Source organism: Catharus ustulatus, chromosome 5 (assembly GCF_009819885.2).
Source record: "Catharus ustulatus isolate bCatUst1 chromosome 5, bCatUst1.pri.v2, whole genome shotgun sequence".
Taxonomy (NCBI): domain Eukaryota; kingdom Metazoa; phylum Chordata; class Aves; order Passeriformes; family Turdidae; genus Catharus; species Catharus ustulatus.
The window spans coordinates 36628586-36871730 of record NC_046225.1 but is presented as its reverse complement, the minus strand read 5'-3'; the positions used below and the strand labels follow the sequence as shown (position 1 = coordinate 36871730).

At 39.7% G+C, this 243145-nt stretch overlaps 1 long non-coding RNA gene across 1 annotated transcript; it reads right to left on the bottom strand.

Annotated features, from left to right (window-relative positions):
- Positions 1-63023: 63023 nt before the first annotated feature.
- Positions 63024-237074, bottom strand: LOC116997097. Its single transcript, XR_004418089.1, has 5 exons — positions 236891-237074; positions 109674-109871; positions 108366-108420; positions 82120-82232; positions 63024-63108 (listed from the first exon to the last, which is right to left on the bottom strand). It is a non-coding gene; the product is annotated as an uncharacterized LOC116997097 (long non-coding RNA).
- Positions 237075-243145: the final 6071 nt, after the last annotated feature.

Below are 243145 nucleotides of genomic sequence, written 5' to 3'. Positions count from 1 at the left end.
TAAAAGAGCAGGGACTTGCGGATTATAGTATTTGAGAGAAAGATTAGGGTCATGATACTTGAGAATTTTTCCCAACGTTGTACTGTTGTCTCCATGTAAATGGATACAATTTCTTAGGGGAAAACAATGAAGTATTTTTAAAAGAAAATTGAAAAATCATAATTTTATATAGCTTTGCACTGAAAAAAGCCAATCTGCCCATCTATGCACAACCTTTCACCTCCTCAGTGAAGATCAACATGATATGGGCCTTTGTACATCAGATGCTGATAATAAATGATGTTTTACTAGCTACACTTAGTATGTGCTACTATGTAACTCATTAAGAGAGTTAATGTGAACTTCATTGTCTCTCACAAGAACTAGGATTCTGCATTGCCTTTCCAGGTCAGTGCTGCAACTGTAGGGAGCAGGTGTTCTGGGTGCTTTCCCAAAAGATCTAGGATGTGGATTTGGATCCGTTTCTGAAAAAGGAGGTATTAAATTTGTCTCGCTCATATTCTAAGCAAATGTGATAACTACCAAATTACTGTGGGAGACTGGGATCACCTTTGTGAAGGAATGAAATCAGGCAAGAAGGAAATCCAACTCCTGAATCATAATAATCTTGTATAAGGTATACAAACTTTGTGGAAGATAAGAAGGAGAGATATAACTACATAGTCTGTGCTTTTCATCTCCCTCTAAATGTGGAAGCAGTTTAAATGAAGAAGTCCCGTACGCTAATGTACAAAGAGCTCTTCAATCTGTGACACACAAGTGTTTTTTTTGTTGTTGGATTTTAAGTTGCAATGTAATAACAACTTAAGAACCCAATTAAATAAAACCAAAAGTTAATTCTGCATTATATTTTAAACTGATTCTTCTGAGTGTGAACAAATACTGTTTGATCTAGGAGGTCTTCCTGTCCTCTTTTTAAAAATGTCAGATCAAAACTCAAAAATTTTTGTGCATATACTGGAAATGAAGTATATTTCACTATCTCTTTTTTGTTATTGACGAATATTTTTCCATTAAAGAACTGCTAAAAATTAACAGGTTTTGGTGAGTTGTCTATTAGAATTATTAACACAGAAAAGAGAATGAAACCATATTCTGAAAAGTAAATTAAACCATCCACTAAGCATTGTGAGGCAGGGTTGTATTGTTGTTTTTCCCCTGAGAAAAATATTACTTCACCCTTGTCACAGAGCTTTTACCTCTGTCCTTTCAGTTCACTGACATCTTGATATGGAAGACCTACAGCAGGAGCTAAAAATAAAATGCACTGTTATTTATTTGAATCAGCTGAACCTTTGTCCTATGAACCAATATGTGGGGAAGGGGATGGGGAATGTATATTGCATTCAGATGACATCTGATGGAAAGCAATGCTAAATTTAACACCTCTTATATCTACCAGTAGCAAAATATATTATGTACATTTCCAAACTATTGCTGCCTTGGACAGTGATAGAAAAACATCATGGCTACTATTTTTAGCTAAAGATATGCTAAAAAACATCAGTCTTGCTGAAAGGATAAAATAAATAAACTACAGCACTGTATGTAAGTATCTAGAAATTACTTACTATAAGTATCTAGTAAAGTCTTAACATGTTTTGTTAAGAATTGAGATGTTCATAAAACATTTTGCAGATGAAACTATAATATTTTAAAAATAGAATTTTTCGACTTTGCCTGGACATCAGTGTGACAGAAGAAGCATAGCAAACAGCCTACCAAATTCATGTTGTTAATAAATTATGTTTGTATTTCATAATAAATATTCTCTCTATTCCTCTTAACATCTTAAGCGTTATAGAAGATCCTAAAACTCTAGGGCACAGCACTGTAGAGCTGCATTTACTTTGCCTCAAAGTATTTCAGTTTTAATTGTATTTTAAACATAACCCCAGCGTTTTATACTGGTCTGCATAGAGAAGATCCCAGAAGATGTTTTGGTACTCCTTCTTGACGCTCTTTGTAACAATCAAGTTACTCATCCTGCAGTGGATTATAGCTATGTTGCTGTTTGGGTGGGTTTTTTCTCCTTTTTTCTTTTTTTTTTAAGTTTTTTTTATTTGGTTTGGGTTTATACTTATCTTTGTGAGGCTAAGGAAAGAATAAAAAGAGCAAAAAAGTGCCAAAATAGTACTCAGAAAGAGTAAAGTAAGACATCAGCTGTGCTGAGAAAACTATGGAAGAGCATTCGCACACAATTGTAATACAGATTTGGGACAGAGTTCAATTATAAGCCAAGCTGTACTCAAACTCATGTTTTACTAGAATGTGCCTACTGGGAAATGTCCCTTATTTTCACAGATATAAGTTTAAAGATACTAAAAATCGCGCCATTTTCCAGACCTCAGGTTCCAGATCTTAAGATGTTTGTTAAATTTTGTTCCAGACAAGAAGATTTTAAGACACACTTTTATCACAAAATCACTGAATCAGTGAGGTTGGAAACGGCCTCTGACTTTATCAAGTCCAAACTACAACCAAACACAACCATGTCAGTTAGAGCATGATCTGAGTGCCACATCCAGTCTTTCTTTGAACCACTCTGGATTCCACTTCTTCCCTGGGCAATGCCTTCCAATACCTAATCACGCTTTCTGTGCCTAACGGCCAACTTAAAACTCCTCCAGCAGAGGTTAAGACTCTGTCCTCTCATCCTGTTATTGGTTGTCTGGGAGAAGAGACTGACCCCCCCTTGGCTACCGCCTCCTTTCAAGCAGTTGTAGAGAGGTCTCCCCTGAACCTCTTCTCTGGGCTAAACAACCCATCTACCTCAGCTGCTCCTTATAGGACTCGTGCTCCAGAGCCTTCACAAGCTTAGTTGTTTTTGTCTGGACACATTCCATCACCTCCATATTCTTCCTAAACTGAGGAGCCCAGAACTGGATACAGGACTTGAGGTGTGCCCTCACTGGTGCTAAGTACAGTAGAAGAATCCCTGCCCTGGTCCTGCTGGCCACATTATTCCTGGCACAGGCCAGGATGCCATTTAACAATTGAAAAGACCCCATGTAGAAAAGCACATTTTCAGGCACCAGGAGACAATCTAAGAATTTGTGTCTACAGCTGCAAAGGCAAGTTCCAGTGATAAGTCCAAAAGACAGTTTTGACCAAACTTGTTTTCCTCAGGTGGTACCTTCACAAAAAGAATGAAGGTTGCTACTGGTTTGACACTGGCTGGAAAGTTTCCAGTTATGTAAGGGGAGGAAAAGTTCTACTTTTTATGTTCTTCTGCCACCTCCCAACATATTCCCTAAACTTCTTGCCTCTATATGCATGTTGCATAAAATGCTTTGAACTCTGTGGTTCCTTGAAGAAAAAAAAAAACAGAGTGTGAGGGAAAAAGAAATAGTGTTCAATCAGCATATAACAAATCACTTTTAAATTTCTACCTCAGCCTCCAAGTAAAACAAAAATCTATCTCTGTTTCTTGTCATGTTAGCTTCCATCACATCATGTTTCATGCCTCATATTCTGCCTTTGTTCGGAGCCTCTCCCCAGTTCTTTGGGTAGCAGAAGCTCCTGCTCCCCACTGAACGACTTCTAGACTTCTTTCTTGAAAAAAATATTGCTCCAATTTTCTATCCTGGAAAGTAACAATTTTTCTCACTCAATTGCTACTGACTTTCACCTATTCACACTGGAAGTCACAGACATTTCCTACATCTTTCTAAGCACTTTTGTCTGTCCCTTTTTCTGGGGCTTCCCAGAGTAAATGAATCTATTTGTGTTTCATTTATTACTAATCTGTTTATATTTAAACTATGAATTATCTTTAAGTTCTTCATTCCTCTATAGTATAATGTCTATAGGTAAGGTATTTGCCAGAGAAACAAAAATGCATTTTAAAAATCGTTAGTTAGCAGACAATATTGAAATCTCTACATTTAGAGCTTGTCTTTGCTTTGCTTTATGCAAGCAGAAAACAATAACCACCAAAGAGCACAACAGTACTGATTGTAAAGCACTGTGGTTTAGACTGACCAAATAAATTTTTTCACTCATTTAGATGTTTCAAGTTGAAGAAATCAGTATAATTGGCACTAACTTTTGAGATAAAACAAGAAGTAAATAGTAGAGTTTAAAAAAAATTCTAACATAAAATTGGTAAAAATACAAAAATGCATTGCAAATTGGCAAAACATTTTGAATACTTTGAAAAAATATTTTAAAGCTTTATCTTCAAGGTATAATCTAAGGCATTGTCTGTCTTGTCTTTTCCCTTTGCAAATGGATTTATCCTCCCTTTTAAAGCTACCCATGGCTTAACACTCACTGAAGTATCACTTTGCAGGGCAAAGGATAAGAAAGCATAAAATCTTTTCTAAAATATCCTAAACTTTCCAAATGGCATTAACATAACATAAAAAGCAACTCTAATGAAAGTTTTCAGGTGCACAAATATGGCTATATACACACATGATAAAGGATTTCTACTATTTTTAAGGTTATTTAATTAACACGTCTAGCAGGTACATCCAGTAGGAGATCAGCTGTTCCAGTAACTCCCCCTTGGGTCAGTTCCTCAGACTTAGTAAAGGGCCTTCTTTGCCCCATTTCTTTTATAACTCTTAAGTGCTCATGCAAATCAAAATGCTTTAACAAATGTCCTTATCAAAAATGATATATCTTTATCAAAAAATATTTTCTTAAGAATAAGACTAAACAGAATTAAAAAACTGTGCTAGTAAGGGTTAGCTTACTGTGAGAAAGGGCAGGAAAAGTACTAGAAACCGTACAAGTGTATATTAAAAATCTACAAGGCTACTAATATATGAAAATTATATAATGAGCTAAAAATCTTTAGTCATCTATGATAGTAAGAAGGAGACATGACTTACTCCTATTTCTGCATAGTTATGTTGATTACCCTGCCTTCTTTGTCAGATTTTGCTACCCTTAATGGCCTGCTGTAGATACCCTGATATGCTCTACCTTTTATAAACATCCCCAGACCTTTAGGCCACTTTCTAGGCTTGATATGGTCAGGTTCTTATGGTTGTAACAGCTGTTTGTTCATTTTCTATTCTTATTCTATTAGGGAGAGAGAAACACATATATAAGTTAGGCTTTTAGTCATATCCCCTTAAGGAAAAAAAAAAAAAAAAAAAGAGAAGCTCTGTGGGAGCTTGACTAGAGAGCAAATAAAATAAAATATTGGGGTTTCAGTGGTTCCGTTGCAATTACAGTAATTTCACGATTATAAGCCACACCATTTTGACTAAAATTTTGCTCCCAACCCAGAAATGCGACTTACACTCAGGAGTGGCCAATATATGAACAAAGTTTGGAAATTTCCTAACCCAGAAGTGCAAGCCAGGGTGTCAAGCTGAACACCTGCCAGTAAAACCCGGGATTGCGCGATCGTTACAAATTGGTTACTCTGTTGCGCAGTGGGTGGAGGTAGGCTCCATGCCGGAAGTGCAGGGGGGAAGGTGGGCTCCCGCCAGCCCTGCAGCCCGGGGGGGAGGCAGGAGGGTGTGCCTCCCTCCTGTTGCCGCCATGGGTGCAAGAGGGCTCCGTGCCTCCCTCCAGCCAGCACCGCGGGGCAGCGCCAGGCCAGGGCAAGTGATCCCGCGATTCCTTTACTAATTCGTTACTTTGTTGCACACAGGTCCTCCCTGCGAACGAAAGTGTGGCTTATAATCTGGTGCGGTTTATACATGGACAAAAACTTAAATGTTGCCGACACCCGGATGTGCGGGTTATAATCAGGTGCAGTTTGTAATAATGAAATTACTGTGATTATTTCCATTTTGCTAAATCAGAATTAGAGAATGATCCCTTCTTTAAGTACTTAACTTTTAAAAGAGAACTCAAATCTTAAGACACTCACAAACAATGGTGCGTCTTTACAGTAATTTCATGACTATAAGGCACACCCTTTTGACTAAAATGTTCTCCCGAACCCAGAAGAGTGCCTTATAGTCCAGTGCGCCTTATATATGGGCAAAAGTTCAGATATTTGCCAACACAGAAGTGTGAGCTGCGAACCATGGGGGGAGCCAGCAGGGTTGTGGCTGCCGGGTGGAGGTGGGGTCATGGGGCCACGGCTCCCGGGTGCAGGGGTGCCCGGGGGCCTGTTGCGCCCTGGCAGGCATGCCCTGGTCCTGTGGAGGTAGCGTTGAGTGGCGGCAGGCATGCCCTGGCCCCGGGGAGGCGGCACAGAGTGGCGGAGGGCATAGCCCAGCCCTGGGGAGGCGGCACGGAGTGGTGCTGGGCATAACCTGGCTCTGGGGAGGTGGCACAGAGTGGCAGCGGGCATGCCCCTGTTCCGCCGGATACAAGTGGGTCCGGGGGCCCATGGCTGACAGGTTGAGGCGGGACCTCGGCCAGCAACCGCTCGGGGGGAGCTGGGGGTGGATCCTCTCTGCTAAAAAAGGTGCGCTTTATAGACCAGTGCGCCTTATGGTCATGAAATTACTGTACTCTCTTTAAATTATCGTGCATGTATTTTCGTACTTTGCTTTTACATTGGTCATAGTACTTTCCTTTTTACCCTCCTTTCCTATCCATTTTAAATCCATTCAAAGATTTTTGTGTAGATTTCTGAAGAAGGTCTGATGTGAGTTTTGATGCCATCTATTTGTTGAAATGAGAAATGCATTAAATAATAAAACATGAGTAGACAAAAGATGGAAAAATATAAAAACTGCTAATGTAAAGAATTTCCAGGAATGTATGGGGATCTAAAAATGCAGTGGCTTAAATTCTAACATTTGTGTCTGTTTCAAGTCTGTCGTTTCTCAGGGACTTTATTTATATATATGGACATAGCAAAGAAATTTTATTTCTGCTTTAAAACATAAGGGAGGAAGAAACAGTCAAATATTTTCTGACTTGCTACAGTTTCAACCTCTGCTACTGCTTGTTACTCAGTTCACATTTTCAGTATTCTTCAGTGTGCATTGATCAATGCACTGAATTGTGCCATAGGTCACACACAATTTTGTATTTAAATTACAAAACACAAAGAAATACGCCTGCTGGTTGAATAACTGGAATTCATGGAACATTTGTGATCTATAAATTTTCACAGATTTCACATTGATGACTGACACCATGCAGCAACAATTCAAACAAGAAAACAGTATGACAGAGAATGACAGATTTATTTTGACATAATTTATCTTGTTTAATGTTGAAGTTTTCCCTATGAGCAAATTCTGAGCAAGCTGAATCCTAAATGCTGATAATAAATTTATATGTTCATTTCAAACACCTATTTTGATGGTTGTTTTCTTCTTTCTGGACATATAGTGTCTTCTAAATATACCCCAAAAAGTCAAAGTAAATTTAATCTTTTTGTAAATACTGGACTTTTAAACACAACCTAAATACAAATACCAAATAAATCCATCTAACAAGGTAGTGACTACACAAGTCACAGTTTCTCCAGAGCCAAAACTCTGGCTTTTCTTTGTAAATGATAAGAGTTTTAATATCCCTCAGAATCTAAACTAGAACTTTCCTTGTACAAAATCTATGATCTTATTCACTACTACTACAGCTGTGACAGAAATCATGACTGAACCAACATAGAACATACTCAATTTGGAGTTCTCAGAAAATGCATAAATATGCAGACATGGTAGCCGAGTGTCAACGAGGAAGATACTAATGAATAGATATATCATTTTTCAATTTTTCTTTCTCTTGTCAAACTGGGTTTTTTCTCATAAGCACACAACTGTGAATTAAATGTGGCAGCTAAAGCCATAAGAGTTTTCATTTCTCTTTTCTGGTAAAATCCCAGATTTTGTCCTATAAGTGAAAGATTCCTTTAGCTATTGGAGTTTTTGGACCCATTCCTGTGTGTTTCAACGGTCTGCATCTTTGTCTGGAAATATATAGCCTCTGAATCTCAGGTAAAAATAATTTTATTTCAGTGTGACAGTGAAACTATACAGACAGTTGTGCTACTAATTATGAGGAGAGTCCTTTTACATGAGGATAAAGTGCTATAGAAGATTCGACCCAATTGATAAAAATCAGACATAAAATACACCATAGAATGCCACCTAGTTCTTGCTAGGGTTTATGATTTTATGTACTGCTTATTCATTTTTTCTAGTATATTTTTACGTGCATCAAATTGCAGTAATTTCACACCTATAAGGTGCACTCTTTTGACTAAAATTTTGGTCTGAACCCAGAAGTGCACCTTATACCCCAGAGCGCCTTACTTATGGACAAATTTCAGAAATTTGCCAACACCCGGAAGTGTGCTTTATACTCTGGTGCACCTTAGACTCATGGAATTACTGTAAGTCAATTAGAAATTGGATAAGAAATGCATAAAAATTCACTAAAAATTAAGAAATATTCATTAAGAAATCTGTGTGTAACATCTTCATGATTCATTGGGATGATTAAATGTTAAAAATACGAAGATGGTTATTAAAGGGAAAAGGCTGTTGGCAGTTCATATCTTTACAGTTTGAAGAAAATTTTAATAGTCAGCTACTGATTAATAAAATGTATTTCCTCGCCACTTACTCTCATGCTTCCTAAAACATACATGACGATCAAAGGCTAACACTTCTTGTTTTGAACAGCGCTTGAAATCCTAAAATTATTCATTAAGAGTATTCCGAACAAAATTAAACCTTTAGGTCAATGTAATAGTATAACCCAAGGTGGCAAACAAGACCCTCACTGGTGCTCATTCACTCACCCCTGAGAGTGAATGGGGTGAGGAGAGAATAGAAAAAGTAAGAAAATTTGTGGGTGGAGATAGACAGTTTGACAGGTAAAGCAAAAGATACCTTTACAAGCAAAACAGAACTAGGAATTCATTCACCATGTCTCACTTATGGACAGCAGGTGTTCAGCAATCCCCAGGAAATGTCACCCTGTCCTTCTCTTCCGTCAGCTTTATATACTGACAAATGCACCCACATATGCTGTGGAATATCCCTTTGATCAGTGGGGGTCAGCCATCCCGACTGTGTCCCCTCCCACCTCTTTGTGCACTTCCAGACTGCTCGCTGGTGGGATAGTGTGAGGAGCAGAAAAGCCCTTGACTCTGTGCACTGCTCAGCAGTAACACCTCTGTGTTACCAATACCGTGTACAGCACATATTCAAAACTTTGACTCATACCAACTCCTTTGACGGAAAGTAACTTTATCCTAGCTGAAAGCAGCACAGCTAGGGACAGATTTTAGCTCTGTGTTGGTAAAAGTGGTCACATCTATTATTTGGGTATTATTACTGCACACAACTCAAATGGAAAGGTGATCCTGAGAGAGGTTCAACATCCTTTTCAGGAGACTTCAAAATGGTCTCACCAGAATTTACTTCTAATTGATACAATACTTTCCTTCAAGGGACCTTTGGAACGGTTACCTGTGGCATGAACAACCAATCTGTACTCTTAGGAGCTCTTTAGGTCTTGAGATGTTAGATGGTATGGGACTGAACTAAGAATAGATGTAAGTGTTTCAGTCACCATGACTAATGGAACTCTAAGCAATGTGGGCCCAATTTTGACAGTTGTTATGTTAAGCTGAGGTGATGAGAATAACTTATTTTGTAAAAAGCATTGGAGATAAAAAAATCTATCAGAGCCTTGCACGAGGCATGATTATTTAATAACAGTATTAGAAATCTAGATTTACTGAAGGTAGGTGCTTCTCTTCATTACACAAAGAAGTTGTCAAAGTAGGTAAAAAAAAAAAAAAAACTGGGCACAGAAATTCAAACCATGACTGTGTCTCCTGTTCTATACATATGTTCACACAGACTTACCTGTTTTTAGATATATCCCTAAAATGTAAGTTGTTGAGAAAGACTCAAAGATGAGTCAGTTGTCAGTGCTTTGTGATGCATTTTTTAAAACAAGGAAATGTTGCCTTATAAAATCCCAGTCATCTACAAACAATCTATCAGCCTACTAGCTAAGGAAGTCACTTTAAGAAGCTTCCATTATAAAAGAGGAGCTTCGCTTGGTTAGTTTTTCTAGGATTTAAATGTGTTTGTGTTAAACAGCACATAAATATTACATGGACACCACTTAACACAATGAGCAGCTTTGCTCTTTATGAGCATGGATGCTGTTTCTATGACTGTCAAGTATTTCTCTTGAAAATTTTATTCACTTGAAAGCTGGTATCACCGCTATCAGCTTCATCAGATCTCTCTTGAAATGTGAGATCAGAAGTGAGAATGTGACCTGATCTTAACCTCTTTTAAAAAACCACATCCTGAGGCAATCAAAGACTGGTGTTTCATGAAACCTCACATGATTTTACTCATGAGTGATGAGTCCATGTCCGAAAGGTGCATGGCACATACCTTGTATTTACAGCCTCTCTCCAGTCTGGGCTACAGAAGAGGTAGTTAGCAATTCTGGGCCAATCTTTAGAGATTTTAAGCATCTGCTAATTAGCCCAAGAGCTGTTAACAGCAGGAGACACTATAAAGTCTCAGCACATCCATAAAACATTGAATGAAAAACCAACATTGCAGTTTATCATTTTATTGTAGCTTGCCATTTTGTAATTTAATATTTTCTTGCTTATTGTTGTACTTTCTGCTGATTGTTTTATGTAATATTTTGTTTTTAATTCAAACCAAATATTCCATCATTTCAAAAAACTCATATCCATAGAACTAGAGGGGGGAATTAATAATATGACACCATCAGCATGCTGAGAGTTATCAACTCTTCCATGTTTGTCTATGTACAAGTTCTCAGATACTTCATTATCAGAAGTTTTACACTGTAACTTTGAGTATTTTTTCTAGTATACAAAACGCTTGAGGAGAACATTCAAAAAAAAAAGTACCTAAGCTCATAAACAAGGAACGTCTTAGTCATCCGTCAGATCTCAGCCCACACATTGAAATGAATGACTTGTATGGTCATCTGATAATTTTTGCCCTTTGTTATACCTAAGCTTAAGATCTTCTTGTAAGATTATGTAATTTTGCCTGATTTTATTTGCATTTCCCTAATATCTCTACTTGTCTGCTTTATTGATTAAGCTTCAAACAGGCAGTACCTTCAAGCATTTGATAAAATACTATTCATTTTTGGAGAAAATGTCATGCAATAAGATCAGTCCATTTTTAAAAGTCTAATTAAAGACATCAGAAAGAAATTACCTGAGGGTAGGAAGAGCAGTTAACGGATGTTTCTTGTCAGAAGTTGTAAAATGTGTTTTGCCAAAGGGATTAAACATACCCGTTGAATTCATCATGTCATACAAACATCCATTATTTGCTAGTTCAATCTGTGAGAAGGAGAAATATTTCCCCATATCTGGTAGTTATGAAGCTGCTACTCCTATGGTGACACAATATGTCATTACCTATTTGAGAAAGAAGCCCCTCTAAATTAGGAGAGTCTGGTTTTATGTATCACCTAAAGCCCATAAGTTTTCTCCTATCCCCTAAAGCCCTCCTATTTTCTCATCTCCAGCCTTTCTAGGAAGTCTAGGCCTCCTTGTAACCCCAGCAGGGAAAACATGATGAGAAGCCCTTTCTGATGGCAAGATACTGCACTCACCTACTGTACATGCCTCCATGTTATGCCACAAGCCTGGGAGATAACTAGGTCTTCTGAACAAGGAAGGCACCAACCCACTTCGTATTTATGACTTACTATGATAGTTTCAAGCAAAGGTCAACACTTAAAAATGTGGGCTTGCTACTATCATGTTTTGAAAGAAAAGAATTATTCAAGGTTTGTTTTCAAAAATATTTCAGCTCTGTATGTGCTAAACACAGACAGCTCCTCGCTCAAAGTTCTAAGTTGCTTGTGTATGCTCAAAGTAAATTTTGGGTAAGATATAAATAATTGAATTGTCATATTGGATGCTTCTCTTCATCTCTCAGGAGTTTGGGTTCACTGTGAGGTGCTTTCAATTGCAGTACACCCGTAGGCATTGTCGGTTTCTACATTGATCTCTTGAAAACTGAGCCCTGAGTGCTGTTAGGGGAACACACCTGTTCAGTAAAACTCACCTGTTCAGCCATCCAGGAGCCACTCTGGCAGTCACACTCACACCACTGAGATCACACACTCACACAGTCAGACTGAGTTTCCTTACTAGCTCAGTCCTAGATTTTCCGTAGTACATTATCAGATGTCTTTATCCTTAAATCTTGGTACAATAATTAAGTAACAGCTTGAGCTGGTGTCTCTGAGGCAGGAGCCCAAAAGAAGAAAACCCTGGGACTTATACCTTCTGTATAAGGGGGCAAAATCTGGCATCCTTGGCTCCTGTTGTGTCCCTGAATGCCCAGTCACCTGACTGGGTCATAGGTCCCTGGGCCCTTTGTTATGAAAAGTGTCAGCACTTTAGTTGCCACCATCTGGAGCTGACCCTGCAGCTCCCACTGCAGCTGCTCACTGAGCTGCCCACACTGAATGTGTCCCAACAGAGCTTCCCATCGTTAACACTGTCACCAGTTTGCTCATATGACTCAGCAGCACTTAGTGATTGCCTTTCCCAATAGGATTGCACTAAGATTAAAGTATGGGATTAAAGTGGAGGGACTCTGTACCCCTCAGGAAAGAGCTGGGTGGAATGAAGTAGACAGATCCATATGGGACATCATCAGGTTCCTGGCTTCTCCTGGTGAGAGAAGTAAGGTATGAGAACGTTGTAGGCCAAGCTCATCACAAAGCAGCACTGAGCACTGCGTGTTTCATGATTCTTGATGCTGTCAAGACAATTCTGCACAAATGGGATTGCATTTAAAGTCAAAGAAAAAATGGAAATTCTGCAGAATAAAAACACTAAAGTGATAATAATTCAAGTATTTAAATAATAATCCAAGTCTCATGAGGAAACTTCATGTTTAATGTTATGTATAATGTGGAGACTGAGTTTATTACTGGGTACCGATTAATCTTTCTGCAAGATTTGTTAATTTTTTTTGCAATGCCCACTGGACAATGATAAATCATTGCAATTAAGATTACGCTAAATTATTCTTGTGGTTCCACTTTATGTCTGTTCTATCTCACTTGGTTTTGAGGATCAGTTCATAAATTTGGGGTGATGGCAGCAAATAGATAATGTCGCAGCACAGCTAGAAATCTTGTATAATTATGTATTGCTTTTAATGTCATTTGCAATGACATTAGCTTCAAACAGGCAGTACCTTCAAGCATTTGTCTGAATTCACTATGTTTGATTTCTTTTGCCTGATGATTCATTCCAAAAGCTGCTTTTAGGCATACCAGAGACTTCTGAAACTTCATCACACTGATTTACTACTGATCTCTAGGAATCACTGACATCCTAGTAGAAATAGCAGCCATTAATTCAGGGAGAGCTAATCATACTGGCCATAGTATTTCTTCTGAATATGCTTCTATTCAGGGTCTTCATTCATGCAGTTATGTCTCTTCCTTTGGTAGCTTTAGTCTGCAGCTTATTAAGGGGTATAAAGCCGAGTTACCAGCCTAAAGACCTGGAAACAAATATTTTAACTGGCACCTTCTACATAGAATTGTGCATTTTCTTACAGATTTAGACTCTATTGGATCTTCTCTCCATGTGTGCAGATGTGATATATGCATCCATTGTCAAAGGTGCCACTGACACTTCAGAGGCTGTCCCAGTATTTCCTGAAAGCCTTCTTATCTGCTTACACTTTGTTTATTTTTATGGACTACAAAAAGCCATTAATAGTTTATCACTCATGATCTGTTTGTTTACCATCTCCTACTAATAATTTGACAAATATAAGAGCTAAGAACTGTCTTGCCTGCATTTTGTCATTATTTTAGTAAAAATTCCTGTTCTTATTTGCTTATTTGTAGGCTATTAAAAAAAACTGCAAAGAAGGCAAGTCTGTTTTTCTTAGTCTATTGTTCTGATACATAGGCAAAAACTCCTCAGGTTTACAGAAGCTGACATTGGCAGATCACATCCTGATAGAGCTCCCAAGACAACTTGTTTCACACTAGAATAAAAATAAAAAACCCATTCCATTCTGCCCATTCTTATTTTACATCTCATTTCCCCTATTCATTTATTCTTGTACTGCATCTGCTTAATAATTTCAAGTAGTAGATATATATCAGTAAAGAATATATATCATCAGGATTTACAAGTAAATATTCCCAATCAACATTACAGTTCAAAAATAGTCCAAAGTAAGACTAATGCATTATATTTCTGGAACACATCATCTGTGATCCATTTTATCAGCAATGTACTATACCTGGTTCTTGTGTAAAAACACCTTCTGGTCAATATGTAGTATTCTCACTCTAGAAATAACTTTAACCCAAATTGTATTAAACTGAAAATTAATAGGAAAAGAAACCTTAAGCAAATTAGTTTTGCACAAGGTCCATTGTTACCAAATCCTTTCTGCCTTGAGGGTCAGAAAAAAACACTCACTCCAAATCTCCCCTCAGTTACCTCTTTAGTAAATTATCAAGACATAGAGCCAAAATCTTGCATGCTAGTTGTTGATGTTCTTATGTGGATGTCACACATCTACAGGGCAACAATGAGTTTTAGAGGAGGCTGGCAACATAAGTCCTGAAAAAGCAAGTGGTCTCTATTCACATTCAGAAGTGATTCGGAATTTTTCAGCAAGTTGCCCATGAATACTTTTCCTAAAGGGTGTGTGACTAAACATGCACATAATCAAAGTCCAGTATGCCCACGAGTATCAGCAGATATCCCAAAGCCAAGTGGGGTGAATGGACAAAGAGGATGAGTAGTTGCACACGTCATAACCTTCTGAAAACAAAACATGATAAATGAAAAATAAAATGCTAAATTATTCATGGACTAGCATATGGTTTAGTGATTTTGTAGCTTCTGTTGTATGTTTATGCATGTGTATACATAAACGTATCTGCTGCTATTTAGTTATGCTCATATAGGCAATAGCATCATGACAGCTTATTAGTAGCAGGTTATGTGGTTTTGCCTTCCTAAATGTCACCATTTGGTATTTAATAAATGCCAAGAAATCTCACCAGGTGTCAAGTGTGCTGAGGAGTAACTTTGCACTGGCTCTTTAACACCTAACCCCTACTCTTTTGACTGTACTCTTGTCTAACCAGCACATTACCTATTTTTGATAAATTAGGGGAATGGTTGTCAAACTTCAGAAAGGAGTGACATGTTTAGACCACTCCGGTACCAAGCAACGGATTACATCCTTAGTGAAAAATGGTCTACTGACTGAGAAAGCCTAATTTTTTAACCAACTCAGCCATCTGTTTAAAGGCATTATCCTAAAATGGAGTTCTCACAAAATTTTAGGGCTAGCTTTTCAGTAAAACGTGACTTAAATCTAAATCAAATTTATGTCCAAATATTGATCATGCTGATGTATAGAACCTAAAAAACTAAACTTTGTGAATTAGTGGTGTTACTCTGAACAAGCACGGCTGTAGGTGAAAATTATAGGCTGTAATCATATTGTTAAAGTTCTTGAACTGTTTCACAGTCAAGCAGGGGGTCTCAGAGCAACGGAATGCCAATACAGGCAATTCTATGGGAGTGTCCAATTTAAATGAGTAGAATTTGATTTTAATTTCATTTCATTTTCTTTAACTGGAAGTGTCGATCTTGTCTAGACTGACAGAATACTGAAGTATGAGAGAATGGAAAGATTACTCACGGAAAGGTTATTAGCATATACAGTTTCAAAGAACCTCCCTCTTTCTGATGGTCTAGGCTAGTGGATCAAAAAGCAAAAAGCCTGCAAAACAGATAATTTGGCTTGTAGCTCTCTGTGCAATGAAAAAATTATTAACGATTAGGGTTCCATGATGTGATCACATCATACATTTATAAGCATTTTGGAGAGTTAATAAGAGCTCCATTTTTCAAAATCAGGAAAAAGCTGTGTAATTATTTTTCTTAGATTATTGCTCCTCCAAACAATACCAAGAAATAAAAAAATATAGCAAATATTAGGCAATATTTTATTCTATTTTAGGCTTTGATTCTGTTTATTCTGCTACAAATGTAAAAGAAACAAAAAATAATAACAGATCGGTTAACCAGTCTGTTTCATTTATTATTGAGAAAGAGGCCATTTTCATTTGTATCTTTGTTAGAAGAAAGAATATATCTGCTTAGAGTTCTCTGAGGAAGGCTCAATTCATTCAAGGCAATTGCATTCATAATTGTTTAATTTATGTGAGCATTAAAAATGTTGCATCACTTGCCAGTTTTTTTACAATAACATACAACACGCTTCAGAACTTATTGTTCTGTTTAAAGGAAACAAGCATTTTATTTTTTATGCATTTTCAAGGATGCATAAGCCCACGATGTGTACAGTAATTTCATGACTATAAGGCGCATACTTTTGATGAAAATCTTGGCCTGAACCCGGAAGTGCAACTTATAGTCCGGTGCACCTTATATAATGGACAAAGTTCGGAAATTTGCCAACCCAGAAGTGTGAGCTGCAAGCCGCGGGGGGAGCCAGTAGGGCCGTGGCTGTAGGTGGAGGTGGGGCCGTGGGGCTGGGACTGCCAGGTGCCTGCAGGGCTGTGGTTGCTGGGTGCCTGTGGGGCGGGGGCTGCTGGCTGGAGGCGAGGCCGGGGTTGCTGGCTGGAGGCGGGGCCAGGACTGCTGGCTGGAGACAGGGCCAGGGCTGCTGGGTGCCTGCAGGGCCAGAGCTTCCAGGTGCCTGAAGGGCCGGGGCTGCTGGATGCCTGCGGGGCCACAGGGCCGGGGCTGCTGGGTGCCTGTGGGTCCAGGGCTGCTGGCTGGAAGCGGGGCCAGGGCTTCTGGGTGCCTGCAGGGCTGGGGCTGCCGGATGCCTGCGGGGCCACGGGGCCAGGGCTGCTGGGTGCCTGCGGGTCCAGGGCTGCTGGCTGCCTGCGGGGCCGCGGGGATGGGGCTGCTGGGTGGAGGCGGGGCCGCAGTGCCGTGGCAGCCCAATGGAAGTGGGGCCGGGCCTGCTAGGTGCCCGCGGGGCTGGGGTTGCCGGTTGCCTGCGGGGCTGGGGCTTCCAGGTGCCCGCGGGGCCGGGGCTGCTGGCTGCCTCCAGGGCCGTGGGCCTGGGGCTTCCGGGTGGAGGTGGGGCCGCAGTGCCACGGCAGCCAGATGGAGGCAGGGCCACGGCAGCCGGGTTGAGGCGGGACCTCGGCCAGCAACCATGCGGGGGGAGCTGGGGGCGGATCCTCGTTGCAAAAAAAAGTGCGCCTTATAGTCCGGTGCAGCTTATATGATCTACAAAGTTGTGAAATTTGCCGACTCCCGGGGGGTGCGCCTTTTAGTCTGGTGCACCTTATGGTTGTGAAATTACTGTATATATTTTTTTAAATGGACAACATACTAATTGTTTCACAGGCATATATTAAAAATGTAATATTAAGACAGAGAAATTATAAACACTTGCACAAACCGAGAACATCAGATCAACAAATCAGAATGCACCTTATGGTCGTGAAATTACTGTATTCTGTGACTGTTTCCTTATATATTTCTCAAGTTGCCTAGGTTACATTTGGCCTTCTAGGATGACTTGGTTTTCCTGTTTTAGTTGCTACTTTTGTTGCAGTGGGAAGGAGATCCCTGATGATTAGTCTTGGGCTGAAACTTGCAGTGAGAATTGTTAGGATTTTTTTCTATGTCTTCTCTGAGGATTTTTGAAGTCAATGTGCTCTTGTATTAAAGTTCATATTCAAAGTTGAGGGCCAGTTTCCAGTTTAGACCACTCACATGTGTCAGATATTAATGCTGACCAAATAGTGGAGATAAAATTGCTTAAAAGCAGATAGAATTGCCACATTTAGAATCTGCCAGCAATTGTGATCCATATTTTTTTGTCTAATATCATTAGGAAAAGTTTTCCTTTCTTGGCTGTGGTTCCTTACTTCAAGGGAAATTTATTAGTATACATTAATCTCTTCCATCTCTTCTGCGTAGTGTAGCTGTAGCCGTATCTCCTCATATTTATTACCTGCTTTATTTCTGTAAGGTGAAGTATTGTGTTCATGGTGTCCCTTCCTAGAATACTAATTGTTTCCTATATTTTATGCACTTATGCTTTTGAGTATTTAACTTAAAATAACTGAGAAACGTGTTTTGTTGCTTCATCACTGACAAAAGGATGCTCTGTGTGGATGTTCTGTGTTTAGCTGAGAGAAGAGTAAGATCATTCAAATTCCAAGGTGACTTTCCCTTCCAAGGAGGCAGAAAACAAGCCAGAAGAGCAAAAGATCTAGAAAATCTCCTGGGGTCTGTGTACACTGATTAACCTAATGTCAGAGATTAACAATTTATGTTACTCTGGCTGCAAACAGAAGGTGATCTATGAATTTCATGCCATTATCCTTATTATTCTGCATTATTGATGAAAATTGTTTCAACCTCTCTCATCAGCAGGGTTAAATCTTAACACCTGTAAACCTATACCATTAGAACTTGTAATAACTTTTCTCTTATTCCCACTTTAGATAAGAGTTTCTCATTAAATTTGAAATTGTTTCATTATATCAGTGATATTAACATTTATGTAGCTGACCCTCACTTCTGATATATTTCAAAACTGTACAGTCAATTAATAACAAATCTAGAAACCGTATTTTATGCCACTGTAAAATTTAACTAACCAAATGGAAGTCTGTTTCAAATGAGGGTTCTCTTCTTTACTCTCCTTAAAGAAACACTGCACTGCTTTCCTTCCTTTACACTCTCACTGGTGAAAGTTAATTTGTAAGTATATCCTCCAAGAGTCGCTATCTTGTTCAATGACTAATCATTCCACGTGGAAATTTTTTCTTTGACAGATTCCTGTCACACAGAATAAAGAGCCCTTGATTAAGCTCATCCAGACTGGTTACCTGCATAAAGCATACAAACAGAGAAAAATTGACTTGAAAAGAGACCCTTTCTCAATTTTTCTAGAGAAAAGGGATGGCATGCATCTACCAGATTACAAGGAAAGATAAACTGGATGCCAGTTTAACGACTTTGTAGTAATATGTGCTGAGTTGCTCTGAGAATTTTAATTGTATGACTTAATAAAATTGGAAATTGTGGTGTATAATAGTAGAAGTTTATTTTCAAAATGTATCTGCAGCTCTTGCACACTGTCTCACAGTGTGTCACTGTCCCTAATCTCTCCACAGGCCCTTCCCATGTTGGACATAGCAAACTATTCAGAATCCATACTAAGCAAATTTCAGCATTGCAGGAAGCTTTTAATTACTAATCTCAGGGATTTCCACTCCACTGAGTGTACCTGATTACCTGATTCTATGATCTGCATGAAGGGAGTAAGAGGAATTCTCTCCCATAAGGAACAACTTGAACTACATGAGGAATAAGGAATGTCCATGCAATTTTCCTTGCAGCAAACCTTATTGATGTTTCCCATGGAGAGGCTCTATCTCCAGGAAAAGGATAACAGCATCTCCTTTTCACCCTTTCTTTATATCAGATAATTGTCTTTTCTCAAGATTTCAACTTCCTTGGGCAAGATTCCATTTGTCCTTTGGGAGAAGCGTGGGCTAGAGTAGCTTGGTGGTTACTGGTGCTGCAATGAGAATGGACTCAGTGCTGATGGGATGGATGCAGGACAGATGTGTCCAAAGGCAGCAGCTGCCAGGACACAGCAGCCAGAGATGCCTGTCCTGCCATGTTGATGGTAGGCTGACAATGAATGAATGATATGGACACAAGCTGTCAAGAGGGGTGCAAATAGACAGAGTATTGATTAAATAATGGTGATTATTACAGCACCCTGCAGTGAGTCATCATATAGATAAATGACCAGATATGGGGGTTGACAGACGGTGTATGACTCATATAATTGAAAAGAACATTTGAGGTCTGCTGGGAATGTTCCAAAAGAAATTTTATAACTTCATTCAGTTTTGAGGAACAATGAATGACTGGGGGTTTTCATAAATTTCACACTTGTTTGTGCATTTTTCACACGAATATTATAGATGCCACTGTGTATAATTCACAGTTACTTCTTCCTAAAATAATTTTTATATTCTCTAAAGGGAACTATTATATCTATGTTTTGGAAATCTCATCATTCTTTTGTGAGTATTAATCTTTACAATGATCATAGTTCTAAACCTAACATGAAAATAAAATTTAAAGAAATTAATGTTGCTGTTTTCAATAGATACTTCAGTTTCCCCCCAACATTCTGCCAATCATTTAAAACTAAAGCCAGGAAAACCAGAGCTTTTTCTAATCAACAACAAGAGAAATTACGCTATCCATTTTGTTTAGGATAGTTAAACAAATCAATATCTGTTTGTCAGGACACTCGAATCTAACTACCTTCTGGATTAAATGTATTTTAAATATTAAAATAACTGCTTAAATAAGCTCTGAAAATTAAACACTAGCTTTTTCCCTAAGAAATTATTTATGCAATTGCAGTATGCAAGTAAAAATGTGTACTACAGAATCAGAGGGGATTTGATGTGAACAAAATAACAGAAAAGGTTTCATAATATACAAGGCTGATGGAGGATTTTTTAAATAAACATAAATATTTTTCAATATATGAGTAGAGAAAGAGAACCCAGCATTCACCTTGTAATGGAGGGCTTACACAAGGCTAATGCGATGACCAGGGGAAGAGCAATTTACTAAGAATAGGTTTTGCTTGAGTAGTTATCATTCTGAGGTAATGATCATGTTTTGTGTAGTCTTGGATCTTCAGACTGCGCAGACCTGATCTACCTGCCAGAAGTCTTTCTATTGCTTTACAGGAGTTTTGGAACTACTGGGCTTACACCATTTCTCATTCAGCAGGAAAAATGTCCCTGACAGGGCTCAGAGCAGCACTCTTCCTATCCCCCATTCATACATTTAATTTACACAGTTGTATTTTTCATTAACAGCTTTCTCATGCACTAAACACGTGAGCAGATTTTTTAAGACTGCTTTGGGAAACACCTTTAAATATAAAAATAAAAAGATAACTTTCATACACTCTTTTTACTGCTGTTTGTATCTGTCCATCTTTAATGAAAATTATATTTTCCTATCTCCAGGATTTACTTACAGTAATTTCACGATTATAAGCCACACCATTTTGACCAAAATTTTGCTCCCACCCTGGAAATGCAGCTTACACTCAGGAGCAGCTAATATGTGAAAAATTTTCTGAAATTTCCAACCCCAGGAGTGCAGCCGAGGTGCCAAGCCGAACACGGGCCATTAAAACCCGGGGTTGCACGATTGTTACAAATTGGTTACTCTGTTGCACGGCGAGTGCAGGCAGGCTCCGTGCCAGCAGCGCAGGGGGGAGGGAGGGGGGTGCTCTGTGCTGCCATCCCTGCGGCCCAGGGGGGAAGCGGGGGGCTCCTTCCCCTCCTGCTGCCACTGACGCGGGTGCCAGCAGGGGCCACCGCGGGGCAGGGACGGTGAGCGAGCCCAGCCAAGCCAGGCCACCTGGTCCCATCGGCTGCCCCGAGCAGACCAAGCCCGCACGGCCTGAGCCGAGGCAGTAAACCCCGCCATCCTGGGATTCTGTTACTACTTGGCAACTTTGTTGAATGCGAGTCCTCGCTGTGAACAACAGAGCGGCTTATAATCAGGTGCAGCTTATTTATGGACAAAGAACAAAATGTTGCCAACACCCGGAGATGCAGCTTATAGTCAGTGCGGCTTGTAATCATGAAATTACTATAGTTACTGCACCTGTCTGTGAATTTCTAGATATTGCTGAATAAATCTTACAGGCCAGACTTCACTGTGAATGTGCTAAATACAGTATCCAAAAGACCACTTTAAATTGTATGTTTTCCCAAAATGATGGAGTTGAGTATAAAGTCAGCTAAGGGCCAGGTCCTGGGAACAAAAGTAGGATTTTCCTCCTTGTGAGAAAAAAAGAATAACTAACTAACTAACTAACTAACTAACTAACTAACTAACTAAATAAATAAATAAATAAATAAATAAATAAATAAACCAGCAGAGTTTAGAGTGCAAGACTGTAGGGAAGCAGATTTAAGATCATCAGTGATTTTTATGATGGTGTTTTGATCTGATTGAGTGGAATGTAGTGATAAACAAGAACAGAAAGCCACACAAAAAGTGTTTTATATAGACCAGATTGTGCTTCCAGCAGATATCTGAAGGGAGTATCTTATTTAAAATCAGAGTTCTATACCCTTCCAAGCAGCAAAATATTATTGAATTGAATTATATAGTTGTAAACTGAATTAAAAGATTAACAATAAGGTTATGTATTATCAGGCGAGAAATCAATGTCCATTTACGTAGCCATTCATTGTGTATTCACACATTTTTGCACATGCATCTGAGAACCACAATCTATACAGTCGGGCTAATGAAATGAAACCATTCACCCTGAGATAAGCAAGTGCACTGAAGGTATGTGAATTAGGGTTATTGATATTTGAGGAATATGCTTACTTGCCTCAACACATCGTGTCAATTTCTTTTCTGCCATGGGATGACAATCACTTTATAAATTAAAAAAAATAAATAAATAAAAGAACAGTGAATATCAGGACAATGTGAGCAATGATTTATGGTTGATAATCCATGAATGTAGAGTAATTAATGAAGATTTTGTGATTTACCAATACTTGTCCAAGTTGTTGTAGACAGCTGTATAAATTGTATGGAACCAACCACAGTGTTTCTTTTCTTCAAATCAGTAAAAAGAAATATAGCAATTTGGTGAGTTTGGGATTAGTTTCTAGAACTCCATCAGCTGTGCTTAGAAAGGACCACAAATGAAACAAAGCAATGCGATACATAATGATATAAAATATAAATTCACCCGGCTCATGGATGACAAACGCAGATAAATGCAGACTAATGAGTTTGGATAAAAAAAAAAGAGACAGTGTAGAGCTGCTAAATGGGAAATTAGCATTAGGGCATCGACCTAAATAGAAATTTGGGAACTAACTCTGTAGCCCATTAGACAGTTAAACTGAGAGATATAAATGAGATACTGGAATGCAGCTAAAAATGCACAATATAAATCAAAGTCTAAACTTATTTTAGTTAATGAAGCAACAGTAACAATGCTGGATACACTAATTATCTCTAACAAACAGGATTTCATATCCATCCCCAGGAAGGACAACCTTTAAAGATGGGGGACAATAATTAGGTATCTGTATTTAGATCAAACAGCAACAGACTTAGATCCAGAGTGATGACCGCTTGTCAGCATCCATTCAAGTAATGATGCTGATGCCTAATCCCATGCCCTGTACAGACAGGGCACACAAATAAATTACATTCCCCAACATTTCCAGGTAGAGATCAAGGCCTCATGAACTGAAGTAATTGGAAGTTCAGATTTTGAGTAATTAAGATGACTTTGCATGAAATTGTAGCAGATTTCTTGAGGTGATTGTGAGCAAGAAAGCTACTCAGGTATTACTGTTATGCGTTGTTGCTTTATGGTTGCTGCTGGTATCACCTCTAATTGGTCTTCAACATAGCTGCCCATTACATATTCTGTGGCAGTTGTTTTAGATATTTAGATATGTATGTAAGCAGGCATATACCCAGCAGATGCTATGCTATATAAAAATACGTCTGTATACTACATTCTATCAAGATTTCTGAGTTTAGAATAACAGTTTTGAGGAAACTGTAACTTTTTACAATGTGTATATTCCCCAAATATTCTGAAAAAACTATTTTCATAAGGACATTAATGAGCATAAACTGTTTGTGCTATGTAACTCACCTTTGATATATTTTTACCCAAATGTTTTAATATCTTAATGATTTTTAACAAAATATATAACAAGTGAGGAAAATACCAGGATTTTGTTATTAAAAGATAAAAAGTGAACATTATTTCTTTCTCATTCAGTCAATAAGCATTTACATTACAAATGCCAGAACTTCCATGAATATTTGTATTGGAAAGAGAAATCAAAGAACTGTAAAGAGTGCCTTGCTCCTTTAGAACCTCACAAAACCAAATCTTTCTCTCTAACCTGGAGGTCAGAACACTTACAGAAAAGATACTGAGGACTTGCAGCCATAAAATTGATGAACCTTACCTTACCTTACAGGTAGCATTGAGTTACCCAAGACCGGTCTGAAAAAGAAAGGCCAAAGGAGGGTCGCGAAGATGGTGTAGGGTCTTGAGGGGAAGCCAAGTGAGGAGCAACAGAGGTCACTTGGTCTGTTCAGCCTAGAGGAGACTGAAGGGAGACCTCATTGCAGTTGCAGCTTCCTTGTCATGGAAAGAAGAGAGGCAGGCACTGATCTCTGCTCTGTGGTGATCAGTGACAACCCAGGGAAAGAGCTTGAAGCTGAGTTGGGTATCAGGAAAAGGTTCTTCACCCAGAGGTTATTTGGGCACTGGAACAGGCTCCCCAGGGAAGTTGTCACAGCATCAGCCTGACAGAGTTCAAGAAGAGTTTGGGCAATGCTCTCAGGCCTTGCTGTGATTCCTGAGATCCGCATCCGGAGTTCGAACTCAGTGATCCTGATGGGTTCCTTCCAACTCAGCATATTCTGTAATTTTTATGATATGCCCAACTGAATCAATGTCTGCTCTGAATATTTTTTTTCACAAAGCAACTCAGTCATAAATTCACAAGTCCAGCATGTATCTTGCATTCTCCTCTCCACAGGAATCTCTTTAAGGACAGGGGGATGCATTGAGTGAGCTGCATTTTTTGTCTCACTTTTGAACTTTGCATTCTATTTTTCTCAGTCACCTCACCCATTTGGCTCTCTTATCTGAGAAGACATGGTTTTCAGTTAATCACCTTACTTTCTACTGTGGTGCTGCATATGTGGTATGATATGCTTGGACATCTGCAGCTTTTCCAATCAAACAAAACTTCCAATCACATTGAACTTCTGTGTGGTTAAAATAATTGACCAAGATTTTGCCTAATCTCCCCAAATAAGTAGCCAGAGTCCACATCTCTCATTTTCTATGGCAGGATAAAAATGTTAATTTCTTGAGACATGGCAAAAAATACTTTCCTTCAAACTTTTAAGTCCTCATTCATGGACTGGAGGCTTACAGAACTATTCCATTTCAGTGAAATGTAGGACGTATATAAGTATAGATGGTATTCAGAAGGCTAGCAAGTGAAGCCAGGATAATGTCAAGAGGAAAATTACTATGTTTAAAAACAAGACAGGTTTAAAATACTTCTAATTATAATTAAATTTTGCCAAATTGGTAGAACTCCATTTACATTTGCTAGAACTCCATTTACATCTGCATATGTAAAAGGTGTGTGTGCATGTATATTGAGAGATAGATGCATATCCTAAATTACCAGATAGTATCCTCCAGCGCAGAATCAGCTTCAATTCCCATCCATCTCTAGATGTCACAGTATATTAATTGCTGAGATTGAAAAGAGCTATCATATCTCTAATGGGACATCTGGCATAATAGACAGGCAGGCGTATTTTCATTCAGCCACTGAAGCTTCAGCAAATTATATCTGAAGCTCTGGATTTTGAAAATACTTTTGTTTAAATGGAGTCCGTTTTGGTAATGATTATAGGTTAAGGCATAATAAAGGAGTGTCTTTATAGTTCCAATAGGGAAGCAAAGTACACTATGTGGAAACATTAGAAGTATTCATCTCTAAATGTCACTCAGCTACAAAGTTCAACAATTACATAGACTAGCCCAAATGGGAACGTGGGGAGCAATACAAAATCCTGATATTGGACAGATTTTGAAAGGCATGTGGGGACAACAAAACCACATTGTAAGTACTGTCTGACTCTCATCACACAATAATCATTGAGCTCTCTGGAACAATAAAAGAAAGAAAATTAAAATATTATGTATTTGTTCAAGACAATACGAGTTCAGAAAAGCAAAGATGGTAGGCTGCTTCCCCAAAATGTGCATCTTTACAAATTCACAGTCGCATGGACAAAAAGACAAAGCTTTCAAAGGACATTTGCATTAAATATTTTGGTAGTTACATATTTTGCATATTTCAACTGATCAAGCAAAAAATCTTTTTGGACATGCTTTCTTTCATACTTGAATGAACCATCATTTGACTTCTACTGAATTTGAATTTGAATTGACTTCTACTCATGCAACTGAAGTTAAGGATACACAGATAAGCTTTCCTGGATTCTTTATTCTTTATTCTAAGTCCTGATCCTTATCATAGGCCTCTGTATGTAAACTGACTTTTTTTCAATTGGATTTAAACCAGGCAACGAATGTAGCAAAGCATCAGCCTCATCATTATAGCTGCCACTGTTATCTATTGTTTCTACCATTTTTCATACAAATGTCTCTTATTGATGCTCAATATCAATATTCCATGATCATGCATTGTTGAGATTTAATGTGAGTTCTGCTATTGATTTCAGCAAGGGAAGAGCCCCAGTGAGAAAGGAAAACAAAAAAGAGTAAAGTGTTCTGTAGGTACCAGACCAAATTTCATGCTGAAATCAATAAGTTTGTAGGTAGTGTAAAGCCAATAGAGAATTGAGACTGAATAATTTTGAGCAATTAGATGTACCCAGACTTGCATGGCTTCAGTCTTCTATTGATTTTGTCACTGCCTTACAATGTGTGTTTTAGTAGCAATTATACTTTATGACAAACTTTTTTTTCTCTGTCAGCATCTAAATTGTTGCTTCTTGATTAATCAACAGGAAAAATCAATGTTCTATCTATTGCACTTCCAAGCTTTAATTCAATTACCATCTGTGAACTAATCAAACGTTGATCTAGTTATGTCAATAGGCAGAAGGCAATATTTTACACCACTCTATTTCCTGGTCGTTAAAGGTTACATTTTAGTTCATTCATCACTAGTCTAAATATTTAGTGTAGTTCAAAAAAAATATTCTCCTCTCAACTTTAATTTAATTCAATTAAAAACTCATAAGATCTTTTACATCCTTTTCCTCTTTTCTGCCATTCATTCTATACTAGTGCAGGGTTATTTTGCAAACAAAAGTCCAAACTACTTTTCCCAGGGTGATTTTAAGAGACTGAAAAAAGAAAACAATTCCTTTTTCAGAAAATTACAGTCCATCATTTCAATTCTATCGCCACTGACTTCCTCTTCTCTTAACAGGTGTTCTGTCAATTCATTTAAGAAAAAAGGGTTCTACGGGGGGGGGGGGTTGGGGGATTTTTTGGGGTTTTTTTAGTTTTGTTTTTGTTTTTTAATGAGTAAATCCCTAGTAAAGGGGTTTTTTCTTCCATGAGCTTCCCTGTCACTGCTTATACAATTTTGCTTAATGTGTCTCTAGCTAAATGTCAAATAATTTTATCTGAAAAACAGCTACCATCAGTTTTGAGAAAAGGTAGGGTTAAGCTCTTATTTATTGTCTCTGTGGGAGCAATTTCCAAATGGTAATCCACTTTTTTATTGCCCAGGCCTGGGGTTATCATGGTTGAAAGAAGTAAAATAATCTTAATGATCAACATTAGCCCTAGTAATATTATTACATGAAAAAGTGAAAATATGAAATAAAATAGACAACAGAAAAACAAAAACAAAAATCCACAAAACAAAGAATTCCAGGGCCCTTTCATACTTTGATTTAAAAAGGTTCTAAAAAACACAGAAGTGTCTGCCCTAAAGGGAGAGGGACCTGACTGTCTTTCCTGCCATGTAAATAATCATTAAAAATAGCTAAAGCAAGAAGTAAACAGGTAAACCTTTATGTCAGATAGCTTTGCCTTAAGGAGGCTAGATACCCTGAATATCTTTTAACAGGGGTTGTAGCCTAAAAAAACTTCCTAAAAACCCAAAGATAATGGTCAAGTAAATTAGCTAGAAAAGGCATATAAGGCATATAAGAAGTTAAGGCAAGTCTTTGGAGAGCAGGAGTCCTGAATTGTCTTGTCCCTTTCTTTCCACCAGATCTTAGTTTGTGTTTCTGCTCTGAGCATGCTTAATCACTGAACAACCTGATGTTTCATAGAAAATGCTTTCACTGCTATACTACAACTTCAGTAACCCAACTTCAGCCTTACCTAAGTGCTTTAAAATTAGTCTTTTGGAGTGATTAAAACTTTCTTTTCCCCCAAATTCCATATGCTTTTAAGTATTAGCTGTAATTTTTTCTTTTACTTATTTAATATACTGTGTAAGCTGTATTATATTGTCTGGGTTTAAAAAGTGCTTATTTTTCTTTGATTTCAAGAAAAAAACATTAGATTCTGATATAAAGCCTATCAAATTCTGAAACAGTATTAACATCCTCTGGAAAGAGTGTTCTGGCCTTGCTGTGCTTGGAAGAAATTTGCTTAAGTGTTGCCAGGTAATTACTTTCTCCAGTTGGTATCAATATTCTTATATTAATAACTAGTTGTATTATCAAATGACCTCAATATATTTTTAATAAATCATACAATTATTCATCTACAAGAGTATTAAGAAATTATTACATGAAGGTTATATAAAGATACAGAGCATTTACAACGTGTCTTAAAAGGCACTTGTCATTGTAGCCATAAAGAAGAGCCAAAATTTATTATACTGAGTGGAAATATGAGTCAAATAAAAGCTAACCAATGCTTTTACTATGTTCTTTTATTGAAAATACTTTTCTATGAATCATAGGTTTTCACTTGTGAAAGGAATAGAAGCAAGTTCATTTTACAACAACATTTACAACTCTAATGAGAATCTCAATACCATTATGTCATGTTCCTCAGTAGAATACCCTTATATTGTTCTACACTAAAGATATTTCAAAATCAATCTCAACCAGAGTTTTCCAGCTAAAAATAATTCCAGTATTCCAATTCAATTCTCCTATATGGTCCAGTTTATGAGAAAGCATTCCTCATTAAATGGCTTCTGAGTTTTTGAGTATTTATGACTTGCAATTACAGAAAACTCACGATAATCAATATTTATTCTTCAATGGAATATAAAATAATATTGTGAATTAAAGGAGCATGTAAATGATGAAAATCTACATTTTGAGGTCTGTAAAAAGCATGGTGCTTTATGATCTTGAATTATACCTTCTGGACATTACTTTAGCTATATACTGGGACACCAGAAACCTACTGGTGTGTTCTAAACCAGTAAAGTGATAACATGAACAGCTGAAACAAGAATCTACACTAGTATATCAGAGTTTAACTTCCAGATAGTGGGAATATACAGATCTCTCCCTCTTCAACATTAAAAATACTCAGAGAAGATTGCAATTACCTAATCACACAATAAATTCGAGTAATTATACTAAAAACCTATTTTCTTACTTCAAAATAGCTCTGTGCTGTGAAAGGTTGAATATCTTCAGAAAATTAGAAGAAGGTACTGAAACTCTAGTACCTTTCTGTGTCACTTGGTTCAGTACCTTACCAATCTCATAATGAAAAAATATTTTTAATATGTAAAAGTATAAACTTGTCATCTTGCTTCTGTTGTGACTGTGATTATTTATTTCACTGTATTTGTCTGAAAAGCCTGGTCACAACTCTTCTTTAGCTCCTAAGTACCAGAGGAAAATAATTAGCTGATACTGCAGATTTTTTTTCCCACGCTAAACAAACTCCAGTCTAAAATCAAGTAGCCCAAAACTGAACAAGGTATACCGGGTGTAACATAAAGAAACCCAAGCAAAAGGGAATATTCATGGCACTTAGCACTTGACCTCTGGCTACAGTCTTTCTAACAGTTCAACTGCTTTAGCATTCCTCCACCCCAAAGGATCATGGCTGACTCATTTGAGATGCTATTTTACATTTTACACCTTCATCCACAAAAAGTCCCAACTGCAGTAGTCTGTGGGATAAAGGGAGCTGAAGAAAGTGCTTACACAGGTGAAGTTACTAAGCTCAAAGTTTAGTGCATGTTTAAATACCTCTTGGAATGGGACTACATTTAAACATTGGTGTACGTGTCTTCCTGAGCAGGCCTCCCCAGCCATTAATAGTCAGGGCAGGTTCAATTAAATATTAACCTACCTGACTCTTCATTCAAAACAACTGAGTGTATTTCCACTTGTTACATCGGGAAAAAATTCTTGAGTACTCTTCTATTCTTGGGTTTATCTGAGTAACTATGGGACTGGAGCTGAGTGGCACTGCCACCCAACAAAGCTCTATCCTGCATTTGCTGCTCAACCCTGATTGCTTACTCAAATGGAATTCCATTAAAATCAGTGTGCAGAAAGAAGTCCAGCACGATCATTTCCCTACATGACATTTAATACATTTCAAAGCAATTCCTGCAGAATTTGCAGTCATAGGATATAATTCTCTCTTTTAGATTTTTCAGTTAGGATTCAATTGAAATTTTAATTTGTTTCATAATTCTGTTGAATCAGCAAAAATTACTCAAATCCACATTACGTTCTTCATTTTATGACTTTTTCAGAGCATACAATGTTCCACCTGTGTTCTGTTTGCTGACCATTGACCAATATGATCAATTACTCCAGTCCTTGTTGAGTCACAGGATAATGTTGGTTTTAGTTCTTGGCTTTTAAATTTTAATATGCAATGCTGACCTTTTTGCTTAGTTGCTCTTTTTTAAAGATACTTTGTACTTGAAGAAAAATTTACAGACTTCCTTTCATGCCAGCTAAAAATAATGAGATTTTTTCCTATTTTAGTTTTTGTAATAGTGCAGCACACTCACCTCCTACGAGGCAGCTTATACAAACTACTACAAACGTAATGGTAAATGTTATTTTAACACTTGTTTTGGACTCCAACATAGAAATATATTACATATTTTATTAGCTCATTTACCACCTACTAAGTTATATTATTAGCTAATGCATTGAACGTGATATGTGTTGGATAGCTTTTAAAGGGACTCGTGTCTGAATCTGGTCTGTGTTTTTCTGAATCCACAGAATTTACTATATTTGTGTATTTATAACTGAAAAATAAACCTGAGAAATGTAGAAGGCATAAAATTAAAGGGTAGGATCTGTCTCTGTCTCACACACCATACCTTATAATAAGTAATTGATTTCTCATTGCCATTGTTCAATAGCTCTGATTCACAACCCATTAAGGTTAATGAAAGAAAAAGACTCATGAGTGAAACCTGAACTTCATTTAAGTACTTGTTAACACTTACAGTGACTCTATAGGATTGGGAATTTGGTAAACGTTGAAGTGGCAGAATCTCAGACAAATCCCTTTGATCTTGAATTTTGGTGGGACTTATTCCAAAGTTCCCAAGTTGTGTTGAAAATCCTTATCATAAAAGAGATATCAACTAAGACTTTTAATAGCCTAGTCCTACCGAGCATTATTAAAGTCTTGTGTTTATATAAGCCTGCTACAGTTCAGGTTGTCAGCAATAAATGAGTCATGCATATTACAGATAATGCATAGAGATTTTAGGGATTGTCACCTTTGAAAGTTGGTTCTGTTCTAATAAAGAGCCCATTCTACTAATGAATAGAATATGTCATGGGAAAAGAATTTGGGGTCAGTATTTTCCTGTATCTTAGATAAAGATTTTTTTCTTATAATTTGACATAGCTTTTCTCATAATATATAGGAAATATGTTTTTAATAGCATTGTAGTCCACAAACACATCAGATACTTCACGGCTCTAACCGGACTTTAGAAACCTCCTGAGGATCTTAATACTATTAAAAATGTGCAGCAAAAAGCCATAGTGACTTGAGTGAGAATAGAAAATGAGGAACATTAGTTAGGGTAGGAAAGAACAAAAAACATGTCAGTGCGAGATGTTGCAATATCCACCATCCAGCAGAAGGAATCTGCAGTTTTACAGCAAGAGGCAAAGACAGTCCTATACCATAGAGGGGAGTCACCTTAATGAATGACACCAGATCAAAAATAATAGAAAAAAACCCCATAAGCAAAAGTAAAAAAAAAATTAAAGCAGAAGGCTGAAGAGCCAAACTGTGACAAAGTCCCACAGTAACTAGAAAGAAGGGAATTTGTTGATAAAGTTGAAAGAGGGGTTGAAGACATGGTAAGTAAAAAGCATTGATGACCTAATATAAAAAAGAGAGATCATACCTCTGAATGCATAAAGTGTCTCTTACAGTAGGCAAAACTAAAGAATGAAGAAACAAAAGAATGGGCATCACACTTAGATCAGAGACAGAAAGGAAGAAATTTGCAAACATAAAAATAAAAGTAAGAAATACAAGAATGGACTGAGGAGCAATAGGAGAAATCCACCAATGTTCTCCCTAGCCTCTCCCCCACCCATGCCCCGGTTTTTTTATGAGACATTAAAAAAAAAATGGAGAAAAGTAAAGAATTTCTATCTATGATTCTGTCTCTTATGTTTGAGCTTTGTTGTTTTGTCCCATATGGAGGACTGAAACTAGGCTTAAGAGCTCCAGATAAACTCCTGTGTGACACAGCAGCATCATTTTCTCTTTCAAAACACAGAGAATTAGTACTTTTTTAGCATTTTCAATTCTCCTATGAATTTAGCAAAGAGTTGTAGGAAAGCAGATGTCTGCAGAGATTATTTTACTGCAATAAAAATGGTAATCAATGCTTACTGAAAATAAGGGAAACAAAGAAACAATATTCAAGAAGATAACTCAGCCTCAGAGTTCACCCACCTATACTTGAAGGGTGGCCAGTTGTAGTGCACAGAATAAAATCTGATTCCAAAGCTGTCTTGTATTGTGGTTGACAGACTCCAGCTTCTCAGAATAATGCACCTATCATTACTATCCTGCACATTAAAATCTGAAAAACCAACATGACGGAGACAGGTATTTTATCTGCAAGCTGGGCTCCAGTATTTCCAGTATTGCCCCAAGAGGCTAAAGTTTTGCCAGCTATGTTGCTCAAAAATTCTCATTAGAGAGTTTTTGAGCCTTCAGTATAGACTGTGGCTATGAAGAAACCCAAATTCTTCATGGTAGATGTCCAACGAAACCACTTGTAACTATGAAAGAGGGATGGGCCAACATTTCCTTAGCAGCTTATGTTTAATATCAGTTGTAATATATTGTCGTAATAGCCAACCTGATGTTTAATCAGCTGGGTTTTTTTTCATCTAACAACATTCCACACTTAGAACTGACTATTTTTTTTGACAGAACTGGGTCAGGGATAAGGACTGAGAGAGCCAATGGATGTACTTCAAAGCTTTCTTCATGCAAAATAATTAATTCCTGCATTTTGCTAGAATTTACCCATTTGTTTTGTGGAACACAGCAGCATGTATTAGTGTGACCTTTTATGCTATCAGTGCCAAGAAAGCTTTACTTTTCTGTTTGGCCTCTCTCACCATGCAATCAAGGCCAATTGCCTTTTTGCCTCATAGCTTTTTCTACAGAGATGAAAGTGAAGCCTTACTGACACACACAGGATGGCAGTGTGATCACTGAAACAGCCTCAATCTATCGGTACAGGCATGATTAAGCTTCTCTCTTGTCATTTCCCTTAATGCATACCAATTTGGCCTTGTCAGTCATTTTATCGAGTTTGACAGGAGCTTTCATCCAAAGAACATCTCCAGGAGCAATCAAAAAGCACTAAGAATAGGGCTGGACTGGAAGTACTTTTCTGGTACAGAGTGCTCCTTTTGTTCAATTTTTTAAAAAATTAAGCATTGTCCATTACTGAATTGTAAAATCACTTTTAAATTTTGGAAGTGATCAGCATGTTCAGAATACAGTAAAAATAATAAATTAAAAAAAAATAAAACCAGCAGTATCAGAGTTAGTCTCTTAGTCTTAAAAAAACCCATAGATTTCCTGTAACTTCCAGGTGAAAAAAAAAATTATTGGAGCTTTCTGGGCCAACAAGTTGATCAGAAGTGTTCACCTTACTTCTGCAACAGCCAGTCCCTGATCATTCTCTGCAGTGCAGCACTACATGTCTGTGAAGCATTTTTGCCATATTGTTAACTGATCTTCAGTGCATTCTACTGGATGTCACTTTGACAAAGATATAACTTGATTGCTGTGCCATCAGGCAAATCAGTCTTTAGGTCCATCCCTTCATTCCTCTTCATCAAAGCTTTATGTATAGAGGGCAAAGTAAAAGCAGGAAAAAACACCAAAAAGACAGAATGAGAGTGCTTTTGGGGCCAATTTTTCTGATGTTTAATACTGCATAGGCAATCTGCAAAAACTGGTCTTTTTTTCTGTTCTTTTTCAAGGGGCTTAAGTTAACTGGGAGACTCAACAATTTATTTTCCCATCCATCCAAATGTTTTCCAACCATGAAGGAACATTTTCAGAGTCCAGGTTATTGAGCATCAGGAGATCATGGCTTAGATCCCATCTAGAAGGAAAATGCCTTTAATGCTCTTTATTAAAAATTAATTTCTAATTGAATTCCAATAGGATTAATGAAGGTCATGAAAAATCTTAGGACTTTTTTCATATATATATATATCACTTATATACTGCCATGTCATATTGGGAATATCATAATGCCATAAATACACTCTCTCCTTTTTCTGTATTAAAAAAAAATCGAGAAGTCATTGAAAGGAAAGGTATTATACCGAAGCTGATCTTTGTCTCCTAATGCTTTCTTGCAATACAGGCTGAAATCTTGAAGGGGCATTCAATTGTCTGGACCTGTTGCACTGCACAAGGTAATTGAAGATATATTTCAGGGTTAATGACTTCCTCTGAAAGAGAAAGAAAAATAACTCATGGATCAGAAAGTGACCTCTTCAGGGAATAAAGCAGGTTGGATAGTAAATATGTTTTCTGTTTCTTTTTGCATTTTCCAGGGTGAATCTTAAGCAATTCTGAATCTAGCCTTTACAAGACACCCCTGGGATTCTGAAGGAAATACAGAGGGCAATGAATAGATAACTGAGATGAAGAATTAGTCATGACTGAGTCTGTTGTGGAGGACAAGCGAGAAGATAAACCAGTTGAAGAAAAATGAATATTTTTCTTGCAGGACCCGAAACGTTTACTCATAATAGAATACATTTACTTAGTTTGCTAATCCCTGTGACATTCTTGATAATAATTAAGGCTGAGAATGTTGATGACATGTCCTCCTTTTTGAGTTTATGGATATGCAGGCATATCATGCTTACTGTGCTTGCAAAGCAACTAAAATGCTGAAAAGCACAGGAGGGATCCTTCCTGGTTTTAACGTATACAGGAAGACAAGCTCAATTTGGAAAGGAGCCTGAAGTTTTAAATCTTTTTCTCAGTGTCACACATATGGTTCTTCCTAAGAAGATAACTTTTATTATCTGAAACTTTTCATTATTTGTAATTAATACTATAGTAATACATAGGGCAATTTCCTGGCTCTTTTTTAAAATAAACTGAAAAGCCAGTCCAACATCCCAGAGCAAATATTGATATACCTTCCAAAACTGAATGGTAGATGCTGTACTTGACTTTGTTTCTTGTTCTTAAAAGTAGGCTTTGCAAGCTGAACTTTCTAATAGGAAAACCTGAACAACATTATTTTGGCTGGTACTATCTATCAGTTATAGATCAACTGTGCTATTTTCTCTTTCCTGAGTTACGTATTTTAGCAATTCTCCTACACCTTTAACAAGTCCCAACTAGATGAAAACATATTTAAATAGATTCAACATATTTGAATAGATTTGTGAGTCTTCTTTTCTAAAGCTCACACGGTCAATGTAAAACAAAGTATTATTTACACTTTAATGGAAACAGAATGCTTTGGAGAGGAAATGGATTGCAAAACAAGTAATGCACACGTGCTTTGCCATTCCCAGTGGTTACCTAAACAAGAATAGATAAGGTTTTTCTTGTCCATGTTGCAAGGCATCTACAGAGCAGATAATTTAAGCACAATACTACTGCTGGAAAGTAAGACAAGAAAACATCTGCACTGGTTTGACAAAGAGCCATCTGGGATCCAAAGGATTACAGCTATAGACAAACAGAAAAGCAGACACTCTTGTAGAATCCTCCCAGCAGAGTTCATAGACATGTGGCTACTGCATGCAGTGATGATTCAACCATACTCTGCCCCTAAGCCATCCCACCCGTGAGGTAGCACACAGTTCTGTGCATTACACCTTGCAAATATCTGCACCAACATGTCACTTTTTTGGAGGGTGTCCTCCCTTTCAAACTCACTAGAGCTCCTTTGATGCTCCTTGGGGCCATTTCTCATTTATTGATTCCACTTGTCTCTTGCCAAATCTCCAGCACCAACTGATGGATTTTCCATAAGCTAAATCCATTCTTGCAGGTAACAGGCATTGTACAGATAGCACCCATTGTATCTACTATATCCAGGGCTTCTTTTCACCACCTACTGCTGCAGCTCTCTATCTCACCTGCAATAGATGACCTCAGATGACTCACAACATTTTCCATAACTCAGAAACAGAGCTGGGTGCCATACATGGAAATGGATCATGGAAGAGCCTTATCTGAGGGTTTCTGGCATCTGCCACTGTTCCACATAACAAAGTATTTTTTTTCCTCTGACACACCATTATTAATGAAGAAAATTGTAAATCCTGTTTCTGCCTTCAAAGGAATATCAAGAGTTGAGTCTATAAATTAAGTCTCCTTCACTAAAGTAGCACTGCTAGCGCAGTTTAAACTAAGCTATGGCTGGTAGAGAAGGAAATGTGCATATCTATTTATTCTGTAATCTAGATACTCTTACAGTACCTGATACCTAATTCACTGAAAATCCTAAGGGGATTATAACAAAATACCTACATTACATTTTCAGGCAAACAAAGGGTCTTGAGAGGATGAGAGGAAAGATAGTCTATTTGGCTTTGACCAAATGTGCAAAGCTTTGGTTCTATAATGGGCATGCAATAAAGCAGATATTGTGTGTAGCATACATTCAAGAGAAATTAATGGTCACATTCACCTTTTAAAAATGATGAAACAGATATATCCCTTTGCAACTGGTGTGAAAAAGCAATAAAAGCATAGTAAAATAGAACAGCATTCATGTCATCTGACCATCAAATAAACATGTAAAATAATCAGAGATTTACAGCATGAATATGTGCATATAATATTTGACATTTCATCTAAGCAATGCAGAAGCACAATTAGAGGAATGATAATAAGATATTCTAAAAAGTGCTTGAAAATTGTTCCAAAACTAATTTCAGCATCAGAAACATTGGTACCATTAGCTTTAATAAAATGCATAGACATATCCAAATTAATCTCTTGGAAGGTACTAAATTAATAAACATTTTTCACCATGTTAGGAATAGCCTTTTATGCTTTACTCTGTTTGCACAAAGCCCAAGTAAGCTATAATGTGGAAGAAACTGACCTGAAATAAAAATTAATAAACACCGCATTCATGAATATTTTTGCAATTGTTGTAGAAGTCAATGCTTATCTGTAGTGTTGATTTCACAATCTTTAAAAATCGGCCTCTTTTTTAGGTAAATATTACTATCATTATTATGGCCAGCTTGAAGATACTAATTTCCTTTTGATGTAAAGAGTCTTGGAAAAACAGAAAATTCATCAAATACTGTCCATAAATAAATTTCTTTGAAAAAATCATGCCAGCACAATATCCAAAACTCACAAAAATCCTCTTATGAATATCATTGTCAAAACCAAATGCTTAGAAAAGATGAAATCAGAAATGGCACCTCAGTTGCTTGTGCATTGCTACCTACAATGAATAATGTCTCTGTCAGACGGACTCGAAAACAATTCGGTCAGCAGAGCAGTTATATGGCCTGCGCACCTTCACCTGCTTCACCCATGTTCTTACTTGGACTCATTTCCACTGGACTGGACTTTCAATCAGGGGAACTCAAACTTATAAAGAAATCTCTTCATAGCTCAATTCTTACAGACTGCATAGGGTGGACTAGCTTTGAAAACAAAGGTCTGAAAGGCCACAAGAATGAAAGCTGTGTGCTGTGCATGGGAGATGTTTCATTGAAATTGTGTTGACTGAAAGTCTAACATCTGGTTGAGGGTAGCTGTCTTGGCTCTTCTATAGAAAATAAAAGACACAATGACCTAGAAATTGTAATTCCCTACTTTGTGAGCATTGACTTAGCCTTTTGCATCAAGTCTCATTCGAACTGTCAATGAACAGTAATGCATGTGAAGGACAGTTTGGAATTAAAGCAACAAAAATGATTATTTATTTATAAAAGTAGCTATAGTAGATTGACCCTGGCTGAATGCCAGGCTTTCACCAAAGCCTCTCTGTGACTCCTCTCTGCAAATGGAGATGGGAGAAAAAATACAACAAAAGGTTCATGAGTTGAGATTAGGACCAGGAGAAATCACTAATAATAACACTGTAAAACAGACTCAGCTTGGGGACATTAATTGAATTTATTACTAACAAACCAGAGCAGAATAATGAGAAGCAACCTAAGACTTCAAAAACACCTTTCCCTCATGCCTCTCTCCTTTCCAGCTCTTAAAGGCAAAATGAAAACCAGATCACCAAAAACAATGTTTACATTGCAATGTATGTGGACTGGAAAAAATCAGATTTTTCTTTGTAACTTTATAACAGTGTTATAACTGCTTTGTGTTCTACAAAACCACTTTGAAATTTCCAAAACTTTCAACAGTTTTTTTATGTATTTTTAAAAATAGTCTAAAGTGTCTTCTTTCTTATGTCCCTTTGGGATAAAAACAAACAATGCTATAAAAAGCAATATGCTATTAAAACATAAAAAACTTTATAAATTCCATCATAAACTTGCAGTATCACATAAGTGTATCCAAGTCAACATTTTATAGCATCAGGGACTACCTATGGTTGCTTTCTGCTGATGGTGTTGTCACTAAAATGTGCATTAGTATTGATCACTTCTTCTACCATAATCTTCTTGCAACTAAGTCAGCAGGAAGAGAGACCAGAGTGAAACATACCTTTTCTGAGAACAACAGAGATAAAAAGGAAAGAATTGGTCATGTGAAATACTTTATTTAAACCACTGTAAATATTTCCTAGCACTTGGAAATAATTAATATATACATTTGTACATGCATATTTCTTAAAGAGCTATCAAATAGCAATTTGCTGTCAAAATTATTATGCATATCACATGCTGGAAAAAGAATTAAAGATGTACTATATTTTGTACACTCATTTTATGTTAGCTGATTACTTTCAAAATTTTTTAATTTAAATTTCTCTAAATTAAAATATTTCACAAATTTTAGATCTCTTGCTTTGGATGATCCTGACTTATTTCATCTGGATGTTTAACGTGCAATAACCAATCATTCTCTTAGCAATTATTCAGATGGTTGAAAAGCTAAAATATTTCCTTAGAAATATAGAAAGTAAGGAAGAAAAGAATAAATTAACATGGCAACAGTAGCGTCAACAAAAATCAAAAGAAATTTAGGAAAGGCTTGCTAGGGGAAGAGATGAAAAACCCAAATGCAGGATGGTTTTGCCTCAAGCAGAATCCCTGGCAGGCAGGAAATGAGGAGTCTGAAAAAACAAGCACTGTCCTGAAAACAGCACAGGTGTTACAGCATAATTTCAGAACACATGGGCTTCAGAAGAATGCTTCTTGGAGCATCCAGTTGACTATCTTCTGTCACAGCTGAATGATAACTTGATATCATTATTTGAACAAAGATACTGCATTGAAAATTTCCCTTAAATCTTCACAGTAGATAACTTAACACTAAGACTTTTTAACTGATATTGATATTTCAAAACCTTTTGAAAGAGTTTATGACTACCTGAAGCAAACAACTGCCATCTAATCCCATAGTTTACATTATACACAGCATTTAATTATCTGAAACACCTCAGGGAAAGAATTTAGCTACTGCATAAAATATTAACTAAAGATTTCTTCTCACCCCAAACACAATTTACCTGAAAAGGGAATCTTTCTGCTCCTCTGTCCCAAATCCTAGGAGTTTGTACATTTCACTTTGAATAGGGAGGAGTCACAGGAGGATGGGACTTGTAATATGGCAGAGGAACATTTTGTCTCAAAAAGAGCATGGAAATAGTAATAAGGACAATAGATACACTCACATGATATGTGTTTTTAAGTAGTGGGTTAACCCTGGCTGGACACCAGACACCCACCAAAATCTCTCAATCACTTGGCTCTGCAACAGGAGAGGAAAGACAAAATAGAGGGTTCATGAGCTGAGATGAGAACAGAGAGTTCATTGCTCAAATAGCTTCACAGGCAGAACAGACTCAAACTGGGGATATTCACGGAACTTATTACTAACAAAATGAAAGTTGGATAATGAAAAGTAAAATATATCTTAAAAACACCTTTCCTCCAGTCTCCCTCCTTCCCAGGCTCTACTTCCTTCCCCCCTAGCAGAGCAAGGAGACAGGGAATGGAGGTTGTGGTCAGCCCATTACACATAGGTTCCACTTCTCCAGTTTGGGGTGCCTTCTAAAGGAGACAGAACTCCAGAATTTCTCCAGTGTAAGTCCATCACGTGCACAACAGTTCTTCACAAAAGGCTCCAGCATGGGTCACTCTTCTTCAGGGTGCAGTTCCTCAGGCACAGCCTGCTCTGGGGTGGGGTCCCCACAGGGTCACAAATCCTGCCAGGAAATCTGCTCCAGGATGGGCTCCTCTCTCCATGGGCCTGCAGGTCCCTGCCAGGAGCCTGCTCCAGCACAGGCCTCCCACAGGATCGCAGCCTTCTCTCAGGCATCCACCTGCTCTGGCGTGGGGCTCCTCCATGTGCTGCAGGTGGATATCTGCATCCCTGTGTCCTTCCATGGGCTGCAGGGACACAGCCGCTTTACCATGGTCTTCACCAGGCTGCAGAGGACTCTCAGCTCTGAAGCCTGGACCACCTCCTGCCCCTCCTTCTCCACTGACCTTGGTGTCTGCACAGCTGCTCCTCTTTTACCCCACTTGTCTTTGGCCACAATTTTATCTGTGCAATAACTTTTTTGTTTTTTAGCCTTGTTAAAGATGTTTTCACAGAGGGGTTATCGTCATTTCTAATTGGCCTAGCCTTGAACAGTGGCACAGCAGTCCTAGAGCTGGCTGGCACCGGCTCTGTTGGACATAGAGGAAGCTTCTGGCAGCTTTTCACAGGAACAGTTGCCTGGAATCAGGACACAGAACCATTCCAAACAATATTAAAAGTGGTAAGATAAAAAACAACTCTTTAATTAAAGCTTTCCAGTGTGCACAAATACAGCTGTATGCGCACCTAGCTGAACTGTGAGGGGGACGAGAAAAGTACTTGAGGTTATACAACTATATATTAAAAATCTACAAAGCTACAAATATGAAAAAGGCTAAAAACCATCTCTGTAGCCCCCCTGCTACTAAAACTGGCCATGCAACTCCAATACAACTTCCTTCAGCAATTATTATATTTGATAGTTACATGATTAATACTGTACATTATACGGTTACTGATCAATAAGATTACTTGGCTCTCTCAAGTAAGATCACTGAAGTGTTAAAAAAAAAAAGTGCCGGAAACGTTCACCCTGCTTTAACCCCTCTGGGTGCTGTCCAAATTCATACAGTTTAAATCATTTTATAGAATGGTTTGGCTTGGAAGTGACCTTCAAGATCATCAAGTTCAAACCCCTCTGCCAAGGCAAGGACACTTTCCACTACACCAGGGTGTTCAGAGCCCCATCCAGCCTGGCCTTGAACACTTTCAGGGATGTGGTAACCACATCTTCTCTTAACAATCTGTTCCAGTGCCTCACCATCCTCATGGTAAAGAATTTCTTCCTATTATCTAATCTAAACCTACTGTCTTTCTGTTTGAAGCTATTCCCTCTTCTCCTGTCGCTACTTGCCCTCGTAAATAGTCTCTCTCCATGTTCCTCATAGGCTCCTTTCAGCTGCTGGGATGCTGAAATTAGGTCATTCCACAGTCTTCTCTTCTCCAGGTTGAACAATCACAGTTCTCTCAGCCTTTCCTCGTAGGAGCGGTGCTACATCTCTGTGATCATCTTTGTGGCCTCCTCCGGACCTGCTCCAATAGGTCAATGTCCTTCCTTTGCTGGAGCCCCAGAGCTGGATGCAGTTTTCCAGGTGCACTCTCACCAGTGTGGGGCAGAGGAGCAGAATCCCTTCCCTTGCCCTTCTGGCCATGCTACTTTGGACACAGCCCTGGATACAATTGTGTTTCTGGAATACAAGTGCACATTGCCAGCTGGTGTCCAAACTCTCATCTACCCAAGTCCTTCTCACCATGCCTTTTCTTCATCTGTATCAAGCCCTCTCAATTGCCAATGTGAGAATGTCCATGGGTATCCCAGATTTTTCTGCACAAGTTACAGTTAGTAGAGAGATCAAAAGTCCTGGTGAATGAACAGAGCTTTATCGATCCACACTATCACTCTTATTTAAAACTACATAAAAGCAGCTGTTTCATCAGTCCTCTATCTTGAGCTAATGACTCAATTTGAGAAGTAATCTGTAGTACAAATGAGTGGAACTTCATGAGACTAAAAGAATTACAGGAAAAAATGCAGAAAGCGAAGAGAAAGGTGCAAATAATGAACTTGGGGCCAAAGAAAAAGTGTCATTTGAAGAGGAAGGAGTTCTCAGAGTGCAGACTTGCTGTATACAAATATCTAAGTCAAAGGAATCTTTTAAGACATAACACAAGATTTGTGATGAATTGTTGAGAATGAGTGTTTCTGCAAATCTCCAAGAAAGAAGAAAAGTGTTAGAAAAGCCAGTGAGCTTAAAGATCTGTGAGACTATTGGACATTGGTTATTTCTGGCACATTTCTGGTGTATTTTTTTCATAGCCAGAGTTTGTTCCCTAGTGTCTGCACAGTGAACCTTATCTCCCTTCCCTCTCCATGGTTTCCTAATTCTCTTGTCTCATCCATGAGCTGGAACAGAAGGCATAAAGAAGAAGATAATGCTATTATGAACATTTTAAGCCACCAATCTTTTTCCCCCACAGGATATCCCCTAAAAACTGCGCTCTTTTCCTCTACACATTGCCATTTTATGGCTTCGCTTTTCACTGCCGGGTATTTGGGAATGTTTATGTCTTTGCTGTTCCTGGAGCATACAGTGAACACGTGAATAGTTTATCAAGTATTTTGATAAATATTTAGAAATATGATGAGTGGACAAACTATATCACCGAAAAAAGTTTAGAGAAAGAGCTAGGGGTTGTGGGGGCAGATATAGAAGTAAGAATTTGCTAAGAACTTAGAGAAGTTAGGAAGGTGAATGGATAGGGTCTTTGAAGCAAGTAGGGAAGGAGGACAAAGAAAGAGAACTCAACTGTCAAGTATTTGTAGGGTCAGGTATATTTTTTATGAGCCACCTATACATAAATATTCCAAATAATCCTGAATAACATGCAGAGTCCTCAGTTTCAACTAAGATCTTAAATAATTATTGAAGTTTTTCTTGACAAGACACCAAAAAATACAATGTAAGAAAAATGGAGCTGACATTTACCATAGACATATTTAGTTGTTTCTATAAGAATAAATGTTAATTATTTATTTTTATTTATTAACTGTTATGCACATGAATGCACCTTTATATTTTTGAATAATGTTTCCTTTAAATAATTACCATCTATTTTATGAATTGTCCCATTCATTTTTTCTTTTTTTTTTGTACAAAGTCAGGGGTTTATAGATTAACTGTGGATTTTTACGTACACTGCTCCCTCCCTGTCTGTAAAGTCAGATGAGAGCTTGATGTTTATGTGGTTAAACACGATTTGTGCTTCCTGCCTTTGAGGCACAGCCATAGATCACGCTGTGTTATTTATCTTGCTTACTCTAGCTTTTTGTGATGAATTATTAAAATATGCCTGGAAGCATGGAGCCATTCGGAAGAAGGGTCTTACTGGAGAGTAGAACAGATAAAAGCACTGAGATAAAACAAGCAACCCTCTCACCAGCAGACGCAAACAATATTGCAGAGAAGAAAGAGACAATTTTATCGGTCAAATTCTGTTTACAGCCACACTCGTGAAACCTCATCTAGTTCAATGAATGCAGTTGGCTGCTTGAATTCATCAGCTGCTTAGAAAACAGTACAGTGACTATCCAAAGGCAAAACTGCCACATGAAGCATGGAAATATAGTCTACCTTGTTGGTGTACCTGTAGGAAGACTGCAAGATGACTACAACAAGACACTGGCCCAGGTAAAAAAGTCGTTCTGTCGCTGAAGTCTTCATACAGTTTCTTTTTCGTCTCAAGAGATGTAAATCACTACAGGATTTTTCTCCCAGGGGAAGCACTTAAATGGTCCTGTTATTGCCTGGCTTTTGAAATAATCAGTAAAGAAATTCTGTGTGAAATATTACCTCTAACTTTCTAATTCTCCTTTATTTTATTTTACTAACTACAACTAATTTTGATAAACTTAAAATGATACATCAAACTTTCCAAGCAATATGTCTTAGATTTTTAGACAACTCTCAGGCAAAAATACTCAATTATTTTTAAGAAAAAGAAACAAAAAAGAAAAGAAATATGTTTTTATGCCCTACTAAACTTTCAGAGCCAATTCACACAGAAGCCCTAAAGCTTGCAACAGAACATGAAACTTGAAAGTAGAGTGTCAGGAGATAAGGATCTGCCTTTCCTATATTTCCTAAAGATCTTCTATTATAGATCTATTAAAATGAAGTTTGCATATGCTGAAGTAGCATAGGTCAGAATTTAGCAGTGAATTCTGCAAAGATTTGCCTTGCCTGACTATATTCCTGTACTATGCAGGACATGTACAAGCATCACATTCACTACATTCATGGTATTCCTAGAGAAAGTTATGTACTGTCTTCTGTTAAGGGAAGGAAGATGCTTTTTCTCCACCAAACTCTCCAAATCACTTCTGGACTCCAGCTACCAGGAGATAACTTGATGCCTATCCATAATTAAAACATGCCTGGAGAGAAAGAACAGAGACAGAGGCTAGAAAATGAAGAAGAAAAAACAACCACGGATCATCAGACTGGGACAAGCTAGTGTAGAATCAAGAAGTAGAAGACGGCTTAGGAAAAAAAAATAAAGGAAGAAAATAGAATTAATAAAGGTAGGGGAAAGAACAGAGGAAATTACTTGGAGTTGTCAGTTTTTGGTTTTTTTCTCCTGGTGATAGTTGACCATTACTATATTTTACATGAAAATGAGCTCTGAGTAGGTCTGAGAAGGACATGGGTATTTTTCCTGATTGAGCGATCAGCTGACATGGACAGGAAGATGTTACTGCCAGGATATAAGAAGATTTTCCATGGAGCTGAAATTAGAGTCCATTTACAGCTCAGAGCATCTTAGGATTAGGCAATAGTTCAGCAGGGTTTCCAGGACCACAGTTTTGGATTTAACTGTTTAAGTGCTGTTCAAATGGCCATTTCAATATCTGCAATCTGCAAACTTCAGCCTAGCCCAAAAACCTTTTCCATTCAACTTCTCCATAGATCTGATAAAATTAAGAAAGACATGAATTCTCTCAAGACAAAATTCTCTCAGAATTCTCTCAAGAGAAAAGTTTAGAAAGCCTTCAAACCCCAACAATACCAACAAAAAATAGCTCCTTTTTGATGACTGAATAGGAATATGAAAATAACTTTTGGTGGTAGCACCTTAGCATTCATGTGAACTGCACCTTGATATGCTGTAACACATGCAGTGTGTTACACTGATTTCCAGCTTAGTCAATCATACATACTTCGCTTCTGTCAAAGGAATTAGAAAAACTGGACAACTAATTTTGTACAAACAGTGTTAATGCTTTACTCTACAACCTCACATACTACAGATTTTAGATACAATAAGGTACCCACATTAAAATATTTCATCTCCTTGTGAATTCCTAAAAGTTTTTAAAGTGTCTCTTTATAACAACAGCTTATGAAGTGTGCAGCTGGAGCTTGTTTAAATGCAAAAATAGGAAGAAAACTGACAGGTAAATGAAACACATGCAGGTGTTAAACAAAGAGACAATAACACCTTGGTTACAGTGTGGCTTTCAGAATGCGTGTGGGAGCCCAGATGTGCTCTTGCTAAACTAGTATTGCTCTAAGTGAAATGCCCTGGAACCCAACAAATGCATTGCAAATATTGCATTAAATTAGAGGCGAGTCAGTTAGCACAGACATTTAGTTTAATGAGTTAAATTCTACAAATACAGACAAGAAACCTAGACATAATTTCTCTGTGACATTCAATACAAAAATATGAATAATGCAAACTAAGCAATTCGATTTCAAATTTAATGTATTGCATGCAAAGTTTCAGATGTATACAGATATGTAAGTAATGCTGCTTCTATGCAGCTAAACTTCAAACATTTAAATACAGTAATTTCACGAATACAAGCCGCACCAATTTTACCAAAATTTTCGTGGAAACCCGGAAGTGCGGCCAATATTCCGGGGCGGCTAATACATTAACAAAATTCTAAAAGCTGCCAACACGGAAGTGAGAGCCCGCGGCAGCCCCAAGCCAAGCTGGAGCCCGGCCGGCCCCGGCAGAGGTGGGAAAGCCTGGCAGAGGTGGGGCCAGCAGTGCGGGGGGCGGGTGGCAGAGCCTGAGCCAGCAGGGTGGGGCAGGGAGGGCGGCAGAGCCCGGGCCAGCAGGGCGGGGGAGCCCGGGAGAACTGGGGCTAGCAGTGCAGGGGAGCATGGCAGAAGCAGGAAGGCCGGCGGGTGGGGCTGCCTGGCAGCGGGGGAAGCCCAGCAGAATCGGGGCCAGCAGCGTGGGGGAGCCCGGCGGTGCGGGGGCCTGCAGTGCCGGTCAGGGCGAGGAAACGCGGCGGCGGTGCAGACGGGAGGGGGCGACCGGCGAGCCCGGCGGCAGCAGCCCTGCCGGCGGGGCGAGCAAACGCGGCAGTGGGGCGAGCGAGGTGCGGCGCGAGCGAACGCGGCGCGAGCGAAAGCGGCGCGAGCGAACGCGGCGCGAGCGAAAGCGGCACGGGGTGAGCGAGGCGCGGGGCGAGCGAGGCGCGGGGCGAGCGAAAGCGGCGCGAGCGAAAGCGGCGCGAGCGAGGCGCGGCGCGAGCGAAAGCGGCGCGAGAGAACGCGGCGCGGGGCGAACGCGGCGCGGCGGCGGCGGCGGCGGCAGCCCTGCCAACCGGGCGAGCGAACGCGGCAGCGGGGCGGTGCTGACGGGAGAGGGGGGCCAGCGAGCCCGGCGGCGGCGGCAGCACCACCCGGCCAGCCCCGCCGAGCCGTGGCGCTGAGCTGGGCCACCCGGCCCCGTCGGCAACCATGAGCGGGCCGAGCCTGCCTGGCCCCGCCCCAAGCCAGTAAAGCCCGCTATGTTGCGATCCTGTTACTAATTGGCCAATTTGTGAAAGCTGCGCACGGATTCTCGCGACGAACGAAAGTGCGGCTAATATTCGGGGTGCGGCTTATCTATTGACAAAGACAGCAACATTGTCGAGGCACCGGGGGTGCGGCTTATAATCCGTGCGGCTTGTATTCGTGAAACTACTGTACTCTTTGCTAGGATGTGTTTGCTGCCATTATTATATTCTTCGAAAATGCACCTTGAATTTCAGTCTAAAACGTATTAACATTCTAAAGAGGTTACAAACAGATCACATCTCAGAACGAGTATTAGTAATAGTGCCCAACATCCCGAATTCATTGCAGTGTTTTTAGTAATAGTATTTTTCAGTAAGCTTATGTAAAGTTGTGCAAATGTAGAGCTTCATCATTCTGAGGGGTTACCTTTACTAAGCTGGAAAACTTCAATAAGATGAAGAAATCTGTCTGTCAGCAGAATACCTACTTATTCAAAAAGGTGCATCCATCCTTGATTTATTCAAGTTTGACACCGCTTTTTTTTGCCTGGATGAAATACAGACAGAACAAATGGAGTGAAGCAGAATAAATGGGCTGCAGATAAGAAGAGCAGGTGAAAAAAAAAGGATCCATGTAGATTGGACAGAAAATTTAGCATAAACTTTGCTGATAGGCATTCTCTCCAAGGAAAACAACCTGAGATACAAGACATGATGCGTGTAAGAAGGATCTCATGAGGAAATCAAGCCAGAGTTCTCAGCTGATGAGAGAAACTATTGCAATTTTATCTCTAATATCCAGTTTAAACTTGGTTTTTTTTCCTCTCACAGTGATGTTCTCATAGACATTTATATCTATGCTGTCTATGCTGGGAAATGTAAACGGAATTTTTTTTTTTGTTGCATCTTTCCTTAGCTCAAACCCTACAGATAATTTCAAGGTGATGATTTTCCTCTTCCAAGCATATTGTGAGACTAAAAATAGCAGTGCCAGAGCCCAGTGTCACAGCTTTCTGACATAAAGGTCCAGCGCATCAAAGAAGACTAAGTTTTTGGGTTTTTTTTAGAAAGTCTATTGGATTGTATCTTTTATCAAAGGGAGCAGGAAAGAAGTAGGGTCAGTGATTGTCACAAATGTTTTCTGACATACAACTAAATGCTTGAACCCTGAAGGTTCAAAGAAATTTTGTAAGGTGATGAGTTTAAAACAAACATTTTCTGAATCATTTATGTGTTTGCATTTACTAAGAGATAACCAGGAGCTCTTGATTTTTGTTGTGTTTGTCAAGGTAAGGATATCAGGATGTTTTTTCTACCCTTTTTTGGGACAGGCAGAAGTGCATTAAACAAGAAACATTGAATTCAGTCCCTTTCTGCAAAAGATTGGCTTGATGGTATATACATGACTGAGTAAATAATTACAGTAATTTCATGAATACAAGCCGCACAGACTATAAGCTGCATCCCCGGGTGTAGGAAAACATTTCGTTCTTTGTCCATTAATAAGCCGCACCTGATTATAAGCCGCTCTGTTGTTTACAGCGAGGACCTGCATTCAACAAAGTTGTCAAATAGTAACAGAATTGCGGCATGGCGGGGTTTACTGGTTCGGCTCAGGTTGTGCAGGCTCGGCCCACTCAAGGCTGCCGATGGGGCCAGGTGGCCCAGCTCGGTGGGGCTGCTCGGCGGGGCTGCTTGGCGGGGGCGTTCGGGGCCGGCCGCCACTGCCACTGGGTTCGCTCACCCCGGCCCGGCGCTGCCCTGTGGTGGCAGGCAGGGACGGAGCCCGCCGGCTCCCACAGCAGTGGCAGGTGGGGACAGGAGTCCCCCGCCTCCCCCTGAGCCGCGGGGATGGCAGCACGGAGCCCCCTGTCTCCCCCCGGGTCGCGGGGATGGCAGCACGGAGCCCCCCATCTCTGCCCCCGGGTTAGGTTGCCTGAAGGAGGGAGCTCCCCCGCCTCTCCCCGCCCTGTGCTGCCTGCAGGGAGCCAGCTCCACCCACGGCGCAACAGAGTAACCAATTTGTAACAATCGCACAATGCCGGGTTTTACTGCCAGGTGCTCGACTCGGCACCTCAGTTTCCACTTCCAGGGTTGGAAATGTCATAAAATTATTCACATATTAGCTGCTCCTGAGTGTAAGCCGCATTTCCGGTGTGGGAGCAAAATTTTAGTCAAAACAATGAGGCTTGTATTCGTGAAATTACTGTAGTTGTTTAGGTTTTTCTGTTAAACATTACAGGACATGAATAGAGCAGAGCTGTAAGGTTAAGATTCCCTGCCATTAAAATGATTTTGTTTGAAAGAAAAAGTTATCACTATCTATATACTTCTATATAACTTTAAAATAAATTATATAGAAAATAGTCCTTTTGAATTAATAAATACATAATGTTATAGTTTATCACCCATCCTTTTACACTCTATTATTTGTACAAAAGATGCAATTGGAAGGGGGTTGGGGTTTTTTTTTATTTTTAGTTTTTGTCTTCTGCATTGTTTAAGATAAAATTCAAATTTTGGATGCTTCATCACCTAATAAGATTCTCACTTTGCTGGAAGGTGAAGTGCTTTAGTATTATTCCCTCTGAATGTTGTTGCTTAGTATACTTTCAGTTAGAGTTATAACACAAAAAATACCAAAAAAAGTCACCAGACATCTTTTTTTCTTCTTTTCCTTCAAAGGATAGATTGCATATGAGAAAATATCTTCACATTTCTAAGTTGCATGTGCATATTTTCATTTTCTAATTTTGAAAAAAGAACCATAACTCTTCTGACTACAGAGAACATGAGAACATTTTGGGCATATATTCCCAGACATAGTGGGGACATGTAGTTAACAGAAAGGGTGTGGCCTTATGAAAAGGAAATAGAACAGTAATAAGCAGATTGAGCCAAACACTTCAAAGAAAGAGTATTAAAGAACACAGTTGTCCTACAAACCAGTAAGTTTTAGTTACTATACAAGTTGTTTGCAATTATATTCCTTGCAGACAACTATATCAGAAAAATAGGATTTCCTCTGAAAGTAACTGAACTGTTTTACATATGACCAGTTATGTTGAAAGACTTTTTTTTTATTTTTTTATCTTTTCTTTTTCTTTTTTTTAATTTTTATTTTTATGAGGAATATCATTTGGCTATATAGAGTCTTCATTTGATGGCTTCTGCAACCTTACTGGAATGTTATGGCTTCTACCAAAGCAGAGCAAGGATTGGTGGCATTTCCATTGACTTTTCCAGGAAATCAATCAACTTTTAAACAAAATGCAGGTTCTGTTAATTCATTTCCTGACAGGGTCACTGGTAATTTTGTGCTGGAGTTTTGCTTAGCCCTGATGGAATATTTAATTGCTGAGTTTGCTGATGCAGCAACAGTCAACAGTTAAATGTTATTAGAAACTTCATCGATGCAAATAGATACAGGCTCAGAGTAAGGACTTGACCAGAAAGAAGGGTCTCCAGCCTAATTTCCCAATCCAAAACAACCACTTTTTCCTGTACTCGATTCCAACTGCGCTAATCTTCCTCAGAGCCCAGACAAGGGTTCAGTGTTTCGATACTCCTAACCAGTTATGCTACCATTCCTCTAAAGATGCAGTTTTAAAGACTATTTTTTGTTCTGTTTCATATTCACTGGGAAGTAATCAGCTTAAAAAATAGGGGGATTGAACATGATCCTTTTCAAAGAAATAGACACATTAAATTATCTTTACTTTAGACTGCAAGGTATAAGGTAAAGCATGTTATATTTACAGTAATTTCACGAATACAAGCCACACCAATTTGACTAAGATTTTGCTCCCACACCAGAAATGCGGCTAATACTCAGGAGCGGCTAATATGTGAATAATTTTCTGACATTTACAACCTCAGAAGTGCCAGCCAGAGTGCCAAGCCGAGCTGCTGCAAAGTCGGCATTTTGCGATTGTTACAAATTGCTACTCTGTTGCACCGCGGGTGGAGCCTGGCTGCCTGCAGGCAGCACAGGGGGCGGGGAGAGAGGCGGGAGAGCTCCCTCCTTCCCTCCTCTACCACAGCCCGGGGGAGCGACGGGGGGGGACCCGCGTCACCACTACCGCAGCTCGGGGAGGCGGCGGGGGACCCGAGCCGCCCCTGCCACGGCTCGGGGAAGCAGCGGGGGACCCGGGCCGCCACTGCCGTGGCTCGGGGAGGAGCGGGGGGCTCCATCCCTGCCTGCCACCACAGGGCAGCGCCGGGCCATGGTGACCGAACCCAGTGGCAGCGGCGGCTAGCCCCCAGTGGCCCCGCCGAGCGGCGGTGCCGGGCTGGGCCACCTGGCCCCGTCAGCAGCCCCTAGCGGGCTGAGCCTGCACAGCCTTAGCTGAGCCAGTAAACCCCGCCCTGCCGCCGTTTTGTTACTATTTGGCAACTTTGTTGCACGCGGGTCCTCGCTGCGAACGACAGAGCGGTTTATATTCAGGTGTGGCTTATTTATGGACAAAAAACGAAATATTTGCCAGCACCCAGAGATGCGGCTTATACTCAGTGCGGCTTGTATTCTTGAATTTACTGTAGGTTTGTATTGTAATCCAGCATCGTTGCTCAAACTCCTAATTTTTATTGGACAAGAAGTGGAAAAAGCAATCTGACAGTGGGCTGACGCAAAACCTTGTATTTCTTGGCATGACAGGACCAAATATTATGCAGTATTTGAATATTTGTTACTGTTAGGGTTGAAATACAGGTATTCAACTTTTTAAATAAATTCCCACCTACTGATAGCACTCAATACTACAGTATTTTCATGAATACAAGCCACACGGAGTATAAGCTGCACTTCGGTGTGTCAACAATGTTGATGTCTTTGTCAATAAATAGGCCGCACCCCGAATATTAGCCGCACTTTCGTTCGTAGCGAGAATCCGCGTGCAACTTTCACAGATTTGCCAATTAGTAACAGGATCGCGGCATAGCGGGGTTTACTGGCTTGGGGTGGGGCCAGGAAGGCTCGCCGGGGCCACTCGGGGCCAGCTGGGCGGTGCTGCCGCTGCTGCCACCGCCGCTGCTGCGGGGCTCGTTGGCCCCCCCGCCCCATCTGCACCGCCGCTGCCGCATTTGCTTGCCCTGGCGGAGCGGTGCTGCCACCGCCGCCGGGCTCGCTGGCCCCCCCACTCCTGTCTGCACTGCCACGGTTGCTCGCCCTGGCCAGCACTGCAGGTTCCTGCACCGCCGGGCTCCCCCAAGCTGCTGGCCCTGGTTCTGCTGGGCTCCAGTGGACTGCTAGCCCCGGTTCTGCTGGGCTTCCCCCCACCCTGCTGGTCCGGACTCTGCTGCCCCCCCTGCCCCACCCTGTTGGCCCGGCCTCTGCCACCTGCCCCCCGCACTGCTGGCCCTGCCTCTGCCAGGCTTTCCTACCTCTGCCGGGGCTGGCCTGGCTCCAACTTGGCTTGGGGTTGCCGCGGGCTCTCACTTCCGTGTTGGCAGCTTTTAGAATATTGTTCATATATTAGCCACCTCCGAGTATTAGCCGCACTTCCGGGTTTCCACCAAAATTTTGGTCAAATTGCTATGGCTTGTATTCGTGAAATTACTGTAATTTCCTTGAGTAAAGAAACCTGAAAAAGTATCTAGAAATGTTTTTCCAGGAAAATATGGAAAAAAATTTCTACGTGCAAATAGAAATTTCTGTGTGTTTCTCCAAACAAGTAGCTGAGCTAAAGAGTGGAGTCAACCTTTATACAGTGGCATTTGAAACTTTTTTCTAAATAAATCTTTATCAAATGGAGATTTTTGACTGAAGATTTACTGGTGCTAAGCTATGTGCTGAAGTTTACAACCATCTAAGTGGTCCACATTCACTTCAGAGGGAACTCTTGCTCCTCACAGGAAATTGTCCAAGGAAGACAAAGAGAAAAAGGCACATCCTATCTGTAACTTATGGCTGAGCTTCCAAAGGGTTTCATATGCTGGCTGTTGGTTTGTAACTCCTGCCTTGCATAGTTGGAATAAAAGACATGGTCAGAGAACTGCTGACATGGCACATTAAAAGGAATAGAAGTATAATATGTCACTACCAAAATACTCTTCACAGTATTCAGGGTACTTTTCTGAGGGCGTGATCCAGTACAGAGCCCAACCTGCATGAAAAGATTCAAATAGCCTGTAGAAACTAAAATAAATTATTTTTAAAACAATTCACTAAAGTTATAAATGAAATTTACATCTCTGAGCAGAATGATGTGTGGTTCAGATTTCCAACGTTTAATGCAATCCATCCGTCAAAGTTTAAGAAATAGTTTCCCTGCTTGATCACAGCAGAAATTCTTTGTTTCTTTTTCATCTCTTCTGGGGTTTTTTTCCCATTCCATTAAGAAAGCTTAATTCCATCTTGGGCCATTTGATTTTTTTTCTTAGTATCTTTAAACCTCTGTTGTAATGGAATCAACAGAAGTACTACCTAATCATATTGTTCTGCTATTTATGAAGGTTTATAAATCTCTCTGCAAGTAAATTAGTGTCATATCAAACTGCTGAGCCTGAATTTTGCTGGCAGAGACAGATATAGGGCACTTCCCTTTAGCAGGGAACAGCAAATCCTGTTTTAAAAATAATTCGTCTCTCTTCCCCCTAATCTAGTGTATTCAGGAGTAGGACTCTTATGTGGGTCAGCTACAACTAAGATGAAGCCCTCTAAGCTGCTGTTTCATAAAGTATATGTCAACCATTCATTTTAACATATTCATTGCTGCTAATTTAAAAACTGTAGCAGTTAAACTCCTGCTAATACAACTATATTAAATCTTACTGCTTTTCACATACACAAAAAAAGCCCTCAAAACTTTTTAATTACTTTCAACAGAAATCAGTTCCCGTGAAAGAATATTTAGTGATACCAAAACAACAGCAAATCAGAATTCTTCTTTATACTGTGAAGCCCATAAAGGAACGTGCAATCCAGACAAAAAGAAAAATTTGCAGAAGTGCTCACTGACCCACTTTCCACCAGCAGTTCTGGCTAATCGGACAGGTCCTGGTCAACTAAAATTTCATAAATATGATGCCCATCTACAAGGAATGTTGGTAGAAGAAAATGAGAAGGTGTAGTCCTGTCAACCTGACCTTAGTGCTGGGGTAGCAGATCATCTTGATACCATCTCTCAGTATGCGCAGGAAAACCAGGAGATTGGGCCCAGAAAGCAGGGGTTTATGGAAGGCAGGTCCTGCTTGAGCAACCTGATCTTTTTGCCACAAGGTCACCTACTTAACGGATGAGGAAAGGTTGTGGACGTTGTCTACCTGGGCTTTGGTAAAACCTTTGATGCTGTTTCCCACAACATTCTCCTGGAAATAGTTGAGTCGCCATCTGGTTTAGTGGTGGACTTGGCAGTGCTAGGTTAAGGGTGGGAATCAATGCACCTTAAAGTGTTTTCCAACCTAAACAATTCTGCGACCTAGGATTCTATAAGCTACTCTTAAATAACTTTAAACTTGCTATTTACACATACATATTTAGTCTTTGCTGCCCAAACTCTTCCAAACTAAATCCTAGAACTTTTTTTAAATGTGATTTGCAGACAATTAATTCTAAAATAATGTATTTTCAGACATGCAATACATACAGTCACTCCCAAGCTATTTTCAGACATCAAAAATTCATTTGGCTGTTGTAGGAAAATAATAAGCTTCAATGGACTGGTTTTACAAAGAAATAGAATGCTTAGATTTACATTGGGTTTTAGTTCTGTGTCTTTATATTTGCTTTGTTTTTTAAATGTCTGATAATGTTCTGGTATGTTTTGAGTTGTTTGGCTTTATATCAAGTTATGAAAACACTATAGTCATTCTGAAAATACTTTGCCAGCCTTCACATGGTTTGTATTTCTAATGGTTTGCCATTGTGCTGTTGTGATAGGCAGTCCTGCTTCATGTTGCTTTATAAGTACCTTGAAACGGTTGATGTTTTACAGGATACTTCAGAATTTTTCAGAGGACTCGGGCCCCCGACATTAAAGTTTCTAATGAAACTTGGGCATTCTTCCAACATATGATCAGACTGAGTAGCCAGAACAAGAATATTTATGACTGCTTCAAAACAGGCGGTAGAAAAGAAATACAATTTTAAGAGACTAGATTGGCAGGGTTGAACAATGTCTACTAAATAGTGATTAAACCCTCCTGATTAAGAGGGAAAGACTAGAAAGACTATAATTTCTATTTATAAACTGTAAAGTTCAAGCCCAGATTTGAATAAGTTGCAGATAAATTTGCCTGATGTGTTAAGCTCTGTTGACAAGGCTTACTAACAAATAAAATGCTTCTTTTGCTCCAAAAATTATATTTGCACAAAAATTATTTTAAGTTGTGTACTATGATGATCAATCACAATAATAGTCCAAAGATTTTCTTTCAAGTAATTCCTGCTGGCAATAAATATTCTTCTAGCATTTGTCTTCAGAGGTGCTGTATATTCCATATACTTCTTTGTTACTCAAAAGATGTTCCAGATCATTTTCTTTCACTTTTCTTCATAAAGTCCTTGACTAATACATCATTGCATATCTGTTTTCCAATTTTTCAACTGATTTTCAACTGATTGAACATACTAACACTGAGGGACATCTATCATATGGAGAGAAATAAATTAGTTTATGTGTATTAATCTTTATTATTTTTTATAGTTGATCTCAAGGGTTTTTTCCTCTGTTAAAGCAATTTCTTTAAATAAAGCACCCTGGAAATAATTTCCTTCGTTCTGAGCTTAACTAGGCCATCATAAGAGAGAGATAATGAAAATAATGCCATTGATTTCAGCAGAAGTAGGGTCAGGCATTGTATATTTAAAATGAAGCAAAAAAAAAAATCTCACAACACTACTAATTATAACCTTGGGAAGACTGCATCTGAAATCTATAAGCAATGAATTCCGCTTTATATTTCAGCCATTAAAGTTATGTTGATTAATAAAATTTAAAAAAAAAAAAGTTTGAGTCTCTCTACAAAAACTTCAGCATTTCAATTAGCTCTTCTCTAAGTGTGTTTATGTGAAAGATGCACAATACTTTTGTTATTGTTGTGTTTGATGTTGGTGTGTTACTCCCCTTCTACATCCCTGAGGGAGATTTCAAGTTTTGAGGTAACCAACTTCCCCATGCTGTGTCTGCCACCCACCTCAGCTGGCAGGAAGTAATTTTATATGCTACATTTACTTTAATGATTATAAAATCTTAATAATATGAAAATCTCTTCTATTTGGGAGATAAGGCAATTATATTCAAATCCAATGCATTAAATGTTTATAATTCTATAAGGTAAAACCGTTCCTTCGGTGTACAGTTCCTGAAACGATTTTTTTTAAAAAACACACCATCTGTTTTTCCTGCCTGTAACGCCAAGGAATGGCCCCTCCTAATCCCTTCAGTTTTTTTAGTCCTGAAGACAAAGACCTATTTCCAGAAATATGAGCAAAGAAATTTTATCACAAGAAGTTTTCTCTTGAAAACTACTGGATCTGTAATGTCTTGGGTACTTTTGAGGCATTACAACCATGGGCTACCTTTTACAATAAGACCACCAAATCAGAAGAAAAGAATACTATTAAACTATACTAAATATTTTCATATAGTTGAGGAAAACAGACACAGTAGAACCAGCCCTCCCATTCAGAAATTCAAAATGGCTCGACTAATAACCAGGAAAGGTAACAGTAAAAGTTTCTATGTTGCCAGACCATCCAAAGCACCACAGTTTCTGATACTGTGAAATGGATTGTAACATACAGTTGCAGAAGAGCTGATCATCCAAAACTACAAAATATTATAAATTAAGAAGGAAAAATTAGTACTGCTAATATGAGGGATTCTTACTAAAGATAACAACACATAGCAACAGGGCACATAGCAAGAGAGGTGCAGTTGACCCAAGCCACTGGAAATGATGTGTTATGAGCATGATTGATATAAACTGAGAGAGGGACAGCAATTAAAAGAATAATACTAAAGTTCAGTAATGACCCTCATGAAGTCTCTTCCTTCAGGACCAGAATAGTAACTATAACACACTGATGCAAAAGTGTGTAAAATTAAAGCCTGGGAAATTAAATAATCTCTTTGTTGCAACCTGACCACTAGTTGGGCTCTTCTCAGTTTGAGGGTAGGCAACAGAATGGTGAGAGAAGGTGAAGGTGAGCAATCATAGCCTTTTCCTCCTGTAAAGGCTAAGGAACAGGACAATCAGGCCACTTGCTAGAGCACTATTCAGGCTAGTGGAGAAGGACACAGGTGGGAAATAAGATGACCTTTTATCCTCCAGTGACTATTTGATTGATTAATTAGTGAATTAATTCAGTGAATTCCATAATTGTACTACAATTTTCATATATTTCAGAAAATGCACACAGTCAGAATAGCTCTTTCTTTGTGTCTTCTTGCTCAACTTGTGTGAGAGTGGAAAAGCATTACTCTTTGATTATATACTATGAGTCCCAAATTTCTGGATGGGTTGCATGCTATCCGTTACTCAGGTATCAGTGCTGCCAGTCAGTGACAGGAGTTGTCACAAACCAAAGTGCCTTTTCCTAGAATGTGTCATTCATCTCAAGATGGTTGTGAAAGTCAGGAGACTGTGCCCTGCAGGCTCACCTAATGTGCTAGGACAGATATGCTGCTTCTGGTACCCAGCCTGGCAGAGATCCAGTTTCCTTTTCCTCAAAGGTTTTACCAGAAGAAGAGTCACAGTGCAGAGTAAATAAAAAATTACAATTTCCTTCATGAAAAAAACTAAAACCAACAACAACAACAACTACCAAAAAACTCAACAAACCCTCCCCTCCCCAAACACTGACCAAGAAATTATGTCTGTTGTTTGCCAGTTTCAAAAGGTTTTGTTCCATCGGGTAGGGTATATCACATTTTGCTTACTTATGGGGACGTATCATAAAACACACAGCTGCTAATTTGCAATACATACTGACATCATGGAAAATGGCAAATGTTCACCATCTTTCCAAATTCACATTGTGTAATTTAATAGTTTTGAAACTGAGAAATAACAAATAAGAGATTATTGCAATAAAACTTTATAACCTGGCTTCAATGAGAAAAAACAAATAAATAAAAGACTGAGCATAAGGGACTAGGGTATTTTACATTTTAGATTGCTGTTTACAATAATGAAAGCAGAAAAAGTGGAACAACATTTCGATTAATTGCATCCCAGAAACTTTTAGCTTCACAGAATTTTAAAAGCAGTACTTTACCTTGAACTTTACTCACATTGACACAAATCTGAGTTCACATGTGACCTTATTCTTCACTGTCCCTTTTAATCTTCTATAACAAAAATTGCATTCAATAAGAGTAAACCAATTACTGTTTAGGTTTGTTTTATTGTTTTATTATATCTTATCAAACCTTTATTATTTATTTGGTTGTGGATGTTTTATTTTACAATATTTCTTTCAACTGCAACTTTAGAAATAATTTTTGAAATTTGCATTTTCTCTCCTTCCTTTTAAAAAGTAAACATTCCTTTAATATTTTTAATTTTGTTCACCTAATTTTCAAGCTTTTGGGAACTTGAGCTTCATTTCCTAAAAATAATCCCAGCACATACAATTTGAAATTTAGAAGAGAAGAAAAGTATGTTCTGCCTTTTTCAATCTGATGAATGAATTGGAACTAAAGAAGCAATCCTAAATCAGTTCTGTGTATAACCTCTTACGTGCGTACAGTCATACCTTTCTGAAAACAGATACTGTGTGCAAAACTAGGGACATACTATTTCACAATGAGTTCTTCTCTTGTTAAAAATTAGGTCTACAATGTAGTTTAAATATCTTTCTCTTGCAGATAAAATAGACTTTAAATCATCATAGCATAAGGTTATGGGGAGTTCATAATTTGCAAGGGACTGTGGATTGTCACAGTTCTTCAAAGCTGCACTGATCAGAACCTCTGAAGTAATTTATCCATGCCCTGCTGATTCCAGGAGCAACCAGTTCAATTAACCTCTTTTCCATGTTCTTATATCAAGATCTACAAGAGTGTCTCTAAACCAAAGTAATCCACCCTTGTCTCTACTCAGGGCACCTGACAACAGTTTACACAGTATCTTTTATTTTAAACTCATTTTATCCTCTTGCTGCATAGAAAAGGCTGTGGTCACTCTTCTACTCACTAATGAAAGGTGTATTTGGGGCTTGGGGATTTTGTCTTCCACAAGTATGCAAATGTTGGTCTGTTAGAAAGTCACTGCACTCACGTAACAAGGTTTTTCAATAAGGTATAGAATTCTTCTCTCTCCCACTGAAAACTCCTTGCTCTTCCTAAATGTTCTTTCTCTGAAGTTTCTGTTCCTGTGTATTATTATTAATGCAGCCGAAACATAGCAACAATCTGCTAGGTGAACAAATGGATGCTAATTGATCCCTGCAATACTTTTTTTAGGCAAATCCCAAGGGATAAAAAAACAAAACCTAAAACCACAATGCACCAAAAGGAAACAGACACATGGTAGGGAAGATACATGCAAATTCAAATGTTACTGACCTAATTTAAGATTTGTAGGTACAGTGATATCATGATTATAAGCCGCACCATTTTGACTAAAATTTTGGTCCAAACGCAGAAGTGTGGCTTATAATCAGGTGCGGCTTATATATGGACAAAGAACGAAAAGTTGCTGTTTTAGTTTGGAGGACAGGTGTCTGCTGAGAAAGGCAAGAGTTTCTCTTTGAAATGGAGAATGTAAACTCCCTCCCTCCAAATTTTTATAATTTTGAAATCAAGGGGCTTTCAGGCAAAAATATGGGAATTAAGAAGAACAGTTCTTTTCTAGGGAAATTAAAATAGAAATACAATACTACAAAGAAACAAACTCCAAACCCTGACAAAGCCAGAGTACAACCTGACACCCCATCAGGCATGGTGTTGGTAGCAGTCCCATTAAATGGTGGTTGCAGTCCTCTTGGGGTGACAGATGTGATTCAGTTGAAGCAGTGCTCCTGCAGAAGGTGCAGTTTCCCTCTGGAGGTCCAGTGGTGATGTGGAGAAATCCGGTTTTCCTCTGGAATCCAGTGGAGAAAGGGGCTCCCTTAGTGTCCCAAAACCTCTGTTTTTATTTTGGTAAGAAATGTTGGACTCTTCCCCCTGACTGGAGCAGCTTCCAATGGGATGCAGTAATTTTATCATTCCCACAGTGGGACTCAATGGGCCATTAGCAGAAAATGACTGGCTGGAGGAAGGATGGGTTGTGAAAAGATAAAGAACAATGCCCTGCCTGGTCTCAATGGATGGCCCATTAGCGGAATATCTGCCGTTGAGAAAAGGATCACTGCCCCCACCCTCAACAGATGGTGATAGAATAGATACCTTTTTATCACACTCTGTATTGTAACCCAAGACAGTTGCCGACACCCGGACGTGCGTTTTATAATCAGGGACTGCTTATAATAATGAAATTACAGTAATTTCACGATTATAAGCCGCACCATTTTCACTAAAATTTTGGTCCGAACCCAAAGTACGGCTTATAATCAGGTGCGGTTTATATATGGACAAAGAACGAAAAGTTGCTGTTTTAGTTTGGAGGACAGGTGTCTGCTGAGAAAGGCAGGAACTTCTCTTTGAAATGGAGAATGTAAACCCCCTCTCTCCAAATTATTATAATTTGGAAATGAAGGGGCTTTCAGGCAAAAATATGGAAATTAGGAATAACAGTTCTTTTCTAGGGAAATCAAAATACAAATAGAGTACTACAAAGAAACAAACTCCAAACCCTGACAAAGTCAGAGTACAACCTGACATCCCACCAGGCAGGGTGTTGGTAGCAGTCCCATTAAATGGTGGTTGCATCCTCCTGCAGTGACAGATGTGATTCAGTTGGAGCAGTGGTCCTGTACAAGGTGCAGTTTCCCTCCGGAGGTCCAGTGGTGATGTGGAGAAATCCGGTTTTCCACTGGAGTCCAGTGGAGAAAGGGGCTCCCTTAGTGTCCCAAAACCTCTGTTTTTATCTTGGTAAGAAATGTTGGGCTCTTCCCCCTGGCTGGAGCAACTTCCAACGGAATGCAGTAATTTTATCAGTCCCACAGTGGGACTCAATGGGCCATTAGCAGACAATAACTCCCTGAAAGAAGGATGGGGTGTGAAAAGATAAAGAACAATGCCTTGCCTGGTTTCAATGGATGGCCTATTAGCAGATTATCTGCCATTGAGATAAGGATCACTGTCCCCACCCTCAACAGATGGTGATAGAACAGATACCTTTTATCACACTCTGTATTGTAACATGCGGCTTATAATCAGGTGCGGCTTATGTATGGACAAAAAACCAAAAAGTTGCTGAAACCCAGAAGCACGGCTTATACTCAGTGCGGCTTATAATCGTGAAATTACTGTACTATAATTGTAATAAATTAATAGCCCTGCAGTAACAATGACAACATACACCTATCAATCACATTTTATTTGAAAACAATGCACATCCATTATTCTAAAGATGACAAATGGATCAGGTTGGATTGCCATTTCATTTTACTTTATTTAGGTCTGGGGCAAAACACCATTATCTAAGGACATCTAACAACTTCAGTGGCAACAATCCAAATGTAGAATTTAACCTAGAGTGATCAAGTCTGTGTGCCTCAACCTTCAGCATTTTCTAAGAACTCCAGTGCACATGCAACCTGGAAACATAATGCAGGTATTGTCACTCATACTTTGAATAAAGTGGGAAAATAACAAGCTGTTATTAGACTTTTTAATGTCGAAGTTAAAATTATTTTAATGCCTCCCAATTCTGTCAAAATGTTTCATGATGAAACTATGGCTGAGAGTGACAAATGCTTTGATGCTGTCACACACACTGGAAAAGAAATTTGTAAAAGTCCTTCAGTAGTTTGGAGGTGAAGACTGATAATCTTGAAAATTTAAAGTACTGTATTTGATGGAGTGAACAGAATAGATATAGAAATGTCTCCTGAGAGTTTCTTACATTTGCAGTTTAAAGCACAGTTATAATCTCACAGAGCACTCCATTTTGGCTCAAATAATCTCTTATTTTACACTATTTCAAAGTTTAACTGACTAACAATAACCTTACAGAATTTAAAGAAGTGAACACACTCATCGCTTCTTTCAACAGTAAAATGCCAAGCCAAAAATCAACTGTCAGTGCAATTTCACTGACTTCCAGGCATGCACTTGATATACTGTAAAATGCCAGAAGAGCTAAGTTCTCTCACAATTTTTAAAGGTTTAGCTTTTAATATTACTAAAACTTTCTTACCTTTTTCCTCATTAGTCATATAATATGCCAAAGATCTCAAAGCACAGTTATTTTATGAAAACCTTTATATAGGATGCAAATATTACATCAGTATCTTAAAGCAAAAGTTTCCCTCAAGCTCAAGATCTCCCTTGCTGCAGTTCTGGAAGATGCTCCTGATTCATACTTTTGCTCTGCCACTGGGTGGGATAAAGCAATATAAAGAGTACTAGACTTTCCCTGCCAAGAAGATGGTCAGATGTCACAGATACAGGATATCACGATTGTTGTATCCACTGCTCAACCTGGCAGTCAAGTAAAAAGTAAAAGACAGTTCCATCACTCATCTTGTCCCAGCTGCATGATCCTACAGTCCACATAAGTGCAAGACTGGCACAAAACAAAGGAAAAGGAGTTCATAAATCAGTCAGGCAGGTTTATTTGCTCTTTGCACTCAGACTGATCACTGCAAACATTTCCATACACAACAAATCCTGGTTTTTACTCATTCAGCTTCTAATATTTCTCTGCATCTTTGCATTATACCTGTTTAATCTGAAATACCCCCTTAAGAGTACTTTATAGCACCGTTTTAGCATTGCTTGTGATGCTCCAAAACTTTCCTTGACAACAACTGCTGTTGTTCCCTTGCTATAAGAAATTATTGCTTTATTTGTGTGCTCAACTTACATTTAAATACAAAGCAGTAGTAAGCAATAGAACATACCTGAAAAGCAAACATTGTCTATGAAGGACAGACACTCACAAGCTGCTAGCAGAAGCAAAAAATGAAACTGAAGAGAAGAAAGTCCAGCAGAATACCTGCAAAGGACAGACAGAACTGTTGTCAAACGAGTTGCAGTACTGAAAACACACAGCAAAACAACTTCATGTATTACTTTGAACTCAGTCACTCATGTTTCTCTCATTACTCTACTGACAACAGAGCTAAATGCTCATTAACCAGTTATCATAGAATAAGAAAAAAATGGAAAATTTGATTTTGAGAAAAAAGGTGGAGAAAAGTTTAAGTTTTATGAGATCATGAGACCCAGAATACAGCTGGTAAATTAATGCATAACCATAAATTAATACAATCCTTTATAAAATGATATTTTTTTAATTACCACATTTGAAACACAATAAACAAGTACAGTAATTTCACGACTATAAGGCACACCGGATTATAAGGTGCACTTCCAGGTGTTGGCAAATTTCCAAACTTTGTCCATATATAAGGCGCACCAGACTATGAGACGCACTCTTTTTTTGCAGCAAGGATCCGCACACAACAAAGTAACGAATTAGTAACAGAAGCATGCGATCACAGGGTTTACTGGCAGGTGCTCAATTTACAAACATTTTTCACGGATCGGCGTAGCCTTTATACGCAGCCCCAGGCGCCCTTCCTGTGCCATGGGTCCTGGCACTCCCGCCCACCCCCAGTGCTGGTTGGTGTGGCTCTCATGGCTGGCGCGGCTCCACGCGGCTCAGCTCTTGGCTTGGCGGGCGGCTCAGCTCGTGGCTAGTCTCATGGTTCGGCTCGCGGCTCGCACTTCCAGGTTGGTAAATTTCCAAACTTTGTCCATATACAAGGCCCACTGGATTATAAGGTTTCCATCAACATTTTTGTCAAAAGGGTGTGTCTTATAGTCATGAAATTACTGTAATTTTCAGTACTTTAATACATATATTGAAATACTATTGTACAAGTAATTTATAGATGCTTCTCCTCAACTTGCTCCTTTTCTGATGGATCTGGATCTAAAGCCCATATATGCTAGCGTTGACAGTATTGTAGCCATAACAGCAAGAGAAGAATCTAGGGACTTTAAAAGAAAGGCCAAATGGTTTGTAAAAAGAAATCTGAAAAAAAGGTAAGAATCCCACCTAAGGAATTAAACTGATACCTTCAGGATGTGTTACAGTAAAATACCTTTGTTTCTAACTGTGTGGCACTGTCTTTGATTTGCAGATTAATTGCTTCTCTTCCTGTAGCTGTATCTATGTATTTGCACACCCAGACTTTTGCTGGAAGTGAGAGTACTGAAAAATTACCTATGTGACATTTGCAGCAGGAAACTCGTTCATTATATCAGAGTCCTGGAGATAAAACCTCATATTCTGAGGTGATGAGTAATGTATTTTATTTCATTTAATCATCTTAAGGAAACAAATAACAAAAAACCATTAACTCTAGACATGAGTCACTGAAGGTAGTGGGGTGAAAAATACACAGCATAGACTGAAGAGAATTATGTGTAATGAATACAATGAAAGACAAGGGAAAGTATAAAATTTGAATACATGGCATTACAAATATCATTTACAGAGCTGGAATTTTGACAAAGTGGACTGTAGAATATGTACATGGCTTTCTTTATTTTTATTAAATTAATTTTTAGACAGTGATATCATATAACTGGCTGGAGAATATTGAAATATGGTTTTGAAAGTTGCAAGGGCTCAACATGATGCTAAATGTTTGAACTCCAACAAAATTTTTCTTCTTGATTATATTATTATTCTTTTATAGGAAGAAGGAAAGCTTCTTCTCTTGTAAAGCAATCTTGATAATACTCTAGACTATCTTGTTCTGCATCATACTCTGCTGGGATGAGCAGGGAATGTTCTAGTCAATCACATGTCATTTGAACCCAAGACGAAATTTCTGTCTTTATGAATCAAAGGATTAGTGAAGCCAGTAAGAACACCAAGAAACACACACATGGGGGGAAAATGCAATTCTCAGTAGACATAATCCACTCTTGACTCAGAACTTGAATTTGAGCTTGCAGTCCTTCCAATTAATAACATAAATTTGATATGTGCATTAGATTGTCAGTTTTTTATTATGAACTTTCTTTCATGGATATTTTTTCTTGTTTTGAAGAATCCATATGCATAGATTATGATGAACAGGATGAGATACAATGAATAAAGGCCACAGTTACATGTTCTAATGGGACTAATACTTGCATCACTCAAACTCCAAGGAATTTTATATCAATTAAAGAAGACAAACAGGTTTCTGAGTCTGAGATGCTAAAAGGAAGATTTAAAAGTGTAAACTGTTTTTCTGATGATAAAATCCCATTGAACCCTTAAACTTTAAACTGGTTTCTTCGAAAATATTTTTCTTCTTATTTAAATCAGCTGGAATACAGATGCATATTTTTTCAGTCTTCTGCCCCATATTAATTTCCTAAATTTTTTCATGACCCAATTTGCAATAAATGCTTGTATTTCATACATCTTCCAATTCAGAAGTTAACACATCTTTCTGTCTCTTAACTAGCTTTAAATGTAAATCAACACTGATGCATTAGAGTAACTAAGACTCCCTGGACAGAAATGCAGGCAGGGGTCCTGAGGCCCCCAAGAGAGGACTGTCCTGCTCTGCTCTGCTCTGCTCTACACTGGGGTGGGCTCACCTCGAGTGCTGGGGGAGGTTTGGGTGCCAAAACATAAGACATTAAAGTATTAGAGAGTGTCCAAAGGAAGGCAACAAAGATGGTGATGGTGAAGGGCCTTGAGGGGAAGCTGTATGAAGAGTGGCTGAGGTCACTTGGTCTGTTCAGCCTGGAGAAGGCTGAGGGGAGACCTCACTGCAGTCACAGCTGAGAGTCTACAGAATGCAGAGGGGCAGGCACTGATCTCCTCTCTTTGGTGAGAGGAGGCCAACCTATACAACCTAAACTGCCCTGACACAGCTTCATGCCATTGACAAGAATAAAGGGAATGGCCTGAAGCTGAGTCAGGGCAGGTTTAGGCTGGACATTAGAACAAGTTTCTTCACCTAGAGGGTGGCTGGGCACTGGAGCAGGCTCCCCAAGGAGGTGGTAACAGGACCAAGCCTGTTGGAGCTCACAGGGTGTTTGGACAATGCTCTCAGGTGCATGTTGTGACTCTTGGGGATGGTGCAGGCTTGGGATTTGTACACGAGGATCCTTGTGGGTGCCTTGCAACTCATCTTATTCTGTGACTCTGTGATTAATACTACCAGTAATACCTATATGCCGTATTCTCTTTAAGTAAGATTTATTAATGATAAAGAGCTGTTAATCTTATATTTGCATTTTACCCCAATAAATATTAATTTTGGCTAAAAAATAAGCAAAATATATTCTTTGTCCATGTTATTTAGCCTGTAGAACTGTTCATTAACCTTCTTAATTTTACTAAAAGCCATCCGTCTCATAATCATCTTTCCATCATCTGGCTTTCATTTTTAAACCAACATAATTATAACCAATTATTTATACTTTGTTATTTGAAAAGGAGTTTCTACTTTATTCCCACCATTAATTCTCTCACATACTCTCTCTCACACACGCAGCTATGTATATAAAGACGTGAATAGGATGTCAAGAAGGTTAGTGTTATGAGATGTATCCCAGATATTTTTAGGTTCCCTTATAGTCAACTCCTATGGAATACAGAGATAAGCTCTAGGAGAATTTATAGTCTTCCTTTGAAATATGTAAGAAACAATAAGCCACTCATTAGAGAGTTCTAAAATATAGCCACCATCAAAATACACAGAATTATTCAGTAACTAAAGTACAGGGAATGAACCAAGTCTCCACAATCAAGTACTGCCCCAAAAAGATCCTCATACAGTTTCTCACTCACTAGAAAATCATGCAGCAAATTTTAGACACAAAACAACAATTTACTTAGTAAAGGAGTGGGAGAGACAGAACGTCAGTATCCCAGGTTTCACAAACTGTTATTATTTGCTATTACATTTTAAAGGATTTCCCTCAAGGCTTCTTTTTTTATTATTAGTATTTCTTTGTATTCCCAAGTGCATAAGAATTTAGGCTGGCTTCATAAAATGTTTCTCAGAGTTTCTTCTTTCTTTCTTGAGTATTTGAAATATAAGTGCAGCTAAAATTGTAAATCCCTTTCTCTACCATTCTCTGACAGTGCTTCATTAAGAGAAATTGACGAAAGCTGTCTAGGTATCAAGAGGGAAAGGAACTACAGTGCTCCAGCTGGATATGAGGGCTGTGGTAAGTTGTGATGATGTTGGCAAAGGTGTGCAAAGTGTGTGAAACTCGACAGCTCTCCAGTTAAGGAACAGGAAAGGACACTACTGGAAATTTGTGCAGAAAAGTAAATAAACAATTAAAGGGAAGAAAGTTCATTAGATAGGAAAATCAAATCTATCAAAGGAAGCAGAAAAAATTGGAAGGAGACTTATCACAATATAAAGAGTCATCAAAAGTGGGGAATCTGTCTGTACATCGCAAAAATATCTCCATTAACTGTGTTTTATTCCTACAGAGACCATTAGAAGCTTTGATGCAGACAGATCAGAAATCATACCTTTTGGATGAGATCCTCATAGTGTGTCATTATTTGCTAGATATGCAAATTGAGTAATCAAATTACATTATTTACAGATTAATCCTGCTTGTTTTAATATTTCTTTTGATAGCACATTTGAAGTATGCCAAAGGAATGAAAACTTTAGATTTCTTAAACAGCTACCAACTTTATCTACAGGCAAATTAAATACTGAAAAAAAAATCTTCTATCTGAAAAACAAAATACCATGACTGATAAATTGGTAGTGTTAATTCAGCAAGAATATTAGTCTTTCTAAATGTGAGGTCCTCCTTCTGTTGCACCTTAGATAGAAAGCAAAAATATTCAGATAGAAGAAATTAGAGTTACTTATCCATCCATGACAACAGTCATGTGTTAAGTTGATTTTAACATTTGTCAAAAGAATGAAAATAGGATGGCACCATTTTCCAAAGCTGATGATCTGAAAACTACTACTGAATTCCACTGGATGATCACCCAAGAGATAAATGCACTCTAAAAAATAATTTATCAAATATAAGTGGACCTTAAAGAACAGACTGCAATGACTTACATCAGAGATTGTAAAAAGACATACATGCTCATGTTGCTGTGCTTTATGCATTACTGGAAGGATTAATGTACTATGAGATTTACATTAAACCAATACCTTAAGAAAAAAACAGAGCAGAATATTCTCCATGTTTCTGTTGTCCACAGAGTAATTTTTGTGGCAAACTGATTATGTACTAGTGATTTTTCCCCTTAACTCTACCTGCTTTTAAAAAAGTTACATGGTGCTTTATTTATATTAGTATTTAATTATGATTGCATATGTAGTGATGTCAGTTGATTGACCTGAGATGATCTTTCTACTAAGATGGAACTTACATTAGAAAAAATTTTAAACCACTTTTGCTAATAGTGTCAATACTGTGGCAAAAGAGTACGACCCTGAAGACTCCTGGCACAGCATTCTATCTGTAGATTTCTATATCCTGTTAGCAACTGCAAGGTGTTCTTAGATAAATCATATTTTCACAGAAAGACTGTTAACAAATAAGAGCTTATTCTTGCTTAAGCCCTTGTCTGTGGCAATTAACTATGAAAACTTTCCACTTTTAAAAGTTCTGCTGACAAAATATCGAAGAGAGAGGCTCTAAACCTCTTCCTAGTCGGTGTTGTCTTAGATTAAAATACATATATTCCTGTTTCCATCAGTCAAAGTGACAAGCAGTGAAAATAAAAGCAGACTTAACATCACTAAGATGCCATTCCATAGTTGCTCATGCTCAGATAATGTATTCCAGAGAGAAAGACTAAGATTAGAGAGAGATTTATATTTCTCTCCTGACTTCCCCCCAGGAGTAGGTATAGTAGACAAAAGATGATGAAATTCTATCAATTACAGGAAGCTACATAAACCAAACTTACTCATACAAAAAAGGGTATTTTTAAGGAATTATAATGGTTCTTTCCAACATATGAACTGAGATGAATAGCTATAATAATACTCTGGACCTTGCTGAGATAGGTTGTCTAACTTTTCTCATTTGAATTTTATCTAGCACATAAATATTGATCATTTTAATATGTGATTCAATTACAATGCCTCTTAGCAACTGTATTTCTATATCCTGGATTATGCTGCACAATGTCTTATCTGTTGTATATAGCTATGAAATATTTCACTATCTTTCCTTCAGAATACTTCAGGTTGGACAGTTTTCTCAAAGCTTATCTCTGATTCAAGGTTTGTCAAGGGGAAATGAGCTATTTTTAGTGGATTTCTGAAAATTTCTACCAAATACTCTGTTTCCCACCAAGTCATAAGTTACTGGAAGACACATCAGTTGAGATGTGACAGCAGAAATGAAATGTAAATTTCTTTCACTAAACTGCTTCTTAAAGACTAACCTGCAGAGAAGTTGAAAATATGAAGTATGGAGCTTTTGTGTAAAACACAGTATTGGTCCTATTGATCAGCCCCAGTGATTTAGAGCTCTTTATTTGGATTCACCCTGGTCATGTCCCAATATTCTCTTCCTTCCTTGTCTATGATACATATTTTAATAAATGTTAGTAGAAACATATGAGCAAGTTGCCCAGTAAACACAGCAGTGCCTTCACACAGATAAAAGATAAGCTTTTTAGTCCAAACAGGTTGAGTTAGCAGAGATAAAATAATATAAAAAGAAAATGAAAAGGTTATAGATGGATTTAATCTTCTATTAAGACTCCAGGAAACTGTTTCAGTCCCAGAATAAAATTAATTTCTTGAACTGCAGGTTGAACTGAACCGTCAAAAAGGCCAGTTCATTCGTCCTTATCTAAAGAGACTTGTTTGCAAGTGTTTGAACCTCTGGTGAACAGCCTGATGCAGTACTAATCAAAAGGTGTATGGTTTCCTTAGATGTGAAAGATGGAGTTTTTGCTGAAACTGTCTGATATTCATTTCAGTCTCAAACTGCTGGTAATAGATTGCCACTAGCCAGTAAAAAGTTCACTATAAAGAATTATTTGTCCTTTCTGTCCTTGGTCACAGTTACTGTGTTATGTAAAGTAGGCAATTTTCTCATGTGTTTTTCAGAAGGTCATTCAAAACTCTCTTACTTGACAAGATGTTGGGGATCTAAAAATATTATGATCTCCAGGCATTTAGCTTTAGTTAAATTTCCCAGTGTTCAAAATAAGATGAAAGTCAACAAGAAAGGTTAAATTCAAACAATCCGGTGCTTATAATTTACATGATATAACCAGAGACAAATTTTGTAATTTTGTCAGGAGTTTGAACAGTCATCTTTAATAGAAGTACCAAGGATACAATACACACAGTCCAATAAATTCCAATGTATACACTCCTAGAGTATACATGCCTTTTAGATATATATAATTCTGACTTAAATGCATATACTTTTCAGTAAGCAAAAAAAACCAGCCTGAGAAGTCATATTTCTCATCTCATCTCTATAAAGATGCCCTCATTATGTACAAATCCTACTGCTTCTGAAGCATACACAATAATTCTGGAAAATTACATATGGAAAAAAAAACAACAAACCTTCAGGAATATTTCTGGGAAAAAATCTGTGCAAGGTTTTATGAAAGGTTTGATGAGTTTCTTGGGTTTGGCGTTTGGGGTTTTTTAGACCACAATTGCAATATATGTATGGTACAAAAATTTCAACAGCTATTACATTCATATTCATTCCTGACTTCTTTTAAATAAATATTTCAAATTATCCCTTGATAAATCAGTGTTTGAATAGAAATGGCTTACATCCAGCTTCCTTTTGAGCACACATGATTGTTGAGAGCAACAGCTTCGTACACAAGTTTCAAGCTTACAATTTTACTACTTTTCATAAGGCCAGCATAAAAAAATACCATAAATACTGTAGAAAAGGGATTCTTACAAAGACTTCAGCTAACAAGGACTAAAAATATAGTATTTTATATCATATTTTGGTTGCTTATACCTGGACAAAAAATATGAAGGAAGGAGAGATAAAAAAACACTCTTAGAAGTAAAAATTTTTTCAAGTGTAGCACATATAGCTGTTGCTCAGCTCTCAAAGCTGTTATACACCCATCCTCTAATTTGGCCTCTTGGTCAGTCTTTAATCTTCAGGAAATAAGTGTCTGAAATTTTCATCTCTGACTGGAGATTTTAGGGTCTTATTGGTCTATAATTTTGCTGGTTAGTTGCAGGGCAAGGTTTATTATCTATTTAATAGGCCCACATAAAACAGAAAACCTATAACCTCCTAAGTTCATCAGATAGCACTATCTTTCATGAAGCTCAAAAGCATTGACACCTTACTTTCTATGATGAAAATTGTGCTTGGTCAGGGAACAGAGCCCTGCACTATCCAATTCATGCCATTTGGTGATGGACAAGTGGAGAGACCAGGCTATCCAATGCAGTCATGAAACAACTGCTTTGAACAAAGAAGATGTTTACAGGTTTTTGATCAATTTGTAATTCCTCTGACATCATCAGTTGCCAACACAGTCCTATTAAATATCACTGCTGTGAAACTGAAAGTTGTCATATTTCACCCAGAACCGTCATAATGCTGATGTAAAAACAGCACTATAGTTTAAAATTTTCAGCACCAACTATTTTTAGAAATTCAGTTTTACTGTGGTTTACAGATGAGTTTTTAAATTGTGCATAGTATAAAACACTGGAAATACTTCTTTTCCTCAGGCCATTCACTCTAAGAAACAAAGGAAGAGTTAAGATACAGGAAAATTCGAAAATGCAGTCAAAATGAGCTGTCTATGCCCAGACTTCTGAATTACATACTATTAGCTCCATTTTCCCAAGTGAGCATACAAAGTTGAAAAACACTCTCTTGCTAGATGAAAAACACTCAGCTTTGACTAAAGCAGGTGAACAATGAGGAGACAGTGGGCAAAAGGAAATAAAAAAATCCCCTCTTAACTAATCGAGCATCATCCTTATCCAGTTCTCCCTGTCTTCACTCTTCACATCTGTTCTTCTCAAGCTAATTGCTAAGGCAAAGCATACTTTCAAGTATTGATGAAATAAATCTGTTGCAGCAGCTCCCCAAAGTCTTTCATGCATTCTGTCCCTCTAAGATCACCACAATGATCCATACAATCACCCTATTCAGACAGCATTGCCATAGCTCACTTTATTTGGGGACATATTGTGAAAACAGTAGACAGGATCCTCTGTCTGTATTTCATCCAGCTGCCTGCTGTGTGATTGAGCCAAAAGTGTATTCCTCAAGTGCCAGTCTTTCCATTATTCTCTAAGTCTCAGTCTTTCCATGGATTCTCAGTGCTTTTCTATTCTCAATTCAAAGTCTTAACTCTTCAGGTGATCCATGGCTCAGGGTTCTAGCTACTCAGTGATAGTGATTTCAGTGAAGCCTTTAGTTTTGTGATCGATGATACAATATAAGCTTTAGTCTGAAATTTTGGATTAAAAACAATAATAAAAAGTAACAACAATAAAGTGGTCTTCTCCTTAACAGGATATGAAGCCTTACAGTACTTCCTAAAGAAATTAAGCTAACTCATATCATAGAAGAAACCATTTTGGTAAAATTATAGAGCTACAAAAATTAAGGGATTGCTGTAAACTGTCGAGTATGTATTAGCACAGGAAGACTGCAACAGAATGCCAAAATTCACAGAAAAATACAGTAGTTTCACGAATACAAGCCACACCATTTTGACTAAAATTTTGCTCCCACACCGGAAGTGCGGCTAATATTCAGGAACGGCTAATATATGAATAATTTTCTGACATGTACAACCTCAGAAGTGCCAGTCAGGGTGCTGAGCCGAGCACCTGCTAGTAAAAGCCGGCGATTGTTACAAATTGTTACTCTCTTGCGCCGCGGGTGGAGCCTGGCTCCCTGCAGGCAGCACAAGGGGCGGGGAGAGAGGTGGGAGAGCTCTCTCCTTCCCTCCTCTGCCGCAGCCCGGGGGAGAGACGAGGGTGCCCCATGCCACCATTGCCGCAGCCCAGGGGGAAGGTGGGGGTCCCGTGCCGCCATGGTCGCGGCTCGGAGAGGCAGCGAGGGCCCCATGCCACCATGGCCATGGTTCGGGGAGGTAGCGGCGGCCTCGTGCCACCATCGCCATGGCCTGGGGGGAAGGCAGGGGCCCCGTGCCACCATCGCCGCAGCTCAGGGAGGCGGCAGGGCCCCGTACTGCCATGGCCACGGCTCGGGGAGGCGGCAGGGTGCTCCGTCCCTGCCTGCCTCTGCCACCACAGGAGCAGGGGGGGCTCCGTCCCTGCCTGCCACCATGGGGCAGCGCCAGGCCAGGGTGAGCGAGCCCAGAGGCAGCGGCCAGCCACGAGCAGCCGCGCCAAGTGACAGTGCCGGGCTGGGCCACCTGGCCCCGTCGGCAGCCCTGAGCGGACCGAGCCTGCACAGCCCGAGCTGAGCCAATAAACCCCACCCTGCCACGGTTCTGTTACTAATTGGTAACTTTGTTGCACGCGGATCCTCACTGCGAACGACAGAGTGGCTTATACTCAGGTGCGGCTTATTTATGGATAAAAAGCAAAATGTTTGCCAACACCCGGCGATGCGGCTTGTACTCAGTGAATTTACTGTAATTTAAATATAATGTTTGTGACAAATATATTTAAAAGGGGAAGAGAACAAAAGAAACCCAAACTGTTTTGAAGAAAAAACATTAGTACGATTTTGTTGGGTTACTCTAGATAAAACAAAAGGCTTTGAGGTATTTTGATCTGTTCTTTTTTTTAATATCCTAATCAAACACAAGAAAAACTTTGAAGAACTTCAAGCACTTTCTATAGTTTATCAAAGTGTCAATGAACAAAATATGTATAAATAAACTAAATGCTTTCTTTTTCAAGTGTAACTTCACAATTCTTAACAGTAGACACTATCAGTTATTTGTTGAAACATTTCATAGCAAATTAAGGGAAAGAAAAAGATATTTCATTTTCTCAAATAGGATTGCAAAAAATTAAATTATTTCATTCTCACCTGTTTTCTTTCTACTCTACTTCAGCTATGCATGCATGAGATAACTAAGAGAATAAATAAAAGAGCTGTCAGTGTGTGCCATTAATGTTTCCCATGAAAATAATGAGGAAAAGAGTGTCTCAAACCATAAAACTTGAAGTACAAGAATCCCTGGGGTCATGATAAATGGTTTGTAGGTGGTCCCTCAAATGGCATTAAACACACAAAAGTTCATATTTAAAAACAGTAACTATGTAAATTTTTGTGATTTGGGAGGCTTACTTATGTCAAGAAGAATTCCACTTACAAGGAGTCCACTGAAAGAAGTACTACAATATTTTAGAAGGAAAGGATCCTGCTTTGAAGTTTCTAGATGTCTGATGTGTGTCTCACTTGGAACATCAGTGATAGGGAGTAGAGCAGAAATAACTGGATAGAGTACAATGATCACATAATTATACAGAGTGGAAGAATAATAATTTTTCCAGCCCATACTCATGTAAGCTTGCTAAGCATTCCCCTTGAAACAAAGGGCCATTGTCTATCAGCTTACATTCAAAGTGTAGATCCCCAGCATTCCATTAAGGTCTCACAAGCTTCACCTACAAGTGGAAAACACGGTGTTTTCAAAGGGCTTCCAGGGGCTTTTATAGTAGTTAAACCCACCATTCCTTTTCATTTTCATTCTCCAAGATAAGAAGTTATTTTTTTATTTTATTTGGCTAAAGCTATTAGTATTCAAACGTGGAAATTACAACTAAGTGAATCTTCATTATATTCTCCATATCTCTATCCTTCAATCAAAAATTCAGTGTTTTTCCAGCTTTAATCAACTGCGTTTCACACCATTCTCTTGAGATACATGAGAAGTAAATAAAGAATTATGAAGCATAATCATAAGGATGATCATAACCACAAATTTAATCAACATACAAATGTTATACATGAACTTTTGCTTCAAAATACAAGCACTATTTCAGGCAAACAATTTTTTTTCTGTTTTGGGTTTAATTTAAAAAAAAAACAACTTTGGATTAGTTTCTTTATTTGATGGAAGATATTTGATGGGGGAAAAATTCCTCAATTCAGCATCCCAGAGGTATTCTTAGAAACTCTGATGACCTCAACTCTGATATGACTCATATCAATGAAAGTCACAAACATTACACCTAGAGTTAATAAAATCATACTTAGGAATAAGGCAATTAGGGTCCACAGAGTTCACTGAAACTATGTAAAGATTGAATCTGTCCTGTAAGTAGTTTTTTTTTCCTATTTGTCATAATGAGATGAACCAACCTGCTCCTATATTTGGTATATCCTAACGTGGGAAATGACTAGTTTTATAGAAGGACCCAAGAAAAACATAAGGAGCACAAAGCAGAAATGCTTTCACCAGACAGACAACTTATAGAACAATAAAAAGTAGTTCTGCTGCTGTTGATTGGAAAAGTTCAAGGAAACCAAAAAGCATCTTATCAAACTCCAGTCACAAACAGTTTGTCTACTCAAATTGGAACCAAAATAATCAAATGTACTATATTCCATAACTGTAGTTATTTTTAAATAATTTTAAACTTTCCTGCCTTAAAAAATCCAAAATTAAAAGAAAACCCACAAGACCTCTTACTTACCTTTGTTAAGAGAAGAAATTCTATGTTAAGCAGAGGCATTACTTGCTAATTAAAATAATAATTAATTACTTTGCAAAATCTATTTTGCTGCTACAAAACCAGGAGCATCTTTTCTCAGAGTTATTAATAGGCAGTGTCAACTCGAAATCAAGGAAAGACACATGTGTCAGTAGCATTTTGAACATTTAAAAATGTGTAGTTAGTACAAGAAAGCAAATAAGGGAACAGTATAACTCATCATGTAACTCCATATGGTGTAGGAATTAATTTTTTTATTGGGTTCTATGAGACACCTATTCAAATAACTAACCTATGAGTATCTTCAAAGATGATGCTTCCTATCCCAGTCAAAATTATTTAAATAATTTATTATGAATCAATGGAGCAACAATCTCTTGCTGCCTCTTTTATTTGTAAGTTCACATACTTTGAAAGTGCAAAAAAAGGATTTACAGTAATTTCACGAATACAAGCCGCACTGTTTTGACCAAAATTTTGCTCCCATACCGGGAATGCGGCTAATATTCAGGTGCAGCAAATATGTGAATAATTTTCTGACATTTTCAACCCTGGGAGTCCTAACCAAGTCAGTGCAAACTGCAAAGTTGAGCTCCTGCCAGTAAAACCCTGCATTTACGCGGTTGTTACAAATTGATACTCTGTTGCGCAGCGGGTGGAGTTGCTGCGGGCAGGCAGCACAGAGGGTGGGGAAGGTGGGCAGCTCTCTCTGCTTGGCCCCACGGCTCGGGGGAAGGCGGGCAGTTCTCTCCTGCTGGCCCCACGGCTCGGGGGGTTCCCGTCCCCCCGTGCCACCGCCACAGGAGCAGGCAGGCTACATCCCTGGCTCCCATGGCCGCCGCAGGTGCCAGCGGGCTCTGTGCCCCCCCTGCTGCTGCGGGGCAGTGCCGGGCCGTGGTGACCGAGCCCAGCGGTGGCGGCGGCCAGCCCCGAGCTGCCCCGCTGAGCGGCAGCGCTGAGCTGGGCCACCCAGCCCTGTCGGCAGCCCCGAGCCCTCATGGCCCAAGCCGAGCCAGTAAACCCCGCCCTGCCGCGGTTCTGTTACTAATTGGTAACTTTGTTGCACGCGGGTCCTCGGTGCGAACACAGAGTGGCTTATACTCGGGTGCGGCTTATTTATGGACAAAAAACAAAATGTTTGCCAACACCCAGAGATGCGGCTTATACTCAGTGCGGCTTGTATTCCTGAATTTACTGTAAATTTATCATTGCTCATTAAACTTGCAAAAGGTTGTGTTAATTGGACGTTACCCTAATTCACTTACAGGTTTCCTGACAGTAAAGACCATATGATTTAACTACGACTGATTCTAAAGTCATTATTTACTGACTTCACTGAAGTTCATAGCCTGAAGTTGAATCAAGAGTGACAATAAATATCCCTAAGAAAGGAAAAGGGTCAAAGAAACACAATTACTCCAAATTAGGAGGAAATAAAAAAGGAAAGAAAATGTAGAACATACACTAATACCTTTAGTATTTTTAAAGCCATAATACAATATCATCACAAATAAAAATCATGCAATATTTAGTAAATCTCACAGTTACCATAAAAATTAATCTTGGAAGTTAAAGTTCTTTTGACAAATTGAACACACCATTTTGCAGTAGTGAAGTTCATACAAGCCCTCCTAAAGCATCACAGTTTAGCTCAACCACACATAAGGTAACTAAAAGACAGATATTTTGATAACCATACTGGAAATGAGGGAGTAGTTGAAAGAGTGATTCTATCATATGCCCTAATAATTAGTGACAAAAAGAAGATGTGTATATAAATATACATATACAACAAAATTTAAAGTAATTTATAAGTTATTTTAGAGCCGTGGATAATGGGAGATATTACCAATAAAGTATTACTTAGCAGTATAGAATTACTTGGGGAACACAGCGGTGCAATATAAGGTTTTAAAAGAAAAATAAGGACCATTAGGTGTGAAAAGGATTACTTAAAGTAAGCTTAAAACATGAAGAAAAAATAGTAATTGGGGGAAATACGTGCCATACTTCTAGAGATTTTACTGAAGCGATCTTAAAACTGAATCTCTCTCCTGCACAAAACTAAGTGTCAAAAATCACACTACAAAAATTACTTATGAAATGGTTCATGATTTAAAGCTATGCTGACTTCTCAGTGGATTTAGCACTGCAGTTAACAAGATCCGTCCTCTCTCTTTCTCGGGCCTTGGCAGGAAGCAAAACCTCAGAAATAATTTGCATATATATAGGAAACCATGGACCTCATGGTTGTCTCCAGACAATAGTTCTTTTTTTCTATCTCACCATAGTCCTTTATGGACTTGATTTATTGGTTTTCATACTTAGAAGAATACTAAATGTGTGAAAACTCAGTGATTAAAACAGACCAGGAAATAATATCACAACTTAAGGGACCCTAAATCAAAATAATGGGTTCTTAGGAAATAAGTGCCATTTAGGAAGCATTCTTTTTGATACTTACCAGGGGCCTCTTGGTACTAAAAGCAAAAATTGTGCACACTTATGATATAAACACGATGTGTTGCACTGTTTTGTTTGTGCAGATACATCCAGCCTTTCTCCAGGAAGTGAGCTGAGTGGAGGTGGGAGGTAGGGACTGAACAGGTGGAGCAGGTTTTTGGCTCAGAGCAGCGATGCTCCACCTACACTGGACCCTCGCTTCAGCTCACAACTTTCCTGTCACAACAGTCAGAACATTTGAGACAAAACATGCTTAGATTTGGTCATCTGCAGTCTAATTATGTCTGATTAACTGACGAAGTATGTTCATTACAAAAAAAATGTATTGATCTGACATGCTAGAAGCTCTACAAAGCAAATCAAACTATTTAGAATTTATTTTTAAAACTAAATAATTGGAAATATTATTGAGTGTTCATTTTAGCAGCCTTGTGTTACAGAGATCATGCAAAACTCTTCTTAGATTAAGACACACTGGAATCTTGACCAGAACATAGTAGAACATTTATCTGAAAAAGAGTATGACCAGTGAAAGAGCAGTTTCCAGTGTGAGACGGATATTGAGAGATTATCCTGTACACACTGCACTACAAGTCTATCAGAGGCAGCTGGGATATGATGCAAATGCATTGTAATTGCCTGTGGGTTATGTGAGTGACAGATGGCTGAATGGCTGAGGGGTAGAAATATTGTATTCTATTCAGGGGTAAAGGGAATACAACAAAAGTAAGGAAGTGGAAATTTTTGCAGCTGCAAAGGCTTTTGACAACAATTTGCTTCCAATCGCTTTCAAGTAACACATGACTTGGACAGTAAACATCATTAAAATAATTGACTAGTCATCAGGAACAATAAATTAATAGAATAATTTACTGTTCACACCCATCAATTCCTAATGTAGACAGGTAAAATATGTGGCTAGAGACAGCGCTCCGAATGCTAACGTGTCAGATGTGATACTGAAATCCATTCCTTAGTGTGTGGCTTACACAAGGATTTTCAGACAAGAAATAATACTGGAAAGAGCAGTGACTGGAATAACTTCAGTGGTATTTCCCAATCATTTACTAATTAATTTCATCAACACACTGTTGCTAAAACGAACTTTAGTTTATTAAATTAAATCAGATGTTAACTTGAGGTAATGCAAGCATATGAAAGAAAGTAGACCTTTATAGACAACCTGTGTATTAAAGGAAAATACCTATAAAAAAAGGCTTAAATCTAACATTTGTCCTTACAAGGACATTTGATAGACAGCCGCTGATCTCTCAGAGAACTCCTTAGTCCATTTTGAACAATTTAATAGAGTAATAATTTTATACAGGAAATAATCTGTATTCACAGGGCAGTGGCTGTGACGGAAGTATAACTGCAGCCCAGCAGCACTACTTCTCCCTTCTGTCACAGTGGCTTCTGCATACAGATGTGCACAGGATGAACTTTGGTAGCAGTACATAAACCTGTCCAGCCCTAGGGACACCTAAATCCAGACTGCTGCCTTTTTCTGTAGAGTATGAGAAGAAAATGCTGCAGGACAGTGGCATGGCTCTGAGGCTGACCATAGATCCCCCCACAGCCTTTTCTTGCTTCTGCAGTGGCTTCTTCAGCACCAGTTGCCCACATCTGGTGCTCGACAACATGCCATGCAAATCGATTTTTGTGTTTTTCCCATGCTGGATGTAAAACTACATCTGACCATATAACTGAGATTACTACAAAGGAATCAACTTGTCCCCAGCTCAATGAAGTAAATAAATTTGCATAGTAACATCCACATATGTTTAAAAACAAAATCTGGCTAGATATAATATTGATCAGCTGTGTTATAAACACTGAATAAGATCAGCATGGCTTTTGGGGTTGCTAAAGCATCATTAGCATCACAATGAACTTCAAGCATTCACGAGTTCAAAGCCTAGAGTCTTCATTCACACTTCACACAGATCACTGCAAAAAACAGTTATTGAATTCAAAATATGGATGATTTAATAAAGGAAATTTAAAAGTTTTTAGGGACCTCTGGATTTTATTCTAACTTGCCAAAGATTTTTTTTGTGTGCAAGAGAAAGAAGAAAACAGTGTCACTTTCTCACTATCATTTTTGAAGCTTTAACTTTATTTAATTAATTACCTAAAGCAGAACTAAAATTTGAAAACATATAAGCAAAGTCAAAGAACAAGTAAGGCATTATGCCTACTTTGTAAATCTGTCTTGATTTCAAAATGCATACTTCGAGTACCTTGCTCTCCAGTGGAATCTTGCTTGCCTGTATCTTGAATATAAAGTCGAGATTTAACCCCACATTTAAAGTATTAAATGTATGTTTAATTAGTCTAGGATCAGGTGGACATTTTGGAGCTTTACCACAGCAAGATTATAGCTTCCATTGTGAAAAACACTGTTGGTAGTTTTCATTACAGAGGAACATCAACCTCCAGACATGAAATTTTTCTTGTATATATATCTCAGAACAGGTAATGGGTTTATTCAAATAAATGAAACACTACACTCATTCTGCCTTATTTAAGAATATGTCTCTTCTACGTGGCTCAATGAGTTATATTCCCAATACTGTGACACAACTATGAAAAAAATCTTCAATATTTGGGATGGATTTTTTTTTTAAATATCAAGAGGCAAAAAGTGAAACAAAAAGTTAAAACACAGTCTCAAATAATTTTTTATCCAGTTAGTTGTCAAATACACCATAAGCATGTTATTTTTTCACCTGAAAAAAAAACCAACCCAAAACTGAAAAAAATACTTTTTTGTGTCAGTTTGTATTTAGGAAGCATGAACAGAGATCTGAAATAATTGTAACTTTTTTTACAATATTAACAAAAAGAGCAAAACAGACTTTGCTAGCCATTATGGCAGTCACTGTTCTCATAATAATAATTTTTTTAATGTTACTTCTGTATGTATAAATAAGTTCTTTTTGGGTGTTAAAGTGAGTGAATGTTAACTAATAATTCTGAAAGGCATACTATAAATTATCTAGTGTTCAAAGTTTCATATTACTTTTAATACAAAGTCTGAATCAAATCACTTTGAGCATATTCCTCTGATTAAAAGCCAGTATCACCATGAAATTAGTGTTGTAATGCAAGTAAATCAGGTCCATTATTTTTACATTCTCATGATTTATTATTAATTTAAAATCTTCAGTGTTTTAGAGATTTTGCTAAATTACTTTTAGTAAATGTCAGTTAATGAGATTATAATGAGAATTGGAGAAAATAATAATTCTACTTAAGAAAAAAAAAGAATAATAATCAAATACTAATTTATTAATATCTGTAAGCTTTGCCTGCTTGCAAATTCGAAACACAAAAAACTACAAAGCAAATGTATGTTCGGTTTCTTATCTTGGTAAATTCATCTTAGAATACTAAGTATCCAGTATCTAATTCATAATTGAAATATAAATTGGATTGGAAACAAAAAGTATGGAGTTTGGGACAGATATTTCTATTTTTATCAGCAAAGTTGACTATTTAAGAAATTTGTGGCTGTGGAGACAAAATAAATATTAAATTCATTATAAAACCAATTTTATCTGAATAACAAATACAGGTTAGGGGTCAACACCACAGACTGAGTTTCTGGAGACATACTACCTTTGTTTCACAATCAGTATAGACAAAAGAAAGATACATGACTAATTAAGTGGATTTTCTCAAATCCTCTTGTGTATAGAAAATATAATTCAATTAAAGCATTCTTATGAGCACAAGATAAACTCTTTGGAAGATTGTTTTGCTTTTAGATACTTGTTTGATATTGCATCTGGCCATCACAGGTATTTTCCTAATCCTCCTCAGAATAAACCTCAGAATCCCTGTGAAACACAAGACAATTAGGGGTCAAGTAGTTCATACAAGCATGAAATGCCCATCATGCATATAGGTACCTTAGACAACCTCCTTTATCGGTTCCTGAAGTCAACAGCTCTCCTACAGGTCCTATGTCACGTTTACCAGCTACATCTAGATGTCCTAGAAGATCTCCAATGACACTTTGGAGCTGGCAAGAAAAAAACAATACATTACTGCATTCAAGAAGCATGAAATCTTCCCGCACCATTAATGTATCAGATACACATGCTGCCAACATGCAGCTCAGCACATTTGAGGGGATTCTCAGTTCCTCAGCACAAGACCAGCTCTCAGAGAATAAACAAGTATAATAAATTATACAATTTCTTGTTATATTTTTAAATCATATTCATACAATAAATAGGAGTCCATCCTCAGCTGCCGTCATGAGTTTTTTTACAGCTGTGACAGACAGGGTGTCCAGTGATTTGGAAAAATACACTCAAGGAAGGTGAATCTCACAGCAGAGACTGAGGAGCAGAGGGTTGTCTCCTCAACCTTCTCTTTTGTCAGCAAGCATATGAGCCACCAACTAATTGAATAAGGCACCAAATGCTGTATCAGCAGTCTTAGGAAGAAATGAGCATGAGCATCCAGGACTTCAGGGAAAGTCTTGGTTCTCTTTGTCCTAAACAGCCACCAATTCAAATAAAAACCAAAGTTCTGTCCATTAATTCCAGATTTTCCAATACTTCAGGTATCACATTAAACCCGGTTTCATGTAATAATGTCAAAGAATTATTCATAGTTTGTTTTCTAAAAAAATCTCAGTAGTAAATATACACAATGGGCTACTTCTATAACAAAAGTCCTTTTGTCTTCATTGGCACTTTGTGAAACCCTCAGAGTGCAGCAAATTAAGACTGCACATTAAGACTATGAGATGAAAAGTGCTTTGATCTCCTCATTAAATTCTAGTTTTGAGGTAATGAAAGATAGATGAGAGCATACATGAACTTCATAGTACATCTGTTTAACATGTAGACATTCAATGTTATGAATTAGAGTTCTGTCTCACTGCAGAAAAGGACCATGATGTCTCAGCAGGAATTTCAGTTGGTCATCCCAAGAGTATTGGTTGTGTATGAATGTCCAAAGTGAACCCTAAGCCTAATTAATTATGAAAACTCATTTTTCATTGAATTTACAAGGCAGAACCTCAGACAAAATTAATAGGTATATTCAGTATATATATATACATTAAAGTCCCTGACACTTCAAATACCTCATTTTCACTATTTGTAATGCATTAGTACCACAAGATCCTACAGTGATAGTGACTTTCAAAGTGCCTGTGCTCCTGAGCTTTTCCTAATTTAGTTCTAAGTTTTCTTGTCCTCTGTGTGAGCCCACACAAGTCAGTTTCTCATGTGCAATCCAGAGACTGTCAATGCACACATCCTGGGAGATCTAGCAATGTAACCCAAAGAATGGGTCTTCCAACTGAACCTGAAATGGCTTTGGGAGGAGTTTACCATAGACAATGTTTTACCCAAATGATGAATTTAGCTGCCTTTAAATAACAGGCAGTATAGACAGAAACTATCTACGAGAACAGAGGACAGCAACTGCACATGAGAGTAACCCCTAAATAAAGCAGAGAGAAGGTCAAATCAAAAAGGAAGCCAAGGCAAGACAAGGTCAAGAATCAGATCATTGGAGATCTGCAAATGGAGCCCCAATGGCCTGACTTTTACATATCTAGGTCACTTCACTTCTGAGTCAATGAACAGATAAACCAATTATAGGATTTTTTCAGAACTTTGAATCATTAATTAAGGGATCCAGAACATAAAATCCATTTTCCTCAAGTAGAAATATCACATAAGAAGTGCCCCACACTTGCCTCACATTTGGGTCACTAAAATATGCTGTGGCTGATGCTCTTTCCCCTAGTAACTTAGAAGGGGAACGCCTTTCAGACAAAAGTATCTAGCTTCAGATATACTACTTCTATTTAAAACAAATTAAATTTTATTCTGTAGATGAAGCATTTTTTCACAGTTGCTACCTGAATCCTCCTGTGTCATGATTTATCACTTACTGCCTTTGTATTTGTCATATTATTCTTTGTTACTAAAATACAAATGATCATCTCAGTGTCGATAAGTCTAAGACTCACAGTTTTTCAGCCCTTAGAAATGACAGATTTATCAATCAATATTTTGCTCACTAATGTATATCCTTTATTCACTACTTTTCAAAAAATTATTGTAGATCTCAATAATTCTTGCAAAGATTTATTAGTTTATCTTTCATTGGCTGTTTCAAGTATGATTACTTTTTGTGTGGATGAGGATTAAACAGCAAACACATTTGTCCAAATATCTTTACAGAGCCGATCATCTCTCTCAAAGCATACAGCAGCTTACATTATTTATATGTCAGTGGTCAGGGTCACACTGCCAACACATTCTTAAGTTCTCACTCCCTAAAAGAAAAAAAGATTGAAGCATTAAATAATTCAGATATCATTGAAGAGAAATTGGAAGACTTGTTGGGCAAATATCAAAGTAATCTAAGGCTGGTGTGTGTAGAAGACATACTGTGCAATGACATGAGCAGAGTTATTATTTTGGGAACACTTCTGGCTTGCACTGCAAAGTTTAATAGACCACTGACTGTGAAATGAGATGTCTTCCACTTACATTTTTCTTCCTTCCATTTCTTTGTAATTCTGAATCTTCCTCTTTTGAATAAAATTTGTTAATTATTATTTGGTTTTACTAGCCTCCCAAGTGCAATTAAACAAAATTAATACAAATTCAAATATAGATAAGCATTCAAATTATGTACAAAAAAGATGGACAAATTTGGTGAGAATAAATTGTTAAAGAACTCTGTACTTAAAAAGCAGTGCATGCTTACTTGTAAAGCAGCATGGTATAGTCCAAAAGACAGTATTTCAAGTCTGAAAAAAAGGCCAGGTGGGAGGACAGCAATACTGTAATATAAAATTTTTTGTTCTCATAAAATATTATTCTTCCTGGTTTTTAATGACATCCTTATTAGCTGCAAATGTAAATGTTCTTGGGGGAGGCATAGGGGGAACTAAGAAAAGAAAGCAAGTAGTTGTTTTATTGTTTTACTCTCATCATTATGATGAGCCTGACCTCAAGATGAGACGCTCTCCTCTCCTCTTCTATGGAGTGCCACTCGGAGTGTTCATGTGTTACTTTGCCTTTACTACAAGCTTAATTGCAGTGTCTTTGACTTCACCAGTGCAAACAAAGGCACAGTTCAGGATACGCAACTTAATAATTTTAATTTCCAGTTCTGTATGATAGCACAGAAAGTGATAGAAGTGACTTTAAAGACAATTTAGTTCCAGTCCTCCTGCCATGGACAGGCATATGTGCTAGTACATCAGGTTGTTCAAAGCCCCCATCCAACATGACTTTGAGCACTTCTAAGGATGCAGCATCCATAACTGGTGGTATCAGTGCCTCACCATCCTCAAAGTAAAGAACTTCTTCCTATTATCTAAGCTAAACATACTCTCAGTTTACAACCACTCTGCCTTATCCTGTCACTGCAAGCCCTTACCCTTACAAGGGTAAGAAGTCACCTCCAGCTCTCTGGCAGGCCTTCTTAAGGTACTGGAAGGTTGCTCTAAGATCTCCCACAGCCTGCTCTTCTCCAGGCTGAACCCCAGCTCTCCCAGCTTGTCCTCACATACAAGAGGTGCTCCAAGCCCCTGATGATCTTTGTGGACATCTTCCAGAGCCAGGCAAGCAGCACCATCTCTTTCATATGCTTTCTTATATCTTCATGTTCTGCTTCCCCGATCTGACCTCCAGTCTCAAGACCAAAGGCACTCAGAGGACAATTTAGTTGTTGGCTCAGGCCAATGCCAGGCCCAGAGTTCAGACTCTCTACAATTCAGCAACATTCACAAGCCTAAGGGAAGTATGTGATCTTCTCACTGCATGGAAGATTTTAGGAAGATTCTATTAATATGAATCACAAAACAGAATGATTAATTACTTGCTGTTTAAGTGTCCACCAGAACTGATGAAATTCAGAGCCTTAAAAAACCCAACCAAACAAGCAAACAAACCCCCAAAATAAAAACACATACATTTGCAGGATAACTCTTACATCTCAGGACTGACACCCAGAAACTCTATATAGTGTTTACATTTAGTAAATTACAGTATTTTTTGTAAAAAAATGGAGGAACTATGACTAATCCTATCCTTGTCAGACTTTTATTCTCTATACCCATGTACAGAATTTTTTCTGAAGTAGGTGGGATATCAAGATTCAAACACCTATTTTTATGGATTTAAACCAAAAATTACTCAAACCTTGGATTAAAGGGGAACCTGCACTCAAACACTTCTTGGTACTTCTGTTGAAGGTGTTGCCTAAGCAAACATATCACAGTTACTCAACAGCCCGGTACAGCAGGCCAAAGATGTAAACACGCCTTGCCTTTTGAGGCAGTCCAGCTTTTCAGCTTTCCAGGTTGCAACTCTCATATCCCCCAAAAGTTTCCTCAAGACACTAACAGAAAGGCCAGCTGGTAATGTTTAATGTTGTGAGTTCAATAAACTATACATGTCAGGAAATTACAGTAAATTCATGAATACAAGCCGCACTGAGTATAACCCACATCTCTGGGTGTTGGCAAATATTTCGTTCTTTGTCCATAAATAAGCCGTACCTGAGTATAAGCCGCTCTGTTGTTCGCAGCGAGGACCCGCGTGCAACAAAGTTGCAAATACTAACAGAACCGCGGCATGGCGGGGGGTTTACTGGCTCAACTAAGGCTGTGCAGGCTCGGCCCGCTAGGGGCTGCTGACGGGGTCAGGTGGCCCAGCTCGGCACTGTCACTCGGGGCTGGTCGCCGCCTCTGGGTTGGCTCACCCCGGTCCCGCTCCCGCTGCGGCGCCAGCCGGGCACGGAGCACCCCCTGCTCCCGCCACGGCAGTGGAGGGCAGGGGCAGAGCACCCCCCTCCTCCCCGAGCCGCGGTAATGGCGGCGCGGGCTCCCCCCCTCCTCCCCGGGCCGTGGCAATGGCGGCGTGGGCTCCCCCCCTCCTCCCCGAGCCGCGGCAATGGTGGCGCGGGGTCCCCCCATCTCTCCCCCGGGCTGCGGCAGAGAAGGGAAGAAGAGAACTCTCCTGCCTCTCTCCCCGCCCCCTGTGCTGCCTGCAGGGAGCCAGGGCAACACAGTAACACTTTGTAACAATCGCGTAATGCCGGCTTTTACTGGCAGGTGCTTTGCTTGGCGCCCTGGCTGGCACTTCTGGGGTTGTAAATGTCAGAAAATTATTCACATATTAGCCGCCCTCCAGTATTAGCCGCACTTCCGGGTTTCCACCAGAATTTTTGTCAAATTGCTGCGGCTTGTATTCGTGAAATTACTGTATTTCACTAAAATGGATGGTTTTCTACTCCTAATCCTGACCATCTCAGAAAGGAAAATGTTAGTATTTCCGTCTTATCAGTTTTGTAATAAAATTGCTTGGTTTGGTAAATTTTAGCCTTACAAAGAGCTTAAAAAATAACTCTCTCATGTTTTCTCTTCAGTAATAAATCTGACAGTAGTAAATGGTCCTGTTTGCTGTCCAGTCTTTTAAATCACAGGCCTAAATAAAATGAAAAGTTGGGCAAGGAAACAAGATTCATAGAATGAAGTGTCTCACTTTAAAATTAAGTAACCATAGCTAGAATTCCTGTTCTTAATGTAGTGGAAGTCTCTAGCACACTGTGGAAGACTAAAATAATCATAAATACTTACACCCTTTCTCACGAAACCTTAATAACACCTTTGTTTTCAGCAGCTCTTTGAAAATTATGCAGTATAAAAGAGAATAATAATGAACGTTTTCCTCCATATTTATTTCTAATCTGCAGGGATAGGGGTTTGGTGCTGTATTCAGGTGACAGTAAGGTTTATAAAGCTGTGCTAATGCATGGTCTCACGGTTCTAAGAATATGACCTGAGCTTTCCACTATACTTTTTTCTGAATAACTGCATATTTCTCTTTCCATACCTGGCTCCCAACCTTTACATTGAATTTATTTTTTCAGTTTGGGGCCATCTAATTCCAGATACTGTGGGGAGAAGACAAATTCATGTTTTACTCTTAGACTTATAAGGCAATTGCACCTGGCCAGCATCTGTTGGCCTCCAGTAAGTACTTCAAGCGTAACAATAGCACTTCTTTCCATTAGTCTATTTAAGTAAAGCTGAATGCATGAAAATGAAGAGCTTTAACAACTTGTGACAGTATAAATTCATGTAAGACCAGGCATCTCAGCAGCCTGAATTGTTTCCAGCCACTCATATCCTGTATTGCACTCCAGTAACTTACGCCATCTAATATCTTTGAGGATTTACTGTGTGAACACAGACATTTACAAACTGAGTTTCATTTGTAAAACCTGTGAATTTCAGTATCCTTACCATCAGTTGCTAGCATCAGCCAGCCTAGCCCTGAGACCTTTACCCTCTTTGTCCTCTCCACTCTCACGTTACTGGCTGACTACTTACCTCTACAAAAGCATTGATGCACACATTACTGGGGACACTTTTGCCACCTAACATTCTGTTCAGAACTTATTCCAAACTAAGCAGTCTCATTCCCAAATAGCTTTAGAACTAGCAACAATTAGAGTTCTCACTACTCATTCTCTAAAACTTTCAATTTATTTTATCAATGTAAAACTTTATAATCTTTGCAAAGACAATGAAAATCCATTTAAAAACTCCTAAATAATGCACTGCAGCATGCAAAGAAGATCCACATATTCCCTCTGCATGGTGAAGAAGTTTTGGCATTGCTGTAAGACAAACCAAGTAATAGCTTTCATACAATAAATCAATATTTAACATGATGGAAAGCCATGTTGATAAATCTGCACTCTAAAATAGTAGAATCATTTAAGAGTAAAATTCATACCTCCAATTTTGCACCAAGAAATAAATCAGCTGAGTTTAGAACTATAGAAAAGTAGAAGAAATGTTAAGGCTACATTCTAATTTAGTTCAGGTATCCTTATGCTCTATAGGAATTCTCAATAATACTGCACATAGTTAAAGTTGTAAGAACCATTCATAAATTATGAAGCATTTCAAATCAAAACTATATGCATTAGAAGTCTAATATCCTTCTTCCCTGGTCATAATGATGCTTTTATTGCATCACCATTTCCCAGATTTATTTTTCTTTTTGATAAGGAACATGTCACTAGCAGAGATACTGGAACAAAGAGAAATAACAGTTCTGCTAACCCTTACACAAGTGAGGTGTATTACACTTAACTTTTCGTGTAAGAACCCCTGGGACCATGAAAAGAACGTTCTGGAAATAAAAAAAGCATCAAAATGTTGGTAATTTGCTAAAATTAATAATATCACAGAAAGCATCCATTTGCAATCTGATAAAGTGCAGATTGTTTCTGGAATGCTTCCCAGTGTCTGACCGAAAAGGAAAGTAATAGCATAGAAGAAAGGAGCCCATGTTCCAGATACAGGGTGAGCACTACACTGTAATTACTAACAAACAATTAGTAATAGTAAACAATAAACAAACCTGTGAAAAATCGTTACATAGTTTAGGATTTTGTCTGAGAAGTAACTGGCATTTTAACATATTTTTTTAAAAAACTGTATAAACAAGAGAAATAAAACCAGCTTGCAAGTCTTCTAAAAGGAAAAAAAAAAAAAAAGCTATAAATACCTTATTTTAGTTTGCAATTATTGTTGTTCTGCTGTTTAAAAAGTGAAATTAAATCTTTTTAATCAATTGACTTGTTTCATATACATCTACAGATGCAAAGGATCATTAGGCATCCCCAAACGTTGAGGAATTCAAGATCATGTTAGAAAGAGCATAGATGTGACATATTTGTTATTCCCTTGATATTTGCTGCAGAATGAGTAATCCAAGAGTTTGCACATTACTGTTTCCATTTTACATCCATGAATGCAACCAACCTATATTATCGATTGCACATCAGTTGTTCAGGGCACATGCCAGGAAGAGGCCACAAAAAGATATTAACTACTTTCTACTCTTTTTTGCACTTACGCCATCTAACAACGATGCCTTGCACTTCATAGAGTATAACATCTTTACTCATTCAGTTACAGTAACTTTTTTAGTAACATTAAGCACTATGTAGTTGAATTAATGTGTTAATATTTCATGAAAACATGTGGTTAATTAGGAATTTATTGCTTTAGGGTTGGGTGGGGTTTTTTTGTTCGTTTCATCTCTGTGCGCAGGCTCTGAGCAATGGGTCCTGGGTATCACATTCTGCCACGTAGCATGGGCAGAGCAATACTGGATACTGTGATGGTTTTGATGTTTATATAAAGCATCTGGACCAAGTGGTGATGTGACTGTCCTCTATTCATATGTACCAATATACATGGATTACAACATTTAAGCACGGTAAAGGGTGTGAGCTGAATAAAGCTGCCACTCTTACACACAACTGACTTCATTTGCATTCACTAAACTGCTCCCTGTTGCTAGCCTGTCATAGGATAAGCCTAGAGAGCCCCAAACTGTGATTACAGAAGTCACCTGCCACATCCATCCTAGCAGAAATTACTGACTGTGCATGTCAGTGATGCTGGGCAGAACAGAAACTTTTCCCTTAGCTGTGCAAATGCAGCTCAAACACTTTGTAAAATGCTAAATGAGCACAGAAGTTTCTGCAAAGAGCAGCTAAGAACTGCAGTGAGGTCCATAAACCAGGAATACCCAGGCGTGTTTTAAGACTGTGTCACCATGCAACATCACAGCCCTTTACTCAGACTGCTGAGATCACTTAAGAATATGCTGCCTCTCTAAAACACATAGTTGACTTAGTAGTCCTCTGATTTTTCTTTGCAATTTTTTTTCACTTGCTTATTCAGGCACTGCGAAAATATGAGATCTCCATTAAAGCCATCATAAACAACATTTTTAGCCTGACCCCATTAATGAACTCTGCATTCATGCGAAGGATTGTTAGGTGGTAGTGGTTTATCAGGAAGAATAAAAAAGTAATGTCTTTAAAGGTTCTACAATCCAGCAAAAAGAAATGCTAGTGAAGCTTTTTCTCCAGAGTTAGACACTTTAAAAAACCAAAACTATAATAAGGGGCATTTCCGTGTTTATGCATGTATGTGTATTTGTATGCAAGGGCAGTAGTAGGAAATACTCTCAAGCACTGAAATATACATATCTAACATACATAAATTAATGTTATAGCGCTTTTGTGTACATGCCAGGAATGGTACAAGCAAAAAAAAATGACATTAATATGTTTTATTTGATTAGTATTGGCATAAAAACATCACATTACCATTTGTTTCCTTTATGAAACCCAAGACTTAAGTGGAAATGTAACATAATATATTTAGACCTAAGGAAAGTAAACATGCAAGTTAGTACTGAAATAACAGCTACAATAAAAATTGTAAAGAAATACCTTTTACTTTAAATAATATCTGCAGTAAGAATATTTTTAGGGAAAATATGCAAAAAAAGAAAAGGAAAAACTTGCTTTCTGATGAAAATCATGACTTTAATCTCATCTGTTGATGCAAGATGTCAAAAAGTTTCTTATACTTGAAAAAGGAATATAATCATTATATTATAATTATTCTATTACTTTTTTCCTACTCTGTGTACCATTATGGTATTTAGATACATATTAGATGATTTTAAGCACAACTAATATTTCATACACAATTTTAATGCAATGCAGAACACAAAATGCAACATTTCCTTCCAAATATCTTCTGAAAAAACACCATAGTATCACATCAATATTCACAGATCTGACATTCAGCATTCAATCATTTATATCCCTGCTTCCTTTTCAAAAGCAAGACACAGGCTCTTGCTATCTTGCTATAATACCTTGGACCCACAGTAACCTCCCTTCTCTCACATGCCACCATTTCACATGACCACTGCAGTTTGTTTACTGACACTTCTCTCCTATACTCTGAGCATCCTGTCGACCTAGCTACTCACCTTTCCCAAGGCTGCAAAATCTCACCCACCAGACTAAGAAAAGCCTGGCATACACTGTGTTTGCAGTTCTTCAGATAATTCAGTTTGTCTTGCATGTAGTATTTTTTGCATGCAAGTTGAGCCTTATCAAGAGAGCTCAAGAAGTTCAGTGGAAAATTCCTTCTCTTCTTTGATATATGAAAGAATAAATTAAAATGCTTAATACTTTTAAAAAGTGTATTCTATATACTAAAACCCAGCAAGATTTTAGCCACCTATTTTATACTTTTAGATTGTGTTAACGATAATTAGCATGGAGAAAACAAGAGAGGCTCATATTTTCAGCCAATTAGCATCTGACAGATAACATGGTAGGAATTCAGTTTGTGGCCCTAAATTGTAGCAAAGAAAGTGCTTTTGACATCAACATCCCTGAAATAAACCTCAAGGCAAAGTTAATTTTTAAGCCTAGTTGAATCAGAATGCTAATATATAACATAGTGCATGCCAGACATTGTTTTTATTATTTTAATCAAGCTACTGTCCTGACCAAAAGCCTGATTAGTAAACAAGGTTTGTAATTTAGAAAATCTAATTTTTAAAAGTGTACTTCTTGTTAGAAAGTGTGTTTTAAATTCCTTTCCATTCTGCTGGTTAATACATACAGTACCCAGTATCAACAATTTCTTTCTACAAGTTAGGCAACTAATTTTCCCCAGAGAAACTGAGAAATTATATAGAGTACAGACCTCTATTATTCAGCTAAATAAGGCTAAAAGTACACTAAAAGTAATGATATATCAGATGCTTTTATACACAGAATTATTCTAAAAGAGTGCCCTCAGCTAAGGTGAAGGCAAGGGGGAGGAAGGAAAGAGGAGGGGGAGAAGCCCAAAACTTCAAGCATTTCCATTTGAAGAATAATTCATTTGGACGATACTATAAACACTGCAAAATTCATTACACACAGGCTATATACACTAAGAAAAAAATACTCTGTAAAACTACCCAAAATATCTGGCTCAGATACAAATTCTGATTTATACATTTGATCTCAATAGTAGTGAAATTATTTTCTCTGGGATCAGAGGTAGTGTTTTCATTAGTAATTTACTTTCTGTTTTCTACTTAAAAACTGGTCCAGTCAAGTGTGGGTTTGCATGGCCAGGTTTTGGCAGCAGTTGGGTTACAGGGGTGCCTCCTGTGAGAAGCTACCAGAAACATTCTTCCACGTCCAGCAGAGCCAACCCTGGCAGCTCCAAGTGCAGACGAGTCACTGACCAATGCCAGGCCAATTAGAAATGATGGTAAGGCCTCTGTGATAACAGAATGGCTTCTTCTGGGCAGCTGCTGCATTTCTGCCTCCCATGGTCCTGCAGGGGCAGAGCTGCTTCACCATGATCTTCACCACAGGCTCCAGAGGAATCTCAGCTCTGGTTCCTCAAGCACATCCTGCCCCTCCTTCTCCACCAACTTTGGTGTCTGCAGAGTTTTTCCTCTCACATTTTGTCACCCCACTCTTCTCTGGCTGCAATTACCTCTGTGCAACAACTTTCTTTTCCTTCTTTAATCTGTTATCACAGAGGAGTTACTCTCAATTCCCAATTGGCTTGGCCTTGGCCAGCAGTTGGTCTGTCCTGGAGCCAGCTGACATCAGCTCTGCTGGACACGGAGGAAGTTTCTGGCAACTTCTAACTGAGGCCGCCCCTGTAGCCTCCTGCTACCAAAACCCAGCCATAAAAACCAATGCTACTATATGAGGAAAACCAAAACAAGATAAAGGTTTGGGTATGCCATTGAAAGGTTTCCAAGAAGCATAGGCTTTAGAAACATCTGCTAGCTCTGCTAACCCATTTTCCATTTTCTCTTGTGTCTCCCTTCATTTTAGGGTCAATCAATAAACTATCTTCAGCTAGAACACTGAAGCTAGAATATATTCCTGCAAAACAGAAATCTTAAAACATTGAACATCTATAATAAAACTAAAATGCTAAGTCTATATCATACCTGAAAATGCAATTTTCAAGAGTTCCCAGCTTGTTTTCTCAACATGCAGAAACAATTTTCATCCATTCTTAATCCTATCCTCATTTCAAGAGATGCACAGCCCATCCACAGCTCCATTTTGCTGTTATAAAGAGCATCACATTGTCATTTTATAACAGGAGTTGAGATCATGTGTTTTCAGTTAAATGCTTAATTAGCAGTCCCTTCACTGTCAGGGAAGGGTGTTGGCTTAAGAGACAGTTATTTACTGAGTAAGTGAAGTCTAGAAACAAACACTTTCCTCATTGGAGAAGGACTCTAGAGCAGTTTTTTATTCTTGATAATATAAAGGAGTGTGCTCAATGGGTAATTCATTCTCACAGCTCTAGATTTATAGCCATCTCAGTTTATTATCCTGTTAATAAGACCACTGTAGCAATGGTCAATGTTTTATTTGACTTGGGCAGCCCTTCTCGGTGAGATATACATCCCAAAAATATCATCTATACTTCATTCAGCTGATCTCTCAAAGGAGAAGTCATTCTCAGAAAAAGTTCAGGAATATTTACAGTAATTTCAAGACTATAAGGCGCACCTTTTTGACTAAGATTTTCCCTCGAACCCGGAAGTGCATCTTATAGTCCGGTGCACCTTATCTGATGTACAAAGTTGCGAAATTTGCCAAACCGGAAGTGTGAGCTGTGAGCCGTGGGGGGAGCCGGAAGCGCCACAGTAGCCGGTTGGGGGCAGGCCCGGAGGCCCGTGGCACCGCCCCTCTCGGGTCCAGGCAGTCCCGGGGGCCCATGGCTGCTGGGTGAATGCCGCCCAGGGAGCCCGCGGCACCACCGTTCCCGGGTCCAGGTAGTCCCGGGAGCCCATGCCTGCCGGGTGAATGCCACCCAGGCGACCTGCGGCACCCCCCTTCCCGGGTCCAGGTAGTCCCGGGAGCCCACGGCTGCCGGATGAAGGCGGGCTAGGGGGCCCACGGCACCACCGTTCCCAGGTCCAGGCAGTCCCGGGAGCCCATGCCTGCCGGGTGAATGCCGCCCAGGGGACCTGCGGCACCCACCTCCTTCCCGGGTCCAGGCAGTCCCGGGAGCCCATGGCTGCCAGGTCCAGGGGGGCCCGGTGGCTTGCGGCATCGCCCCTGCCGGGTGGAGGCAGGTCCGGGGGCCAATGGCTGCCAGGTTGAGGCGGGGCCTCGACCAGTAACCGCACAGGGTGAGCTGGGGGTGGAGCCTCGCTGCAAAAAAAAAGTGAGCCTTATAGTCCAGTGTGCCTTATCTGATCTACAAAGTTGGGAATTTTGCCGACTCCAGGGGGGTGCGCCTTATAGTCTGGTGCGCCTTATGGTCATGAAATTACTGTACTTAGCAGCTTATTGTCCAGGCATAGCCATAAGACTCGATGACATTTAGAACAAAACTACGGATATTGTGGTCACAGATATAATCCCCTATACAGTGTGTCTATCAACATTCTACGCCACATTCTGACTTAGAAGCTAACAGTATTTTGTCACATTTCAGTATGCTTTATTTGAAAAAAATCATATAATTAAATATAACTTCTAAATACTTATGGAAAACACAAACACTCTGGGATAGGACAAGCAAGAAAGGGCAAAAGCTTAGTCAGGAATATTCATTGCATTTTACAAACACAGCAAACGTAAACAGGCTGCTAGAGTCTGCAAATTCCTTAAAGTTTATATGCTTTTAATTGCTAAACAAAATAAAAGCATCTAAGAATAAGCGGTGGGTAAGGTTCATGCAGGGTATACATAAAATATTTTGCTTCAACCATTGCAGTGCTAACTGGTGGCTACAGGATCACCTGCAGGTCATCTATGAAAACAGTGAGGAGAATGTTAGAGAATATAAGCAGCCTGGTATATACCTAGACTACTGAAACAAATAATCCCCCTTTCCTTTAAAGAAGGAGCAGTTCTGAAAAACTCTACTGCTTAGATGTATGGCATTCACTCATGACAACAATGTTCATACACAACAAATGTTTATGAATTACACATTTAGTTTACCAGAGGCTTGACTGAAGCAAGTCTCTGCCTCACCTGGGCTGTCCTCAACACTGGGGACTAAAAAGCTCAATAATGTGATAATGGAATCCAAGAGAAGTTGTTCTTGAACAACAAACAGAAAAGAAGTCCACTGTTATTTTCCATTAATTGAATATTTTGTAGTCAAAGGTTTGCCACCAGGACATTTGAAATGGCAAGTTTCACTTCCATTAAGCTCTTTGAAAAAAATGGTGTGTTAACAGTTTCATTAAATTACATTATCCATATGTACAGTCAATGCAAACATCAAAGTGCTAACAGAAAATTACATAAGAAAAAATTTTACTCGCCTTTTACAACACTGGAATGTCTTTCCTTAAAGACATACTTTCAATTTACAGACCATACTGGATATAGTAGTGAACATCTATATAGTGCCCTTAAGTCTATTCTTTCCTCGCTGATTCCATCAAACTGTTCAAGGAAATATGCAATGTAAGCAAGATAAGTAGGTTTTATCACGCCAGGCAAAGCCCTTACTCACAGGTATAGATGTGTATGTTAAAAGGAAGAAACAAAATTGTCTTGGAACTATTCCTTATCTCATGCAACCAGAGCTACAGTTAAGATGATTTTGGAAGTACAGTAATTTCACGATTATAAGCCGCACCATTTTCACTAAAATTTTGGTCAGAACCCAAAGTGCGGCTTATAATCAGGTGCGGCTTATGTATGGACAAAGAACGAAAAGTTACTGTTTTAGTTTGGAGGATAGGTGTCTACTCAGAAAGGCAGGAGCTTCTCTTTGAAATGGAGAATGTAACCCCCCTCCCTCCAAATTATTATAATTTTGAAATCAAGGGGCTTTCAGGCAAAAATATGGGAATTAGGAATAACAGTTCTTTACTAGGGAAATTAAAATAGAAATACAGTGCTACAAAGAAACAAACCCCAAACCCTGACAAAGTCAGAGAACAACCTGACACCCTGTCAGGCAGGGTGTTGGTAGGAGTCCCATTAAATGGTGGTTGCAGTTCTCCTGCAGTGACAGATGTGATTCAGTTGAAGCAGTGCTCCTGCAGAAGGTGCAGTTTCCCTCTGGAGGTCCAGTGGTGATGTGGAGAAATCCAGTTTCCCTCTGGAGCCCAGTGGAGAAAGGCTTACCTTAGTGTCCCAAAACCTCTGTTTTTATCTTGGTAAGAAATGTTGGGCTCTTCCCCCTGGATGGACCAACTTCCAATGGGATGAAGTAATTTTATCAGTCACGCAGTGGGACTCAATGGACCATTAGCAGAAAATGACTCGCTGGAGGAAGGATGGGTTGTGAAAAGATAAAGAACAATGCCCGGCCTGGTTTCAATGGATGGTCCGTTAGCGGAATATCTGTCGTTGAGAAAAGGATCACTGCCCCCACCCTCATCAGATGGTGATAGAATAGATACCTTTTAACATATTCTGTATTGTAATGTGTGGCTTATAATCAGGTGCGGCTTATGTATAGACAAAGAATGATTAGTTGCTGACACCCGAAAGTGAGGCTTATACTCAGTGCGGCTTACAATCGTGAAAACACAGATGAGAGTCTGAAATTAACTTTGTGGATTACTTTAGGTTTAATTTTTTTTTCTCTTTACTGAGTTGCTCTGTGAAATGCAACAGCACAAAATACCTCAGGTTTACACATCATGACAAAAGACAGAAGAGGTTTTCTTGAAATAATTCTTCGTTTGAGAGGACAAAACCAAGGTTGGCCAGTGCTTGAGCACCTGCATCTTCTGTTGCAGTCAATAACTGCAGGTGTCAGTGTAGTCCTAGCAGTAGCAGCTGCTGCTTTCTCTAATCTGATTAGACCTGGATTGGGTTAGATGATCTGAAGAAAAGGCTTCTCTACCTAAACTTTGATTCTGTGCAATTTGCTAGCAAAAAGCATGAAGACACATCAATTGTGAAGCAAATCAATGCCTAGTAAAGGGAAACCCAAGATAGAGCAAACCCATAGATATGTTATCAAAGATTGTGTTGGGCAAGACAAGACTGTGTTGGGCAAGACAAGGCTGTTTTTGGTGAGACATAACATGAAAGTAGGAGAGAGAAAGGCAGTTCCCACCACAACAAGAATGGTGTTAACACACTGCTCAAAAAGAATATTTATTGAATAGAAGTATAGATAAACTCTTGTAGATGCCAATATGAAGAAAATAAAGTAGACAACAAATGGAAAAACGTGGTTCAAAACTACCTGGTTTTGCACTTCTGTAGTGATGCTGAAATAAGAATTCTTGTTGTTTGTAACCATCTTGTGACCAAGTGTGAGTTTGACATTTCACTGCCAAAAAATCATTTTATATTTGTTGGCATCTTTCCTTTAAACTTCTTACTTGCCACACAATGATTCATAGTTTTCAATTCGGTGACAAAATGAGATATTTAAAAATCAGATGTAGGGTTATGTGTTTCACTTTTTTTTCCACTTTTGCCCATCTGTACATCTTCATCACTCATCCAGCATTTTCAAATAAAAATAGTAACTTCAGCCAAACAAAAATTTTAAAGGGAAAAGAAAATCAAGAATGAAGAAGAAACCATTGACAGTTTAAAAAATAAAGGTTTCTAAAGCACTTTTTATCTTCATATGATTTTTAAAAAAGTTTTAATTCTTAACATTGTCATGAACCATTTTTAATTCAGCTTCCTAAGCAGCTTTTACTGTGGTGTTTTGAGTTTGTGTGTTTATCCATCCTGCACAGTGTTTTGAATCTCTCAGCAAATTTCAGCCATATTCGAAGTAAAGCACTTCTAGTATTAGGTTCCTGTGACAGTTCTCCACAGCACAGGTCTCCATGGCCACACAAAGTTGTGGAGCCTTGGCTTCTGAGAAGCTAAGATTGCAGGTAAGTGTGCTAAGATTAAATGTAAGTGTGTTCTGCTGAGTGGAAGCCAAAAGGTGGGAGCCAGCTTGGGTGCCAGCACACTCACATAGAGTAATGAAGATCTGCTTATTTATGGCCTGCCAGCAACAGAAGCTGGGGAACAAGATCCTGGACTAGCCCCAAGTTCAGGAGTGAAATTTTACTTCTTGAACAGCCATTTATGAGCCTAAGTATCCTAAATATCTGCAATTTGAACAGCAGTGCCTTAGCTCTTTTGTATAAAGAGAAATCATTGGCAGGAATCTGTCTCCCAAACACTGGGAAAAAAATTACCAAAAATAGTCCATTCATAACTGGGATATCTTCTGTCTGTACATAACACATAATATTCAATCTTATAATTCCTTAAATTACCTACCTCAAATCTTCTCTTTCCATGGACACATCAAACTGTGATTATAACTTTGCAGCAGAATTGAAAATGTGTTTCCTTTACAATTTGCTGTAGATTTTTAACAGCATTATCAGAAAATTTAAGTCTGCCTGGACTTCAATTAGACCATATCTACCTCTGCAAATGTTATTATTATGATGTGTAAGATTATTCAGTCAAGTCAATTATAATTACATTGGAGGATAATAGCACATGGCAATTTCAATACCAGTAGTATTTCAAAAGCATCCATAATAAATTTCTAGACATAATCCAACTGATTTCCTGTCTTTGAAATAGGATTTTCTTCTTTCCTGAAGGTGAAAAACCTATTTCCATTTTTCAGGTTTAAAACTGAGTTAGACTGTATTTTTAATGTAATTTGTTTTCTTAGTATAATTAAAACCATAACTATCTTCCAATAAATGCATTAACAATGCAAAATGAGAGATTTATTAACATCTTAATCTCCAATTATGTTTTTCCAGCCATAGTTTTTCTCCTTCTAAGTCATCTGTGAGGAAAATATATTAAATTGCATTTTAAAATGCCCCTAGGGCTGGTATAAGTACTGAGGACCCTATTGTGAAAAGCAGAACCTTTCTGTACATCTGCTTATTTTAACATCCTGTTTATTGAATTACTCCAGTCCAAAATCATTAATGACTTGTTAATTATAGTTTTCTTTTGGCTTCCACTCCGCTCCCATCTTTCTGAATTCAGGCCATCAACAGCCAGCCCTTTGCCCACATGAAAAGCTCTCTAGAGAATCAGGGAAAAAACATCAGCGACAATGACTTTGTGCTGGTTTTGGCTGGGGCAGAGTTAATTTTCCTCATAGAAGCTGGTATGGGACTGTGTTTTGGATTGGCTGGAAACAGTGTGAATAATACAAGGATGTTTTCACCATTGCTGAGCAGTGCACAGAGTCAAGGCCTTTTCTGCTCCTCACACCACCCAACCAGCCAGAAGGTTGGAGGTGCACAAGAAGTTGGGAGAGGACACTGCTGGGACAGCTGACCTGCACTGACCAAACAGATATTCCATACCATATGGTGTCAGGCCCAGCATATAAAGCTGGGGGAAGAGAATGGGGAAATGTTTTAGTGATGGTATTTGTCCTCAGAAGTCAGCATAGTATATGATGGAGCACAGCTTTCCTGGAAAACCTGCCTGTCCATGGGAAGTGGTGAATGAATCCCTTTCTTGGCTTTGTTTCCATGCACAACTTTTGCTTTACCTATTAAACTGTTTTTAAGACAACCTGTGAGTTTTCTCACTTTTACTTTTCCAATTTTCTTGCCTGTCCCACCAGGGGTGTGAACAAATGGAAGTATGGGACTTGGTTTCTGTCAGACTTCCAGAGAGTTTCAAAGGTATCTGTCCATTCATCTTGGTGATTTTTGCATTCAGTATTAGTGAAACAAGCATTTTTAAATTATTTTATGTTTTGTGATTTGCAGCAAGCATTCTGGTTTTTGCAGCACTAGGCTTGGCACAGCCTACTAAAATCCTTGAAGTAAAAATACATCTAAATTTTCCCCAGCAAAAAGTCTGAACAAATCAATCAATCTCACACAAGAACTTCAAGAGAAAAGGCAAGTATGAATAACTGATTTTCTGAAGTCACATGTTGCCCAGGCATGATTTATATATTGGAAACAGACAGCATAAGCAATATTGTCTACATGGAGAAGTCATTTTTTTAACATGGAACAAGCTGAAATTTTTGCTGACTATCCCATATAATTTCATCCTCACAATTGTTCTAGGAAAACATAATAGTTCATACTTTATTGAATTCACAAGTTTTGCTAATACTGACTTTTAATGATTTGTCCTGTTAATAACTTAAAGTTCTACTATTTGTGAATCCTCTTTATAGCTATCAACCACTGTACAGAGTTATTTCTACTGGCAAATGGCTGATTCTCAAAGCAACTTACACAAAATTTTACATGAATTTTTTATCTACTTACATGATTTATGCTTTATGATTTGTCTTGCAGTCTATAAACTGCTGTAATAAATATGAACAAGACCATGAACAAGAGGATCATTGGACATCACAACAAACAAAAAGGGAGTCAAAATAGCAACAAAGAAAAATATCTACATTCCCCTTTATGAAATATTGGTGAAATTCAAAAATATTTCTCCAGCACTTTCTAAAAATTTGCGTTGACTTTACAATGATCAAAGAATATTTAGAATATTCTTGTGGCAAGTGAAACTCCAAAGTGTCTTTGAATATCTACCCAGATTCCTAGCTTGGTGCTTCTGTGATGCCCTGAATGATTCAATATGCTGCAAGGACCTGAGAATGCTAAGGAAATCATCTCCTATTCAAAATATTTCTGATTCTTTTAAAAATTATGACATAGAAATCTTTCACTGTTCTTAAGGCAACTGGCAGAAAGTTGAAAGTTTTCATTTAGTTACTATGGGAATCCAGTTTTCTTGATAGGGAATTTTATTCTAAGCCCTTGACTCTGTTTTGCTAGTCTGTACACTTTCACATTTTGTTATATGCAGATCAAGAACCCTTTTTTCTCTCTCCATGTATGCTCCATACAGCTACAGCTTGTCACCAATATAATCTCTGTTTTGGTGAGATAGAGTCTGAAATCATCAATGAGGTCTTTCCTGTGTTAGTCACTCTGTAACCACGGAGAACCACCTCATGAGAAATAGAGTTGGTCAAACTCAGAAAACTGTTATGGAGTAATCTATTACTGAATTTTTACTACTCTGTTGAAAGTCAGGAAGGTACTGAAGCATCAGAGTCAGAGAAAGTTTTCACTTACGCCTTGTCTCAACATTTATATGATGCACTCATACATTTCCACAAAATTGTATAGGAGCTGTGAATTGCTGTTGGTCACAGGAGTCTCTTCTACAGGACAAACCCACAATATGCTGCTCTCCTGATGTATGCCACAGGCACCAAAGGGCAGACCACAGTGAAATGTGGAAGCAATTCTGTGAGAAATATTACCATTTGGAAACAAAGGGGTACTTATCTGTGATACTATGATGTATTCATGGGAGCTCTTTAAATACAAGCTAATCTCAGAATTGCAAAAAAATCCCATTTTCACAGGAAGTCTTAGAGTTATTTTGTTTTTCACCTAGTTCCACACAAAATCTTATTGCTTCCATTTCTAACAGCATAGGATTTATTAGTCTTCTTCCATTTTTAACAGCACAACATTTATTATTTTTCTTTCAGAAGAGAACATCTCTAAGCTCTTCATCATTTGTTAAAAATATTTTGAAAGCAGTAAGGCTTAGGAGTAAATGTGTGCTCTGGGACAGTGCTTTATTTTAATAAATGAAAGGAGGAGGTCTTCTTTGTATGAATCTCAGTGATAGTGAATGCAGGGAGCAACATCTTGCGACTTCAAATTACTGTAATACAAAGATATTTACAGACTTCAATCTGAGTGCCTTCACTAAGCACATCACAATTGCAAGATTTTCTGCAGTATCAATAGTATTCCCAGGACCTTCCCAATTGTGTGCATCAAAGGTAAAAATTTCTCTTAATTTGCAACACACTGTTGAGTACTGGATTAAAAACAGGTCCAGTTCATGTCTATTTACAACCTACTCCAACTGATTTTTCTAACAGCTACTGTAATAGATTGTGTGTTACATCATGCTTCTAACCTCTATTATTTTCAGCTTTAGAGGGAGGTATTGTCATCAGTATTTTACTTTTTATTTCAGCTGCATGATTTGACTGAGTTTCTTAGTCTGTACCCTTCATTTTACCTCTGAAAACAAGAGGTATAAAAGGGATTTTAGGAAGGGATTAAAGTATTTAGTCTTCCAGAGAGCATTAAAGGTAATTTATCACCTTGACTCATGTGAAACTCAGACATCTATAAATCTCTCACCATGTCCCAAAGCACAAATAGTGACAGGAGGCAAAATTAAAAATCACCCAAACTACCACAAAACATTTTATCTCAAACTATATGTGATGTAATGTCAAATACCTCATCTACTATGTTATCCACATCAGCAGCTAAATTAAACAAAGCGGCACTAAAATCCATAGAGTTTTCCACACTGAACAAGGAATTTGTTCTCTTCATGCTTATTCAACAATAGCTAATGGACAAAAAACTGGTGGGGAAATTCCAAAAATTGGCTTCACAGTTGAAGTCAGAGCATTTACAAAAACTGGATTATGTTACAATTCAAAGTAGGTAAAAAGTTCTGGCCTCTGTCAAATGATTCTTTGTTCAACATCACCAATTTATATAATAGCATAATAAAAAAGTCTAAATATTAACACAAAACACTGATTGTTTTAAAAAACAAGATACATTTTGATTATTCTAACTTAAAAAAAAAAATCCAGATATTCCTAGCAAAAAAAAAATTTAAATGTTAGGACTTGTTCATTGGGGGGGCCGGAGCGGGTGGAGAGTAACAAACCTAAGCACATTTCAATGTCTTCAAGTCCTTTCAAAAGTTGTCTTTTCTCCCTGTGTTTAGCCTGTTCTGCAGATACTGTGGTAAAAAAATTATGTTAGGACACAATTTAAACAGTGCCTTGGAAAGCGAGTGAAAGGAAAAGAAATACAATGGAAATGTCAGACAACTCCAGGAAATCAAGTAATATAAGAAACTTTTTTGAAAGCAAGAGCTACAGTGACGTTAATTGCGCAAGGCTGAAGAGTCACGCATCACTTTAGTTTAGCTTTTATTGTTTCTGGCCAGAACTACGTTAGTTTTTGGGAGATATCTTAGCTCTAGTCCCTCTCTAAATGCCCTCTCCCTTTCCCAAAGAAACAGAATTTTCAGTTCATACATCAGCAGCTTCTACCTCAATTTGACCTATAAATGCCTCAGGACAAACTTGATGAAACAGACCGTCTGAAATCTGAATCATCTTGGTCATGTTTAGAAATCCACAAGGGAAAGGACTGTGTACTGTCCCTTGCAGAATCAAACAAGGCCGATGGATTTACGTAATGGTTCAAATAGCTTGTGAAAATCTTTATTTAAAAAGTTTCTGAAAGAGAAAAAAAAAGTAACATTGGCATAGCATCAGCTTTCTATATATATTGAAAATTTTATGTCCTACTTAATCATGAATCAGCTCCTTCAACAAACACAAGGAATTTATTTTGCCTAGGTTCTCTCTACTCCTTTATTCCTCACCATTCTTAAAACATTGGATCAAACTACAGTCACACATTTCAAATTTCCATATTAAGAAGTTGGGATATGCACTGACAAGTAACCCACACATGCAGCTGTAGAATTTACAGACTGGAAAACATCCTGAACACAGGACTTGTACTGGAGCAATACTGACTGCACAACTTCTTGAGGTCCCTTCTAGTCCTGTTTTTCTGTTATTAAATATGGTCATGCAGAATACACAGTTTTCTCAATGATTTCTTATGAAACTCATTGTGCTTTAGTTTGAGGCTGGAGCTGCTGAAAGTGTTCAAGGAACAGATGTGCAAATTCTTATTTGTGTGCAGGATTGGTTTGCTCTATGTATCAGCTGCAGCAATGAGCTCCAGATTTGGATGTATACCCAGAGAACTGGAAGGGTTCATGGGTATTTCAAGGCAGGACAACACTGCATGCAGACAGGTACTAATCCTGGCATCTTACATTTCCTCTTCCAGAAAAACAACATAATAAAAAGTAAAGGTGAAAGAAATCCTGAGACACACAGCCAATTTCTGCATCCCAAGATGAGTAAGAGGCACTCAAACCACTTCTTCCCCTAATGTTGGTTGTTGGGGTTTTTTGGGTGGAGGGGGCTGTTTCCTTTTTGTCATCCATTCATCTCAATAATCAAGGTTTCTTGGTGGAAAACCTCCTACACCCTGACACAGGACACATCTTATGTCTGCAAGCTGGAGATCATTAATCACATACTCCCTCAGGAGAGAAGACAGGGATCTTGTCTGTGCACATGGTTCCACTCTACTCTTGAAGGAAGTACACAGATTGCAGCCTGTACACAGGAGTACAAAGAAAGCTGAAAGATCAACAACAGTTGTGAAGTTATAAAAGCCCTAAATGACAAGAAAATTTTTTTGGTTTTTCTGAGAGTCTTTGGATTCACCAAAAGAAAATAAAATCTGAACCTTCATCCTGTTGTCCTATATTGTTTTAAATCTTAGATGATTAAGCTTTAATATACCACTGTGTGTTTATTACAATGGGTGAGGCGCTGAAGAGAGCAGTAGACACCCCCCCAGTTTTCTCTGGTACTTTAATATGTGAAGCACAAAAAGGCTGTCAGAAAACAACCAAGGAGCCTTGCAGAGGAATTCTGAGACTTCTGAATAGCAACCATCTAAGAAGGATTTTAATTTCTTCTAAACCTTCAGTCTTAAAGATAAAGAGCACAGTGGAAACCAGACAAGACACCTTTGAAGACTATTTCAAAATGCACCTGAAGACCCAACAGTGGGAGATTTCACAGCATAATAAAAACTCAGCATTTTAACTACAGACCTACGTTTTAACTATTCTCAGAGTGGAGAGCTGCCAAGGTATTTGTGACTCACTTCATCATGTCAGATGATAACAGCCTACATGAGCAAAGGTACACACCTGTTTAAATGCTGGAAGAATCACAGCTTTAAATTCTAAAAATGCAACTAAATATCAGGAAAATTTAATTAATTTTGATTATAATTTACTTGACATTTCTTCCAACATGGAAAGAAAAATGCCAGTCTTGCAGTATAGGCAGTCTCAGCCGCTGGGGTTTTATTGTTGAACAGAATACAGGCTTCCCATGTGATTTCTGGTTGAGATTCATAAACATGATAAAAAAGCTCCAACTCTCATTCCTTAAATTCATATATATATATACCTTCTTTATGCCCTTTTTTGTTTAGTATCTAAGAAAAGTCAGGTTGAAGTTAGGCAGGTCATACAGGACACCACCAATGCTACAGTCTAATGCAACTCACCAAATCCTCAAGCCTTGTTGCCTACCATCCCTCATTTTATGCTTAGATTCTTATGCTTAGGAGATCATCTAGTACACTTTCTAGTGTGTAAAAGGGTGAAATTCTAACTGATCATTGAAGATTCTCTACATCAGGAAAATGGCAAAAATTGAAAGTAACACTATGTGATTCACTGTGGAAATCTCTGTCAAGTAATTTTCACCATATAATTCATACTCAGCACAATACTGTTTGGTTTCTGAACAGTAGGATGTGTTTTATATTTTATTTTAAATATACTTTGTTTCATGATTTGTTATTTAATGTTTGTGCACATCTTGAGCAGCAAAATACAATGAAAAGCCTAAGTATTATTTTCAGTCTTTTTATCATGATATTTTAGCATTCTATAATCGGTAAAGATTTGCATACTAAAAAGACAGTACAGTAATTTCACAATTATAAGCCACACGATTTTGACTAAACTTTTGGTCCGTACCCAGAAGTACAGTTTGTACTCCAGGATGACTTATATATGAACGATGTTCAGAAATTTTCCAACCCGGAAGTGAGAACCTGCAGCTACCCTGAGCCGAGCCAGAGCCCGTGTGGCCCCGGCAGCTGGACAGCACCACCGATCCTAGCCCATGATAGTTCTCTGTATTTTTTCGGTGTTTTCAGTCTTGTGCGGCTGCGCGGATCCCCGCCCACCTACCCACCCACCCAGCTCCCTGCCTGTGTGGCTCCATGCCTGCCAGCGTGGCTGCCCGGCTGCACGCCCACCCGGTTCCCCGCCTGCCCGTGTGGCTGCCTGGCTTCTCATCTGCCCAGCTCCCTGCCCACCCACGCTGCTGTCCAGCTCCCCGCCTTCCCATGCGGCCACCCGGCTGCACGCCCACCTAACTCCCTGCCTGCCCATGTGACTGCCCGGCTCCCCGCCCGCCCGCGCGGTTGCCTGGCTCTCTGGTCACCCCACTCCCCACCTGCCCACATGGCTGCCCAGCTCTCCAGCCGCCCTGCTCCCCACGCACCCGGCTTCCAGCCCGCCCGGCTCCCTGCCCTCCCACGTGGCTGCCCGGTTCCTCTCCCACCCACACAGCTGCCAGGCTCTCTGCCCACTCGGCTCCCCAACCGACCGGTTCCCCACCTGTCCACACAGCTGCCCAGTTGCCTGCCCATCCGCCCAGCTGGGCAGCTCCCCAGCTGAGTGACTATTTAAAGGCAATGCGGATTCGTTGGAAATGTTTGTAAAATGACCACACTATTGTTCATATCTTTTTCCGCTTGTTAATAAAACTTGCAGGGTACGCTGCCGCAGCTATTGTCTGGATATTTCTTCACTTGAAAATAAGGTTTCCAAGGTTGGCACCTGCCAGTAAACCCCACGATCCCGCAATTCTGTTACCAATTGGTAACTTTGTGAAAGTTCGCTGCGAACGAAAGTGCGGCTTATAATCAGGTACGGCTTATAATCGTGAAATTACTGTAAATGTTTTCTTGGCTTTTTCTATGTAGTATTTGTGCTTAGTGGGATGTAGCTAAATCCATGAGTGCAAATATTACTATTTTCTAAAAAACTTCAGATAACAAACAAGTCAGAAAAGGAAAGTATCTGGGAACACCATTCATATACACCCTTAGACAAAGTCTATAAAGCAAAGAGCAGTTTGGGGCAATAAAACTGTGTAACCTTTGGTCAGTCTGCTGAGAAAACTGCTGAGATGACCAAAAGGAAGTGAAAAAAGAAAAGTTGTGTGAGTTAGGAAGCCTAAAAAAATAGGGGGGAAAAAAGTATGGATGCGGAGATAGATAGTAGTATGAGAACTCAAGAGGAAAAATACTGATATTGAAAGGTTTAAAGTGCTAAAAATTAATGGAAAAGCAGAAGATCGAAACTCAGCAAGATCAAGGATCAAGGTAAATCTAAAGGCAAAGATTATTGACCTCTCCTCACCTGAGCAGCAACTGCAATCTCATCATATTGGTGAGTATATAATGCTCATCTGGTAATATTAATCCTTACTTACAAGCTCACTACTCCTTGTTATCTACAATGTGCTTACCCATAAATAAATATTCTGCACTCTTCAGTTGTTTAAATCTTGTCCTTTACGTTCACTGTAAAAAGAACAAAAGAAATGAAAGTTGTCAAAGTGAATTAGATACAAAGGGTTACAAATTTATTACAGTAAATTCACGAATACAAGCCGCACTGAGTATAAGCCGCATCTCTGGGTGTTGGCAAATATTTCGGTTTTTGTCCATAAATAAGCCGCACCTGAATATAAGCTGCTCTGTCGTTCGCAGCAAGGACCCGCGTGCAATTAGTAACAGAACCGCGGGAGGGCGGGGTTTACTGGCTGAGCTAAGGCTGTGCAGGCTCGGCCCGCTAGGGGTTGCTGACGGGGCCAGGTGGCCCAGCCCGGTGCTGCCGCTCAGGGCCGGCCGCCGCTGCCACTGGGCTCGGGGCCACCCGCCGCTGCCACTGGGCTCGGTCACCCCGGGTCAGCGCTGCCCCGTGGTGGCAGGCAGGGACGGAGCTTCCCCCGCTCCTACGGTAGCGGCGGCGGGTGGGGACGGAGCTTTCCCGCACCCGTGGCGCCGGCGGCGGGCAGGGACGGAGCTTTCCCGCACCCGTGGCGCCGGCGGCGGGCGCGGACAAAGCACCCCGTCTCCTCCCTGAGCCGCAGCAATGGTTGCGCGGGGCTCCCGTCGGCTCCCCGAGACATGGCAATGGCGGCGTGCGCTTCCACCCACCTCCCCGGGCCGCAGCAATGGCTGCACGCACTTCGCCCCCCCTCCCCGGGCCGCGGCAATGGCTGCGCGGGGCTCCCGTTGGCTCCCGGAACCGCGGTAATGGCGGCGCCCCCCCCCCCCCGTCCTCCCCGGGCCGCAGCAATGGCGGCGCAGGGCCCCCATCGGCTCCCTGAGCTGTGGCAATGACGGCACGGCCCCCCCCTCTCCTCCCCGAGCCGCAGCAATGGTAGCGCAGGGCCCCCGTCGGCTCCGCAAGCCGCGGCAATGGCGGCACGCCCCCCCACCCGTCCTCCCCTGGGCTGCGGCAGAGGAGGGAAGAAGAGAGCTCTCCCGCCTCTCTCCCCGCCCCCCGTGCTGCCTGCAGGGAGCCAGGGCAACACAGTAACACTGTAACAATCGCAGAATGCCGGCTTTTACTGGCAGGTTCTTGGCTTGGCACCCTGGTTGGCACGTCTGGGGTTGTAAATGTCAGAAAATTATTCACATATTAGCCGCCCCCGACTATTAGCCGCACTTCCGGGTTTCCACCAAAATTTTTGTCAAATTGCTGCGGCTTGTATTCGTGAAATTACTGTATCTTTTATACAAAGACCAAAAACAAAAAGGAAACAGACCTCCATAGAACGAGGTGGAGGACAGGAAATTGAGTTATGTTTGCAGTACCACAAGCCTGGTAAGTCCTGAAGGTATTTTCATATACAACATGTTATCAGGAGCCTTTATATCCACATTGAATGGATTATTATGAAATATGCCGTCTCCTAGACTTATTGTGCTCATTCCATATAGGATCCATGCACAGCAACTTTCACCTGCAAAAATTATATGAACATAAGATTGACATATAAATAGGCAAGAAGAAATAGGGTTTTCATATTAGAAAATAATCACAGCATTGCAATCAAACTCAAAGGGTGGCCTGGATGGTACTGAGTGGAAGATTTCTAATCGACTTCAGCTGTAATGTCTATACTGCCTTTGACTTCCCTAGATTCAAGTTTCAATTTATCAAGACAAGTGCTGTGCATCAGTAAGGTGCATTCTGTGAGCTGCCTTTGCCCGCAGACTCAAGCAAATAGAACACACTGCAGAGGACAGTCCCTTTATTGTGTGCCTCCACCAGCACAGTGTAAATCACACTTCTTGGCTGACCCCTGTGCCATGCTCCCACCACAAGGCTCTCCAAACACATCTCCTTAAGAGTGGGCTGCAGCTCATCATTATAATGTCTGTGCTAAATTTGTTTGCAGGAGCTTTGTACCAGCTGCTGGTGAGTGTCAGAAGCCCTTCGTTAGAGAACTCAAGCCTGTTTCTTTCTCTGTGCTGAGGCCAAGGGCAACAAAAGTCTCACATAACCTGCTAGCATTGGAAGGCACTTCATGCACTCCAGCAAAGGGATGTTTGTCCTTTGTTTGACATTTTACAAGATACAAGAAAAGTAAGAATTATCTTCCTGCCTTCTGCTTAGTGTCACCTCTGAAATCTGCAACTCTGGCACAAAATGTTTAAAATCCTCTTCTAGTTCATAAGAAGACATCCTCCACTCTCTGGATTTTGGCATTTCATTGAGAATAGTGTGGAAAAATGCATCACTATGTCACAGTCATGCAGCACAGCTTCCATCCCTGCACATTTATGTCAAAGATGATGCTATTCACTCCCCAGCTGGCTGTCGAAAGGTGTTCACCTTTCAATCCACTGCCTGCTGAAGACATCTATTTAAAACTATCATGGTATTCATGCCAACATCTTCAATCTTACTGTCCTTGCTGTTAGCCTCACAAGTGGAGAGTTTTAACCACAGGTAATGTGTCTGCTCCTGCCATTGCTGGCTTCCAAACTTCACTGATTTTTCAAGCAGGTGCTGACTCTCTGTATGGGGGTAGGAAAGATGTGCATGTTTAGCTGGCTGGCTCCACTGCAGTGAATTTCACACTATCACCTGGAGACCAGAATTTTGACAGACAAATACCAGATTTCCGTCCTACACACTTTGTCAAAACTGAGGTGAGGGCTAGTTCTTCCCTATTTTTTAGCTTAAGTATAGTCTGAAGTGGGTCAGCTTCAGCACAATTTGTGGTCTGTAGGGGTAGAGTGGAAGTCTGACATGGTGTTCTCACCATAGTTTGAAGCTCATTTGTGATCCAATTTATTCAAGTTATTACTCATGGGAAGTACTCAACAATCTGGTACTAAATAATTTGTCTGTCTTTTCGGAGCTCAGACCTTTATCTAACCTATACCAGATGAGTTAGGCCACACTGGGCACACAACTTTTCTGACAGATAATGTTCTGAAATGAATCTGCTGCATATCAGGAGAAATAAGACACTCTCATGCAAGCTTTGCACAATCTCTCTAAATTATAAATAACATATGGCTTCAGAAAACATGCATTTTTCCTCTCTTGATACACTAATATATACACCTTCTAACTCAGAGAGTTAAAAGCAGATGTTTCACCTACATAACCATTTGTATACCTAAGTAACACAAATTATAGCCAATGGATATAAAACTGACCACACATAAATATCCAGCATTTACAAATTACCCCTATTTCAATACTGGCACTTCTAAGCGGTTGTCATGTTCTAAAATACCTGGATTAATAGAGAGGAAGAAAATAGCATTTGGGCTTAAAATTCACATTGGCCCATTCTCACCATCTCTGTAAATGCTTGCATTCCCAGAATGTCATACACATGCAAACAAAATCAGAATTAAAGCATCACAAAATGCTTTCTGTGGAGTTGCTTAAATTGCTGCAGATTTTATGAAAATAGTCCAATATATACACAAGTATTGGGGAAATATGGACTTGACTCACACACAGGTAAAACCTGTCTCAGTATGCAGAGGGAAAAAACCTGTTCTCTAAAGTACAGAGGCCATCTATAATTAATATCTTTTAAATTATACCATCTTCCTCAGAAGCATTAATTATGAACTAAAACATATAATTATAGAAACCAGTTGGTACTCATCCATAAGAGCAAGCATGAGTTTCAAAATTCATATCAGCTACAAAAATTTTCCTTTTTTTGAATAATAACACTAAGTTCAGTCATTCCAACTCACTCACATTTTGATATATTGTGTAGGTCTTACTTTGCAAAGATGTGAAGTACACTATACATCCAGAATGTATGTGTGATATATGTTAATAACAAAATACAATCAGAAATAGGGTGAAACAGGGAATACTATATAACAAAGAGCAGTTGCTTTTGTACATTTCCCACTTTGAAAAAACCATATCTCCCCCAGTTATGTCCACATTAATTATTAGTTCTGTCCTATCACAAAGGTGTTTTCAAACCCTTTGCATTATTAGTTATTTTTTTTCTGTAGATGATAGTGTGCTCTGGAGAGAAATTTCTAGCAGGCACCTAAGTGTTTTCCTGAGTAAAAAGGAACTGTTAGAGATGTTCAGGTTTTATAAATAAAAGAAAGGAAGACAGACAACCTTTAAATTCTCTTGTGGGGACAGGCTCATAACTGTCACTAACCTGAATGCTCAAAACCAGGGGGAAAAATTCACAGTATGTCCCTGAATTTTCAAAGTGGTAAAACAGAAGTTGCTATTTCATATAGATAGAATTGGAAAACAATTTTTCCTAAAATATATTAATATTCTAGATATTCTGACCAACTGTGATTTACTCTTTAGATATAAAGTACCACAACGTAGTAACTGAGGGAGGAAGCAGATGAATGCTATACATTATGTGCCTTCTGAAAACTGGGATCTCTTACCATTCATTATCACTCTGTGTAACAGCTGTCCTGTTTCCAGTTGTAGGCAGAGAAAAACAAATGCCTTGCATGACCAAAATGTCTGGAAAGAGGGATGGTTTCTTTACGTGCCTTTGTTCCATGGTACAGAATGGGGAAGCCTTCCACATCCTTCCTCTGGGAGGAAAATAGCAGCAGGGAAGCCTGGTGCCAGCCCTTCCATGGAAGAAACATCCCAAAATCTGGCTCATCTAAACTATATGAAAGATAACTCCAAATCAAACTTGTAGCTTGTACAAGAGACGTATAACTATGTTTAGTGAGGTTCTATAAATTTACATTGCCCTGCTTTAAGGTTCTTTGTATATCCAATAAATATGAACAGAGTAATTTCCCAAGTTTTCCATGTTTGTTCAGATGCTTTCAAATTTATAGGGCAATTATCAAACTAAGGCAGTGCTTACCTCTTAATTAGTAGTAAAATGTATTTTAATACTTCCCTTTCACTGAAGTTTTTAAATTACTAAAACAGAAGTCAGGATCCTGTTAAGCAGAAGGATAAGACTATTTAGTGCACTTTTTTTATCGGACCCCACTTTCCAGTCCACAGGATAACCCTGAATCTTCTGACAAAGCCAAACGTTTCACAGTGAAAATGATGGAGTTTCAAAATGCCTTCACAATCTGCCATCAGCCTACTCCAACTGGGTGTTCAACCTCTCTTCATTTGTAAGCCTGAAAGTATTTTGATTGTTACAGTACTTGGTAAATCTTAAAAAAAAACAGCTGGGACTTCAGAAACAGAATACATTAATTACAGACACATTTACACATGCAAAAGCTGTAAATGTAAGACGGTCAAATAATTCTGACAGTCCATCTTCCCTGACTCAAAGCCTTAGCCAGATCGTTTTATTGGGATACAAAAGAGTATTTTATGGGAGAAGAAGAGATGTAATACAAACCAAACTTGTTGCTCGAAAACTATGCAGTGACATTTATTTTACCACTTCATGAAAGAAAGGTGAGAAGAATTGTGCAGGAAAAAAACCCTTTTTGAGCAGGAAGGAGTAGTTCTATCTTGACATGGATGGGAGATAAAAGCAACTCTGTCCAAGATTTCTCTTTTACTTGGTTCTGACGATAATGATACAGGGCAGTCCAGAGAGAAAAATAACAACTGACACACTCTCTGCCCTGCTTGTCTTTATGTTATAAGATTTCAGACATTGAATCATCTGTCCCTCAAACTCACAATATTAGATGGAGGAAAACTCAGAGACAACATTTATTATACTATAACCAGTAGCAGTTTTCAAGGCATTGCAGGAGTAACAAAAAGGCTGGAAGCAGGCAAAAGGTTTTGAGGGAACACAACCAGGAAGTAATGTCATGCTCAGCAGTAGAACTGGGGTAGTGGGAGAAGAAAGGGAAAGGCAAGTTGGCTTTCAAAAGTGGCCATCTCTCAGAGACTGTCTGGGTATCACTCTGTTTGTGCAGAGTGGTAAATAATTGCTTTTTGCATCACTTGCTGGGTTTTTCCCCCATTTTCCTTTACTTAAACTGTGCTTATCTCAACTCCTGATTTTTATGAGTTTTGCTCTTCCTAGACTTTCCCCTGTACTGCTGGGGGTAGGTGTGGATGGAGTAGATGAGCAGGCAGCTGAGTTGTCGCTGGCCAGGATCAACCCACCACACATTACCTTCTAAAAAAAAATTACCCTTACTTCAAGAATGAAATTATGTCTCAGAAAATACATTCAAGCTCTTACACAGACCTCACGCGAGTACAGTAATTTCATGACCATAAGGTGCACCAGACTGTAAGGCGCACCCCCCGTGTGTTGGCAAATTTCGCAACTTTGTAGCTCATATAAGGCGCACCAGACTATAAGGCGCACTTTTTTTGCAGCGAGGCTCTGCCCCCAGCTCCCCCCACACAGTTGCTGGTCGAGGCCCCGCCTCAACCCGGCAGCCAACGGGCCCCCGGGCCCGTTCGGCTATGTCCGCCACCTCTCCGTGCAGCATCCCCAGGGCCCCGCTGCTCCAGGAGTTCCCTGGCACTCCAGGTGACCTGATGCCGGCAGGCTCGCCCTGTGCCTCCGCCACCCCAATTCCGGCCGCTTTCCCCGCCACCGCACGGGGGCCACCCCGATGCAAGCGGCTTTACCCCCATGCCCGGGTTGCGCTGCCGTGCTTTCCCCCTACCCCACGCGGCTGCTGCCCCGATGCCGCCAGGCTTGCCCTGGCCTGGCGCTGGTCTGATGCCGCTACCAGGCGGGCTCTGCTCGGCTGGGGACTGTTGCGGGTTCGCACTTCCAGGGTGGCAAATGTCGCAACTTTATACATCAGATAAGGCACACAGGACTATAAGGTGCGCTTCCAGTTTCAGGGGAAAATTTTAATCAAAAAGGTGCGCCTTATAGTTGTGAAATTACTGTATTTATTCCAATGTTTTCAACTCTATAGCTCTCATTGCAGAGAAGACAAATATATTAACACCAATAATGGAACACAATTTTTAATTTGTAATTTGATTACACTTCCATTTTAAAATAATTTTAGACCTATAACAATTATTAAAAGATCAATTTCTTCCTATAAACAGGGTTAAATATCTGACTCCCATTTAAACCATGGAAAAAAATTGCTAGAGTCTCAGTAACCGTACCTCAAGGAGAATATGTTACCACAGTGGCAAAGAAGAAAACAGCAGTAGCTACTGCCTAGCATTCCACAGACCTCAGTTTCATTAAGTAATGTAGCAAAGAAGAATCTCCTTTTTTGCAGGAAATGACTTGTCTTTTTATAGAATTATTTTTTATTATTAGAAGTGAACATAACATCTGAGATTCACAGGTATTCATATGATTACGCAGATAATTTCTTATTGATCAAATAAAATTATTTAAGAATATGACTTACTCTGTGAGGGGTTTCACAGTCATCATTCTTAGCATAGATATGCATCATGATCTAGAATCTCAATGGTATTTGTTAAAAATAACATTTGCATAAGAGTAAACGGAAAATTGTGTTTCAATTTGCTACAAATTAAAGTAGATTATTTATAATAACTTAATATTCTTGCTGTGCCTGAAGCTTTTCCTTCTTCTCTTTCCAAATTAGCAAAATTTCTTCCCAAAAGGTACCTGTTCTTGCAAGTCCCCTGACTGTGATCTGTAAGAATTTTCCAGACTATGGACTGAAAAATGAGATAAAGATTACACAGTAAAAATAATCTAGCAGAAAAAGCCCAACTATCCCAGATAAACTGTTTTCCTGTGCTTCAGCCAGTTATTCTCATGCAGAAGACTGAATTTTCACCACTGGATTTTCACCACCGTCTAATTTACTTAACAGAAACTCTCCAAGCCGGTTCTCACTTATGATCAAGTTTTATAAATTCTCCATTTTTCTTCCTCATTCTCATAAGGAGGTCAAGGCCTTTTTTGTAACACCTCCCATCTTCCCCACACTTACCAAGATAAACACAAAAGAGTTCATTGCTTATGGTCTGCAAAATCCATATTATCTCTCTCCCTTTTTATTCGTGTATGCCTTTCTCACTGCTACCTGATGGTATTATTCATAGTGGAGCTCTCTGATATAAACCCTGACTTCACACAAGTTTCTTCATGCAAGAAAACAGCCAACAAGTCAAGATCATTGGGAATATGTAGATAAATAAGTTGCATTTCAAAATTAAGTTGTAATCCAGCCAGTGCTGAATATACATTTTTGCAATAGATGCAAAAAATCTCTGATTTTTAAAAAAAACCAGTCTGAATGTATGAGAGAATGATTCATAATTAGGAAAAATCATAATTAGAAAACAGGGTCACAAGCTTTTGCTTTCTTCCCCCAAAAATTTGGTACAGTAATTTCACAACTATAAGGTGCACTCTTTTGACTAAAATTTTGATGGAAACCCAGAAGTGCACCTTATAATCCAGTGCGCCTTATATATGGAGGGGAGCTGGCAGGGCTGCGGCAGCCGGGTGGAGGTGGGGCTCTAGGGTCACGGTGCCGCGGCTGCCAGGTGGAGGTGGGGCCATGGAGCCACGGCCGCCGGGTGGACGCAGGGTTGCGACTGCCGGGTGGAGATGAGGCCGCAGTGCCGCAGCCGCCAGGTGCAGGCAGGGCCGTGGCCAGCAACCGCGCTGGGGAAGCTGACGGAGGATCCTTGCTGCAAAAAAAAGAGTGCACCTTTCAGTCCAGTGCACCTTATATATGGGCAAAAGTTCGGAAATTTGCCGACACCCGGAAGTGTGCCTTATAATCCAGTGCACCTTATAGTCTTGAAATTACTGTAATTTTAGTGATTTTACTAATTTTTTTCCTCTTCCCTGAGAAGTAGTGAGCACAATTTAAGACTCTTCCTGCAGTGATTGTTTATGTAAAAGGAAGGAATTGGAGACTCTGTCCTTGAGCATTTAATGGGATTTATATCAAGAGGTTTTTTGCTGTGGTTTTTAATGCAAAATGAACAATGGGTTGCTGAAAATATAATTATTATTGTTTTTAATTGTGCAATTCTATAGCATGGAAAACCCATGACAAAGATTTCAATAAGCTTTGTCTGTACTAGAAAGGCAGCTGTGCTGCCTAGGAAATAATCCAAATGTAAATAAACCCTTCATGGTAATTTGACAAGGCTATATAATCAATTTCAATACATAAAGTAATACCATCTACTCCTCTAAAGATTCTTCATCTGAATGCATCTTATTTTGACAGTCATAATGTTTACTTACTCCATTTTTCTAATGCTTACTCTTTATATGACTCAGGGATAAGTACAAGAAAGGTCTAGGTGAAAATGTGCCCTACTTTTAAGAGAATATTCATTTTCCCATAACGATGATTTATTTTTTAAGTTATCTTTGAAAATGCAACCCAGACCTCCTTCCTGCTTTGGCCATTTCCATGTCAACTTCCCACTGTTACATATCAGCATGCCCAGACACAGAAGCGTTGGAGTGACTGACAGGAGCCATTATTCTGAAAAACATTGATTCAAGACAACAGGGGGCCACAATGTAGGTCGTGATAGAAAGAAAACTGTTGAAAAAGAGATTTGATAAATATTCAGATTTTTACTGACTGTGATGCTTGAAAAGACAAATACTAATATTTTTGTTCGTAGCTAAATCTCTGCAAAATGACAACAACAAGTAGCTCAAAACCCCCTATAAATCCATCTCCAGTTTGCCATCAGATATTTGGTGAGGGTTTTTTAAAATCCTTCTTAAGATTAGATAAGATTTAGTGCTCTGACAGTCATATTAGAAACTAGGTGTTCACAGAATCAGACAGAATTGCAGAACAGGAAAATAGAGCTTAGTATCTTAAATTATTCCATCTTCATCAGACACAATTCATTCACTTCGGCATAAATTATTTTTGGCTGGAAATTAGAAGGGTTTCAAAGTTCTCTTCACCTTAATTCACTTTTTACCTAAGTCAATTGCAAATTTCTCATTATCTGTAATAGCTGTGACTTTAACTCCATGTGAACCAAAAGAGCCTACCTTGCTTTCTAAACCAAAAGTAGTTATTTTTGAGAATGGTACTGTAAATAAAAAACCCAATGTGAATCAAATTATTTCATTTTATATATAATTCATCATTGCTGCAACATAAATAATTCTGGGCCTGCTCGGTTATTTTTTATTGAATCCTTTACTTTGATTTTAAAGACTGGATCCTTCTTTCTAGTGAATTAACAGGAATTTTGGCTGACTTACTGTTTGCATTGCATCAATTAAATCTTAGCTAGTAAAAATATATATTCCAAGATCCTTTTAAAATTTAATTTTAAGAACCTAAGATCTTGGCTTAAAGACAATAAAATCACGATGACAAACAGGAAACCCTAGTTGATAGCACTCATTAAACAGTAAAGAAAACAGTTACTATAACTTTCTAAGCATAGGAATCATTGCATGTGAGTATACAACCATTTGGCAAAAAAAGTGCATCACAAAAATCAGCTTAAATCCATATAGAGAATTCAGTACAACACAGTGGTTATTTAGTTCATTTCTATATTAAGATGTTCCTCTTACTGTAAATTTTCATTTTAAAAAATCATTTCAGTTGTCATCTTGTTTTGTCATATTCCATTGAAGTGTTAGTAAAGTTGATATATAATAAACAATCAGGATTTTCTTACTTCTTACTTCAACTTTCTCTTCTTACCTAAAGATTTTTTTCATCTTTATTCACATTTTGTACATGCAAAGTGCTTTGCTTTACTGCTCAAGCTACTTCACAACAAAACCAAAAAAACAACCACTTAAGTGATTTCTCTGACAACAAATTCTTATCTGTGCAGTCCATGAGAAGCCAAATCCAAGTCCTGAACATCCTTGACCTAAGAGGAATTTCGTCTGCTACATTCTTCCCTCGTTTCCTTTATTTAACCAAATTGATATTATTATTAGCTTTACAAGTCTTCTATCGTGAAATTTTCCAATGCTCAATCACACAATCTTATTGCCTCAAAATATCCTGCAGTACCTCATCAGCATGAAGAATGAAGTCATTAAGGCACACATTCTTCCTCTTGCTCAAGAACTCCCTTCACTCCCTTGATTCTTACACAAGCAGTCCATTATTCAGAGAAGGCAGGGATAACACAGTGGGAAATCCACGTTCAGGCACCCATTTCTGCCAGTTCAAGGCCAGACACAGAAGGCATCCATGCTGCTCAGGGAATCAGGATGTGGAGATGTCCCTGCTGGCAGTGCAGGAGCTGATGGCTCACCTGGAAGTGGCCTGTGGTGCTCAGTGCAGTGTGATGCTCATGCTGCTCCTCCAGTCTGAAGGAATTACACAGGCACCACTGAGTGTGATGCAAGCCCCTCTGCTCACACTGTTCTCTTCACTCTGCTTGAGACAGTGATTTACTGGAGTACTAGAAGGATAAGAAGTCAGTCTACTTTTTGAAGTAATCTTAGAAAAGAACAGGATTATTTTACCTCTCAGTATTCACTGAGACAAGAAGCTCCTCTCAAGCAGAGATTCAGGTTTATGTCCCCACTTTAATTTTGGACTTGAATCACTCTCTTCTATTACCCAGGTAGGTATCTTTACTGAAAGTTCGCAAGTTATTATCTAGTGCCTTACTAGCTATGCTTTTGTTCACAGAAACTTACTCATTTATACACATTCATACATACATTCCTACAGGTTGGGTAAAAATACCAACATAAAGCTCACCAACCAACCCCTGGAAGTAAGAAAATTCATCATAATTTTAAACACTCAGTGCTGGCAAGAAAAATCCTCTGCAGATACCATTAGAAAAGCCCCTGCTCAATTGCTGGTATGGTTTAAACCACAGAGCAAAGCCAGGAAAAATGGCAATTATATATTGTGAAAATTATTTTCCAGATGAAAGGTGAAAATTAAATACAAGAACACAGCCAAAAAACTAAACACAATTTTTGTAAAAGCAAGTGGTTCCTATGTAAAATACCTATTGGTATACCAATGATACTGATCTTATAAAAATTAATTTTCAATACAAATACATACAAAATTAATAATAAATAAATTATAAAACATTATAAAAATATGTATTTTTTCTTTACTAGGTTTAAACACAAAGTTTTACATGAAAAATATTTGCCTATTGATATATCTTGACTCTATATAAAATATATTTGCATGTCAATTTTTAAGTTTTCAAGCATTTTCCACAATGAAAATGTTAAAAAAAAGCAAATGCAATATTTTAAAGTGATGGAGTAAATAAATTACAAAAAATTATTTCAATCAATCATTTGTATAATGATTCAAGAAACACTTTCAATAAGTGAGCTGTCATTAATGGTTAAGGTGAGACTTCAGCTGTGCTGGTGCAACAAAACACTTAATTGTGAGGTTTCAATCAACAGCAAGGAAGGCTTAGCATGCCGATTCAGGAGCAGGCACCAAGACAAAGAAGACCTACTACAGAAATAGGCAGAAGCAGGCAGCTACCTGTGGGGATGCTGAGAGCACTTTTGGGAACACGGATATTAACCTGCCTGTTATAAAAGCAGAGAAAGTAAAACATAGCAGAACTCAGCCAAATTTTATCTCCTCCCTCTTCCTATCTACACACAAACTCAGTAGGGGAGTATCTCATTGTCAGTACCTACAATTTCTCTTTCTGGCACTTGGAACATAGCTCAGTTCACTAACCACCCCATCTTAACATGTATAATTACAGTAATTGTACAACTATAAGGTGCACCCTTTTGACTAAAATTTTGATCCAAACCCGGAAGTGTGCCTTATAATCTGGAGAGTATTATATATGGACAAAGTTCAGAAATTTGCAAACCCGGAAGTGTGAGCTACGAGCCGACCACAGCTGAAACAAACCCCCAAACACTGACAAAGTGTTGTGGGTTACAATACAGGATGTGATCAAAGTTTCTATTCTATCACTATCTGTAGTGACCAAGTGAGGGCAGCGCTCCTTACCTCTGTGGGAGATACTCTGCTATTGGGCCATCCATTGAAACCAGGCGGGGCTTTGTTCTTTATTTTCGTACCCCCAGCCTTCCTCCAGGGAATTATCTTCTGCTCATGGCCCATTGAGTCCCACTGTGTGACTAATAAAATTACTTTATCCCATTGAGAGTTGCTCCAGCCAGGGGGGAGAGCCAAGCCTTTCTTACATAGATAAAAACTGAAATTCTAGGACACCAGGTAGCCCTTTCTCTACTGGACTCTAGCAAAAAAAGAGATTTCTCCACATCACTACTAGATTTCTGGAAGGAAACTGCACTTTCTACATGACCACTGCTTCAACTAAACCACATCTGTCACTGCAAGAAGACTGCAGCCACTATTTAATCAAACTGCTACCAACACCCTGCCTGTAGGGGTGTCAGGTCGTACTCGGACTTTGTCAGGGTTTGGAGTTTGTTTCTTTGTAGTACTGTATTTCTATTTTAATTTCCCTAGTAAAGAACCGTTATTCCTAATTCCCATATTTTTACCTGCAAGCCCCATGATTTCAAAATTATAATAATGTGGAGGGAGAGGGTTTACATTATCCATTTCAAAGAGAAACTCCTGCCTTTCTGAGAAGACACCTCTCCTCCAAACTAAGACACAAAGTCAGAGCACAGCCTGACGCCCCATCAGGGTGACACCCATCAGTCAGGGTGTTGGTAGTAGTCCCATTAAATGGCGGCTACAGTCCTCCTGCAGTGACAGATGTGGTTCAGTTGAAGCAGTGGTCTTGTAGAAGGATGCAGTCTCACTCCGAAGGATCAGTGATGATATGGGAAAAAAAGTCCAGTTTTCCTCTGGAGTTCAGGGAAAAGAGGGCCACTTGGTGTCCCAGAATTTCAGTTTTTATCTAGGTAGGAAAGACAGGGCTCTCCCCACTGGCTGGAACAAATTTCAATGGGGTAAAGTAACTTTATCAGTCACACAGTGGGACTCAATGGGCCATTTGCAGAAGATAACTCCCTGGAGGAAGGCTGGGGGTGCAAAGATAAAGAACAATGCCCTACTGGTTTCAATGGATGGTCCATTAGCAGAATATTTCCCACAGAGATAAGGATCACTGCCCCACCTGGTCACAACAGATAGTGATAAAATAGATACTTTGATCACATCCTGTATTGTAACCCAAAACAGCATGTCTGGCGTGATTGTTATTAATTCATTACTTCGCTGCCAACGGACCATCACTGCAAAAAAAAAAAAAAATTCGCCTTGTACTCCAGTGGATCTTATATATGGACAAAGTTCAGAAATTTGCTGATTCCCAAACGTGCGCCTTATAAAGCGGTGCGCCTAAAAGTCATGAAATTACTGTAATTTCCTCTCCATTACCTGCTGCCAGACATGAGGCTGCTTTGGAGCACTGGAGAGGCTACTCTTGGAGCAGGGCCGCCCTGGGCAGGTGCAAAGGCAGACGTCCACATGGATGTCCTGTCTCTGCCCTCACAGGGACCAGCAGTAGAGCATTTGTAGGAGCAGAGCAGGGCCGTGACTCTGCCCCTACAAAGCTTCCAAGCACCTGGGTGCATTTGCCAGCTCCATGGGCATCTCTGTCAGAAGGATGTCATAAGAAATGACAAAAATACCTGTGAGGGTTGAAACCGATACTTGCTCAGCCCTAAGGAGAAACAGGACTTTAATCAAATCAAGCAGTTCAGAATTCCACAGCATTCCCAGCTGGAACCTAAATCCAGCACTGAGGCAGTTCCTGAGAAAAAAGCAGTTCTCTCCCAGTCAAATGCAGAAAATCAGAAGCACTCAGACAGTTCTTTCAAGGAACGCTAATTTAGTTAACGCCTATCGTAACTTATTTAACACCTATCATAATTTATGTCTACCTGTCACCAAAGGGCTCTCCCATGACAGTGAACACCAGCTTGGAGCCTGGGGGCCGTCTTGGGCCAGCTTCCTGGAGACCATGCAGCCCCCATGGTCTCCTGGACACTGTCTGTGCCACCAAGCTGGGGCTGTCCCCAGCTGGCTCCGGCACGGCATCCTGGGAGCCCTGTGGTGGACACTCGTGGCTGCAGGACACTTGTGGCTCTGCCACCTGCTCCTGGGAATGCTTCTCTGGTTCCAGCTTGGCTCTCGTTTCTGCTTCCCGGCTTTCCCTGGCCATGTCAATGTTCTGGGTTGTGCCGGTGCTGTCAGTATCCATGGGATGTTGTTGATCTTGAAGGGAGCAGGAAAAACTGTCCAAGCGTTCCTTGGTGTCTGTAAACTGGAAGGGTTTCCCGAGAGGCTGGGGCAGATCGAGGCCTCCAGGAGTGAATCTTTGGAAGGAAGGCAGGAACTTGGAGTGAAGGACGGGTCTTGTCACGTGGAGAATTGTCCTGGTTTAAAGGGACAGTATTGCCAGGAAAAGGAAAAGGCGAGAGTATTTTTTTTTTCAAAAAAACAATGGATAGTGAAAATCCTCTCCCCCCCAGTTTACTATAATTTGGAAATTCAGGAACTCTCAGGCAAAAGGTATGGGTTTGGAATAACAGTTCTTTACTGATATATCTACAAGACAAACAAAAACAGCATCAGCTATGAAAAGGAAGAAAAAAAACAGTGACAGAACAGAATGAAACTCAGTCTCAGTCCCTTTTTCCAGTCACAGATGCCCCTCCTCGTCTGCACAGTCCCGATGGAGCAGGGTAGGCAGCCTCTCAGTCGCAGCTGCTGCAGGAGCAGGGGAGCGAGGCGGCACGCCATCCCAGGCTGGAGAAGGGTGAGGGAAGAACTTGCTCACCATGGGCATCCCGGTTCTCAAGAACTTGCTCACAGTGGGCATCCTGGTTCTCAGCACTGTTCTCAGAAGCAGGAAACTTTAGCAGTCGGAGTGCAGGGGGCCTGATCCCACCACGGAGAAAAAAACAACCTCTCTCCCCGAGTTCGGGCCGGCAGAGCTGCGAGTGTTCCCCCACCCGCTGAAGGACAAAGCAGCACTCCACCTTCCGCAATGGAGCAATTGGGTCAGCCCAGCCATCCCTTTGTCTTGAGCACTTAACGGCTAAAAGGGGAGCCGCCCCGGTTAGCTTAACATAATAATGGGAAAAATTTCTAAAACTTCCCCAGCTCACAACAGGAATCTTGAAGGACTGGGGGTTCTCAGCAGGAATGGGGGCTATGGGAAGCTGCTCGCAGGGACATGGGGTCTCAGTGATGGAGAGGTTCTCTGATGGAGGGAGGCAGTTGACATCAGGGAGGATCTTGCAGCCTTGGCGGTTGTCAGAGGCAGGGGAGGCTCCTGGAGTGCTGGATCTCTGACAACCTGAGCTTCTTGGAGGGATGGTTGGTCCACGACAGAATCTCCTCAGAGGGCTGGAGGCTGTCCAAAGGATGGCCAGTCTGAGTGGGAGCAGGCTCTTGAAGGGACGGAGGTGTCCAGAGCAGTGGGTTGAGGCACAGCAGGGCAGGTGGCCTCACTTCCACAGCTGCTGTAGCTGTACCCAGAGCGCCTGTCGCATCCCGAAATAAAGTGAAGCTGATGTCCCACACGGAATCCAGAGCAGTAGCAGCAGCCTCTGCCGCTCCTCGGCCATACTCAGGCAGGGCCCGCAGCTGCAGGGGACGCTCTGGGAATTCGCGGGAACATCCGGACACTTCCAAGGGGTCACAAGAGGCCTGGAGGCCCTGGGAGCCACAGGGGCTCCTGGGCTCCTCCGTGGGCCCCTTACTGGGACTCTGGGGCGCTTGAGCAGCTTCTAAGTCCTGGTCTGCTGCCTGCCCAGAGCCCGGTGGCCAGTGGCCCACCAGAGAGCCACGGTGGCCAGCCGCAGGACAAGTGCAGTCAGCAGGACACTGATGTCGCTCATGGTTCCGGCAAGTGCCATTGCAACTGTACTGGCAGCTGTGGGGCTGGCCCAGTATTTATAGGGATGGCCCTGTGATGTCACAGTGCTCCGGTCACGACACTGGCTACACCACAACTCAGTCTCATGCCAGTGTCACCCCCTCTGTGCTATCACAGCCCCACCCGCCTCAGGGCAGCAGGACCGGCTCAGCCCTGAGGGTGCTCATGGCCAGGAAAGGCCTGGAAGTGGGAAGGGGAGCCCAGATCATGGCAGTGAAGCATTCCTAGGAGCAAGGGGCAAGTCTGGAAGAGGCCTGGTGCCACCACTGCCCACCCCATGGCTCCCAGGACACTGTGGCAGTGCCAGCTGGGAACAGCCTTTGCCCTGTGCCTGGGAAGATCCTGCAGACACTTTACATATTGGATTAAAGATTTAGGCCACCAGCTAGCCCTGCCAGAGTTTGTCATATTGAATAGAAACCTGATTTATTGATGTCCTAATTTTGAGGACAGGTGTCTGCTGAGAAAGGCAGGATCCTCTCTTCGAAAATTGAGAATGTAAACCGCCTCCCTCCAAATTATTATTAATTTGAAATCAAACGGCTCTCAGGCAAAGATATGGGAATTAGGAATAACAGTTCTTTACTCGGGAAATTAAAATAGAAATACAATACTACAAAGAAACAGACCCCAAGCCCTGACCACGTCAGAGTACAACCTGAAACTTCATCAGGCAGGGTGTTGATAGGTGTTCGATTCAGTGGTGGCTGTAGTCCTTTTGTAGTGACAGATGTGATTCAGGTGAAGGAAGCAGTGGTCTTGTAGAAGGTGCAGTTTCCTTCTGGAGGTCCAATGGTGATGTGGAGAAGTCCAGCTTCCTTCTGGAGTCCAGTGGAGAAGAGGGCTACCTTAGTGTCCCCAAACTTCTGTTTTATCTTGCTAAGAAATGTTGGGCCCTTCCTCCTGGCTGGAGCAACTTCTAATGGGGATGAAGTAATTTTATCAGTCACATAGTGTGACTCAATGGGCCATTAGCAGAAGATACCTCTCTGGAGGTAGGAGGGGTTGTGAAAAGATAAAGAACAATGCCCTACCTGGTTTCAATGGATGACCCATTAGCAGAACATCTTCCATGGAGATAAGCATCACCGCCTGCACCCTCAACAGATGGTGATAGAATAGACTTTTAATCACACTCTGTATTGTAACCCAAGACAATTGATAAAGTGGGGACCAGGCAGTCCCTGCCTGCAGCATGATACAGGCACGGTGACACAGACATGGTGATATGGGCGTGCTGACTGGAATGGCCCTGTGGCAACCCAAGTACGGTAATTTCATGGCTATAAGGAACACCCTCTTGACTAAAATTTTTGTCCGAACCTCGAAGTTCGCCTTATACTTGGTGCGCCTTATATAATTGACAAAATTTGGAAATTTGCCAACTCGGAAGTGCGAGCAACAAGCCGAACCGCAGCTGAAACTAACCCCAAACACTGACAAAGTGTTGTGGGTTACAATACAGGATGTGATCAAAGTTTCTATTCTATCACTATCTGTAGTGACCAAGTGAGGGCAGCGCTCCTTACCTCTGTGGGAGATACTCTTCTATTGGGCCATCCATTGAAACCAGGCGGGGCTTTGTTCTTTATTTTCGTACCCCCGGCCTTCCTCCAGGGAATTATCTTCTGCTCATGGCCCATTGAGTCCCACTGTGTGACTGACAAAATTACTTTATCCCACTGAGAGTTGCTCCAGCCAGAGGGGAGAGCCAAGCCTTTCTTACATAGATAAAAACTGAAATTCTAGGACACCAGGTAGCCCTTTCTCTACTGGACTCTAGCAAAAAAAGAGATTTCTCCACATCACTACTAGATTTCTGGAAGGAAACTGCACTTTCTACATGACCACTGCTTCAACTAAGCCACATCTGTCACTGCATGAAGACTGCAGCCACTATTTAATCAAACTGCTACCAACACCCTGCCTGTAGGGGTGTCAGGTCGTACTCGGACTTTGTCAGGGTTTGGAGTTTGTTTCTTTGTAGTACTGTATTTCTATTTTAATTTCCCTAGTAAAGAACTGTTATTCCTAATTCCCATATTTTTACCTGCAAGCCCCATGATTTCAAAATCATAATAATGTGAAGGGAGAGGGTTTACATTATCCATTTCAAAGAGAAGCTCCTGCCTTTCTTAGCAGACACCTCTCCTCCAAACTAAGACACAGAGTACAGCCTGACGCCCCATCAGGATGACACCCGTCAGTCAGGGTGTTGGTAGCAGTCCCATTAAATGGTGGCTACAGTCCTCCTGCAGTGACAGATGTGGTTCAGTTGAAGCAGTGGTCTTGTAGAAGGATGCAGTCTCACTCCGAAGGTCCAGTGATGATATGGAAAAAAAGTCCGGTTTTCCTCTGGAGTCCAGGGAAAAGAGGGTCACTTGGTGTCCCAGAATTTCAGTTTTTATCTAGGTAGGAATGGCTGGGTTCTCCCCGCTGGCTGGAGCAACTCTCAATGGGGTAAAGTAATTTTATCAGTCACACAGTGGGACTCAATGGGCCATTTGCAGAAGATAACTCCCTGGAGGAAGGATGGGGGGTACGACGATAAAGAACAATGCCCTACTGGTTTCAGTGGATGGTTTATTAGCAGAATATTTCCCACAGAGATAAGGATCACTGCCCCACCTGGTCACAATAGATAGTGATAGAATAGATACTTTGATCGCATCCTGTATTGTACCCGAAACAGCACGGCTGGTGTGATTGTTACTAAATCATTACTTCGTTGCACGCCGATCCTTGTTGCAAAAAAAAGTGCGGCTTATACTCCTGTGTGCCTAATATATGGACAAAGTTCAGAAATTTGCTGAGTCCCAGAGGCGCACCTTATAATCCGGTGCCCCTTATAGTCGTAAAATTACTGTAAGTGAAAAACTAATATGAGAACATAGGAGAATATTTTTTCCATAAGCCTAGACAGAATTTTTAAGTTTAAAATTTCCAAACTGAGTCTTATTATTTTAAAAATTAATCAAGTTTGTTGTACCTGTAACTCAGTGATATACACTTTATTTCCTCTTGAATTACATTGCTTGATTCTACATTTTGCTCCAGAAATATAAGAAACGTTAGCAGTTACAGAAAACAGTTCAAAAGCTAGAGAAGGAGGAAAAGATGCAGGTGGGAGTAAAGACTTGGTTACATTCCTTTTAGTTTTGTTTATCTCATTAGACAACAGTGTGAGAACATTTCACAGTTCCCGCAGGGGTAAAATATGTTACAGAAATGGGAATTCAGCATCTTTCAGGGATTGCTGGAGATTGGCTACAGTATTTACAAGAAATTCTGGCTCAGACCTTTAGCAGTTGTAATAACATTCTTGATCCTCTTGTAAGCAGCAGATGTTAAATATCTCAATTTTCATTATTAAAATTAATCTTATTACATCATTATCTGACTCAGAAGATAATCACAGTCTTGTGATGTAATTCTGCATTAGAAGACTACATCCTCTCTTTTACTATGCTATGTTTAAATTCAAGGTAATTGAATCATAGGTATTTATTTCAGAAAATCTGTTTAGTAGACATAAAAGTTAAAACATACCATGACAGCTCTATGAATCTACTTCAACACAAAAATGTTTTTAAAATATTATACAGTGGATGTATCTTCTGATCTCTTAGGCTGGGACGATGACATTCGAAAGATCTGCAGCTCCTTTAAGTGGTAGAAATGTCATAATAATCTCTTGTGCTAACTCAGTCTTCCGTTCTTTTAGTCTTGTGCACAACAATGTCACCAGAGTACATGACCTTCCAACACAAACTATTCTATGATTCTGTGATTAATTAAGGTATCTTATGAAACAGAAGAGACAATTGCTTACCTATTCTTTAATATATGCTTTATTGCAGACTGAGGGTGAAATAAGAAAATAGGGACTTCCTGATACATCACAATTACAGGTTAAAATTGTTTCATATTCTCAATAGCTTAAAAGTGTTACCCCACATGTACCAAGTACAAATGTAGCAATGTCTTTTTGTATATTGGTTTGGTCAGAGATGGTGTCTGCCTGAATGCTACATATTTATAAGATGAAAAGAAAGGTATTAAATTAGGGTATGATTAGAACCTATTCAAAAAAGAGGAAATTAATTAATATTGATGATTTGTTGATAAACCCAAATCAAGTAAGGAAATCATGCAAAGTGCTAGTTTGTGAATGCAAGCATTGCACAAGCTTTTAGCAAAATGCATATGGAAGACTATTCATGTGTCATGTTCTGCTATTAAACACTGCCAACTATGTGTTCAAGACTGTGAATGAGAACTCTCTTAATGCCTTCTTCTTTACCAAAATTTAATATATAAAATTAGCAGGGAGATAACCACTTTGGGTATCAGGTTTCACTCCTTGCAATTAGGTTATATTTTCACCAGAAAATCTAGAAATTGACATTATTTAGTGAAGTAGGAATTCCAGCGGAAAGTGTCAGTTGCAGCATCTGGAGCTCTGGAATTACTGCAAGATTGTCAACAAAAAGCTGAGATTTCTTTAATTGTTTGAGGGTGTTTTTGTTTATACTCATTTTTAGAGAAAATTTTGAGCAAAGGCAACATTATAGATATCAAAAGTTTCAAAACAAAAGCTATATATCAAAAGCTGCCTTCCAAACAAAAAAAAAAAAAGTGTTTTGTTGGTATTGAATTGTTTCTTTACAAAGGAAAAATTGCAGCAATTCATCAACACTGTGAGATAGGATTGGCATGGGAGAACTGTGGGATTTTGGTTTGTTTCCATGATAGCACAGGCCTGGTGGACCCAGAGAAACATATCAAAGAATACATATAGTTTTCTTTCTAACTTCCTTCCCTTTGGGTTAGAAACTAATTTTACAAATATTGTATAGTGTTTCATGCAGCTTCCAATATAAAATTATCTTTGTTTCTGAAGCTTGAAGTGATTGATGAGAAAAGTTCAGGTACTTGACCCCAACTTTTATTTTCAAAACTCTGCAAAATTTAGTATAAAATTCAGGTGGACTTTGTGTCGGCAGTCGGTAATTAATCAGATTGGTTTTTTTGTCCATATACACCAAGACATAATTGTTACTACTAAAATAAGACAGAGCAAATAAAACTAGAAAAGAACACTCAGGCAAGGGAGAAATGAGATCCTTGGTCTAGCATCTTCTTTTGATCAGAGAAAGTTTTGACCCCTTTTGACACCAAAAAGCTCATCTAAGCACCTCTGTTTCGCTCCGGAAGGAGTACTAAAGAATAAGATGCACTATCCAGATGAAAAATTCATTAAAAAAAGTGGGCTACTAATGAGTCAGGACAAATAAAACCAGAATAGCCTAAAACAGAAATTACAGTAGTTTCACGAATACAAGCCGCACGGATTATAAGCCGCACTTCCGGTGCCTCGACAATGTTGCTGTCTTTGTCAATAGATAAGCCGCACCCCGAATATTAGCCGCACTTTCATTCGTCGCAAGAATCCATGCGCAGTTTTCACAAATTGGTCAATTAGTAACAGGATCGCGGCATAGCGGGCTTTACTGGCTCGGGGCGGGGCCAGGCAGGCTCGGCCCGCTCATGGTTGCCGACGGGGCCGGGTGGCCCAGCTCAGCGCCACGGCTCAGGGGGGCTGGCTGGGTGGTGTTGCCGCCACCGCCGGGCTCGCTGGCCCCCCTCTCCCGTCAGCACCGCCCCGCTGCCGCGTTCGCTCGCCCGGCTGGCAGGGCTGCCGCCGCCGCCGCCGGGCTCACCGGCCGCCCCGCGCCGCGTTCGCTCGCCCAGCCGGCGGGGCTGCCGCCGCCGCCGGGCTCGCTGGCCCCCCTCTCCCGTCAGCACCGCCCCGCTGCCGCGTTCGCTCGCCCGGCTGGCAGGGCTGCCACCGCCACCGCCGGGCTCGCCGGCCGCCCTGCGCCGTGTTTGCTAGCCCTGCCGGCAGGGCTGCCACCGCCGCCGGGCTCACCGGCCACCCCGCGCCGCGTTCGCTCGCCCAGCCGGCGGGGCTGCCGCCGCCGCCGGGCTCGCTGGCCCCCCTCTCCCGTCAGCAACGCCCCGCTGCCGCGTTCGCTCGCCCAGCTGGCAGGGCTGCCGCCGCCACCGCCGGGCTCGCCGGCCGCCCTGCGCCGTGTCTGCTAGCCCTGCCGGCAGGGCTGCTGCCGCCGCCGGGCTCGCTGGCCCCCCTCTCCCGTCAGCACCGCCCCGCTGCCGCGTTCGCTCGCCCGGCTGGCAGGGCTGCCACCGCCACCGCCGGGCTCGCCGGCCGCCCTGCGCCGTGTTTGCTAGCCCTGCCGGCAGGGCTGCCACCGCCGCCGGGCTCGCCGGCCACCCCGCGCCGCGTTCGCTCGCCCAGCCGGCAGGGCTGCCGCCGCCGCCGGGCTCGCTGGCCCCCCTCTCCCGTCAGCAACGCCCCGCTGCCGCGTTCGCTCGCCCAGCTGGCAGGGCTGCCGCCGCCACCGCCGGGCTCGCCGGCCGCCCTGCACCGTGTCTGCTAGCCCTGCCGGCGGGGCTGCTGCCGCCGCCGGGCTCGCTGGCCCCCCTCTCCTGTCAGCACCGCCCCGCTGCCGCGTTCGCTCGCCCGGCTGGCAGGGCTGCCACCGCCACCGCCGGGCTCGCCGGCCGCCCTGCGCCATGTTTGCTAGCCCTGCCGGCAGGGCTGCCACCGCCACCGGGCTCGCCGGCCGCCCCGCGCCGCGTTCACTCGCCCGGCCGGCAGGGCTGCCGCCGCCGCCGGGCTCGCTGGCCCCCCTCTCCCGTCAGCACTGCCCCGCTGCCGCGTTCGCTTGCCCGGCCGGCAGGGCTGCCGCCGCCCCCAGGCTCGCCGGCCGCCACCTCCCATCTGCACCGCCGCCGCGTTTCCTCGCCTTGGCCGGCACTGCAGTCCCCCGCACCGCCGGGCTCCCCCACGCTGCTGGCCTCGATTCTGCTGGGCTTCCCCCGCTGCCAGGCAGCCCCACCCATCAGCCTTCCTGCTTCTGCCATGCTCCCCTGCACTGCTAGCCCCAGTTCTCCTGGGCTCCCCCGCCCTGCTGGCCCGGGCTCTGCCGCCCCCCTGCCCCGCCCTGCTGGTTCAGGCTCTGCCGCCCGCCCCCCACACTGCTGGCCCCGCCTCTGCCAGGCTTTCCCACCTCTGCCGGGGCCGGCCGGGTTCCAGCTTGGCTTGGGGCTGCCGCGGGCTCTCACTTCCGTGTTGGCAGCTTTTAGAATTTTGTTAATGTATTAGCTGCCCCGGAATATTGGCCGCACTTCCGGGTTTCCACCAAAATTTTGGTCAAATTGGTGCGGCTTGTATTCATGAAATTACTGTAATAGTTTTATTGGAAATCAATTTCACACTATCCCATGATATACAAAGTTATGAAGGCAAACACAGTAATTTCACGATTGTAAGCCACACCTGATTATAAGCCCTACTTTGCAATACAGAGTGTGATAAAAGGTATCTATTCTATCACCATTTGTTGAGGGTGGGGACAGTGATCCTTATCTCCGTGGGAGATATTCTACTAATGAACCATCCACTGAAACCAGGCGGGGCATTGTTCTTTATCTTTTCACAACCCATCCTTCCTCCAGGGAGTCATTGTCTGCTAATGGCCCATTGAGTCCCACTGTGGGAATGATAAAATTACTGCATCCCATTGAAAGTTGCTCCAGCCAGGGGGAAGAGCCCAACATTTCTTACCAAGATAAAAACAGACGTTTTGGGACACTAAGGTAGGTCCTTTCTCCACTGGACTCCAGAGGAAAACCGGATTTCTCCACATCACAGGGGGAAACTGCACCTTCTACAGGAGCACTGCTTCAACTGAATCAGATCTGTCACTGCAGGAGGACTGCAACCACCATGGAATGGGACTGCTACCAACACCCTGCCTGACGGGGTTTCAGGTTGTTCTCTGACTTTGTCAAGGTTTAGAGTTTGTTTCTTTGTAGTATTGTATTTCTATTTTAATTTCCCTAGAAAAGAACTGTTATTCCTAATTCCCATATTTTTGCCTGAGAGCCCCTGGATTTCAAAATTATAATAATTTGGAGGGAGGGGGTTTACATTCTCCATTTCAAAGAGAAGCTCCTGCCTTTCTTAGTAGACACCTGTCCTCCAAACTAAAACAGCAACTTTTTGTTCTTTGTCCATATATAAGCCGCACCTGATTATAAACCGCACTTTGGGTTTGGACCAAAATGTTAGTCAAAATGGTGAGGCTTATAATCCTGAAATTACTGTAAGTGCCTAGTCTTTTGCAACTATCTCATCTATATATATACTATATATACTAATTCTAGTATAAGAATTATCCCAACTGAGGACTTTTCTTTATCCAGTTTCTGATCACAAAATAGTTTTTTCGCAGGCTAAAACCACAGGCTAAAATCAGATCCCTTTCTCTAAAATATTTGACCACCACTATGGCTTCCCAGTTCCTTCTCCCTAATGATACTCTAGGGAAAGTGTTTGGCCCATCACCAAATCAACATCAGATGAGTATGCCAGAAAAGGCCTGCAGAAGATTTCATTTGCACTTCCTCACTTCAGAATAAACCTAGGAACAAGTCCTTCCCAACTCATAATTGACAATACTACTCAATAGCAAATCTGGCCCTTCCTGGAGTGCTCGTATTCCAGAGGCATTCCTGGTTATTTTACATTTCCCTTTCACCACTAAGAGCTACACAAATATTTCCTAGTTTGGAGGCTTTCTTTTTTCTACAGTACTTTTGATAAAAAAATATTTTACTTTTTGGTCAAAAAGAGTACCTTGTACTTCCACAATATTTGAAACATTTTTCAGAAAAATAATTTTAATTGATTAACATTATTAACACAGAGATTAACAACTATTTTATTTCAATCATCACATTTCTAATATGCTCTCCGTGTCTTCAGAGATAGCATTCTGCAGCATTTCTTCAGCCTATATAGAGGCCTTATGTTCTATTTTCCTTTTACATGGTTCTGAGATAACAATTCTCATGCCGTCTTTTTTTTATTACCAATACTATTTCTTATCCAGAAGTGAAAGAAGATTTAATGCAATTAACAACACGATAAAAAATCATCATCAAACCACAACTCAGTAGTAAAAAATGAATTCAGATTTTGGAAGGATGCTTAAAGTACAGTAATTTCACGATTATAAGCCGCACTGATTATAAGCCGCACTTCTGGGTTTCAGCAACTTTTTGGTTTTTGTCCATATATAAGCCGCACCTGATTATAAGCCACATGTTACAATACAGAGTGTGATCAAAGGTATCTGTTCTATCACCATCTGTTGAGGGTGGGGACAGTGATCCTTATCTCAATGGGCAGATAATCTGCTAATGGGCCATCCATTGAAACCAGGTTGGGCATTGTTCTTTATCTTTTCACACCCCATCCTTCCTCCAGCCAGTCATTTTCTGCTAATGGCCCATGGAGTCCCACTGCGTGACTGATAAAATTACTGCATCCCATTGAAAGTTGCTCCAGCCAGGGGGAAGAGCCCAACATTTCTTACCAAGATAAAAACAGAGGTTTTGGGACAATAAGGTAACCCCTTTCTCCACTGGACTCCAGAGGAAAACTGGATTTCTCCACATCACCACTGGACCTCCAGAGGGAAACTGCACCTTCTGCAGGAGCACTGCTCCAACTGAGCCACATCTGTCACTGCAGGAGGATGCAGCCACCATTTAATGGGACTGCTACCAACACCCTGCCTGACGGAGTGTCAGGCTGTACTCTGACTTTGTCAGGGTTTGGAGTTTGTTTCTTTGTAGTACTGTATTTCTATTTTAATTTCCCTAGAAAAGAACTGTTATTCCTAATTCCCATATTTTTGCCTGAAAGCCCCTTGATTTCAAAATTATAATGATTTGGAGAGAGGGGGTTTGCATTCTCCATTTCAAAGAGAAACTCCTGCCTTTCTCAGCAGACACCTGTCCTCCAAACTAAAACAGCAACTTTTCCTTCTTTGTCCATATATAAGCCGCACCTGATTATAAGCCGCACTTTGGGTTCGGACCAAAATTTTAGTCAAAATGGTGCGGCTTATAATCGTGAAATTACTGTATGTTTCTTTACTTATTCAAACTACCGAGTTAGTAAAACCATGATATAAAAACAGGCAAAAGAAGAAAATATTACAGGTGATCAGTTTTCAGGTTAGCGTGAATTTTACTATATTTTAGTGAACAATTCTATCTAATAATGCCCAAGTCTTAAAGCTTAGGTGCCTATACTATCTAAATTTTAACTCAGTGTCACAGACTCTAGGTGAGTGATTTGCTAAATTTTCAAGTTCACTGCAACATCCTTGTGAATCAATGATACTCCGTTACAGATCCAGGTACATTCTTTAAATAATTTTACAACATCTGCAGAACACAAGAAACTGACTCCCATTGAAAATCATTGGGAATTAGGTACATAGCATAGATTTACTAAACTACTCTTTGCCAGGCTAGCTCTGTTACATGTTCACAGACACAAACATTTAGCCTTTGTGTTATAATTTAACCAAAATTTAATGCTCTTTAACATAGTCTAATTTTAAAATTTAATATTTTTTTTGTCAGGATAAATGGTTAAACTGAAAAGTGGGATGCAAATAAGGCAATACATGAAGTACAGAATTTAAAATCTAATTAGAAATACTCTGGACTTTTAGAATAAATAAGTTCAAATCAGTTTTTTTTTTTTACTTATCTAGAGGGGAAAAAACCCCAAGGATTTATTAATGCATGTTTTTATAGTTAATTTAAAAGTCATGGGGCAGAAAAACTTAAAATTCAGAGATATAAAACCAAGCCTTAAATTAAAAAAACAAATTTTAAAAAAAAGCTATGGAAATTTCCAAAACGCTCTCCAGTTAAGATGCATTTTCACTAGACATACTGTGGTAATATCTATAGAAATGTACAAAGGGCAGAGTTAAAAAGACTTTCTTTGCAGTTACCAGTACAGAAAGGTTTTGATTAAATGCATATAAATTTGGAGCAGATGAGTAGTTTCCACTAATTTTTCCTAAAGCCCACAGAAAACTGAGATAACATTACAGGTTATATATTATTCTAGACAGAACTACTTTCATGATTTAAATCTGATCACAAAACAAAGTTTCTGCCTGTAAAATTCAACAGTCCAGACACATGCTAATGTTAAGCAGATTTCTACACACGTGTCTCCAGTCTACATGCGTTGATATACTCTGTGAAGTCCATTTTCAGGTTCTTTTGACTTGTCAAGCCTTAGATTGCAAAAGAATGGGGGGTATGTGTAACATGTGTACCAGATTTCCAGAGCAGGCAATTTCTGTGATCAGTATTCCCTAGCTATATGCCCCAAATTGTATGTTCCCTTTCCACCTAAACTATGAGAAGTTGAAACTGGGTATTTTTAAGTTGCAGTTGAAGGACTTCAATCTTTACTGAAAAGATGTCTCTTGGTTCAATTAAACACAATCATAATAAAACAGTTTTCTGTCTAAATATTCTACAGTTTTCACAGAAGATTATATTTGGGCTCTTCCCCTCTCTGGAATAATACTACACCACAGAAACTATAGGACATGTTAAATCTTCTACAGCATATTTAGTACATTTTTGTCCTAGTTTGGAGGACATGTGTCTGTTAAGAAAGACAGGAGCCTCTCTTTGAAATGGATAATGTAAACCCCCTCCCTCCAAATTATTATAACTTTGAAATCAAGGGGCTCTCAGGCAAAGATATGGGAATTAGGAATAACAGGGAAAATAAAACAGAACTACAGTACTACAAAGAAACAAACCCGAAACCCTGACAAAGTCAGGCAGAGTGTTGGTAGCAGTTCAATTAAATGGTGGCTGTGGTCCTTTTGTAGTGACAGATGTGGTTCAGTTGAAGCAGTGCTCCTGCAGAAGGTGCAGTTTCCCTCCCAAGGTCCAGTGGTGATTTTGGAGAAATACAGTTTCCCTCTGGAGTCCAGTGGAGAAAGGTTTACCTTAGAGTCCCAAAACTTCTGTTTTATCTTGGTAAAAAATGTTGGGCTCTTCCCCCTGGCTGGAGCAACTTCTAATGGGATGAAGTAATTTTATCAGTCACACATTGGGACTCCATGGGCCATTAGAAGAAAATTACTTTCTGGAGGAAGAATGGGTTGTGAAAAGATAAAGAACAATGCCCTGCATGGTTTCAATGGATGACTCATTAGCAGAATATCTCCCGCGGAGATAAGGATCACTGCCCCCACCCTCAACAGATGGTGATAGAATAGATACCTTTGATCACATTCTGTATTGTAACCCAAGACAATCGCCAACACCTGGACTTGGGGCTTATAATCAGGTGCGGCTTATAATTGTGAAATTGCTGTACCTTAAAAATTAGGAAAAAATGTGATTTGGATCTAATTTGTAAGCAGAATTTGTGTTGTATCCCTAGCATTTATAATATTCTGCAAATGTAATATGAAGTTGTTCTGTATGTGTGCACAATGTCTGCTCTCTAATATCATATGTAGAAGAAATGAGAGCATTTTCAAAGATAGAGGAGACTTCTGGTGATTTTTATTATGGTTCATGTTGCTCTGTTAAATTTTTCTGCTTTTTCAAGACAAAGTTGTTGATAACATTTCCTGACCTAGCAGGTAAACTCTGCGGTAATAGATCCGTATCTACACAGAAAATTGCATTCATATCTTCTAGCTAGAGAACATCACATGAAATACTGTGCTGCAATTGAGGGTGCTTGAAAATTGGGTTCCTCTGCAAAGAAGGATTAAGTTCTGCAGTAAAATTTCAGAAGTTGTCATAAAATGAATATTTTTGAAATCTAATTTATTTCCTCTTAATCTTTTAGGATTCCAATTTTAAGACATGACTGAATAAATACAAACAAATGATGACTCATCTTTAATTGTAACGCAGCTTATCCAACTGGCATGTTTCATAGACACCTTTGGCTCTGCTGGCTAAGATCAGCACATATTAACTGTCTGGTACAGAATGAGAATAATTTTCCTCCAAAGATGTATGTCTTATAATTTATAGGAGAATTAAAATGGTTATAAGCTATGAAAAGCCTATTTAAGGAGAAAATATTTTTGAGAAATATTCTGTTTAAAGCCAAGCTACTAATCAATTGCTTCCAGAGGAGACCAATAGGGAGTTATCTTGAAAGCTGCTACTTGGCAAAAGCCTGCTGAGCTGCACTGAAAGAATTGCACTGATGTACTAACATTGCACATACTTGGAAAAGAAATACCTAATTTTGAGAGGATCCTGCAGTAAAAAGTCTCCTATGAGGCTAAAAAGCTAAAACACAGCTAGAGCTGGCTACAAAGAAAACAGTAGCATCTTTAAAGCTGCAATTGGGAACAGATATTGTTTTATGGCACCAGTTTCTGCTTGTTCACTTCTTTGTATTCTATACACATGTGAAACTCACTGTACATCAGTTTCACAGTATGAAACTGAAACAAGAAGATCTCATAGGGAAACTAGACAAACAATCCTCTCTCTATTGATAGTATATTACTGCTGCATGCAAATACATCTGCACATAGACCAGCATGAAAAGATGCCAGTAAGAAAGTTATATCCCCACTTCGCTTGAGAAATTATTTTGTACCTAAACATATGTGGCTGAGTAATTTACTAACAAGAATTTTCTTGTCATAGTACATCTACATTTCCCTTAATATCATCCTGTTAAGTCTGTTTGAACCACTGGGGTTTTTTTGTATAGGATTTTTCTTCCTCGCTGTTATTAACCTTCAAATATTTATAGGTTATTTTTATTCTTTCCAGAACTATTGTGGGAAAGCCATACAATTTGCCTTCAAAGTATGCAAGGTCAGGAAATGTCAGCTGCATCATCATGTCCTGGAGTGCTGCCAGCATTGTTTGGAACTCGTCAGATTTCTAGGCAGAAGGTCTCATTATTGATCCAATTTTCAATAGTTTAATCAATTACTCAGCATGGTATAAAAATATTCTCCTGACATTTCCAAATTTTAGCATTTAAATATGCTTTTTTTTTTCAGGTGTTTAGGGTTTTGGGGGATGAAATGTGTGGATGTAACTCTGATATGTAATATTAATGGACTTTTTTCTGGTTTATAATGGATGTCTTTCATGCATTTTAATAAACTTTTAATGGTTATAAAGGCACAGCTAAACTGCTTGCAGCAAAAACTACCCACATGGCACATCAAGTGAGATTTGTGGCTCTTTTCACCTCTGCTTCCAGATTGCTGCTACACTAAATGTTGTGAGTGATGAGTGAATCGTGGAGATCATCAGCAGAAAAACCTTTCTACATGTGAGCTTCTTAGAATATTTACTCAAAAATATTTTTTTTCTAAAACACCAGTCCCTAAATAACTAATCTGTAAATACTCTAGGCCCATGTCAGAAGTGTCACATCTGGTTTAAAATGATGCATTGTGAAAATAGTTTGTTGTAAACCATTGTGGCAATTCTGTAGCTCATAGGGATTGTTATTCTAGGATAATTATCCAAATCCTTTTCTCAGAATCATCCAGGCTAGATGAGATCTGCAAGATCATCTAGACCATTCATCAACCCAGCACTACCATAATCATCCCTAAATCATATCCTCAAGTGCCACATCTAGATGAATTTGAACACTTCCAGAGACTGTGATTCTATCACCTCCCTGGGCAACTTTTTCCAGCACCAAAACATTATTTCACTGAACATTTTTTTTCTGATATCTAATCTGAACCTCCTCTGATGCAACTTAGGACCATGTCCTCTCATCTTTTCTCTTGAGACATGGTAGTGGCAGAAGGGACCAACCTCACCTTGCTACAATTTCCTCAAGGCAGTTATGTAGAGCAATGATGTCCCACCTCTCCCTCTGCTCCTGCAAGCTAAACAACCCCAGTTTCCTCAATCTCACCTCAAAGGAAATGTTTTCTAGACCCTTCATCAGCTCCATTGCCCTTCTCTGGGCACACTCCAGCACCCCAATGTCCTTCCTGCAGTGGGGGACCTAGAAATGAAAACAAGGTGTGGTCTCACCACTGCCAAGTACAGTTATACTTCCCTAGTTCTACTGGCCACACTATTGCTGATCCAAGTCAGGATGCCACTGGCCTTCTTGGCCACCTGGGTACAGCTGCCTCAGACGCTGACAACCAGCACTCCCAGGTACTTTTCCATTTGGCCATTTTCCAGCCACTCTTCCCCCAGCCTGTAGCCCTGCAAGGGGTTATTGTGACAAGGCTATGACCTGGCCCTTGACCTCGTTGAACCTTTTGCAGTTGTCCTGAGTCCATCAATCCAGCCTTTCCAGATATCTCTGTAGAGCCTTCTGGCCCTTCCAGCCCCCTGGTGTTCCTGCGCCACTTAGTATTGTCTGGAATCAGACCGAGGGTACATTTGATCCCCTCATCCAAATCATCAGTAAAGATGTTAAACAGGACAAAACCCAATAATTACTCCTGGGAAACCCTACAAGCGATTGGCAGCAAACTGGATTTAGTTCCATTCACCACCACCCTCTGGGTCTGGACAGTTTTTCACCAAGCAAACAGTGCACCCATCCAAGCCCTGACCCATCAGTTTCTCCAGGAAAATGCAATGGGAGAGAGTGTTAAAGGCATTACTGAAGACAACAGACAGATGACACATTCAGCCTCTGTCAACTATTAAGCAGGTTACTTGATTGCTGATCAGGTAGGTCAAGCAGGACCTGCCTTTCATAAGCCCATGTTGGCTGGGCCTGATACCCTGGTTGTCCCACACATGCCATGTATAACTTTAATTCAAATTATCCATCAGGAATAAATAATCCCCGAGTAACTGAAATAATCAAAAAATGCACAGAACAAAACAGTAACAGAGCTAGAGACCACTGAGTGAGAAAAACAAAACATCACAACAGCTACTCACTCTTCAACAAACCTAGTCTAACTACAGATGGAAAGTACATATAAGAAAAAATTGAGAAGTATCAAATCCAGTTCATGAGTAAATAGAAACTCTGGAAAACTGAAGATATAAGTAGAGGAATACTGACATAAAAACACCATAATGTAAGAAGGGAAATGCACGAATTACAGATATATATATATATGTCTTGTTTGTTAGAACACTAACCAAAAAAGTTGAGATTTCAACCTTATGCCTTCCCTTCAGGATATCTTAACCACCATGATAATTGACTGAAACACTTGGGTAAGCCATGCTTACTTTTCAGTTTCTTCCTAAGATCTTATGGTCTAAGTATAAAGCTTTCACTTCAGTTATGCTGTGCAGAAGCCCTTAGGTCTCCTACTCCATGAGAGAGTGACCAACCTATGGGCACAGATTGTCTCTCAGCCTGTGCATCAGTGCATAAATTTCAGGGCTGACGATTCATTTACTCCAGTGGAAAGCAATAGCACTTATGGGTAATTTGCAAACTTTAATTCTTCTTTTGGCACAGAAACACATCCAGTTTTCTGTATTTGAAATTCATCACACAGAAGAAACCAGTGCCTTTACATTCCCTTCATTGTCCAACTTCCTTTTTTCCCAGTTTCCTGTGATGTTGTTATCATTACTCAAACTGAATATTCATGTGTATATGAGTCTCAGTTCTGTTTTGTTTCTCTGATTGCTTCACATTTTCATTATTTGACATGTTAAATCCAGAAACATGGAGCTGCCATCCAAAAATTACATTTCTTTTGTATAAACAAGATTTCCTCAATTAACAGAAAAATATTAATTTCTTGAGACCTTCTAGCCCCCTTGATCTCAGAGGAGCAGCAGCTGGAATGCAATCGGGTTTATTTTCTGCTGAATTTCAATATCTTTAATGCCAACAGCAGTTTCCTGTGTGCACTGCTTTTGAGTATCATTGCTAAGAGCATCACTCCAGCTCAGCAGCCAAAGAAAGGCTTGGGCTGTCCTCCAGTCACTGAGGACAGCAGTCTGTAGAGAAGGAGCATTTTTTTTCTGGGAAGATAGGGAGGGTGTTGGTGAGCAGACCCTGATCCTTAGGGGAACCTGACACACTGAGACACTGCTGTGGGAGTGCTGGTTAATCTTCATTGCCTTCCACTCCTAAGTCTTTTCTGAAAGGGAAGTGGTTTGAATATAGATCAGGGTGTCAAAAAAAACGCCATCAGTCAGGAGGTGAACCCTTAAGATTTGGGCCTTTTTCAAGACCAACCCAAGATAGTACAATTTGGAGGGGACAATGTTGCCGGTTTATTTTAGATAAATTCATGACTTGGGAAGGCGCTTAATTTTTTTCTGATTACAGGGGATGTGAAAATCTCTTCGTGTTTAATTCAAACACACCTTATCAAGTAGTCAATCTTTTCAACTCTAGTGTGAATCTAAAATACCTTTGCAGTCTTTTTATTGCTGTAACCACAAAGTCTGCTGAGATGTGAGGCAGTGCACATAGCCTAAGAAATCTGTAGCAACCAGTATGAAGCACAGCATAAACAATGCAAAAGCAATATGAACTAGATAAATCTAATGCATAAACAGTTCAAAGCACAGTACCAAAAGAAAAAACCACATGAACAGTTGTTTGGAAATCTGATGAAAGACTGGAAAGCAACATTCATGAAATCTGCAACAACAGAAACATTTCCACTTGGACTAGACTGATGATGCCAGTTAATGTATTTCTGCAGATATATGCCTCTATAAATTATCCGCTGATGTGCACTGGGCAACTGAATATCTGTAACACAAGATTTGCACTCCCTGCCCATTTGTGTACAAAGGCATGATCTTCATTATGACAAACATGACTTTTGAGAGCATGGAAGAGTATTTTAACAGAAATCTTTGGGCAAGAGCTCAAATTCAAGTCACAGGGGCACAGTTAGTCTACCCTGCACATGAAATACACAGCTACTTTGAAAACAGGAGGGGTAAGCAGCTTCTTTTGAAGGGAAGAGAGTGCTATGGAAACAAGTTTGGAAATGTTTGTCAGGAAAAAATTCTAGCAGAAAGAAAAGCTGTTTGATTTTTAAAAGAAAGATTAGAAATGTCTAAGGACATGTTTGAGGCACAGAGCAGATTCAAAACTCCCAGGTCTCTGGGTATGGGAGACATACAGTTCAGCTTGCTGAACGAATGAAACACCGTCTTATCTCTGAGTGAATGGTCTCTCAGCAGCTCTTTGGTTATGGGCCCTATGTGGTTTTGGTTAGGAGACACAAATAAGAGTGCACCTTTTGAAGATCCAAAAGAGAAACTGAAAAGGATGGTAGCACTGAGCTGGGAACAATGGTCTGGCACAGGTACCTTTTATGGCCTAGTAAAGTTAAACCTGTTGCCTAACATTGAAGGGACTTTTAATATGAGAGAATTGTTGCAAGCAGGGAAGTAAAATATTTTTATTTCCTTCTGGTGAGAAGGTAGAATTGGTGGTCTTTAAGAGCCAAATGCTGAGCAGGTAATCTGTAGGAAAGCTCTGATAGAAACCTTGTGAAACTTTCTACTGTTGTGGCTTTTTTCCTTGGGACTGTTATATCTATTAATAGATACATTAATATTATATTTTTGTAGAGGGGAAGGGGACAACAGGAGCCCAAAATAGTAACAGTTAAGTAGTGGCACATGAGAAGCCACAACAGGGCTTACAGAGCTGTACCATGCCTGTAGAGCATGGAGCCCCCCCACCTACACCCCTGGGCCGCAGGGCCGGCAGGAGAGAGTCCCCGCCTCCCCCTCGCGCTGCCGGCATGAAGCCTGCCTCCACCTGCCACGCAACAGAGTAACCAATTTGTAACAATCGTGAAATCCCGCATTTTACTGGCTCAGCTCGGCACCTCGGCTTGCACTTCCGAGTTTGGAAATTTCAGAATTTTTTCACGTATTAACCTCTCCTGAGTGTAAGGCACATTTTCGGGGTGGGATCAAAATTTTAGTCAAAATGGTATGGCTTATAATCGTGAAATTACTGTAATCTACAGGAATAGCATTTAAGTTTCAATATATTAAAATGTTAGTATCCTAAATATGTTTGCTGATTACTTGAGAGCTGGATTTATAACCTACCAGTGAACACTTTTTCTTGCCTCAACAGCAAAAGATCAGATATTTTATTATCAAATCCTACATACACTATTCATAAATACAGGTATCCTAATAAAATGAGGATAAAAACCTCATATTTGCTTTTCTCTCCATCTTTGATTTGATTCTGTCTGACAAGAGTTGCTAATTTTTAGCTACAAATATTATTCAGAAGAGATAATAGTGATGTCCAGCAGCTCTAACCTGACAAATCCTTTTAAAGTCATTTAATTGGTGCACTTTAAAGTACTTTTTTTTATTCTGACCAGATACAAGTGGATTTTTTTTTATTACTTGAAAGCTGTTGGTGACAGGTAGTTATTGCTGCAATCATCCACTCTTAACATTTAGACTGTAAAAATTGACCCTAACCTGTCAACCATTAAGCACCAATAATTATGTCTGAAGTTGTGAAAGTGAAGTGTGACAGCCATTTCATACCTAGTGCTTTAACAGGTCTTACAACCTTCTGAAATACTTTTATTCTTTATTTTCCATGCACTAGTCAAAAATATGAGTGTTTTTTAGGGAGACGTATAAAGTTTGTGCAGGATCAAAGAGTGAAATTTCATAACACTATCATTGTGAAAGAGCATTATTGTGCATCAGGTGGGTGTTAAGTTGCCAATTCACAAAAAAGGTTTTTTCATCTGTAAATATACCTATAACTAAGATTTATTTTTTTTAAATATATGCAATCACAATGCATAACAAAGTCTTTGCTACCACTGCTAAGCAAGAACTAACAAACTTTGTATGAGTGACAAAGGTGAAACACTCATGGAAATATTTTTGTGAATCCTAAGAATCTATTAACCATGTGATTTTGATCACAAGAGGAATTATAAATACCTCACATAACTTTTCTGTTATATAAGGCATACATCTCAAGCACAGTTTATGAGGCTTTTTAGAGTCAGCTTATTTATTAAGCTGTAAAATCTCTTTGGATCTGCTTCTAACTTGTCAGTTCTTGTTCACGTTCTACTGGTACCACTCCAGTGGTACATATTTCTCTTTTTTTTTTTTCCCTCTGGAAAGAAAGAAAGAGGGAGATAGTGCCTCAGTCATTCATTTACTACATTGGCTTGAGTCTGACAACAAAACTCTTGTTCAGATAAAATTTTGGCAAATACCTGCCAAGAACTGCAGCAAGATCTCCACCTGCAGCAGCTCTAGGAAATTATTAAAGGCCAGGAAATTATTAACTGTTGTTATATAGCATGCAGCTATACCATTCAACTCCCTTTCCCAAGTTAAATGGTTAAAAACTCATCAGTATAGAAGAATGAAAATAATTCAAGTGTTAACAGTGTGCTGCAAATCATTATGCAAAACCCAGACACACTTTCAGTTTGTTTGATTTTAAATTATTTTGGACTAATACAGTTTGTTTAGAATGACTGACTCATAGTGGGGTTTTGCTAAGCATTTGAAATTAACTTTATTTTTAATGAATGAAATTATTTTCATAACTTGACATACCCTGTAAAGTTTTGCACTGACCTAGTCCTGTATCTACATTTTGTTAACATTGCAAAATTTTCATGGAACAGAATGACAGCAACATTCTACATGTGTAAAGTGATATTTGGATTGCCTGTTTGGCACCTCAACATCTATCTGAAAGTCTTATTAAGACACTACTTCTGTTAGCAGAAAAAAAACGTTCACAGTTCTTCAGCAACAAGGAAATGATGTCTGAAAAACAGCTGGTCAAAAGTCTAGACATGATGTTCGTAATTTAGAACTTAGGAATAGAAAAAAAAGATAAGCTTTTTTCCTTACTAATTTTAAGGAAAACTCTTCAAACTGAAATGTCCTATGTAAGAGTCTTCCCCTTTAAATCAGGTAGTCATCATCTTCACAGTCATACATACTTCCCAGGAAACAAAATTGTCATATTACTAAATTAGTCTAGCCACTAATACAAGACATTATCCTTTGAAGACTTTGCACAAAGCTTGAAAATTGCACTGCATTTATCTTTCCATCCACTCATATATTTTCTCATTTATTCAGAAGACCATTTGCTGAAGGTCAAAGTCTCTGTACTGCTTAAATGTCATTTAACTATTAGTGCAGGTTCCAAAATAACCTGAAGTATTCCACAGAAGAAAGCCAAATAAAGCCAGATAAAATCTGAGGTCTGAGATCCTATATGTTGTATTTTCAATAGAAAAAATAAGAATAAATATTTTGACAAAATCTTCCTGGCAATGATTTTGAAGTTTAATCAGACATGGAGAAAACAAAAATAGAACCATTGAAACTTGAAAGACTGTAGAACCTTTATGTACAGCATTATGATAAGAGGTGTCAATAGACAAAGAGAAGGAGTAAGCGCTAAGAACATGGCCATTAAGGTAAGGTTGGATTAATTACAGTAATTTCACGACTATAAAGCGCACCGGATTATAAGGCTCACTTCCGGGTGTTGGCAAATTTCTGAACTTTTTTCCATATATAAGGAGTACCGGATTATAAGGTGCACCTTTTTTTGCAGTGAGGATCTGCGTGCAACAAAATAACCAATAGGTAATGGAATTGCGCGATCTGCGCTGAGCTGCGCTGAGCCAGGCAAGCCCCACCAAGCCCTGCCGAGCCACACGGCCCCATGAGGTTCAGCTTGTTGCTCACTGCTCGGCTCGCAGCTCGCACTTCTGGGTTGGCAAATTTCCGAACTTTGACCATATATATAAGGTGCACTGGATTATAAGGTGCACTTCTGGGTTTAGATCAAAATTTTAGGCATTAAAGTGCACCTTATAGTCATGAAATCACTGTAATTTGTCAAACCTCACTCAGAAAAGTTGAATGAAGTTCAACATGTTCAAGACTAATTGCGGGAATCACAGGCACATTACAGAGCACTTCAAGCCGAAGTCAGCCTGCTTATATAAATATTTATATGTATATATGTATATAGTATATTCTCTCATCTAATTTAAGACTCTATAGCTATTCCCAATACTAAGTGATGCTGTCTAGAATACTGAATTGTTTGATTTCATAAAACTGATTTTTTTTTTAAACTACCGTAAAGTAGTTCCTTAGGCAGGAGCTACCTTTTCTTTCAGAGCTTGACACAGGAGATACCTACTCATTGCTGCCTGATACAGCAACACTGAGAATATTAAAAAGACCTTTTTTTAACTGCAATTCAAAGGTGAGCATGGACTTAAGAATGAGAAGAACATATGGAATACTTTTAAAAATTTTAGAGTATTTTTCAGTCTGTGCTGTCAAAGGTGCTCCATTTTGTGCAAAACACTTCATTGAAGCAAAGCCCAGCACCCACATCTCTCAGATGAATATGATCTCTACCAGGCAAGGAAACAGTATGTTAGTATTTGAAGAAGCAACTACATGTTTTCTGTTTTCATTTAAAGGCAGATTTTAGAAATCCTTTTTCTATAGTGAAAATTAATTCACATACCCAGCATACACCTGGAAAACCACCTTCCCCAGTGAAGCACCCATTATTACTCTTCAGTTTTTCTCTAATATAATTCTTTACTTGTGGTCTCATTTCCTTTCTCTAAAAATCATTTTTCAGCAAATTATTGACTTCCGGGGGTGCTCTGTGGAAAGCAGACTAGAAGCATCTGGATGATATGTGCATATTTCTTAACATTGTTAACCATAAAACAGTGCAAGACAGATACAGAGGTTAGTGAAACACACAAAACCCAGAAAATCAGAATAAATTCCCAGAGTTTCCACACAGAAAGGACTATATTTTTTCTTGAGAAAAACCACTAATATTTATATCTGATATTCAACATTCTAATATAATATATGAACAAGCATCTGACCTAACAATGGTCTTAGATTATTATTTTACACTGAAAGAAATGGTAAATTAATTTGATGGCTTTTAAGTACACTACTAATCATCCTCAATTACTTTGTCCTAAATAAATAAATAAGATTCAGAAAGGCTTTCAGTAAAATAATTCATGCATTCTGCCATCACTATCCTGTATGCCATTCTCAGATCTTTCTGTAGATTTTGCCTTGGAAGATCTGGGGACAAATTACAGTAATTTCATGAGTATAAGGCGCACGGGATTATAAGCCGCTCTTCCGGGTGTCGGCAACGTTTCGTTCTTTGTCCATAAATAAGGCGCACCAGCAAGGATCTGCCCACAACAAAGTAACGAATTAGTAACAGAATCGCATGATCGCGGGGTTTACTGGCTCAGTTCAGGGCTATGCGGGCTCGACTCAGTGCTGCCCTACCGCTGGGGCCATGCGGGCTCAGCTCAGCGCTGCCGCCGGGACCGGCTGGCGGCCACTCGACGCCGTCCTGCCACTGCCAAGGCCATGTGGGCTCGGCTCGGTGCTGCCCCACCACCGCCGGGGCCATGCGGGTTCCAGCTCAGCTCAAGGCTGCTGTGGGCTCACACTTCCAGGTTGGTAAATTCCTGAACTTTGTCCATATATTGGCCACTCCAGAGTATAAGGCACACTTCCGGGTTCAGACCAAAATTTTCGTCAAAAGGGTGTGGCTTATACTCGTAAAATTACTGTAATTAGAAGTGATTTCTCCCCGGTGAAGCAGAAGTTACTTATATGCAAATCATTGTCTTGCAAGTATCAGCAGCACAGCAAGATCCAGAGTACCCCTCTACCTCTGACCCACTCCATTTTCTTTTATTTCCCTATTTCCTACAACTTCTGCATTTCACCATCACTTGTACCACAAGCTGGGAAATTGCAGTAGTCCACAGCTATCTATGGAAGAGATAAGCACACAGAGATTTTTCTTGGATTAAAGAATATCTATAAATCCTTTTACTTTCCTAAGGAACTGTTGTGTTATAAATGGGTGTGTTATGTATATGAATACTGATTGATTTTGACATACTGCCTTTATACCAAATTCCAACAACGAGAAAAGTTCCTACAAATGGTACAGGCCTGACTTAGAGAAAATTATAAATCTAGAATTCTTTTTCTCTGTGGGGATGGGAAAAGAATATGTGCAAAACAACTGTGAACTTGGGAGTAAGCTACACATTCACCTACTTTATTGTGGACTGGAGTTTATCTAAGTTCCCAACACAGCCTTCTGGGAAACCAGATATCCCCATCATAGGCTATCAGACCTGGAGGTAAGCAATGTCTGCTCCAGGAAAGGGTTGAACCAATTGGTACAGTAATTTCATGATTACAAGCCGCACCATTTTGACTAAAATTTTGCTCCCACCCTGGAAATGCGGCTTACACTCAGGAGCGGCTAATATGTGAATAATTTTCTGACATTTCCAGCCTCAGAAGTGCAAACCAAGGTGCCAAGTTGAGCAACATGCCAGTAAAACCCGGCTTTACGCAATTGTAACAAATTGGTTACCCTGTTTCACGGCGGGTGGAGGCGGGCTCCATGCTGGCAGTATTGGGCGGGGAGGCGGAGGAGCTCCCTCCTTCAGATAGCACAGCCTGGGGGAGGCGGGGAGCTCACACCTGCTGGTCCTGCGGGATGCGGGGGCCTGCTCCTTCAGGCAGCGCAGCCCAGGGGAGGCGGGGGGCTCCCTCCTGCTGGCCCCAAGGCCCAGGGAGAGGTGGGGGGCTCTCTCCTGCTGGCCCCACGGCTCGGGGGGAGGTGGGGGGCTCCCGTCCCCTCCTGCCACCCCGGGGCAGCGCCGGGCCAGGGTAAGCAAGCCCAGCGGCAGCAGCGGCCAGCCCCGAGGGGCCCTGCCAAGCAGCAGCGCCGAGCTGGGGGCCACCTGACCCCATCAGCAGCCCCAAGCCCTCACAGCCTGAGCCGAGCCAGTAAACCCCGCCATCCCGCGATTCTGTTACTCTTTGGCAACTTTGTTGCAAGCGGGTCCTCCCTGTTCACAACAGAGCGGCTTATAATTGGGTGCGGCTTGTGTATGGACAAAGAACGAAATGTTTGCCAACACCCGGAGATGCGGCTTATAGTCAGTGCGGCTTGTAATCATATTACTTTACTTTTGGTGGGCACACTAGCAAGCATCTTTGTTTTAAAGTGCCTATTTTTTAATTTTTTATTAGTCCTTATGTTCTTTATCTTCACTCTAATGATTCTCAACACTTTCATGTCATTTGATGCTATGAGGCTCCTCAGATTTTTTACTGAAACATTCCTATACACATAGTATTTCTTACATGGAAGTTTTATATTTTACCCTATCTTTTCACAGAAACTGCCTTGTAATTTTAAGGCCAGCCAATGGGTTTGCTTTTGGTACAACATATACAGTAATTTCATGACTATAAGGCGCACCGGATTATAAGGTGCACCTCCGGGAGTCAGCAAATTTCGCAACTTTGTACATCATATAAGGTGCACTGGACTATAAGGCGCACTTTTTTTTTGCAGCGAAGATCCGTGCCACGTGCAAAAAAGTAACGAATTAGTAATGGAATCCCGTGATCGTGGAGTTTACTGGCAGGTGTTCAATTTGCAAACATTTTTCACAAATTGTTGTAGCTTTTAAACGCAGCCCCAAGCACCGGACTGTAAGGCGCACTTCTGGGTTCGGACCAAAATTTTAGTCAAAAGGTTGCATCTTATAGTCATGAAATTACTGTACTTACACTTGAATTTTGAAGTCTCTTTGGATCAACAAAATGAATGGTGATGATGTGAAATGGGATGAGAAAGTAGCACATGTAATTTTATTTAAACTTCATTTGAATTTTCTTTAAATCCATTCATTCCACTAACATTTAATAGATGGGAAGTGGTGAAACTGAAATACTGAAATAAAGACAAAACTGAGAGAATCATGAGAACAGAAAGAAATTAAGTTACACTAATAGAAAAGGCAGGTGGGGGAAAGATCCTCACCTTACATAAAAGAATTTGAATTATTTGGAAAATTTGTCTGTTTTCAGAGGATGTTTCTAACTCAAATGGAGGGATGGGGTATAAATTATCTGCATCTATACACACTATACAGGAAAAGACTGTATAAGTGAGTTGTAAAAAAGTGAATAATCTGCCCTAAGGGCTATGCAATCTACTATAGGATGAAGAATTTGCTATAGTCTAATCAGTGTGGATTTCACCACTAGTAAAAATGAGCAAGATAAATAGAAAGACAATGTTGTAACCTGTGCTAATCATAGAAATATAAAGGCTATGAATAAATAATAAAGGGGAAAATGAGAAATGAAATATAGAAGAAAGACATTAATGGTGAAAGGAAAAATGTGTCTGAAAATGAGCAGGGGAATCTTTGTAACTGAAAATAGTATTAATGTGCCCATGTTAAGTATCGACATCATTTACAGCAGTTTAGACTTCCTGACTGATTTTTCTTGAGGTTCCAGTGCAGAAGTGCAGGAGCCAAACTTCCCTTCTATGTTCCGAACAGCACACAAAGCACACATGCTGCATCCTGAACATTCCCTCCTACTATGACATCCAAGGGAATCGAGCTTGGCCATTCTCATTCTTGAAGTAAGAAGCTTAAAATGGGAGCGAACTGTATAACAGTAACAGAAAAAAATAAAAAGTAAAGCCCATTAATTAAAGGAATTAATGCATTTACCTGTGACAGAGGAGTAGGTTCAGCATAAATTTCCTTTGTACAAAAGCCCTTTGCTGAAAAGGCAGTTGAGCAGGTTACAGAAAGTAGAAATTTCACTTTTGGAGTCACTGTACCATTCCAAGGTGATTCAGTTTGCAATGTGCAAGTCCACTTCACTGTGTGAGGTAATGATCCTAACTTTTCCTTTTTACTCTTAGAAGGCATAACATGAGATTCATGGCTGGCAGGAAGGACCTACTTTCAAACATGTCCCTACAATCACACCCACAAACCCTGGAAATTAGACCACAGGAAATCACCCAGCAGAATTACACTTTCATGTGGAAGGATATTGGAGGCTAGTTGCCTACAACTTGAGGTTTATTAGTGCATCACATTAAACACTGACATTCTGCAATCAAGATCAATATTGCTGGGTTGGGGTTTTTTTCCCTGCCTACATCCAACAGGTCAACATTTCTCTTTCTGTTTCTGTGCTTTTTTTTTTTTTTTTTTTTTTTAGCATAATATCTGTAGAAATTTCCGTTCCGCTCTTGCTTTCGGAAGATTGCTATCCCAGGGAATCTGTTTTATGAAACTATTTCTGTTACCAAAAATATATAACAACTTTCAGTCTTTTGTATTGGAAATCATGTTATACTGTAATTTAATGATGTTAGAAGACATTTGTATTCAAACCATATAATTCTTCAGGTACTGCTCTCTTGATGCCTCTGTAAATAGTACCATCTGTAATTCTCCCATACACTTGAGTAACAACTGTTTTTGGTACTATCTCAATATCTCAGGTGGGGTTTTTTCAGCACTATTCACATAATTAATTTTTAGGAATCTAAGTTGTCCAAATAAGCATAGAAGCCAATATCCATTGTAGCAGAACTCCAGATTCTTCTGTCATTATGTTTGACTGGTATAATTTAAAAAAAGACAATGTCTACTATTATTTAAAATCCAATTTTAATAATGCCTTCAGGGTCTGTTTTTATCATTCTATAACATATTTGGTCTGCTCTACAGCAGTCTATTGAATAAAATTTTAGACAACAATTTTATTTTCATGACCACAGGTATTTTCCTCAAAAACTGCTGTACATAGTTTACATTCCCATTTCAATTCCATGAATATTTTTAACTCTGTGCAAATTTCTGATCATTTTTCCCTTCCAAGTTTATTAATGACACTCTTCCCCACTGAGCTCTGTTAAGTTTACTTTAAAGGGTTTCATATTTCATGTAGACATTTCTGCCACTCAAACTACTATCTATAGTAACACACAGATACTTCTAAGTCTCGCTTTATCTCAGCTGCAAGATTGTCTCATTTTTTTGCTAGATTACAGCTAATTTAAAACTGAAAATGCCTTTTTGTGATATTCTATTTCCAACTCCATTAGAAAATATTCAATGAGAAAGTAATAGTGAGTGAAACACTAATCTTAAAGAAATTAGGATTTTAGTTAAAAGTTAGAAGAAACTGGGCTTGAGATAGTTACCTGAAACTTAAATAATTGATTGCCTGTCAATTTATGTTTGCTTAGTTGTGCTTGCAATGGGAAAGGATGAAACTAGTAGTTGGGTCCAAAGAACACAAACAATTGCAACCAGAAACTAATTCGTTGCAAAATTGGAACTGCCCCAAAAGCCATTTGTATCGTCATTAATAGAAAAGGTCAAGAGTTCAGAGCAAGGAAGACTCGCCTTACTTCCTCCTTTTAAAACCCCTCCCCACAAAAATGACCCCAGACTTAATTCAAGATGCCAACCACTTATGTTTAATAGCTATTCAAGCTAATTACCATAGTAGCAGGGGATGGGAGGGGTTGGTATTATGAATATGTATTTGTTTGAACCTTTTGTCAATAAATAGACTTTGTGACCACCTGTAATTTTGCAGTGCGTATTAGGGGGTTACCCCACCCTGCTGCCCAGCACTGAATAAACATACCCTTTCTAACTTTAAATTGTTAGAGAGTCTTTTGTCTGTCACAGTTGAGTATCAGTATTAGACCAATGCAGTAATTTCACGATTATAAGCCGCACTGAGTATAAGCCGCACTTCTGGGTTTCAGCAACTTTTTGTTTTTTTGTCCATATATAAGCCGCACCTGATTATAAGCCCCATGTTACAATACAGAGTGTGATAAAAGGTATCTGTTCTATCACCATCTGTTGAGGGTGGGGACAGTGATCCTTATCTCAATGGTAGATAATCTGCTAACGGGCCATCCATTGAAACCAGGCAGGGCATTGTTCTTTATCTTTTCACATCCCATCCTTCCTCCAGCAAGTCATTGTCTGCTAATGGCCCATTGAGTCCCACTGTGGGAATGATAAAATTACTGCATCCCATTGAAAGTTGCTCCAGCCAGGGGGAAGAGCCCAACATTTCTTACCAAGATAAAAACAGAGGTTTTGGGACACTAAGGGAGCCCCTTTCTCCACTGGACTCCAGTGGAAAACCGGATTTCTCCACATCACCAATGGACCTCCAGAGGGAAACTGCACCTTCTACAGGAGCACTGCTCCAACTGAGCCACATCTGTCACTGCAGGAGGATGCAGCCACGATTTAATGGGACTGCTACCAACACCCTGCCTGACGGGGTGTCAGGTTGTACTCTGACTTTGTCGGGGTTTGGAGTTTGTTTCTTTGTAGTACTGTATTTCTATTTTGATTTCCCTAGAAAAGAACTGTTATTCCTAATTTCCATATTTTTGCCTGAAAGCCCCTTGATTTCCAAATTATAATAATTTGGAGAGAGGGTGTTTACATTCTCCATTTCAAAGAGAAGTTCCTGCCTTTCTCAGCAGACACCTGTCCTCCAAACTAAAACAGTAACTTTTTGTTCTTTGTCCGTATATAAGTCGCACCTGATTATGAGCCGCACTTTGGGTTCGGACCAAAATTTTAGTCAAAATGGTGCGGATTATAATCGTGAAATTACTGTACTCATATTTTGGTAAATCAGTGAGAAGGAAACTGAAATATGTATCAGTATAATGTGGTCACAAGAACTAAAGACAGTGTGAAAAAGATGGAAAACTCTCCATTGTTCGGAAGAGCTCTGTGTAAAACAGACTTAGCATATGTATTTATATGTATTTATAAAGAAAGCAGGAGGGAGATAACCGAACAGAAAACTATCTGTGGTGTGGCAAGCAAAATTATGAATGATAGAGAGAAATTTGGTGTCAGAAAATTATTAAAAAGAAAAATTCAGTATTCATTGTAATAGAACGGGAGAACTGAAAATGCTTTAATACTTTCCAAGCATAATAATGCTGCACTGCAAACTCATTTCCTATCAATAATGAAGTCTGAGTTGCCAAAGAAACAAGCATTTGTTATATAGAGAGAATATAGCAGAGTAAGCCCCTTGCTGAATAAACTAGGACTTTGCCATGAATCTACAACATCAAAGAGGAAATAGCAAACATGCTCTACATATTCATGAAATAATATCTCTAGGACTACCCCAAGATAATACACAAGTAAATCTGCAAATTCATCCCAGAAACTGTTTAGGAAGAAGTAATAGCTGCTTTGTAGAGTCTTTAGATTTCAAAAGTAACAGGAAAATAAGCTAAATCTCACATTAGTGAAGAACTTTTTCCAGGCTATTAATAAGACTTTAGCTCCAATGAAGAACTTAAAAACATCAATGAGCATTGGATTCTGCTTCTTTGCCTTGTTAAAGGACATGAATATGTAATACAGAAATTGGAAGATACTTGACATTAGCAAGATTACCTGTTACATTAGACAATTTTGCATCTTAGGAATTCTGAATAATTTAAAAACCTGAATTTAGTCATGCCACACCCTTCTGAAGTAACTGCTATTGGTATTTACTATTATGAATGGAAGGTGCATGGAACACACATGACATTTCCAAAACCCAGCAGTCAGACAGGATAATTAGTAAGAGATACAGTAGTTCTCCAACTAAACAGGGACCGTTAAACTTCCCTTTTTGCTAACATAATAATTATCTTGACATGCTAAATGAAATAAACAATTCCGTAAGTCAATGCAGACACAAGCAAGAGATTCAGATCAAAAATACTGAGAGTAAAGTATTTTTGAGGATTGAAGAGAAACCTCTTTGGACTGTAGTCAGTGCAAGACTATACGACAAAATCAAATTTAATAAACCCAAATAATTATGAGAAGTCATTGAGATTCTCACCTGAAAAAAGAAAAAGCAGATGGAGCATCAGAGCAAGTAAGCAACTCTATTAAAACACTGAGAATACATCCAATATCGTTGTCAGTCATTGTTCTTTCTTGTCTTCTTACCTGCACACTATTTTCCTACACACTCCAGTTTCCTCACCATCAGCCTGTGCCAATCAATCAGACAGAGCAACTGATCTAGCTTTATTTTTAAGTAAAATATAAAACTTCACATGATGCAAACATAAAAGAACAGGGATGGGAACTTGACATGGTTGCACTTCACGTGGACCAGTTCTTTTCTCCAGCTCACTGTTCAAGCTCACCAGTACTCTCAGCTGGACAACACATGCAGAAGTGAGAAATGTGATCAGACAGAACCACATCAAGTATCTCACCATGGTCTCTCACCTATCCCTCATCTCCCAGCCCCAAAGCCTGCTGGCTCTTGGTTATATCTATTGAGAAAATCTAAAACCACAATCAACTCCATTTGGGCAGTTCTGGCAGCTCAAAGAAATCTGAATTGGCCACACCATCCTTGGACCAAACCCTGAAGTGCATCCATACCACTCTGAGGTGGCTGATAGCAACACCCCAAAGTCTGAGTGGGGCATATTAGCTATACAAGTGTATGACTGGGAGAAGCTGCACTGCTCTGACTGACCTGCCTACGCTAACTCTGAAGCCAATTAGGAGAAACAGTTATGACTGTTCATTTCACATCTCACTTTGCTGTGAGATTTGGGTTCTTTATGGGTAGGTCAAATCTCTGAATCTTCTAGAGAGAATTAATCTGAACCATAAGGAAGAAACTCTTTTGTAATGTATATCACACATCATTGCTGAGCATCCTAAAACCTTTTATTCCCCCTTAGAAAATACTTAGAGGACAGTAAACCACAGGAAGAGTTCACATGTGGGGGAAAAAACTGATAGAAACCATTTCAGACAGAAACACTTGCTTAAGGCTTTAACTGTGCAAGATCTGTACAAGGCCCCTAAAATTAAAAAAGCAGGTATCTACATCCCGAAATATCTAATCATCACCTGAAAATTTGATCCTACAGATTGCTTAACTGGAATCTGGGGTCATGATAGTTTTAGAAAGTACCAAAGAAATGGAGCTACAAACCTATTTCCATTTGTTAGCAGAACTATAAGCATGATCCACTGTGTTATGTGGCAGAACATACAGATCAGCAAAATCAGATCATTCTGACTACTTCATAAAATTGATAGAAATTAATACTGCTATCTACACACACAGCTCTGCAATAAATACAGCTTCTCTTAGGAACAGAACTTCTGAAACAGAAAATCTAAAGCTCAACCACTGAGGTTAATTGTGTCTGATTAATTTTTTTATTATTTCAAATAGTTACAGCAGTCACAGAGAAGTTATTGGCAATAATATCCAGAAATTATCAAATCACAAAGGCAGTGATTTAAAAAGTAGAGCTTCCAGATGTGCTTTATTTATGAACATAATAACATCCTCAATTATGTCACGAATATGAAATATGACACAAATCAGAGACACATAAAGTCAAAGTTACTGCTCAGTCATACAGCAAGTGCCTTTGCTTTTAGGCCTGCATCAGTTGTGGTCTGTAGCAACATCTCATAAGGTAAAGGTCCTTGAAAATATACAAAAAGTAAGCACTTGAAAAACTTTCTTCAGCCTTTGGGGGTAAATTCAGAAACCTCCTTCTAAAGATGCTGAAGCTGATAAGCACCTTCAGAAAGAAACACAGTAATCCACCAGTTGCTCCCTAAATAAGTTACAGTAATTTCATGATTACAAGACGCACCTGATTATAAGGCACACTTTCGTTCGCAGAGAGGATGCTTGCACAACTTTCACAAAGTTGCCAATTAGCAACAGAATCGCGGGATTGCGGAGTTTACTGGCTCGGCTTGGGGCGAGGTGGGCTCGGATCGGCCCCACCGCCCCCCTGACGGGGCCGTGTGGGCTTGGATCAGCCCTGCCACACCCCCGCCAGGGCTGTGCAGGCTCAGATCAGGGCCGGGCAGGCTTGGATCGGCCCCACTTTTCTCCCACCAGGGCCAGGTGGGCTTGGATCGGCTCTGCCTTTCCCATGCAAGGGCCATGCTGGCTTGGATCTGCCCCGCTTTTTCCCTGCTGGGGCTGGGTGGGCTCGGATCAACCCCACTTTTCCCCCGCCAGGGCTGGGCGAGCTCAGATCAGCCCCACCGCCTCCCTGCCGGGCCCATGTGGGCTCGGATCAGGGCTCGGCGGGCTTGGATCGGCCCCACTTTTTCCCCGCAGGGGCTGTGCAGGCTCAGATTGGCCCCGTCTTTCCCCCACTGGGGCCAGGTGGGCTTGCACTTCCGGGTTGGCAAATTTCTGAACCTCATCAATATATTGGCCGCACTTGATTATGAGCCGCACTTCCGGGTTCAGACCAAAATTTTAGTCAAAATGATGCGGCTTATAATTGTGAAATTTCTGTAATCCTTTTACCTTGCTTTAAATGTTGTCATAATTTTTAGACATACCATAGAATATGCCGAGTTCTAAGGGACCCACAAAGATCATCGAGTACAACTCCTGGCCCTGCATAGGACATCTCAAAGAAGTACACCATGCATCTGAGAGCATTGTTCTGACACTTCTTGAACCCTGTCAGGTTTGGTGCTGTGACTACTCCTCTGGGGATCCTGTTCCAGTGCCCTACCACCCTCTGGGTGAAGAAACGTTTTCTAATATCAAACCTAAACCTCGCCTGACACAGCTTCAGGCCATTCCCTCAAGTCCTGTCACTGATCACCACAGAGAAGAGGTCAGTGTCTGCCCCTCCTCTTCAGTGTAGACAGATGCATAACCAGCTCTAATTTAATTTATTTCACTATCTCATGCATGTGTATAATCTGTAATTTAAATCAATAAACATTTATTAAGCAGATTGTCTATTGAGTCACAGACGCTCTTGCTGCAGTTCATTATGCTCATGCTCCAGAGCGCCCAGTGAAGGCTAGAAGGATAAGGTACAGAAAAGTACGTGATAAAAGTCTAATGTCTCCAGTCCTTCAAAGACAAAAGGAAAAGAAGTATTGAAGTGCTCAAAAGTTCAGCAGCAGTAAGGGAGTAAGTAAACAGTGGGACTGCAAGTCCAAACTGGAGTGCTATCATATTTGATATTAATTGAAAAATAATCTAAAACAATCAATACAGCACTGCAAAACCAAAACTATTTCACAAGAAGAATTCAGAAAGCCTCAGAAAACTGAAATGTTGCTCTGAAACTGTAAATCCACTGCTACATTGCTCATGACAGGATTAGCAATACAGAAATATCATATGCAAACTTCAGATGTACCAAAATAGTTCATCATATACACATACCACATTAAAAGTTAACATGAAACCTAATGACTTCTTTAAGATAACTGCTTTTACAGATACAAAGGAAATGAGTATTATACTCACTTTAAATAAGGTATTTAAATTTCCTGTAATGAATAAAAGCAGACAGGAGAGCAATAGAAACAAGCCCAGCAAATTGTAGATGAAAAAAATGCAATTATGTCCAAGATGATTATTTAACTAGTAGTTGACCAGTTAAATAAGAATATCAGGAAAACTACTAGATTTCACTTCATACAAATATGAGTTTCTGAGAAAGCACCTAGGGAGAGTTCAAAATAAACTGCATTTCAATTTTAAAAAAAAGAAAATTCCTTCAGGGCAGCATTTATCCCTTGAGGCTATAACGCACGCATTTGGTTCATTGCTCTTTGACAGAAAGTGCATGTTCTAGATGTTCCAGGCCATATATTCTTTCAGGAAAAGACGAAAAAGCTTTGTCTCTAGTGATGCAGTTAATCTTTAAGAAATAAGGAGTTCTTGGTACTTTTGCCCATCTGGTAAATATCTTAACAGCTTTTAGAAAGATATTCACCTGAAGATTAGTTGGGTAATTATTTGTGAACCTCCAAAATCTGGCCACTTAAACTGCGACAAAGAGAAAGGAGTGCCCACCATAGAGGCAAACACTTAAAATACCTACACAGTACTGGTTCTCTTCCTCTGAACACAGTGACTCACATTAAGCTTTGCGTCAATTGGTGAGGCTCAGAGCTCCCAAACTGAAGTCCTGCTGTGAGACTTTCACAAGGACAAATGACAGAAGTTAGCTCTTGTTGAAAAGCTGCAATACTACTGGCAAGCCTGAAGGAATTACCTGAACCTTTACCCTAGCAGAGTAAGAAGATGGAGCCCCAGAAAAGAACCTACCCATTCACCAGGTCATCCAATAGAGCACTCAAGACATTTCACTCCAGAGAGGTGAAATTTGGCAGATGGGGAGCAGGAAAGGTGACATGAAGCAGGTTTAGCTTGACAATCACCCCTTGAGCTCAGAACAAATTCATAGACTACTTGAAGTTCCCAGGTTAAGCACTTTTCTTCCCCTTGCACATAAAAAATTGCTATTTTTTCTCCATTGTTCCTTTCCTCTCTAAACAGGCTTAGATTTATATTTTTATCTTGTCTGTAGAGTTCTTCTAAGCAGAGAAACAGCACATACTAAAAGCAGTCTCACTGTCAGGAGGCATTTGAATTGGTGGTAGGTTACAGATTTAAAGAAAAAAAAACAAAAAACAACCCAAACATGAACATAAATATTTCCACAGAAAAACTACTGAGGTCCTCTTATACTTAAATCAAAAATGCTACATTTTAACATCTTAATGTTTGTGACAAACACAAATCTTCTCAAATTTAGATAGCATGACATAATTATAAATAAAGGTATTAGCTAGTCCTTGAGGATACTTCATTAGTCCCTTCTTTTTGCATATTTAAATTGTTTTCAACTATCCAACTAAGTTATTGCACCCAAGCGCATCATAAAGTATAGCTTGTGCATTGTCATTAACACATAACAAACACAAGAAATCATTCTTTGCATGGATACTAAACAAACAGAGGAATAAGACACTCTCCTGCCACCATACAAATGTTTCTTAACTGTTCAATAGTTGCAGCACTCTGGTGGGAGATGTTGTAAATTTAAAATCAAACATTTTTCTAGCCCTTGGTCCCAGAAATGCCTTCAGGTAATCCAGAGAGGCAAGGAGGGACACATGGGCTCTATCCTGAAGGCTGATGATTTTCCCATAAAGAAAGACTGCAATGCACACTAACCCCTGTGAAACACATAATGCAAAACATGTTTTGTGAGAATTCCCTCCTGCAAACAACCCTAATTTAATCTACAGTAAATTCACAAATACAAGCCGCACTGAGTATAAGCCGCATCTCTGGGTGTTGGCAAATATTTCGTTTTTTGTCCATAAATAAGCCGCACCTGAATATAAGCCGCTCTGTCGTTCGCAGCGAGGACCCACGTGCAACAGAGTTGCCAAATAGTAACAGAACGGTGGCAGGGTGGGGTTTACTGGCTCAGCTAAGGCTGTGCAGGCTTGGCCCGCTAGGGGCTGCCGACGGGGCCAGGTGGCCCAGCCCGGTGCTGCTGCTCGGAGGGGCCACTGGGGGCCAGCCACCGCTGCCACTGGGCTCGATCACCACGGCCCGGCGCTGCCCTGTGGTGGCAGGCAGGGACGGAGCCCCCCGCTGCCTCCCCGAGCCACGGCAGGGGCGGCCTGGGTCCCCTGTCTCCTCCCTGAGCCGCGGCAATGGCGGCACCGGGCCCCCTCGTCTCTCCCCCGGGCTGTGGTAGGGAGCTCTCCCGCCTCTCTCCCCACCCCCCGTGCTGCCTGCAGGCAGCCAGGTTCCACCCGCGGTGCAACAGAGTAGCAATTTGTAACAATTGCAAAATGCCGACTTTGCAGCAGCTCGGCTCGACACTCTGGCTGGCACTTCTGAGGTTGTAAATTTCAGAAAATTATTCACATATTAGCCGCTCCTGAATATTGGTTGCATTTCCGGTTTAGGAGCAAAATCTTAGTCAAATTGGTGCGGCTTGTATTCGTGAAATTACTGTAATGTAATGTATGCAATCTAAGCAAGATTACATATTCTTTAACTGACAAATATGTAAGAGTATATCTACACCCCACCGCAGCACACAGCATAGCTAGCCTACAGTTATCTCCAACTAAGCTGGTACATGCACATGATGTAACAAAGAGCTATGAACCAGCTCAACCTGAAAGAATCATAATTACATCCGTGTCATTGTTTCCATTTCTGAAGCCAGCATGAGCAGTTCTCTGCTATACATGTTGGACATGTGCTCTAAAGTTACCTATGAAAGGGGCTAGGATAAAGAGCGAACTTAAAACAAATTACCTAGATGCATATATTTCATTTTATGTTCTCAGCAACTCCCCCACATAGACAAGTTTTGCTATTCTACAGAGCACGTTTAAATCATGGTTTGCATTAAACAGCCATGAAATTGAGTTCAGAAATCTGAAAAGTTTATGTCAACCACAAAGGCTAATGTCATATGGACAAAGAACCAAGAGATTTTAGTATTTTTTGAGCTTTGGAGGATTTGGGGGGTTGCTTCTTCTCCTTCCCCACTCAAAACCAGTAACATACAGTAACAGTCTAGCAGTTTTTAAGCACAGGTTCCTCTGTTGTCTAAATCCAGTTTGTGCAGCATAAAGAGTCATAATCCTAAGTGAAGACAGCAAATTAACAAAGATTTGCTGATAATACCACATCAGGTAACAGAGTTTAGAAACTGTCCACATGGTGGGAAGAGCTACAGTTGTAATTTACATAGTACTTCATGCAACACATAAGGATAGAGAACCTTACAAGGAGAATTTTCTCACAACATAGCCAGAGAAATCAAACTTCTTGGAACATATGTAACTAATTGACATAATGTAAACAACAGTATCAAGGAAGATCTTTCAAAGCTAAGTGGGAACTTGAGAAGAAACAAGGACCAAATTCAAGGATTTTCATTTTGAGAAACTCTGTTCATTAATCCCTTTTTACCTGAAAAATAAGACAAGGAAAGCGTGTCATACTATTTATCAATCAGCTAGATCAAGAAGGCATGTTTCTCTGAAGAGCAAACATCCTTCTGCAGTCTGGCTGGTTGTAGTTTATTTATATGCTTTGGAAAGGAATGCTGTTGAGTTCCCTTAGGTGCACAATGAATAAATACCCATATAAATATCCAGTCTTCCCAAAGACAGTCATAGTAAAGCAGGGACCCACACACTAAATGGTGCTCAGAGTATGGAATTCTTGCACTATTGTGTTAAATATAAAATCCCGAGCAACCCATGTTTCTGAAAGGTACTGATTTTTTCAAGATCTCCTACAAGATTTTTCTACAATTCTGGTCAAAAGAGAACCAAAGCCACCTGAATACAGGTCTCATCTACAGTGATTAAACAGTGAGGTTAACATACAAAAACTTTCATCAAATTTCAGATTCGGAAACAGGTTCGGAAAAAGAGCAACCTTGAGAGTGTTTGGGAATAGCCACACTTACTTTTCTTCTCTTCCATTCGGCTAGAAATTACGATTTTCAGTTTGAACAACCCACTTAAAACTATCAGCAGTAATACCACCTATCCTTCATTTAATTTATAGAAAAAAATACTGAATATAAATAACAATTTTTCACCCGCACTCCCCCTCATTTCCTTCAGGTTGAAAATATCAAAAACTGTATGCTATTTCCATTAAGAACCCAAACTACCCTCAGCACTATACAGTATTTTCCATTTAAGACAAAATAAACTTAAGTGAAAGAGAGAAAAGCACACAGCAATGCAGACTTACAGAGAGAGGGAGGTAGATAAAACAGGGTAAAGAAGTGTCAAACAGACTCTATTATTTTTGAAGAATTTCAGCATGAAAGCCAGCAACTAACAATGACGTGCCTGCTTGCCCAGTCCCAGTGGGATGGGGAAGAGAATCAGGAAAAACAGGTAAAAGTTGTTGGCTGACATATGACAAGTGTCCACTAGGGAAGGCAGGACCCTCCCTTGGGTTGGAGAATGTAAACCTGCTCCCTCCAAATTATTATAATTTTGAAATTAAAGGGCTCTCAGCCAAAGATGTGGGGATAGGAAAAACAGATTTTTACTAGTATGTATAACAAGACAAACAAAATAACAACTATGGAATTAATAACAAACAGAACAGGAACCAGTTCCAGCTCTCTCAGGCATGTTCTCTTTTGTGCAGTTCCAGGTCCAGCCAGTAGGGGCGCCGGCGGCTCCCGGAGGGCAGGGCATGTGCAATGATCCCCCGTGGCTGCAGGGGGCACTGTGGCACGAGCTCGGGGAGTGCGCCCCGATAGCGGCTGGGCCCAGACGGGAAGGGATGGAAAAGAGAGGCTTTGCTTCACGAACCCTGGGGCAGCCAATCCCAGTGCCCTAGCAGGAGTCTTGAGAGCAGCAAGCTGGGCTGGCAGGAATGAGCAATAATCCCAGGATGTTAGATGAGATGGATCAGAAGCTCCGTAGCTGTGCTGGGAGGTCTTGACAGGCAGGGCCTGCAGGGCTGCAGCGCAGTGGAAACTCGGAGCAGGGCTGAGGAAACAGCGGGAGCAGGACAGCAACAGCCCAGCTCCCAGCAGGGCAGTAAGAGGCAAGCCCAAGATCCAGGGCACCTGAGCAGATGGGGATAGATCCTTCTTTTAGTGAGGTGGGTGTTAATAAGGTCCCAGGTCAGTGGCTACTCTCACAAGCAGAGATTCACCTCATAGCAGAAGCAGCAGCTTTGGGCTGGGCTTGGGCCGCAGTAACGAGTTCCCAAGCAGCAGCTCCAGCCAACCATGTTCCTTTGAAGTTAAGAGCTAGAGAGCCAGCAGCTGCCCCAGCCCTGTCACCTACCTGTCCCGCTTTTGTTGCACCTCTGCCCCTCCAGGAGAAACTCCCAAAAACCAAGAGCAGTGCTACCAGATGCCCTCCTCCCCTGAGGCCTGGCCACCTCCCTGTTGTCTCAAGCACCCAGCCATCAGTGCTTCCTAGCAACTCAACAGGAAAAAATTCCACAAGTAAAAAGGAGCAAAAGAAAAGAAACCAAATCCCCAACAACATAAGAACAGTTTAATAATTGAATCAAAGTAAAATATACTACTACTTCTACTACTACTACTACTACTAATAATAATAATAATAATAACTATAATTTTAATAAAAAATAAGAGGGAGGGAGAGAGAGATATTAAAAAAAAAAAGAAGAGTGATGCACGATACAGTTGCTTACCACCTGCTCAGTGCCAAATGAGCAGCTCCCCCCAAGTCAGGCCCACTTTAGGTGACTTCCCCAGATTACACTGGGCATGACATTTTATAGTATGGAAAATCCCTTTGGCCTTTTTGGGTCAGCTATCCCAGCTATGTTTCCTTCCAGATTCTTGTTCACCTCCTCACTGGCAGAGCACGAGACCCTTAAAAGTCCTTGACTTGGGTCAAGCACTACCAACCAAAGTATCAGTGTGTTACTGAATTATACTGAATCCAAAACAATGTGCTGTACCAGCTACTGAGAAGAGAATGAGCTCTATACCAGCTAAAAGGAAGACAGAGGTTACTGGGGCTTTGCCAGTTAGCACATGGAGAGAACCACATTCATAATTGAGTACTTAGCTTGGTATAGCTAAGAAAAGTTATTAATAAAATGTGCTACAAAGTTAGTTGTTTCATTCACAGAATTCACATTTGTCTATCTAAATAAAACTTTCAAGCAGCAGTGTACTGGGGCTGAGCATTTCAAGAAAGTGAAATCTGAGCTCCCATAAAGTGCTTAGTATCATCAATGCAACCTCAGAACCAACAGTAAGTCTTCTGTATCACAAGCTAGTGGAAAGAATCTTGAGGTTACAAGCACAAGATGCCTCTATTTAATTCATCCCATATTCAGGAAAACAGATTCTATAAATAAAGCGACATTGAGGAAACACATCCAATTTCTCCTTATAATTGAAACAAGTTTGAATGTTGTGCTGCTCAGGTCAACAAGTGATAATTGTAATATTGCATATAATATTTTCTGTTTCATGTTACAACCTCTGAGGAGCAAATCCCATCATGGTGAACGCCGACAACACTTGAGATTGCAACTAGAGAGGTCTGAGCCCAAGGAGAATTTATTGCAAGTTTGTTCTATTTGGATTTAGCATGGTTCACTATTAAAATAGAATATTATATGCCTAGAGAAGTTGTGGATGTGGAAGTGTTCAAGGTCAGGTTAGATGGAGCTCTGATCAACCTGTCTAGTGAAAGGTGTCCCTGCTCATGGCAGGGAGGTTGGAGCTATATGATCTGTAAAGTCCCTTCCTACCCAGATCATTCTATAGTTCTGTAATTCTATTGATACCTAGAAATTCAATAAAACATCTGTAAAATTAACAACACAGATTCAGCTAAGAGATCTTGAAAAGAGAAAGCATAATCCAGAGGATAACACTGCATTACATCTCATAAAGTAACATTAGCATTCAAATACCTGATCTGTTCTTTTACTCATTTCAGAAAAAAAAAAAAAAAAAAAAAAACCAAAAAAAACTAGATAATAGTAAGCACAGGCATACAATACTGGAAGATAAATACACTAAAGGTAAATCTGAACTGAGCAGAATTTAATGTTGAAGGCCAGAGGTTTTAATAAAAGAATAAAGGTCTTCCCAAGTACAGGGCTTCCTTTCTCGTGGTGAAGCATTTAGATAGGATTAAAGTTTTTCAGGTGACCTTGGATACGACAAGGCTATGCAGACCCATCACTTGAAGGAAAATATTATTACCTTTGGGGGCTGGAGTAATTACAATCCATTTGCTGTGCTGATTGGCCAGCAGCTTCTTCTTTGACTTCTGAATTTGGAATACAGAGAAAGCTCCAAATGAAGTGATTGAAGGCCCATAAAGGAATCTGATATTCTAAGAAATAGAGTGACAACACTGCTGAAAACTTCATTTAATATCCATTTAAATTTTTATGGGCTCTGCTATTTCCCTCTTTTGCTTTCACCTGCCATGACCCTTTAGGAGACCTAGCTTAAGCTTCAGTGTCACTTGAAAGAGTGAAGAATATTATTAAGAGTAGTCACTTATACCTACACATATGAGGAGCCAAAACTAATTTCCAAGTTTAACTGTTTGACTGGTTATGGTCTCACACCATTCTGCAACACGGCACCACATTTCACTGATATATGGGAAGTGGTCATTGTCTGACAGCTTCATAAAATAATAACAAGTATTTTTTAATTGTTCATATATTTTAAAAACGAAGATGTAAATCATTCAAAAATCTGGAAGCTGAAAATGCATACGTTTGATTAATTACCTAACCATATCTGGCAGAATGAACCTCTTCTCTAAGGATTACTGTGTTCTCAGTTCTTGTCTGAACTCTTTTCAGAAGAAAACCAATGTTTGAGTTTATGATTTCCATGTTAGGTTCCATTCAACTGCAAATTAGCCTAGTCGAATTACATAAATCTCTGAAACAGGCTTTAAAGCAAACTTCAGTCCTTAACTCTGGCAGTGCTGCTGATTCTGTAATTACTGCTACATCAGCACTTCATTTACAATCCCCTAATGCCCTGTGCCTATTGCTATCAACAAATTGTGAATTACCAGCCCAGTTGGTTGCTGTCAAATATACATTCTGTCTAGCGTTCAGACTAACAGCCTGCAAACAACTGACTGGAACTATGTCATGACAATAAAACACTAATAGGAATATGGGGGAAATGAACACAAATGGGAAAATCTCAAGTGAAAAGTATGCATAGATGATCCTTTTGAGGTAACAAAGTTAAGCGTATTTGAATCAAGACCAAAGAATCTGGAAGGTGAGTAATGCTTAACCTACTTTTTTTATAGCAAATAGATATAGGACACAATGTTGTGGAGTTACAGCGTCATACAACAGGAAAATTGTGAAATTGTGATTAATATATGGATTTCAGGGACACAATCATAGGAGCAAATATACCTGGATATCACGAGTAGAGATGTATGAGGAGAACTATATAATTTGTTTCTATTCTGTATCTTTCTGGTCTATATGACAAATTAAACTCTACTCTGCCCTTTGGAGACCACACCAGGAGTGTTGCATCCAGGCTTGGATTTCTCAGCCAGGAAAGACATAGACCTGTAAAATGAGTCCAGTGGAAGGTCATGAAGATAGTCAGAGAGCTGGAACACCTCTCCTATGAAGCAGGTTGAGAGAGCTATGGTTGTTCAGCCTGAAGAAAAGAATCTAGAAAGATGTTAGAGCAGCCTTATAGTACATAAAAGGGGCTTACAAAACTGAGGGAGAGCAACTTTTTACTAAGCAGATAGTGATAGGACAAGGGTGACTGGTTTTAATCTAAAAGAGGAGGGATTTGGATTAGATGTTGGGAAGAAATTCTTTATTCAAAGAGTACTGAGGCACAGGAATAGGCTGCCCAGAGAAGTTGTGAATGCCTCATCCCTGGAAGTGTTCCAGGCCAGATTGGATGAGGCTCTGAGCAACCTTGTCTGCTGGACGGCATTCCCTGCCTATGACAGGGGATTTGGAACTAAGTGGTCTTTAAAGTCCCTCTCAACCCAAACCATTCTGTGATTCTAAGTACTTAAGCTACTAAAACCAGAAACTGGATGAACATGCCAGGGGAAGTACCACTGTTGTTGTTCTCTTGCCTAAGCATTTGCTATAAAGACAGGATGCCAGATTAGATGAACAACTGACCTGACCCAAAACCACACAGATTATTAGTAGGTATAGGCATTCCAGATGGTGACATTGATTTCAAATTTCCATCAAAGACAGACTGAGAACTGTGCAACATGCACACACATGACCTCAGTGTATCTGAACTGCTGTAATTTTCTGGCTGTCAAAATTGCCGTGTTGATTTATATCTTCCCTTAAAGATCTGTTAGACCAACTGTATTTTACCCTGCTATTATGACAGCATTTGATAAATAATCAACAGGGTGGAGTATTGAGCTCATAAAATAAATGGAAGTGTAATCTTTAATTTAAGGGGAAAATATTTGTAATGAATAATAAAGTCTGAAAATAAATATTTAATTTTAAAAATACTTTATTAGTGTCCTTCCCTATTTGTAGGCATGTCTTCAGAGCCCATTTAAGTTTTTTAGCAGCACAATATTATTTTTTCCACTATAACTTCATGCTTCTGAATTAATGCTACCAATTCTGGTAATGACACTTTCTCTGAAATAATATTTCTTAAAAGCAAGTAAATTACCTGAAAATAAAGAGCTTCTGCAAAACATTCTCTACAAAAATTCTGAGAACTCAATTTTCATTAGAGCACTTAGAATTCTATTGACTAAGCAAGGAGCATACTTGGACAATTAATGGTCATAGATTTTTTTTAAAAAGTTTTTTATAAAGTGATTTTCAGAACATAGAATGGCATATATGCCACAGGAAATATGTTTTAGTTTCGTGTTTGTAGAGAACAAAGCACTATAGGATCCTAGAAAACAGAAAAGCTCTTAGGACAGGGCAAAATATCTATGAAGGGCAGTCAGAGACAGTTTCTATTTAATTTTTCTTGATCTGAAACTGTTTCTCTGTCGTTCCCTTGTTTGCACCTGGAGGAGTAACTGCTGAAGACAGGTGGAAAATGCCATTTTACTCCTTGAGAAGAATGGTTTGTCAGGATCTAGTATCAACAATTGGCATATGCGGAACAAGTAAGGTTGTTTCTTGACAAAAGCAATTATGTAGACTGCTAGAGATAAGATCATGGATGTTCTAGATACTGGTGTGATGTTATAAGCTGAGTGTCTACCACATGGGTCAGCTTCGTCAGGTTTACAGGTGTATAATTTAGGATTTAATAAATATGGATTAAAAGGAACAAAAGCTCCTTATCTATGGCCCTCAGAAAAAATAACTGCCCAAACCATTCTCATGGAGAGTTCTGTGAGCTGACAATGTGTTGCCACTTTCCAAGCCACAAAGGCACAAAAGATTAAAAGATGGTTAGTTTCTAAGGTATACAGCAACGTTTGAAATGTACTGTGTCCCAGCTTGCTAGCTATTTAAAGAATTTCACAACTACTGTCACACTTCCCATAGTGAGGAGAGGATATGACAAGAGAGGAGTCTCTCATCACTACCTGCATTCTATGAAAAAAATCATACAGAACATCAGACTTGACCTTATGGCTCTGAGAAAGAGCTATTACCTCCTTGGAAATGCTGACATCGTTTTTAGAGGGGCTGTGCCCCCTCCAGTACTGGCTAGTAGTGATACTTGGGAAATTCTTAGCTCAACAAAGGATAAAATGGTGTCACAAGTGAAATAGCACTGCCCTGTTGGGTAGACTGCATGCAGATCCTCTTGAAATACTTTTGCACACTCTGGGTTCTATACTTCATCTTGAAATTACAGTTATCAGCATACATGAAACAGAAACATGCGGCTCCCTACTGAAGCTTGACTGATATATAACTCTGTAGCAACTAGTTGGTTTGTATTTCCACATAATTCCAATTTTTATCTTTCAAGGAGACTCTTGAAGGGGAGGTAATAAAAACAGTGAGGAAAAGAAATGCAGGAAGTAATGGAAAATAAAGACAGAGAGCTGTCCTCATAATGGTAGAGTCCTTAGAGCAGTATTTCACCTGAAGGAAAGTAACTAGCTGGTTGTCAGTGAACAATTTGCTTTCGTTGATCTCTTGGTTAAATATTGAAGACATTTACCTACGGGGTACAACGAATGAAAATAAATTCCTTAATCAGCCTACTTTTTGTGCCTGTGCTTGTAAATCAACATGTGTTTCAAATGGAAAACTGGTTAAGTTTTAAAGAATGCTCTACCACTGCCAGCTGTGCCTTCCAATTGCCCATGCCAGGAACCTCCCACAGTGATAACCCTTCTTTTCTGGTCTCATCTTTATTTTTTATATTAAAAAATTTTAAAAGAATAAAAAATATTTTTAAAGATATATTTTACATGCATCAAAGTTGAACATGTGCCTCATTTGAACCTGGCAATAGTATCAGAGCCATCTCAAACTCAACTGATATTTTCCAGCTAATTTCTGTAATATACTAAGACTACGGATTGAAAAATATTCTCTGTAGTTATGTGTTCATATAATGTGCACATTAGAGTACACAGTACACCAAGCAGCTTGTTAATCATCTTGCTAACCTTCTTCTAAAGGAAAAAAACCCTTTCTTCAAAAGATGCAATTAAATATGGGTTAGTCTTGTTATATTTTTCACCATGACTGACTCATAAAACCTAAATTCTTTTTCTCCTCACTGAATTATCTGAGTCAGTGAAGCACATACAAGCCAAAGGCTTACAGTAGAAGCCATTTTAGCCCAATATAATATTCCACAGTGGCCAAAAGTGAATCCTTGAGCAGTAGCAGAGCCATGTAAGTATATTTGCAAAGCAGCCTCACAGCTTCTGATGATTTTAGCTCACGGACTTACTGAGACAGATACGTATCATTTTCATTTACAGGTTAACTGAACTCAAAGGTCAACTATACTCCTCCCCAACGCACTCCTCTAATTTGGGCCTTCCCTTTTGTTGTTTTCATGTGATGTCCCTTATAAGAATCCTCATTTTTATTAAATGTCCCTTATTATTTCCCAGGTATTCTAGACGAATATGTTACTGGCTATTTTTAATTATTGATCACATTTAAGGGATTGTTACAGTTATCGCACCACTTTAGGGTCTTTTTAAGGGCTACTTCTGCTCTAAAGAAAGTTCACTTTTGTTGTCAAGAGATTTCATGTTCCCTGCTCTGCCAGTAATGTCAGTTTCCAATGTCTGCCATTTATACACTTAAAGTAGCAGACGGGATGTTTCCAAAAGCCAGCACAGTAAACAATCTAGAATTTAAAAGGCAGGGAGGATTCCTGCCCACTCAGCCATCATGCTGCTTGGTTTTGCTACCCCATCTATACGTTCAATCAAACCTAGGCAATCCATGCCTACATTAAAGAAGGAAAAATAATTTTTTTTTGAGGTTTATTGACAGCAATGTAAAAACTGTACAAAATAATTCGTAACTCTAATTGAGGAGGATTACCTCACAGACATTCAATCCATTTGTGCCTGATTTCCATAGAAGTTCTTGTGACCAAGAGCAAGTTTCCACTGGAGAAAACTGAAGGAAAGGTCCTAATTCAGACTTATGTGCTCCATGAACAGTCATTAAAAAGACATTTACCCAAGAAAATATTTTATCTTGCAAACTAAAACTCTCTTTGTTTTCAGAAACTGAAGTCATCTTCTTGGCTTCCACATTTCCCTCAGGATCTGATGTTCATAACTAGGGGATTAAAATCATACACACTGCACTTAGAAAGGGCAAGACTACATGTCCCATACTGCTTTACACTGTCCAGTAAATAATATGGATCCTTTCAGACAAACAATTGTCCTGGGAGCACTCCCTAAATTAATAAGGCTCAGGATCCTTATTTCTTCTGTTGAATGTAAAAGTTTATATTAGTCTGATGACATGCTCATAGGAAACCCTCAGCAGTTTATTACTTAATGTAAGATCACACCTGATAAATTAAGGTATGTGCATGCCAATAGAACAAAACCTTTATTTATGCTTTTAATTAAAATTAACTATTACCCCAAATTCTCTAATATGCTATGGGGTTTTTATAGCAAAAAATAAGTGCATTTAAACTCCCTCTCTCTTCAGAATGTCTCCATTCTTCCTACTCACTTCATCATTGTCAGGCCACAGTTAAGACGCCTGGGAGTTCCTTCAGGGAAAATGGGGAACTCTAATTAAATTATGCAAAAATTTGTATACAAAAACTAAAGTATAAGCATTTCTAATACAACACAAATTTCAAAGTATCCAAATTTCATAATTTACTCCTCTTTTATATTTGGAAAAACAAATTGTTTCATCAAAGGACAACTGAAGTACAAAATCTCATCCTAGTTTATTGTCTCTATCCTTCAACGGCAGGTAAATAGAAGGGATCTGCGCTTAGGGAGCAGAGGGTTTGTGTATGACAGGCACTAGAGAAAGTATTTAATAATGCAGGCAATATCATCTTGCTAAAGAAAGTGCTCTGGAATTATACTTTTTCAGACAAAATTAATGACTTAGTTCAAGCATACTCAGTCTGACAATTAATCAGTGAAGTCCTGTGAAAGACTGTCAAAGGAAATGGTGGATGTGAAATTCTTCAGGGATTTTACCCCACACTTAATTTCTACAGAACATCAGGTTGGTGTACTTGTCACATGTCTTAGGCTCGAAGTCAGAATTTCTTATGGTTCTGAATGCATTTTACTAATATAATCAACAAAAAGTAGAGTATATGCAATAATAGAGCTGGTTTCCCATTTGCTACAAAGGCATAATATTTGATGTATGGTATGTATGGTAAGGTAAGGGTAAATTTAATTTAAGAGGACTGTTTTAGTATGACTTTATGCCACAGCCATTCACGTATGGCCCACATGAGGAATTATTTTTCATTATCTCATTATCATATGGAAAACGTGATAAATAGTAACACCAGAGTGATAAACAATGGTAAAACAGCTAATCATGCAAGGACTTGGGAACTGCGCTAGAGTTCATTGACATGGGATTCAGTGAGAGCAAGATATCAATACCTGAAAGTATCAAGTCCCACTTAACTTTTACATCTGTTTTTCATCCATGGCCTTAATTAATTGAAAATTGCCTTCCTAAATTAAAAAAAAAAAAAAAAAAAACACTGATTTCACTGGAGTCGGGATCATACCCTTCATTCTTTGTCTACATTTAAATCTACAACACTTTCTTCATAATCCGACAGAGTAATGGAAATTACAGTAATTGAAAACTTAACTTGTTATTTCATATATCTGAATGTGAGGATAACAAGAAGCACCTTGTGCAAGCTCAGAAGACTCTCAACAAACATGAAAGCCCCAAACAGCTGTCCAGTAAGCACATCCATCTCCTGTGTGTTTGCTTAGAAATAGAAGAAATTTCAAGACACAGAGTAAAAGGTGAATCCATTTTCTAAACAAACAAACAAAAAAAAATATAAGAAAGCCTGGCTCAAAGTTTGATGTAAAGATTTGTATCAGTACAATTTTAACCTGGTCAAGTCTATTGTGCCACATCCAACACATTCATCCACATCTGGATGTTTCATTTACCATAACTATTCTGAGTGAACTTCTTTCCATTTGGAAAAGTTTAATTATTGCATTTGGACTGTATTAAGAGGAATGAGCTTTACCCCAAATTAAAGTCTTTTTATGACTTTTCAGAGACTTTTACTGGAATAAGGCCCTAAAAAGCAAACAGATGTTGCTTTACAAAATCACTTTGCTTATATACCACACTTTCACCTGACAGTCAAAAAAATACAGCTCCTTACAGCAAAAGTCTACATAAAAATCATAGAATCCATCATGATCCTGACAAAATGAGTGTTTCACACACTAAATATCTGATAGAAGCTAGCACAGATAAGATTTAGGTTTCACAAGATTGCTCCATCACTTCCAAAAGGCTTATGATACTTCAGTGAAGTTGAATCTTTAAATCATGGTTATTTTTCCCAATTCAGTTAGGCTATTTATTTGTTTGTTAGCAGAAAGCTTTTCTGTAGTCAGTATTCCAATATTTTCTTATTAGGCAGTCAAAACAGCATAACTTCTGCTTCTTTTTAATGTCAATACAATCAGAGGACCCACATTTACAAAAGCACTTCATCACACCCAGCAATATATTGCTATCAGATACACCTAGAAGAAATGAATACACCTTTGAGTAGAAATGCAGAATAGAAAAATACTACAATGTTAAGTTAAAAGTAGTTTCAGTTTAGAAAAAAAAATTGTTAGATTTCTAAGCAAATGGAACTGAGTACCATCTCTAATAATGTTAATATTTGTGGCTTAATCCCTCACAAAACAGGTTACCAAGATATCCACAGAAGTGTTGTGCCTAAAACCTGAAATAAGCAAAAATATAACCCGTATAAATAAGGAGGGACCTCTCACAACAACCCACCAGCCTCCTATATTCTACTTAACTGGAGAGTAACAATTCTGATTAAAAGGACTAAGAGTTCTTGAGACAACAGCTGCTGGCAAAAGCATCCAGGCATCCATACTAGCCATATACTTGCTTATTTCTTTGATTAAGTAATGGAAATGTATGTCTGATCAGAACCATGACTTAACTTTTGGTGTAGAACTTGTACCTTGAGTCCAGATATTAAAGACTGTTTAACTAGCTCTCCTCTACATTCTATATTTGCTCCTGAAAGCATGTATTTCTCAACATTTCAACACATCAACATTTTAGGAACACTGAATATAAAGTTTATATGGCCTTAAGGCCATTCAGGCAAAAAGAAACATTAATCAGAAAAAAAAAATCTAATTTTAATAATTTCAGTAGCAAGCTGGTGCATAATGAGGGTGAAAGGGAGAAACACTGACTCCAGAGCAGCTTCCACTTTGCTGCATGCCTTTCTCCTGTCTCTTTTCTCAAGCAATTCTCTTTCACCCATCCTTGCCTTTTGGAAGTGGATTGACAACAGAGAACTAGTCCACATCATGAAATCAAACAGTAGGAAGAAATTGTGATGGACATACCTGGATGAAGCAGGATAAAGGCAATTTGATAAGGAGAGATTCAATTCTCATGCACTATAACCTTTCAAGCAACTTTTTCAGGGGTTTTACTGAAATCTACTCTTGAGAAAGAAGCACACATCACTTTCCATGCTTGAGAAGAGGCTGAGTGAACGGAGATGCTAAAATTACAAGAGTCACATAGTAAAACTCCTTTGTATTTCTCAGGAAAGCCAGAAGAAAAGTTCAATAACTGAGCTGGAGTCAGAGAAAAATGTAGGTAGTAAGATGGAGTGATGATAAAGAAAATAAGATTGTATTGGTCTTTGCTACAAAATTTAAATAACTTAAAAAGAATTTAACCCTTCACTGACTGTTATCATTAAAAACAGATTTTTTTTTCTGTTATCTCTAAGGTTTTCTGGCTACTGCTTCCTATGAGAAGGCATGCAGAGAGTTTAGTTCTCCTTAACCTGTGGATATAATTAATCAGAATACAGTAAATAATAATAAAGTGTCTTGAGCCTCAAAATGGCCAGATCTGTGACTGTTATAGGCAAAAGTGGCTGTTGGTACTGATTTTAAGATTTTTTTAATACGTCACTCAGAATAAATTCTTTAAAGAATGATTGTTCTGTCTATTGTGGTTATATTTAAATGCCAAATTCTGGCCGTCAAATGTGACTGGACTTATCAACGAGGCAGAATGATATGGAAGAAATTGAAAGGCTGCACGATAAATTATTTGGAAAGGTAATTATAAATAATATAATCTCTACATGGAAATATTAAATGTGTTTAATTAAATCACTCCAGATTTTAAAACTTCTTTCTGTTGTCTTTGGCATGTCATCGCATCAGGCTGTTTCTTGGGGATATAATTATTTAGTTAAATGATTAAATGAATGCTGTTCTACATATTAGCTGTTGTCAGCTTTAAGCATATAAAAGCATTCTATCAATATACTAACCAGGGAGCAGTCTAATTGTGGAAGGTGCTATTCAGGAAGAAGAAAAGAGTCATTATCTTAAAAAGCAGTATCCAATAGTTTTTGCATCCTAGTCGCATTTTGAAGGTCATTTGTAAGTTGCACACATAATACTAGTTTCTGTTTCACTGGCTTAGAAGTCTAAAAATCATGGCTAAAACTCAGTCATCATTCAGAGAGCAAGAACGAAGAGTAATTTTTATTTATCAATTTTAGAAATGAGCAGGGATTATGAATCCACTGCTGTCACTTGACAGCAGTAATGAGAAATAATGATTTTAGCCATATTTTAGCCGCTATAAGATTCACTTCCTATCACTCTAACTCAGTTCACATTTTACAATAGATTAGATGAAATAAAATATAAATTCCCAAGCAATTTATACATTTCCATGTCTCTTTCTCCCAAAGGACAAAGCTCCAAATGAGCTGTATAATCCACAGACTATTCCCCCCTACCAGACAAGTTACCACAGTAGTGTTGCACAGCTGCAACACACGTAGCTCTGCAAGCTCCCTGCTTTGCTCCTCAGGGCCAGTCCTTCACTTTTGTGGCATACCAGACAACCACTGTCAGAAGAGACTTATCAATGACTTACGTATTCACAGCATAAGCCTAAACCTCAATGTAGATTTAACCTTCAGCATCTTATTCGGATGGCCCAAAACGGACACGTAATTAATGTGTTGCTCTTTGATGGTCTCTCATTGTTAACACACCAGGTTCACAATTTCAGTTCCTTGGTCTCCTGGGTTCACTCAAGCATGGATTTGCAGATTATCCCAGCCAAGGCATCCCCTCTCTGGTACTTATAAGTTTTTGACAATAAGCCTAGATGATTGTACTCAACACAAAGCACAGTAAGCTCTTGTGTTTTATTACTATTTCAAGTCAATTTTGCAATGAGATAAAGATTCTTAAAATTGGTAATGAATAATTTGCGTTCTCCTTGCAATAATATAAACATTTCCTCTATTTTTTTAGATTTTGGCAATGTCTAAATTTGGTATCTTTAACTTACTTGTACTGTCACTGCCAGTAGAACTGCACTGCAAACAAAAAGAGTAGGATACATATCAAAACAATGTAAATTATTAATCATAGCTACCTCTGCCTACTCAAAATTGCACTGCTATATTTGCTATTACAGAGTGGTTTCCAACATAAATTTCTTTTCAGTATCTTTAACAGCTTTCCAGAACAGTCATCATTAAGCAAAGTTTCCCTAATGATTCTAGAAACTGAGGATTTCTTTCCCTATGTGTCAGGAAACCTCTTTGGCTGTCTTTAAGAGACCTGACTGATAATTTTTTTTTCTGTTTTAATGGATATTTAAACCTATATACTTCAAGTACCTGTAAATGCATGAATTTTTGATGCACATTCAAAACAGGACTTTTCAATAAGGTTTTTTAAACTGGGAAAGTGTTTTTTGTTACTTTTTAAAACAAGCAACAACAAAAATTTCTTGCATCTTCATATCAGAGCTATCACTCCTAAGAATATTCCCTTCATGAGGATAAAAGTTCTCTGTTTTTCAGCTAAATCTGTATTTTCACTATCTCAAAAATTATCCAAATAAACCAGCTGCAGAGAGAACTCCTCACTGCTTTGCTTACTCCAGGGTAAACACACAGTAATGCTCTGAGCCATTGTTCCAAGACACTGTAGACCAGCACTCTGGGGCACTCACATTTTATTAAGAGACTTTTTCTCAATGACAGCAGGAACACCATCATGATGAAAAGGAAATTTAGTGTCTTGTAAGTTAGCCTGTAAATAAAGATGACTACAGTAATTTCTCGACCATAAGGCGCACTGGACTATAAGGCGCACCCCCACCAGAGTCGGCAAAATTCGCAACTTTGTAGATCAGATAAGGCGCACCGGACTATAAGGCGCACTTTTCTTTTGCAGCGAGGCTCCACCCCCAGCCCCCCCTGCGCGGTTGCTGGCCGACACACAGCCTCAACCCGGCAGCCATTGGCCCCAGGGCCCACCTGTACCCTGCAGGGGCGGTGCCGTGGGCCCCTGGGCCCACCTTCACCCAGCAGCCATGGGCCCCCAGGACCATCTGGACCCGGGAGGGGTGGAGCTGTGGGCCCCCTGGCCCGCCTTCACCCGGCAGCCATGGGCCCCCAGGCCCACCTCCACCCGGCAGGGGTGGAGCCGCGGGCCCCTGGGCCCACCTCCAGCCGGCTGCCGTGGCACTTCCAGCTCCCCCCACGGCTCACAGCTCTCACTTCCAGTTTGGCAAATTTCGCAACTTTGTACATCAGATAAGGCGCACCGGACTATAAGGTGCACTTCCGGGTTCGAGGGAAAATTTTAGTCAAAAGGGTGCGCCTTATAGTCATGAAATTACTGTAATTAGTATTGCTGTACAGATTTTTCAGTAATCATATGCATCTAATATGATAGGAGTATGCAAGTTTTTCTCTTTTCTGGAAACAATAAAGAGAACAATAAATTATGCAAGAGTCACTGCTGATAAAAGACGTATCAGTGTAAGTTCCAATACAAGCTCCCTTTACCTGTTAGAACTTGAAAATCTCTGTTTTCATTTACCTTTGCATTAAAGTACCTACATTCTCAGGCAAACACAGCCAAAACATTATGCAAAGACAGCATCACAATTCAGACAGTTCTTTTAGTATGTTTAACTCCAAGCTACAGTGACTACACTTTTTGATTTATTTATTCAGTATTTACTACTTTATTTCATTGCATCAAACAACATTGCAATATTTTTCTGTGGCTGGTGTTTTTTGATACATATTCCATATTTCCACATCTGAGAGAGATGAACATAATGGATGAGGGGGACATAGAAAAGTCTTTATACAAAACTAAAAATTTGAATTTCTAGAAAATCAAAAAAGCAAGAGGGATTCATAGCTCTGGCACTGGTTCAGGTATTTTTGCATTTCTTGTCCATAGTATAGGTTTACCTAGTAATCTAGTCTTCTGGTATAATGTCCAGTAGATCAGGATGGGGAAACTTCACTTTTCTCTTTGTATATTCCCGCTAGCCCCTGTATTCCTTTCAAGTGCACATGTCCTCTCCATCATGTTCCTGTCTCTAAAGGCTGCCTCCATTCCAAATATGAGAAGTGCCTCTCCATATACTGCTTTCAGTACCAACTATTTTTCCACTCACATTTCTCCCAAGGATTTTTTCATGCCTATGATTTGCTTACCCCTAAAATTGCCACTAAAGAGCACAAAACTATAAAAGGTCATTAGAAAGGCCATTTGTGCTCTGTGCACATACAGGACCTAAGAAGGAAAGACACTGAGCCCTCAAAAACACAAGAAATGGCTTGCTAAATAAAACATAGTGCCATCTCTTTAGGGTTTATGTTATCAGTAGCATTCATCTTTGAATATGAGCCGGTAAGCTCTTGTTTCCCTGTTTGTTTCCTTTTTACATGTTCAAAGAGTAAAGATACTTTCTGACTACATAGGATGTGTCATGTAATGTTTATTTGGTATTACTAATTAATCTATGCTCCCCACCAAAAAGGATTCAGGGAAAGAGATTGCTGTTATGAACAATGATCATTTTTATCAGATATGGTGATTTTTGTCTTTACTGGAAAATAAATGAGACCACCATGACATACCCAGTTTAAAACTGGCCTTCCTTACACTTAAAAGGCATCTTCTCCTATCTATAGTCCACTGAGCTGTCCATTATTCTAATTAACTTCTTTCTCAGGAGCATTGTGCACCACATACTATAAGCAGCAATTTGCATCATAATAATCCTTTAAAAAAAAAACACCCTTTAATGAATTTTCCCCTCTATGAGTTACACAAGGATGTAATAAATGGTGTCTAGGAAGAATAGATGGAATTGGAAGAAATGCTTTCTCAATTTAGAATTTAATTGTAGAAGGCCAATTATAAAATTTTAATTTCCGCTATCATCTGTCTTGAATATTTATCTTATCTAGCAGCTATTTTATTCATAATGGCAATCTTAGATGGTTTTTTTTGTTATGCTATTCTGAGTCATGGATAATATACACTACACTGGATTAAATTTGTATGGAAAATAGGCTATGCTGGTTCATGTCTGAAATTAGATACAGCTAGCTTAATTTTGCTGACATATAAAAGAAAGGTAGCTTTGTTTAAAAAGATAAACAAAAGAAAAAAGAAATAAATTCACTTAATCTCATTAAATATTTCACCTGATATTGTATCTTCCAAAAGTATGAAATCTACAGGAGATTAAACAGCAATTTACTGGAAATCAGAACAGGACACCTAGGGTACCACTTTCTGCTGATTAAGACAGCATATATTGATTATTTAATAATGAGATAAATTTAATGTTATGAGTAGCTAGTATAGTTCAAAAAGCTGCTTTTTTTAAAGCTGGAAAGCTCACTCATTTATCCACAGACACAAACTTTGGTGTTTGAAAACAACCTCAGACATTAAATGCTAAAATCTTCAATAAAGAAGAAAGAAGAGCATGGGGTAGATAAGCTCAGATTCCCAATTACAAGGCTATTGCAGTGAAACAGATTTGCTGAACGATAAAATAGAGGATATACATATACAGCAGGGCAGAGAAGCGCTGTTTTAATTACTGTGGATAAAGCAAAGAAATCACTGCTATTTGCACTTCAAAAGCATGACATTTTCACAAAATTGGAAGGACTATAGATTGTGAATATTGAGATTATCATTTGCAGGGAAAAAAAATTATCAAAAGATCCAAGGCTCTAAACTTAATGTGATTTTAACCTAATTATCAGTAATCTGTCATTTTGAGTCAGTTCGAGTTATGTAGTAGACTATTAAATTGAAATGCTAGCTGCATTTACAACAAAATGTATTTTGATACTTACATTCTGTTGCCCCACATTTTTCTTTCTCTTAATATATGTTTTCACATTTAACTCCATTGACACTTACATTCATACCAAACACATTATACAACTACAAATATGTTAAAACCAAGAATTTGGAAGGAAAAATCCCTACTCCTTTCTCCCTCTCCTTGGTTTAGAGAGAGAGAAATTAATGCAGAGCCAGCTGAAAGTAGGACCTGCAGGATTCACATAGCAGGATCTTAGCTCCTGGTCACTTCAGGGCTTTCATGCTTTTCCACAGGTCTTTTGCTCCCCAACTTTCTTTTCACTGGAGCCATTGAAATGTCAGAAATAGTCAGTGCAGTTTGTGACAAAGACAAGTCCCAATGAAAGTGGAAAGAGGAAGAAGAGGAAAAAATTATGTTTGACATAAGACTGGCACCATCTTTTTTCCCCCCTCTTGTGTCTGAACAAGTTTGAAATTCTGTGACTGAGTCACTAATTATATGAGTTCAAAAAACCGAGTTCTTCTTCTAGCAATTCACAAAATGTAAATAAAGTCTCTGTTGGGTGCATGAAAAAATCAATCAGACCTGCTACTCAACAGCATGCATCAACTTTTAGGTCACAATAAGACAATGTAGGTCCTTTATGATGCTGATATAGTAACACATTTTAATGATTTTCAAGCAAGAATGAAACGGTGAATAAAGTCATGCATCACATCCAAGCAGCGTTAAATGTTTCATGCCACCAACAGTGCCATTGCAGTTTTCTTCAGAAAAACTCAAAGATGCTGAGCACTCAGAATGATACAAACTTCTGGCCTTTGAGAAAGAGAATACTGTCTTACTTAGTGCGAAGGCAGAGTAGACATGAAATTGGCAGTCCATTCTAGAAAATCACTTCAAATAAACTTTAGTGAACATTAGTCATCACCCATAAAACCCAGAATAATGTTCTTCATAGTTACAGAAAAACAATGTAGAATTATTAGCACAAAAATAAGAATTAATTAATGAATGTATATTTTATTTTTATAGGAGAGAGTCGTATGTTGTAGAAGCAACAGAGATCTGAAACATGTATTGGATGAATCTAATGTTTGTTCAGCAGTGCTATACAAGTCAGAGCAACAGCAGGCAAAATAGGTTTATGAAATCTCATTCAATCAGCTTGAGGTTCACCCAGGTTCCTGCTAGGAAAACCAAACACATGACTTTGTCCACCTTTTTGATGATCTCACAACAAAAGGAACCACTACCCACCTTTCCCAGCTTGGTATGTGCAGACTAGCAGTGTTTCAGAGGAGGTACCCTGAATCCTCATTCTCCATTCAGTAAGTCTTTTGTGGGAGCAGCCACAAAGGGAACACAATAGGAACAGCCCAGATGTGCATGAAGAGGTGCTGTTAGTGTTCATTATTTTGCAGTTCTGAATGCCCAGGTCAAGAGCATTTGCTACGATGACAGTTGATGAAGTTATTCACTAAGCCAATGGAAACCTTTCCATTGATTTCTAATGATGACAGATTGACTCATTAACCTGTTTAAATCTAGACTGCCTCCTGAACAGCGGCAGCTACGTATAAAATACACTAAAAGCTTTGTTTACACCAAAAATGTTTTGTTGCATTGATAGTATTGAGTTTGCATGTTGAAGAACTCATCAGTATTCTCTTCAACACTGCATTTTTACCTACTGTCTTTAACTTGTAATGAAAATTAAAAACTGGTATTTTACATAGGCAGAGAAGTCTGCCTGTGGGCAGGGTTCAATAGACAGGTTTGCTAGGAAGAACAAAGAGGATACAGTGTTATGGTTTTTTATGCTGAAGTCATCATTTATGTTTGTGGATGAGTGGTGATATGATGTTGATTTCACAGTAGCAGTTATAACTCTAAATTTATATAAGAGCAGCCAAAAAGGATAAAATGTGGTACAAGTGTAAATTGGTGGCATGCCCAACTCTTAGTTTAGGTGATAGTTCTGGTTGTTACAGTTCCATCCTCTGTCTCTGCCCCCAAAGAGCTGGGGCATTGCCATCTGTGCAGGTCCTTCACTCCAGCTGGCAGACAAAAAAGACCAGTGCCAGAGAAAAGCTGTGGGACAGAAGTCATGCATCCAGAAAACAGGGATCTTAGCTCTGACTCACTGCCTACATCACTGGTGAATATTGCCTCAGTGGGGAACGGAAAGGAATAGTGAAAATTAAAATGCTTTCATTCATGCTCTTTCTCCCTCCAAAAATAAATACCTAATTCACAAATTCTGTCCACAGGACTGAACAGTATGCAGTACCTACTATTAGTATCTTTTATTTGGTGTCACTATTTTGACTCATGTAAGTGGGGTTGCCCATCACTTATGAATCTCTTAAAGGATGTTATTGCTAACATTTACTCCTGATGAACTTTGGCGATCATGATGCAAAAAAAAAAAAAAAAAACAAAAATCCAAAGCATGAGACTGAAAGGGTTTCTTGGTCATCAGGTTATTTTGAAAGTACAGTAATTTCATGATTACAAACTACACATCCGGGTGTCGTCAACATTTGGGTATTCATCCATATATAAGCCACCCCCGATTATAAGCCGCACTTTCGTTCGCAGCGAGGATCCGTGTGAAACTTTCACAAAGTTGCCAATTAGTAACAGAATCGCAGGATCGCGGAGTTTACTGGCTTGGCTCAGGGCTGTACGGACTTGGATCGGCCCCACTTTTCTTCCTCCGTGGCCATGCGAGCTCAGATCGGCCCTGCTTTTCCCACGCTGGGGCCGTGTGAGCTCGGATCGGGACCGGGTGGGCTTGGATCAGCCCCGCTTTTCCCCTGCCAGGACCACACAGGTTCAGATCGACCCCGCTTTTCCCCTACCAGGGCCATACAGGCTCGGATCAGGGCTGGGCAGGCTTGGATCGGCCCTGCCTTTCCCCTGCCGGGGCCATACAGGCTCAGATCAGCCCCGCCGCTCCTCCAGCCGGGGCCGTGTGGGTTCGGATCGGACCCGCTTTTCCCCTGCCAGGGCCAGGTGGGCATGGATCGGTCCCGCTTTTCCCCTGCCGGGACCGTGAGGGCTCGGATCAGCCCCTCTGCTCCCCTGTCATGGCTGTATGGGTTCGGATTGGCCCCGGCGCCTCCCTGCCAGGGCCGGACAGGCTCGGATCAGCTCGGGGCCATGCGAGCTTGCACTTCTGGGTTGGCAAATTTCTGAACCTCATCAATACATTGGCTGCACCTGATTATAAGCCGCACTTCCGTGTTTGGACCAAAATTTTAGTCAAAATGGTGCGGCTTACAATCGTGAAATTACTTAAAAGCTAAGTCAGAAGATTCTTCATGAGGAAATTATCTCCTCTGAATTCCCACACAAAGCACAGTTATCCATTTGAATGAATGATCACAGTTTTTTCAGTGAGCTTACAGTTTAGTCAGTATATAGGTCATTTAACATCACAGTTTTAAAAGACAAAGTATGAAATTAATTCTTTGGATACAAAAGAAAACAGAAACACTTCAGAAACACTGTCAGAAAATAAATGCCCTTAGTTTCTCTTTCAACTGGATTTTTGTCATGCAGAACCTGTTTTCACCTAATTAAATTGGTTTTTAAAAGTTTCTAATTCATTAAATGCTAAGTCCTTGAGCCACAGGAATGTTCCACACCTCCTTTTTCAGGCACTGCCCTCGTATGTTACTTTAAAGTTATTTATAAATACATCACTCCTGCAGCCTCTACCAGCAGGGCACCTTCACATGTTGGAATTTAATGAGGCTCAGGCACAACTCATGAGTCCCTGAAGAAAAGTGTTACCTGATCTGCTTCATTTATTTCTACCAATAATCATACCATTACCTACAGCTTCTGTTTTTAATTAGTGATATCTAATGATTAACACTGGCCAATTTGCATCCAATTATGTCCCCTGAAAAATTAGAAGTGGATGAAAAGGCTGAATGCAATTAATCATTCTGCAATGTGAATTTGCTTAAATATCAAGGATGAATGTGTTGTACTTTCCTAAATAAGTTTTTATTGAAAGCATACACTGTCTGGTTATGAAGCAAAAGCATGACACTTCCCATGACAGTATGAAATCTGGATTTTAAACACTACAGAATTACCAAACACATTCACACATATCCTTTTAATAACAATGAAAAATATTATGTGGCCAATATCTAATTACACTCTGGATTCAGATACTGCCAAAACAATTAAATGCAATAAACAAGATAACATTTTATAACAAGTAGAAAAATCTTAGCTTTGTCTGAGAAAAAAGTCTGAGTTCAGTATGCAATCTTTAGAATCTAATTACCACTTATTTTCTTCCATTCTTAAGAAGTTTGGCTTTAGAAAATACTCTATTCCAGCATCAAGGTAAACATTCACTACTACATACTTAGCTATGGAATATTTTGAACCACCATAACATCTTTAAGAAAACTTACAAACCATAGAAAATATACAGTAAATTCACGAATACAAGCCGCACAGAGTATAAGCCGCATATCCGGTGTGTTGGCAACATTGATGTCTTTGTCAATAGATAAGCCGCACCCGGAATATTAGCCGCACTTTAGTTCGCCGCGAACTTTCACAAAGTCGTCATTTAGTAACACAATCGCGGGATCGCCGGGGCTTACTGGCTTACTGCCGACCTCGGAAACATTGTTTCCAAGTGAAAAAAGACACACCCTTTATTTACAAGCCGAAAAAGACAGGAACAATAGTGTGGTCATTTTGCGAGCATTCCCAATGGATCCGCGTTGCCTTTAAACAGCCGCTCAGCCGCGCGGGCAGGCAGCTGAGCTCCGAGCGGAGCCACATCTCCGTGCTGGCACAGGAGCGGCCGTTGTAGCCCTCGTGGCCCGCGGGGTGAGCGCCGCTCTGGCCCTCGCAGCCCCGCAGGGGGAGCGGCCGTTGTAGCCCTCGCGGTCCCGCAGGGCGAGCGGCCGTTGTAGCCCTCGCGGCCCGGCGGGGGGAGTAGCCGTTGTAGCCCTCGCGGCCCATGGGGGAGCGGCCGTTGTAGCCCTCGCGGCCCGTGGGGCAAGCGCCGCTCTGGCCCTCGCAGCCCCGCGGGGCGAGCACCACTCTGGCCCTCGCAGCCCCGCGGGGGGAGCGGCCGTTGTAGCCCTCGCGGCCCGCAGGGCAAGCGGCCCCGTTGTAGCCCTCGCGGCCCGCGGGGCAAGCACCGCTCTGGCCCTCGCAGCCCCGCGGGGGGAGCAGCCGTTGTAGCCCTCGCAGCCCCGCAGAGGGAGCGGTCGTTGCAGCCCTCGCGGCCCGCGGGGCAAGCGGCCCCGTTGTAGCCCTCGCGGCCCCACGGGGCAAGCGGCCGTTGTAGCCCTCACAGCCCCACGGCCGAGCGGTCGCTGTAGCCCTTGCGGCCCCACGGGGCGAGCGGTTGTTGTAGCCCTCTCCCTGCGAGCCGAGTGGCTGTTCTACCCCTCTCCCTGCGGGCTGAGCGGTTCCCCCAGCCCTCTCCCTGCGAGCCGATTGCCCGCTTCATCCCTCTCCCTGCGGGGAGAGAGGCTCCCCCAGCCCTCTCCCTGCGAGCCCAGCCAGCTCCGTAGCCGCACAAGACTGAAAACACTTTAAAAAGTACAGAGAAATATCACACACTTTTATCGAACTGCCGAGGTAACTCACCCCAATAACAACCCCCGCCCCTCAGTAACACCGCCATCCACAGGCAGGCAATAAGCTGTTCTCTGATTGTTTCATCGTCGGAACAACGGGAAACCATGGATTTCAGACTGTTTTGGCTCGGGACTGGACCAGCATGATACTAGGTAAGGGCAGATATCACATTTTTGTCCATAGATTAGCCGCACCGGAATATTGGCCGCATTTCCAAGTTTCCACCAAAATTTTAGTCTTCTTGTTGTGGCTTGTATTCGTGAAATTACTGTATTTTTTTTAAATCACCAAAAAAAAACCCCTGCCCACAAACAAAGAGCACCACCACAACACAGCACCAAACCAATTTATCTGTTAACTTCAGCTTTTTCCCTATTTTCAGAGACCAAACCTAATCAATTTCACAGATGATGACAACAAAGTGCTTTTCATGAAGAGTTCTCCTTGTTCTATCTGAAAAACTCTGAAGAAACCTCACATAAATACAGAATTTTTTTTCATCTAGGATGGTGAAATTATTTTGTCCCTAGGATACTTGTGAGATAAAATAACCTGACAATCCATTCAAAGGTTAGTATTTGTAGAGCAACTTGCAAGTATATAACCCTCTAAGCATAAACTTACAAAACAAGATTTATTACATTGCATATCATCATCACAAATCTTTCATTTAAAGCACCATTTTTCATAGTGTTGAAATGCTTAAAATGCATTAAAGTTGATAGAAGCCTTTTGGAAGAAGATAATCAGGAAAATTGAGCTTAGGACAAGTAAGATCCTAAATGACATTCAGTGTATTTTTTCTGACCTTCAACATAACGCCAAGCCCCTGGCCAGCACCACTTTATTTTTGCCCAAGAAAAACTGAAATAGTAGGCATCAAATAAAGTATCAATTTCAGTGGTATGGGAAATACAGTTTCTACCTCCACTCCCCAGCTGTTTCATATCTCCTCTGTTGTTCTTTCTCTGCTTCAAACTTTTTTTCCAGTTCTTAGCGTTTTTGGTCAGGCATTTCATGTTGCTCTTCATATAACCCGAGGCATTACTTTCTTCCCTTTATTACTGTGCTCCTCCATCTCACTTTCTGTTTAGGACACAGGCCCATTTTAAATCTATCAATGTTTTGACTAGCTCTTTGGGAAGATCAACAGAATTTACAGGGGAGAAATATTATACTGCAGATGATAAATTCTTGGGGTTTGTTTCAGGCTTGGGAAAACTATTAGATTTTATTTTTCAAAAAAAAAGTTTCTTTAAAATGTTTAGTTCATTTTAGCTAAGCTCTGGTATTCTTTATGCCAGACATTCAACAAATAATTTGGATCAATGTGTATGGTGTTTGTCATCTCTAACCCCCAGCCAGCAGCCAAGCCCCACATAGCCATCTACACACTCCCCATGAATAGGATCAGGGAGAGAATCAGAAAGGTTAAAGCCAGAGACCTCAGGACTGAGATAAAAACATTTTAACATGGAACTCAAAAGCTGAGCACACAAGCAAAGCCAAAGAAGGAAGGAATTTCACTGCTTCCCATGGGAAGCCAGTGCTCAGCCACCTCCATGAGAGCAGGGCCCCAGGAAGAACTTTGGAAGACAAATATCATCACTCCAAATATATCCCCTCTTCCTCCTTCTTTCCCCCAGTTTATATGCTAAGCATGATGTCATATGGTCTGAAATATCCCTATGGTCAGTTTGGGTCCCTGTCCTGGCTGTGTCTCCTCCCAACTTCCCATGAACCCCCAGTCTCCTCCCCAGCATTACAGAACAAAAAAGCGCAAAAGGCCCTGGCTCTGAGCAACCCCTGCTCAGCAATAACAAAAACATCTCCCCATTATCAACCCTGACTTCAGCACAAATCCACAATGCAGCCCCATATCAGCCACTGCGACGAAAATTAACTATACCCCAGCCAAAACCATCACACGTCTCTCTGCTTCCGTTCCCATCAAAATCATCAAAAACAGCTGCAAGATGCTATTTTGAAAAGTATGGCTTACTGTGACAAGTGCTTTAGTTTTGAACACCAGATTAATTTACAGAAGCTGTACTGAAAAACATTGCAACAATACTTCAATTCTCGCCATCTGCAAGGAGCCCAAAAGGTTACAAATAAGATCTAAAGAATACACTGCACACATTTTTCCCCCTCAAGGATCATGAAGATCCAATTACGGTGGATTAATGATTGCAGAGTGTTGGGTTACCCTCCATGAAGCAACCCGCAGTGACCACCAGCAGACTTACAGCTTCAGACATAGTAGATTATCAGGTATTTTAGCAGGAAAATTTTTATGCTTTCTCCCTAAAGTTGTATAAATTCATTCATTCATAAATACTATAATACTGGCATTAAAAAATCTGACAGCCCTACACATGCTCTGTGCATTGAGATAATGATTTCTTGATTAAGTCAATGGTTGCATGCTTGTCTAACCCAACCGACTGACATTTATTGAGGCTCTTTTTGAGGTCCAGTCACCTAGCTAAAGTTGAATATGTTGATTCATTTAATTTCCCTATTCACTACAACTTAGGAAAATAAGTAAAAGTTAATGCATTTCATGAGGAAAAGTAGTCACTATTGCAGTATGATGGCAAAATCTGTGACAAATTAATGAAGTTTAAAGACAGCAAGCAAAATATATACTACAAGGGAATAAGTGTCACCAATCTCAGAAAAAGAAATAATGCTCTATGCCACAGGAATGAATTGTGGTTTTGAATTAAACTTATTTCAGCAAGAATCAAGACAAAATCTTACTTAATTCTGTGATTTCTTCAAAGCCTCTCCTTCTTTGAACATCACTGCAGTGCTGTGCCTGGTAGCTTTTGGGAGTAGTTTAAGTTTCTTGGGACTTGTGACATAAGTGGGGAAAACAGCCCCTTTTTGCCTTTTTTTGGCTGATGAATAGAGTGAGGAAGGAATGCAGCGACAACTTGAATGGATGGAAACATTTTTCTCTACTTGTTAATCACTGATTTTTTTGCCTTTCCTTTCTTGTCTTCTAACAACATGCCCACAGCTATTTTAGATACGTTTATAGTACAGCTTTCTTAAACTTCTCAGATACTTATAGCCTACAAAATCCCCCTAGTGTGAGCAGGTAAATCAGTTCCAAGAAGTTAATTAAGATGCAATTTACCATAAAGTGTTAACAGAGCAGAGCCACCTATATATATTCCTAAAGTATCAGAAACAAATACACATTTCCCTTGGTCTGTGGCAAATTGAACATCTGCCCACCCCCTCAACAATAACATTTACAAAATAGTAATTGAAAATTCATTGGAATCTTTGAGAAGAGCTGCCTCCTTTTCTTGCTTTTCAAAATAAACATTTTTGTTTGTAATTACAGTAATTTTATGCGTATAAGGTGCACCCTTTTGACTAAAATTTTGGTCCGAACCCGGAAGTGCACCTTATACCCCAGAGTACCTTATGTATGGACAAAGTTCAGAAATTTGCCAACCCAGAGTGCAAGCCCACAGCAGCCCCGAGCTAAGCCTGCCCGGCCCCGAGCGGCAGCGCCGAGTGGCGGTACCATCCGGCCCTGGTGGTAGCCCCGAGCAGGGCCGAGCCCGCCGAGCCCCGAGATGAGCCAGTAAACCCCATGATCGCGCGATTCCGTTCCTAATTCATTATTTTTTTGCACACGGATCCTTGCTGCAAAAAAAAAAGTGTGCAAAAGTGGACAAAGTTCAGAAATTTGCCGACACCCAGAAGTGTGCCTTATACTCCGGTGTGCCTTATACTCATGAAATTACTGTAAATTATAGGTAAAAACATATATTAAATTACATATCTAGGTTGCTTCGATTATCTGCAAGATAAGACCAATTTAAATATTTAAGCCTTATTTAATCAGTAAAACGAGGTCTCTAATCAGTTTTACTCTAAGGACAAAGTCCATGAATGGAGCCATATGTGCAAGCCATTTTAGCTGCAGACATTACTAGGCATTCTCAACAACTGATAAGCCAAACAAACAAGCCAAGTGTTGTATGGCAGGTCCTTTCAAGTGCAGTGAGTTTCTGTATTAATAGAGATATAACTTTATTTCATGTTGCCAGAGACAATTTTGCATTGAAAGTATCTCCACATTTTTTACTAGTCCTTTCATTCTTTAAAATTTTTATTAGGTCCTAAAAGTAAAATGTTATCCTCAACCACAGCTATAGCAATATTTGTGAACTGGGGAGCGAGTCATGTCCCAGTAACTTCTTCAGCAAATTTCTTCAAATGCATCTAACAGATTCATGTATATTCCCAAAAATATCAAATCATCTACAGTGAGAGTTGGACTATTGATTTTTCATGACATTGATTTTTCAAGACATTTTTAATGTCTTGAAGAAATTGCCTAGAATAAAAATTAGCATGAGGAGTCAGTGTAGCCAGGACTACAAACCTATTTAAGTTCCTTGATCACTATGACCCTGTTCTGAAGTAAGAAAATTAATACTATTAATTCAGTATCAGTGCAAGCATCAGGTCATGGAAAAGCCAAGGTGGGGGTGCTACTGAGAGGGCAAGCTTCTTCAAGCTACTTTAAACAAACTCATTGTCTGTGTTCTTTTTTATGAAGAATTTTACTGTAAACTTTGAACTCTAGCAGTGTAGCTGTGCACAGCTGGTGTGCATCAGCGCTAATGAAATAGCCCAGGATCAGCAGGACACTGCATGCAGTTCTTTGTTCTCTAACGTAAGAATTGATGGGCATGGAAGAGATATCACCATCACTGAAAGGAGCAAAACAGCTGAAAACAAAGCAACAGAAAGCAGTAATATATCACTGGTATAAGGCAACATTGAGATACTGGCCTCCAGAATAGAAAGGAACTGGGAGAAGGATTGTGTTGTGTAGATCAGTACTTTCTGAAGCTGTTTATGAGCAGTGTTTCTCTTGCTTGGGGCTGTATTTCAAGTCAATACCTAGACTGTAGGTGGCAAGGACTGGCTCTCTCTACATAACTGAACTTTTTTAAAAGCGTATCAGGGTTTTGTTATATTATTTATAGATCCAAATGGGGCTGTGGAATGGGACTCCTTTGGAGATCGAGTACCCAAAAGCAGGAGGCAGCAGCACAGCAGAGAACAGACCCTTGGCAATTCAGCCTCTCCCCTACACTCTGCCCCAGACAGAGGCAAGTGCCTCCTCTCCTCCCTGCCCTGAAAGGAAGAGATAGGCAGAGGCTAGAGATGTCAGTCAAGATGTCTTAACCCGCAATTCAAAGGATTAAAAATGAAAGAATACTTTAATGATTGTCTTTATTATTAATTAAAAGTAACACAGAAAATTACTTCACAGGAATTCTCCAGAGCTGGGGATCAACTGAGCCCTGAGTATTCCCTTGGCACTGACAAAACAGATGTACAACTGAACATAGTCTGGATGATGATGTTTGCAAATGACATAAAACACTCAGTTAATTAAGCTTTCTACTCTGATGTGAACAGAAGTCTATTCATTGACCTAAATGTCACCTTCTTTTTTGTTCTTTAACTATCTTTAGAATTAGGATTTGTAATTTTACTGTCTTAGGAATTATGACTAATAACTTGATGACTTAACAACACCTCTTACTGAACTCCGCCCCCACTGCCCGCCAGCCCCAGCCAGTATTATCACAGATCCCCAAATTAGATCTTCAAATGATATTAGGACTTTCTCTGTAGGATGCAGTATTCAAGAGAGTCTCTGACCTACATGGGAATACTCAGAGCTGCTCTACAAAGCACACATATGTGATGTAATTGTTTTCTAAACCATGCTTAAGTACAGTAATTTCATGATTATAAGCCACACTGATTATAAGTCGCACTTCCAGGTGCCAGCAACTTTTCCTTCTTTGCCCATATATAAGCCACACCTGATTATAAACTGCATGTTACAATACAGCGTGTGATAAAAGGTATCTATTCTATCACCATCTATTGAGGGTGGGGGCAGTGATCCTTATCTCCGTGGGAGATATTCTGCTAATGGGCCATCCATTGAAACCAGTAGGGCATTGTTCTTTATCTTTTCACAACCCATCCTTCCTCCAGCCAGTCATTGTCTGCTAATGGCCCATTGAGTCCCACTGTGTGACTGATAAAATTACTTCATCCCATTGGAAGTTGCTCCAGCCAGGGGGAAGAGCCCAACATTTCTTACCAAGATAAAAACAGAGGTTTTGGGACACTAAGGGAGCCCCTTTCTCCACTGGACTCCAGAGGAAAACTGGATTTCTCCACATGACCACTGGACCTCCAGAGGGAAACTGCACCTTCTACAAGAGCACTGCTTCAACTGAATCACATCTGTCACTGCAAGAGGACTGCAACCATCATTAATTGAGCTGCTACCAACACCCTGCCTGTCAGGGTGTCAGGTTGTATTCTAACTTTGTCAGGGTTTGGAGTTTGTTTCTTTGTAGTACCGTATTTCTATTTTAATTTCCCTAGTAAAGAACTATTCCTAGTAAAGAATTACTCCCAATTCCCATATCTTTGCCTGAAAGCCCCTTGATTTCAAAATTATAATAATTTGTACGGAGGGGGTTCACATTCTCCATTTCAAAGAGAAGCTCCTGCCTTTCTCAGCAGACATCTGTCCTCCAAACGAAAACAGCAACTTTTTGTTCTTTGTCCATACATAAGCCACACATGATTATAAGCTGCACTTTGGGTTCAGACCAAACTTTTAGTCAAAATGGTGAGGCTTATAATCGTGAAATTAGTGTACAGTAATTTCACGAATACAAGCCGCACGGACTGTAAGCCGCATCTCTAGGTGTTGGCAAACATTTCATTCTTTGTCCATAAATAAGCTGCACCCGAGTATAAGCCACTCTGTCATTCGCAGCGAGGACCCGCGTGCAACAAATTTGCCAATTAGTAACAGAACCGCGGCAGGGTGGGGTTTACTGGCTCAGCTAAGGTTGTGCAGGCTCGGCCCGCTCAGGGCTGCCGAAGGGGCCAGGTGGCCCAGCTTGGCGCTGTCGCTTGGCGGGGCCACTCGGGGCCAGCCGTCGCTGCCACTGGGCTCGGTCACCCCGGCCCGGCGCTGCCCCGCGGTGGCAGGCAGGTACGGAGCCCTCCCCGCTCCCATGGCAGTGGCAGCGGGCCGGGACGGAGCCTGCCTGCTCCTGCCGCGGCGGGCAGGGTCGGAGGTTCCCCACGCCCGTGGTGGTGGCGGCGGGCGGGGACGGAGTTTCCCCACTCCTGCCGAGGCGGCGGCGGGCCGGGACGGAGCCTGCCTGCTCCTGCCATGGTGGGTGGGGGTAGGAGCCCCCCGCTTACCCCACAGGCTGCAGGGATGGCAGCACGTAGCCCCTGCCTTCCCCCCAGACTGCGGGGATGGCAGCACGGGGCCCCCCCATCTCTCCCCTGGGCTGCGGCAGAGGAGGGAAGGAGAGAGCTCTCCCACCTCTCTCCCCACCCCCCGTGCTGCCTGCAGGGAGCCAGGCTCCACCCGCGGCGCAACAGAGTAACAATTTGTAACAATCATGAAATGCCGGCTTTTACTGGCAAGTTGCTCGACTCGGCACCTCGGTTTCCACTTCTGGGGGTGGAAATATCAGAAAATTATTCACATATTAGCCGCATTTCTGGTTTGGAAGCAAAATTTTAGTCAAAATGATGCGGCTTGTATTTGTGAAACTACTGTAACTAAAAAGGCAGAAAGATGCAGTTTTGGTGGTGCTGGCATTTTAAAAGCTGCACACAAAGCATACTTTGCTACAGCTATCTCTACCCATCAGCATCCTCAAGTCACCCTGAATACTGTTTGTATCAGGCACAGGGATCACAGTCAGAAATTCTGACCTTCAGCCAAATCTCCTCTTCTTCATGTCCCTAGCAGTCTGCTGGTCCCTGAGCATCTCAGTAACATTTTACTGGATAGGGATGTACCTGTCCCACTCAAGAGCCTGACTACAGCATCCCATATGGCATCTGTAGAACTGACCCAACTTGAGCATACAGACCAAGCATAGCATGTGAGTGGGAAAGTGTTCCAGTTAGCTAAACTCACCCACTCACCTCCAATCCTATGACTCTAACCAAAATACCAGTTATTGGGACAAATCTCTGATTTGTGTAACTCAGTTCATGACAGCGTTCCCATACCAGAATCTTCCTACCAATGGGCTTAATGAGCGGAAGCTCTTAAAAATTACCTTCAGATCCACATATTACCCAGTACAGTAATTTCACGATTACAAGCCGAACCGTTTCGACTAAAATTTTGCTCCCACCCGGGAAATGTGGCTTACACTCAGGGGCGGCTAATACATGAATAATTTTCTGACATTTCCAACCCCGGAAGTGCCAGCCAGGGTGCCGAGCTGAGCACCTGCCAGTAAAACCCAGCTTTACACAATTGTTACAAGTTGATTACTCTGTTTCACAGCGGGTGGAGCCGGGCTCCGTGCTGGCAGCGCGGGGGTGGGGAAGGCAGGGGACTCCCTCCTTCAGGCAGCGCAGTCCAGGGGAGAGGTGGGAGGCTCCCTCCTGCTGGCCCCGTGGCCCGGGGGGAGGCGGGGAACTCCGTGCTGCCATCCCCGCAGCCCGGGAGGAAGGTGGGGGGCTCCCGTCCTCGCCTGCCGCCGCAGGAGCAGGGAGGCTCCCATCCCCGCCTGCCGCGGGAGCAGGGGGGCTCCTTCCCCTCCTCCCACCACAGGTGCCGGTGGGCTCTGTGCCCCCCGTCACCGCGGGGCGGCGCCGGGTCGAGGCGAGCGAGCCCAGCGGCAGCGGCAGCCTGCCGAGCGGCAGCGCTGAGCTGGGCCACCTGGCCCCGTCGGCAGCCCCGAGTGGGCCGAGGCCTCACGGCCCGAGCCGAGCCAGTAAACACCCCGATCCCACGATTCTGTTACTATTTGGCAACTTTGTTGCACACGGGTCCTCCCTGCAAACAACAGAGCAGCTTATCATTGGGTGTGGCTTGTGTATGAACAAAGAACAAAATGTTGCTGACACCCAGAGATGCGGCTTATAGTCAGTGCGGCATGTAATCGTGAAATTACTGTAATCATTTTAGTTATTTTCCATAGTCTCTCATGAACAGCATGTTGATCTCCAAGTTCAGGGCTACAGGTCACCTTTTGCTCAACTTCACTGCAGCCTTTAATTATACCAGGAATCATTTCTATTCTTTTTGCATTTTCTGTCTTCCATCTGTTCATCTGTTGTACATACAGGCATTGCAAGGATATTTTTTTTCCTGGTGTGTCTTTGTCATAACTAAGTCTTATTCACAAGGTAGATTGTTTAAATGTGCAGGAGTGCTGCTCCTGTCTCCCCCTTCCTTCTATCAAACTTTGGTATATAAACAACAGCCAGGCCTGAAATTTTCAGAGATAAACATACACCACAGTCCCATCTATAAATAAAGAATATAATTGGAAACTGGAAATATTTGCCCAGTCCACTTCAGGGTTGTGCTCATGAGATTTTGCTAGAAGATTGCTTCTTTTGCTAGAAAGATTTATTTCTTCCTTCTGGACTCAACCTGTTAGCAGTTAGTTTGACTTGTCCATTATTTATGTCAGAATTTTTGATCTTAAAAACTTCAAATTAAGCAGTTTAGCAGTATACAAACACACCCCCAAATAAATTTCATGTTTTCTAAATATTTGGTCTCACAAAAAAAATGTATCACAAATTTAAATGTTTGTTTTTGGTAAAGCTGTGGTGGCAATCAGCATCCTTAACAGATGACTCTACACTTCATATAACTGCATATGACTAAAAGGCTTACCCAAACTTTAACTTTTTTCCTATGCTATTAAGCCATTTTAATGGTGACCTACACAGGAATACAACTCAGAAGACCACAGAGGAATTACTTTATTACAGCATCATAGAATGGCCTGAGTTGAAAGGAACCTTTCAAGATCATTTACTTCCACCCCCCCTTGCTGTAGTCAGGGACACCTTCCACTAGACCAGATTGTCCAGAGCCCCATCCAAGCAGGTCTTGAACACTTCCAGAGATGGGGCAGTCACAGCTTCTCTGAGAAACCTGTTCCAGTGTCTCATAGTAAAGAACCTCTTCCTAACATCTAATCTAAACCTAATCTCTTTAGTTCAAAGCCATTCCACCTTGTCCTGTCCCTTCATGCCCTAAATAGCCTCCTTCCATCTTTCTTGTAAGCTCCTTCAGATACTAGAAGGCCACAATTAGGTCAGTTCAAAGCCTTCTCTTCTCCAGGCTGGACAATCCTAATTCTCTTAGCCTGTGATCTGAAGGCCTTTTCCTTCTTCTATCCACCTTGAGAAAAATAAACCAAGAGACCCAGTAGCATGTGGCAGGGGTGGGGAAAGGGGTTAACAGCACAGAATTGAACTAAAAATGTCCAAATTCTGAAACTATGACCAATTAGGCAATTGACATTTAGCCAAGATCAGGACAAACATGCTTGCTGGATCCTTTATTTAAGCATGTAAATAAATTGAAATGAAATGATCAAACTGTCCTGAAGTTTGACAAGTCTACCATAAGAAAAGCACACCAGGTAGAATTTGAAGGGATGGAAGAAGGAGATATGATATCAGAAGGTAACTGTGGGAAAGCATGTTAAATTTCAACAGAAAAAAAAAGATTTTAAGGTGTTGGTTACTCAGCTGCACATCCCCCAAGGAGCCTAGGAATTTAAATTCTTCAGGGAAAAGAGGAACTTTGACCCTCTGCATACACTGTTTGTCTTTGATACACAAGAAAAGAATATTACATAGTCTTATGCACTCCCCCACCCTTTTTTCTTTGTTCCGGTATAGGTTAAAAACGGAGAAACAAAAATCAAAGTAAAAAATTTACTTCAAACCAATTCAGAGAATCCTGGAAAGCTCTCAGGAATGAGAGTTTAGGAGCTTAGAGAAACACTGAAGGAGGGGGGCAGAGATACAAGCACCAACTTTCCTTTAATTCCTGTGCTGTGGTGACCTTGTGAATGCTACAAAACCTTTTATGCACAGTCCCAAAGAGACTTTTTGTCTCGTGATTTTTTTTTCACCTGAGAACCACTCACTTTTAGAGGGGAGGAGAGACTTGGGGTTTGATAAATGGACATATGAATTTAGCTTGCCACACACCAAAACCAATTAAATCAGGCTGAGTTGCTCAAGAGACATTTTTAGTTTTCTGCTGAATAATCAGAAAGTATTAATAGTTCTTTGAATGAAAAATATGGAAAAAGTGTGCTCAAGGGAAAGAGAAAATTTTGAATTGATGGAAATTTAAATTAGGTAAGTGGTTTCAGGTAACTAGGAAAAAAAATAAATCACAATGCAGTAACTCTCTGATACTGCTATCCTGTGTTAGGGGACCTGTTTCCAAAACAGTGTTTTATAAATGAGAAAAGAAATGTAAAATTTAACAGAATTAGAAGCTGGAATAAGAATGCACATCTTGCAGACAGATATCATGGGGATCCTAAAGGTTAAGTTCTCTGAAGGAATGACTTTTCTTCAACTCTGTGCCTATCAAAAAATGAGTCCTTAAATTCACCTGTTGGAACCACATTAATAATTAGTAAGTGATGAATAAATAAATTATTCCATAAAACAACCTACATCTTTCAAGCTAGGTATACATACAAAGCCTAGAATACATGTTTGGCCTTGTTATAACTTGAAGAAAAATAATTTTTGACTATCGAAAGTAAAGCATTATAATATCTAGTGCGCTGCAATAAACCACCACTGGTAACAGCTCTCAAAAGCAGGGTGTGAGAGAGCGAAGAAGGAACAAGGTACTGGTATGTACTAAGAAGTTTAATTACACACTGAAGTGAGACGATAAAGAGATAAGAATAAAGTTTCAAAAAGCAGACAATGGAAAGGAAATACATAAAATTTCTATTTATTAGTATTATGTAGGACAGTGAGATATTTTTACTCCTCCAGCACAGACATTTTAATCATAGCCGTGCATTTTACGACAAAAGGCATGCTTCAGGTGGTGCCATGTGCCAGTTAACAAACAGATGGAAATTTATCAAAGCAACACCATACTGCAGGAAAAACCGAGAAGAAAGCTTTCCTCTGGGACTTCAGCAGAAAGCAGTATTAGATACTTCTAGGAGCACATACACTTCATAGCAAATATTATAAAAGCTTTTCAGATGAGCTATGACTACTACAGGAAAAAAAAAGAGCAGGTCTGGGGAGTTCCTTAGGGCTTGGTTATGCTCTGAATTACAGGATTAGTTTTCACCAACATAACCAAAAATTAATTGATACTTGCTGTCATTGCAGTCATGATAGCAGAAATCTAACAAATTTGTTTCTATTTTTCAAGTCCATTTTGCAGCCTGCACTGTTGTCTGCTGTACTTAATTTCAGAAGTACATCACTGCAAGAGCTTGGTACTCCCATGTAAGTGTCACTCATAAAGTGCACTCATAAAGCACACACTTGCTACAAGGAGGTATATCCAGCCCCTCCTGGTGTTCCTCCAGAGCATATACACAGCATGTGGAGTTTTGTACATTTGAGGTAGCAAAGAGAGAGACTTCTAAGTCACTTGTATAGAAAACTTGTTGAGTAAGTCTGAAACTTGAAGCAAACCTAAAAAACAACAATCGAAAAAAAAAAAAAGTCAATAAAGACCAGAGGAAAAATAATATATTTGACTCTGTATGCTGTATTTGCTGAAAGTTTAATTTTTAAAAGCTCCATGTCTAGGCATAGTTGACCACTTTATAGATTATTTGTTAGTTTTGCCAGTATACAGGCAGAAAATGTTTTGTAATTGGTTATTAATTGCAACTTCAAAACAATGCGAAGTTTGTTTACACTTAAAAACATCTGCTTCAAAACATGTTTGAAGTATCTGAATAATGCCTCTTTTTGTAATTTGACTTGCATTGCATTTTATATTACCAGCTATCATTTATTTGTCCTGCTCCTTGCTTTTTATTATGCCTATATCACTTCCAGCTTTATCCATACAAGAGATTGAGCTAAGTATCTCCTGTCTTTGCTGGATGGCAGAGTTGAAACCTGATGATGTAGAGAGGATGCAAATATTTCCAAGAGAAGATTCAGGGAAAACACTTATTTCTCTCATGAATGACCTAATAGTACAGTAAATTCACGAATACAAGCCGCACTGAGTATAAGCCGCATCTCTGGGTGTTGGCAAACATTTCGGTTTTTGTCCATAGATAAGCCGCACACGAATATAAGCCGCTTTGTCGTTCGCAGCGAGGACCCGCGTGCAATTAGTAACAGAACCACGACAGGGCGGGGTTTACTGGCTGAGCTAAGGTTGTGCAGGCTCGGCCCGCTAGGGGGCCGCTGACGGGGCCAGGTGGCCCAGCACGGTGCTGCAGATCGGGGCTGGCCGCCGCTGCCACTGGGCTCGGTCACCCCGGGTCGGCGCTGCCCCGCGGTGGCAGGCAGGGACGGAGCTTCCCCTGCTCCTACGGCAGCGGCGGCGGGCGGGGACGGAGCTTTCTCGCGCCCGTGGCGCCAGCGGCGGGCAGGGACGGAGTTTCCCCGCTCCTGCCGCGGCGGCGGCGGGCGGGGACAAAGCACCCCGTCAGCTCCCCGAGCCGCGGCAATGGCTGCGCGGGGCTCCCGTCGGCTCCCCGAGCCGCGGCAATGGCTGCGCGGGGCTCCCGTCGGCTCCCCAGGCCACAGCAATGGCTTGCGCGGGGCTCCTGTCGGCTCCCCGAGCCGCAGCAATGGCGGCGCGCACTTCCCCCCCCTCCCCAGGCTGCAGCAATGGCGGCGCGGGCTTCCCCCCCCTCCCCGGGCTGCAGCAATGGCGGTGCGGGCTTCCCCCACCCTCCCCGGGCCGCGGTAGGGGCGGCCCGGGTCCCCCCTCTCCTCCCCGGGCCGCGGCAATGGCGGCGCCGGGCCCCCCCGTCTCTCCCCTGGGCTGTGGCAGAGGAGGAAAGAGAGCTCTCCCGCCTCTCTCCCCGCCCCCCGTGCTGCCTGCAGGGAGCCAGGCTCCACCCGCGGTGCAACAGAGTAGCGATTTGTAACAATCGCAAAATGCTGACTTTGCAGCTGCTCGGCTCAGCACTCTGGCTGGCACTTCTGAGGTTGTATTAGCCGCTCCTGATTATTAGCCGCATTTCTGGTTTAGGAGCAAAATCTTAGTCAAATTGGTGCGGCTTGTATTCGTGAAATTACTGTACTTTAGTTATGCCAAGGTGAATATTTTCTACTTAAGCACTAGCTCTCTTATTCACTTAATGCCCATCCATAAATTCAAGTATTCTCAGTAGGAATGATAATAAGGAAGCCTATTTGCAATTAAGTGAAGAAGTGCCATACATTTCTGATGTGTCAAATTAAAAAAAAAATTAAAATAACCTAGGTTTTATAAACAATATTGAGACCTAGAAAAGAAACCTTTTCCCTCCATAAAATACAGAATTTTAGAAGTCTATTCCTAACTAGTTTAATTATTCCATTAATACCTTGGCCATTAACTTTTTCAAATTCATTTTTTTCTGTATTTTAAGTCCATGCAAGAGAATTAACTACTGGCTGCAAGAGCTTATTTCATGCTACAGCTTCAGTAAAACCTCAGTAAAAATTTAATCTGGCTGTGGGCTCACTGCATAAGGGCAGCAGGAAAACCTTACCACTTTCCTCCTCACGCATAATAGGATAAAATGAACAAGGGCCAGAACAGTCTCCAAATTCAATGCTTCTTCATTCCAAATATCAGCTCAGAGAAACAGTAGGATTCTGTCTCACAGGCTGCTGAGATCCTCTTGCCTTCAACTCTAGGCCCCTGCCATGGTTTTTCCTGTCCATGCTTTGCTGTATCTCATATGCCTTTCAGGATCTCTTCCTTGCTCCCTACTCACATGCTCCTGTGACACTGCAATAAAGGCGAGCACTCTCATCCTTCCTGGGGACATTTTGTGGAGAAAACAGAGAGTCTCCTAAATAATCAATTTTTTTTTCTTGCCAGACTCCATGAACAAGACAGTGGATTCCTTTAAATTAAAAAAAAGCCCCTTCTGATTTCACCAATATGTGGTCTTTCCTAAATCGTTCCAGTCTGTTTCTGGATTTATAGGACTCATAATATGACACTGTTACTTACAGCCAAAAAGGGAAGACAAAACTTCCCATACATTCCTTCAAGGGATCCGTTTCATTACCTCCAGAAAGTAAAGGAAATAAAAAAGTGTCATGGGTCAGAATCATTCCTGTCAATGCTTTCTGCTATTTTTCATTGAACTGTGTCTCTCTGCCTGACTGACCCAGCTTCTTTTCTCTTTCAGCCTCTGCATGATGGAGATGACTTCTTAATATATCCCAGGAGCTGTATAAACTATTATGGTTAAGTGCTATTGCTGACCAACTGTGAAGTTCATTTCAGGAGCTGGGAGCATAATTATTACTCCTCCATTTAGACTGGATTGTCATTTGAACTACTCTCCTAGGTGCTTTATGACTACCCAACTTCACTATAGTCAGAGAAGGGAGTCCTTTTTCAGATGACCTGTTTCCACCCAGATGCTGCAGTTACAATTGCACAGGACTGTGGCAGTAATTTTTAATAGAAAAATTCAAAAGAGTCAGCTTATCTCAGTTCTTAGTTTGAGAGAGTAGACCAGCTTGATTTGAGACGTTAAGAGTCCTGTTGATGGTATCAATGGGTTTTTTCCTAAACTGAGTACAACATCTCTGTAGATACACACATATGGGGTCTTTTCTCACAGAAGAACATCCTTACAAATATTTAATCTATAATAAAAGTGTTCATATCTGTCAACTACAGAGATAAACTCATTTTTCCACATCCTTAATCACAACTAAAGTTTTGCAATACAGTGATGTAGAGGTTGAATTCCTGCAGCTTCTATGATACAACTTACATGATGATTAATTTTTTTTAATTGATTTTTCAAGCACAATACCAGGAAAATGCTACACAGGGGTGCATAGTCCATAATTCAGATTCTATAAAGACACACACAGTATAATTTATAATTAAGAACAATAATAAAGAACACATTTTCTTGTCACATGGATAATGTTATAAGGAATACCATTGTGCTAAATTTGCCATTAACATAAACAATTATGTGAGTTTAAAAAAGTGTCTCCTCATTTACCAGTTAACAGTATTTTTTATTGCTTCATATATGTTTAAATTTTGTAACTGTAAAATACCATTTTCAAGCCTCCTAGCTGCTTTAACAGATAACATTTGCAAGAATTATGTATGTCCTTGGCAAATACCAGGTTAAACATTATACTTTCCTTCTTCCTGTATAGTAAAATTGATTTTTACCAAATGCAATGTCATTGTAAAATAAGCATTTGCTGCAAGTAGCAAAGAAACAAGAAAGAATACTCCAGATCTCACTTTAAGTCCAAGCTCAGGTATTCATTCAATGTGTGACCCCAGGCAACAGACTTGACCTCTTTCTAGTTCAGTCAATTCAGCTGGCTAAGAGCAGGAAATCATTGAAAACCAGATGCTGCATCTAAAAGCAGATCTTCCCCAGGTAAATAAATTACAAGAGAGCCACAGGGATGGAGGAATATAGTGTTTCTTATTGTAAGAGTCAGGAAAGCATGTGGATGCAAACTGGAAATAAGACAAAGGTCTTTTAGCCTCAAGCTTTACTTTGATATCTGAAAAACAGCATTTTTTATGCTGTACAGATACTATGATTTTTCTGCTATAAGTAGACTGCAAGAGTACATGGTCTTTATTCAAATGTATACTCAGTTCATGGAATCAAGGTGGGGCTTTTGTATTTTTCCAACATTATTGTTCACAGACATCTGAAATACTAACATCAATGCCTGATCACACCTGCAATCATGTAAGAAAACAGCCAAAATTCAGATTTCTAAGGACTTTGGTAACTGCTGTAAATCAAGTCTAGGAAAGTTTGGGTCTCTTTTTCCTGAAAAAGGGGAGAATGGTCACATATTCCTAGTATTTCTTCCTATTTCCCTCTGTCCAGCGCACAGCAAATCACTTTAGACTATGTTTGTGGCTACCAGAGTTACGAGCAAAAAGTTCACATAGGTTTCAGAATGGAAGCAATATATCACACCCTGTCCCACTGTCTTGGGTTACAATACAGAGTGTGATAAAAGGTATCTATTCTATCACCATCTGTTGAGGGTGGGGGCAGTGATCCTTATCTCAACGGCAGATATTCTGCTAATGGGCCATCCATTGAAACCAGGCAGGGCATTGTTCGTTATCTTTTCACAACTCATCCTTCCTCCAGCAAGTCATTTTCTGCTAATGGCCCATTGAGTCCCACTGTGTGACTGATAAAATTACTTCATCCCATTGGAAGTTGCTCCAGCCAGGGGGAAGAGCCCAACATTTCTTACCAAGATAAAAACAGAGGTTTTGGGACACTATGTTAAGCCTTTCTCCACTGAACTCCAGAGGGAAACTGGATTTCTCCACATCACCACTGGACCTCCGGAGGGAAACTGCACCTTCTACAGGAGCACTGCTTCAACTGAATCACATCTGTCACTGCAGGAGGATGCAGTCACCATTTAATGAGACTGCTACCAACACCCTGCCTGACAGGGTGTCAGTTTGTACTCTGACATTGTCAGGGTTTGGAGTTTGTTTCTTTGTAGTACTGTATTTCTATTTTAATTTCCCTAGTAAAGTACTGTTATTCCTAATTCCCATATCTTTGCCTGAAAGCCCCTTAATTTCAAAATTATAATAATTTGTAGGGAGGGGGTTCACATTATCCATTTCAAAGAGAGGCTCCTGCCTTTCTTAGCAGACACCTGTCCTCCAAACTAGGACATCCACCAACCTATAATGGAAAAGAAAGAGTAAAGATGGAAAGGTTTATATTTTGTTCGCTTTTCCTGCATCCAGTAGAATGGCTGCTATTGCTCATCCAGATCTCTCACCCTTTAGGGCAAACAACTGGCACACCCACATAGCCAAATTTTAATCTGAGCATTGGACAGACATAATTGAAAATATTCATGCAGATGACATAATCCTGCAGCTTGGTTAGATCACTAATAAAGGGGCTAGAGAAAAGAAAAATCTGGTTTGTTAAGTGTGGCTTTTAGAAGGCAATAAAACATACAGGAAAGCTTCACAAAATATTCAGGAATTGACAGTAGAAAAAGTTCTGTCTACAGTGGCAATGGAGTAGGGCATGGAAACTTCTCAACCCTCTTGACAACTATTTACATCATATTTGTCACAAAGAATGAACTACATTCACCAAAACCTGAAAGAATTTTTATCTACTAGCAGCATGAATATCAAGAACTTTAAAACTTATTTGTAGTTTTTAACTTTTACAGGAATGTAAGTAGCACTTTGTTATATTTTAAGCATTACATATAATCAGTGAAACATTTTAATGTGTTATTATTGGTTAGTTTCTCTGACATTAAACTGTTCCTAAAAAAGTATTAAGTTAAAAGCCCAGCGGTAATATTTTATAGCGTTATAGATGATTTTGGTATAAAAATACTTAACGAATAGATTTGTTTATTTATGTCTACTTAACAAAATAACAACCATTTATAGCGGAACATTCATCTAAGAGAGCTGAAAGAATGGACTTAGAAGGTAAATGAACAGGACATGGAAAAAAATGTTTACAAATCAACCAAAAATCATAATTTTTTTTATTTTTGAAAACAGAAATTTAAGACCAAAGCAAGTTAGATGCAATAGTTGTAACTTATGAACTGTGACCTCAGAAGATACATGTCTTCTGGTTCTCATCTCTTCCACAATTCAGAAAATGTTCTGTGCTACACAAACAGTGGCTGTGCTTCTATATGGCTACAGCAACTAAGCAGACATGCAATTTTTCCACAGGAGTCATGAAATAGAGAGTGAGCCTAAGCAGTAAGGTTCTGTTACATCTGTTTTCTCCATGTAAGTCTTGTGTCCAAAACTATATACCTGAAGGAATTATTGTTTGCCTTTATTATCCAATGTCTTGGTAATTGTATTGTAGTTCAAATGCAAACATGTCAGAGCACGTGTCTGTACACATGCATGCACAAATGAGAAGAAAAAACATTGCCGTAAAGGTGATACATTCACACTGAGGAGATCTGAGTGCAAAATTGATCCTGACTCAAACTCACTAGGCTGACACCAAACAAATCCTCAGGTTTAGATTAATACCTTCAAATAAAATTCTGTTAAGTACTGCTATAACTTTATCTGGAGTTTCTAAATTCTCTATCAAGTATTTTCTCTCTGCCACTGCATGTATTAAGGGAGAAACACCAAAGGATGCAAACCTCATTTGAAACTGCTGATATAAGGTTTACCATAAAATAATTCTGATCAATGTTGATCGATAGAGAAAGGACAATCAAAAAGCTTTTGGAAAAAAAAAAAAGAAAATCACCTCTTACTTAGTAGAAAAAAAATGAAGGAGAAGAAAACAGAGTCTGCTTCTTACTGTAAGTAGATACAAAATGATAGAACTTTTCCTGTAATCAAGACTGCAGATAGTACAAACCATTATCTTTTCATATTAGATGATTCAGTAATGTCATTAACTGTTTAATTTTCCATTTAAATATCAGTCCTTGTAAGGAAGGTCAATACAAGCTTTTAGCATAACACTAGAAATAAATGACAAATTTAATATAGGCTTGCAGCATCCCACTTTCTGGAAGCTCTTGATTTCCTGATCTCAAGAAAAGGCAGTATGTCAGTGAAATGAGTGCTTTTACTATAGAACTCTTTGCAGCAAGGTCCAGAAATCAATTAGAACCACGAAGATGAATTTTTGTAGCATTTCTATGCAAGCATTAAGCACTCTAAAAATCTCATGTCAGACATTCAGACTTCCTATATTGTTTACAGAAACAGGGATCCTAAAATAGAATCCAAATAGTTAGTAAAAAAAGCATTGACTAAACTAAAAAATAAAAAGGTAATACCACCTTTCTTCTATTATTTATCCTGGTTTGATGTTACCACCCAGTTTCTGCCTCCACTCAGAGTCCCCAACCTCATCCATCTCCTGTGTTTCATTCAGGGATTAAGCAAGGGGGTATCATATGTCATTTTAGAAATAAGGGCAGCTCCTTTCTTTTCTGCACTGAGATCAAAACTTCGTATCTGTTAAAACCCATAGTACCATTCCCCAGCAGAGCACTCTTCTTGCTAGGATGGGAGCTTTTCTGGAACTATGAAACTTCACTAAATCTTTGATGTGAACAAGTCTGCATAGGTTTTATACAGCTGAAATACATGAGAGCAGTATTGCTTTTGTTTACTAAAATGTAAAATGAGTTAATTCATTCTACATGAACTAATTTTTCTTTAATATTGCAGCTCTATTGTCACAACTTATGCCTGTTCATGTATTTAATAAACCTAAAAGTATAATCACAAGATAAGCAGCTAATATTTAAAAGGAATAAAAAGCAAGCAACCACAAGTTGATAAGGATAAATAAGTAATATGAGCTTTGATTTGCATTAAAATTTTCCAGTCTTTCTGAGATATTCCCTGAAAGTAAAGCTGTGTGTTTAATATGCTTTCTCACAATTAAAAAATACATGAAATTGTCAATGAAGTTCCTATTCAGACTTTGTGCTTTCAGGATCAGTCAACAATCAAGTTTCAGGTTTCCAGGATTACCCTTTTGTAGTTAAATACATATATTTCACCTTTTTTTCCCAAATAGTCCCTCCTCTTGTTAGTTTACTAGCACTCAGGAAAAAAAAATTAGACAATTCCCTTTCTTCCTTTTTTCCCTTGTGTGTTCAAATCAATCATGAGAGAACCTTGTTCAAAGGAAAGCCACTGACTGAAGTCTCCCCTGGGTTGTACTGCCAGATACATTTGAAAAGGTGTCAGTAAGAACTCTAATTTGTCACTGAAGAATAATGATTGCAGTGCTTTTAAGTCCTGCAAGGTCTTTGAAATGGTTTTGCAATTTAGTGAATGGGATAAGATGTGCGGGCATTCAATTACCACAGAATAAGTAGAAGAACTTCCATTGCAAGATTCAAACCCTAACTACATCTGCAGAGAGAAAAAGAACCAAAACCAGTATTGTGGAAATAGTCAGAATGTGACAGCAGAGTCCTGTGAGCATATACATAGCAGTGATGTACAAGCAGCAGTCTCAGGGCTGTGTTGAGAAAGAAACAGGCCAAAAAAATCACAATTAGTATGTTTTGAAAGCCAGCATGTTTGCATTGAATTTAGGCCCTATGCAAGTCATAAAGGTCTACAGTCAAAACAGATTTTACAAAAGATAGTTGAATGGAAGTAGGGAAAAATTATAAAAAACAACAGAAGTCCAAAATGCAAACAGTATTATTTCACATTTCTATGGAATAAATAAATAAATAAATAAATAAATAAATAAAAAATCAAAGCCTAATTAAACAAATAAATAGTAGAAATAATCAAAAGTAACAACTGCAAGACCAATCACAGTGACTTAAGGGTGCTGTATGGTTTCAGAAAATTATACTAAATCATATTCAAGCAATGAGTTAAGACTAGACAATAACTGACCATTAAGAGTAACCCCCAAATTGTGTCAATTACTCCCTAATGTCAACAAAACACTAATTGAACTATGTGAAATGACATTGCCTTAACACCCAGTTAACAGCTTGCATCATAAATTTAGCTCTATCCTTGTGCCAGATAATTAGTGGCAATTTAAGATCTATATCAAGCTGCACATTAATGTTGGCTTAAAAATATTTCTTATTAGGGAATGTGGGTCCATACATACAGCAGGTCTTTTTGCAAGATATGAAATGAACACACTAAATACTTCTATTTAATACAACAAGCTGAAAGTCTGGCAAAATGAAGAACTCATCTACAAAAATATTCAACAATATTATCCAGACTGTTCTGCACTTCTGCAATGTGCCACATTCTGGTTCTGAAGATCCAGATGCCATGGTTGCACACTCTAGTGAATTTTAAGACTGGTATTTGGAAGATCTTGGAAACAATTAATAAAGGCACAAATCTGCTCCCCAAAAGTTATATCTCATAGCATTCACTGAAGAGCAAGGCTCTTAAACCATTTCAAATTTATTTCAGAACAGTGAAATAAACATTTGCAAACAAGACAAAGTATCAAGCTTGAGAACTGACAGAAAACTGACAGTTTTGAATCTCAGAAATGGAAACATTTATTCCCATGCTGTCACATTTTGCGCAGTACTGCTGCAGCCAAAATACTGCTGCAGTCAAACATCTGTGAAAGCATGCAAACATAAGACATGTATGAACTTTGGAAGAATGAGTACCCTTCAATCTTCTTTTGCATTCCTTCCTCAATGCAGGTACTTCTTAAGTTAGTGATAAGGATAGTACATCTTCTTTCCTCTGCATAATAGAGGAAGAAATTACAATTTTTTTCAACAATACCATCTGGGAAGAGATCCAACCATCAATTAATAACATCAATAACTATTTCAAACAATCAAACTAACTTTTCTGATTTACTATCTGATTTTCATATTTTTATTTTCCATCCAGGTCTAATATTCATGCTGACTTAAATGGCTTGAAGGATTAGATCATCTCTAATGATGGGTCTTATAGTGGAAACTTCCTGTCTGCCCACTCTTAATCCTCATATTTAGGAATAAAGTTATAAGGCAAAAACATGATTCAAACCCTGACTGAACTCTTTTTGGCCACAGTTTCAACTGTCCTCAAAATGTTATAGGTATCAACTGCCTGAGATTCAACATACCATCAACAGTTAGCAACTTATTCTTCTTAAAGACATTGAATGGACCATTTATGACAACTGGACTTAGGTCAGTTTCTGAGGATTGATGTTAAAAGTCTTACAGACAGACATATATGACAAAAGGAAACAATTATTTCCTATTTCCAATATAAATGAGATCATGCAGGCAACAGAAAAAACAGACAAAATCATCCTCATGCACCAGGGCTCTCAGACATCAGAAAATGAACTCAGTTATTACGAAACAAGGAACCTGACTCCCAATATTTTCTTAATGCTTCCTAATCTACTTATTAATTTTAAGTTTCATCAGTTATAAAATTCAATTCAAATGTCCTCTACACATCCTAGAAACAATTACAGAAATGCCAAGCTTGGAAGGGGTAGCTGGAGATCATTGACTCACATCTACTTTAACACTGTCTGCTCAAACCAAGGTCAACCACAACAGGCTGCTCAGGACTGCATACATTCTTGTTTTGAATATGTCAAGGATGGAGACTATACCAGCTGGGCAACTCACCCCAATGTTTGATCACCTTCACAGTTTAAAAAAAAAAGAGTTTTTCTTATTAAACTCTGGTATTTCAGTTAGTGCCCATTGTCCTTTTTCCTCTCACCGGACAAAAGTAAGGGAGCCTGAAAGCACTTCATTTACTCTCATCAGATATTTATACACTTTGGTGGTATTCCCCTCTGAGCCATCTTCTTCCCAAGGAGTAAGACTGAGCAACCTGTGGATCCTCCTTTCCCATGGTATGCAAGAATGAAACAAATACTTAAAAAATAAAGATTCCTTTAATTAGGAATCTTATCTTTCTAAAATCTGTTAGTACAAAAACAAGCAGATTATTAACAAAATTTATGCAGTTCAAGTTAATTTTAATGATAAACAACTGTAAAATCAACAGATTATGAAACTGAAGCTGTGCAGATGTATTGATCAAGAGTACAAAATTTGACAGTGAAATGCCTCTTAAACTCTGGCAAAGTTCAGGCCAGTATCAGGAGTAGGGCCAGCTCCTGCTACACAAGACACTTATTCTGTCAATATCAAGGCTTAGCAAAGAATATATCCATTCTGAGGTCTTCCTGCAACATACATATAAAACACTGAGTAGTGAAAATCCCGACACTTCAGTCTTTGGCTGGCCCAGCATATAAACAGCAATTTCACAAACAGCATGTTGTACTTGTAGCTTGGGAAAACAGTAATGGCCACAAGTAAAATACTCCCGAGTACAGAGTAAGCCAATTTATTGTTTTCTACTGGCATCCAAAATACCCACAGAAGACATTTAAGAACTTGTGTGTGTGTATGTATAAGTAGTAAGAAGTGACTCCATCCTGCATGCAATGTACTGGGATGTACATTGAGTACCTGCCCTCTCCACAAGAAAGCATTTCTGATGCCTTCTCCACAAGGCAACAGAACATAATCCTACTGAAGGCTTGTTTTAATCCTGTCAGGGCCTGATCAGAACTGAAGAGGTCCAAGAACACCAGAAATCTATTTTTGTACTCTTCTTTCCTCTCAAAACTGTAGCTATAAAGCTACTTCAGTGCACTATTTCAATAATTAGTTAACCTTTACTTCTGCAGGCTTATTTGGCAAAGATTGTCATCATAAAGCACATAGCTCACAACTACAAGAGGATTCTCAAAAGACTGCAGGAAAATATTGCCCACTGCTGGAAACACGTTTTAAGTAATGTCTTGGAGAATCCATATGTTAAGAAGCAGTCCTTGCTTTATCCTTGTTCTAGTTAGGACTCCAGGTAAAGCAGCATTCTTGTTTCCAGTGAGTATGCTGAAGTCAAAGGCATAAGATGAATCTCTCTCATTTACTATGTATTAGTGCTAATACATTTTTCAACATTAATCCTTTAAGCAATGACACATTGATAGCCTGGGACACTAATGGGATAGATTAATTGCAAGTAGTATAAGAAAAGAGGATTACTAAAATGCATGCTGGAAACAGAAAATGAGATTAAAAATGGCATTTTGGTTAAAGTTCTCCAAGCTATTAAAAAATACAAGATGATTAGTCAAGGAGAAACTAGAAAGACCATAAATGAAAATGCTGAGGGTCAAGGAGAACTTGGGAGAACAGATTTATTGCTAAAAGTGGAAGAGAATAAAGCTAGAAACTAAACCCAAACTTAAAGAGGGAGGGAGAAAGGAAGGGGGAAAGAATGGTATTTCTAGTACTACAAATCTTTATTCTTCAGAAGAAAGAGAAGCAAAGCTAATGCCCAGACACTGCAGATGTTTAAGGACATGAATGACTGTGTGGTAACAGCTAATTACTTTCTCAAAAATAAAGCCAAGCAGACCACTTGTAAGGACACCCTAATATCTTCATCAGACAGTGAGAAAAAGACTTGACTCATCTTTGCACCATAAGAAGATTACTGCAGTCTGTGTGTGCACAACCAAGGGAATCAAATCAGAGTGGTGAGGCAACACTGACAGTATAATCAGTAGCAGAATAATGCACCTCACAGTATTAAAATTCAAGAAACTGTTCATAAGTGATCCATGGGGAACAATTCTACTACCAGAAAGTAGACATTACAGAACATTAAAAGGGATACTAGAAGAAAAATCAAAAAGATACTTTAAGAAAAAGTATATAAAAAGTGAAGGGAAACTTTGACAGTGGACTCTACAACACGATAAAAAAAGAAATACTATTAGACCAACTACTAATCCAAATATTTTTAGAGCAACGACTTTTAGGATGATTTCCTAAACAAACCATTGATTTTTCTGTCCTTGGCTGTTCTAAAGTTAATACTGGACATTTTTGTAAGTAATACTACCAAGGACACACCAGGGAGAATTCAATTTCTGTGTATCCTGTTAGGAAGTCAGACTAATAATTCTTTTTCTACAATCTATTAAGGGGAAAATGATCCTGGATACATCAATACTCAAGGTGAAAAATGAGAAACCTCCATGACTAATATTATTTTTAGTAATTACAATCTATGAACTGCACCAAAAACTTCTCTCATTTGGTAGTTCTTTTGCACTGCAGTTGTAGTTGACAACACACCTCTTCCACCAAAAAAAGTACAGTAATTTCATGAATACAAGCCGCACCAATTTGACTAAGATTTTGCTCCTAAACCGGAAATGCGGCTAATACTCAGGAGTGGCTAATATGTGAATAATTTTCTGACATTTACAACCTCAGAAGTGCCAGCCAGAGTGCTGAGCCAAGCAGCTGCAAAGTCGGCATTTTGCGATTGTTACAAATCGTTACTCTGTTGCACCGCGGGTGGAGCCTGGCTCCCTGCAGGCAGCACGGGGGGCGGGGAGAGAGGAGGGAGAGCTCTTTCCTTCCCTCCTCTGCCGCAGCCCGGGGAAGAGACGGGGGGGCCCGCGCCGCCATTGCGGTGGCCCGGGGAGGAGGTGGGGGGACCCGGGCCGCCACTGTCATGGTTCTGGGAGGCGGCAGGGGACCCGGGCTGCCACTGCCGCGGCTCTGGGAGGTGGCGGGGAACCCGCGCCGCCATTGCCGCGGCCCGGGGACGAGGGGGGGGACCCGGGCCGCCACTGCCACGGTTCAGGGAGACGGCGGGGGTCTCCGTCCCTGTCCGCCGCCGCGGGAGCTGGGGGGCTCCGTCCCTGCCTGCCACCACAGGGCAGCGCCGGGCCGTGGTGACCGAGCCCAGTGGCAGCAGCGGCCGGCCCCCAGTGGTCCCGCCGAGCAGCAGCATTAGGCTGGGCTACCTGGCCCCGTCGGCAGCCCCTAGCGGGCTGAGCCTGCACAGCCCGAGCTGAGCCAGTAAACCCCGCCCTGCCGTTACTATTTGGCAACTTTGTTGCACACGGGTCCTCGCTGCGAACAACAGAGCGGCTTATACTCGGGTGCGGCTTATTTATGGATAAAAAACAAAATATTTGCCAACACCCAGAGATGCGGCTTATACTCAGTGCGGCTTGTATTCGTGAATTTACTGTAGTATTGGATGTTTTTGTATCATAGCAGAGGTAAAACTATATATAGAATTGCACTGGAAGCATAGGAAAGCTAAAAGAGAGCCCAGAAAGCTCTCATCTCACTGATCTTCCACTGCTAACTACATATTGTCATGAGAAACAAAGGTAGAAAGTGCTTGGAGATAAGGACATGCACACGTGACTGATAACGTACTCTAGTGCCATGGTATTGAAAATTCATGCAAGAATTCACTGATAAAAATAATTCACTATAAAAAGTGTATAGTTGTCTATATGTACACAACATATAGCAACCTCATAAGTGTCATTAAGAAAGTTTCTTCTGACTTTTGAAAACGTTGTGAACCAGGGAAGACAGAAACACTGAGAGGAATGTTTCCAATGCACAACCAAACAATTTAACTTAGAGTCTTCAAAACAATTTTGCCTCAAAAAGCATCATCCAGAATATAATTCTCCAAGCCATAGTTGCTCTCCAGATCACATTATTTAGTTCCAAATGTAATTGTGTCAGAGGGACATTTCATTTCTTGTGACAATTTCTAGCCACCCATGGTGTAATTTAGCTATACCCAATGTAGCCTACAGAGTAACACCTAGACTGTCCAGCTATTTCACAGTAGGAGTGATTATCTGCCTGAAGATCAGATGTGCTTGCTCATTCTTACTTGTTAATCCACAGCTGTCAGAGGAAAATTATGCCAGGCAAAGTCCTGGATGCAACGATTAGCAGGATTAACACAAGAAAAGTAAACATACGTAACCAGTGCAATGTAGACTTACTAAGCTGAAAACCTGGACAAATACCCATGTTTTCATCCCCCTAAAACAACTCTTAGTTAAAAATTCATTTTAAAATCAGAAGGAAAAATTTCCATATATGTTGTATGACTTGAAGAAAATTGTTTACTGCAGTTTCTACTGGGCTACCTGTAAACCTGTGTTTCTACCAAACCACAAAGATAAATTAAGAAATGTAATATTTTTTACATAAGGTCTTCATCTACTCCAAGCAAAATTATCCTTTCAAATCTCCACAGCTATCAACCTATATCTCCATCTCTGTACAAGTAGAATGGAGCTAAATTACTTAGGAAGAAGTTTTGCATGTTATATTGGTACAGCTCTAGAAAGAGCTTTATTACCTTGGCTTTCCTTAAAAAGGAGTTTGAATTTAATTCTATTGCAGCAAGTATAGAAGCTGGGAGTTGGGGAGTGAGGGTTTCCAGAACAAGTATGTTGAGGTCCTTTGAGGTTTTTTTAATACTTTTTAATACCTGAGATAGGAGGTAGGAAATACAGGAGTTAGTGATGAAAGTCCTATGGAAATCATGAAGCATTTTGCTTTGTACCACCTGAGAGTCTGACCTCTTCTGTAGCTTGTAGAAGAGAGACCAAGTCTGCCCTGCAGTGAACCCAAACATTCTCAGCAGCTAAGTGGCATTTTAAATACTCAAGTAAATTGAGATTTTACTACCTCAACAAAAAAAATCTGTAAGAGACTAAAATGAGGGTCACTTTTTCCTAATCTGAGCAGATGCAGTGAAAGACAAGCAAGAGGATGTTAGCAGAGGAATCCCCTAAGCTACCTCAGGCGCGATTCTAACTGAACTGCAAATATTCAGTTTCAGAAAACCTGCACCAAATTGTATGATTTAAACAATATAATATGTGAAGCAACAGGGACATGCAGGAAATCACTTGGGAGATGCTTTATTCGCTTTATGGGTTTCAGTACTGTTACACATTCCAGGAAAGAAGTCTACAAATCCTGGCTGGTTTATCCCAGTACATGGAAACTTTTTATCAGTTTACCTGTGAATCTATCAATGCAACTAAAAACTATATCTGTATATTCTGTCATATGTCCTGATGAATTATGAATATTTCTCACCTGTTGCATTTTTTACATATTCTGCTACACATATCTGTAGTTTTTTCTGCTATTAATTTACTTTCTATTAAAGAACAAAAATGACCTTCACCTTTCCTTGTTCTGTCTCTTGGACCATCTGGAGAATTCACTGAAGAATACAAAATAAAAGTTATAATAGAGAAAAGTCTTTTTCAAGAAATTAAAGCTTGTGTAAGATACAGAGTATTCCAAAGGACTTAATTATTGTTATTTATAGAACTAATCTAAGCAACTAGATGGAACTTGAAGTCATTCATCTTCACTTTTAAGGCAGAAAAAAAATTTCTAGTTCAAGCATTGTATCTGCTGTTTTAACCACAGGATACAGCCATTTATAGAAAAACCGAAGTATTATAATAGAGGTTGGAGAGTAATAGGGGTTTAAAAAGCAAATGTTAGGAGTACTGTTACTTCTCTCCGAGGCTCACCCGCAACCTGGTAAATCTGTAACAGGGTAAGCCTGGGACCAGAGTAGCATGAACAAGGGTGAAAGATACAAAGAGGCTCTTTTCTCCCAGGGGGTTCCGTGGTTTATTTCTTCATGGCTTCCAGGGGGGCAAAGAGGAAGTTTCCCAAGGACAGAGGTCTTTTCTATGTTCCAGAAGGGGAGGGGGAATTGGCATCCTGCCAGTAGGGTAAAGCAGAGGAAATAGGGTCAGTCCATAAGTATTACAGGGGTCACAAGAGTCAAGAGACATACCATTCTTAATACATCTTAAGTAGTGAGTTACAACAGAGTACCACACACTAAACTAGATATATTTGAAACCTCAACAGCTGGAAAGCCAGAACTAGTAGATATAAAACTCAGCATCCTTAGTCCACAATTCTATAAACTTCCACACAGTTTAATACCTGCATCCCACAGATCAATTTGCAGCACAAGCAACTTATACTATAATATGCTGTTAATAATATGCTATCGAGAAGGTCTAATGGAATCAAAGGCATTATAAACTCACCAGTTGGTCTGACAATTTTGGTAGCAATCTTAAAAGTAAAATATTTTCAATGGCATGTAAAATTTCACATTTCCCTATTAAATATTACTATTCATCTAAAAAAAATCAGATTTAGCAAGAGTAATTGGAAAACTAAATACTACAAAGAGAAAGTACAGGGCAAAGCCTGGCGTTCCTTGCTGTCTCAGTGCAGGCTTTCATCCCTGTTAGAAAAAAGGATGCAGGCTTTTAAACTGAAAGTGGAATTTTTATTTTCCCAGAAAGATAAAAGAATTCTTTCAGCCAAAAAAAAAAAAAAAACTCTAAGAAACTGAAATGCTTTCATTTCAGCTGAAATGTTCACGTCTAAGATGCATTGCAAAAGAAGATCAAGCTCTGGCTAGTTAAATATCAGCCAGAAGTTAAACTTTTCCATTCAGTTTAAACCTAAATTCTAGTGCACTAATACTCTCTGTGCCCTCTCTAAAAGATTCCAAATTAACAAATTCCTTGTGAGCATTGTGTTTCTTGGGTTTAAAGGATGTCATAATTATAGAAGAAGCTTAATATTTCAAGCCTAGGATTCTGCATTTTAATTTTTAAGTAACTATATAGGGCTTCTTCTGTCAGAGGATTAATGGAATTATATCGTTTACTGAATTCCACATGCAAAGCAATTCCAACCATTGTTCATAGAATCACAGGTGAACAGTCAAGTAAAAATTACAGTGACACAGTAACTCAAGCCTCTCCAAAAACAGCAGTTTTATTTCCCCATTAAGTAAGAATTATCAGGACTGCTTGCAAAATTTTCTTACACTCCTTATCCCCATGAATTAGTAACTTCCATCATTTTAAAGGAGAAGAAGCATAACTTGATACTTGTAATTATTCTCTCTCCCTCAGGTGGTCTTCACTTGCTTGTCTGCCTGCCTGTGCTCACTCAGACTTTTATGTGAAGATAAGGATCCTCTCTGATTTCCAGCTACCTCCTTGGAGGCCTCAGGCATTCTTTTCTCTATGGAGCTACCCTGGTCATTTTGTTCCCATTGATGGTACAGCTAGAGTCTCCTCAAGAAACTTTATCTATATTATTTTTCTCTTACTCAAAATTTGCACTGGGCTATATTTAATTTCATTATTTCAAGGTTACAGCAAATAAATTCATATTAAGGTTAGGAGAATCAACAGTGATGTATTTTCATACAGCAATATTATTTCAGATACTGGTATCTTACTTCACAGAGGCAACAAGGATAGCATACCCAGTGTGAGAATGTGTGCCTGTGTTTTGGTTCTCAGATATTTGCATGCTCCAAGTGTCTTACTGGGTTTCCTACAAGAAGTAATATGGAACTATAGTATTTAATTCTCCAGATTAATAAAATTTTCCCAAATGTTTTACTTTTGGGTTTTTCTTTGGGGGGTGAGGGGGAATAGGGGGAATAACATTTAGGAAAACATTTTCACTGCGAGTTCTTTGCTCAGTTCTAGTTCTGAGAAAAATGGCCACTTAGCACATATCTAATTATATTCAGATAATTTGGGGCATTTTATTTCCTTCACTCCAGGTCTACACCTCTAATAATTGGTGTTCTATCATGCACCAAAAGCATAACTCTAAACAAAGATAAAAGTAGCTTGACAGCTGCACAAAGACGTAATTAGGAGCCTTTATGTTTACTTTAAACCATGCAATTGATTCAGAAATGTACAAATCAGATGGTATCTTCATAATATCCTCACAACATTTTCAAAGCCAATTACCTTCACGTTCATTTCAGATCATTTAGGAGATGTCATTTTCTCACTCACTTAAAAAAAATCTATTTTGGGGGCCACAGTTCAGTTTAATAATTCATTAGCAGATCCTTGGAACCAATGCCTGGCAAGACTTTCACAACTGTGGGGTTTTTGTAGTTCTTGCAAATAATTGCTGTTACTATTCAATTCAAACTCTACACTCTTATTTTCAGTCATCTCCAAATAATTAACCATATCAAGAACTTGACAACTGTATATTTGCTGATTTTAAAATGCTATGCTTATGTTAATACTTTTGTACACTTTTTCTACATTTCCCTAAACCGTCACTTGGATCTTTAATGACCTGGTCAGTGACATAAACACTCTGGGACTAACTTGGGATTTCTCTTCTGATGTGTTCTTGAAAAATACAAAGGAACTCCACAAAGCATAGCAGAAATTACTTAGATTATATTGGCAAGAAATAGGATTTCCCTATGGACCTAAGAAAATATTATTTTGGACTAGAGAAAAGTTCCTTAAAACAAAAAGCAATCTCCAAAGAGTGGCCTGGTATTACAAAAAGCCTACTCAGCTGTATAAAAAAAACCCACCAGACTCAAACCTATTTATAGGTGATCTAACCTCATTAGGCTCAATGCACTCTTCGTCTTTGAACAAATATTTCTATTTTCTAATAGTAAAGATGTTTCTTTTCCCTATTGTTGCACAAAATTCTCAAAGAAAAGGTCACCATTTTCATTCAAAATTATGCAATCACAAACCACAGCACCTCATCCTGCTCTGTCCTGTCCTTTGCCTTTCAGCATAGTTAGACTCTATCCTGCCTTGTTTCACACCAGTATTGCTCTGCTTTTATCACCTCTAGAACTGCAGGACTGCCATAGCATAAGAAGTGGCATTGGCTGCATGATATTTTACATTAAACCAAAAAGAGAAAATCCTGTAATAGTTTTCTTCTGAATACTCACTCCTCCTCCTGAAATCCCACGAATTTTTGATTGGGAGAGAGAAAAGGTCAGTCAACAGGGAGACCCTTTAAGATGACAGATCCATCTTTTAGATCACTAAATCCAAAACTGTTTTAGAAAGAACTTACAACTGCTAATGATAAAAGGTTTGATTGAATGATTGATCCAGTGTTCCTGTAGGACAAAAAACACATTGAACAGTACATCAAGATTCTCTTCTCCTTGAACCTACTTCAGATAATTGGATATTACATCTTTAAAAAGAGATATTGTGAAGGAATACAGGAATATGGCAAGATTTAATTATACCCTTACAATATGTTAAATGCATTAAATGGACTATATAGGTTGGATCCAAAGATTACAGTATTCTATAAAAAGACTCCTATTGACAAGAAAGGTACTATGAAGCATTATTCACTTACTTAAAATTCTTTTTCTGTTTGCAAACCAATTCAGACCTGTCACTTACAAACTATCAGCTCACTGTGCAAGGAGTAGGAGTTATAATTAATATCTTTTTATAAAATACATAGTCACACAGGAAACAGACTTGTTTTCGACCATCCAAAAACAAAAGGGTTTTGATAACTTTGATAACTTTGCAAGCAATTTGTCATGAATGTACCATGAAAGTGTGGCAGCAGGAAAAACAGATAATTAATTAAGAAACCACAATGCTATAAACCCAAGAGAAAACTAGCAGGCATACATTCAATAGCCACAGCCAAAATTTTAAAATGAGACATCTGTAAGTATGAGCAGTCAAGTGCTCTTTCTAATTTTTGAAAGAAAAAAATCCCCAAGAATCAGAACACTGTATTGGCAAATGTATGACTGTGCTACTAGACATTTTCATCTAAATAACCTTAGAGGAACATTTTACTAAATTTGCAAGACATGATTGTCAAAATATCCTTCCCTACTCTGTAACTGCACGTTAACCAAATTCCTCTTAATCTCAGTGGAATAGCAGCACCCTATTGCATTAGAGCAATGATTTCATTATATTTTCAATGTGCTGTATGCTTGATGCACCCATGAGGTTTTTGTAAATTTGAAACTATTCAAATATTGAGAGAAATTGAAAATTATATTTCATGAAGACAACCTGACAAGGTCTTTTGGTGAGCTCTAATTTTTTTCCCAGTATCAGATAGTCTGATTATAACATTCAGCTGCAAGATGTTTTGACTGAAGTAAAACTCTTATTTGCTCTGCTACAAATGGAAAATTACTCCTTTACCTATCCTTGTAGTCCATCTAGTACAAATAACTACATTTCACTTTATCTTTGGAAATTTAAGCAAAAGCAAACAGAAGTACAAAGAGAATTTTCTCACAGTGTATCAACCAATAGAGCATGGATACATAAACACCAGGTCTGCAGAGCTGCCCAGTCAATGTCATTTATGCACCAGAACCAGATCTAATTTTCAAGCATGGTGGCTTAAGGCTTCCTTCTTGCCTAAGAGGGTGTGAGGACATAAAGACCACAGTTGCCTGACTCCCACTGTGACAGCCTGTGTAAAGAAGCAAGCACTCGTCTGCAACCACTGCTGCCTGGTCTCCTACAAATAGGCCTCCAAGAATAGCTGAAAGCTACCCCACCGTGATGAGATAAAGGGGATAACACTGTCCAAGACTTACCTGAGGCCTAGGAGGAGATCAACAAATAAAAGAAAAATTTGCACACAACTCACCGCCTGAAGTTCCTTTCAGCAGTTAAAACACATTTTCAGAAGCATCTTGATGTACTAGGCATATAAACATAGACCTGCAAAGCATTAACAGCTTTAATTATGTCAAACTTCAGGCAAATGAGGCTCCAAAATCTCACTGGAAACATTTGAAACATTGCATCATGAGACATTTTTATTTCAAATTTAATTTAATTTCAAATTTTATTCAGTTGTCCCTTAGTGATTGGTCTTAAATATTTATCTGAGAAAAATTTCTCTGATTTAAGCATAAGAACTATAAAGAATGATGCAACATAGTTTATAGGAAAGAAGTGTATTCTAAAATTAGACTCAATTTCTTTTCAGCTATCAAATAGTCCCATTGATGTCAGTAAGATTATTCAACTGCTTAGATTTAAACAGATAACTTGTGCCCCCCAGAAGTAGTGTACTAGTCACTGCTTTTTCTCCCAAGAATGAAGGAAATAGAAAATGTGCTGTAGTACAGTCAGAACAGGAGCAGATGTCATCTTTGACATAGCTTGACTTTGTTTACAAGTCAAATACATTTTTGTTTGACTGTATGTTTCTAATGCTGAGTTTGGCTCAATCATTGAATTTGAAAGTACATATTTCACACTGTTAAGAAAAGTAGGAGAGCAATATTTTAATATCACGCTTTTAGAATACTCACTATAATTTTCAAATAAATGCTGCAATTTGCAATTACAATAATACAAGTTCTACTGTTACCAGTTACAGTAATTTCACGATTACAAGCCGCACCACTTTGACTACAATTTTGCTCCCACCCCGGAAATGTGGCTTACACTCAGGAGCGGCTAATATGTGAATAATTTTCCGACATTTCCAACCCCAGAGGTGCAAACCAAGGTGCCGAGCTGAGCACCTGCCAGTAAAACCCAGGACTGCGTGATTGTTACAAATTGGTTACTCTGTTTTGCAGCAGGTGGAGCCGGGATCCGTGCCGGCAGCACGGGGGAGGAGGCAGGGGAGCTCCCTCCTTCAGGCAGTGCAGCCTGGGGGAGGCGGGGGGCTCCCTCCTGCTGGCCCCATGGCTCGGAGGGAGGAATGGGGCTCTCTCCTGCTTGGCCCCGCAGCTCGGGGAGAGGCGGGGGGCTCCCTCCTGCTGGCCCCACCGCTCAGGGGTAGGCGGGGGGCTCCCATTGCCCATCCCCCGCCTGCCGCCGCCGCCGTGGGTGCCAGCGGGCTCCATCCCTTCCTGCCATTGCCACCGTGGGTGCCGGAGGGCTCCATCCCTGCCTCCCACCACCGCCACAGGTGCCGGCGGGCTCCATGCCCCCTGTCACTGTGGGGCAGCACTGGGCCGGGGCAAGCAAGCCCAGCCGTGGCAGCAGCTGGCCCCGAGTGGCAGCGCCGAGCTGGACCACCTGACCCCGTCGGTAGCCCCAAGCCCTCACGGCCCGAGCCGAGCCAGTAAACCCCACCATCCCATGATTCTGTTACTATTTGGCAACTTTGTTGCACGCGGGTCCTCCCTACGCATGACAGAGCGGCTTATAATTGGGTGCGGCTTGTGTATGGACAAAGAACAAAATGTTTGCCAACACCCAGAGATGCGGCTTATACTCAGTGCGGCTTGTATTCGTGAAATTACTGTACTCCCAAACAGGAGCTCCCACTAAAGCCCAAATTGATAGATTGTTGAAATCTCTTCTGTATGGTTTTATTTACAGTAATTTCATTATTATAAGCTGCACCTGATTGTAAGTCGTACTACCGGGTGTCAGCAACTTTTCGTTCTTTGGCAATATATAAACCGCACCGGATTATAAGCCGCACTTTCATTCACAGCTAGGATGCTCAGGCAACAAAGTAACCAATTTGTAACAATCACACGATCGCGGGTTTTACTGGCAGGTGCTTAATTTGCGACCTTTGCTCCCCCCGCGGTGCTGGCGGGAGCCAAACCCACCTTTCCCCGGGCTGAGGTGCTGACAGAACAGAGCCAAGTTCAGCTTCCCCCGGCCCGGGGCCAAGTCTGCCTTCCCCTGGGCCAGGATGCTGGCGGGACAGAGCCAAGCCAAGCCCAGGCTGCCAGTGGAAGCCTGCCTCCTTCTGCCATGCAACAGAGTAACCAATTTGGAACAATTGTGCGATCTCGTGTTTTTCTGCCAGGTGTTCAATTCGCGAGCTTGGCTCAGCTCGCACTTCCACATTGGGAAATTTCTGAAAATTGTTCATATATTGGCTACTCTGGAGTACAAGCCACATCTCCGGTTTCGGACCAAAATTGTAGTCAAAATGGTGCGGCTTATAATCGTGAAATTACTGAATGTTTTCCAGTGTTCTTTTAACCAAATCTCTCAAAGTTTTCTTATATCCATATAGAGAGAGAGTACAATTACCACACTGTCAAGATCATGGAAAATAATGAAGTAATAAGGACACTGAGTTGAAGTCTTGAATTGCTCTCAAATTATTTTTAGCAATGATTTCAAAAGCACAGTAGATCATTCTTATTAATACAGAATTTTGTTCCCTCTTTAAAAATATAAAATATCCGAAATCATAGCACACTCGAGTGAGGGGGAAATCTTTTACAGAAGTTATAGAAAAAGCACAAAAGAGGACCAGTTTCATATCAGCACCTGCCAAGTTGGACAGCTAAACGTTAAGCAAATAAATGTTTCTCCAAGATAACAGAAGCACGGGCTTATAATCACCACTCAGAAAAAGCTTTTTTAATTCAGGTCCTTTTTCCACTGTCCAAGAGAAGGCTGTACACTCATTACCCCTTGATACAAAATTACGTGAAGAAAATCATCTATTAGTGAGGGTACAGTAATTTCACGAATACAAGCCGCACCAATTTGACCAAAAGTTTGGTGGAAACCCGGAAGTGCGGCTAATATTCGAGGGCGGCTAATACATGAACAATATTCTAAAAGCTGCCAACACGGAAGTGAGAGCCCGCGGTAGCCCCAAGCCAAGCTGGAGCCCGGCCGGCCCCAGCTGAGGTGGGAAAGTCTGGCAGAGGCGGGGCCAGCGGTGCGGGGGGCGGGCGGCAGAGCCTGGGCCAGCAGGGCGGGGCAGGGGGGGCGGCAGAGCCCAGGCCAGCAGGGCGGGGGAGCCTGGGAGAACTGGGGCTAGCAGTGCAGGGGAGCATGGCAGAAGCAGGAAGGCCGACAGGTGGGGCTGCCTGGCAGCGGGGGAAGCCCAGCAGAATCGGGGCCAGCAGTGTGGGGGAGCCCGGCGGTGCGGGGGCCTGCAGTGCCGGCCAGGGCGAGCAAACGCGGTGGCGGTGCAGACGGGAGGGCGCGGCCGGAGAGCCTGGCGGCGGCCGCCCCGCCGGCAGAGCCTGGCAGCGGCGGCAGCCCTGCCGGCCGGGCGAGCTAACATGGCGCGGGGCAGCGGGCGTGCCTGGCAGCGGCGGCGGCAGCTGGCCCGCCGGCAGGGCAAGTAAACGCAGCGGCGGGGCGGCCGGCGTGCCTGCCAGCGGCGGCGGCGGCTGGCCTGCCGGCAGGGTGAGCAAACGCGGCAGCGAGGCGTTGCTGACGGGAGAGGGGGGGCCAGTGAGCCCGGCGGCGGCTGCAGCACCACCCGGCCGGCCCCGTTGGCAACCATGAGCGGGTCGAGCCTTCCTGGCCCCGCCCCGAGCCAGTAAACCCCGCTATGCCGCGATCCTGTTACTAATTGGCCAATTTGTGAAAGCTGCGCACGGATTCTCGCTACGAACGAAAGTGCGGCTAATATTCGGGGTGCGGCTTATCTATTGACAAAGACAGCAACATTGTCGAGGCACCGGAAGTGCGGCTTATACTCCGTGCGGCTTGTATTCGTGAAACTACTGTATTTGACATATTTAGCATTTGCTGACAAGGATACAAAAACTAGTAACTGCAAACTGGAGCTCGAGCTTACTGAGTTAAACTGCAGGAAATGCATACTTTCCAAGCGAATGGAGAAAAATTATTAAACACTGAAACAGCTTACCTCATATGATGCATTTACTATTTTTAAAGAAGAATTTAAATTTTTACCTACCACTAGGAGTTATGCTTGGATCCAGCTTTCCTGGGGTAGCCTTTGGCCAGCAGCTTGGGCAAGGAATCTCAATTCCAATCTGTGTCCTAATTGTATTGTGTCATTTTGGAAAACAGACTGCTCATTTTGCCCAAAATGATCGTGACCTTATAAGTTGTTGAGACAATTTTAATAAATATTTTATGACGTTTCTACCAAGAATGAGGGTAATTTCTGATCTCTCTCCTCTTCCAAAAATAAATTCTACTGAGGCACTGCTAGGAGCATAACCTTTTCCCCACAACCATAAGCAACTGACTACAGCTTGAACAAGGATACTGAAGCAATTGGCTGTCTGGAATAGTGTATAGAGCTTTCCTTCTTGTGGAAGGATAGTGTTCCTGCTCATATATTAATATGCAAGCAAGAAGGAAGTTATCTTTTCTCTCTTCTACTACTGCAGTGTAGCAGTATATAGAAAAGAGATACCTTTGGCATTCCTTGGGCTCTCTCAAATACCAGATCGCAGTAAGATTAGCATCCCTATCAAAGTCCCATCACCTCATGGGTTGCACTACTTCTAGATCTAAACAGACCAGGTTTATTAGCCTACCAGAGCCAGGGCTGGCATGAAATGAATAGCTCTTGCTTGTTACCTTTTTGTCGAACATGGGATTACTCCTCTGACTAAACTAAGATAAAGACATCTACATTTTTAAGGCTTGGTAGAAAGTCAGTTCCAGCACCCAAATGGGCTTGATAAGTACCCTCAGAGGGATGCTCAGAAACTCCACTAACCAAGTCACATTGCACATTTTCATTCTTGATAATTTCATCACTTAATTTTTGATACTAAATCTTGGAATAGCTCTCCCCTTTCTCTCATCATCCTCCCAGATCTGCTGAAACTGGTTTGTTTTGAAAACCATTCCTGCAACCACTAAATATCAGACAAGATTCTTTTTGATAGGCTTGTAACACAGAGTAGAGAAACATTTCAAATCCAATGTCAAAGCTTTTATCAATACAAAGGCCTTCTGCCCTGCTAGGCTGTCACAGGAACAAAATTCTATTGAATAAATATTCATTTATTCTTTTGAATAAATGACTTTGTCCCATGAGAACACACATTCTCAGCTAAAAAACATCATGCTGATTTATATCACTTTGGAAGCAGACTCTCAGTGCAAAACTATAAATAATTTACTTATTAAAACTTCTGACATAATTAGCATGAATTTGATTGTTTTTATTGTCACCCTCACAATCAGAAAATATCACTGCTATAAAAGGAATCCCATTTGCAGCAGATGTAGGGAAGTCAGTTCATGTGCAGCACTACAACCATGCAAATCTTTGCTTATTCCTAGAAATGTGCACTAAGGTTGCAATGAAAATCAAAATGCTAAAATCAGGAAATCAAAAGCATGTTATTGCCCCTAGCAATGAATACCAATGAATTACCAATAATCTTCTGCTAGTAGGTCTCACCATTTCATAAGAAACATGCTGCAGGAGAAACATTTAAACCTTTTTCCCTGACAGATTTTTCCTGTTCTTTTTGTGTAATTCAAGTTTATACTACACCAGCATTTGTAAAGAGCCATTACACTCACAGAGTTGAAAGAATACTTTGGCTACTACTCGGGTTTGCCCCAGCAAAACAGCAGGTGCTGAATGGACTCAGCAGGCTGACATGGTCTGTTAGAAATATCTTAGTACTGCTAAAGACCAATGGAAGACAAGTCCATAATACTGATTTACTACAATACAGATATAAATTTGATCATCTAAAGCTACAAGTTTTCTCATCAATCTAGACTTTTGTTAACGATAAAAGTTAAAGGAAAACAGCCCATTCCTCCCATGTATTCAAATTTTAAAAATACTTTAAGAGATCTTCTAGTTTTTCTTTGCTTTGCTTTTTGATTACAGAAGATCTCCCTGACAGAGGCAAGAAGCAATGAAAGATTAGTCATATGCTGCAACCACAAGAATTAAACTTGTTCAGAAAAAAAATTCAAAGGCATAAACAGATCAGATATCTAACATATTTTTAAATTTCCCATTGTGACAGGTACCCAACACTACTAGTTCTAAAGACATGTAAACAGTTATTAAATGCTTCCTTTCAAAATCTAATTTAAATTTCAAATCACTGTATGTCACAAGTCACTAAGGATACATCACAAACATCTGAATATATAAGAATGTCACACAAGTTTTAAACACCTTCATTTTATAAAAAACTTGGTACCGAAAAAAATTGAAAATCCATCAGATACTGTGTTCCATCAGTTTAGCTTATAGGGAAATTTCCTCCTTTTCCTTAGTAGAATAGAGTAGAACTTGATTCTTACAAGTCAGGATGCAATAAACAAAATATCTAGAACTGTATTTGAGTGGTTGGCATTGCACAACTCTTATAAGGGAGATTTTTGACTACAAATATTTTATCTTATGCTTTTGCACCTTCACCATGAGAAGCTTAGTCCCACAAGATTAAGTCCAAAGATTCAGCTGTGCTGAGCCTGCTAGCCAAACTGTTAACACTGTTATATCAGTGCATTCACATCAGTCCTCAAGAAAGACATCAGGGTGAACAGTAGAACCTATTCAGCCTAGGCTGCCAAGCTTACCTGGAGGCAGCCTATCTTGTTAGAGAGCAAAACAAAGTCAGCGGAGCTCTATCAGCTCCACCTGCTACACTGAGGACAGATTCAGGCTGCACTCCGTGCTTGCAGTGGGTTTTTTTTATTTTCTGAACTAACAGAAATCCCTATGGATTTTAAACAGGATTATTACAAAGCATATGTTTAAAAGCTTTGTTCAATGCAGGTTAGAATGAGTAGAATATTTAAGTTTCCTTCTGACCTTACCGGACTGAAAAAAGGCTGTAGTATCATCCTATTCCAGAATTGAAATGTATCACTCTGTCTGTTATTTTACATATTGATTTCACTTTATAAAGTTTATACACATCTGAACTCTTCTGCTCTTCTCCACTTTAGCAGGTAGATTGAAATGTACCATTGTGTGATGATGTAAATGACATATAGTCTTCTATTTAGATATTACCTACAGAACAAAACCACTTCTGTGTACTTCTCTTTAGAATTTACAGTACTGAAAGCAGCAACGCTAGTATTCTTTGTGAGAGTTTTTTGGGGGTTTTTTGCCCCTACATATTCATACATAGTAATTTATAAAAATCAACACAAGTCACAGACTTTGACTTGCTGAATCTACACTGTTGTATAGAAAATAATATGCTTAAGGTTATCTTAGTTACAGGAAGACATCATACTTTTCATTATCTCTTTCCTGTTTGTTTTCCCCAAAAAAAAGAAAAAAAAAAAAAAAGAAAGAAAAAAAGAAAAAAAAAGCTTTTTCCATCCATTGAAAATGTGCAATTGTAATTTTCATGTAATTTTGTTCGCTTTTCTATTTCTTCTTTCACTTCCCCCCAAACATTACATATCCTCAAACTCTCTTCTTCCTGCTTTGGAATCCCCAGTGTTGAATTCTGCCAAGCTGAGTATCCATGGTGTTGAATTCCTCTGAGTCATTTTCCTGACTGCTGACACTAAATCTAAAGCTGGCACTTCAGAGTTTAGCTAGGAAGGATTCTGGCAATGCAACCTAAATTAGAAAACAGCATTCTGCAGTCTCAATAAAGGGTGTCATTAAAGATGAATCCCTCTCTGACTCTTTAAATCCTTGAGAAAACATTGGGAAAAAAGGGAAGAAGACAGAAGTGGCCTCAGTAAGGGAAACTTCGCATCATTTTGAATCCTGTTAACTGTAAGAGAAAAGGTATGGCAAGACAAACTTCACTACAATCACATTACTAAGATCAGTTGTTGTAAGTCAGTTTCTTGAAATACATGTTTCCTAAATTCCCCATGCTTCCTTCCCATTTTAGGCATTAAAAACCTCTCTTCTTAAGCAAATAAAATTTCAGAGGATTTAATGGCTTTGCATTTCCAAGGCAAATAATGTAATTCCAGTGTAAATTTAGGATGACAAACCCATAAAAACAGTAATGCTAGAGGAAATGAAGATTATGGCACATGGCAGTGCTAAAGAGAAGGTTATTCAAAACCATTCAGGTAAGTCTTAGTCCATTATTAATCCACTCCCTTGCAATTTTGCTTAAGCAAGGGAATGCCACTAAGAAATGGTTTTCTCAGAAGAACCACATGATGGAAATGAAGGTTAATTAGATTACAGCTTCAATTATCACACCATAGTATGAAGGTAATCAGTTTTTTCTCACTCACTGTCCCTTGCTTAAAGGATGCTGTCAGTCACAGTCACATCTCAGGCTCCAGCTGACATCACATGGCCACAACATAAAAGAGAAAAGAAAAAAAATCCCATCCAAAACAACATGACATTCAAAACCTTATTAAATCACAAGCAAGAAAGTGCACGTCAGAAAAACTTTTGAAAAAACACACACTTCTTTCCATGCAGTATCTAGAGTGAAAGTTTGATGCACCTCACTTAAGACAAATCCAGTAAAATTCAACATGGTTATGATGGAGATAAATTCAATCCTATTTCTCTAGGATTGTCTTCCCTGGTTTGGCTTCCCTGGTTTGGCTTCCCTGGTTTCCCCTTACTACTATTTCTCAAAAAATTACTAGTTTGAAAAGAATGGTATTACATTATTTTACAGCCTCTGTTCAGCCCCACAAAGACTGAGACCCAAAGCTTTCTCTCCACCACAAGCACTGGCTGAGCCTTACTTAACAAACTTCACAGACACTGCCCAAACATAGCCATGGTGTAGCTCCTTCGATTGGCCTCCCCATAGGTTGAACATTAGAAAAGCCCCAAACATTGCCAAAATGAAAAATTTCTGCAGATAACTCCACTGTGAAGAAACTTTCCATCTGTGTGATTTTTTGTTGCATAGCTTGTACATGGCCTCAAAAATTCTTAGGAAAAGGTTTGGTACAAGGGTCCCAAGGTCACACACCAGTGAACACACAGACCTGCTCTGAGCAAGCTACTGGTGCTGTGCATCATTCCCTGCCTTCCCCAGTTCTGACTGCCTGACATCCCATGACCCCAAACTGGCTAGTGAAAACCACCAGCAGGGCATTATAACAGCTTTATTTTAATGTGAAAATAAAGTTGTAGTGAAGGACCAGAAACTTGCTTAACTCCCACTCAGTCAGTTCTAATGGCAAGAATTCCAAATTCAAGTGCATAGTTTAGCTCAAATATTCACAGTAGCATAATGCTTGTTTACCATATTCTAACATCATTAAGTGGATTTTAACTCAGACTGCTGTTGCACATTGAACAGCAAGCACAAACTTTGAAAGTAACTAGCATGCAGAATTAACTATAAATATTTTACAGTATTAAAGTCAGTTACTCCCCTTATTTCTGGAGTCATGTGTTACACTAGTTTTCACAGCTTTATCTTCCATTGACATCAATAGCTCCCAGAAGATTAAAAGATTTTTAAAAAATGGACTACACAAAGTTGCAATTTTTAAAACTGCAAGAGAAGTTCATTCAGATGAAAAGGCAAACACGTCCCACATTTGTTCTCAGCCCCATCACTAAAGACAATCTTTATTGCAATACAGTTTCACTGCAATACAATTTTTCTTGCATACAAAATAAGATAAAACAACTGGGATACAATTAAACAGATATCTCATTTATAGAATTAAGATAAGCAAGGGAATGCAAGAGTGCTTGTCATAGTTTCCTCCTTCAAGGCAAACTTTAAAAAAAAAATAATGAGCTCTGATCAAGTAATTTTTCAATTCCATTTCCCTGAAATCAACTGTAGACCGCTACCATGATGATGAATGCCTTTTAGGTAGTAGGGTAAGTATGCCAATGGCTATGTGCAGGCAAAAGTCTGCCTGTGTAACTAGTTTAGTGTGTGAGACTGCATGCTCTCAGTAGAGGTCTTATTTCTGGAAATCGGGCCATTTTGTTGCTTTTGTCGTTTTGTGACAGTCAGTACCCAAGTCTGTGAGTACTTGCTTGATCATGTACACTGCAATTACCCAGTCTTCACCTATACTGGAGTTTTTTGCATTTTCACTTGCCATTTCTAATATCTCTAGGTTCTGATTGAATAGAATGTGTCTCAAGGGGGCATTCCCTCAGAACTTTGTTTTCCTTTAAGTCAGCTGCACTCAATGAGAAGAGGCAGCTGCAGTAAAACACATGAGCAAAACGACGAGATGAGAAAAAGCTTAGGTCAAATTTACCTTAGCATCAATACAATCTTCAGTAACCGCCTTCCAGCAAAGAAGACGGGATATAAGAGGTTAAAAGTTTGGTCAATTCAGAACCACAATGAAATTCAAATTTTTTGCACAAATAAGTCATATTTGACACTCCAGTTCTAAATGTGATTTCCCTGCTCCTGGAGTTAAAATTTTCTATGTTTTCTAACAGGAATAGTTTGGACTATTATTGTGATAGCATGGATATTTAGCTAATATTCATAAAAGTAAGGCATAAGCAAACACTACACCCATTTTGTGTCTATAAACCTAAAAAACCAAATGAAGAAGTAGAACTCCAAGAGAAGTTAAATTAGATACAAATTGTGAAAAGCAAGAAAACTAATCACAATTGACATTTATTCTTCAGCTCAGTCATGAGGCTGTGGATATTACAGCAATTACAAAATTATATCAGGTTCTCAGTACCTTGTAAAATCCAGGCACAAAGGGCTGCTTTCAGATGTGTTTGCCAAAGAAATATTGAATTTTCTTATTATTTCTCCAGAACAAAACTTCTTATTCAGTCTTTTATTGTTTATCTTATTAATCCACTTATTTTGTGATGGCACAAAGCAATAAGCTGACATGGCTCTCCCATTTTAAGAGTTTATTTTAGTTTTTGATGAGCATCCATTAAGGTCTTGTTCATTCATCCTATGGTAAAAAATTAGCAGGGTCATTGATACAGCTCACCTCTGTGGAGTGGTAGCAAGACTTCCACACATAGAAAGTCTACAGCCAATATGGTAAGATGGAAACAGAACATTCCCTCCAGTAAGTCCTAACAGGTACTCTAATAGCTTGCATTGTCTCCCTTTCCATTTTCCTCTTGGAGTATAATATTATGAATAATTAGCCAGACACCAAGTTTATGGACAACATTGTCACTATAATTCTTTTATCTTGAAAATGCCAATCATTTTCCTAGAGGCTTCTTCCTTCAATTTTTTTGGGCTTCTAATCTCTTAACAATGATTCATCCAGCAGATTCTGTTAAATCATCTACTTTACTCACACAAAGCTTATCTAAGGAACACCAGCTGCCCCTAGCTGCATGGAATAGCAACACAATATTGCATCAATTGCATATGATGAATTACATATTAAATTTCCAGTACTGTATAATATATAAACCAACACAGAATTACATTTTCACAACAGCAGGCCGTTCTTAGTGGAATTCTATAAAGCATATTTCTTTTTAACCAACAGATTGTAATAGGTCTTTGGAGCCCCTGAAAACTATCAGGCAAGTCATAATGCATTATTTCTGTTTATGGGGAAAACTACCCTGGAAGACTTTGGTTTTTTATTTTGTTTAGGGCCTATTGCCACACCAAACCATGTTGTGCTGAGTGTACTCACTGGAGCCCACAGCCTCAAACTTTCCCCTGGGTCTCCAAACAGCTGCATTGCCCCTATCCTACTGACACAAATATGTGTTTGTTCTAAGTATGATTTAGAAGTGAATGGGACATCTAGTTAGAAACCCAGGCCACCTTTGCCTCTCCAGTGCACCTGCGTACACACCTGGCATACATAAAAATACCAGAGTCTGTGTGTGTGAAACTTGCCTTGTGAAACAAGACTTCACAAATTCTTAAAAAAGCTGGGGTATTGGTTTGGGGTTTTTTAAGTTGCTCTTTCTTCTTGTCCCTTACTCTTGTGTACCAAACTTGGGTCAAGTAATTGTATACACCATAAGGATTGAAATAAAGGCTTTTTTCTTCTAGATCCTCCATCTGGGAAGCAAAGTGGTTCATGACTTTTCACTAATGATTATGAGAGACATCAAATAAGAGACAGTGGGTCAGAAGAAACAACCAAAGAACCAGCAAACAGATTCTAAAAAGTAACACATATGAAATCTTTGACACTCTCAATCATGTCACACCGACCATGTCATCTCTGCTCAGTCAGATACACCATTACCAGGGTGACACTGATCTGCACTGACAACACCTTTAACCTGCAGGAGTCACTGGGCTCTTTCCTGCGCTTTAAAGAGAGGACACATAAAAAGTGCTGAGTAAAGGTAATAAATGCAACACAGCATACACCTTTTAAGATTTAAATCTAGTGATAAATTCAAAAATTTACAATTCATCAGATTTATTGTTAGTAGAGAAGAAATAATTGCTTTCATCCCAAGAAAGATCAAAATGCAACATCTGAGGCATAAAGTAGAGCACTGTACATATCAGACTCACCAAAAAAGCTGTGCCCATGGCTGTACTGGCCATCTTAAGGATCAGCAGAGTGGAAGAAAATGGATGGAAAAAGCATTTGCTTGTTACTTTGCTTTTCCTGGTTGCTGTAAGTATAGGCGTACCAAACATGACATAAAATGCAGCCATATGTTTGTTTAGACTTGGAGCTGCTCCATCCACCAGCCAAATTTCCCACAGGCACCACCCTTGCACAGATTTACTCTGATATCCATTTAAGCAACTTTCAGTATTATTTCTCTCCCCCTTAAGTTTCAAGGTATCATTTAAAATTCTTTCTTCTGGTCATTCTACACAGTAGTACATGCTCCAAGACAAGTCTACAAAGGCCATACTTCATCACCCAGCTGCCTTCAAAAATCTAAGGCACAAGTTTTTGTTAAATCTCCTTACATAAAGAGATGATCTAAGAGTAGTACAATTTCTGTAGGAGATATTAATCATTTTTTATATTCAGCAATAAAGAAGAAAAAGAAAATAAAATTTTGATGTTCTTTAGATAATGATATTCCTACCACAATATTCATTTATGAAACTGTCATCCTGTAGTTCTAAAAAGCTGCTCTTTTGGCTTACAAATAATGTAATTTCTGAATTCTATACTTTTTTGTCATCCATGTTTTCCATATATATATATAGAGAGAGAGAGAGGCAAAGATTTACATTTTAAAAAATCCTCAAAACAATGAGAGACTTAATTAGGTACTTCATGAAACTTCAGTGAGACCACAGAACTATTTAATAATGAATTATAGGTACCACTACCAAGTTAATTGGCATGTATACAGCCAAGACTCCCAAAGGTAAGAGAAATTTCCTACTCCACATCTGGTACTTATGCCTATAAGAAATGGTATAGCTAAACAGTAATTTTCCAGGTTCGTTTTCAAGTTCTCTTCTTTGTAGTACAGAAACATTCACTTTTGGGAAGAAGCTGAGAAATTTAGTAGAATGGTTTCTGTAGACATGATCCCAATTCTTGGAAAAACTGCTGCTTAGGAAATTTGCTCTCTCCCTTACTCTAAATCAAGTCAGGCCACAAAAAGGGCAATATTGTTGCAGATTTCCAACGAAAAACAGAGAAAAAATAAAAAATAAAAAAGGGAACAAAAGATATTGCTCACAGAACTTTTGCTCCATTCTCTTCCAGTCTTACATAGCACTCACTATTGTTTGAGAAAGATGGAAAGTTAGGATGAGAACAGGAAACTTTTGTTTAAAAAAATAAAGCATCATGCTAGAAATTATTCAAGTTTTAAAAATCATATCTCAAAATTTATTCTTGAACTGAGAAACAGTTCAAAGTATTTTAGAGTTTAGGTGGAACATATCTTTTAGAAAGGTTAATAAGTTTGGTTCAAATTCATAGCTTCTGAAGGGAAAAAAAAGCATCCTGGAAGCTAATTTTGAGATTGTCCCAAATGAAAAGTTGTTAAGTGGTATTACACTTCCTTCCGGTTTACAGACTTGATGAATACTAATCAGTGAAAAATACAAAGCACAAGGAGGTAACATGAATGACACATTCTGATCTCCAGGCAAAGTCAAAGAGCTTTGGACCTGAGAAAATCCTCCTGAAAACACTGGGCTGAGTTTTGCCTCGAGAAGAAAACCCTCATTGAGCTGAGCTTTTTTCAGGTTAAGATTTTCACATAGCTTTTTGCTCTTAAGACATTACATTTCACCCTGCCACCTAGGGGATACGTAAAGAGTATGTCAGTCTAAGCACTTTGTACACACTTTAAGTAGAAGAGATGGTAAAAGGAGGAGGCATTTCTACTTTCTATTTCTCCAGACATAAACTGACTGCTAAATTTGGTTTACTGAGCAGCTCTTCGCACCAATATATGAGTGGGGAAAAGTTGCAAAGAGATGTAGAAACAACATATCACAAAGGCCTGCACTGCTGAAGGATTGAGATAGAAGAAACAATAAAATACGGTCTAGCTTCTATGCCCTTAGGAGAGGAGGTGCTGCCCTGGGGAGAGCTTGAACAGAAGGGCAAGGTTCAAATGGCAGGAGGTGGATATTCATCCCAGCTGGCAACTAAGCATCACATAACCTCTTGCTCACTCCCACACCAGCAGGATCAGTGAGAGAATCTGAAAAGTGGGAAAACTCGTGGGTAAAGTTTGGAATATCGCTTTGGTCAGTGTGAGTCAGTCATCCCATGTGTCCCTTCCCAACTTCTTGTGCACCCTCAGCTTCCTCACTGGTGGGGTGGGGTAACACCTTAACTCTTGTGTTCAGCAATAACTAAAATATGTTAATCAAAACTGTTTCCAGAACAAATGCAAAACACAGCCTTGTATCAGCTACTATGAAGAAAATCAACTGTACACCAGCAAAAACCTGTACAAAAATTTAAAAAAAAATTTCAATGAAAACGTTTCAGTGCTGAGAAGTTTATTTTGTTCTATATGAGGATAAAGCAGGCATTTTCCAGAAAGTTTAAAATTTAAGGAGAGACTGCTGCAAGAGCAGCAATCAGTGCTTGGTAATTCACCTGCATCCAGATTTCCCATACCTTAGTAACTTTTGCTTTTTGACCAAAAGCAAAAATACAGATTGGGGTCACCAAAGTTCTTGATGGATACTGACACTACTAAGCCCTTTGTAATGAAAAAGCATCCATCAAAATTCCCTGGTGTTTTCTATTTTTAATTGACTTCTTGACAATTTTCACAAAATCCTGCTACCATCATGGTGCATCTCAGACATACTTGGTTTCACTTAGCAAAAATAAGACATCTTTTGAAAGGACCAGCAGTTTGCCTTGTACACATCATGAAAAGAGAAAATCAGTTTGTAGCTTAAAAGAAGATACAATAAAGACATAAACTATACCTCTTTGTTAATGACGAAATAAAAGGTCTAAAGGCAACACATTGCCCCTGTTTCCCATAATTCTGCCCCATGATATGAGGGTAAAAGGCTGCATGACAAAAGCTAACCCTCTTCTGCTATTCCCCAATCAAGAGTTCTATACATAACTAGCACTGAACATGTCATAAATTAAAGATATCAAGGTAGTCTTCCCTTCATATAAATTTCCTCATCATTTGTTTTGGACTTAATTGAACAATTTTTTAGGCTTTGGTATACAGATTTTCTGAATAGTAAAAGTAAGAGAAACTTCAATAAGTGTGGAATACACCAAACATGGTTTAAAAATTACATTCTACACAAATTTCCTTTTTGATGATAATATCTGGTTTTCCATTTATCTGCTATACATTGGTAAATATTATTCATATACTGAAATTATGAAGAACGCAAAATTGGTATTTCAGACACTGATCACTGTAGTCAGTCCCATGCAATAAAACCTGGTGGACTTTGTCAGATATGGCAATGCCAATGGAGTTTCAGCAAGATTAATCTGATTAAGTATCTTTAGTCTAAAAATATTATTTCAATGAGGACATTGAAATGTGTCTGCAAAAAAACAGAGTTAGTTTACCGTCTAAAAAAAACCCCAAGTAGACAAATATTTTAGTTAATGGACTAACATTAATTGAGAAATAAATTAGTCATGATACTTTTGCAATCCACCTGCATGCATAAAACATTAGGAATATTTTGAGCAATCAAAACAACCATACCTGTTTATTAGCTCACTTCTTCCAATTATAAGACTCTACGACAAAAAGGCAAGAGCAAGAAAATCCTCTTCTTGTGTACTGTAATATTTAGTGCTCTGCTAGGTCCCCCATTTTTTTGTAGATGTGCACAGCCACAAAATATCGTGAAATGTCTGCAGCCATTTATTTTGTTTTGTTTCATATGTAATATTCCTGAAGCAAACGAAAGAAAAAAGGGGTTTTATTGTCCTTAAAAAAAATCCAGCAAATTATTAGGTTTATAAAGTAGTCTTACAACCACAGCCTATCTACCATAATCAGGTAAAAGAAGAAATGCTGCCATTTCATACCCCTTTTTATTTCCTAAGTAATTTCTAAGAATTTGACAACATTTCTAACAGTGACCACTGATAAATGGTGCCATCATTAAGCAGTATTAGGAATAACATGAACACAAGACACCCATCTAGGGAGATGGTTCTCAAATTTACCATGAGTAAAGAATATTAATCTGCATTTTTAATATCCATTCTCACAGTTTCAGACTTATTTTTGGTAAAAAGAGTGCCACTAACCTCTTTGAATGTTCCCTCCCTTTCTGAAGATGATATTACCATGGCTATAAGACAGCAGCATTCACCTGAGTTGGCTAAAGACTACTCCAGGAGTGCCTTTGTATGCTGCAATTCCAACTTGTCTCTGCAATGCAGACTCAGATACAAAATAAGCAATATGAACATGGTGCCTCCACACATTGCCTCTAGGTATTCTTTCCCTAGGAAGTATTTGGGTCTAGTCTCCTTATAATTGCAACTCAAAATTACTCTTTCTGCAATTTTTGCACAAAGTTTGAAGATAATGTAATTTTACACCTGCTGCAGGCAATTCTATATGTTCAACAGTTAATTTGTTCAGCCCTCCAGAAATATTTCAGCATTATTCAACCTTATCTAACCCTCAATGCCCTTTGCTGTATCAGAGACGTGTGTTTTTGTTACATGAGTTGTCCCAGAACACACGGTGGCATTTCAGAACCCGAAGATGTGGGGCAAATAGCATGCATCATATGAATTTCCTCAGATAATGTTCAACATGTGAACACATCTTTATTATTAATTAATTCCAAATTGGACAGAAAAGAGTAGGGTGTTTGCTCTGCTGACATCACCCCACTCATAACAAAGCAAAAAAACATCACCATGAACACTTCTGGAATTCTTCACATATAAACATGGTGGCACACATTATGAAGGCAGGCATGTCTGAGGAGAAATGTGTCATTTCCCTACTTGTCATAATTATAATTCCATCCAAACTATGTACACTTTTAAATAATAGACATATTAAATATAATATGCACATATTAAAATGTACATATTGAATACATATATGCCAAATACCCTGGCATATGTACACTTTAACAAAAACTTCATGTGCACAAAGTTTTACAGGTACATTTCTTCAACTTGCTTCCATCTCAGAAGGGAATTTTAGCCTGACATATAGCCTGTTTGAAAGAAGATATTTTCTGCAGCAAGTGTCACCAATTATTTTTACAAGACTTTTGATCACCAGTCTTGGTAATACAAAGAAAGATGCAAATTTTCTAATTGCCACACTTCTACTTTCAGAATGAATGAGGAATGGATTCCTCCAGTTAATAAATGAACAAGCAATTGGCAGCATATTTCAAGACTAATTCTTCTGGCAGTTCTACAGGAACAGACACAGAATGTCTCTCCTCTCACTTTGCTCCAAAGAAAAACAAGCTGCAAAAAAAGTTTTCTCAATTGCCTTTACCAATTCAATAGATTTGTGTAGCTTTTATCTTTACACTGTGGAAACACTAACAATGAACTGAAGAAATTTGATGATCTAATTCCAAGCAATAACATACTCAAAATATTATTTAATTGCTCTCTTATCTTTTCCCCTTTCTTCCTTTTTCTGCCTTTCTACTCCAAGTATTCCCCATTTTCCAGGATTAATAAAGATACCTTTCCATGTGCTGCAGTGATCCTCCAAGACAGGGGAGGTGAGTGCGCATAAGCACTGTCTGACTGAAAGAATTTCTCTCTATGGAAAACCCAAAAATGCACCACAAACAACAACCAGAGGACAGTGCTCTTGAAGGTTCTTGGCAGTAAACTCAGTCATGTACACCATCTGTACACCATCAGCCTTGTTTCTTCCAGTTCTGTACATAGCCAAACATTGACAATAAGAAATTCTTGGAAAACAGATAGTGATACTTGAAGAATATTGTAAGTTGCAATGCCAAGAATTAATTTCCTGACAGGATTAACAATAATTGCATATTTTTAAGGATAAACTACCTACCAGGGCTAAAGAAAAAAAAAAAAAAAAAAAAAAAAAAAAACCCATGGTTGGTTCTCAGCTTTTTTGTACCTTTTCTCCTACGAAAATTTCCTCGAGGAAATTGAATGCTTGGTAAAAATAATTTTATTGGATGAAGACAGACAAATGGATTAACAATTATTGGGGATGCTGATCTGACTAACATTTTATTAGCCTGTAGATTTATTAGTCTGATTTGGGAGCTTATCAGGGAATACTCAGGACTTCCTCAGGGAGCAGCAGTCCAGGACTACCTGACTCCTGGTTTTCTTTCTAAACCAATGCTGCCCCCATCTGGGAGTACAACCTGGGATCTCCTACTGCTTACAGCACTTACAGAAATGCAATAATGGTATGGATAAATAAACTAAAAAGATATATTCCTGTATAGCATACTTTAGAAATTCTTTATGGCTCAAAATACTTCAATCCAAAATTTACAGATAAGTGCTTAAAATCAGTGATCTGAAAATCAAGATTTTTTTATTTTCTGACTGGATACATGCACACTGATTAAATATAAGGGAAACATACTTTGGAGCATTTACAGATAAGTAATGCTAAATATTTTTTTATTCCAAATTTATTGAAAAAAGATTCTTCTATACAACAGTATCAGAACAATGTTTTAAAAGCACAGAATGCCATTCCATTTGTTGATAGTTTGTGATCTGTATTAGCATAATACACCAAATTCAATCAATGCAACAATTAAGTCATAATGGTCTACAGAGTTGAGCATTATTTCCTGTTTCTAGTTTCAGTGTATGAGCATGACTCATTTGTAGTAGGCATGAATGTTTTCCAAAGATTTCCTCAAGTGTGAATCAATTAATAATACACTTCAACATATGGATCGTAATGTTGCATATGAATTGCATGCTTTTCTTATTTATGCCTTTTTCATTCCCCTTACCTCAGCTTAAGAGCCATATATGTTATCCACAGAGCTACAGTGAGAATTTGCAGAACACAGTAGAAGAAACTCAGATCAGAGTTTTTAGCAGTCTTTGGACCTAAATCACATTGAAGATCTGTTATGTTACAATTCCAAATTTTACCAGGCAGACAAATATTTCAGAGCAACATAGAATGGGAGAAGAATGTTGTGGCTGACATATATGAACAAAATATGCAATTTAACCTGGGTCTGTGTCTTTCCCATGGCTATACCTGCTCAAAGTAGGATAATCGCTCTGTGCGTGAACTTGCAAGAAGAGCTCACCTACGTGTTGTTAGAAATAAGTATTTTTATGCACTGAACAAACATTTGACTACCTGTGTTGAGCAGAGTGCATACTGCATAAAGGGCAGTAAAGAAAATAAGGAAAAGAGACAAACCCTAGCTGTCTCCTAAGAAGTGCAGACGGAGTTAAACATCAAACTCAATACTTCCACGGTCCAGACTATCCCAAATAACTGCAGATTAACAAAATATTCCTTTACACTGATATAAGCACATATATACAGATTAAGATCTAGATTTTTCCTGAAACCACTGCCTACCTTTGATGTCTATCTGACATCTCCCTTCTGATACAGTAAGCTCTGACAGAGCTTAGCCTGAGAATAGTCTATCCAAACATGTAAGGAAAGCTATGGGTAAAAGTAGTAATTTTTTTGTATAAAACTAAACAACAGAACACTACATCTTGAATATTCACACTGTGATTAAACTATTTTTAGACCATATTTCTTTTGAGTCTCATGAAAACCTAGGTTTTCATTATAGTATGTGTTCATTTACTGTTATATTCTAAAATCTACATAAAGTTTATGGCCTTTTTAGTAATACTATGATAAATATTTGGTACCATGTTATAAAATAGCAAACAAATTATAATTTTACCTTCTGCTCTGTGCTGCTCTAATTACTTCCCTTAGGAGTTCAACCAAGCCTTTGTCACTTTGATAGCACCATTATTCTCAGAGAGAGACAGCAGAGCAGCTAAAGGAGATGGATACATATGAAAAAAACTTTTAATAACAGGCATGAGCATATGTAAAGCATCACTGATTCTTCTTCCAAATAAAGTGTCTGTCACTTAAAATCTTAAAAAACCATAGTGAGAAAATCTAAGTTCTGGCTCTGCTTTAGACCCCTTCAAAAAAATAAATAAAACCCTCTAATATACTAGAATTGCAAGCATCAAAGAGCCAGCACTAATGCAGTAACAGCCACAAAAAGCAGTAATTTCATACAAAGTATATTTACCCCTTACCATTACCACTGTGAGGTCAAAATTACCGTGAATATAGATAAAAATCAATGTCTTTTTCACTTCTTTCCCGTCCTCTGTTCACCATCCCAATACAATTTACTTTAATATGACCATTAGTGCCAATCTCTACTATTTACAGTAATTTCACGATTATAAGCCGCACTGAGTATAAGTCGCACTTCTGGGTTTCAGCAACTTTTTGGTTTTTTGTCCATATATAAGCCGCACCTGATTATAAGCCGCACTTTACAATACAGAGTGTGATAAAAGGTATCTGTTCTATCACCATCTGTTGAGGGTGGGGACAGTGATCCTTATCTCAATGGCAGATAATCTGCTAATGGGCCATCCACTGAAACCAGGCAGGGCATTGTTCTTTATCTTTTCACAACCCATCCTTCCTCCAGGGAGTTATTGTCTGCTAACGGCCCATTGAGTCCCACTGTGTGACTGATAAAATTACTTCAACCCACTGGAAGTTGCTCCAGCCAGGGGGAAGAGCCCAACATTTCTTACCAAGATAAAAACAGAGGTTTTGGGACACTAAGGGAGCCCCCTTCTCCACTGGACTCCAGTGGAAAACCAGATTTCTCCACATCACCACTGGACCTCCGGAGGGAAACTGCACCTTGTACAGGAGCACTGCTTCAACTGAATCACATCTGTCACTGCAGGAGAACTGCAGCCACCATTTAATGGGACTGCTACCAACACCCTTCCTGACGGGGTGTCAGGGTGTACTCTGACTTTGTCAGGGTTTGGAGTTTGTTTCTTTGTAGTACTGTATTTCTATTTTGATTTCCCTAGAAAAGAACTGTTATTCCTAATTTCCATATTTTTGCCTGAAAGCCCCTTGATTTAAAAATTATAATAATTTGGAGAGAGGGGGTTTACATTCTCCATTTCAAAGAGAAGTTCCTGCCTTTCTCAGCAGACACCTGTCCTCCAAACTAAAACAGCAACTTTTTGTTCTTTGTCGATATATAAGCCGCACCTGATTATAAGCCGCACTTTGGGTTCAGACCAAAATTTTAGTCAAAATGGTGCGGCTTATAATCGTGAAATTACTGTAACTCAGCTTGGAAGGGGATTTTGAGGAGAAGGGACACACTTCAGTAGTATGAGATGTCTCTTGATGGAGGTTTGGTACCATAAAACTACACTTTGTTAGTAAAGTAATTATTCCCACCTTTACCCTCACTTCTCTTTAAGATACTGGAGATCACAGAAAACCACCAGTGCAGGGCTACTGGAGTCAAGAGAAAACTATCAATACAAATTTGCTTTCCGTACATACATAAAGTGACAATCTTCATAATTTAATTGCAATAACTTTATTTAATCATAGGTTCATTTTATAAATAAGATGTAAAAACCTAAAAAGCATCAATATAAATTATTAGGGAAATAAAAATATCTATTTGCAGGTACTCTATAAAAGATATCTTTACAGATAAGGTCCATTTTCCCCCATAAGAAAGATTTGACATCTTACTTTTTTTTGGATTCTATACAACACTTATATTTTTGAATGTGGCTACGAATTGTGAATTATACGAAGAAAAAAAACTTGGGGAAAAAATATCTAATAAATAAATTACACAGCTAAACATCATATGGCATGATCAGAGATTGTACATATTCATTTGATATGGAACTAATATATTATGTACCCACAAGACAGATCTGCCATTTC